We start from the raw sequence: 288,358 nt of genomic DNA, 5'->3' as shown, positions 1-288,358 counted from the left end.
TTCACAAAACTTGACACATAGATATGTCTAGTGGTCAACTGGTGCCTTTTGATGGTTTGGGATTTGTTAAACCATTATTTATCAAGTTTCCATGGCAAGTTTTATATATTTATCATGACAAATATTTACCACTGCAGGGGTATATTGATGACTATTGATGTCCTCTTGTTCAGAGGTGTTCTTCCTAATGCATCTAGTAAGCCACTTGGAGATTCCAGGTTAGACTATAGGTCCCCAGCAATATATTGTGACTTGGTTGATAGTATGTCATTGTAAAGCACTTGCATGGATCAATGCATATGTCAAAAACTGGATTGTTTTGCCCAGACTTGATTATTTACAGACCGCTATCATATGAAATATTGCTGGGTGTGGCGTTAAACAACAAACAAACAAACATACAAATCATAACTGCATTCTCACTAACTATAGAGAATATATAAATACATCTGTGGTCGGACGATGTGTTGATGTTACAGTGTTCATGAGGCACGAAGATTCGTAATTCGACCGACTTTCAATATTTGCATTTTAATCTCCCAAGTCATCTGGTGAGCTGTACACAACAATAACTCAACTCACATCAGCGACATCCTACATGTAATTTTATTGATAAATATCACATAATATGCCGGTAAGACAACTGACAGATTGTATTCAATGAAAACATTGAAATGATTAAATTCTAATAATATGTAAATAAACATTCCCAGCACATTCACTTAAAACATGACATACACAGAGAACACTGATCACAGAAACGATCACTCATAACATCACCAGCAATCATACATTCTTGGCTAAAAGTTCCAAATACAATATTCTAGTATACATCACAGACTCTGTATATGTCGGACAAACACTATTGATAGGTTAGATTGTAACAGGTTTTAGGGACCGACATCAACTGGCTTCAAGATGTACAATTTTTCTCTCAGTGAGGAGCAACAATTTTGAGTTACCCACAACACACCGTTTACATGCTTACCCTTTTCACAAATACTTGGTGGCATCACTGATTTTAGTGACCCATTCTCTTTCTCTGCTATTTTGCCTTTTGCTCCTCATGGATTGTGTTTCACCCCATAGCCTTGGGTATACTCATAGGAGTTAACTGACTATAAAAGTCCAGTTTCTTCCCGAGGCAAGAGAGTTAACTGACTATAAAAGTCCAGTTTCTTCCAAGGCAAGAGAGTTGACTGACTATAACAGTCCAGTTTCTTCCCGAGGCAAGAGAGTTAACTGACTATAAAAGTCCAGTTTCTTCCCGAGGCAAGAGAGTTAACTGACTATAAAAGTCCAGTTTCTTCCCGAGGCAAGAGAGTTAACTGACTATAAAAGTCCAGTTTCTTCCCGAGGCAAGAGAGTTAACAGACTATAAAAGTCCAGTTTCTTCCTGAGGCAAGAGAGTTAACTGACTATAAAAGTCCAGTTTCTTCCTGAGGCAAGAGAGTGAACTGACTATAAAAGTCCAGTTTCTTCCCGAGGCAAGAGAGTTAACTGACTATAAAAGTCCAGTTTCTTCCCGAGGCAAGAGAGTTAACTGACTATAAAAGTCCAGTTTCCACCGTTGCCGAACTCAACTTGAATAATGGAGTTACATTTTGGCTGGACTAACAAGTCCATGCATAGTCCAATCAAATTCATGTAACAAAATCGACATCCGGTTTGTAAACTGCCGTGCAGATTATGGTCGATTGCAGGATTTGCAAAGCATGTGTACCACCAACTCGTTGTCAAAAGATAATTTACAAATCTTTTCAAGTTTTTAATCAAGCTGCTTACGTGATATGATGCTCTTTGTGAAGTAAGACCCGTTTTTCTACAATATAGATACTGAATATAAATCAGATTGTCCTGACTGGGCACCACCATTTTGTTTGAAACATGTGCAAGTGATTGAGAAGTGGAATCTGTTTGGTCAATAGGAAGGACATAGAAGGGACATAACACATAATAGCTAGTGGTGGCACTACTATTGCGCCCAGAAATTCCAGTCTAGTTTGGCAAGGATGGTAACTGGACATTTACAATCAGTTAACTCCCTTGCCTCAGGAAGATGTGCTGTAACAGGCAAACTGGCTAGCCAGCTTGTGCCCTTTTGTATCAGAGTCAGTGGATAAGTGCTGTTTAATGTTTTAAAATTATCATTTCTAACACATTCACTGTGCAACCACATCCTCTTTCAAAATCATCAAACCTTGCAGATAAACAAAGCATCCCAATGATGAAAATAGACATTTCACAAGACCTGACTAGAACTACCTCAATACCCTCCAGTAATTCATGGTTGAAATGGAATGCAGAGAGTTGTTATGCTATATACTCAAATTCAAAGGAAGCTTGGATCACATGGATTTATTGATACCGGTAACTAAAAAATTGATAATAATTTGATGTTTTAGTGTAAATGGCTCTAGGCTGTCCATATTTTTTTCTGTGTTCCCATCTCCAACCTGCTCTGAATTTTTATTGACCTGAAATAATAAAAAGTTTTCTTTTCCCTGTCGCTGGGAAAATTTATGTCTTGTTGTGATAAAAAACTACTCTTACCATTGCACACTCATAAAAACCCAGGTCAGTTTGATCTATCTTCAGCTATATTTATCAAAAATTTGTTTCACAAGCAAAGCGACTCAATCTACATCATAAATTAATTTAAAGACTATTACCATGTGGTCTAACTTTTAGAATTTTATCAAATAAGATTCAAAATTTTGAATTAGTGAAAAACATTTTTTTTTCCAATACTTTTTTCAGCTGCCCGCTCTCTTGCTGGTTGAGGTTGGAGATGAGACACATAAAAAATATGAATGGCCTTACCATGCTTACAATGCTTACAGATTGATCAATATTCCGTGCAAACAAAAGACACTTGGTAAGACTTGGGCAAATTGTTGTTGTCTAATGTGCAAAGGGGATAAAAAAAACAACCTCACGGCACAATTTAATTTTTGAACTGCTGTAAGGTCAGACATTTTGGTTTTGGTTTACAGATTTTTATTGTGAAAAATTTGGTTGACAGGTAAAAAAAATCCATGGTTACAAGTAAGAAAAGTTTGCATTCCTTCTGAATTGAATGTTTAAATAAAAATAAAGTTTCAGATCAGAATGTTTTATAAGTGGATCTACCTAGTTTTTGCCCGTGCTCCTGTAAAACAAAAGCACATTTTGTACCCAACTTGAGACCTACAGTGGGTACCGAGGTGGGTCGGGTACCCAGGGTAAATTTGGACTCGTCTCAGCCCTAGTTTATGGTGAGTCTGCATATTTCCCTCCAATATGCAGCTTACCTGAAGTTCTGTGCAATGAAACTTGATCTGGATGGTGCTGATCCCAGTGACATTGTCCAGATTACTGATCATAGTGGGAGAAATGTCCTTTAACTACATACCATAAATCAAGATACTCTCATTCATCATACACTTCAGAAATTCCTTAATCAAGTAATAAAGTACTATCATATCTCATCTTAATTACTACAACCAGAATGCCCAAATACAGGAGAAATAACCCGAATACTTAAAACATAAAAGGATGAAAGACACCCCTGTTCTGCTATGTTACTAACTACGGAGTTATTTGTACATAAACAGTAGAAAAGAATTTATTATCTTGTACTTAGCAATCTTCGTCATAGAAATATATTTGTTCACTTAGTGCAGTGTAACAACATAGGAATTCCATTATGAATTATCGATGATATAGGTCACATGATGATACAGGTCTGAAAGTCTTCAAATAACCCTTGATGATGACCTTAAAGGTTTATCCCTGTTTTGATCACTGCATTCAGAGTGGTCCAGAATGACACATGGCGTTGATGGTGGACTATGAACTATCCTTTGTTTCACTGTCTGGGACGTTGACATCTTCACCTTTACGACGTTCCTCCTCCAGTTCCTGCCTCGCCTGCCGACTGGACTCTAGAAGGTCCTTGAACTTGGAATAAAGATCATCGCTTCTCTCTTCCAGAGTGTTCAGACATTCATCCAGTTTGTCCAATGTGTTGTTCAGATCACTATATTCTGAAAAGATGGAATAGACATTATCATGAATTAAGTGAGTGAGTGAGTCTGTCTTTCATGCCACACTCAGCAATAGTCCAGCTATATGTAAACATTCAAGTCTGGACCAGACAATCCAGTGATTGATATCGTAACTCAAGTCACCGAGCCTGCCCCCGGATTCATTTGGTCATCTGTTACAACCAAAATAGGTTGCTGTGGACCTATTCTAACCCAGAATCCCCATGGGGGTTGCAGCCATATAACAGCTTGAGACACCAGAAACAGGTCTCACACATCATGCACATTGTACCCATACATGAATACATTACTGTCGGCGGACTTCACACACTAAAACTTAGGTCAAGATGTTTTCATTGAAGTAAGATAAATTAATTTAAAATGTGCAATAGCTAGTATCAATTATTTATTAAACAAGAAAAGCACCTGAGCATAATACACAAAATTGTTTAATTAAACAAGTAATTAATTATTCCAGTCGCTTCTGAAAAGTACCTACTATATCCACCATATTGATTAAACGGATTAAGCAGGTATTCAACCAAGGCCACTTGAGGACAAATCACAGACATTGAGTGGGTAAATAGGTTGATTGTTCATTCACTATCAATTGAATGAAACTAATAAAGGAATATTTGAAATGTAATATATGTAACAGGGCTATGAATAAATTGCATGTCAGAATACATGAGAACTTAGCGCTGAACAAATTATTAGAAACATAAATATTTTCGTCATTTTTACAGTCTAATCCGGTTAAAGAAATCCTATTTCAGACATGTTGTTATAAAAAGTTATGGGTATGGGCCATCCAAATTAAGTACAAGTCATCCAAATTTGGGTACAGGTCATCCAAATAAAGTGTGAATGCACCAAAACAGGTATGAATCTTACAAGAACTTTTAGTACAGATTTGCCGTTTACTCTGGGAACAAATCTCCGCGGGTACAGATCGGCTTGTATCCATGAGTAAGGGTAAACCTGAGACTCATGTCCAATATTACCACTGATAGCGTAGGCATGGAATCTGTTTGTAACTGAAATTTTAATTTGTCATCAACATACACTTATAACAAAACAATTACTGAATTTATCACTAAACAAACTTGTCCTCTCTTGATGACACTGTCAAATTTCATATTTGAACTTGACCTGTCAACAAAGTCAAAGCATTTGAAATCTTACATTTCAGTGATAAAATAGCCTTCATATAGAATCATACCTGAAATATGATTAATTTCAACAATGATGCAAGGAGATATATTTTTCACAAAGTGGTGATTCCTTACACATACTCATGTAGATCTATAGAATCATCAATATGTCAGATTCCTGTTATCAAAATGACAAATTAGCTCAGCCAAAGCAGTCAATTTTCATGGCAAAATATTCTCATAAAGACCTTGGGCACAGCCATCGACAAGACTTTCAAGATCACTTCCATCATACAAATCATCTCCGTCATCCTCTTCGTTCATTTCGACAGCACTGTCATTAACATCTATAGTTTTCCTATCCTCATCCAAATCGTCCCCATCCGCCATTTTACTGTCATGTGACATGTAGTTATTGACCCATAGGGGGCGTCTCATCTATGAGTTTCGCGATGATGAGAATAAGTGTCGTAAAACGACTCATGTACAGTCACCATAAGTTATAAGAATGTTTAGTGATAAAAATGATTGTTGCAATAATAATACAAGGGCCTTACGTTAATTGCATCGTTTCCTGTATATTTATTTTTTTAAATAAGAAGAAAACTCAATGAAGTTATTTTAGCTGGTCCCCATTAACTGCGCACTGAACCGGAAGTAACATAACCATCAAACAAGTGCGTGGCAGTTCCTTTCCAAGGTAAACGTTTATCCGAAGCCATCCGTTGCTGCAGCAGTTTCAATCCTACTTAATTTGTAACTATAGTTTACGGCAATATCTTTTGTACAAATGTGAACGTTTATTTTCATGTAATGAGTGTGTATTGCAGTTGAAGTAGTCCTCACTTGTGTCTTCGTACGAATGTAATGTGGAAAGTTTCAAAATGGCGACGTGGTATCTAGGTCGGTAGTACATGTACTTCCAAATTACGTTTGTATTTAACACTTCCTAGTGGATTTGTGAGTAAGATGGTGATTCAAAATGTTTTATGTGCCAGCTATGATCGTCAAAGATCTTGAATGATGCCGTAATGTATAAATTCGACACGAAATCCTCAGTTCCAAACACAAAGAAGGCAGCAGCTTGTTCGGTCAAGTTTGCTCCTGTTCAGATAAGGACGCCTATATTTTTTGATTGGTATATCTTAATACGAAAGAGCAACTCTTTATGCATTTTATACTGCAGTAGTCGTGACAGAATTAATTCACATGTATGAATAATGAATCGGAAACTAAAAGCATTCAGTAGTCAACTCAAATCATGAGTTAATGAGCTGAAAATATATTGGCTAATCTTTGGCAGACCACAAAAGTACCTCGACTAAAACGCCAATGTGACCAAACACAGTTTATGTATTTAACCCTATTTATACATCAGTGCCAATCAATTCTGTCCAAACAAACCAAGATAGACAGTTGTGGAATCTAAAATAGAAAATGCTGAAGTGTTCTAATGTAGTCCTATATATAGTTCTTAGTAACTAGAATGATATAAGTTTTATTTTGATACAGACACTAGGCCTATATAAAATGCAGTAAGTAGAAATTGTGCAATAATTCCAGTACAATCACGCTAACTAAAGCAGCAGGTCAATATAATGCCAGTGTACTTTATTCAGGTAGTGTTTTGAGCATTTCTTGAGTCATATTGATACATAATAACTTAAAGGACATTCAATATGCATTTTGGAAATAATATCCAGGTACCTTAAGCACGTGTACTTTCGATTTTTCAAAACAGGTTATGTGTAGGAATCGATAAAATTACTAAAGTTTTTTCTAATACTTGTGATCAGAGTGAGTTGTTTCTAACACTATTGAAGTAGGAGACACTAAGAGTTGCTTTATCTTAAGGCTATAATTACCAGAAATAGAACTGTACTGTGCATGAATAGGTGGCAAAGTTGAATTGATTATCAATATACTTTGAGTAAGGGAAGTAATTGGGGCCTGGCATATTGAACTTCACGTTTCCATTTGAATTTTTAAAATTTACTGGCTTGTTGACCAAACAAAATTTGAATAGTTCATGTAGACCTGGGCTTCACTCAATTTTCTCAAGTTACAGACTGACATTGTTGTAATTATAATCTTGCCACTTAATGGTTTACTTGCAAAGATGGTTACTATGTAATCGTATCTGAAACACGGGTGTTGCTGGGTTAGAATTGGACCCATGCAAACCATAATGGTCATAAGAGACGACTTGATAGATCCTGGGCCCCGACTTCGTGACGGGGTTGATTTGGTAGAAAGTGTGTGTATCGTACCAGCAGTAAAAATTGGCACTAGTCCTATAGTCCTTGCCAAACTACCCAATAGTTAAGGTATATATAAGGACTAGTAAAAAAATGCCATTTTTAAGGGTTTTGCTAAATGTTATCATTATAAGGACTAGTGGACTAAAATGTTACTTTTTACTGCTGCATACCATTAATGTGTTGGAAGCTGCTCAAACAATCCCTGGTTTATCTGATCTGTCTGAAAGGTGCTTTCTGTTGCCAAGCTTAGTCATATTGTCTTTTGTCTGAATTGTTTGAAATTATTTCTGAGCTCAGACACTAGCAATTTTGCTTTAGCTTGAAATGGCATCTGTTCTTCTGAAATGTTACTTAGAAATATTTCTTGTTCTTAGAAATCAAAGATGGCAGATAACGAAGTTGAGAATGAGATCTTAGACTACGAGGAGGAGGAGAATGAGACCACCACAGAGGGGGCCGCTGGAGATGGGCCAGCCAAGAAAGATGTCAAGGGAACATATGTATCCATACACAGCTCAGGCTTCCGGGACTTCCTGCTGAAACCAGAACTGCTGCGAGCTATTGTAGACTGTGGTTTTGAGCATCCGTCAGAAGGTATTGGTCTTGTCAAATTAGTGCCTCTTACAGCTGAAGAATTCATTCATGTAAAAGAATGTTACAGAATACTGGATTTTGAGTCATCAGTATGGGGCAGTAGAGTAGCCAAGTAGTTTTGGTGTTCAGTTGTGACGCTGAATATCAGGGTTCAAGTTGTGGCCTGTTCTTGGTGACCCCTCCTGTCATATGGCTGGAATATTACGTGCCGTGCACAAAACCATGCTTCAGTGTGAGTAAAAGTTTGGGCAAGCAGCTCAGTGAAAGTTAAAGATGATTGTTTTGTTCCGTATGTTTTTATCAAATGTGATGTTGATAAACGAAAGAGGAAAGGTTATGTAAAATGTTGTGATCAATAAACTTTATCGCACATCTATGCATATGAGGATACAACCACACGAAAAGTGCATTATTTGTGCCGGTCTTGTTTCAGTTCAGCACGAGTGTATCCCCCAGGCCATCCTCTCCATGGATGTGTTGTGCCAGGCTAAGTCTGGCATGGGGAAGACAGCTGTGTTTGTGCTGGCCACACTTCAACAACTCGAGCCTGTTGACGGACAGGTTAGTCAATTTCCATGAAATAATACTGCTGTGTAGCGTCTTAACATTATTGGATTTATTTAGATGTCCTGATTGTCAGTTTGTTGGTGTTACCTTACAGCAGGATACTCCCTCTGTACCTGATGCAAACAATATAGTTAATGTTCATATGAAAGAAAAACATTCCTAGGCATATTATGTTTGAGAAAACCTTCCATTTCAAGATGTTGTGGTCATTTTGTTTTTAATTCAGTGTTTGAAAATGAGCAAGAATGTCACTGGACTTTGCCATAACCTTAACGTTTAGATATAACAATTTGTGGACCCAAGATTGAAACACTAAATTGGTTAACTTTGTAGACCCCAGAACTCTTAGTTCTGCACCTTTATTTTTGGACAAGTGACAAACTATGCTTTCGATTTTCAGGTATCAGTTTTGGTTCTTGCCCACACTCGTGAGCTGGCTTTCCAAATCAGCAAGGAGTATGAGAGGTTCAGCAAGTACATGAACAATGTCAAGATTGCTGTCTTCTTCGGTGGAATGTCTGTGAAGAAAGACGAGGAAGTGCTGAAGAAGAACTGCCCTCACATTGTGGTGGGAACCCCCGGTCGTATCCTTGCCCTCACACGCAACAAGACGCTCAGTCTGAAGCATATCAAACACTTCATCCTGGACGAGTGTGACAAGATGCTGGCGGAATTGGGTCAGTTATTTTTCACCCCATAATACTGGGAACTTCCCAATCGTGAAACATTGTAACTTTGCTGATGAAACAAGTCTTCTATGTCCAAAATTCAGCTCTTGATAGATAAGATTAATTTTCAGTTTTGACCCATTTTATTTTCTGGATATGAAGTATGTCTTTTGAGAGATTAGAATCTCTTGTAGTGGAAGGGTATGTACAGAATTTCAGAAATAAATTTACAAATTAGTTTAACTTTAGTCCGACAAATTTTGGTCTTTTCTAAACAATGTTTTTGTGTGAGTTGCAAGTTTACCTATGACTTGTTCATTTGAGCTGAAAGTGAAAAGGTACAATCTTGCTTCAGATATGAGACGAGATGTCCAAGAAATTTTCCGCCTCACACCACATGAGAAACAAGTGATGATGTTCAGCGCCACTCTCAGCAAAGATGTCCGACCAATCTGCAAGAAGTTCATGCAAGATGTAATTACAACACACCCTTCTCGCCAAGTTTCTTTTTCTTCAGTTGGTTATTGTGGCCATGGCATTGAATGCAATGGCTGATCTTGATGCTGACGAACCACGTCAGATTCTGCACCTACACCATGGCAACACCTACCCATGAGCTTGACTTGTCAGGGTCAAGGCTGTGGCAGCAGTCAGTATGAGATGTCCGGATAATACCTACAGAATTCAGGGCATTCATGGATCTACTTCCTTTAGCATGTCGGCGACCTGCACAGTCCCACAATCATTCTTGAGAAAAAAGCCTATCAATCGCGAATTTCAAAAGTTAGGATGGAATATGAAATTAGCACGGTAGATAAACATGTCACACTGAGGTTGCTTAAGCATGCATTCACTTAGATATGTACACACTTATTTAATGAGTTTGTCTTGCCATCACTCCTTTAGCACGTCTTCATAGAGGCACTTTGAACCTGAGCTCTCCTAGCAAGGGGGAGGAGTGTTTCTCAAAATCTGTTTCTTCCCAATGAGATATTTTTCTAATAGAAATGTTAAACCCTAACCGCCCATTATTCAATACTTTCCTTTTAGAAAATGTCAATAGAGGTACCCTAAACCTTGGCTCTCCTAGCAAAGGGACAGGGTGTTTCTAAAATAACAAATAGTCCCTTGAAACTGCCACTAAACATTCCTTTCATAAATTTGTATTAGTTTACTCGCATAACCTGTGGTGCAATCAAAGTCTCTCTTGACCTGCGTTCTCCAAGCAAAGGGACAGAGTTTCTCAAATATTATTCATCCTTCATACATTAATATATTCTGTCATTTTCAAACTTGCCAAGTATTTCTTAGTCTGGGTAGTGGGGCACACTGAACCTGAGCTCTCCTAGCAAGGGGAACGTGTGTCTCTTAGCTACAAGTAGTTGTTAAGGAGTGTTAGGGTATTGGTTAATCGTCAAGTACTTGTTAAATGGATCACTTGGTTTGGATTTTTAGCATTAATATTGTCTGATTTAAGAAGAACCTAATTAAGTATGGCAACAATCTTAAAAAACACCTTGATAAAACAATACATGAATATGGTGATAAATAAGGAAAGAATTTTACATGCTGTTCGAGAAAGCAAAAGGTTTTCTTAAAAGTGTACAATTTTCAATACACTAGTTATAATACATACTCACATGCAACTACAGATAAGGATGGATGTCTTAGACGACTAATGGTTTACGTTGAATATTCTGAATTTGCCCCAAGTTAAAACAGGAAGCTGTTAGAAACTTCTTTTGCTCTTGGAATAATGCATTATGCATTCTCAGCAACATAAAACTAAGTTCACACACGTGTTCTTGATTTTCCGCGTTCGAGGTGTGATATCCTGTTGGAAGTGATGGACTGAAGGCACACTAGCACCCTGCGCTCTCAAAGCAAAGGGCATGTGTGTCTTGCTTCATGATGAACAGACTGTGGACTGTGAATATTGTTCTGGAGTTCATTCCTTTTGTCATGTGGATGATTGGACTGAAACTTCACATGCAAGTTCCAGCTTTCTTGGTGCTGCCGGTGCGCTGCAGCGTGGATCCGTCGGCGTCGTGTTATCGTGCTCCGTAGTTATCTCCCCTGGGCTGTCCTAGGTCTGGGCTCTGTAGGCATGGATGTGCAAGTATGCTGTCAGCTGCTGTCAAGTTGGTGCTGCCACCTACACCAAATATGTCCTTTGTTTAAGATTACATGTTTTTGGTATTATGATTTTAGGTTTCAAATTGACTTGCTTCTTATACAATTTGTAGAAGGGTGAAATTCTTAATTCAGGATTCTTTAAAAACACATTTGGCTTTTTACAGCTATTGTAAAAAAGGTTAAAATTCACGACTGTAAATTTAAAAATTAAAGGAATGCGTCATTTTAGACTATTAAAGCTTTGATAGATAATCACTTTTCAATACTGAATTTTGCATTTTTTCAGTGCAATTTTACTATTATTGAAATGAATTCTTTTTGGCCATTCAGAGTCTTTTGGGTACGGTTAGAGTTAATGCAGTTTTGAACAGGAGAAAGATTTCTAAATATCAATTCCTTGACAAAGAGAACACCATGTTTAAGTGCAATGGCTAAAAGAACATTTTCCTGTTACCGATTGTGTGATGTACATCTACATAAGTATTCAGGGTTCCAATTAGTGAGGCATTGTTGAGTGAACATGTTTGGCATCACAATTGTTAGAGATGCTCAATAATTTGATGCATTTCTTGACCTGTCCCTGTAGCCTTGCTTTACCATGTTTGCACGAGGCAACAAAGATGGTGATATGCTGGGTGGAGGAAATGGGTGACAAGTGTGGAAAACAAATCTTTGACAGCAGGTGCACGGATGGCCCAGTACCCTAAAGTGCTACATTTTGCTGTGCAGATCTTTGGCCTGGAGGTGGGCCAGACACCTAAGGTTGTTTCTTGGGTGTGTCGGCACCATTTCTGTGCCCATGGATTTCACCAGTCTTAAGACCGTGATCACTTGGTGCTGTCCTACCACAAGAAGCTGACAAGTTGGTACAGCTGAAATGCTGTTCCAAGCAGTTAACTCGCACTCTGGTTAAAGATTGATGCTTGCCCCATCAGCATGCCTGGGTGTTCCGGTTTTCTTGGGCAGAGTTTCCAACTTTAAACTGCCGTGATATAACTGAAAAACTGTTCCTAGTGGTGTTGATAAAAGCTTGCCCTATCTTCCACTGGACTGGATATGCCCAGTTCCACAAATCTATCCGTGCTACAACAGTTGTAAGATCATGTCTAAACATGCTTACATCTGTTGTAGTATCATCAGAAGGTTGATCAATCACGGGAGTGTTTTAGGTCTTCAGTAACACATGTTTGTCATAAGAGGCGACTATGCTTGTTGTAAGATTTGGTTTGTTTGTTTGTTTTAAGCCATGCTCAGCTCTCTGTAAATAATCAAGTCTCGACCAGATAATCCAGTGATCGATACGAGCATCAATCCATGTAATTGGGATCGATGGCATGCTTCAAACCAAGTTGGCGAGCCTGACCACCCGTCGTAAAAGGCGACTTATGGGATTAGGTGGGCAGACTCATTGACTTGGTTGATGCATATCATCGTATCCTTATTGTATAAATTGATGCTCACGATGTCAATCACTGTATTGTCAGGCCCAGGCTTGATTATTTACAGACCGCCGTCATACAGCTGGAATCTTGCTGAGTGTGGCATTAAACAGACAAAATAGTGATGAATGCCATGGCTGCTTACAGCTTTATAAGGTTGTGTTGTGCATGCCACTTCTTGGAAAGCTCAACTCCCCCGAACACTCAGATGCTGTCACTTGGCTGAAATATTGCTGAAGTAATGCATATCCTGCTCATGTAGATGTACATTACACTCTGACTTGTATTGTTAGCTGTTCTCTTGATAGAAATTGGACCAATAGGGTAGGACTTGAGCTAGACGTAAATGTTATCATGAATAATATACTTTGCACTAGAGAGCCAAGTTCAAGAGATTGACAGCTTGATATTGTGCTGTGACAAAAATATGTCCTTGAATTTGGCTGACTAGCATGTTTTCAGTTGTGGTGTGGCCAACTTTGTGTGGTATTTCTTGTCATATCTTTTTGGTTAACATTTCAGAAATTACTGATCTTTGGAAAGTGAAATTCAATTTTGGGGAAATAATTGTGAAAAACCTCCTTTAATGTTTTAAGAAGTAAAAAGGGGACACCATTTTTTTTACGTTACGGCCACACCAAATGACTACCACCAACTGGCTGACGGATGTCTCGCCCACCCAACTCCCGGCCTCGCCTGGCTTCTGCTGGCCTCATTGTTCGGCTTCTGATCGGCCTCCCGAGACCTGGAGCAGGTAACTTAAGGGTAACATGTGAATGTGTGGTTTTCTAGCCGATGGAAGTGTACGTGGACGACGACTCAAAGCTGACCCTGCATGGTCTTCAACAGCACTACGTCAAACTGAAGGACAACGAGAAGAACAGGAAGTTGTTCGAACTGCTTGACGTGCTTGAGTTCAACCAGGTATTACAACATTCAGCTGAAGTAGGGGGGGTAACTCCCTATAGTCATGCATAGTTTCAGAAGTTCATTTTTCGTCATGGCATAGTTCTCATATTTCAGTGTAGCAGAATAGGCCCCATGTTGGTAAACATGAAATATTGCCTTGTTATTTTTGACCTCAGCAAACATGGCTGGAATATTGCTGAGTAACATCAAAGTTACATTGGTGCTAAGTGAGGTGAGAACAGTGAAAATAATCATATTACCTAAAGCCCTGGGCCCCGTTCCACAAAGCGATCTTAGGGCTTAGTTGATTGTAACTCACTAAGTATGCAATCTTAAATTTTTGTTACGATCAACTGTCCGTGCCACAAAGCAATCTTAACTAAGAGAGTTGTAAGTTAAGATCAAAATGCTAAGTTGCTCCAGACCAACTTAGGATTGCTAAAATCAATCTTAAATTTTGTACCATAACAAAGATGGCGACTTTTATTATGGTCTGCTAAACATGACCAAGGGAGGCCACTCTAAGGGAGACTTTTGTATCTTCGTGGCTGAAGATTCCAATCTTTGTTAAGATCGGCTACTTTAGAACTTGTAAAGTTACAATCACCCTCAGATCGTTTTGTGGAACGAGTGTAAACCTTAGCTAAGACGATTTTAGAATCGACGCAAGTCTCTAAGATTGATTGTAGTTACGATCGCTTTGTGGAAAGGGCCCTGGACTTCATTCTATAGAGATGTTAGTGCTAGGACTTATCATTGTTAGTTCATTGGGCATTGATCATCTTGGGGGCCAAGTTTGCTTTGTAGAACATTGATGCATTATCCATCCAACGCTTTGAAGATACTCAACATTGAAATGTTTTTGTAGACAGGATCTTGCGCTGTTTTGTAGGTGATCATCTTTGTGAAGAGTGTGCAGCGATGCATGGCCCTGGCTCAGCTCCTGATTGAACAAAACTTCCCAGCTATTGCAATCCACCGAGCTATGACCCAAGAAGAGAGGTATGTTCAGTCCTGAAGATTTGTAACCTTCACAAAGGACATAATCATTAATTCAATGATGCAAGTAAGTTTCGCTGTGGATCCTTTCCTTAGAAACAAACATGGTGTTTCCTGCATCATACTTCGACTGCATGGATCGTTCCCAATATGAATCACAGGAGTGCCTGGCCTAGTCTGAATTGTTTACCGGTCGCCATCAAAAGCTGGAATATTGCCGAGTGTGGCGTTGAACAAAGAACAACAAACTTGATACCAATTTCTTCATTCAGTGTCCGTATTTGGATGTAGTTCATATTGTGTTTAGGAGGAATGTCCATAACCACTTGTAGAACTAGCTCCTGGTATTTGAATGTTTTTAGGTAACTTGAACTCTATTCTTCGTACAGGTTGTCCCGGTACCAGCAGTTCAAAGACTTCCAGAAGAGAATTCTGGTTGCAACCAACTTGTTTGGCCGAGGCATGGACATTGAACGAGTCAACATTGTCTTCAACTATGACATGCCTGAAGACTCCGACACCTACCTCCACAGGGTAGGTTCATCACCCTTATCAGTATGATGTGGAATAAGCTCTAAATGATGATCAACATTGTTGGTCAACGTGTTCCAGTCATTAATTTTGGAAAATCTGCTAAATCTTCTTCCTGTTTTAAAAGAATGATAGCTTACCATGAGTATTTGTGATTTAGATATTGTAACTTGAAATGTAGGTTACTTGATGGCTTCCTGTTCGACCCCCCTGCAGGAATTCTGGGTTAGAATAGGTCCCCAGTGACCTATACTGGTCATAAGAGGCGACTAAATGGATCAGGTGGCTAGGCTTAGTGACCTGGTTGATTGCATGTCATCGTAACAGGATAACATGTGCTGTTGCTCACTATATCAGTCACTGGAATGTCTGGTTCAGACTTGATTATTTACAGGTTGGTGTCATAAAGCAGCTTTACTCGACCAACATTTCACCGCGGCGTTCCCCCCAAATTGATGTCCACTTTGACACACATTTCTTTCACTAAGCAGGATCAATCGTGATTTCAGGTTGCCCGAGCTGGAAGGTTTGGTACCAAGGGGTTAGCCATCACATTTGTGTCAGATGAGAACGATGCCAAAATCCTCAATGATGTCCAGGAGAGGTTCGAAGTGAACATCACTGAGCTGCCAGATGAGATCGACATCTCCTCATACAGTGAGTGTTTTGACTATAGGAATGGAATTCATCTGGCCATCCACTGGGATGGAGGAAAAGATTTCTTGGAAACTACTGAAGTGACTTGAATGAAAGTTTTCATGCTTATTTAGGTGATACTTGTCAAGACTGCATTCCAAAACTTGTGCCCTAAATTTCTTCTTTTTTGAAGTTACAGCCCTTGATCGATGTTATTTTACTTAGTGCAAAGTGTCTGCATTGGGACATGTTTTCTCACAAACTACCAAAGCTTATCTATGAGATATTAATCAAGAGTTCGAGAATAGGTACCATAAATTATTGCTTCCTGAGAAGGGGCCTTTTGTGTGTTTTAATTACACATTCAATCATTTTTTCTGATGAGACGAAGCAACCCAAATGTCTATCTCTTCTTAAGGCTTGATAGGACCTCTTTTTTTTCTTTTCTTTTTTTTGTACAGTATATATTGACTACCATATGAACAAACAAACTTCAGATGTTCTCTAAGGCTGAGGTAGTGACAATGCTGTTTTCTTGTTAGTATTACCCTAATTTTGACTTACCTCCCTTTAGTGTTGCCCCTCTTCAGATTTTGCCTCATATCACATATCACCTTCTTTTCTGCCCCTGCCTCCCTCTATCCTTCATTCCTCTCGCGCACACAATTGATAAGTAAGCATCAGAATTTTTTAACAATTTGTAGCAATACCTTTGTAGTAAGCAATATGGAAATTATTTCTGGAACAGATATTGTAACCCGCCCTTGTGCATAATGAAGATGAAATTGTGTCAACCTTGGAATTTCAAATGTGTGGATTTTGACGAAAGCATCTGATGATGGTTTTTCCTGTTTCAGTTGAAGGACGTTGAAGTGCTATCCACCCTGTCAGAAGTAGTTGCCACCAGCCATCATACTGTGAACAGTTTTTATACTGGGTCTTTTATCATGGTTTTATCACTTTGTGTTTGTACATTTTAAAGAAGATATCTCACTTTATGTTGTCATCATTTCACTGTAAATATCAAGAACAAAATAAATGTAAAGATTTTAAATGTCTGCAACTGTTCTGTGGTCATTGCAATTTCAGGAACATTCCTCAAGATCTGGATTTGCCCAAAAGGTATGGCACCCTCCCAGATACTGGTCTTGAGGGCAGAGAGATCCATATGTTTGTTTGTGCTGGAAAGTGAACCTGTGAAGGTCCGGGTTAGAATGCAACCCATGCTTGTCTTAAGAGGTGACTATCGGATCAGGTGGTCAGACTCGCTGTCTTGGTTGATGCATGTCGTCAGATTCAAATTGTGTAGATCGATGCACATGTCAGTCACTGGGTTGTCTGGTCCGGGCTTGAATATTTATATATAGCCGAGTGCAGCATTAAACAAAAAAGCAACAAAAAATATTGGAAATTGGGCTTATCCCCTGCCGGGCCAGAATGGCCGAAGGGGGATTATGTAGTGGCGCAGTCCGTCCCACAGAGGGTACTAAGCTTGTGAAATCAACTCCTCCTACAGTTTCCAGAGAATATCCCTGACACTCTACACACAAGATGTCGACATGTTGATGATAAGCAATCGCAGTCCCGTTTCATTTCGACAAATTTTGACAGAGTTACTGACCCTGTTTTACGGAGCTTCATGAAATCCAGTTTCCAGAGTATATCACAATATCTAACTATAACTATAACTATAGTTAGTTTCCTTGTTTAAGGCTTTTGTGGTTGAAAGCTACATCCTTATGGCATTAGCATTTAGACTGGATTACTCCCAACAAAATGTTCTGCGCAATTTGTTTCAAATGCAGTGCCATCTACTGTTGTTATTTCATAAAATACAAAGAAAATATAAACTCATGCGGGGATGTTGTGCTCTCAGAGCACTCTTGTTAACATTTATTTTGCAATAATCATTTGTGTGTCTCCATAATGCATATTCCAGAGCTGGAGAGGTGCCGGCAAACTGTCAATCTTAGCCAGATAACAAAGTCGAGGTTAACGCAGGTTATCGTCCTGGAAAGTGCTGCAGAGTGGGTCCCATGGGCGTGGCAGACACAGGTGATCAAAAGTTACAATCCCGCTTTCGCCCTGATGATGATTGTAGGCTTGTAGGTAATTCAGCACCATTAGTGTCACTAATGGGATAAAGGTAGAATACCTTGGTGCGTTTCTCTCACATCGAGCTGTCACGCCGTGAGATAACCGAAATCCTGTTCAAAGTGGCTTTAAACCCAACTTATTCACTGCACCCGTGAAGAACCTGGTAAGAATTTGTCTTCAGCAACCCATGCTTGCAAGAGGCGACGGACGGATCGTGTGGTCAGGTTCCCTGACTTGGTTGATTCTCAATTGCATCTCAGTTGCATAGATCTATGTCAGTCATTGGATGACCGCCGTTATATAGCGGGACCAATGATGAGTGCGGCGTTTAAACAACAAACATTATACCTCATCCAAAATTTGAGAGGAATAAAAGGGTTCAGATGGCCTGTCCCTGAAGAAGTAAAGCGACGCTCACGGTTTCCAAGAAACCAGACCGGTCCACAAATGTTGATTGAATGCAGGCGAGATAAATACAAAGTCTGTGGGTGGTACCAGAGACCATTAGCCTGTTGTGGTCTCGTGGTACCCAGGGAGCAATGTGAGGGATCTGCTGGTAGGGTGGGGGTTGTTTCCAGGGTGGAGTCGACCCGTGAAGATCCCGGGTAGAATAGGTCTTCAGCAACTCATGTTTGTCGTAAAAGGCGACCATGCTTGTAAGAGGCGACTAACGGGATCGGGTGGTCAGCCTCGCTGACTTGGTTGATTCATGACATCGGTCCAAATTGCGTGGATCGATGCTCATGATATTAATCACTAGATTGTCTGGTCCTGACTCGATTATTTACAGACCTCGGTCATATAGCTTTCCTCCCACATTCAGCTGACACGCCGTGATATAACTCGAATACTGTTAAAAGCGACGTTAAACCCAACTCACTCACTACTCTTACTATATTTGAGTGGGTGAGTTGGGTTTAACGCCGCTTTTAACAGTATTACAGTTATATCACGGCGTGTCAGCTTAATGTGGGAGGAAAGCCCGAAGTGATTCAGGTCTCAGACGTTAACCACTTTTGTGAAACCCACAAACATTGGTAATGTGCTGATAAACCTAGAAACATAACCAGGGCGAACCCTGATTCGAATGAGTGAGCTTGACACCAGAAATGGGCTTCACACATTGTACTCATGTGGGGAATCGAACCTGGGTCTTCAGCATGACGAGAGAGCGCTTTAACCATAAGGCTACCCCACCGCTCCTCCCGGATTCGAACCCACAATAATAGGTTTCTGGCGTGTCGAAGGTACGTAACTCTGCACAGCGACTTGCGGCGCCTCAGTCGACTGGGCCACCCGTGCACACTCATTCGCAGCACGTATCAAATTTCACATCAGTTGACTACAATAAATATTTTTATGCGACCTAGTCTGTATATTTGTATGAAAACAATCAAGTCAGCCAATAGATGAATGAAAATAACCTGTTTTACTTGTAATTCCCCAGAAATATATTTTTGGTCACCAAACCGACACAAATCTAAGAGATTAAGAAAAATATGACATGGTGTTTTTTTTCAAAAGGATGTTTATCGCGTGACTTAATTAATCTAATATGTTCAGGAGTAGCGGGTGGAAACAAGTTTTTCGACAAGAAAATCCAAACGTTTTATTCATAATTTGAACAGTTTAATGAGTGGTTCAGTGGTTCTGCTTATTATATGTTAATATTTTCAAGTATGGTGCTTCTAAACATGTGATTTGTCAAGAAACTCCAAATGTTCTATTTTTATTGCAGAAATACTGACCGGTCACAGGCCTATAGTACACATCCACTGTTTGTCACATGTTAGTATTGCCATGAGTGGTTCAGATAAAGATGCACTTTGACCAGATAATGCAAATGTTCTATATCTATTATATGCTAATATTTTCATAGGTGGTTCAGTCAGAATGAAAATGTTTTCCCAGGCCAATAGACTAAAAACTGTTGAAATGTCATAAACACCCAAATGATATGTTTATTATGTTATTTTTAATACCGATATTAGTTTAGAAACTGAATATTTTGAAGTATTTTTCCATTGGATTTTATTGTTTTCAGATCACTAAACACACTGATTATGTATATTTCTTCCACTAACCTGTGAAAATCCGGGTTAGAAGATCTTCAGCAACCCATGCTTGTCATAAGAGGCGACTAACGGGATCGGGTGGTCAGGCTCGCTAACTTGGTTGATGCATGTCATCGTGTCCCAATTGCGTAGATCGATGGTAATCATGTCAATCACTGGATTGTCTGGTCCTGACTCGATCAATTACAGACCGCCGTCATATAGCTGGAATATTGCTGAGTGCAGCGCAAAACAACAAACAAACAATAGTTCTACGACTGGGATATACCAAGCAGTACCCATGCCATGCCATGGTATCACGTCAAAAGTCAGCGAGGTCACACTCTTCACTCAGCATAATACCTCAACTATTGTTATGTTATGCTGTGAGGGTATGTCATTGTTGAGCGTTCAGTTCGTACCACCATATGTACTACTCAAAAGACGTTAAAGTCCCATGAAACTGTACAGGTTGCTGGAGTTCAAAGCAAACCCTGTTCGTTTGATATGTATACTCCATGTGTCAACAATGGTTTATCTATCTTTTACACACAGCAGCACTAACACGTGATACATACTTTTACGAGACATCTCGTGCGTGAAAGTAGAGGTCACTATGGTTGACCCTACAGAAGTTCAAAGTTGACTGGCGGTAGTCATTCGTGACCAACTCGTGTTATTCCGGGACAAGTCGAATCCTCTTGTAGATTACGGAAAGAGGCGAGTGGTGACGAATGTGGCGGGTGTGTCATACCACAATACCTTTGTGCTGCAGGGTTGGTACGTGCGTGCGTGCGTATGTGCGTATGTGCGTGCGTGTCTGCCTGTCCTAGTCCAGGAGTCTCCTCTTTTTACTTCCACCTTTTGAATATGTAACGCAGTCATACAAAATATTTTTAAACAACACATAGAACATAGGCACACTTACAACGTCCAATGAGGTGAGATACCAAATCGGCAAACACCACTGGCTTCTTGATGTTGGCTGGGAGGTTGTCTTTCTCAAGCTGAACGCAGTGTTCTAGTTGTCAATATTATTTTTTCGAAGAGGCAAGCGTCTACCTGATAGAATCTGGTCGACAGTGATTTTAATGTGATTTTGTTTTTTCTGCGTGTTGGTGGTTTTGAGCAGGTTTTGGTGATTATGCTCTCTCTTGTTCATCTTGGCATGCCAGATTTCCACGTGGTTCGTAGTTATGGCACCGTCGGTGTTGACGTGGTTCCATGTGGTTCTACCGGCATTCTCAATCCACTGTTCGATAACAGTCAGTAAATACCCATGAAGATCCGGGTTCATTTGTGTAGATCGACGCTCGTGATGTCCATCACTGGATTTTTTGGTTCAGACTCGAATATTTATATACGGTCGTCAGATAGCTGTAATATTGTTTTGTATAATAAACAACAAACAAACAAGACAAAACTGTCAGTAAAACGTGGAAGGTGATGGATCAACCAGGTAAGCTCACCCTCACATACAAAGCCCTCTCTTGATTACTCACTCTGGTTATTCATATCACATAATTACTGCATATAAAATGTACAAACGACACACGCAGAAATCGCGGACAGAGAGATGGACATTTCATCAGAATTTTATGAGCAAATGCTACAGAGGACACAGCTATGATCGCAAACATACAAGCTCAGCTTCACAAACTCAGAGGCTTTATATGTAACAAGTAGTAAAACAATTTAACTTTTTTTTAAGTAGGTCCATGTAGACTAACATCAAGTCTCTGAAATGAACACATTTACAGAAAAAAAACAGTTGTTAAGTAATTGTTATGAAATATAATAGAAAGGATCCCAGGGACTTTCGTCATTTTCAGATACTGATACTGAGGTAATCTAGACTTACCAAAATTGAGACTTGCATGGGCTGTATTGAATATATTTCTTTCGGACTAGGGTACAAGGTCATGGCTCGATAAAAAAAATAATCAAAGTTTGCCACAAAAAGCATTATTTGGTCTTCTTATGACAAACATATTATATGCATTTCAGATTTCGTAATGATCAACAAGAAATGGCTGTTATTGGCATATATGACATGTTTCATGTTTAAAATCGAATGGGAATTCTTCGAGCAGTGTTTAGGGGGCCGTAACTGGAACCATTCGCACAAAATGTCAACCTCATCAAAAAAATTGTTCTTGTAGCTTTAGAGATAACGAAAATCTAAAAGAAAACCATGTTAACGACGGGTGGACAACGCGCAAATACAAGCTCAGGTAAGGAAAAATTTGAAACATGCACAATGCCATTTTATAACTAATCTTGGTACCAAATATTGTACAGAAAAGAGGTGACCCCCTTTGGCCACTCAAATGTCCACCCAATAAGAAAAATACTTGAATAATATATTGCAAAAGAATAATTCTAAAAAGTGAATAAATACAGGGTAAAGGTAATTCTGACACAAGTATCAACTGTAAAGAGTATTTTAAAACTACTAAACATTTCGCAAAGTCAGAATAATTACTATGAGTCATTTTATATTCTTTCCGACTCGCTGGTGAAACCGTACGAAATCTGTTAAACATACATTGTTAGAACCACGCGCGTTGCTCGTAAGTATATTTATGCTATAATTTCCCGAAAATCTCAAACGTGTTATGGTTCTCGTACGAGAAACACTTGCAGTCGACGCAGACAGTATCGTGTTACACCACCAGACGAGCAGGCCAGAGAGTTCAACCGAGCACTAAGATGACCTTTCGTGTCAACCAATGACAGTAAAACTGCTTTCCTTCCACTAGTTCTATAACGCTGATTCAAATTGATGTTAAATTCATGAGCAGTATATGATTTAATTTTTGGCGGTCGATGTGCACTGCTACTTTTCCATACTTCCAGTATATATGTATATGATAAAAGATAATAATTGAGAAAAACCTTTTTGAATGTATGCTGTTGTAATATTGTGGCTTTAACCGTTTTCACTATAATAGTGAATTGTATTATAGGGATATGACATGCTGGATAATTCTTTGAAACGCATTTCAATTATATATGTTATATCCCACTACGGTAGTTCAATGGGGAGTAAATTCAGGTAATTAGAACACCTGGTCAGTCGATCCAGGCACAGGTAAAGGTTGCAGGTAAGTACTGACAAACCATGTAGTATTTTAAGAAGGGAAAACCTCAGACTAACATCTGGTCTCTGGAATCAACAATATATTTTACAGAAAAAAAACAGTTGTTAAATTATTGTTAATATAATAAAAAGGAACCAATAGACTTTCTTCCTTTTCAGACAGTAATCTAGACTTGCGTGGGCTGTATTGGATATATTTGTTTCAGGGTCTGTAGGGCAGACTAGGGGAATCTAGGATTCAAACCTATGATTAAGGAATCCTGGCACGGCAAAAGGGCGCAATTTTCACAACGATATCGGACGCCTTTGACCTCAACTATAAAGAAATACAGAGCGATTTTCATAGTATTATTCTTTGTAGCCTTACTCCAAGGCTGTAGTTAAAGATAAGCCCATGGATGTGTAACAATACTATCCTATAAGGATAGTATTGCTACACATCCACGGGCTTATCTAGATACACGGACAGTACATCGAAGGACGCCAGTCTCTTATAGGGACAACTTGTTAATATTTTTTTTATATTTTAGAAATTATGATTTAAACAAATGATTATTACCTTCTAGACTTGTGCAAGTCTATATTCTTGGCAACATTCCCAGATAGCACATGTGTTATGTTGTCGTTTAACCTTACAAACTTACAGTCGGACAATGGTTTATATGCAAATGATACATATCTGAAATCTTGGTGCTTATAATCACAACCTTGTTGGGATTCAGAATAGGAATTCAGCATCCCCTGCTTCTCATAAGAGCGGAGCAGTCAGGGTTGACCGGTTCTGTGTTACTCCGTACGTCATTGTTTTCGATCATTTACAGGTTTAAACGATAACTTCCGTGGCCTAGTGGATAAAACATCTGCCCGGAGAGCAGGAGGCCGGTGGTTCGATCCTCACCCGCGTCCATCTTCCCGAGGCAAGAGTATCAACTGACTATAGAAGTCCAGTTTCCACCCTTGTCGAACTAGGCTGGAATTCCTGGGCTCGATCATAGCGCAACCAGTGGCTATTACGAGTTATGTTCCTTCCAAGCATCTCCTATGGACCAATCAGATTCCAACTCTCGTATCACTTGCATTTGTTTGAAACAAAAAGGCAGCGCCCAGTCAAGACGATCTGACCGATAATCAAGATGTATATTGTGATAAAACGGGTCTTACATCGCGAAATGCATCAAATCACGTAAGACCTTGATTAAAAAAATAAAAAAAATTCGGAAAATATCATTTGTCAACGAGTTTGCGGTGCGCATGCTTTGCAAATCCTGCAATCGACCGACATCTGCACGACAGTTTACGAACCAGATTTCGATTTCGTTGCGCAATTTTGATTGGACTATGCATAGACTCGTTAGTCCAGCCAAAATGTAACTCCATAATACCAGCCCAGTTCGGCAAGGGTGAAAACTGGACTTTTATAGTCAGTAAACTCTCTTGCCTCGGGAAGATAACCCGCGTCACACCAAAAGACGTAACAAAATATGGCACTTGTTGTTTGGGGGGTATTACCATACATCCCAGCGCGGTTTTTTTTATATGTAACAATATATTACACTGGTTTCCTGTGAAAAAATAGGGAATTTGATTGTGATGCATTAGGTCACGTGTTTCTTGATGTATTTCAGCCTTTGGTGTCGCTCGATAGCTTCATTTTAAACTGCGCGACATCCTTGGAATATTAAATGCACGTATCTATACAATTCAAAATATAAACAAACACATTTCATCGATCTGCATATGACCAATGTATTGTATAAGTAAATAAGTTTAACCATGAATAATATCCTACCAAGTGACTCTAAACCTTATTGTAAAGACACAGGGGCCTTTTGCAGATATAATGTTATTATTTCTCAATACCCCGTCCGCCCTTCAACACGTTTTTGCGTTTAAGCACTGCTTTCAAGTTAACCTCGGTTTATTTGCACCAAGGCATTCAAAGTTCGTCAGATTAACCGGGCACACTTCAAATCGCAGGTGTTCAAAGCGGCGTTAAACCAAACCCACTCACTGACTCACCCAAACCGCAGTGGGTGTGGCGAGGTCACGTAGCTCATGAAAATAAAATATATTTTTATAGATCTGTAACCTATACTTAGAAATAAAATTATTTAAAATCCTCCCTCCTCACCCAATAAAATGTCTGTTTATCAGTATTGTGTTTTGCCTGCATGGGGAGAAACAACTGATCTTAAATATTAAATTCAGTTAAATAATTATCTTGCGATTATTTTTCATTAATATACATGTACAAAGGTAGAGAGAAAGCTTCAAAAGGAAAAATAAATATAGGGAACGGGGCTATTTCCGGGTTCAGAGATGGGCTAGAGGGTCATTTGGGGTAGTGAACATTGTGGTGGATATCCCGAGCCTGCATGGGATTTTTCGGTTATAAAAAGGTCGACCAAGGAAAAACGAAACAAAAACGCCTTATTTTGTCACTAATAAGCTAAAGTGTCATGTGCAACCGAAGTGATTGTACAAACTAATACATTCACACCCGGTAGTGATCAATGATTGATAACGCATGCATGGACAACGATGTATGATCAGTAAAAGTTTCGCCAATAAGCGAATGACTAAACAAATCTACCTCGTTAATCATACGTGTAACAGTTCATTTCATACCGTATAAATGATCCGACAACCCGGTCGCTATAAAACTCGCCCCTTGCATGCAGATACCTGTCCTAAAATAAATTAATACAATTGATATATACAACCGTTACAAGAGAACGTACGGTATCCGCGGCCGAGAACCCGCATCATCTTAAATACAAGTGAAACATCGAATAACCGCCTTTGTTATACCGATCGCACGGAGAGCTCAGGTGAAGGATATTTCTTCGCATAAAGATCATGCATGTTATCCTGTGCATTATGTGCTGACGCAAAGAGGAATGTTCTTTTCACGCAAACGCACTAGACCGTGTCAGCTGCCTCTTGTATGAATATTCATTATTTTTCAAGTTTTCAGAAATCAGCAGACAGGACTTGTATTGAAGATAATACAGTGATAAAAAAGGATAAGAAATAGCCCTTACGCGTACTTTAAAATCGCTTCATTCTTCGGTCACATGTCAATTATTGTACTTTTGCAATCTGCTGTACCGCGCGTGTGTATTGAAAATGTTCTTAAATATGCGTAACCTTACATCCTAAATGACGGTGCTTTATGTTTAAAGCATCAACTAAGTGTTTATTTATACAGAATATTACGTACACATAGTTTACAGTGAAATTTGGCACTGCATCAAAGTTATACGAATCCCAAATTACTTATGCACTGTCTTGTCTAACCGAAGACCTTAGAATCGTTTGAAATATGTCACGAGGAAAATACTATTCGTGAATTAGAACCAATCAAAACACATCATTTTCGTCAATGCTGAGATGCTGTTTTGGGGAACAAAAGCAATGGACACCTTGCAAAATCAGCTGTCAAAACGATTTAAATACTGTAACTTGACATATATCGGCATGTAGCTGCACGAAATCCTCGGAACAGTTGGACATTCTGCAACAGAGGATGTAGAAATGCTATTACAGTGCATACTGAATGCCATGTTGAAGCAGACGATGGGCTAATATGCCCCCAAAATGAGAACCATCCTCGACCAAAAAATATTCAATTGACACGGTCGATGGTTTGGGGATATGCATCATTTGTTGGTAACCGGCTGTCGAACAACCTTTGGTCAGTCATGACTTGTTTCACGTCAAGAAATATCTTCTTCGCTGCTGTTTTCCTGACAGCTTGGGATCTCTCCAACGGATCTTGCAGTGGTCGGAAAATCTTAAAGGGTCAGCGAGGCCAAATATCCGATGGACCAGATCTTTATTCAGCCAATGCACATTGTGAATGGCTTATTGATGGTACGTAAACTTATTAGTTCCTTGTTTTAGAATGTTATTTTGTATGGTTAATTGGAAATTTAAGATGATGTGTGTGAAGTTCGTCACGACAGAACACATGCTTTGACAATTTTCATAGACAGTTATACTAATGTTTATCAGTGCAGAGAATAATTCAAGTTGCACTATCTGCATAACCAAGTTATATGGATGTACATTCAGTATTTAATTAGATAAAGTGTTGTCTATGTGTCACATGCTTTGAAATATGTAGATTGTTGACACAATCATAAGAAGAGATCTAGGCCACATTCAGAATGTCCAGCAAAGCACTTCTTACTGAGACTCTCCCCTGATTCCAAGAACTTTTAATCACATTAGAAATTAAAATAATACCTACTTTCTGTAATTGGCTCATTAGTTATGGAAGTTTATGCTCACAATAACAAATGCAATATAACTATCTCATAAACAAGCTTTTAGGTGTCCCTTTTATGTCAATAAACATGATAAAAAGTCTTTTCAAGGACATTGTGCACACTGTGCAGGGTGTCTTGATATACTATTGCAGACTGGCATAAAGAAGAGAAGATGTTTATAATTATATATACAAACATTCATTTGATCACTCAATGGATGTTTACATTATCTTCAGTTTTCTTTGTGGAAAGTGAGTCTCTCCATGGTTTTATTGTGGAACATCTGTTATTTCATTGAGGTGACAGGGCATCTTGACCTTTGCCATAAGGTACAAATTGCGTGGGAAGGGGCAATAAGTAGAATGTTCCATGCAAACAGGACGTACAAAAAGTATGTAGCCAATCAACTCCAAAATGCATGTGCTAGATGGTCTAGACCCATCTAGCAACACCTGATCATGCTCACTGCTGATTAGCTGAATTACTGAGACAACATATAGTTGCTTTTCTTGACACGCTTGAGGAACATTGAACAATTTTATTTGAACATAATTTCCCATGTTATCATGTTCCATCCAGACTAATTCTTAAGGCTGTGTATACAGTATGCAATAAATGCTGGCTAAGCACTTTTTATAAAGATGATATGAATTTTGATGTATTGAATTTTAAGTTTCAAACAATGGTAGATGAAGCTGGATTTAGTTTGAATTGGCCACACAGGAAGTCCATTTTGCCTACTGAAAACTAAAGTAGTAATTGGGCTAATTTATGGGGATTTGAGCAAAAAGGTCTGTTTATGTCCAAACAAAATTGTGCATGAAGAGTTATGTCCCTTTGAGACAGTCTCAGCCTCTCCTGATTACGTCTTGTGTGCCTGTTGCTAAGAAATGATTTGATTGCATATGTATTCAAATTTGACTATTTTCTTTTCTTTTTATGACTTTAACACATTATACTGACAATAACAGTTTTGACATAATTCATGTTTTCCGGGCAGTTAATTGTTTTTGTTTTCTTATACAATATGTAATAACATGACAAGATAGACACAATTTTATGGATAACAACTTCTTTAATACAGTGTTGTTATCCATAAAATTGTGTCTATCTTGTCATCCGTCAACTTCTAAGTAATGCCTATCTAACAAATGTAATAACATGGATTTATTGTTGAATTTTAATTTTGTTAACTGTGTTTCAGTTTCCAATTTATAGGTATAATGTATTATATAACTGACATAGCTACTGTCTCTCCATATGATGATCATGTTCACAAGTTGTAAACAAATTGCTTACTTATCTTGGCCCTGTTGATCAGACATATTAGAGGAGAAGTAATATAGAAATAGTCATGATAAAAGAGGTTGAAGTATTTGAATCAGTATTCGATTTGTACTTTCTAGTAGAAATGGTTTACCTGTGATTTTTATTATATGTATCTTACATGGCATTGCATGCTCAGGTCATACATAGCCTTATAGTACTGTACAGCATTACTGATAACAGTGCAATACGCTTTTCAAATGAAACATATTGCCACTGTTTAAAATAATTTTGAAATGAAACCCAACAAGACATTCGGCCTGGTGACCATAAATGTTACCTGTCCATCTTCAAAGTTACCTGCCTGCATTGTATACAGTATGAATATTGAAATATCACGAAAAATGTGAGACAAATCGTGTCTTGATTCAGTTGAAATAATGCAAAAACTTGAGAATCTATGAGAAGTTATGATAAAATAGAATACGTAAGTAGTCTTAAAATTATCTGCCAGACAGTCGGGCAGGTGGAGGAAAATGCAGCCCGACTGAAAAGTTACCATCCACGGGCAGGCAGTTATTTCGGACTCTGCAGATTGCAATATGTGTTTTGTGTGTTGGTATATTAGGTACATATATGGGGTTTCGTTATTATTTGTATCATTATATTATAATCTACACCGAAAGTCATTCTCAAATGATGTTTCCCTTCGTAATTGATTGACAAAACGTTGTTAACGTGGAAGTGATTTTTTTCTCACCATGCTCACATTGTTATCTCCCCTATGTCCATGACTAGAAAATGATGCCAGTGACTGACCAGACCAAGCTGAGTAATATATGTACTTCAATATGTACGCATGATGTAGAACATAGGATCTGCATGTACAATCGGTGTCAATCACTGTCTAACACTTTAGTTCCCAATATTTCACAATGCATGTTGCAATACAGATACCTGTACTGCAATATATTGCAGTACAATTTGTTTGCCAGTACTATTGCCTGAAGTTTATGCCCATCTCAGTCTGTGACGTTTCCCACTAGTCCAAATCCCAAATCTAGTAAATTTCTGTTTGGTCCAGTAAACTCAGCTAATGATAGTCAATATCATAAGACCAAAATCTACTATGTCTACTGAAAATAATGCTAAGGGCCAAACTGGGCTTGTTGACGCAGAGGTTTTTGGCATAGTTGTGGAACAATACATCGGTGCATTGGTGGATTGCAATTTTTTACCTCCTGAGATAAGGATTGATCAGTCGCACACTAAATAAAAAATATTGTTTCATACCTTAAATGTTTGCTTTTATAACTGTTACCCCATACACTAATTCATAGTGAAAATAAGTAGTGAAAATGGTAATATTTTCACCCATTGTGCCACATTTAACACTGCCAACTGTAAATCGTCAGTGTGCCAGATATTTTGCCATCCTGTCTATGAAAATGATGGCTTACACACCACAGATAAGAGCACATGCAAGTATAGTGATACTTATCGCATTGTGAGCAAGGTATCATGAAACATATCAGATGTTGGTGTATGGTCCCAGCTCTAATAGACTGCCATTCACAGTATATAGTGTCTCCATTATGACTGCACTCTGTCAGCATGTTAAGGCCATCAGTATTTTCTGTGTGATTTTCATCTCAGCCACTCCAGAAGTATCATCCTAAAAACAATTTTAAATAGTTTTAATGTTCACCAATTGGCCTGCTTGAACAAGGTGAAAATGTATATATATCACACCGATTGAGAATGCCAAGTCATGCATGCAATGTATAAATGTGTGACAAGCACAATGTTTGAGCAAATACAGCAACATACCTTGTTTAGAGGCTGTAATCTGGGCTTTCTTAATTCACATTGAAAACTAGTAGTGGACCGATACACGGATGCCATTTTTTACTTCTCAAAACAAGTATCGACCACAATCGCACCCTAAGTAAAAAGTATCGATTCTTACCTTAAATGTATTTTTTTTGATGAATGTTACAACAAACACTAATTACTAGTGAAAATGAGTAGTGAAAATGTAAACATTTTCATCCATTGTGCCATACTTGACAATGCCAACTGTAAATCCTTACTGTGCCAGGTATTTGGCCATCCTGTCTATGAAAAAGATGGCTTACACACCACAGATAAGAGCACATGCATGTATCTTGATACGTATTGGATCGTGATCAGATTTCACAGTTGGTGTATAGTCCCAGCCCTATTGAAAACCCACTCAAAACATTGGACACAACCAATGTGCTCCATTCAGTACCTTCCCCAACACCTAAGAGTTTGTGTTTGATTTTGTCATTGTAGAATGGAAATATGCACGTTTTCAATATAGTTCTAGTTTACCTGTTAATGTAACTGCACAAAACATACTAAATTTAACATTTTTAAAATCACATTGCGCATTATATTCTAAACTGAATGTAGCACCATTAAATCTTCAGGTTACATAGCTCTACATTAGAAACACAGTATGTTTATATCCTAAGTGACTGTGTGCTTGGAATATAACACAATGAGAATCATAGTGCAGGGATTTATATACATTTTAAAACTGAGGGTCATGGACATGTTGGTAGGCAAATTACGAAATAATTATTTTGCTTAAAAGTTCTTAATTTCTTTAATTCAGTGGTATTTTAGCATTGCATTCAAGTTGCCTCTGCAAAGTCATGGCATTGGTTATAATAACTATATTTGTGTGGGAAGTGTTAATTCAAATTTTGGATTTTTTTCTGATATCTAATAATAATGTGTACTTCCACATATTGTGCTAGCCTCCATACGCAAGGTGTATGCTCAAAGCGCTAACATTATTGCCCCGGTCAATGGATCAGTGTGCACTCGATATTCATTCTCAGCTCCCTGGGGAGTATACAACCCAAGCTGCCTAGAAGGTTAATAGTCACATTACAATTTCATCCTTCTGGGTACCCACTTACTGCTGAAGCATGTTATGAAAAGTTACTTGCCCAAGGAGACACCACATGTGTGACATGTGCTTCAGTGCGGGGCAGGACCGAAGCCCTAGAAACTTGCTAACTTAAAGCTGAATATTAGCCTCTGAGAAGATCTGTATAAATACCTTACCATTTTTCAGTTGTATTCTGACTATTTTCAACCAAAAGCAGCTTTATTAATTTTGATATGCTCTGTCAAGAGAGCAAAACGGTGGGGTTCAATCCCCTTCCGCATCATGCCAAGAGACTTTTAAAGAAAGTACTTATTTTTACCCTGGTGCTCTGCATTAAGGGGATAAAACGAGGACTGTCTCAGAGTATTAAATGTCTGAGTCAGGCATCGATGTTAAACTACAGCATGGTATATCAGTGGGCTAGCACTAAGAAATGGACAGAAGTCCGGACTATTACAAGCAGCCACACACTTATGTATGCAACCCCTGAAGGTCTGGCGTAGAATACGTCTTCAGCAACCCATGCTTGTCGTAAGAGGCGACTAACATGATCGCGTGGTCAGGCTCACAGACTTGGTTGATGCATGTCATCGTATCCCAATTGCGTGGATTGATGCTCATGATGTCAATCACTGGATTGTCTGGTCCAGACTTGATTACTTACAGGCCACTGTCATATAGCTGGAACATTTGTTAAACAACAACAACAAACAACAACAACAACACAATGACGCACAGAGTAACACAAACAAACAACAACAACTTATGTATGCTCATCACAATAAGAGGGACATAATCTTGAACGCGACGTGAAACTCGCCTCACCACCAAATATTATTTTGCCAAAATTGTAATAACCCTTATTATGATGACAACGCCCTAGAAAGCCTGTAATTCTACTGTGATAAAACCTGAGGATACCTTCGGTCTGTCAGACCAACTCAAGCTAGAGTCAGTTTCTATCTCTGATGGGAATTTGACCCATGAATCATGTTAATTGCACATGTTGCATGTAATTTGCTGCGTTTACAGCCACTAGTAATTCAGACATGTGTTAAGTGCATACCGGTAAGTTAAACATGTAAATTGACAAATCATTTTGTGGTGTTCTTCGTACTAGCTATAACCAATGTTGAGAATCATTTCATTCTTGGACACGTGAAGATCCGGCGTAGAATAGATCTTCAGCAGCCCATGCTTGCCGTAAAAGGCGACTATGCTTGTTGTAAGAGGTGATTAACGGGATGGGGTGGTCAGACTCGCTGACTTGGTTGATGTATGTCATCGTATCCCAATTGCGTGGATCTATGCTCATGACATCAATCACTGGATTGTCTGGTCCATATTTTACAGACCACTGTCATATAGCTGGAATATTGCTGAGTGCGGCGTTAAACAACAAACAAACATTTCATTTTTGAGTAGTGCCACTGTAAGGGGAGCATAGCTGTCCCAGTCTTCTAAAGTGCCACAATTCACTGTGCAGAGTTGCATCCCTTGGGCACACCAGCATCATATCATATGGCTGTAGGTTCAAATCCCGGTTTACCCTGATTGTGTTTCACAGTTTGTCAGCACCGTACCCTTGCTCATGGGTTTCATCAAAGTGGTAAACGTCTGAGACCTGCATCACTTATGGCTTTCCTCCCACATTAAGTTCACAAGCCATGATATGACTGGAATACTGTTCAATGTGGCGTTAAACACAACTCACTCACTCATACTTTATTGTGCTATTAAGTGGTATAGCTAAAGTTAATGTGTAAACATTCCTTTATGATATTGAGGCACATATGTAGGAATGTTTATTAACAAACCTGGATATATATTAATTATGTTAGTCTTGTAAGTATACATTGATTATCAATGAGGACTAGGAATTAAACCATGCTTTGTATGTTGAGTTATAAATATTATGCAGTGTTTAAAATTAAGGAGTATCATGGCTGCCTTGAGGTCTTTTTTTAATCTAGAGACCCCTGAAATATTTTATGTTTTAAACACGGGGGTTATAACAATGACCTTGACCTTGTTGACTTACATGGTTAACAACAATGGTTAATTTCTAACACTTGTTACCATGGTTATGGATAATTTAGATTAAATGTGTAAGTATTTCCTTCATGCAGATGTGTAGTAATATTTATGAATATTATTAGGCTTGTTGTCATTGTTGTAATTGTGATCAATTATAAGCTAAACATGCATTATGTAATTGTGACGTTAAATCATCTGTTCTTGTCCTCTCACTACAGGGCCATGTAGGTCACAAAATTACATAACAATGATGAAAATATTTTTATTCGGACATGAAATATTACAAAACTGGTAATTCTAGTTCGGTCAATTATTATTATTCGATAATAACCGACTTTCATCGCATGATTGTCAATTTGTGTGTTTGATGGAAAATAATTGTGAAAAAATGGGTGCCAAAATGATTGCTGACAAATTATAGTGTTGTCATGTGTATATACATCAGGTACAGGGCACAGCATATGAAAGTTGTTTTCTGATTAGTGCATCATGCCATTCCTATTTCCACTCTACTAACCATCTTGCCTGTAGAAATAAAAGAGGGTGTCCAGGATCATATTCACTGCTCTCTGTCCATTGCTGTCCAGTCATACTAGTTGGTCAGTTGTTGGGGCTAGATTAACATCTAGTCTCTGAAATAAACATATCTTAGAGAAAAAACAGTTGTTAAATTATCTTAATAAAAATATAACAAAAAGGAGCCCAGAGACTCATTTCATTTTCAGATACTGCCGTGGGATCTGGTCGTCAGGCTCGCTGACTTGGTTGATGCCTGTCATCGATCTCAATTGAGTGGATCGATGCTCATGATGTCAATCACTGGATTGTCTTGTGCAGACTTCATTATTTACAGACCGCCGTCATACAGCTGGAATATTGCTTAGGGCGGCATTAAACCACAAACAAACAAACAAACAAAAAAATACTGCAGTAATCTAGAGTTGCCGAACATTATAGACCTGCATGGGCTAAATTGGATATATTTGTGTCAGGGTCTGTATGTTGCACCAACCACACGTTCACGCTTTGACTGGTGCAGACTTCCTTGTGCCATTGCATAAGCCACAAGTTTAAGAGTCTGGTTTAGTAATCTGAATAACATGGTAGACACTCGGCAGAAGGAAGATAAACAGCATCCTCATCGCAGCCCACTTGTTGAATAACAGTATGATGGAAATAGATACGGCTGCCTCAAGTTCCACAGCTGCCTGGGTTATGTTAATGGCCAGCTAGGCAACAAACATGTAATGTGTAATAGTGCATTTGACAGAAGTCGTATTTGGGTGGGATCTTTGAGGTTGTCTGCTAGGTATTTGAATCTTGGGACCTGTATATTTTCAACTTTAAAGATAAGATGGAGTATATTATCCTGAGGGTATTTTTTCTTGTTGTTCAATGCAGGACTCAGCAATATTCCTGCTTTATGATCGTGGTCTGTAAATAATCGAGAATGGACCAGACAACACATTCATTGGAAACATAGTATCAATCTATGGTTTGGGAATACAATGACATGCATCAACCAAGCCTGTTAGTCGCCTCTTACGACAAGCATAGTCGCCTCTAAAAGGGCAAGTTTAGTCAACTTAGCAACTTTGCAGAATTTAATACTTTAGCAGATCCCTGATCACAAAAGGTTGACCAAAATTAAATTTCAAAAAGGCAAATACCACCAAATGGATTAAAAAAAAAGTCAGACAAAAATCTTCCCGGAATGGAAAATTTCGCCACGGAATGGCATCCCCTGAGTGGCGGTTAAAACTGGCTACCAGTGTTTGACATGCTGCACAATTACAACGATCAGGATGGCACCCATTCTGCCTGGTTATTTATTAGTGGTCTTCCTACTTGTCGAATTGTGATGATGGTGAGACTATGGGGGATTTCAGGGTGCATCTCACATAAGACAAGATTTTGGTGAATAGCTCTCAAAATATAACAACACAATTATTCACATACACTGTACTCAGTGAAAACTTTTAAAATGTACATCATTGTGTAAACATATTTATCATTTTGTACGATTGGGCTATAATAGGAATTAAAGACAAGAAAAAGTATTCTACCATGGCAAATGTGCAAGCTGATTTACAGTGTTCTCTCGATTCTGAGAGGGATCATACAAGTTGATGAGGAAGACCAGACATCAAACTTCCACTCTGGAAATATCCCCAAAGAGGATGCCCAGCCATCATTAACACCAAAGATGACTTGGTCATGAAACACAATTATGTATCTGAGTAGTGGGATGACGCCACAGATCACCTCGAGGATGGCTTCCAAATATGTACAAATTCTTTGAGATACTGCAGGTCAAGCTGTGTCATACTGCGATCACAATCCAGGTAGTTTGAGGCCACCAAGAAGAAGAAGTAACATCCAAACTGAGCCCATGGCCATGAGAGGGAGAAGAGACAACTTTTTGCCAACCAAAAAGAAGTGAACGATTATCATAATCTGTTTTAGGCCTAGTTGGACTGTGAATTATATCAATCGAAACATTAAATGTGAAACTGAACATTTAAGACAATATTTTTATACAGTGCTCATTCTTTTGATCGATTATGTTTATTTTTGGTTTTGAAGTAAACAAATGCTGGATGATTAGGATGAAATGAAGGAAACACAATGAGCATTATCCCTTGGCCTGCTGCTGGACAAGTAGGAAGTCACCGTATATTGTACCCAAACAGGATGTTTGTCGTAGAAAGCTCCTTACAGACATTAATTGTTATTTTTATTATTCACAATGTCAAGCTATCATTTTTGTAGGAATGACAGATATAGCAACACTTTTAGATTGACCTCTTCCTGAATTATCCATATAAGCTGCCAACCATCACAAGTCAGACAACATATCAGCCAATGAAAACGTTTGTCACACATCATTGCATCAGTAGATTTAGGCCACTCCCCAAAATAATTTGTTTTAGTGTTATTTAATAAATCTGGGATTCTATCCCACAGTCTTAGTTTTCTGGCACGCTTAAGGGACACAGTCTTGCACGGTGAAGTGCAGTTCCTTAGACATCATAAGATGGTCTATATACTTTATGATATTAAATAAAATATGTGATATTAACATGATAAGAGAAAGATTTTCAATGTATTTTGTGTCATGTTGTATGGCTTTATGTTTTGAAGTTAGTAACCATTGGTAACTTTGATAAGAGGGATAATTAAATTGTGACTTTTTGTAATGACTTATTTTCAATATGGTTGTCATTCATGAAGCATGCCATTCCCTGCCTGACATTCCCAATACCCATGAAACATGCCATTCCCTGCCTGACATTCCCAATAAGTTTAGATCAAGGCTAGCAGTTGCAAGGTCTTCGGTAAACAAACATGGCTGCAAAGAAATTGTCATATGATAAATGTGATGTCCGAGGTTACAGTGATTGAAAATATTCTGTATCATAAAGATCAAATATTAGAAATTATAATTGTATTATGTGAGCCTGTGGCAAATAATTTCAGGAGAGATTACTACACATTCTAATCAGCCAATCAATGTATGTCAAGGCTTCTAAATTGAGTGAGCAAAGCATTCAAACAAGCATATCTGATTTGAGTGATGTCTTTGTCTCGAAAACCAACTAAAGCAACAAGTTCCATAATAAATATGGATCAGACGCTCCGAATGACCAAATGAAAGGCTGATGATTTTGGTCAGCCTATGTCAACTTCAGCTAAGCATCTTTGACAGGCATTTAGAAGAGTGCTGACTGCTGCATTAAACAAACAAACATTGTACCCTATTGGTGTGGATCAGTGCACAAAATATCAATCACTTGATTGTCTTGTTGAGATTCAGTTAGTAATACGTGACCGTCATACAGCTGGAATAAGGCTGAGTGCAGAGTTAACAACAAACAATGTGTTTAAAGGGCAAGTTCACACGGAAATGAACCTTTTTTTCTTGTACTTTTTCCACATTAAAAGTGTTAACATAGAAGTGTCATAGACAAAAATATAAAAACATCATATTTAATTCACATATTTTTTGCACTAAAACAATTTATATTTTTCACATTTACCAAGTGTTCTATTTCCATAACAAAAACACCATGGCTTATGTCCCTTGCAATATGACGTCATTGGTGCCAATTGATAAACATTATGACGTCATCATGCTTTGTTAGAGCCGCTTCACGTGGTGTAGGTACAGTTTTGTGATTCTAGCATCTCAGATGCCATCCAGAATTGTGTTATGCTGAGTCACCACTGCGCCGGAGTGTGTCGTAGACCATGTTGTTTTACCGCAAACTGGTCCTTGATATCTTTTGCGTTGAGAATAGACAGGGACCCAGTTGAATTGGCACCAATTACGTCATAATCTAAGGGGGATAACTCAGGCCTATTTCGCTCGTAAAACGAAGGCCTCATAACGGCATATCACTTTCACACTGTTGTGAGCTTCCTACTTTCACTGTGAAAAAAATGAGTGTATATTTTCAAACACAGATACTAACTAATTCTAAAATTGCGTTTTGTTTAGAAAAAGAAAGAAAGTGATTTTTGCGTGTACACTTCCCCTTTAAGACAGACCATCGAGTACACTGATATGGGTAATATGCTGCTGTTTCAGTGGTAGAAACTAACATTTTTAGTCCACTGGTCCTTATAATGATAACATATAGCAAAACCCATAAAAATGGAAAATTTCTACTAGTCCTTATGATACCTTAACTATTGGGCAGTTTGGCAAGGACTACCGGACTAGTGCCAAATACTAATGCTGTGTTTTGTGGAACACTCTTGTGTATAGTTTTTAATTGTGGATTCATTGATATGTTGACAACACCAGACTGTTTGAATGCTAGGATAGACTGAGCTCCAGGACAACGTTAGTGAAGCAGCTGCCGTAAAACTTCTGGGACTATTTTCTTACATTATAAATCATCCAATATGTGCATGTAAGTTCACCGCTGGCCATTTGGTGGCATCAGTGACAAATTGACAGTCGTCTTAGAAAGATAAAGCTGGGGACATTAAATATATTAGCAATATTGATATGACCATGATAACGTGCTTAACTACTGAAGTCGCATGTGTATGAGACTTGGCTTTGATAAGATGTTGATGTATTACTAGACTTGCACCGTTGTTAATATATATGATATCAATTAGTATGATTTGTATTTCAATGAAAATAGTTTGTCCAAACTAAAATGGGTTGATCCATTTCTGACAAGTTGGTTCAAGTCAGTGGTGTTAGTCATTGCAGCTAGGAACTACTGATAAACATGATAAATGGTTTTTAATATTGGGCAGTACTTCGGCCCAGCTGAGTTTATTTCAGTTCACTTTAGTTCACCTGGAAGCATTATAGCTCACCTTGCCATCAGCCTTGCATTCAATCACTTTTGGTGTTTCTGAAAAGCTTTTTGTTCGCTAAATGAACGTCTTGTTTTGCCGTAACGTTCTTGAAAAAGTACAACTACTTACACTCTGCCACATACAGTACTAGTATAATCAGGGTAGAATTATGAATTCGCACACACATCAAAATATATCCTAATATGATGAACACTCGTGTCTTGTTAAGCTATCAAACAAAATGTGGCATTCGCTTCATGAGAACAGCGTTGCTTCTGTCTCGGACGCCATTTTTTTCCCCTCTGTGAGTCAGCTTGAGATGTTACAAGAAAACTGTCTGTTGAACAGACAAAATGCTCGGAATGTTATAAAACGTTTTGCCTATTGAACTCTTGGCTGTTTTCTCCAATTCGTCCATCCACTAAGTCTGAAAGGACTATCTAATTCCTGTAGTTAACTAGTCGGAACAGCAGTAGTCAACTGGCTGCTTGTTTCTGCTGCCGTGGACTAATTAAGTAATAAGTAATATTGAGTCTTCTTGTTGTGTACCCATATTCCCATCGTATTACAATTTTGTTTTTAACTGTGTCAATGCTAGTGCAATCGTAAAAATGCCTTCAATAGCAATCTGCAACTTAAAGTTTTGTTCAATTAAGCAGTGTACGATGTAAGTCCGAAGTCCGAGGTGAGCTAATAATAGTCCACGCAAAATTATATTCTACTGAAAATGATGCTAACAGCAAAGTTCGGGCTAGTAGTCTCAAAAGTTTTTTGGCACAGACTGGTCTACTCTCGTAAGCTAAGCTAATAGTGGTCCTATACTAACACTAAGATCCGCTGAAATTGATGCCAACAGAAGCAATCAGACTAGAAGACTCAAACGTTTTTGTCACAGACAATGAAAGTCAGTCCTCGTGATTTATCTAGAATGTTGCTGACTGAGTGCTTACTATTTGGTGCATACTTGAACACACAAGTTTTTTTATTACGTCCCTGTACAGGAAGCTACATACGGCCCTCCTCTCACATGGTTTCATTTGTGTTTCAGCCGGCGGCCCCAACAAGACAATCCAGCTGGAGTTCAAGAGCATGTCAACAGAGTGCTCGTTTGACTTCCTGTTTGTGTATGATGGAGACTCACACACAAGCCCCATGTTGGCCAGTCTGTCGGGGGACAGCCACCCATCGCCTGTTGTGGCCACTTCGGGATATGTAAGTAGCAGGACTGACAATAGGTTTTCAAAATTGCCTTTTTTTTGTCCAAAAGTTTATTTTGGTCAATACCATTTACGTTCGAATTATTTAAGGATTGCCCCATGCTAGCTGTAAGAGGCGATTAATGGGACCTGACTTGGTTGGTGCATGTCATCATATCCCAGTTGAGTAGATCAATGCTCATGATGTCAATCACTTGATTATCTGGACTTAACCATTTCATTGGTCGGTCCAAGTTTGTGAAAGGTCGTTCTGACGTGACCTGTGTGTATGGGATGTCCTCGGCGGTTGCGAGATCTTTTAATGAGATTGAGGTAATCTAAGCATGTGATTAATCCTGTTTTTTTTTATTTTAAGCATTTAATAAATGTTTATGGTTAAGCAAGTTTATCTCTGCAGCCATTGTAATATGCAGCTACCATCTGACTCGTCTCGCATCAAAACACGGGGCTGTGTACTCGCGGGCAGATGAACACGGAGCACGCTGATCACTGTGTAGAATTAACGAGACTGATTATTGAGTGATTTCAGTAATTTGTTGCAAATTCGGTGTGTCGGAGTGGGAGTGGGAGTGCGAGACTGTCAGATTAACGGGTCTAAATATCACTGATTTAATTGGTTCACATCATGAGTGTTGGCTGAAGCCGATTGTCGTATTAACAAGACTTGACTGTAGATGGCCTGTGTGGCTAGTCAAAATTTCACCCCTTCTCTGTGTATGTTTAATTTTGTTAATTGGACACTACTCATGAATTGAGTAATTTCCATGAGAAAATATTAAAGGGGATGAGGTCGTGTGAATAGTTAAATCAACGATCATCTTGATAGAATGATACAACTGGTGGCCATTTCATAATGTTGCGTAAATCAACAACAATTTTTTATTCACTAATAAATCTCAATGAAATGAGGCAAATGGAAGCCAACAGTTAATCTCAGAGTGCAAGAAAAGACGTTTTAGAGATAAAGAGTTTTAAAATTTTCAGAGCCCCCTGGGTAACTCATCGCGGTCTCCAACATTTAGTTTTGAGCCAGTTAGTCTGGAGAAGGGCCAGCATTGTTTTAAAGGAGTAGGCCTTGCTGGGTACATAAGAATTTGTTGTTAAATCTACCTTTGCTGATGATATTGTCAATAGTATGTGTAACAATCAATAGTTTAAATAGTCACGGTTAGTTAAAAATAAATTTTAAACCTGCCATGTGTTGATTAGCAAGGATTACAACAACTTAGAGTTACTTCCCTTTAGTTTGAGTAGCAACAAGAAGGAAAACTGCTGTCTTTGACAGTGTCATAGACACTTTATTCATTTCTATTACATTGATTAATATAATTATTAAGTTTAAAGTTTGAAGCTAAAAGTTGGTTTACCGTTTAATACTATCACAATACTATTGCAAGAGAGTAGGACACTCTAGTAATACTACCTGTCAATGCCCCAATAGCCATTATCCTTCCCCCAAGCCATGTGTAGTCATTTGGCTGGAATATTGCTGAGTGCTGCATAAACAATGATAAACAAACAAACAAAATTTAAGCATCGAGTTTAGAACAGTAATGTAGGTCTAAGTATTAAAGCTTTCCATTCTCAATAAATATTGATCCTTAATTTTTATCACATAATCAGTGTTATCACATAATCAGTGTAATGCCTCTGTAGTCTTTTGGTAGATCGTCTGCCAGGAGAGCAGAAGATCCGGGGTTCAGTCCCCCGCCATGTCATATTAAAAGATTGTACTTGTTGTCTGGTGCACGGGATTAAGGGGCTAAACCAAGGACTAGTCGGTTCGGAATTAGAATACTGTGTCTGAGTATGGTATTGAACTGCGGAATGGTATCTCAGTGGACTAGTACAAACAGCCACACACAAACACACACATGCATGCACATCGCTATATAAGTGCGAAAATCTTAGACGCAGCGTTAAACCCCATTTCACCTCACCCACTTGTTTGATAAGAACCTTCACCAAAATATTGCTCCTAATTGTATAAAGAAGTTGTTCACCCATATATCCTTACTTGGTTAGATGTTCTTTAAAAAACACGTTTTTTTTGTTTTAACCGTTTCTTTACTTGAATGAAATTCCGAAAAACTAGTTAATCCCATTCCACATGATTGCAATTATTCAATTATTTTATTATTTTTGTGAAATTGTACGTTTCAGATGTTGCTGTACCTGTTCACGGACAGAAACTACATGCGCGATGGCTTCGAGACCAACTACTTCGTCTACGACTGTCCCTGGAACTGCAGTGGACATGGACAGTGCGTCAACCACACATGCACCTGCGACAAAGACTACACCGGTAGTGGTTGCGAGCACCTGCTCTGTCCAGAGTCGTGCAACAGCAACGGTGTATGTGATAAGTATGGGGAGAAGAAGTGCCTGTGCAGCGAGGGATATACTGGGCAGAGCTGCAGCCTCTCCACTCACGACAACAGCGGGACAGGAAAGTGGTACACGCTGGCCAAATCCGGCTACCCTGCTCGCACATCTCACTCTGGCTTCTTTCACGAACAGACGGAGTGTTTGTGGATGTTTGGCGGATATGATCTCAACAGCGTCCTAGACGATGTGGTCCGCTACTGTATGAAGGACAACGTGTGGGAGAGTCTTACAAAGTCTGGATCCTGGCCGGAGGGGCGACGTGGCCATGCAATGGCCGGTTTTAAAGAAGGGTTCTATGTATTTGGTGGCATCCTGGCCAATGACTCCCATAGTAACGAGTTGTGGTTCTTTAACCTGACCACTTTTGAGTGGACGGAGAAAGCTTTAAACAGCACAGTCAAGCCGTTGGCTGTCACTGGCCACACACTGACCACGGTGGAAAAGTGGATTTATTTATTTGGTGGGAAGACTGAGGACAGGGTATTTATCGATCATATATACAGAATAGCTCTCTCGGAAGGGGAACAATGGGAGAAGGTGCTGGTAAGGGGAGGTAACTACCCTCCGAAATGTCTCGTAGGGCATACCATGGTGTATTACAAAGAAGCCAAGTCTCTGGTGGTGTTTGGTGGATACAAGCAGAAAAATTCCATCATTAGTCACAGAATTAATCAGCTTCACATGTTTCATATTGAGGACAATTACTGGTCACAGATCCATAATCAGGAGGTGAACTTGTCTGGTATTCCTGGGGACCGGGCTTTCCATTCTGCTGTGATCCTGGGCAATTACCTCGTCGTATACGGCGGCAACACTCACCTTCACAACAGCCTGGAGATTTGCTTTAACTCAGGGTTTCATTTCTATCATCTTGGCTGCCACATGTGGGTGAACCATACTCATTTCACCGGTAAGTTCCCAAGTGTGCATCCATAAATACTTTTGTTCTTATTTTATACCAATATTTCGGACCGACTCTGTGGTCTAGTGGTAGAGTTCGCTGTGCAGAGATGCGTTTCTTGGGCATGCCAGAAACCTATGATTGTGTTCCTAGGTTTGTCAGCATCATACCCTTGCTCGTGGGTTTTACCGAAGTGTTAAACGTCTGAGACCTGCATCACGTCAAGCTTTCCTCCCACAGTATGCTGATATAACTGGAATACTGATTGGTCATACCAAAAGATGATAATAGACATATTTGTTGTTGCCCTGACTGGTTAAGGGGCTAAAACAAGGACTGTTTGGCTCGGAGTCAGTATACTGTGTCTGACTGGGGTATTCATGTTAAACTGTGGCATGGTATCTCTGTGGGCCAGCACTATAAAATTGGCATTAGTCCAAACTAGCACACACACACATGCATGCATGTCGATATATAAGTGCAATAATCATGGATGCGACATGGATGTTAAACCCCATGTCTCCTCATCCACTAATATTTCGGCTAGAATACATAATACCAGACGCCTTCTGCAATATTGGTAAGGAATGTGCACAAGCTGGTTCTTTCGTAACGGTTTGTAAATATTTTAAGCAGCCCTGCTAAAGTAACAGGGGTTTCCCCTACACAATGGCTTAAAACAAATACTGTCCCAAGTAAATGTCAGTTTTTTTTACAGAGTTAGTAAAAAACATGTGTTTGTTGAAATGTGGCACTGATGGATGTCACTGACGAGGTTGTTGCACACCATTATGCACAACTTCTATTTTTGAGTAATATTTCTATGTTGTTTGCACACTTCAGCCATCTGTTACATCTGTGTTTTGGACAGTTCTTTAGATGTGTCCTCTACAATGCCATATATTATTACATAGTTAATTAATAATACTTAACACATGCTTAAAGAGACGTTCTAGTGAATGATGCAGAAATCCTTGCTCAATTGACAGGCAGTCACACATACAAGTGACCCTACCTCAGACTTTGTCAGCAGCGTATCCATGTTAACCATGCTTGTTGGTTCACCAAAGTGGTAAACATGGTAAAGTCAAGGACTTGCATCACTTGGAGCTTTCCTCCCACATTCAGCTGATATGCCATGAGATAACTGAAGTACTGTTCAACATGGTGACACTCACTCACTCACTCACATATATTCTGTTCAACAAGTCACTCACTCTTCTCAACAAAATGTTTGTCTCACTCACTCGCTCACTGACATATTTTCTTTTCAACAAGTTACTCACTCTTCTCAACAAAAGGACTGCCTCTCTCACTCATATTTTCTGTTGAACAAGTTACTCACTCTTCTCAACAAAAGGACTGTCTGTCTTACTCACTCACTCACTCACACTCACATATTTTCTGTTCAACAAGTCACTCACTCTTCTCAACAATAGGACTCTCTCTCTCTCACTCACTCACTCACTCACTCACTCACTCACTCACTCACTCACTCACTCACTCACTCACACTCATATTTTCTGTTCAACAAGTCACTCACTCAATCTTCTTAACAAAAGGACTGTCTGGCCTCCAGTGGAGCAGTAAATTCTGTCAGCTGTCTTTAAATCTGTTCTAAGAAATACCAATCTGAACTCACTCATTCACTCACTCACTCTCTCACTCATTGTTTCCCGGACAGGTCTTTCAACTGCGTCATCATCATTACCAAAGACGGGACGGTTTGGCCACGTAGCAGTAGCAGCGTATGGAGATGTCATGTTGCTAGCAGGGGGCTACTCTGGAAAGGTCCATGGGGATCTCCTTGCTTACAAAGTGCCAATCGCAGTTGCTCATCATCAGGTATTGGGCTTAGGATGTATATGAAGGAAACCCTGGCCTCGCTCTTGTAGATTTCAGGGTTTACTGGACAAAATATTGCATCCCACACGGAAACAGCTTAAAAGGATGCAAATAATTAGCATTGCGAGTTCTTAGGGATACAAAAAATTGTCTGTTTGAATCATTCAAGCTTTTCAAATTGTAGATTGCATGTTACATAAACTGACATTTCTAGTCTGGTAAGAAATACATTCAAAGTTTATGGAATTTTAAAATATATGATGTTTGTGAACCAGATCATGGGATTGGGATTTCTGTAATATTCCAAACTCTGTGCCTTTGGCAAGCAAATTAGGGGAAAAAATCATAATTTTGTTCAGTTTGATCTGTTCAAAAAATGGGGGGAATATTGTGATCACCATGTCCATCCGTCCATCAGCCGTCCGTTTTCCATTTCCAAAGCAGAATGCCAAAATCGTTGAATATTTCTCGTTGGAACTTGCTATGCAGATCAGTCTTGTGTTGAACTGGTACCTTTGGATAATTTTGGGATTTTGAAACTGAACGGCATTATTTTTTTCTTGACTGAACTGAATTGCCATGAACCCAAAGTGGGGTGTAAGTAGCCAAACTCCATGTCCTAGTTGCACCAGCCCTGATGACTCTTGGTTATCTTTACTGAAGGTATTTTAACATTGTATTTCAATATTGCATTCAACATGTTTCATGCAATAATGTAAAGTAAGCATTAATCTGATCATGCCAATGAAAGTCTCTTCTACTATTGGTCTTGTAAGGGTTCCAGGTTAGAATTTGTTCCTAACAACCTGTCGTACAACACAACTACATGGATTGGGTGTTAAACTCACTGACTAAGTTGTGTGTTAGTGTATCCGATGGGTTGGGATGTTGTTGATAATATCAATATATCAATCACCGATTTCTTTGGGCCAGACTTGCTCATTTACAGGTGCCTGTCATATATACTGAAACACTTTGACAACACATATTCAAAATCTCCACAAAAATCTAATCAAATTGCTCTGGGTATTTAGGCAGGAGATAATCAAACACAATAATGTCGTTTGACTGGTTGGAATCTGATGTGACGTGTTTGGAGATGGACTTGAGCACCAAGATGCATCTTCAAAGTTGATTATGAGTATTTAGTATGGCTAGAATATTGCTGAGTGTGAAGTTAAACAACAAACAAGCAACTCAAAGGTCTTATTTGAAATTTATGTTAATATAAGGAGAAGCCTGTGTGTTTCAGTCTAATTACACGGATGCCCACTACAGTCATTTTTGTGGAATCATTGCTTTATTTTAAAGAAATTCTACCAATATGATGAGGTGAAATATATGACGAATTTTGTTAAAAAATCAGTAATTTATATATCAAATTAATATATATGGTTTTCTTTCTCCAGACGTTCACAGGGGTGAGAAACACAACATTTGACCATTGTGAGGACTACAAGACCTCGGTCCTGTGTGTGGGGGACCCAGAGTGTGTGTACTGTAGAAGTGAGATCATTGGACTACCGTTTAAGACTCACTGCTATCATCGCACACGGAAAGAGGTATGTTAGAACACTGGTCCTCAGGCTCAGGGCATATTTCAAGCTATCCATAATTCATTTTTACCTGTAGGTTTAAATTCTATTATGTATTAAGTTCAGTTCATTATCACCTACTTGCTTCGAAAAAGTGTCTCAGAGTGTCAAAAGTCATGAATTACAGTGCCTATAAATGACCGAACATTGTCAGTGGAGTGTGTACCCGTGAAGATATCCGGGGTAGAATAGGTCTTCAGCAACCCATGCTTGCCGTAAAAGGCGACTGTGCTTGTTGTAAGAGGTGTTTAACGGGATTGGGTGGTCAGGCTGGCCGACTTGGTTGATGCATGTCATTGTATCCCCATAACATGGATCGATGCTCATGATGTCAATCACTTGATTGTCTGGCCTGGACTCGATTATTTACAGAACGCCATAGTACAGCTGGAATATTGCTGAGTGCGGTGGTATACAACAAACAGACAAACAGTGGACTGTGGCACCAAGTCTCAGCAAACATGTAGTGCTGAAAGTCAGCTATTGATGTAGGCAGGCATTGTAGAAAACAGCCTCAGTAAATGATGCTGCTACAGACTGCCCCATGGATGGTGAAGGTAGTCACTTACTCTTTTATAAGGTTTGCCTTTATATACACTGTTAAGGAATTGGCATTGGAATTCAGCAAATCAGTTGGATGCAGTTTTTATGGAAAGCACATGTTGGCATGCATTAGAGAGTTAGATCATGTCTGCCTCACAGCTGCCTGATTACACATGGAAAGTGTGTGCTACAGAAAATTATTGATAACTTTTTGTACAGAGGTTGATAAACATGTGTTTTCAGGTTTGCAGGTGTTATTTGGCAGGGATTTATCTCAGAGTCCAAACTAAAAAAAAATGAAAATAATTTGTGATATTTATCAAAAATCTTTTTTTTTTAATGTTCTTAGTTTCATAAATTTTGACGAATTGGGAAGTTTTTTAATTCAAATTAGGAATTTTTACTGTCTTTTGCTCAGACTTTGGGCTGAATATGGGCCTCTGAGCAGGTCGATATACATCCCTGATGGAGTATTGAATTTGATATTTGAAAAGTAAAATGAAATCTGTACTCATATAATGTTAAATTGTGTAAATTGAGATGTTACTGATAAATGATACATATGTATACATGTATGTCTCTACCTCATGTTAAGTCACATGTTCCAAATCACAGTGACAGCAGAGTGACTTGTTGTGTTACCCTTATGTCATAGATGCAACCTATGCTGAATCGGGTGGTCAGGCTCAGGGACTTGGTTGATAGCGTGTCCTCCTAATCCGTCGGCTTGGATTGTTGCTCACAATATCAATCACAGGATTCTCTGGTCCAAACTTGATTGTTTATAGGCCATTGTCGTATAGGTGGAATATTTCTGAGTGTTGGGTTAGATAAAAAACAAAAACAAACAAAAACTTGTATTATTATTAGAAGAAAAAGGTCCCGTTCTATAAGTGATTGTAGTCTGTATTAAAATATGGGAGTTACGATCAACTTAGCTCTACTATCGCTTATGTTACCATGGTAACCATAAGGATGTGACATTGTGTGTTACATTACCTTGGTATCAGTTAGGATGTGATGTATTGAGTTATGTTACCATGGAAACAGCAAGGATGTGATATATGGTGTGTTATGATACCATGGTTACAGATATGCTTGGAGAGAAGTCACAGTGAACTCCTTTCCAGTTGTCCTGGTATCTGTCAAGCCTTACATTCGTGTGGCTCGTGTGCAAGTCAAGGTCGCGGGGTGGATGTCACCAACTCCCCCAGGCTCCATGTGTACAACGAGAAGTGCATGTGGTGTGTCAAAGAGGCCCAGTGTCAGAAACAGACAGGTAACATGGCGTCCTCAGTTCTGGCAATTTAGTAACATTTCAGAGATTGAAATGAAATATTGCCAGCAGTTTACAATACTCTGCAACAGAAACACATCCACTAGGAAGGCTTCCAATATCAACAGACCTTGAACCTTTGTCCGTATTTTAAATAAGGCAAGAAAGCTAAAGGGTCACTGTCAAACCCTACTGTTAAAAGAATGCTTTAGGGGATCCCCAGATTCAAATACAACGCAGGATGTCTTTTATGAAACTTTTCTGTTTTATGCCCAATTTATTAATAATTAGAAACAGTTGCAAATCCTTGTCTTTTATCAAACATTTTGTGTTTATAATTTAACTTATCATTTGTTTATTGTTTCCAGATTTTCATTAATATGAAGTAATATACATTGTAAATGATCAGTTGATTGATTCCTTGATTAGGAACTGAAACCTGTCAGTCGACATGAAATTGATTCATTGGAACAGCACTTTCTGCTATGGCCCAGGTCACATAGTGACTGCAGTGCTAATGTATAGGAGTTACAAATGCCAGAATGGCTTGTTTCAGATCCCAGAGGAACATGCGAGTCGGCCAATAACACCGAGTCTGGGCTTGAGGGCTGGTGGGAGGGGCTGAGCCGGAACCTGACCACCATAGAGCAGTGTGTCCTGGAGGACTTCCCTGCTGGGCTGCACTGGATCCGCTACAGGAGTCCCAAGAACGCCACCTTTCCTGATGAAGTAAGCAACACTTCATTGTTTGGCTGTTTAGATCACCGGGTACACATGAACAAAATGTGTATAACATGGATTTATACGGGATTCTAAACTAAGTGCCCTTGGCAGCCAATTTGGGAATGTTTTGTTTTCGTTTTGCTAAAATTGATGAGTGGAATACAAGTCACTTCTAAAAGGCCAATAACATTTGTTTTTACTGTATTATATGAATTCCGTTTGGGAATTTTTACTGACATCTGCTGAAGACTTGGGAAGTATGGTCAAAGAGCCTAACAAAATTACCCTGGCCAGCGGATCTGTGCATTTCAATATTGCATTCTCAGTGGATATCATCCCTTTCAGACCTCTCGGCTACTATATCCTGGCCTTTGAAAATTCTTGATGCAGATTGGTCAGAGGTTTCAAAAAAAACAAAACAACATCTCTGATTGAAACAGATGATTTGATGAATGCATCACTGCAGAAGTCAATATTTGTTGGTGTATTCTTTCTGTTTCGTTGTTTTTAGGCATTTTGTGTCTGTTTTCTGTTTAGCAGCCTCATATCTATAGGTAACAGCTCTACATTGAAAAGACAGTTTGTTAATCTACTAGCCCAGTCTTTCATAAATATTGACTAATGATTTCCATGACATTAATAGTGAAAAGGGAAAAGATTTTTTTCAGAGTTTGAAACTTTGGGTAAATTTACGCAAGTACCAACAATCTTGTAATCATTTTCAGGTGACCCTGATTCGCAAGGCAGAAGCTCGTCTGAAGTTTGTCTACAACTTTGAAGGAGAAGTGGCAAGGCCATTTGTGTACAGTGCTGACATCATCGGCTACTTGCATCCGCTTAATGCAGTGCCCACCCCCGACCGCGAGCTGTGTCTGTACCTGGGTATCCAGCAGGCTGAGGGCAAACTCTATCTCAGCCGGGATGAGTCCAGGGATCACAAGGTATGTCACAGCTGTTCAAGCTCTGGAACTTTAGGACAGTACCCTTGCTTCGTGCTTGCTGGCTATATAGCAGGGTTAGACATCCTCTGAATGTAGGACCCCTTACCTCATGCTTGCTAGCTTTGTAGTAGGGTTAGACAACCTCTGAATGTAGGACCCCTTACCTCATGCTTGCTAACTATGTAGTAGGGTTAGACATCCTCTGAATGTAGGACCCCTTACCTTCTACTTCCAATAAGAGACAATTATTAATTGAATAGTTTCTATGGATACCATGTTATACCCAGCTGATTACCAAAACATTTATTCCTGAGCGAAGTCTTAATCTTGGTGACCCTTGCTGTCATATGGTAGGAATAATGGTTAGACTCAACTCACTTTGTTATTTTTTTGACAAGATGGTTTTATTTTCAGGAACTTGTATCCCATGTGGAGAGCCAGAATGAATATACTTCTGCAGAGGCTCGTCGTCGTGACAACAGTCCAGTCTTCCCCTACGTTCAGAGTGGCTTCAAGTACTATGTGGAACAAGAAACGGAACAAAAGATTAAAAGCAGCCAGAACCTGAACAGCAACGATATGTTCTATCCTTCATCACATACAAGAGTGGCCTGGAACCGAGAAATCAAAGCCACCTTCAACCAGCCCCGAGACATCACGTATGAGTTCCTGGAGCCGTACAGGAATGGCTCCTGCGGTGGCCATTACAACTGCCTGTCCTGCCTGACTGACTCCCTGTGCAGCTGGTGTCCTGCAACAGACACCTGCTTGAGACGGGACACTTTGAGTAACGAGTCTGCATGTAATGGCGCTCATGATCCCTACTTGATAACCAGCATGGCAGAGTGCCCTTGTTGTGACTACTATGTCAACTGCCACACTTGTGCATCAGTAAGTGTCTTCTCAGTTCTCTGTGCGGATCAGGATATATTATTGGGCTCCCCTTGAGTCATGTTTGTTGAGAGAAGTGACTCACTCTGTCAGTGGTCTGACTCGGAGACACCCGTGAAGATCCGGGTTAGAATAGGTCTTCAGCAACCAATGCTTGCTGTAAAGGGCAACTACAGAGATCCCACGTTACAAAGCTACCTGCGGGATCGTGGGATCCGGTGGTCAGACTCACTGACTTGGTTGATGCATGTCGTCATATCCTAATCACTGGATTGTCTGGTCCAGACTCGAATATTTACAAACCGCCGTCATACAGCTGTATTATTGCCGAGTGCAGCGTTAAACAAAAAACATAGATCATTGCTTATTCTGCCAAATGCAGGTTGGCACTTGATGTAGCTGTAATACTGGGGCTGATGCATAAAATAACATTCACTCACTCTTTTATTGGTACAAAAGTCCTCTGTACCTTAAGTCACAAAAGCCAACTCAATTCATGATTGTTTGACCACAATAGCTGAAGTGTATGGATATTATTTGGAGGAGTGTTTGTGTTTACTTTGCTTCTTTTAGATCTTTCGACTGTAATAAATAGTGTTATCAATTACTTGCTGAGCTCTGCAAATGTTTACATTGACTGAAGGCTGTCTGCTGGTATGCTTTTGTGTTCACTGCATCATACTGAACTGTCATGCATCGGAAGTTCTTTGGTGAAAAGTAACTGACTACAGACCTAAATCACACAATACATCTTTGGTCATCTGTTTCCTAGAACCCCCTGTGTGAGTGGGTGTCTGGTGATGGTCAGTGTACAAGACGTGGGCGTGTTGAGCAGACAATACGCAATGCCAGTGAATGCCATCCACCTTGCCACATGTAAGTAAACTCGGTTATTGTCATGATTGTATGTTCTCTATGCAACAATGCTACAAACTATATATTTCATCAGGCACAAATGTATTTGTACCAAGGCTGAATGGGTTGCCAGTACCTTCGCTTGATTGGCGACACTCAGGTGGCCACATTAACTATAATTCAGTAGGGGAGTACTTGTAGCTAAAGTGAGGATTGGGTGGCCACATTAACTACTGTTCAGTAGGGGAGTACTTGTAGCTAAAGTGAGGATTGGGTGGCCACATTAACTACTGTTCAGTAGGGGAGTGCTTGTAGCTAAAGTGAGGATTGGGTGGCCACATTAACTACTGTTCAGTCGGGGAGTGCTTGTAGCTAAAGTGAGGATTGGGTGGCCACATTATCTATTGTTCAGTAGGGGAGTGCTTGTAGCTAAAGTGAGGATTGGGTGGCCACATTAACTACTGTTCAGTAGGGGAGTACTTGTAGCTAAAGTGAGGATTGGGTGGCCACATTAACTATTGTTCAGTAGGGGTATGCTTGTAGCTGAAGTGAGGATTGGGTGGCCACTTTAACTATTGTTCAGTAGGGGTGTGCTTGTAGCTAAAGTGAGGATTGGGTGGCCACATTAACTACTGTTCAGTAGGGGTGTGCGTGTAGCTGAAGTGAGGATTGGGTGGCCACATTAACTACTGTTCAGTAGGGGAGTGCTTGTAGCTAAAGTGAGGATTGGGTGGCCACATTAACTATTGTTCAGTAGGGGTTTGCTTGTAGGATTGGATGGCCACGTTATATATGATTTGGCTGCAATATTATCAAAAACTTTAAACATACCTGCTTAATTCCCCATGTCTATGTTATGTAACTTAAAAGGGCCAAGCTCAATTTTTACCACAATTTGTGCCTGTTGCGCAGATGTTTAATTCAGCCAATGTTCTATGATAAAAAAAATTATTTATGAAACTTTGCAGGCGCACCACATGCACTGACTGCACCCACGGGCAGGAGAAGTGTGCATGGTGCAAGAACACCAAGAAGTGCTTGCCCTTCTCCGACTACGTCACTCGCTACCTCATGGGGGAGTGTACAGGCTGGGTGGACAACGACCGCAAGGGCATCAACTGCAGTGACTGCTCCCACTACAACACGTGCAAGTCCTGCATCCAGAACTACGGGCATGGGTGTGGCTGGTGTGGCAGCATGGAAAACCCCACCATCGGGGTGTGCCTGAATGGGGACTTCTCAGGTATGTCACTTCTATCCTTGTTGTGATTCTGGGTTAGACAGGTCCCTTGCAACCTATGTCAGTGTCGCATAAACAGTTCTGCTAATGTGTACAGTTTATCTGTTGACTCACTTCACATCCTCTGGGGTTTCAGAATAGCACCCAGTAAGCCATGTTCGTAGAATGGTTGAATGACTCAGTGGATCCAGTGGTCAGACTCAGTGACTGGGTTGCCCATGTGTCATTGTCCTTCGACAAGTTTGGACTTTAGCAACGGCACTGCTTATTTTATCAATCAATGCTGCTTATGTCAATCACTCTATTTCTTACTCTATCATATAGCTGGAATATTGCTGATTGCGGCGTTAAATAGTGGACAATCCTGTCTGTGCCATATCTTTAGGTCACGCATCCTCGGGAATTCTGGGAAAGAAGAGGTCCACAGTATGTTATGGTTGTCGAGGCCCTGAGATTGAGGGAACCGAACAATTCATAGTAAAATGGAACATATTGTTCGCTTAGGTCCTGAGATGGAGGGAACCGAACAATTCATAGTAAAATGTAACATATTGTTCACTTAGGTCCTGAGATGGAGGGAACCGAACAATTCATAGTAAAATGTAACATATTGTTCGCTTAGGTCCTGAGATGGAGGGAACCAAACAATTCATAGTAAAATGGAACATATTGTTCACTTAGGCCCTGAGATGGAGGGAACAGAACAATTCATAGTAAAATGGAACATATTGTTCGCTTAGGTCCTGAGATGGAGGGAACCAAACAATTCATAGTAAAATGGAACATATTGTTCGCTTAGGTCCTGAGATGGAGGGAATCGAACAATTCATAGTTAAATGGAACATATTGTTCGCTTAGGTCCTGAGATGGAGGGAACCGAACAATTCATAGTAAAATGGAACATACTGTTCGCTTAGGTCCTGAGATGGAGGGAACCGAACAATTCATAGTAAAATGTAACATATTGTTCCCTTAGGCCCTGAGATGGAGGGAACCGAACAATTCATAGTAAAATGTAACATATTGTTCGCTTAGGTCCTGAGATGGAGGGAACCGAACAATTCATAGTAAAATGTAACATATTGTTCGCTTAGGTCCTGAGATGGAGGGAACCGAACAATTCATAGTAAAATGGAACATACTGTTCGCTTAGGTCCTGAGATGGAGGGAACCGAACAATTCATAGTAAAATGTAACATATTGTTCCCTTAGGCCCTGAGATGGAGGGAACCGAACAATTCATAGTAAAATGTAACATATTGTTCGCTTAGGTCCTGAGATGGAGGGAACCGAACAATTCATAGTAAAATGTAACATATTGTTCACTTAGGCCCTGAGATGGAGGGAACAGAACAATTCATAGTTAAATGTTACATATTGTTTGCTTAGGCCCTGAGATTGAGGGAACCGAACAATTCATAGTTAAATGTTACATATTGTTCACTTAGGCCCTGAGGTAGAAGGAAACTGTTCTGCCCTGATCAGCGAGGAGCACAACGTGTCAGGATCGGAACCAGCCAACTGGGTCTATGACATCTGTATGGACGTGGAGGAGTGTCTCTTGGGGCTGTATGAGTGCCACCCTAATGCCACCTGCATCAACACATTCGACTCGTACGAGTGCCAGTGCAACCAGGGCTTCCATGACGTGGGCGGGGGAGTCTGTGAAGAAACGTAAGTGTTGCTGGAGAAATTCCCAAGAAATTTAAGTACGTTATTCCCCATAATTCTTCATCATTTCAAAAGTATTTTATATTCTACAAAATGTGAGTGTTCACTTGTATATTAGTTTTAGAATTATGTGAGTTAGTTGTGCATGGAGGTGAACTAACATCTCTTAATTTACTCAGATGATATTGATTTTGCCATTACAAGGGATCAATGTTTCAAAGTTTCGTCGATAAAGGATCATTTAATAACAAGTTTTTTAAAAGAAGTAGAATTGATTGATAATTTTTTATGTACATAGTTATTTTTTGCGAAATGGTAGTGTATAATTATTAACCTAGATTGTTTGTGGCTGTGCCCTTGAACGGTGTTGAATTAGTGTAAAATTATTGTCCTCCTGAGAGGGTATCATAAGACCAAATCATTCAGATTGTTATTCCTACCATAATTTTTAATCGTAGAATATTTGTAAATTTTAATTAGTGGCTAAAATTGACTACAATCACCAGCAGCTGAAGTGATGTTGTAAATCCTGCTGGGGAACCGTGAAGGTAGCAGAAGTGTTGTAAGTCCCCACGGTCCCCAAGTATGGTGGCCTACCTTTGGTTGCTGGCGATCTCTAGCCCGTTTTTATAATGTATTGTTGAATCATAGGTTATTCTTTTAATTGTTCACGCAACTAGTTTTACTTCTAAACTTTGATAGTCTAGTTATTATACTGTCTGTCAATGACAGGTTTTTATTTTTTCTAAGTTTAAGTATTATTAATGTTCTCGTCACGATATGGCTTAAATATTGCCGATGTGACGTTAAATTTTAACTCACTCACTCACTCATTAAATATGGTACACATGCATTACACCGGACGTTTATCAGCCATGTTTGTTTATTGCTACTAATATAAGTTATTTCTCTATTTGGAAAATAACGTGATAAAGCTCAAAATAAACAGACAAAATTATTCCCCTTGCATTTGTATGGTTTGATATGATTAAACCTTGAAATTGAATGTCAAAACAATCAATAAACATAAAAAAATTGACTTCATCGACGAAAAAGTACTCGAAAATAGAAGTTCCACATGATGGTGTACGATAACCTCTTTAGTGACATCCCTCAGAGCAACAAGCCCCCGGAAGCCCCCTATTATTTTTGCGAGGCAACAAAAAATGAAGTCTAAAAAACTTGGAAACCATTTCAAAAGAAGGAGCTTGTGCACACCTCTTACCAAAATTGCATTCTTGCCTTAAATGTTACTAATATTAATTAAAAGTAAAATTTTGATTTTAATCTGAAATATTTCGTGAGAAATCAATTTTTACTGAAGTACAATTACTGTTGCATTTTTTAATGTAAAACATTCTTGTAATCTGAAGTCATAACTATGTAATAATGCTTTTTCAAAGAGCTGACCATTTCTCCTTAGATGTAGTTAAAACCTTCCCCCATCTGCAGGTGCTTCCACACTTGTGTCCATGGCAACTGCTCTGGCCCCATGAACTACCAGTGCATCTGCCACCTGGGATGGACAGGGATGGACTGCAACACCAACTGTGGCTGCAACAATCACAGCACCTGCGAGAGAGGAGTGGGCATCTGTGACGAGTGTCAGAACCACACGACCGGCCCCAGCTGCAATCTGTGCAGGGCTGGAAGCTATGGCAACCCAAAGAATCTTGATGGTACGAGGTGCTTTGGAATTATTTCAAAAGTTTGATGTCAGATGAAGATTGTAATTCTTCAAGTTTTCTTATGGTTTTCTCATGAAATAATCAACTTTTCAGGAATTTGACATTTCAAATTCAATTAGTAATAGCTCTAATCGCCATATTTGTTGTTAGCTCACCTGACTGAAAGTCAAGCGGGCTTACTGGTATGTCATGGGCTGCTTTGCTGGCGTTTGTTGGCGCCAGCATCTGCAGACATTTTCTCTTCAGAACCAATAAAGCTAAAACTTCACATGCTTGTCTCACTAATGATGCCACTGCAGCCATTTTTATAATGCTAATTTTGGCCATTTCTCTGCCAACGTTATTTAAATGTAATGAAATTTGGTATATGTGTAGTTAGTACTGGTGCTCAACATATACTGGTATGTTCGGGGGGGGGGGCAGGCAATTGTTTTGTTCGATTTTTGTTGTATTTTTTAAATTTTTTGACCTTGATTCAAAACTTGATGGATAATACTAGAAACTGAAATGTGTTATGGTCCATTTTTGTTCATTCTACAGAGGTTTCAAATATTATATTTTCCTGCACAATTATGTTACAATGTGTAATAACTTGCTCCTGTTTCAGGTTGTGTGCCCTGTGAGTGTAATGGGCATGGTGACCTGCCCCGCGGAACATGCAACAACGCCACTGGGAAGTGCTACTGCACTGACAACACAGTGGGGGAGAGCTGTGACACCTGTGAGCAGGGCTATTACGGGGACCCATGGTGAGTGCAGGCGTAAAGGCTGTAAATATTACTTGTAATCCACAGTGAATCGATGCATGGGTATGCATATCGTGAGGTGAAAATTTGTGATGCTAGGGTGAATCATGACGTCCTCAGTGGAAATATTGCTGACTGACGAAAACAATGATAACAATGATCAGTTCAGTCAGTCAGTCGGTCCGTCCGTCCGTCAGTCAGTCAGTCAGTCAGTCACTTCAATCACTTCAGTCAGTCAGTCAGTCAGTCAGTCAGTCTCATGGCTATGTCTCTATCTGCAGGAGTGGAGGAAAGTGCTACCTTCAGTGTGACGGACGTATGATCAGAACAGGGATTACCCGAGGGGCTGTTGGAACTCACAAAGGCAGCGGACTCAAACACAAGGCCAACACTTACTGCTTGTGGGTGCTGTCGTACTTCGACAAAATAGACATACCCCACATGAGGAGTTCACGCAAGATGTTGACAGCTCCAACCATCGTCATCTCCATCGAGGGCGTCCTGCATGTCAACTGTGGACAGGTAGGTGTGGGCGTCGCCCAAAGAACAAAATATAGGGAACCATTCTGACCCCCTAAACAACAAATTGTTATTTTTAAGCACTTTCATTAAAGTAGATTTTAGGGCTCACTACCGCAACACAAAAGATCTGAGTTCATTTCCATTACAGGTCCTGTCAGCATGACGTTTCACAAACTTTGAAAGATCAGTGAAATGACTAACAGGAAGTTGATAGGCAGCTTCTTGATATTTATGGCACTAGTTTCAAACTGGCCCCTTCCATTCCAAGCTTAACTTTCGAAAATATTTTTGGATTCAAAATTTGAAACAAGTTTGAAAGGTGTAATTGATGGCTGAGATTTTATGGCAGTCCTTCCCTATGGAAACAGATGGAAACTGTCATAATAACCTGACTGTCTTTTGGAATGCCTTGTGTTAACCTTTAAAGGTGGCATGGTTAGAAAACTCATTTGGACTTTCACTTGGAGTTTCTGGATCTGCTAGCGGTGTTGGTTGGGTAAAGCTGGTTCTGACGTGACCTGTAATGGATTTCCTAAGATCTTTGTGTAGCAGTAGCGAGCACTAAGATCTGATTTAATGAGATTGTAAGCTGGAGAAACCTTTGAAAGGTAAAGACATTTATCACAAGTGTTAAGATAACCAATGACTGATTATTTTTATGAATAAATCTAAATGTTTTAACTTGCAACTGCATTATGTATATGAAAATACAGGAAATAAGACAGATTTTTTATTTCCAATGTGAAATATTTACAAAATTTTTATTAACTGAAAATATCCTCTTGGGTCAAGGACTTGCTCATGTTAACAACTGTAAGAAATACAACCCAAATCTTTTTATGCCAGCCTTTTTTTTTGACACGTTTGGGTCATACTGCTGGATTTGATGTGATAAGTCCAAGCTGTAAAAGTGTTAAGATGAAAACTATTAGTTATGTCAATGATCCTCGGGACAGGTTTGTCAACTTTTGACCAAAAGCGCCTGTATATAAAAATATGCATGTGCAGTCAGTCTGTGCCAAACAGCTCTACTAGTAGAACTTGTCAGTGCCTTCCAGCCTGTGGGTATCGCTTGATTGCTTCCTTGAATGCAGACTGTCCTATATCAATGTGGTGTTTGCAGGACTCGGTGTATGTATATGATGATATCCCGGACTTCGTGAATGGCCCCAGGGATGCGGAGAATGTGAGCAACGCTGTGCTGCTAGGGGCATTCTGTGGCATGAATCCTGGCAATGACCTGGTTGTGAAGGCACACACAGGCACCATCGTAATCTACTTCGAAGCTGACCTCACACGTAAGTCGTGACAGGGGAATTATGATCTGAGCTTGCATTTCCTTACCTGGTCCCCTTCCACAAGGCTATCTTAGCACTTCAACTATGTTAAGATATAGATACATTTTCTTTTTCTTTTTTACCCATCATTTTTTTCATCATTCTTATTCAGGATATGTAGGGTAGGTAACTTTGGACACTTCAATGACAAACAGTACTTTTGCTTTCTGAAATGATACAGATGGTGGCGATAGCTAAACTCAATGATACTTACCAAAAAAACTACATCTTGATACTAGTCAAGCAGTAGGTTCTGTGAGCAGACGAAGATACAAGCTTACCCTCCAAACACCACTCACTCATTCTTTCTGTACTTCAGATCCTTCCAAGACCATTGGTTTCAATGCCAGCTATCAGGTGATACAGTGCCCTGACCATTGCCATGGTAACCGGATGTGTGTGGATCACAAGTGTGTGTGTATACCAGGCCATGGGGGATACATGTGTGAGATCGACCTGTGTCCGAACAATTGCTCCAGCTCTGTGGGAGACGGACAGGGACGCTGTGATGATGTGAGTCTGGGCTTTACTCTCGGTGGATGAGCTAGCTGATGGATGCTTGGTTTTAAAAGGGATGACGATGAAGTGTCAGAGTAATTGAAAGGAGAGGCATCAGTGGTGGAGGTATGAAGGAGATAATGGTTGATGAGTAAATGGAGATAATGGTTGGTGAGTGAATGGAGATAATGGTTGATGAGTGAATGGAGATAATGGTGGATGAGTAAATGGAGATAATGGTTGATGAGTGAATGGAGATAATGGTTGATGAGTGAATGGAGATAATGGTTGATGAGTAAATGGAGATAATGGTTGATGAGTAAATGGAGATAACGGTTGATGAGTAAATGGAGATAATGGTTGATGAGTAAATGGCGATAATGGTTGATGAGTGAATGGAGATAATGGTTGGTGAGTAAATGGAGATAATGGTTGATGAGTGAATGGAGATAATGGTTGATGAGTAAATGGAGATAATGGTTGATGAGTGAATGGAGATAATGGTTGGTGAGTGAATGGAGATAATTTGTTGGAAGGATGGTTGGCAAGTGAAAATCGTTCACGAGATACACAGTCACAATGCGAACCATTTGGACTTGTTTCTATACTCTATGAATTCATCGTTCAAAAACTGACTGACACTGGCACTGGCACTTGCCAAAAAATCCCTCAAAAATCTTTTTGATGGAAAGGATGTCTTCTTATCAATCCAAACTGGCAGTGGCTTTGGTTTCTAGGCAATACAAGTGACCTCCCTTACCCATTTTCTTTTTCCTTATCTCAACGTTTGTCAGTAAAATATTAATGAAAATCAAGGGCAGGTAATTTAAGATTGCAAGAACCACAGGGATGGGTGAGGCCCTGGAGATAAAGAAAATGGGATCATTGATCACAACAACAATCACTCCATTGTACGGACCTGACTCGATTATCTGCAGGCCGCTGTTATGCATACGGAATATTGCTCTGCAGTGTTAAACAACAGACAACACCATACAAACTATTTTTTGTGTTATCCAGGTGTATGGTGTGTGTATCTGTAATCAAGGCTTTGGAGGATCAGCATGTGACATGAATATCACAAACGTCAGCGAGCCCCACTTACAGATCCTGACGGACCCCCAGCGCATCTTGAACCAGCGCAACAAGCTGCCCTCCTCCCGCGTGGGACACACCCTCACATCCTGTGGGGATGACATGCTCTACTTGTTCGGGGGCTACAACTCGGAAAGCCAGCTTCTCAATGACATGTGGGTGTTTGATATCAAGCTCTCCAAGTGGAAAAGTATCATCTTGCCAATATCTGAAGAGGAGCCATCTGGAAGGTGAGTGCTCATCTTGATGAGGCCCGGTGTGTGTTGTGTTAGCAAGGTTCTTACAGGCTTGAAAAGGCCTTGGTCAACCTTGAAAAGCCTTGAATTTGTGCAAAATGAGTTTTAAAAGTTTTAAAACACACTAAGTTTTTTTTCAAACAAATAAATGCAACTATGTTGGAGAAATGCTCTACAGCTATGCTGAGTTTGTGTAATATGTTTGTGTGCGCTAGGTTTTGTCAAGAACAGTAAGTACCACCCTAAAGAAACCCAGGGGAACATGTTCATAATTGTCCTTATGTTGGAAATGATTGGGGTATTTGTCATGTTTACGGTGAAGAATTCCTCGATCTCTAACACTGCGATATGTTGGCAGGTATTTCCATGCAGCGGCCTGTATCCCCAAACGTAAAATTATCTACGTATTCGGTGGGTTTGTGATGGACAGAAACCGCCATGGTCTACTGAAGGCAACCAATGAGCTGTGGAAGTTCACCCTGGAGTCCAACATCTGGTCCAAGGAGGAGGTGAGTGACAGCAGGGACAAAGTCACAAATTGTCTGTATAACAGGCTTCACATACGCTTGAAATGTGTTTCAGTTTAACCCTGCTCACTGAAAAATACTTAAAGGGACAATAGCAATAGCCCTAAGATGATCATAACTCCTATACTTCAACATAGGCTTACGACAGTCATAGCCCTAATGTTATCGTAACTCCCATACCTTAATATAGGCTTACGATAGTTGCAGCGCTATCGCTTTGTGGAATGTGTCCATGGTTCAGAATTATGACTCTCAAATGCTACTAGTCAGTGATGCCCTCATTGGATTTTTGCTTGTCCTAAGCACATTTTAGAAGCCTTGGGCTAGTGGACTAGCATGAATTTTGAAGGCTAATATCACAAGTGGGTTACTGTCTAGCAGTTAAGATCAGTGGGGTACAAGTGAAATGGTGTGTTGCAGGTACCGAAGTACGTGCCCCCTCTGGCCGGCCACAGTCTTACTGAAGTCGGGGATGCTATGCTGATCGTGATCGGCGGCTTCTCCACAGAAGACTACTTCTCTGACATGGTGTTTGAGTACAAGGTGGATGAGAAAAAGGACCTGAGGTGGAGGCTGTACGGGATGGAGAACCTCGCTGGTGCTATCCCTGTTGGTAAGTGGGTTCTGCCATTCTATGTTCGTTCTCACAATTTGCAATTTGCTGTGGACAGTTGTGTCTCTTGAGTGTAAATCCCAGATCTTCTCCACTAACAATCCCATTGTCTGTCAGTATCATGGCTTTCACTTGTTTCAGACCCGTGAAGATCCAGGTTAGAATAGGCCTTCAGCGACCCATGCTTGCCGTAAGAGGCTACTATGCTTGTTGTAAGAGGCGACTAACAGGATTGGGTGGTCACACTTGTTTCATGTTTCATGTTTCATATTTCCAACCTGGGGTAAAAGTACCCCCTCACCACTTGCTCTTTGGCTGTAGACTGGGTTTCCAGCAAAATAGCTTCAAAGAATATTGAGCGTGTTAAAGGGTGATGGGGTGACCTAGTGGTTAAGGCGTTTGCTCATCATGCCAGTTCCAAAGGGTACAATGAGTGGAATCCATTTCTGTTGTCCCCCAGTGGGATGTTGTTGGAATATTGGTAAAAGTTGCATAGAATCGAAACCGCTCACTCACTGAAAGAATTTAAGGGTATGCTCCTTCCCTTCGGATTTTGGCCTTAGAAGTCAACTGATTGCTTGTAATGTGTAGTAAGTGATAAATGTCTGATCTGTGTGACTTCCAGCTTTCCTCTCACCTAAATCTGACACAGTATGATATAAATGTATTCTGATTATCATGGTGGCATTAAGCCCACCTCACTCCTTGTCTGGACTTGTTGCCCAGTCTGCATGTTGTTGACACTGTACTGGTGCTGCTCATGACAGGAGACAGTAGTGGTGAAGTCAGTCAACGGTGTGTTGTGTTTTCAGGTCTGTATGGCCACAGTGCAGTGTTTGAGCCCATATCGCATACAATCTACGTTTATGGCGGCTACATGTACAAATCCGGCAGCTGGTATGTGTCACGTGACCTACACGCCTATGATGTAGTTGCTTCAATGTGGAGTCTGCTGGTTCCGGAGGGGAATGGAGAGGTGAGATATGCACTGAAACCAAGGTTCACACAGACTACAAAAGGTGTTCAGTTGGCAGTCAGGCCTTGTGTTTCAATATGTCTTGTAAAGACATTTGTATTCTATTAAATGACTTTTTATTCCATTTTATATGCATGCTAATTAAAAACAAGTTATGTGTGTATTAGCAGGGCTTACATTAGGTATACAAACATGCACCAGTGCAACCTTTTATTGAAAAATACAATCTAATATGTCAAAAACATTGTCCTCAAACATTGATCTTTGAGGACATTCAGTAACTCCAGACTTAAGTCAATGACCCCTTTTTATTGTGTAATTTGTCATGGTTTGGGGGTCTTTGACGATGTGGAAATTTCAAATTTATGCTCACGTTTCAACTTTATGCTCACGTTTCAACTTTGATAAATTAATGGGTACAGGGCGCAACCTGGTTTTGTGTGGTGCAACTGGGTTTCCATGTCAACATGCACCTGGTGGATGATGCTGGATGATAACCAGGGTGGTGTTATAACCCGGGGAGGTTGGTGTGCTGAAGTTGACCACCTGACAAAAGTGAATTGGCATTATAACGGGGGAACATTATGACCAGGGGCATTATAACCAGGGTACACTGTACATAGTGTCTACCTTAATTCTATGGTTTGGTAAGCCCCTAAACCAGGGGATGAGAAGGTGAGGTTTGTCTGATCAATTATTGACAGGACCCTGTCATTGGGTAGGAATATGGCTGAATCCAGCATTAAACAACAAATAATAATGATAATGCCTGGGAACTTTGACAGAGGATGAGCTTGATGTTTGTCTGTTGAAGGTTACTGCCAGGGCCTTTCATACTGCCGTGCACTTGGAGGACAAAATGGTGGTGATCGGTGGTCTGGAGGCAGATGGGAGCCGAGTGGGGCACCTGCTGATCTACAAGTATCGGTGCAACACTCGCCACAAAGTTGACAAAGGTAACAATTTCTGACTGTATAACAGGGCCAGCTGTTTCTTTAAGTTACTGTAAATATTATTGTGTTCCATTTTTGAGGTAAGAGGTGGAAGGTCTGTGATATTGGTGGAAGTTCTGTGATATTGGTGGAAGTTCTATGATATTGGTGGAAGTTCTGTGATATTGATTGATGTTCTGTGATGAATGGTGAATATCAATGATGTGGTTGAACTACTGTGATATTGGTTGAAGTACTGCGATATTGGTTGAAGTTTTATGATGTGGTTGAAGAACTGTGAAATTGATTGACGTTCTGTGATGAATGGTGAATATCAATGATGTTGCCTGAAGTTTTATGATGTTGGTTGCAGACCTTGGAACAGGACTAGAGGCAGCAGCAGTCGTGGGCATCAAAGCCGTCGTCAGCAACGATAACATCTACCTCTACGGCGGCTTCTCAGGCACAACAGTGGGCACAATGTCTCGTCTCACTGTTCCTGACGATGTCTGCAAGCTGATAGACACACAGTTTTGCAACTTACAAGGGTGTTCACTCTGCACCAGTGTGGTAGAGGGCAAGGAGAACGAGTCCATCTGCTATTCCAGTGATGGAGAGAAACCAGAAGGGTAGGACTCAGAACACATTCCATCCATCAGGACCGTTGATGTGAATAATGTTTCAGCAGATATTATATTTAAGGCCATTTATGAAACATGTATTGACACACATTTCCAATTTTATTAAGGATCTGAAACTAAGTGCCCCTGGGAGGCAAATTCATGACCACCTCAGTGGTCTAGTGGTAGAGCATCCATCCGGAGGGCAGAAAGTCTAGGTTGGATTCCTGGCCGTTAGAATATGTTAAAAGATGGTACTTGTTGTTACCTGCCTGGCGCTTAGCATTAAATGTACAAAACAAGGACTGGACGACTCGTAGTCTGAGGGGGGTATTCATGGTAAACTGGAGCATGGTATTTCAGTATGCTAGGACTATAAAATTACTCCGGACAACTACAAGCAGCCCCACATCCCACCCACCCCCATTCCCCCAACACACATGTACGTCGCTATTTAAATGTAATAATCTTGGACATGACGTTAAACCTCATTTCACCTCACCTGTCAGGCAAATTCGGAAAAAAAATCATGATATCCAAAATTGGATTTTTTTAAATGTTTTTATTTTTGTAAATTATGAGGAATTGGGAATTTTTTAAATTCAAATGTCGGGCTTTGAGCAGGTCTAGATTAATCCCTGAATACTTGTTTTTATTTTTGCCAAATTCGGCCAGTATTGGTGAATCATGTGGTTATTCAGGGGCTGAATAGGTCCCAGTACCTCATACTTGCCATGGAAGCGAAAATGAGGATCTGGTGGACACAATGTGTGACCAGGCTGAATGTGTGCATCGGATGGCTTGGACTGTTCGTCATGCCAAAACCATGTTTACCTGGCCCAGACCCAGTCATTTCCAGCCTGCCATGATGAAGATGGAAGCCTGCAGATTGCTGGCTAAGACAATGAGTGAATGATGTTTTGTGCAGCAGGAGAGCTTTTGATGGTGGTTGTAGTATTTCCTGTTGTGTTGGCAGCTGTACGAGTGAGGACAAGAAATTGAAGTGTAACAACCTGTGGTACAACAGCACCAACTGCTACAGATACACCTCCTGCAGCCAGTGTCTGGCCGTCTACCCCCAGTTCAAGGACCAGTCTCCGGTAGGCAGTCGGAAACATTCACGCTAGTCCGTTAGCCCAAGACTATTACAGTATTTTCTTGTGTATAGTGCACACCCAAGTATAATACTCACCCTGTCTAGGGGTTTCAGTATTTTTGAACAAATATTTTGTTAAAAATTATATGCTGAAAAAAACAATGTCATTAAAATCAGATCTTAGTTCTCGCTACTGCTAAACAAAGATCTGAGGACATCCGATTACGGGTCACGTCAGACCGACTTTGCGAACTTTGACCGACCAATGGAATGACCAATCAGAAGGCAGCTTTCTCGTGCTTTACGGCACAAATTTCAAATTGGCGACTACGTTTCGAGACATATTTTGACAAATTCTTGATTACAAATTTGAAACCTGAACAAAAAAAAACAATATGGAATGGCTGATAGATGGTCTAGATTGTAAGGACCCATAACTATCGTTTGGAATACCCCATGTTAAAGTTTTCAAGATTGCATGATTAGAAATCACATTCCGACTGTCACTTTCGTAATCTGGTAAGCGACGCACTGATTGGTCTAATGAAAGGTCGCTCTGACGTGACCCGTAATGGGTTGTCTTCAGATCTTTGTTTAGCGGTAGCGAGAACTAAGGTCTGATTTTAATGAGATTGAGAAAAAAATTACGTCTTCTCCCTTCACTAAGGCTTCAGCGAATTCAGGTGAACGAACGGGTGATAACAAACCTGGTCAGTACAAATTTGAAATTTGAGATAAAACATCACTAGACATGTTGATTTACTGTTTAATTTGTATTTCTGTTCTGCTCGGCATTGTTTTACATGCAGAGATTAAGATTGCCGTGTGTATTTTCTTGTAACTAAGCCGGAAACTGCACTCAGCTTTACACACGTTTTCTTGGAATCTCCCAGTGGTTCAGTTAAAAAGAAAGTGATATTGTGGGTTATCCGTGTTAGAAATGCAGCATGGTATCTTAGTTGGATAGCACTAAAAAAGAGCTTTACTCCTAACTAGTACAAGCAGCCACAAACTCTCACACACATGCATGCTTGTTGCTTTATATAAGTTTTCACACAACATTAAACCCCATTTTACCTCACCTCAAGTTGTGAATGGTGTTGCATCTATCTTAATATATTACAGACTACTTACCAGTCGTATTTTTAGCTGAGGGCATTTTTTCCGTTCTCTTTTTCTGTTCTCACCGGACACTCTAGCTAAGCATGGTGACAAACACACAAAATACTATGGACGGCTAAGGCATTATTACACATGACATGTTCCCTCTGACAGAAGTGCCAGTGGTGTCGTAACTGTCCTGAGGGCAAGTGTATCAGGAAGGATGCCGATTGTAAAGAGGAGACGAAGTGTAACGGTCAGCAGGACTCGATCCACACAGCGAAGCAGTGCTTCCAATACCTGTGTCCCTACTCTGACTGTGAACGATGTACTGAGCAGGAGAGTTGTGGCTGGACGAGGAATGTCAAGAGATCGGGTGAGTAGTTAGTGAAAAAGAATAAAAGCGACAAAACACTTTCCATAATCATAAGAAATCTCTGCTGAGTTCATTGTACGATTCCGACTATGTCCTAAGCATGTGTTTATGAATCATGATTCAATAGTAGCCACCCAGCAATATGTTCTCATTGTCATTGCCCAAGAATGGAGCTATGTTTCTTCTTCTGTCAAACTTTCAGACCTGTTCAAAATGTAAAGTTGCCTGGCCTCGAAGCCACTATTCCAATGCCAGATTCCTGAATAATAAACCGCTATGAAGATCTGGGTTAGAATTAGTCTTCAGCAACCCATGGGCCTAAAGGTATCTCGTGGTCAGACTCACTGTATTTGTTGATGCATGTCATCATATCTCTGTTGCCTAGATCAATGCTATGATGTCAATCACTGCATTGTCTGGGTGAGACTTAATTAATTACAGACTTGTGTCTTATAGGTTGAATATTGCTGAGCGCAGCGTTAAACAAAGTAAACTATAACCTGACAGCTTATGTGTAAAATCCACTGAAAAGGAAGTAGGAACACAAGTTTGGTCTGGTATAGTCAGATGATGCATAATAGCACAGTGTCATAGGCAGGACAGATACACCTGTTGTAATCTGTCAGCTAAAACATTATGGTGAGTCAACAGAACCTTATCACATAAGGGAGGAACTTGACAGAAGGCAGGATGTTGTTAGCCTAAGATGTTGTGCATAAGACAGAAGGCAGGATGTTGTTAGCCTAAGATTTTGTGTATAAGACAGAAGGCAGGATGTTGTTAGCCTAAGATGTTGTGTATAAGACAGAAGGCAGGATGTTGTTAGCCTAAGATGTTGTGTATAAGACAGAAGGCAGGATATTGTCATCCTATATATTGTTGATGCTACAGGCGAGAGCAATCGTTTCATCAGTGAAAATCCGATTTATGACTGGAACTGCGTGGCAACGTCTCTCCTCTCCAAGAAGGGGAACTACAGCAACTCCATGCCCCCCAACAACTGCACGCGGCGCTGCTACACCTTCAAGACCTGTGACCAGTGTCTGGCCTCAAGCGGAGGGGAGGGGGGTTCTCAGGAGTGCATCTGGAGCGAGACTCTACAGGAGGTGGGTCTATCTTATCCTTGTATGACTACCTCCTGCCTGTTTGCAGCTCACCTGATAAGAACCGGTAGTCTGTATGTGTCATCTGGCTGCTCATGCAGTCAACTTTGGGATTATCATTGGTTTGAATCTTCTGATTCTGGGGGAACAGATGAGAATTGATAGGTCTCAAGTATGGCATGCTTGTTGTTGTTGTTGTTGTTTGGGGTGGGGGTGGGGGGTGGGGGGGTGGGCAAGAACAGGGATTGGGAGGTTTCCAGTATGTCACCCTTGTTGTATGGAGGGAACAGAACAGGGATTGGGAGGTCTCAATGGATGCTGGAAATGAGTAGAACTTGGTTTGATGTCTATCTTGTACAGTCAACTAGAAACTGCTCAAAGTGTCATGATAAAGATGAAATTCTTCAAAGATGGAATAGTCATCACTCCTATACAGTATTTGCGCTTCATGACTGTTTGTTATGTTTCAGTGTATGCCTCCAGCCTACCGTCCTCTTCGATGCTCATTTGGAGAATGTGGGTTTGTCATCCAACAGAGGAAAAATAAGACCCTCCAACCAACAGCTCGCTGCCCTCTGCCCTGTGGCAACCACACCAAGTGTGCTGAGTGTATCACTGCACCTGGGTGTGGCTGGTGTGCTTTTGGGGGACAGAATGGCCTGGGTGTGTGTATGAAGGGGGGACGAGCTGGACCTTCTGGAGGCGCCTGTCTGGACGACCATCGGACAGAGATGCACCTCAGTTAGTACTCTTTCCATGCAGTAATTAGAGGAGCTCTACATGTACTAGGACGCTTCGCGTGTTTCTAGAGTTACTGGTCAGTGCTTGCAATAGAGCATTGAAAGCCAAGGGGTAATTGGCATGAACATAAAGTTTAACAGCAAAGCTTAGAGATCCTTGATTGGAAATGCTAGAGCAGAAAACCTCAAGGACCTCACAACCTTTATGTCTAGCACTGTTTAACCATAGTGCTTTGATACAGCTGATGTACAGAGATGCAACCATTACGATTTGGGTGGAATCTTTGCAATATTGTGAACAGAATTTTACCAATATGATTAAGAGAAAGAAACTTTTGTCCAAAACAGCAATGTCCCATCTGGCCATTGACTATTTTTAAACCACATAAATTAACATCTAATACTTGCGCTCCATTTTGTGTTCCAACTGTGTACAATTTATTTCTGATTTAAGTGGGAAAATGCTGATAATATACACTGAGATATACTCTTCTATACCAGTTCTGATAGTTCTTTTTTTTTCTATTTATTTCTTTTATTCTATTAATTGACAAATAAATCCAAAAATGTGCTCGTGATTTAACTGCAGTGAAGTCCTCGATATACACTTGTCAAGAGATGTGAAGCTGAATTGGTTAAGACCTTGAACTGCTTCACACAGTAGTGTCTACTGTTTGAAATGGTCAACAAGCAAGGTTACTTTTGATTTATATTTTGTTTTTGTTATTACTTAGTCAATGTTGACATCTTGCTGTTAAAAAGGGTCTGTGATCTATTTAAGGAAAGACGGATAAATTTACAGAAACACAGTCCGATGGAGTTGCTGGCGCCCACATCTGGTCCTTTGACAGCTGCCCGCCTGAGAACGAGTGCCTCAATGGTCACCACACTTGTAATGAAAAGACACAGAGCTGCATCGACACCCCATCCCACTTCAAGTGTGAATGTAAGAGTGGATATGTGGCCACACAGCAGTAAGTGCCTCTTCTGGTTTTCTACAAATACAAGGTTCACACAGGTTGGAAAAGGCCTTGGTTTGGGAGACCGGCCTGGAAAAGGCATTGATTAGGTATACTGGCCTAGGAAAAGCATTGATTAGGTAGACCTGCCTGGAAAAGGCATTGATTAGGTATATCGGCCTGGAAAAGGCATTGATAAGGTAGACTGGCCTGGAAAAGGCATTGATTAGGTAGAGCAGCCTGGAAAAGGCATTGATAAGGTAGACTGGCCTGGAAAAGGCATTGATTAGGTAGAGCAGCCTGGAAAAGGCATTGATTAGGTAGACTGGCCTGGAAAAGGCATTGATAAGGTAGAGCAGCCTGGAAAAGCCCTTGATTAGGTACACCGACCTGGAAAAGGCATTGATTAGGTAGAGCAGCCTGGAAAAGGCATTGATTAGGTAGACTGGCCTGGAAAAGACACTGATTAGGTAGACTGGCCTGGAAAAGGCATTGATAAGATCGAGCAGCCTGGAAAAGGCCTTGATTAGGTAGACTGGCCTGGAAAAGACATTGATAAGGTAGAGCAGCCTGAAGGACATTGATAAGGTAGAGCAGCCTGGAAAAGGCATTGATATGTATATCGGCCTTGAAAAGGCATTTATGAGGTAGAGCAGGGTGGAAAAGGCATTGATTAGGTAGACTGGCCAGGAAAAGGCATTGATTAGGTAGACTGGCCTGGAAAAGGCATTGATTAGGTAGACTGGCCTGGAAAAGGCATTGGTTAGGTAGACTGGCCTGGAAAAGGCATTGACAGGTAGAGCAGCCTGGAAAAGGCATTTATAAGGTAGAGCAGCCTGGAAAAGGCATTGTTTAGGAAGACCGGCCTGGAAAAGGCATTGATAAGGTAGAGCAGCCTGGAAAAGGCCTTGAATAGGTAGACCGGCCTGGAAGAGGCATTGATAAGGTAGAGCAGCCTGGAAAAGGCATTGGTTAGGTAGAGCAGCCTTGAAAAGGCATTGATAAGGTAGAGCAGCCTGGAAAAGGCATTGATCAGGTAGACTGGCCTGGAAAAGGCATTGATTAGGTAGACTGGCCTGGAAAAGGCATTGATAAGGTAAAGCAGCCTGGAAAAGGCCTTGATTAGGTAGACAGGCCTGAAAAGGGCCTTGATTAGGTAGACTGGCCTGGAAAAGGCATTGATTAGGTAGACTGGCCTGAAAAGGCATTGATTAGGTAGACTGGCCTGGAAAAAGCATTGATTAGGTAGACTGGCCTGGGAAAGGCATTGATAAAGTAGACTGGCCTGGAAAAGGCCTTGATAAGGTAGACTGGCCTGGAAAAGGCATTGATAGGTAGACTGGCCTGGAAAAGGCATTGATTAGGTAGACTGGCCTGGAAAAGGCATTGATAAGGTTGAGCAGCCTGGAAAAGGCATTGATTAGGTAGACTGGCCTGGAAAAGGCATTGATTAGGTAGAATGGCCTGGAAAAGGCATTGATTAGGTAGACTGGCCTGGAAAAGGCATTGATAAGGTAAAGCAGCCTGGAAAAGGCCTTGATTAGGTAGACTGGCCTGAAAAGGGCATTGATTAGGTAGACTGGCCTGGAAAAGGCATTGATTAGATATAGCAGCCTGGAAAAGGCCTTGATTAGGTAGACTGGCCTGGAAAAGGCATTGATTAGGTAGACTGGCCAGGAAAAGGCATTGATAAGGTAGAGCAGCCTGGAAAAGGCCTTGAATAGGTAGTCCGGCCTGGAAGAGGCATTGATAAGGTAGAGCAGCCTGGAAAAGGCATTGGTTAGGTAGACCTGCCTGGAAAAGGCATTGATAAGGTAGAGCAGCCTGAAAAAGGCATTGATCAGGTAGACTGGCCTGGAAAAGGCATTGATCAGGTAGACTGGCCTGGAAAAGGCATTGATCAGGTAGACTGGCCTGGAAAAGGCATTGATTAGGTAGACTGGCCTGGAAAAGGCATTGATAAGGTAAAGCAGCCTGGAAAAGGCCTTGATTAGGTAGACTGGCCTGAAAAGGGCATTGATTAGGTAGACTGGCCTGAAAAGGGCATTGATTAGGTAGACTGGCCTGAAAAGGGCATTGATTAGGTTTACTGGCCTGGAAAAGCCATTGATTAGGTAGACTGGCCTGGAAAAGGCCTTGATAAGGTAGACTGGCCTGGAAAAGGCATTAATTAAGTAGACTGGCCTGGAAAAGGCCTTGATAAAGTAGACTGGCCTGGAAAAGGCATTGATTAGGTAGACTGGCCTGGAAAAGGCATTGATTAGGTAGACTGGCCTGGAAAAGGCATTGATTAGGAAGACTGGCCTGGAAAAGGCATTGATAAGGTAGACTGGCCTGGAAAAGGCCTTGAATCTTCCTTACGTAACAGGGCTGGACTCGATCTGATAGAATGCCTTGATAAGACCTTGAATTTGGCATCCATTGTTAACCCTTCTGGGAAATAAGATTGCTAAAGTTATTTTATTCTTTAAAGTTATTTTATTCTTTAATGCATGATGACACCATGTAGCAAAAGTTTAGTCCGTAATACAAAGATAAATATTATTGAGATACTGTGTGTGGACCTTGTTTTAATAGTGTACACATGGAGGCATACTTTCACCCTTGAACGGTGTGATCATTGCATTGAAAACGCCTTTACTTTGGTCTGCTCAGCTAATTACTTGATTGAATTATGGCAAAGAGATTTGAAAAAATAAATCACTCAGTTCCTTCATGTAGATATTTAAATATTAGGGAAGAATTTATGAGGTATGTGAAAATGGTAAACGTCATTCAGTGTGTGAAACAATAGAACAGTAGGTGTGAATTTGCCAATCAGTGTAAGGGATTTGATTTTATTCTCCGAGAGATATGCTGAAAACGATTTCCTTATTCCCGATTTCTGTATTCCTATGGGTGGTACAACCGTCATTATCCACTTGCTGGCAAAAGGACTGCATAACACCCAGTACCTTCTGTAAGTGGTTGCTAAGGGTACAACAGGTGGAAACCATGACTACAGAGAGTACTTGTGACTGGTGAGCTGTGAAGCCCAGTGTGTCACCAGTCACTGTATCCCTGTATTTGAGTTTGTGTCTGTTCCAGGGGTGGGCTGTGTGGCCCAGTGTGTCACCAGTCACTGTATCCCTGTATTTGAGTTTGTGTCTGTTCCAGGGGTGATCTGTTTGGCCCAGTGTGTCACCAGTCACTGTATCCCTGTATTTGAGTTTGTGTCTGTTCCAGGGGTGATCTGTTTGGCCCAGTGTGTCACCAGTCACTGTATCCCTGTATTTGAGTTTGTGTCTGTTCCAGGGGTGGGCTGTGCGGCCCAGTGTGTCACCAGTCACTGTATCCCTGTATTTGAGTTTGTGTCTGTTCCAGGGGTGATCTGTTTGGCCCAGTGTGTCACCAGTCACTGTATCCCTGTATTTGAGTTTGTGTCTGTTCCAGGGGTGGGCTGTGTGGCCCAGTGTGTCACCAGTCACTGTATCCCTGTATTTGAGTTTGTGTCTGTTCCAGGGGTGGGCTGTGTGGCCCAGTGTGTCACCAGTCACTGTATCCCTGTATTTGAGTTTGTGTCTGTTCCAGGGGTGATCTGTTTGGCCCAGTGTGTCACCAGTCACTGTATCCCTGTATTTGAGTTTGTGTCTGTTCCAGGGGTGGGCTGTGTGGCCCAGTGTGTCACCAGTCACTGTATCCCTGTATTTGAGTTTGTGTCTGTTCCAGGGGTTTGGTTGTGCGGCCCAGTGTGTCACCAGTCACTGTATCCCTGTATTTGAGTTTGTGTCTGTTCCAGGGGTGATCTGTTTGGCCCAGTGTGTCACCAGTCACTGTATCCCTGTATTTGAGTTTGTGTCTGTTCCAGGGGTGATCTGTTTGGCCCAGTGTGTCACCAGTCACTGTATCCCTGTATTTGAGTTTGTGTCTGTTCCAGGGGTGGGCTGTGCGGCCCAGTGTGTCACCAGTCACTGTATCCCTGTATTTGAGTTTGTGTCTGTTCCAGGGGTGATCTGTTTGGCCCAGTGTGTCACCAGTCACTGTATCCCTGTATTTGAGTTTGTGTCTGTTCCAGGGGTGATCTGTTTGGCCCAGTGTGTCACCAGTCACTGTATCCCTGTATTTGAGTTTGTGTCTGTTCCAGGGGTGATCTGTTTGGCCCAGTGTGTCACCAGTCACTGTATCCCTGTATTTGAGTTTGTGTCTGTTCCAGGGGTGATCTGTTTGGCCCAGTGTGTCACCAGTCACTGTATCCCTGTATTTGAGTTTGTGTCTGTTCCAGGGGTGGGCTGTGTGGCCCAGTGTGTCACCAGTCACTGTATCCCTGTATTTGAGTTTGTGTCTGTTCCAGGGGTGAGCTGTGCGGCCCAGTGTGTCACCAGCGATGTAACCAAGGCAAGTGCGTCCATCCTGACCAGTGTGAGTGCAACTTCGGTTGGGTTGGCGTCAGCTGCAACACCGAGTGCCAGTGCAACATGCACAGCAACTGTGAGGCTGAATCAAAAGCTGATAACTGCACCCAGTGCCTCAACAATACTCAGGTACAACACAATAGCAATACTTTAGAAAATACATGAACACAGAATACAGAATACATGTTTAAGGAACAAGACCTGAACGTATACTCAACAATAAAAGTGACTCATGCATCTTCTAGCATAATTGATTTTCGTTGAAGATATTTTGAAAATGTTCAGAATTTTGAATTTTATGATTTACATTCAAGTTCTGGCTTGGAACTTAAGGTCAAAAGGTCAAGGTCACTGGAATGGTCAGTCATTAGGTAGTTCTGCTTCTTTGTGTACTGAACCAACCCTCAGTTGGGATGACATGTTTGTAAGATCTCGCACCAAGTTTCCCAACTAGAAATAATCTAGCAAGTGAACATGTCTTTAAACATGAAGTGTATGTATATTTTGTAATATGTTAGACTTGTCATAAAAGGCGACTAACGGGATCAGGCGGTCAGACTCACTGACTTGGTTAATGAATTTCATATCCCAATTGCATAGATCAATGCTCATGATGTCAATCACTGGATTGTCTGGTCCAAACTTGATTATTTACAGACCGCGGTCATATAGCTGAAATATTGCTGAGAGAAGTGCTAAACATGTCAAACATCAAAGTCAATAGTATTGTCGGCAGGGGCATGGGACTGGTTCTTTAAAGATGGACTTCATTAGACATGTTGTTCACAAAAAGGAAGTGATGTTGTTATACAGAATATTTAGGTATTTTGAGACTTTGTTTTAACGTCGCCAGGTCCTGCTTTTAACCACAACCATTTATTGGTGCCAATGGCATGTTTGACATGCCAGGATGTGTATTGTCGAAGAAATTGATGTGAATTATTTGCAATGTGATGAGTCCCCTACAACATAGGAGTCAATCTCTCATGCCGTCTAATAGTGAGTTTGTTTTTCAGGGAAAGGACTGCGGCGAGTGCAAGGAAAACTTTGTGGGCAATCCAAAGAATGGAGGGAATTGCATCCCCTGCCATCAGTTCTGCAACAACCACACGGACAAGTGCAGGCTGAATGTGAGTATAGCACTGGCACTTTTGGTAGGTGCTGTATATTTATCACTTAATGCTAAGGTGTCACAGTATGCCTGTGTCATGTTACAATATGTGTCATGATACTGAAGTCATGAGTGAGTGAGTGAGTTGGGTTTAACGCCGCTTTTAACAGTATTCCAGTTATATCGCGGCGTGTCAGCTTAATGTGGGAGCAAAGCCCGAAGTGATGCAGGTCTGTGACGTTTACCACTTCGGTGAAACCCACGAGCATGGGTATGGTGTTGACAAACCTAGAAACATAATCGGGGCGAACCAGGATTCAAACCCACAATCATAGGTTTCTGGCGTGCCCAAGGGACGCAACTCTGCACAGCAAATTGCCACGTCTGAGACGACTGGGCCACCCGTGCCCCCACTGAAGTCATGAACCTGTGGGGTAAGGGTGAAACAATACATCGGTGCAATGGGAGTTTTCATGCGACGATGCAATACACAATATGTTTCTGTTTGTATCGATACAAGATGATACACTTGCTAAAATAAATTCCTTACTACTCGTTCAATGACCTCAGATTTTTGTCAGTCAAATATTGCAAAATGTGTTGTAATTAGCGTTCAAGTTCACTACTGAAAATAGCCACTATGAACATGTGTCTACAGCTAGATTTTCCTTTTGAAATATTTATAGTGAGCAGTTTCCACACAATTTGATGATACATATCGTATCTTGACCTTGCTGTGTCGTTTCACCCCTACTGGGGGCATTCTGGGTTAGAACTAGTTCCTTGCAACCCTGATCATCAGAGGCCACTAATGGATCGGGTGGTCACGTTCTGTGCTTTGGTTGATAGTCAAAGTACCCCGATGGCATGCATCATTAATCAAAACATCAATCACTGGATTGTCTGGTCCAGATTATTTACAGGCCACCGTCATATATGTAGATTATTGTAAAGTGTGGCATTAAACAACAAGCACACACAGTTTTGAGCGAAGACACAATATGATGTGTGTGGCGATACTTAATTGGCATGTGTTCCATGCAGAAGATTCTCTTTTGAATCCTTTACTGTTAGATGGTCAGGAAGAAATATTTTGCGTCATTGATAACCCCTCCCGTGAAGATTCGGGGTAGAATAGGTCTTCAGCAACCCATGCTTGCCATAAGAGGTGACCCATGCTTGTCGTTAGAGGTGACTAATGGGATCAGGTGGTCAGGCTTGCTAATTCATGTCATCATATCCCAATTGCGAGATCAATGTTCAGGATATCATCACTGGATTATCTGGTCCAGACTTGTTTATTTGTAGACCACCATTGTATAGCTGGAGTATTGCTTAGTTAAACAAGAAACAAACAAACAAATGATTGATAACCCTATCTGTATTCTTACTGACCCATTGCCAGAGTGACCAAAGGGGCAACATCAGACGAGGGCCGACAAAGGATGAAGCTCTATGTGTGGACTGCAAGCACAACACCCAGGGCGAAGGCTGCAATAAGTGTATGCAGGGACATTTCAGACTGCAGGAAGATCCAGCAACTAAAGAATGCACTGCGTAAGTTGAAATATTGTCACCATAGCACTGCCGACTTGGGTCTCTTTCTAAATCCCTCACTTACCTATTTACCTGCGTTACCGTCATATACATTTATCGTAACTGAAAATGTAATGTAACAATGATTAGGTGTCTTGCAAGAATTTTTAATCTTCTGAGCCGGGTTGTAGCCTCGTGGTTAAAGCGCTCGCACGTCACACCGAAGGCCTGGGTTTGATTTCCCACATGGATACAATGTTTGAAGCCCATTTCTGGTGTCTCCCTAACTTGATATTGCTGGAATATTGCTAATGAAAATGGGTACAAAGTTTGAAGCCTATTTCTGGTGTCCCCCAAATGTGATATTGCTAGAATATTGCTAATAGCATGTGAACCATACTCACTCACTCACTAATCTTCTGTGTACAGTGTACTGATGTCCATCATCAGATGCAGCATTGCTGCTAGAAACAAGCAGAATCTACTTCACATGCTCATTTTGTTGTATATTAAAAAGGAAGAATTGGGAACGATGTGAGGAGATTATGTGGCCTCCCAAAAGGCATACCAATTTGCCATGCATTGATGATATTGTCTGGTGTCAGTGTCAGTATGTTACTGATGTTTTCAGGTGTCAGTGTAACGGCCACAGTAACATGTGTAACCAGCAGACTGGGGAGAGTTGTCTGTGTCAGAACAACACAGAGAGCGAGTGTGACAAGGACAGCACAGAGCCATGTTGGCAGAGACAGGTAGGGCTGCAACTGCTATCAATGTATCACCTTTCTGTTGTCCTGATTTTCAATCAGAAACAGGTGAACAAAGTAGCTTGGTATTTTAGACACTCAGTTGGCCCCAAATATTGTTGAAATAAGCTGTACATCAACATAACCTTGCATTCTCATAACATAGTCAGGTTCGGGACTGGTAATTTATCATGAACACTCAATGCTATTTAGAAAGTGGTCAAATGTAACAAATGTTATGTTTGGGATAACACTTTCTCTGTAAAGTACAGATTCTCTATTTCTCCTGTCCTATATACACTTGTCAGAGGGGTACATAAAGTATGTGATCTAGACTACCAGTTGTCGGACTGCCATTTTTGTGGAAGCCTCGGTGGCTGAGTGAGTTAGATCGCTGAATTTGTGTGCTGGCGATTAGGTGCCTCACTCTGGCAGTGTGGGTTCGAATCCCGGACGGGACTCAACCCAAAAAGTACGAGAATCGGTACTCTACTGAGAAAGTGTTATCCCAAATATAACATTTGTTTCATGATAATTTATTATAGGGGTGAAGTGGGGTGGTAATGCATCTGTCTGTCTGTGTGTAAGAGAGATTGAGAAGGGTGGGGGGTGCAGTCCAAATTTCACAAATTGTTTTGTCTTTTCCTGACAAAATCAAAAAAGGTACTACTGTATCTTTATACAAACATTTGAGAGTGTACCGACACATCGGTTCAAGATGGTGGAAGGTATCCAGCAAGAGCACGCTCTCTTCTTTCTTCTGTTGCACTAGGAAAGTTGTACTTGTGTTCCAGTGTTCTGAGTGTCGGGAGTACTTCATGGGGACACCCACCAACAACCATCAGTGTTACCGCCAGATGACAGTCGACAAGGAGTACTGCTTTGACCCCGAGACTCAGAACAACTGCAACCGGGAACCCATGGCGCTCAGACAAGGGAGAACTGTCTTTTTCGCAGTCCAACCAAAATATCTGAACGTCAATATTCGTATTACAATAGATGTGACGATGGGAGGTAAGATTTGATGTTGACAGATGTCCTGTCCAAAATGTCTTCATATTGATCTTCCATTCTCAATTATCCAGTGCAGTAAGTCTCGATTCAGTTTCAGTTCTATTTTGATAAATATTATAGACCCGATCGCCACCATAGCTTCGTTTGGAGTCTGGACAGGATGGTGAGGCCTACATTTTGTTCAGAAGAGCGCTATAGTTTAAACATGACTCCAAACTTTTGTTTAAAAATGAAAGATGTTTGGGAAAAGCCTGATACCAGTAAACCGTCTTAGTGCAAGAAATACCAGAAAGAATAAAAAAATCATTGGGGTACTATATAGTAAATAATACAGTAGTCACGTGGCATATACAATGCCAGAAAGCAGGGGATAGTGGGCATCATCAAGATCTCCTTATCTATATGGTGTTGGCAAATGATGTGATCATATCTGCTGGGGAGTAGATCAGATCTAATGGGTTCTAATGATTGGTGTGATGAGATGGGGGTACACTAGGTCGTTACAGGGGTCAAATTTGAAATTTTGCAGCCAACGTCTCTTATATTGGGTAAAACCACCTGTTGGTCAGACATGCACTATACTATTTAAAATACCCTTGATCACTGTTGATCAAAGGATGGTAACCTTAAGAGCAATAGGATGAAGTCACTAAAGGTTTATAAATTGTTTTCATGCTCAAGAACGAGATACATTTTCTGCGACATTTGTGAGGACAGAGATGGAGATAGTGCCGCTACTTCCAGATGAAGCTATGGTGGTCAATGGGTCATATTTGTCATTATTCGATGGAGGTATGATCCACTGGATAATCAAGGATATGGAAGTTCTAGAGACAAAAAGATCTTCAGTCCATAAGAGATTACAAACATGAGTATTTGATCGTCACAATGCCTGTAAAGAATCTTTTTAATCATGGTCTCTGAGTGCTCCTTTGTAGATGGATTGTCAGATTGTTGGGTACATATTATTATTATTATTATTATTATTATTATTATTATTATTACAACTGCTAAAGACCTGTTAAGATTCCGGGGTAGAATAGGTCTTCAGCAACCCATGCTTGCTGTCAAAGGTGACTATGCTTGTTGTAAAAGGCGACTAACGGGATTGAGTGGTCAGGCTCGCTGACTTGGTTGATGCATGACATCGATCCCAATGCTCATGATATTAATCACTGGATTGTCTGGTCCATACTCGATTATTTACAGACCGCAGTCATATAGCTGGAATATTGCTGATTGTGGCGTTAAACAAGAAACCAAACCAAACCAAAATACAACTGCTAAACTGTAGATTATTTTTTCCAGGGGTGGATGTGTATTTCTCTAACAAGGAAAACACATTCCGTGTGATAGTTGGGAAGGGGACTGGCATCCACAGAATAGACATGGACAAGAATGCACTGGAAAGTAAGCTATCAGCTGTATCTGAATCCCAAGGGTTCTTCAAGGATGAAAGAAAAGCCAATGACCTGAACACTTTCATCACAATATATCAACAGAATACCATCCTAAGAGTGCGTGATGTTAGATTCCGACTTATTATTACCCTGCCCCGCGACAATCATGAGCTGCGAACAGCTCGTTTCTACTTGATTCTGAAAAGCCAGGGCGACGGAAACCATAACGTGACGTATGGCAGTTTGTACTTCCGTCAAGATCAGCCTCACATCGATCTCTTCGTCTTCTTCTCTGTCTTCTTCTCCTGCTTCTTCCTCTTCCTCGCCATGTGTGTGATGCTATGGAAAATGAAACAGGCCTTTGACGCGCGGCGCACACGCCAACTGCGAGCACGGGAAATGGAGTGTATGGCATCACGGCCGTTTGCCAAAGTTCTTTTACTAGTGGAACCTGAGCACTCTATCACCATGCCAGCTATGATGCCTAAAAGGACTCGTGCAACGAAAATCACTCGAAATATTCACCAAATCGAGAGCCCTCTCCATATCCCCACATACAGGGATGACCATTTGAACATTAATCCCATAGCAATAGAACCAACTGACGACGGCGTAGCGGCAGTCGGGACAGTCCTCATTCAGTTGCCAGGGGGGAACAGTGTGCCCTCAAAACTGTGTCTAGGGTCTGCATTAACAATGCGAATTAACCCACCAATTTCTGCAACTAAGAACATGCGCCGCAGGCCGAGTGCATCGTCTTGTTAATTGTTCTTGTTGTCGTGCATGTGGATGAATGAGGCCTATCTGGTCAAAGTGAATGAATTCAATTTGTGATTCTTGGGAATTTTGAAGATTACAGGTTTAACCTTTTTTTTAAGAATGTCTGTATTGCTGTTCTCTTTACCAGTACAATGGTTACATGTATGTCAAAGACCTCCATTCTGTGTCTGTGGGTACCAGTTACAACTGTTACATGCGTGTCAAAGACCTTCAGCCTGTGTCGGTGGTACCAGTTACAATGGTTATGTGTGTGTCAAAGACCACCAATCCGTGTCGGTGGTTACCGGTTAATGGTTATGATCTGTCATAGACCTTCAATTTGTGTCTGTGGTACCAGTTAAAATGGTTAGGATGCGTCAAAGATCTTCATCTGTGTTGGTGGGTATGGTACCAGTAAAAATGGTTAAGATGTGTCATAGACCTCTATTCTATGTCTGATGGTTGGAGAGCCATCAAGGAAGAAAGGGAGGAGTGCCAACTGCCATTTCACGACATATACTATGTATTTCGCCTGTGGACCTGTTGTGTGGACCAGGTATGCTTCCAGCATGCTAGCCCACTTTCAACCTCTTTTTTTGTGCAAGGGATATGCAGTTTTTTGGTGATGATTCCATGACATAAAGTCACTGTCATGGCCAACTGTTCCCTCCGAGATCCTTCAGTGTGATAATATTTTCCAGACATTAACAATAATTACTTCAGAGATAGAACTTAATTAAGCAGAATGCCTTTTGAAAGAAATACTCTTCCGTGTTGTGGCTGGTCTGCAGTGAAAGTTAACTTCTGTCCCTGTAATTAATTCGTCATGGCATGTTGAATTTACTTTTCTTTTCAACAATTTGTTTTGAAATGTTAGTCAAATTTTACATTGTCATATTGATACTTAGAGAATGTCATAATACATCATGCCATGTTTGGGTGTACAGAAAGTTTTGTAGATCCGACTGAGGTAATTAATGATGCATGTTTTCGACAGTTGATGATATTAAGGAAACAGCTATATAACCTTTCGATTTTCACCCATGTTACATTGTATTGTGGGATATTAAAATGTGTGCCACATGCCTATGACAGAAATTTGTTTCTGAACCTCAAAAAATGTAAAATGATCCTAATTGGCTTTGCTCTAAAGATATGTGTAACGCATCGTTTTTAGACTTTAAACTCTGCTGGAAAACTGAAATATGCGACTAAGCAAAGCTTGAGTGGTACATGGGCATTGACCATGTACTCAAGTGTCTTTCAAGTAAGTGAAACAGTTTCTCACCAATGAAAACCATATGTAGAATAAAAGAAAGCCTTGTGCAGGTTAAGGGATTAGAGCGGATGCTTATCTCACAGATCATACAGAGCTTAGTTTAAGTGCATTTTTCCGAAGATATATGTAGATGGCATTTTTTTCAATACAATTGTAGATTTAGTGGGCAGAGGTCTACAGAGGTTAGATATTTCACTGTGTACAAAGTGATCAGCTGGGACATCTCACTCCTTTTTGACTCATAAGCGTAATTTCTGTGGTAGGCGTGTGCAAGGCCTCTGATGTGAGAGGACTTTGCTGAACATGTCATGTGTACGTTGCAATATTCACCAACAGATATGCACATTTATGAGTTCAGTTGTCTGTTTACTAAACAATCATGTCTTTGCTGGATTCGAGAAGGCATAAGATGATTTCTTGTAAAATATTGATTGTACTTGTTTATTGCAATGCGAGCAATGTCAATGCAGTTACCATGGTTATGGATGGGTATGAATGCTTGTAATGGATGCCTACCGTAATACCAATCTGGAGTTTTTACACCTATTTCTGGGGCTGTCATTGAAAGTTTTGGTGTCAGTGATAATTAGGCCACACTTATGGGTTTTATTGTTTACAGATTGTTTGCAAACAATCAGCATTAGTTGGTGGTAATGAAAATACAAATTCTATTTTGTGGCTAAATATTTTATTTGGTGAATAAGTTTTGAGGTTAGTCGTTAAGGGGGAAGAAATATGCTAATTTTTGGTATATTTTCTGATTGTCTATATTGGGCCCTGAATCCATGAACATAAAAATCTTATAAGTGAAAAAAGTAATAAAACTGATTGATGCATTCCAAAATCTTCCTCTTCACACATTTGGCAAATAGCCATACGAGCATTATGTGAAAGGTCACAAGTTAGGCTACACCTAAATATATTTCTTTCATACAACAATTCATATAATTGTGTTTGGAAGTCAGTTTGTGCATGAATTTGACTGGTATGCCAAGAATAAGGTACACTTGAATTTATATTAGCTCTGTACACTAGTATAACTCTTATTACTTTAATCTTTTGTTTGAATATGGTGCTGAAGTTTCTAATCAATGACAGCCCTACTTATTTGCTGACTGTTTCAATTAATCCTTGGACATACTGGCCATCTGTTCTTTCATCAGTAATGTTCTGACATGAACTGCCACTTATTTGATATTTGATTTGTATTTGGGAGGTGGGGTCTAGTGCCGTATTTAACAGTATTAGTTTTCTCATGGCTTTTAAGCTTAATGTTGGAGGAAAGACCGAAGTGATCTTACATCTTAGGGGTTTGCCTTGTTGAAACCAAGGAACATTGGTGTGGTGCTAACAGACCAAGGATAATAATCAAGGAAAATCTGGGAATTGAACTGAGTTTTGTGGATCCTGGCAAATCCAAGGGATGCAACTCTGCATCCAAGATGTAAAACTTCCATCCAGTGGCGGTGTTAAGTAAGACGAATGCATTGACAATATATGTTTGAATGTAAGAGTTGTGTTTAGGATTTAGTTGCCAGTTTGGACTTGGATTGTTGGAACATAGTCAGTGCTAGACGGCCTTGGTAATAACAGCTGGCATGAGTGAATGTGGAAAACATTTGTTTGACTTTTAATCAGTTCTAATTTGTTATCAGTGTTGCGTTTCAAGACATACCACATTCCGCAGTGATTGGCAGTTGACCACATCCTAGAGGACCGAGTCAGTATATTGCTTATGTTATTAGGGCAATAGAAGAAGAACACCCTTATAGGAGAACTCAGGAGTGATGGTGTTGGCATGTCATTAGGCAGTCCAGGCTCTGTTACAATGAAATTAGTGAAGTTATTAATGGCCTCTTTTTATCTAAATATAAAATACACCAGAGAATAACCAGCCTCGATTTATCCAACAAAACAGATTCCATTGGGTGTAAAAGACAAAATAGCAGTGAAAATTATTTGAGTGGATCACTGAACTTTTAGAGACACGTCTTTTTTGAGTCGCTTGTTGAAACAGCTTTTTTTCTCCAAAACAATGTTTTGTTGTATTTGTTTTTGGAGGGGGAGGATGGTATTTTCTGATTTGAATTATCATTTTCAAAAGACCAAATTGGCTCTTAGTAATGTGGAGGGCCAATCGCTAATTGGGTTTAGTTACTTTGCTAAGAGCCTTGTCTTGTGGCATTATGACTGAATGTGGAGTTTGTGTATGATTGAGATAGGTTTTTTTTCCCCTGTGGCTGTGGTCATGTCTTGAAAGCAGCTGTTGTCATTCATCCCAGCATATCCATGTCATACAATTCTGTCAATATTCCATTGTTAATCCACCTTTGCGTTTGCTGATTGTGTTAGCTTTACCATGTATACTTACAAAACATATACTCCTATCAAGGTCATGCTTTGTGGGAAATTTCCATTTAAAATGAAGCTTACAGTCACGAACCAAGAGCACATGTGGAGGAGGTTTTTTTTCAATGTGATGATCATTGGTAACCATTGGTAACACATGAAGATCTGTAATGTCCATCTTTTAAAAAAATTATTTAAAGAAGAGTTTGGTTTGAATTCTCTCAGTTTCATCTAATATATAGATTGCATTGTATTCAAATTTTGATTGAATCTCATCACATGATCCAAGATTCCAGTGTGTGAATATACTACTAAAAGAAAAGTCAAGGACCACCCAATTCTTTCATATTACTATAGTTACCATCTTGGCAAGACAGATTAACTATAGTAATATGAAAGAATCGGGATTGGTTTCTATATGTGGTGGCTGTGGTCATGTCTTGAAAGATCTTGTTCATCCCAGCATTTCATATCTGTTGTTAATATGACAAGTTAACTATAGTCATATGAAATATTAAGGGGTCCTTAACTTTTTTTTGGAGTAGTGTATAACATGTCATGAACATTTGAAGCTTTTTAAACTAACTCCATGTTCCCAATATTTGAGGTGAAATTGGAGTTGTTAACCAGGGACGGTCGGGTAGCCTAGCGTTCGCTTGTCACGCCGGAGACCTGGGTTCGAATCCCCACATGGGTACAATGTGTGAAGCCCATTTCTGGTGTCCCTCACCGTGATATTGCTGGAATATTGCTAAATGTGGCATGAAACCATACTCACCCACTCACTGTAAAGTTAACCTGAGTGTATAATAGAGGGACATGTGTTGTCCTTGTTTCAACACTGCCTGTCATGTCATAGCTTTTGAGTTTGTCTGTTTTTATTTTTCGGTTGTTTGTTGTGAAGTTCAACATCAGGACATGATCCAGCATTGTTCTTCATTTCATCCCAATGAGTTCATTTCAAGTCAGTTGTTAAATGTTCTAGTCTCCTGTTTTGTTGATATGAATGACTTCCTGCGTGGACACGTTAGAGGAAATGTTTATATGTTCAAGTTCCAGTGATGCTCCATGGCTCAATACTTGTGAAGCTTTCTCCTCCCCCGACATGTGTCCTCCCATGTCCTCTGTACATACACCTGGTGTACACACCATGCATAATTCATTGTAAATGCTTTTCTTCAGACCTCACTTAGTCCACAGGGAACAGAGACAACTCATCCGCAGATGATCAGATGCTTGTGGGAATTTTAGGGGATTTTTACAGATGCTGATGCTGAGGCATGTTTGTCATGGATGGCCTGATTGATTGTGGATCACCTTATCAGTCGGGTTGATTCAGTGTGGAAACTCATGGATGTTGTCAGCGTATCCAGAAAATTAGGGTTGGTACAATGTTGGAAGCCCTCCTTCAGACTGATTTAGGTATTTATACCAGTGGAGTGGTATGTGGCATTCCAACAAGATGACAGCTGGGGACACCAGAATTGGGCCACACCATGGAGGAGGAATCAGTGATGCCTTGTTGGGACAAGCAGCTGGCTGGCCTAGTGTGGATGTTTACTCCAGTCTTGGCTGATTTGCATCTGCTGCTTGGGAACTGCATGGGTGGCCACTGACAACTTTCAACATAACTGCAGTATCAAATATATGTCTCTGCCCACTGGGATATTGGCAGCATGCTATTGGCTGGCTGGCACAAAGATTGTGTTTGGTATTCTGTCTCTCTTGAGGAGTTGTCTCTGTTTCTCTGACGAGTAGGAACTTCTCGTAGGCACGATTAGTAGGACTTCATTATGGATCCTAGATTAGAATGATGTCAGCCTACTTTTGTAAGATTTGTACATAATATGGAGCCCTTGCATGATATGTTATGAGTGCATGTGATATTTGCCCAGTTTTTGTCATTCTAGTCTAGAGAACATTCATGGTGTACATGAACCACAAGTCCTTTGTGGCCATTTTTTGAATATTTTGTATAAATTTGTCTTATACATATGATATTGGTAGCTGTGAATATTTTAGTTGTAAGATATGTATGTATCAATGAATTGATGATCAAATTTGTTCTGGGGATCAAAAGAACCGTGATGAAGAAAAAACAAAATTGTGTGTTTAAGCGCCTGTGTCAAAGTATGTACTAACAATTTTGTGATATCTGGTTGTCAAATGGCAAAATTTCTATCAAACTATTTCATGTGATATAGAAATTAGCAAAGACCTATAACTCAAATAAGTAGAATTTGTAGGTTTTTGTACAAAACTTATCTTCTGTATTCTGTAGGTGAAGTGTTGAACTGTAAAACTTGCCTACAGGAGACTTAGTCCTTCATCTTCGGGGCTGACCATTTTATATTGTACTCCAACAAGTTAAGGAACACCCACATCTGGAAGGCTGTATGCTACAATACCAACCAGCCATGACAGATTAACCATAGTCATAGGAACAAATAGGCTGGCCTTTAACTTTTTCAGGTACTTTATTCAGGGTGGAGAAGAGCTGGGATTCTTGGCAAAGAGAATAATTTCTTCCAGCAGAACCTGGAAAAGGAAAACAGTATTTGGCCTTTTGGCAATTAAAAGATCATTTTTCACTGGACATGCTGAATGCAAAATGTAGACTCCCCCCATTCTTGAAGCAGAGACAGAAACTGTCATGTTGCTGACAAAATTCCTCCCACTCCAGAATATCAAGTGGTTGGCCCCTTAAATGTTACTACCATTCATTGAGACCATCCACTTTCTGGGCTGGCTATGGTTAAAGAAGGGCCCTGCCTGTGTATTTAATGTAGTCCACCTCATGCTTTTAGCTATTTCAGCTTCTAAACTCTTTCGTATTGACCTCAGATTTTATCTGATTCAAAGAAACCTTTTTGGTAATGCTTTAACCTATTTTATTGTGTATTCTCGAATAGGTCAGTGATTATTTCAGTGGGCATTTAAATATTCCATTTGTAGGCACATGTCCTATTGAGCATATTATCCATGGAAGTTCAAGTTCAAAAGAACAGAATTTGTTATGTTCAGTTTTTATTCAGTCCATTTACATATTTCTTTGTTATGATTTTTGTCATTTTGAAAAGGTCTGCAAATATGCACTGACAATGATATGTTAAGAATGATATACAGTTTTGAAAATAGCATTGTAAAAATGAAATGCTTATTGCAACTTTTTATTGAATTGGTCAAATTTTTACTTGTGAGAATACATCCATGGTGTACAGTTATGATATTTGGTGACTCATTTACATTCAAACAATTCCGCAAAGTGTGCTAACATTTCGAAGACAAAAAACATTTACTGAAAATTATATGAATATTTGCATATTAATTACTTGATTAACAATTAACAGCCAGATGAATACTGTTTGTAATGGGGAAATGGCTCAGATTTAAAAATGAATCAGAAACTACCTGACTGCACACATTGTCTGTGACCAGAGGGTAAGTCTTCCAAGTAAGTAATGTGTATGAGGATGTAACCTGGTACTACTTTCTAATTGAATGTGGAATTTCAGTACTTTTGCATCGAGCTGTAGATCTATATCATGATCTAGTTAAAGTTGTAGGTTTGCTACAGATGTTGTTAAAGTTAAGGAGAAACATCTGAATATTGTGTAGGAGTTGTCTGAAACCAAACCTGATTTTGTCAGTCAGTGGAAAGTTGAAGGAGCTCTTGGGAGGTTATTTGTCATTTGGAGACTTGGAGTTTTGTTTCATCACATGCTCATCAGAAGAATAGTCTGGAGGGTTAACTGCCTTATACCTGGTGATATATCAGTGTTCATTCTTACACTGTTGTCATGTAAGGCATGGCTTTCATCTGTAGCTACAACAATGAATTGTTCCCAGGATATTTGATGGGCCTATGAGGTGTGAGCGAGTGAGTTTGATTTTACGCCACTTTTAGCACTTATCCAGCAATATCATGGCGGGGGACACTTTAACCACTTGACTACCTGACTACCTGACTACCTGACTACCCTGGGCATGTGGGGAAGAAGGGAAGGACAACTTTATTTAGTGAACAACTAAATTTCTCAGAAAAGCTTTATGATTTGGCACAAAATGTATTTTACAATGTCCATGAAAGATATTTCCAGTTGAGGAGTAGGTGGTGCTGTTGGAGGAATCAAACATTATCTCACTTGCTCTACACCAGATAATCTTTCTAAGAGCTCCTTCAACAGATATAAGTTTGAATTTAATGTGCTCAACTGAAAAGTTCATATGTTTGCTGGCTGTGTAGGTAAATACTGCTAAGCTTGTACTATCCAACATCTATTGGCTGCGGACATACAGCTTTGAACCCCTTGTAGAGTAACGTTCTTGTAGAACTGGATGCTGATTTTGAATTTGCCTTCACAAACTCCATGCTGTTGAACATGGAAGAATGTTACTGTAGGAGGAATTTGTAGCTGTGGTGAGCAGAAGTAGTGCTAGTTATGCTCCTGTGGGTGAAGTTTCCCCTGATAAATAAGTTTAAATAATACGAGTGCCAATATGGTTTATCATGTACTTAAGATGTACAGCATTACAGTATTATATTACTATGTTTAAGATCAAAAGCATTTAGTGTTCTATTATTTGTTAAATCTACTTATTTTATATAGCTATATCAAACAGTTTTTGTGATATGTTGCGAAAGAAGATGCCCCATGTTTGTTTCCAAAGCATTCATAGTGCTAGAATTGGATGTTGGGGAACGGGTAGCCTTGTCAACTGAGGCACCAGATTTTGCTGTGTCTTTTGGCATGTCTTAAACCTATGGTCAAGGCTTAGCATCCCGGATTTGACCTGAATATGATTCTAGGTGCTCGATGACCCCACAGGGTAAACATCCAAGACCTTCATGTTGTGAGTTTGTCTCACATCAAGCTGATATGCCCTGATAAAACTGAAATAATGTTACGAGTGGTGCTAACTCCAACTCACTCCCCCACTTGGATGAAGGCTTACAATAGGTGTAGCACTCTGATTGTTTTGTCTAATGGACCATGGAATAATGAAATATTCATTTTCTGATTCTATAGGTATTTTTATCGATATATGTGGGTGTTGTCCAGAAATGTATTTTGTCTACAAGATTGAAGATTCTTGAAGACCGGGTCCATGTAGAAGAAATAAAAAACATGTTCTTTTGGATTGCAGCATGGAGATGAAAATACCTAGTGAATCTCAAAATGTCAAGACACGTAAGCTGTTGTATTTTTTAGTTCATGATATGATAGTCGTTTCCTGGTGAAATGTTCATACAGTGACCCCTTGCTAATAGGCTACGTTTGGGGGTCCTAATAATTGCTGCTCGCTATAGACGATGAGCAGTTTAACCGATGTGGAGTCGTAGGAGTAGATGACCAATACAACAATACATGCTCGGTCTGCCTAACACGATCTGTACTGTATGTTGCATATCAGAGTTTGAAAAAAAGATTAGAATATAGTAGTTGTTTATGATTTATAGTGTAAAAAGATTTATCCAGTGTTATGCGCAGTAAAAAACTACATCGTACCCCTTCAGGGAATTCAGGTGAATGAACAGGTATAACAAACCTGGCCAATGAAATATTTAAGATTAACACATCAGTAGACATGATGATTTACCATATAAATTGTATTTCCTGCTCTCAAAGGCATTGTTTTATATGCAGAGATTAAGATTACTGTGTGTATTTCCTCGTAAACCTAGCCGGAAATAGCAATCAGCTGTGCACACATTTTCTCCCGCTCTTCCGGTGATTCAGTTACAAACTACCAAGTGATACAATTTCAAAGAATTTTGATGCAATTGTCGGAAGAAATTGTATCTGAAATAATTATTTTATCAGGAATAATATATTCCAATATGGTGTTATTTTAGTTGCAGCTTTTACTGCACATATTGAGAACGATTAGAACCAGGACCTCAGCACTTTGTTACAGCTGATTTCTATTGCCGGATATTTTTTACGTATGGAACAATTTATTTATCAGTGGCATTTATTTATCAGTTATAGATACTATCAAACTATTGTAAAGCTTTTCTCTACCTTAAGGAGAATTTGTGCAATATGAATATGAGGACGGGAATAGTATTACAGTACCTTGTTATTCTTTTGGAGATTGTGGCAAGTTTGGAATCTGTTATGGATAGCGATGAGAAAAGTGATGGAATCAGGTTGGCTAGTTCTTTAATTTGTGATACGGCCAGTAAGTTAGGTGTATACACACGTGTGCTTGTGTGTCGCCCTCTAGTAGATGGAATGGCGATATTTGATACGAGTCCCATCATGCCTCATTGCTATCACCGTATACACTCATCGCCATCGCTCACTGAAGTCTCAGACTCAATAAATCATCATATATAAGACTACCCAGTTTTTTTTTCTTTCCTGTTAGTATGACGATATGTGGGAAAATGACCAATTTGTCGTAGGTGTCACGAATGCAGTGCAGAGTTGCAACCCTACTACCTCATTTTCGCCCTGCTTATGTTCCGCGGTCTGTATGGACAAAGTGGTAAATGCCAAATTTTTGTGTCACTTGGAGCTGAGGTTGTACAGGTTGTGATGTAACTGGGTTCTGCAAATGACAGGTGACCCTGGATACGACAGGATCACGGGAGGAGAGTTGCACATGTACAGGTTGTGATTGTGACTGGGTTCTGCAAATGACAGATTACCCTGGATATGGACAGGATCACAGGAGGAGAGTTGCACATGTACAGGTTGTGATTGTGACTGGGTTCTGCAAATGACAGATGACCCTGGATACGGACAGGATCGCGGGAGGAGAGTTGCACATGTACAGGTTGTGATTGTGACTGGGTTCTGCAAAAGACAGATGACCCTGGATACGGACAGGATCGCGGGAGGAGAGTTGCACATGTACAGGTTGTGATTGTAACTGGGTTCTGCAAATGATAGATGACCCTGGATACGGACAGGATCGCGGGAGGAGAGTTGCACATGTACAGGTTGTGATTGTAACTGGGTTCTGCAACTGACCCCAGCCGGTGGTGAGTGGTTTATACCAAACGAGGGACTCATAAAACCCCATTTACCCCGAGTGATACTGCTACAACGAATTTATCTTCCCGACATGTTTCAATATGCTATTGTGAAAGAATTAAAACAAATTCAAAATTGATAGAAAACAGCTGTTCGATTGAGCTGAGGTTAACTTGTTCTCTGTCACGTGTCTGTCATTGACTCCGAAAAGCGTGAGGCTTTTTGAATGGAAGCGGAGTATAAAGGATTGATTCACTCCTGGGAAATCCACATTCAGCTTGTTTTCTTCGTGGCGGGATATAAGGGATTTATTCAACCTCTCAGAAATGTATTTCCTTCCCAAGCGAGATACTTTGTATTTTAACAAGATAACGTTAATAAACCAGATCTTGACATTTTGACATGGAGGTATGATAAAAAAAAAAGAAGGTTTATTCATTTATACATATACACAATAGACATATCGCCGCTTCTATTACAAAACTTCGTTTTTGCAGTTATGTGATGAACCCTAAGTTTGACATGTTCTCAGAAAGTTTCGTGCTTTTAGTCCAGTATAAACAGTGTTACATAAAAAAATGTCATAACGTCGTAATTGGCTTGTATAATTGGTGGCAAAACCTCGTATGCGTTTTGAGGACCATCATCTGAAACATGTGATATCATGATATCATAAACATGCCACTCGTGATAGAAAGTACCATTTCAACGCCAATGATAATTTGCCTGGAGATGTATGCAGTGAGTGAGTGAATATGGTTTTACGCCGCTTTTAGCAATATTACAGCAATATTACGGCGGGGGACACCAGAAATGGGCTTCACACATTGTACCCATGTCGGGAATCGAATCCGGGTCTTCGGCGTGACGAGTGAGTGAGTGAATATGGTTTTACGCCGCTTTTTAGCAATATTCCAGCAATATCACGGCGGGGGACACCAGAAATGGGCTTCACACATTGTACCCATGTCGGGAATCGAATCCGGGTCTTCGGCGTGAAGAGTGAGTGAGTGAATATGGCTTAACGCGGGTTTTTGCAATATTCCAGCAATATCACGGAGTGGGACACCAGAAATGGGCTTCACACATTGTACCATGTCGGGAATCGAACCCGGGTCTTCGGCGTGACGAGTGAACGCTTTAACCACAAGGTTACCCGAACGCCCCTATGCACTGAAGATAGGGACCATGATCATAACCTGTGTTCCGAATGTGGATGGTTCGGGGCTTAAGTGAGAAATAGACACTCTCTACTCATTCATAATGTATTCACTTTCATCGTTGCTGTAGAACTGTGTGTCAAGTATGATGTCCAGGTGGAAGCAGCTTGTTCAACTTTCCCTTAAAATAACTGCTAATAAATGTGAATCTGTCAATGACACAGGAACAGAATCAGAAAGTTCACTTCATTATGATGACCGCGGGGACCACGATTATGTTCCAGGGAAATCCTTCTTTTGAAGTTCTGAAACAGACAGCTATAAAACCTTGAGGCATAAAGGCAGTAAAAGGAAATAGGGGCAAGCCTTTCAAAACGAAGAGACAACGTAGTGGAAAAAAAGGTTTGGAAAACAATGCTGAAGAAGCTGAAAAAATACCAAGAAAGGAACAGTAAAAACAAGAAACGAAGATGAAAAGTATAACGGCAGAGGAAAGGCGAGTGAGTGAGTTGGGTTTAACGCCGCTTATAACAGTATAGCAGTTATATCACGGCGTGTCAGCTTAATGTGGGAGGAAAGCCCGAAGTGATGCAGGTCTCAGACGTTTACCACTTCGGTGAAACCCACGAGCACGGGTATTGTGCTGACAATGCTAGAAACATAATTGGGGCGAACCGGGATTCGAACCCACAATCATAGGTTTCTGGGGTGCCCAAGGGACGCAACTCTGCACAGCGAATCGCGGTGCCTTAGACAACTGGGCCACCCGTGCCCCCGCAGAGGAAAGGAGAAAGGGGTGAAAGGACATCTGTTAGTAGGAACTCCTAAACCCCTGAAGAAGATGCATGTCTACGACAGTGCAGTTCACATGGAGAGACAAAGAAGTTGCAGCAGTTACTGAAAGACAGATAGAACACAAAGGTGAAAGAATAGTGAAAAGACAAAGACCCATGCAAGACACAGATTAAGTGGAAATAAGTATTGAAAGACAGATAGAAGAAGAAGTTGAATTTATATAGAAGTACAGTTAGACAACGACGTTGAAATTAGAACTAAAATACCGATAGAAAAAGAAGCTGAAATAAGAACTGAAGGACAGTCATACAGTTGTGAAGTCATGGTCGATTCAGAAGTACAGATAGACAAAGAGAACAAATCAAGAACTGAACCACAGATAGACAATGAAACTGAAACAAGGACAACCCGGCAACTACAGTCTGAACCATATGTTGCAGCAATACTGTGCGCGGTATACTGGGGTGGGACTGGGTTCATTGTCATAGTCCCAACAGTGTCTCTTTTGCCTGTTCATCATTTGTGGTAAATGCTACCCAGTTAGTATATGTCTGGGCGGCAAAATTACCACAGCAGTCAAATCGACTTGGTTAATGTAAATAAAAACGGAAAAAACCCCAGAAAACCCTAACTTGATTCCTTTCATACAAGAAACTCGGGAAAATAACAAGACCGGCAAAGGCAAAACAAGGTAATTTGGCCAAGACGTTTAACTTAAGTTTCAATAACGATCATAATTCCCTTCCACTGATTTGCCCACATGAACTAGAAATATTGGAAACCAGTGACACCGCCCCATCTGTTTCATAGTTAGATCTATTCATAAAGATTCAGTGTGACAATACACGCTCCACCAGTCTGTATCACAAGAGGTATGACTTCAACATTCCAATAATCTGCTTTCTAGCTCAAGCCTTTGGTGTTCTCATATCACAACTTTGGAGGTACAGTATAGCATGTCCTTTCTGCCAAGATTCTAAAGAGCGTCATACGACTCTTGCTCAGAGGTGAGGTGAGGTGAAATGGTGTTTAACGTCGCGTCCAAGATTATTGCACTTATATTAGCGACGTGCATGTACGTGTGTGTGTTTGTGTGGCTGCTTGTACTAGTCCGGACTGATGCCGATTTATAGTGCTAGCTCACTGAGATACCATGCCGCAGTTTAACATGAGTACCCCACTCAGACACAGTATACTGACTCCGAGCCGACCAGTCCTTGTTTTAGCCCCTTAATGCCGAGCGCCAGACAGGGTAACAACAAGTACCATCTTTTAACGTCTTTTGGTATGACGCGTTTGGGGATCGAACCCCGGACCTTCCGCTCTCCGGGCGGACGCTCTACCACTAGACCATGGAGGCGGTCACTCTTGCTCAGAAGTTGTTTTTTCATCAATATTCAAGGCCTCAGTAAAGCTTTAAAATGTTTTATGGTAGATATGTGGAGGCCATTTTCAAGTTTGACACATCAGTGACAAAAATGATATCCGATGCAATTCCCTATTTTAAAAAAGAAATTCGGCAACAATTGACTTGCCTTTGCATGTGTTTGTGACAGGTGTCACCGGTGGGCAGGATACGCTGCCAGGTTAAATGGATTCTGTTCTCGAAAATATGTATTCATCTTTCAAAGCCTGTGTTCGAACTTCGAACTTCTGAGAGTATTACTCAAGCATTTTCGACAAATATGGGTGTAAGGCAGGGGTATATATTAAGCCCAAAAACATTATATTATTTTATCAATGAACTGTTTCTGGACATGTATAAATGTATAAACACAAGCAATTGAGGATCATTTTGTGTGAATCTAGAGGCAACTTATTATTTTGGACGAGTTCTGTCAAACATGGCGTTATGAAGTAAATACGGATAAATGTAATACTAGCGTTTCTGTAATGGGGATTGTAGCGCAACATGAAAAATGGAATATTGGCTCTGCAAACCAGGAAGCTGTTACATAGAATTTAGGCATAAGATTTCCATCTCTACTTAACTGGTCCAAATCATGTTCTTGCATGTGAAGCTAGTAAATCATTGTTTCTTATTTGTCAACTTATTTTTATAGAAATAACCACTTATCACTTAAGTCAGCTTGTAGCACTTTTAACAGTACAGTTGCTCCCATTCTGTTATGTGGTGTTGAAATTTGGGGAACTAGGTATAATGTTATGACAAGATTCGTGCCTCTTTCTGTCAACGTTATCTTACAGTTTTCATCTGATCAGCTTTTTGGGGTGAAGTAGTTCACTTTAACATGTGTACACTTTCTGAGGTTCGTGTTGTAAAATGTGGATTAAGTTGATAGGAATGGGCAATCTTTGACTGCCTTAACAATATTATTATATGTTACAATTGCTGGATGAAAATGTAAAATGTAATTGGGTGTAAGAAGTGAGAAATTTATTGTTTACTTGTGTGTTTCATTAGTATGGGTAAGTCAAGGTGTTGGAAATGTGTCAATGATTCTATATACCTTTCCATACATAAACGTGAGGGAATACGTATATATGCAAATTTGCAGGGGAGTACGTGTCAATGTTTCAAAACTGGCACACACATGTTCACAATTAAATCATTCTTAAGTATTACAGTATTACAGTATTCTCAAGTCTTCTTCAGCCTGAAATGCATATGACACATCTACATGATAGATCCTTCATACGAGCTTGGGGCGGTCAGGTAGCCTAGTGGTTAAAGCGTTCGCTAGTCACGCCGAACACCCGGGTTCGATTCCCGACATGGGTACAATGTATGAAGCCCATTTCTGGTGTCCCCCACCGTGATATTGCTGGAATATTGCTAAAAGCGGCGTAAAACCATACTCACTCACTCATACGAGCTTTATGTGAAATTAGAATCTCTCTACATAATTTTTAGATTGATAATTACCGTAAAGTTTACCTTCCAAGTGCAATATGTAAATCATGTAACCTTGGAAGAATGAAGATGAATTTCATGTCTTGTATATTTGTGAAAAATATACAACTATATATTATTGCTTAAAATATATTCATGTTAAGCTAACCATGTACAGTCTTCTAGATGAGAAATGTTGCTATTTATCTAAAACATATATTTGCACTGCCTTCATATAAATTCTTTACTTAAAACTGTCATGTGACATTTCAGAATGTTCTTCATTTGTACTATGTTTGTGTTTTGTTCTTTAAGTTGACTATTGAAACATGAAAACACCCCTCTTGACTTGATAATACGAGGATTTTTGTCACGCTGTATGCATAGATCTAAATAGGAAACACATGAGGCGGTTTCATTTGTCGCTTTTATTTATTTTTTTCGTGTGTGTGTCCAAAGACATGGCTTGTCTGTATGTGGCTGGATAACATTCTGAACGATCTCTGTTGTGGGTTGATGTACGTGCAGTATATGTACGTTGGCGTGCGGAGTATTACCTCTTAATACCTGGGGGAATATATGTGACATGCGTATTTATCCAAATGTGCAAGGAGTACGTGTTAATGTTGCAAAAAGCAAGAATTATCCGAAGTCAAATAATTTTCTGAAGTTACATTTTGACGTTTCCTTTTTCTTCCCTTGACTGGGGAATAACCATTAAATAAGGTAAGTAGAATTTCTGATACGTGTGTACTAACAAATGTAACGACCCGTGAAGATCCGGGGTTGAATAGGTCTTCAGCAACCCATGCTTGCCGTAAAAGGCGACTATGCGTGTCCTAAAAGGCGACTGACGGGATCGGGTGGTCAGGCTCGCTGACTTGGTTGATGCATGTCATCGATCCCAATTGCGTGGACCGATGCTCATGATATTAATAATAACTGGATTGTCTGGTCCAGACTCGATTATTTACAGACCGCCGTCATATAGCTGGAATATTGCTGAGTGCGGCGTAAAACAACAAACCAACCAACATCAGCGGAAAGATGCTTGCGCTGAGACATCATGAAATCTAATGCTAACACCGTATTCGTGCGTGCATGATTTCGAGTAGAGTTGATTGGTTCAACTGTGTCATATGCACCGATTGTCTTTAAATGTAATATCCAGTTATGTATGACTGTTTAATAATCTCATACCAACTTTGACTGGAATAGGTCCAATAGAGATCTCCCGCTCTTACAACTAACAGACCAAGCACATGTACGGATACAGCTTTTGGGAAAAGTAGGGGTGCATTTGTGATCACGTTAACATACAAATGTTATTACCCCCCGCCAACTTTGTTGGGCGGGGGATATAGAAACGGGTTCCGCCCGTCACGTTTCGTTTCCGGAGCATAACTCAGAAACCGTTCAATACTTTTTCATGAAACTTTGCAGGTCTGTCAAGTACATGCTGAACTGGTGCCTTTTGCTATTTAGAATGTTTAGAAAAGTTTATTTTTTACGTTTCTATGGCAACAAGATGGACTTAGGTTCTGTGAGGGTAGGGTTCGTTTCCGGAGCATACTCATAAACCGTTCAATATGTTTTTGTGAAACTTTGCAGGTTTGTCAGGTACATGCTGAACTGGTGCCTTTTGCTATTTAGAAATTTTAGAAATTTTAATTTTTACGTTTCCATGGCAACAAGATGGACTTAGGTTTCAAACTCTTTTTTTTTACAATTTCCATGACAAGTTCCACCTCGGTTAAAAAAGGTTAGGGTTTATTTAGATTTAATTATGTCATAAATTCTGCATCAGGGGCGGGGGATATAGCCACGTTAGTGGCAACCTCTTGTTTAAACATAGTTAACCCCAAAAAGCATGTTTGGTAGTCATGTTACTTTTTGCTGAAACAATGCAATGGATTAGTTCAGTGTTCAATACAATTGCACTCAAAATAACCCACCTTCTGATACAACTTCCGGGGCGGTCGGGTAGCCTAGTGGTAAAAGCGTTCGCTCGTCACGCCGAAGACCAGGGTTCGATTCCCGACATGGGTACAATGTGTGAAGCCCATTTTTGGTGTCCCCCGTCGTGATATTGCTGGAATATTGCAGTATTGTGAGCAGATTGGGAACGTGATGATCGCCCGAGGGCTTTTTGCATAATATAAAGTGGAAGAACTCAGCAGAGGTAGCCAATATATTCAGTGTGTCTCAGTCTGTCATTTGCAGACTTTAGAATAGGTTTCTGCAGACACAAAATGTAAATGATCTGCCACACAGGGCGTCCTAGGTCAACAACTAAATGCAGTCTCGATTAATTAGAAACCAGGTTTCGAGAAATCGAGCCCAAACAGCCATTCAAATCGCTGTTCTCTTGCGCCAGGCAACCGACGTTCAAGATACTGACCAGACTATTAGAAATGACACACACGCTCCGGGACTACGTGTTGTACCAGGTGAAGTGAAATGGGGTTTAACGTCGCGTCCAAGATTATTGCACTTATATAAGCGACGTGCATGCACGTGTGTGTGTGTGTGTGCGCGTGCGCGCTTGTACGAGACCGGACTGAAGCCGATTTATAGTGCTAGCCCACTGAGATATCATGCCGCAGTTTAACATAAATACCCAGCTCAGACACAGTATACTGACTCCGAGCCGACCAGTCCTTGTTTTAGCCCCTTAATGCCGAGCGCCAGACAGGGTAACAAGTACCATATTTTAACGTCTTTTTTAACGACCTTCCGCTCTCCACGTGTTGTACCACTGCTAACAAATCGACGCATTCCAGTCAGAAACCAATAGTGTTTTGAGCGTAGAAACTGGGGGAATCGCCGATGTTCTCGTGTCATGTTTTCAGATGAGTCCAGATCCACTTGACGTTTTGGTTATGTGTTGACATGTCTGGAGGCTTCCTAACATACTCGTTTGAACGTCCACGAAAGAAATATGGCAGATTTGCGGATGGATCTGTTATGACATGGGGCGGGACCACTAAGACAGCCAGAAGGCCACTGTAAATTGCCCATGGAAGGGTCACAGGACAGTACTACCAAGACAACATACTGGCGCCGGTAGTTGTACCGTTTGCGCGCAATGCTGGCCCACGTGCCGTGCCCACCCTGCGTGTATCGTGACGGACTACCTCTAGCAGCAAAACAACCCCAGAATGCAATGGCTGTACCCCTAGAGAGCACGTCTGGGACGACATACGTCAAATGCCACCCTTGGCTAACTGGGCCAAGAGGAGTGGACAACACTCCCTCAAATTGTCATTGGGAGATTGATTCGGAGGTAAAAACGAATGTTTGTCCAATCGTGAGGGCATGGCCCCTAAGATTTGACTACACACCCGTGTCCTCTTTCTTGGTTGCTTGTACTCTTACGACACACCACCACCACGTCCTGTTTGTTGTCATGTTACACCTAGTCCTTCCTTTTTCTTATTCATATTAGTATCTATTGTGTCTCCCTGTGCTGCCTGTCAAAACGCAGGGATACCTCATCAGATCATCCTTGACAATAAACAACACAACTCAATCAACAATATCTTCCTGCCAAGATTTATTTATTATCTGCATTCAATGATTCTATGATGAAGTAAGACAAGCTGGTGAGTCCGGCATTTGCCTCTTTCAGATTCTAGGCACACTCTTCACACTAAAGCTGATATTTGAACACAGCAATCATACATAGAGCACATACATCACAGTGACCAAATAACACCACAGATAAACAGGTAGCTTTCATTCACAACACTATCACATGTTGCGAGTCTGAGAAGGTTACTCAACAGGAGGCCATGGCATCCATTGAGGCCATATCATCCATCATCCTCCTCAGTCTGCCACAGTTACCTTTCACCATAGGGAAACAAATAAATTCATGGCTCAGCAGTTGTTAGGTTGAAAGATGTGGAAAATATATTGTTCCTTCACATTTTAGCAGATTAATTGGGTTTTTAATAAAATAATCACTTTCAAAGATTCTACTATCACTCCTCAGTAGTGGGCGAGTGAGTATGATTTTACGCCGCTTATAGCAATATTCCAGCAATATCACGGCGGGGGACACCAGAAATGGGCTCCACACATTGTACCCATATTGGAAATTGAATCCCAGTCCTTGACGTGATGAGCGAACGCTTTAACCACTAGGCTATCTGACCGCCCCTCACTGCTCAGTGTCATTTAAAGAACGCTAGTGAACACTCTCAGTTGTGTAGTTTCTGGTAAGCAGGTTTAGGCTACATGCATGGCGGCAACTCAGCCTTTAGAAATTAATTGATATTTTCACCACACTGCAACAAAGATCTACCTATACTCCACCTATGGTGAAAGCCATAATCTACAAGGTGTGAGTGAGTAACATTTAACACCGCTGTTAACAGTATTCAAGTCATATCACAGCATGTCAGTTTAATGTGGGAGGAAAGCCCAAAGTGATGCCGGACTCAGACGTTTACCACTTCGGTGAAACCCACGAGCACGGTGCCCCAAAACGTAATCAGGATGACCTGGGATATGAACCCAAAATCAAAGGTTTCTGGCATGTCTAAGGGACATAACTCTGTACAGTGAATAGCGGTGCCTTAGACGACTCGGCCTCTATCTATAAGAACATCTATAAGAACATGACACTAGTCTTTCCTGAATATTACAGGACTCAGACTAACAGATGTTATTTCAAACCCAGACATTTTTTGGCAATTAATGTAGCCAATGTACATACAACTTCCTATCATGATTTTTGCACCAAGTTTTGGTATTGTCTTCAGTAGACAAGTCAAACGACTCGCTTACTTAACAAAGCAAACTTCTAAATAAGTAATCTGTTTCATGGTAAGAATCCTGTGATTGACATGAGCATCGTTCTACATAACTGGGTTAGGACATGCATCAACTATGTGAGCGATCCTCACCACCCCATCCCATTAGTCGCCTCTTACGACAAGCATGGACTGCTGAAGACCAATTCTAACCCTGATCTTCACGGGGATTAGCAGCATCTAGTTCCCACTTCCTGGCCAAGGCAAATATTTTGGTTTGATAGTCTGGTAATCATCACAAAATTCAGTTCAAGCTCCAAACACTGAACTGGCTAGAGGTAATCTTGATGTGTGGAGCTTTGAACTGACTGTTCTTCATCACTAGGGGCCAGGATGACATCATCAGGACTTCTTCTTGAGAGGGTTTGCCCCAGCATGGCTGTTAACAGCAACTTTGGTTCTCCGATACCAGGGACCGATGTTTGTGTTGGACAGAGCATCTTGGAAAGCTTCACAACCCTCGATGGAACTCAGGACACCGTACACAGCCTGAAAGTGAAACCACATGGTCAATCACTTTGTGATTTATAAAAACAGTTTGTTTGTGCCACTGTCAAGTAGTGAATGGGCAGGGTTTCACACGGCACACAGCTCAAGACACCCTGAAGACCTGAAAGTGATCTGCTATGTAGTGAATGGGCAGGGTTACACATGGCACAAGACACTGTGAATGACCTGAAAGTGACCTGCTATGTAGTGAATGGGCAGGGTTACACATGGCACAAGACACTGTGAATGACCTGAAAGTGACCTGCTATGTAGTGAATGGGCAGGGTTACACATGGCACAAGACACTGAATGACCTGAAAGTGACCTGCTATGTAGTGAATGGGCAGGGTTACACATGGCACAAGACACTGTGAATGACCTGAAAGTGACCTGCTATGTAGTGAATGGGCAGGGTTACACATGGCACAAGACACTGTGAATGACCTGAAAGTGACCTGCTATGTAGTGAATGGACAGGGTTACACATGGCACAAGACACCGTGAATGTCCTGAAAGTGACCTGCTATGTAGTGAATGGGCAGGGTTACACATGGCACAAGACACTGTGAATGACCTGAAAGTGACCTGCTATGTAGTGAATGGGCAGGGTTACACATGGCACAAGACACTGTGAATGACCTGAAAGTGATCTGCTATGTAGTGAATGGACAGGGTTACACATGGCACAAGACACCGTGAATGACCTGAAAGTGACCTGCTATGTAGTGAATGGGCAGGGTTACACATGGCACAAGACACCGTGAATGTCCTGAAAGTGATCTGCTATGTAGTGAATGGGCAGATTTCTGGCAAACACATGTAGAGCACAGTTTACATCTCACCAGGTCGGCCAGGTTAGGACTATCTCCTCCCATAAACTGCTGCTTCTTCTTAGACAGAGCCTTCGTCCACTCTCTACAGCTGTCATACAGGGACTCGCGGACATCATCCTTCAGCTTGTATCTGTCAGCAACAAACAGCATTCAAATAATATCAGCATATTGGGAAACATTTAAAATGGGGATTGGGCAGGAAGTTCAAGGCACACTATCCACTTTCAAGGCAGAATCCAAATTCAAGGCCCCCTAGTGTTTATGAGTTGATTGGTTGGATTGTTTTGTTGTTTAATGCCACACTCAGCAATATTCCAGCGATATGACGGCGGTCTGTAAATAATCGAGTCTGGACCAGACAATCCAGTGATTAATATCATGGGCATCGATCCACGCAAATGGGATACGATGACATGCATCAACCAAGTCAGCGAGCCTGACCACGGCTAACCCGGCTCTTCATGGGTCTAGTGGTTATTAGAACCCAGAGATGCAGCTATTCTCCTTACCTTATATCAACAAAAGATCAACTGGAAATGGTCTTATGTTAAGAGTGGGACCAAAACATTCCAAAACCATTTTAAGAAATCATGATGTATTTCCACTGCTAAACAGGCATTTTTTTATTTTACTTTTACTTACCGAACAACTTACCAAATACAAATTACAAATTAATTGTATAAGTGAGTATGGATTTATGCTCCTTTTAACAACAGTCCAGCAAAATCATGGCAGAAATGAGCTTTAAATGCTGTACTCACAGTCTGTGGAATCAAACCCCAGCTGTTTGTTTTGATGAGTGAAACGGCGTAACCACTTGGTTCGCCAGCACCTGGGTATGATTTTTGTTTGTTTGTTGTTTAACGCCGCACTCAGCAATATTCCAGCTATATGACAGCAGTCTGTAAAATAATCGAGTCTGGACCAGACAATCCAGTGATTGACATCATGAGCATCGATCCACACAATTGGGATCGATGACATGTCTCAACCAAGACAGCAAGACTGAAAACCCTGTTAGTCGCCTTTTATGACAAGCATAGTCGCCTTTCACGACAAGTATGGGATGCTGAAGACCTATTCTACCCCGAATCTTCACTGGTCGGCTGTGTATAAAGTAAGGATGAGATGACAAAGTTAATGTTCGTCTATCGTTTCCTTCAACTTACTTGTTCTTGAGCATCTTGCCGATGAAGTACATGACAGTAGCGCCAAGGTAGATGACAATCTGTCTCTCCATGCCGGAGAAATTCTTCTCCCATTCACCGACATCAGAGAAGTAGTGGAAGGCCTGCAGTGCCTCTGAGCGTGTACGGTACACGTTTGGGGACAACATGTGCACCAGATTGCTGTCTGCCCAATGGCGCCATTGTCTCTCCTCTCTGCATGGCAAACATGAACGTTCAGAGGATTCAAAACCACTTTTAAAGTAACACTGTCGTTACTTCATGAGTTTGTATAAACAATGTGCCTCCATCACCCAGGAGTACATACGGATGCTACATTGAGCAGAAATGTTTCTTTGTTTCATGACACACTCAACAATATTTAAGCAGTATGACGTCAATCTGTAAACAATCGAGTATGGACCAGACAATCCATTGATTGACATCATACAGTTTGTTTGCTTGTTGTTTAACGCCGCACTCAGCAAAATTGCAGACGGCGGTCTGTCAATATTTAAGTCTGGAACAGACAATCCAGTGATTGACATGATGAGTATCGATCTACGCAATTGGGATACGATGACATGCATCAACCAAGGATTATAACTCAAGTCACATGAGCCGTACGCCATGCAGGAACTTGGTGAGAACCCTGTTACTGTCTGCCACAGAAGTATTGTGTAGACCAGATGACTGAAGGCTGTGATATATGCTGCACTGTTAAGCAAGAAACATTCATTCATCAGTTGGAGCATCTCTCTATAGTGCCTCTGCTTCATTCGTTGGTTAACAATGGTTAAAATATTGACTGCACCGCATCCATTTTCCAAAAGCCACAGAACCCCATCTTCCCTTGGCAAGGGAGTTAACTGGCTGTGAAAGTCCAGTTTCCATCCTTGCCGAACTAGGCTGGAATGTTCTGGCTTGATCATATCGAGGTTGTTGATTTCACGATTTTGATTGGACTATGCATTAGATGCATAGACTCGTTAGTCCAGCCAAAATATAACTCCATAATTCCAGCCTAGTTCAGCTAGGAAACTGGATTCATATAGTCAGTTACCGTATTCGACGTAATATGCGCCCCGCTCTAATAAGCACCCACGGCGATATTTGCTAATATATTGGCAAGTGAACAATCCCAATTAGCACCCCTTCCGACTGATCGAAGTACACAAGACTTATTTATTCGTGTAAAATACGCACTCGTGTGTTATCACGGTTATATGCACCCTTAATTATGGGCAATCAAATTCTGGAAAAATATATCTGTCGTATATAAACAGTTCAGGCCGTCAGCATAAACCACAAAATTTATCTTTCAACTGTTTTTTCCACCAAAATAATATTCTAATAAGAGCCTCCTATACTCTAATTTTGAGAGCGCCCTGAGCGCTTATTACGTCGTATACGGTAACTCCCTTGCCAAGGGAATCTGATTATTTTACCGAGTCGCTCAACTGACCCAAGTTTTTGTGGATATACCTCTATGACATCATGTTGTGTTCACAACATAAGTGTGCACTGTTACATGATTCCTTCTTATCCTCACAACATCTTGGACCTGTGAATAATACTATGTCTCGGCAAAAGGCAATGGAAATTTAACACTTAATCTGACTTACTTTCTTTCCTCTGGGGTGGTGTCAATGCTTCGGTCCATGTACATGATGAAATACTTGTTGGGGAAGTCATACACGGTCTTGCGGCCTTCCTTGGACTCGATGCATGGGTAGTAGGAGTGGAGTTGATCCAGCTTCTGCAACTTGTTCCCCATGAAGGACTCCAGCAGACTCACTATCACACAGGAGTCTCGCAACGCCTGAACAAAAACATAGTCTTTGACAGGCAAGTTGGAAGAACATGAAGACATGAAACAATTTACTGATGAAAACGTCTGTATTGTTTGTTGTGTCATTTCAGGGCTGCTGAAGGGACAAGAAGTAGCACTGAAATGCTCTTACATACAGCTCCAGGAGCTCATTCAGGAGTATAAGCCAACCCAGGAGCTCATTCTGGAGTATAAGTAACCCATTTCATTCAGGAGTATAAGCCAACCCAGGAGCCCATCCAGGTATGTTTAAGCCAACCTAGGAGCTCATTCAGGAGTATAAGCTAAACCCAGCAGCTCATTCAGGAGTATAAGCCAACCCAGGACCTCATTCAGGAGTATAAGCCCACCCAGATGCTCATTCAGGAGTATAAGCCAAACCAGGAGCTCATTCAGGAGTATAAGCCAACCCAGAAGCTCATTCAGGAGTATAAGCCAACCCAGAAGGTCATTCAGGAGAATAAGTCAAACCAGGAGCTCATTCAGGAGTATAAGCCGACCCAGGAGCTCATTCGGGAGTATAAGCCAACCTAGGAGCTCATTCAGGAGTATAAGCAACCCAGAAGCTCATTCAAGAGTATAAGTCACCCAGGAGCTCATTCGGGAGTATAAGCCAACCTAGGAGCTCATTCAGGAATATAAGCAACCCAGAAGCTCATTCAGGAGTATAAGCCGACCCAGGAGCTCATTCGGGAGTATAAGCCAACCTAGGAGCTCATTCAGGAGTATAAGCAACCCAGAAGCTCATTCAGGAGTATAAGTCACCCAGGAGCTCATTCGGGAGTATAAGCCAACCCAGAACCTCATTCAGGAGTATAAGCCAAACGAGGAGCTCAATTGGGAGTATAAGCCAACCCAGGAGCTCATTCGGGAGTATAAGCCAACCCAGGAGCTCATTCAGGAGTATAAGCCAAACCAGGAGCTCATTCAGGAGTATAAGCCAACCCAGCAGCTCATTCGGGAGTATAAGCCGACCCAGGACCTCATTCAGGAGTATAAGCCAACCCAGGAGCCCATTCAGGAGTATAAGCCAAACCAGGAGCTCATTCGGGAGTATAAGCCAACCCAGGAGCTCATTCAGGATTATAAGCCAACCTGAACCTTGAGATCAAAGATCAAGCCTACATCTCCAGTGTGTGCCTCCAATATCGTCAGCAAAGTTTGGTGATGTTGTTTCTCAAGAACAGGTCCCTTGGAACTCTCTCCAGCCCAACATCAGAGGTATCCAAGAAGACACAACATTCAATGCACAATTAAAGACACATTTTTACTGAGGCTTACATTTTATATAGCAAAACAATCAGTTATTTCCCAGCCTCTTATTGTCCTTATCAATGCAAAACAGTTGTTTCAACTGGTTTCTGGTGCTATACAAATGTCTAGTTATAATTATTATTAGGAAGTTGTTATTCATAAAAAGTGTGCAGGTTTTGACCTGGGGCTAGCATTAAGATCTGATTTTATTGAGATTGAATTGATACAATGACAGTAACTATTACATTTTCAAATAATAACTGATCAATTGTAGTGTACATATTGTATGTTGTATGCGGCCACTTTGTTCTTATAAAGAAAACTGAACCTTTCTCAGAGGTTTGTTTGTTTGTTGTTTAACAAAGCACTCAGCAATATCCCAGCCAGACATGTAAATAATCAGGTCTGGACACACTGAGCATCGATCAATGCAGTTAGAATGCAGTTTCAGAAGTAAATACATATCATATTAATTGTTATTAGAAAAGTAATGAACATTCTCTACTTCGAAGAGCAGTATCAATTATTTTGTCGTCCACTTAACCAACACACCAAACAGCTTTATCATGTTTATTACAAATAAAATTTAAAAAATAGAGAGCTAAACAAATGTTTTTAAAGTGTTATTTAGACAAACAATAGCTAATTGTTCAGTGAAAATGAGTGACAATCACTCAGGTATGACTGTTAATCCCTTCAGTAAGATGGGTAAGTGGGAATGGTCAAAAATGAAAAACCCCAAATTAGATATGTGTGGCCACAGTAACCATGGCAACCCAATAATATTTCTCACCAGAAAGTCATCTTCTCCAACACCATCTAACACCAAAAGAGGCACTTTCTTGTAGTCAGACCACTTGAGCTGTTTCTTGGTAATTGAATTGACCTCCACTATGTTGTAGGAAAAGCCGTGATAGTCTAGGAAGGCTCGAACCTTGCAGCAGAACGGACATGTCTGATACTGAAATAATGTCAGCTTTAATCCACTTATGTCAGTGTCCATGTGGATCTGAAACAAATCACAAATCATCTCACATCAGTTGTGAACAAGGCATTACAATATTTTTCTGCTCAGATCAGCATTGTCAGCTTGTGAAATGGTTTTGGAAACTTTCGTACCACGTGGGGGAATTTATCAGCATTCACATTCCAGAGTGAATGGGTGGGTGATTGAATGGGTGCATTGGTGTTTGGGTCAGTGAGTGAGTGGGTGGTTGGTGGGTGAGTGATTGGGTGGTAGGTGAGCGGGACTGTTTGGAGTTTTGGTCGATGAGTGAGTCACTGAGTGGTGAGAAAAAAAAAAGAGTTGAAAGATCGTAAATTTCGTGGTTTATGCTGACAGTCTAAAATGATACAGAAGAAAAGTTGTATAATACACGACAGATATATTTTCCAGAATTTAATTGCCCATGATTAAGAGTGCATATAGCACACGAGTGCGTATTAATACTATTATACATGAATAAATAAGTCTTGTGTACATTGATCAATTGGAAGGGATGTTAATTGGAATTGTTCACTAACCAATATATTAGCAAATATCGCCGTGGGCGCTTATTAGGACAGAGGGCTTATTACGTCGAATACGGTAATTATTATTTATCCTTTGGTCCGATGTGTTAACGCGCTGGGTCCACATTCTTGAGGACATGACCCTACATCAAGTCATGTAAGGCAATTCTTGACTGTCAGGCCCAAGACACGACCCTATATCACATGATGTACGGTCGTGTCTTGATTGCTGGAACCCCATCGCGCCCCTCTATATTCTAGTACTGCTAGCAACTCGAGTTTCACTCGTGCGACGCTAATATTGGATAAAGCGCCGTGGTACAGTGTACTGTAGTACTCCGAGAGCATTTCTGTATATTGTCCCAGTATGTTACCCACCCGTCTAGATGGTGTCAAGTCGGGTTTCACTTTTCCACCTGCGTAAACCTTCCATCCTTCAAAGCCAATCACGGCGGATCCAAGTGTAAACATTGACGCTCTTGTGAAGATAGACCAGGTTCGCTTTCTCGTGTTCTGTCGGTAACCATGAGAAGTAGATTGAAAACGGGGGTATGGCGGTGCATTCTGTGTTGTCTTTGATGTTCTTAAGAAATAACGCGAATACTGAACATACTTGCAAGTTTGATGCAATACATTCACACACCCACGTAACCTTGTGGGCGCCGCCATCTTGTTTATGTAAGAAAAGTCAACGTAATGATGTTATGAAATATTTCTTCTGTTTACACATAGAAACACAATTTTGTAACAAGCAATCTTGAATCAATTAAAACCATATTGAAGTGGGTTAGAAAGGTATTTCCATCCTGCCATCTTTATGTTGATACAAGTACGTATAAAAAGAGGATAGGACTAAAACGGCATTGCGTCAAAACGGCAGTTTCGCGGAATGGACCAGCTATGCCGCCTTTCAGCGTGAACTTGCAGTTGAACAGCATAATATGAAATAGTGATACCTAAAGTGCGAGTGCAGTATTATATTATTTATTAACATTAAACATTACAGAGGACTTTTAAATAATACGGGATGTACAATTTGTGCGAATGTATGGGCGACCATTCTGTCCAAAAAACAGTTGAAAAAAGGACAAAAGTACGCAATAAAGGTCAAATACAGCGTTAGAAATTGGCACTAGTCCTGTAGTCCTTACCAAACTGACCAATAGTAAAGGTATCCTAAGGACTAGTAGAAATTGGTCCATTTTAAGGGTTTTGCTATATGTTATCATTATAAGGACTAGTGGACAAAAACTGTTAGTTTCTAACCCTGAAATATTACGAAATATTAGTAAATGTTAGAAACTCTACTAATTAAGGTCAAAATACAAAACAACGAGACGCCGGTTAAAAAAATACAAAGTTGAAATTAGGTCACAAGTATGCAATATTAATAGTCAAATGTTACGAAAAAACGTCATAAGAAAAATAAAGTGAGTGAGTATGGTTTTACGCCGCTTTTAGCAATATTCCAGCAATATCACGGCTGGGGAACACCAGAATTGTCTTCACATATTGTACACAGGTCGGAAATCGAACCCGGGTCTTCAGCGTGACGAGCGAACGCTTTAACCACCAGGCTACCCGACCGCCCAAGAAAATAAAGAACAATGTGTACGAAAGAACGTCAGTGCACACGAACTGACGTTGACTATTAATATTGCGTACTTTCGACCGTTATTTCAACTTTGTATTTGCATAACCGGCGTCTGTTTGTTTTGTATTTTGACCTTAAAAGTAACATTTAGTTCGTTATTCGTAATATTTGACCTTTATTGTGTACTTCTGTCCTTTTTTTCAACTTTGTATTTTTTGACCGAATGGCCGCCCATACGAATGAGCAGAAATTATCTTGTTCATTTCGAATCAATTGTATATATGTACGTCTGTAGTGCTGTAAGGGAAGATGGGTGCAGGCTAAAATAGCACCTTAGGAAAACGTCACCGATTGCTCGGGCTGTGATTTTGTTTCTTCATAAAGGAGAGCCGAGATTTTTTTACGTCACATTTAACTCACTAAAACAAAACAGATGTAGGTGATATTAAAACATAACTTTGACAATTACAGTATAATGTAATAAAAGACCATTTTTTAAAACACCATGTGTAGCAAAAGCCTAGTGTGCAGTTTTTCAGAACTGATTTAGGAATGTATTTTTTAATTACTACGATTGTGGATGATGGACATAAACTGCATAACATTTGATGTAAACTGACGAAGAAATGTTACCAAACTGAACTATGGACAGGTTTGGTCCAAACCCTGAATAGTGTTAATTAAAATGGTTGAAATCAATCGCCCAAACAAAACCAAAACCATTTGCGGATTAATGAACGTAGTACAATACCCAGATTAATGGAACTTGAGCTTGAAGTGAAACTTTGGCTGCACTTATCGCATACCAACCTACAAAGATATGTGTATTAAAGGAACAAATTAGTGTTTATACACACACCCAGGCCGTTGGACAGTAGCAGGCTAAGATTAACGCTACGACAGAAGGAACTAGCTGTTGGTATGACACACCAAGGAGCAACGAATGACCACGTTGCAAGGAGTTTTGCCTGCAGGCGAATGATAGTCACAAGGTGCATGGACCGATGCTGGTAGATAACGCGTAGGAAGCTTTATCATATAATGGGTAGGTTTCTCGCAGGATAAAGTCAACGGATAAAAACGATATCCGTTGGGGTCATATGCGGATAGAGATGCAAATATCAAAGGTCAAGTAGGGACTACTTTCACTGTTTATAAACAAACATGACGTCGCCCTCGTCATTCGGCGATCGAGTCAGAATTAACCATCGGGAATCTGGATACAGGGATAATTGCTTTCCTTATCAAAAGAACAGTCATGTATACTGAAAATCAGATTCTAACTGTGACGTAGCTAAGGCATTTAATAAGTTTTGGCAACTTTGGAGATATAAATTTCGAAACAAATTTTGTAAGGGCACGAGGCCTAGCCAAGCTGGATCAGTAGCCATATCTGTGCTTGTAGACCTCTGCGGCTTGAAACCTTCTCCACAAATGAAAATAGTTGGATTTGGACGAAATATGTTTGAATTTTTACCATGTTTCGTTTTGTCGCTGTCTGTACATCTGACTACACTTCTTAACGTTATGACAGGACAGACCGACTGTCAACAACGTTTGACCGTGGCCGTGACGTCACATAGACTAGGGTTAGAGTAGCTTCCCTTTGACAAAGGGCAGTTACTCTAGCGGACAGAACGATGGATTGCCGCGAAAGGCAATTAAATTTTTTATTTTTCTTGCGTATATGTTGCTTCGCCACTGTATAAGAAACAGATTTCAGTTGGAACTATATTGGCTACTGTCACTGTCCGACTGACACATCGCTTACCCTGTGATGTAATAAATATTAATGCGCGCATTCCAGGAAAACTCGCAATGTTTCGGGAATGAGAGGGAAAGCGATTTTGAAGCACTGAATTAAAGAATGACATTATATGATAAAGAGGTTATCACGCTTGTGTGTTTGGGGATGGTAAATATCCTCTATAAGGAATGAACACTATGTATTTAGCTCGCCGAGGCTCGCTAAATACAATGTTTATTCCTAATGTAGGATATTTACCATCCCCCAAAACACTCGCGTGATAACCTCTATTTACACGCGTATCCAATATCTGAGGAATGATATTACCAGTGTGACGTCAACAGCTGAGACAGTAATGTCAGTCGCTGGACAGTGTCCTGAAGACTGCGTCGGTACAACATCAGAGCTTGCAGACCACTTGAAGACGTAACGCTGACACTGCAACGCTGGGAGAACAGAACTGGCAAAGAGTCATGTTAACAGGAGGTTATTCAAGGTTGTCAGTAGTCAATTCATATAATTTCCACACCTATTTGCCCTTTACAAGTGGGATCTGTTTCGGTATAAAGCCTAGGTTGGTTATTCTCTTGCATTGACAATTTATATTTCCAAGCAGATGGAAGGAATTGTGTCAACCTCGGACAAGGAGAACATTGTTGCATTTCAAGATATCGAACCACTTGGAGGTGTCAGCATCTGTAGCCCTGTCAATGCTGCATCATTAGTTCTGTCAATGCAGCATCTGTAGCCAAATGAAGACAGATCTGGTGATATTGGAAGGAAACATCACTGGACAGCATTACATTAACCAAGCTCTCTCTCTAGACCCGGGTAGAATAGGTCTTCACAAAGCCATGCTTGCCATAAAAGGCGACTTTATGCTTGTCGTAAGGGGCGACTAACGGTATCGGGTGGTCAGGCTCGCTGACTTGGTTCACGCATGTCATCGATCCCAATTGCGTGGATCGATGCTCATGATATCAATCACTGGATTGTCTGGTCCAGACTCGATTATTTACAGAGCGTCAACTGGCATTGACTGAAATGTCAGTAACCAAGTTCTTTTAATTTGAGTGGATTTCTCTCACAACCAGATGCCTCAAAATGCAAAGTGCACAAAACGGCATGTCCAGTCAGTTTCCATCGGCCTTTTCGCTTGGAAATTTGAAGAAATAACACTTGGTACTTATGGTTTAATGAACGAGTACACCCCTACGCAAAACAATATCCAATTTCGCGTCTTCAATAAGCCGAGAATAACGGAAAATCACTTCAGTCTCATGTGGATTAATATAAAGAAAAGACAACGGCGGACATCTCCCCACTATGACGCCATAGCTACAGCTCTGCTGGTTGTGTGATCGCTTTGAGGAACGGGGCCCAGGGCAGTTGTTTACTGCTTTTAAGATAACAATGAAAGTCACATATAACTTTTTGTGTGTAAATATATACTTTGTATGACTCTTTTTTTAATAGATCTCCTTTAAATTATAAGCTAGCATGTATCTATCTCACACGAACATTATATGTATTTTAAACATATTTTTAAACAAGAGAGCGCGGTTTGTCGATCACATTAATTGACCATGTATTTAATATTTTATTTCTACTTACGGAAAATAAATAATGTATCGCATGAATTAAATCGAAAAACAAAACAGTCATGACTTCTGGCATAATTCACTTTTTTTTTATCAAGCAAACTATATTGGAGGTTGTTAGAGAGGATTTTCATGTTTTCCCATGATGTTGTGATTAGGGCAGTTGCTGGTATGGTCCGAGATGGCCAATTTACTGTCTGATTTAATGGTTGAAGTTTTGTGGTCTTTGATTCCGGAGTTGATGGGCCGGGATGTTTCGCCTACATAAAAGGGAACTAACAGATTAGAGATTCGCCGCCACAAGAATTCCTTCAACAAAGATCTAGGCTATTTATTACCATCCGCCTATTGTGAACTCATCAAGTAATAGTTTTTCAAACCATCCCACCCAGTATTTAATCCGGTTTAATTGGTTTGGTTTTTTGCATCCTGTTTAATTGACTTCGTCACCGTGTTCTTTGTCGAGTGAGTGAGTATGGCTTTACGCCACTTTTAGCAATATTCAAGCAATATAACGGCGGGGGACACCAGAAATGGGCTTCACACATTGTACCTATGTCGGGAATCGAACCCGGGTCTTCGGCGTGACTAGCGAACGCTTTAACCACTAGGCTACCTGACCGCCCCTGTTCTCTGTCGTAACGTCGCTATTGCAGTATAATAAAGAAGTTGTTATCCATAAATTTTCATCTACCTTGTCGTCCGTCCCTTCTAAGAAATGTCTATCACACAAAGATATTTTAAAACAAAATCGATATGGAGCCTCGAACAATGCTCAGGTCAACAGCTTTGATAATCTAGACTTGCCAAATCATTCTAGGCTTGAGTTGGATTATTTATATTGTATTCTCTTGGGTCTGGGAGACAGGTGCCCCTACCAGGATATGAGAAGATGTATATTGTGACGAAGCCATGGCGAATGGGTCCTGGCAGAGACCATATAATATATGGTCTCTGGTCATGAGTAGTGGTTATCATACGGTCTTTCATTTTGTGCATCTTCTTCATCCAAAACGTGTGGCTTGCACGATGAACATGTATGAAATTCAGTACAAATAGGGAGAGGGAATGCAGGTTATTTTTGTGGTGATTTTTGTGTGTCATTTAAACCGGTAGATCTACATGGTAAATACAATGAATGCAGAAAAAGTAGAAAGAGCCTGTAAAAAGTTATAGGCATATCTTGACATATAGCTTTAAATATGTTAACATCTAGGTTACAGGATATTTCATCACACAAATGTATATTATGTATACCATGACCGCAGACCTAAATAATTTATTTAGGTCCGTGCCACGACTGACTTTTAGATCCTGATAACTGCATCTGTAATTCGGCGTACTATGATTGCACCACCCACTTAGTTCCAAATTGATTACTGAAATCCATTGTTGTTTTCTTCTATGACCTAAATTCTCAGTCTTGCCAATGCCAAATATCGCCACCTTGTAAAGTTAATCAAACATGTTTAAATATTTCACTCGGACATCACGTTGAGGTTATAGCTAAAACGGCATCACGTTAAAATGTCACTACGTCAAAACGGCACGCAATATTGAAATCAGTACCTCGATTTGGCGAAGACAGCAACCGTTTTACCTAATACAAACGGTACCGCATCTTCTTACTACGTGTTTGAGACTTTGTATAAATGCAAAATAAACATTTGATAATTTTATGTTCGTCTTATCCCCCTGTACTTTTCTTTAAAAACAAGGTCACCAAACATATAGGTGATATTTAGTTCTATTGCCATACAAACACGTTACTAATTAAAAACAATTTCAAGCAACGTCTCCACTTGCAATCAAACTCATATAGTGAGTGTAGACATAGATTCATACGACGCTGTTTCGTTGGAAACAATATTCTCAAACTATTTCACATCCCTGATTATCGAGGTTTTATATCTCGATTCTAGTATGAACAATTCGCTGGGCCTAGCGCCACAATAACTTCGTTTTGGGAGTGACATGGGAGTCAACGTCCCCATCGCTCCTATCTCTAACTAAGCGCAAACTTTCTCTCTCGCTCAGGGGATTAATTTGATTGGACGGTTATTTTTAGCATCGTGACATTCGAATCTTGCTAAAAAAGACACTATATGGTAGCGGATGGGCCCAGGGTATTTATCAAAATAAAGGGGATATAATACACTGAATAAATAAGGGAGGGTTTTTGTCAACGTGATTACAATGATGAGAATGTAAGATTAGTGCTGAAATATGTTTATGTATATATAATTAAATTTTCGTTGTGTTCATGGAAATTCCTGCATTCTGATTAGCTGAATTGGTCACGTGTTATTGCATTCATTTCCCAATGAATGTAAAAAATTAAGCCACGCCCACCGCTGCGCACTACTTTTATTACTGCGGAATGTCGGGGAATCCCAATATTACAGTCGAGGGAATTCCCTTTCTGCTCACGTGTATCGTCATGCACAGGACATTCAGCGACTTTCATGCATATTCATTGTCCAATCTACCCTTTGAAACCACCGAAGGCCGAGAATGAATGAAACAGCAAACGTGCAGGCTCGCTCGCCAGTTTTTTTTCCCGCTCGCCTCGGTTCAACTTTCATGTCTTCGCGTTTCATTTCTAACTAGCATTTCTCCAACTGTTTTACCGTAATCAGAGAAGTAATGTTTGAATCACGCAGTAAATGACCATGTTATTTGAAACAGCCGCCTTCTCTCGGACATATTTCTTCCGGTTCGTTACAGTCTGACTGTTGCAAGTCTTTTCGCCTCTTGCCTTAATTGACAGGTCAAATGAACATTGTTTTAATCCCACTCTCCGTTGATTGGCTACTGACTGTGTAGGCGTGTCAAGTTATGAGCATAAATTAAACGATCACCTGATTCATGTCACGCCACTGTATGTATTCCTACACCTGTAATGTTCATCAATGCCGTCATTTTTGTCTGTTTTCATATATGCAACTGTTTCGGGTTAAACTATTGTAGATAAAACATGTTTTACGTTGTCGAATTTAATTATAAGCATTGACTGTGTATTTTTTTCGGTTCATTGAGGTATGAATCGAAAAACCGATGTGCTACGCGGATTCATACAGTTTGCAATCGGTTTTTCGATTCATACCTCAATGAACCGAAAAAATACACAGTCAATCCTTAAAAGACTTTTTATTAATTTTGTGATTTAAAACTCTGAAAATATTTTGTCTGATTTGGTAGAAAAAATAGCCAGACAAATTTGGTTCTGTTTTGACATAGTGCCGTTTTAGCTTCATCCCTCTCGCCGGATATTGACACCGGAGCCGGAAGCCACATGTCAGCCTCGTTTGTAAAAATCTCATGCAACACTTTCATCACGGTGTAATATACCTGTTATAAAAGTACATTAACATCGGATCTGTAAGAGTTGAAGTTAACGACGTTGCGACAATGTCGGCCGAGGAAGCGGTACCCCAAACGAAAACCGACAATGGAGCTGCAGGGGAAGGTAAGGTCGAGGCAGCCGGTGTTTCTGCCGGTCCGGCTGTTGACGTTGCAGCAGACGCTCCGAAGCGCTGCAACTTTGGAAAACTTTCTGATCAAATCGTATCATCAATGGGTCGGTTGTTATTGTCAAGTCAAGATTTCCGGACCATTGCAAGTGTAATTGTGTAATGCATTTTGAAGTTATTCCAAACTCAGCTGTGGGCAATCACAATCACAAATATTTCAGAGATAGGATTTCCATACCCATAATATATTGATCTTAGCCTAGATATTGGATCATGAAAATACTTATGCTCAAACGTTTTTATACAGCCATCAACATATCCTGCTAACCTTAGAATTTCTGTTACCGTATTAGACGTAATAAGCGCCCCGCTCTAATATTTGCTAATATATTGGCTCGTGAACAATCCCAATTAGCACCCTTTCCGAATGATCAATGTACACAATACTTGTTTATTTGCGTAAAATACGCACTCGTGTGTTATATGCTCCGTTAATTATGGGCCATTAAATTCTGGAAAAATATATCTCTTGTATATAAACATTTCAGGCTGTCAGCATAAACCATGAAATTTATCTTTCAACTCTGTTTTTTTCGAGCTCCATATTTCTAATTATGAGAGCGGCCTGAGCGCTTATTATGTTGAATACAGTATAATCAACTGATAATGCGACGAAAGATTCTTAACATGTTAAAAGGATTGAACATTGTTGAAATTGAAGTTTATCATCAACAAACTTCCCTGCAGTACCAGTTATCCCCATCGTTTAAACAGTTCGTGATCATGCGCTCCGCTACAGTTATACAAATTACTTCTTTTTTTTATCTTTAGATATCACACTCAAGTATTTTATTCATTTAAATTGATAAGAAATGCTTCTTATAAATTTGTTGTCTGCCAACTCAACTGACATAAACCATATTCCCCCAATTCGATCTACACATGCTTATCCATAACACTATGTTAAGGTTATTTTTTTTGAGGGGGAGATAGCTAAATTAGGTTTTAGAGTTGTATTTTGGGGAAGAATGGCAGACAGAAAATAAATAATGACAGAACTAACCTCATGCTAAATGTGCATCATCATGATTTTGAATTTTTGTTCTTCCATGAATTAGTCACATGTCACCACCCGCATGTCTTTTCTAAAGTTGTATCCGACGATTGTAGTTATATGGTGTGTTTTTTTTTTTAATATTACCTGACAAGAGTTAATTTTTTTCATCATTTTCAGATAAATATTTCTCTTTAAAATGAGCAAAAGTTGCGATCGCGTGAGCGCTGCAATAAGGGAATGGTATTTTGTCCTTGGCGATAACTGCTCGATAGCCTCTAGGGTCTTGATAACATCACATTGAACCATAAAACCATTGTATAGAAAGGATTAATGTGCAGATGGAAATAGTTTTTCACGTGATATTTTCTCAGTGAAAGTTAACCATTTTATGACAGATGTTTATCTAAATGTTTAGACTTGTCTAATATGAAACAGATGAAAAATATATGCAATGTCTGTGTAAGATGTGAGATTCGTCACATGTCGCTGGCCTGTGGCAGAGGTACTAGGCTCAGTAGGAGAATGTCTTTTAGAACTAAACTTCCTCTTTCAGCAGATATATCATCAGATGTGCCGAAAGTTAACAATACGAAGAATGAAAAAAATAACCTAAGGCAGACAGAGCGTTCAATTTTTTAACATGATTCATAGATCATAACTTTGGTAAATCTGGGATATTCCTTTCCAAACTTAATAGCAAGTCGATTTCCTTCAAGAGGCAATCTTTCAATAATAAAATATGGAAAATACAGTCCGATCAAAAATGCATCTTCACCATATTTCACAAGATGTTTGCTTGTTTACTAATAATCTACGAATACACAACACCTGATTGAGAAATTCAAGGCTGATACATTGTATTACTAGGCTATTGCCGTGTTACCAAATGTTATAGATCTAGGCAGCTAGGCCCTGTCTTTTCGATGATTACTTGAAAATACATATGGTGTAGCTGCTGTGACCGCTGTCATCTGTTAGGTCGGACGTTTTATCAAGAATAACAAGATTTGCCCATTATTTACATATTCTATTGTAAAATAATTCCATAAAATAATGCAGGAGTTACTTGATACTTATATTATAGGACAGTGTTCAGGGGCATATAATATGGAATTTGTCAGATAGCAGATGTCAACAGCCTGTTGCAGTATCTTATCAGAACATTGAGCAGTAAAAACTTGAACATAACCATGATTATCGAAACTATCAATGGTTATACATACTATTAACAATACTTTACATTCCTATCTAAATAGTACAATTGTAGGGCAGATAATGGCAATGCACACAGTAGTGAATGGGTACCCGCTAGGGTGAGGTATTAATGTGCCTGTTCACCTTCATGTGCCTCAATGGCAGTTTGACGTGTATGATCCCCAGGGAGCTGAGAATGAAAATCGAGTACACACTGATCCATTGACCGGGGTAATAAGTAATGTAGTGCTGGAGCATTCACGTGGTGAATGGAATTTGGTGCATATAGATGGACTTGTTAATACATACCATAATCTTTTTTGCAGGGGCTCCAAGGCAGAAGAGTGAAAAGGAATTATTGAAAGAAGCAAAGAAGCAAGAGAAACTGGCCAAACTGAAGGCTAAACAGGAAAAGCAGGCAGCTTTGGATGCAAAGAAGCAGGACGGGGAAGGGGTATGAGCGTCATTTTATCTTATCAACTTCATGTGGGTTGGAATAGGTCTTCAGCAACCCATGCTTATTGTGAAAAGCGATTATGCTTGTAGTAAGAGATACTATCGGGATCGGGTGGTCAGGCTCGCTGACTTGGTGGATGCTTTGTTTGTTCGTGTTTAAAGCCGCAATAATCTAGTCTGGACCAGACAATTCAGTGATTGGCGGATGAAGGCCTCTTCCACAGCTCTGTACAGTTTCTATAAAACAACATTTACTGGGCTCAGCACAAGATGAATCAATGCATTCCATACAATTTGAATCACAAGCAGAAACTAAATAAATAAATTATTTTCATGATGCTTGATATACAATGGTCTGATTTGTTTGTTGTTTATGCCGCACTCAGCAATATTCCAGCTATATGATGCCAGCCTGTAAATAATTGAGTTTGGACCAAACAATCCAGTGATTGACATCATGATCATCGATCCACGCAATTGAGATATGATGACATGCATCAACCAAATCAGCAAGCCTGACCCCCAGATCCCTTTAGTCGCCTCCTACAACAAGCATGGTCACCTTTTATGGTATGGTTGGGTTGCTGAAGACCTATTCTACCCCGGATCTTCACGGGTCGACTTGGTTGATGCATGTCATTGTATCCCAATTGCTTAAATCGCTGTGCATGATATCAATCACTTGACTGTCTAGTCCAAACTCGATTAATCACAGATTGCTGTCATATACCTTAGCTGGAATATTGTTGAGTGCACCATTAACAAACAAACAAAATCATTTTGTGTCAAGCATAATAATGTATTATTTACTTTCTGTTTGTGATTCCAATTGAATGGGATGTATTGATTTATCTTGTTTGTACTGTTATAAATGTTTACAGTCTATCACAAACAAATCTAAGTTAGTTTTCTCATCCAAACAACCCTTATCATGCTAATTAATTGAAAACCATTAAAGAATGAAAGGGGCAAATTTTATTTTTATTTCATATTCAACCGCAAACGATCAAAACGATATGCCTAAACTGTTCCATGACGTGGATGAAATAACTAATCAGCTGCTAATTGATATAGGAAATGCCCACACACATAATGTGAACTGTCAACATCTACTGAATGTCGTATTGAATCGTAGACCAATGATTGTGTGCTATGATGAATAGATAAACCCCTAAACTCTTGAAGTTCATGTAATAATTTTCAAACAAACAATCCTGATAGTGCAACATGGCAATTTTAAATTCAAGTACACACTAGTCTTCTTCTCATGTATCCGCATTCAGCTGCTAAACACACAGGCCGCGGCCACCTAAACGAGTCTCCTGGTGGTAATGAAGGCCGGGAATCAACCAAGCGCTATCACTATTCAAAGTCCTTTTACACACACTTCAGTGACTTTGCCCACGCACCCTAAAACCGGGTCCTGTAGTAGGAATTGAAAATCCACATCCCAAAAAGGCCTCCCTGACTGACCAACCCATCATTACCGGTGATGCATAAGCCCACTGATGAAAAAGGCTTTACTTTAAAGAACACTCTTTGAAATGACAGTCGTTTCATCAATCTTTAATATTATGAAATCTCTTTGTTTTAGAAGAAAGATAAGAAAAAGAAAGAGAGATCAGTCATCTCTTACGATGTCAAAACAGAAAAAGGAAGCAAGAAAGGTTTGTGATGATCATTTGTCAACCCATTTATTTTCAATACAATATGGCCTCGGTGCCCATGGCTACAGAAGATATTGTGACAGATTCAGTAGCCATGTGTGCAGAAGATATTGTGACAGATTCAGTAGCCATGGGTACAGAAGATATTGTGACAGATTCAGTAGCCATGTGTGCAGAAGATATTGTGACAGATTCAGTAGCCATGGGTACAGAAGATATTGTGACAGATTCAGTAGCCATGGGTACAGAAGATATTGTGATAGATTCAGTAGCCATGGGTACAGAAGATATTGTGACAGATTCAGTAGCCATGGGTACAGAAGATATTGTGACAGATTCAGTAGCCATGGCTACAGAAGATACTGTGACAGAGATTCAGTAGCCATGGCTACAGAAGATATTGTGACAGAGATTCAGTAGCCATGGGTACAGAAGATATTGTGACAGAGATTCAGTAGCCATGGCTATTGTAACAAAGATTCAGTAGCCATGGCTATTGTAACAAAGATTCAGTAGCAATGGCTATTGTAACAAAGATTCAGTAGCCATGGCTATTGTAACAAAGATTCAGTAGCCATGGCTATTGTAACAAAGATTCAGTAGCCACTGTGGTGGCTGAGTAGTCCTAGTCCTTGGATGGATAGCCATATTTGTAGACCATCTTTCAACAGGCTGGTTGGTAATACTCTGAATGAGCCCCGAGTGGCGATTCTGGCTTAGAGTAGGTCCCCTGCCGAATATGCAGGTTGTACGACTCTATGGATGTGGTGATTAGGCTCTGTGAGTTGGTGGGTAGCATGTCTATGAATACGCAATGCCATTTATAGGTTTCCGCCATGGGAGCCGTGCCAATTTACACTTTTCAGAGGGTTACACAAAGTATGTGATCTGGACTACCAGTTGTCAGACTTTTGTTGAACCCTCAGTGGCTGAGTGGGTTAGATCGCTGACTTTGTTTGCTTGCGATTAGGTGCCTCACTCTGAGACTGTTGGTTCGAATCCCGGATGGAACTCAACCCCCAAAGTACTAGAATTTGTTGGAGTATGGCAGTAATAACTAAACCATACCAGCTGTCCTCCCTGATGCTGTCAGTCAATGAAGGATGCTAAAGTTGATACAACAATGTACCTTGATGAAACAAATGGACGAGACAACAGCTCATTTGTAAGCTGTATTCTTTAGACATGTATAGAAATTGTGGCCGTCTCAACCAGTTTTGTAATTTTGTAACTATTAAAGATCTGGGTTAGAATAGGTCTTCAGCAACCCATGTTTGCCGTAAAAGGCAAATATGCTTGTCGTAAGAGGCAACTAACGGCGACAGGTGGTCAGACTCAGTTACTTAGTTGATGCATGTCATCGTATCCAAATTGTGTAGATTGATGCTCATGATGTCAATCATTGGATTGTCTGGTCAAGACCGCCATCATATACCTGGAATATTGCGGCGTTAAACAGCAAACAAACTAAAGTAATTATCTAAATATTCAGTACACTACACCCTTTCAATACTTTACAGGACCCTCATGTTGCCTGCAAGGACCTGTAAAATTATTTATTGGGGGTCCCCTGGACCCCCACTTTTGTAAATCAAGGTAAAACCCTTATCCTTCTTTTGGAACACTGGTAAGTCTGTTACTGTGCAGGCTGGATTAGAGATTCATAGATACTGATTGGTTATCAGTACGAGTGGAGCATTACATATGATTACAAAGCTAACTAACATGACCTCTTTGTTTTCAGACACAAAATGTCCCATGCCAGATTCCTACAGCCCTGAGTATGTAGAAGCTGCCTGGTATGACTGGTGGCAGCAGAGTGGCTTCTTCAAACCAGAGTACGGGGTGAGTTACTGCTGATGGGTACCGGTGTGTCACATCTGATGCTACCTAAGTCAGACCTTTTACACTGAACCAATACCTTTCTTCGTCCCAAACTGACAACCCACCCTGAAAATGCAACCATCCTGAACCTTCATGAAGATGCAACCTTTATCATGTGGGTGGAATCATTGAGATATTTTAGAACAAATTCTCCGAGTATAATAAATGAAATGCATTATGTCTCGTAAGGAATGCTCCCACCCTGGATTCCTTTAGATATAAGCAAGACTGATCTATTCCAGCTTTCATACTCATCTCAGTCTCGTAGGCAGTCCAGCGTTCTTATAATTCCTATAATTCCAACATATTTAAATTTCCCTATACATGACAGCAGTGGGAATGGTATTAGGACTGTATCATGTTTTGCAATTCCCATACCCATTTAATGGAAAAACAATTCAATTCAATTTCATGACACCCACACACCCCAATTGATTAATGACCAGTCCTTAAATTATGTATTTTATTATTTGAACAAAAAAGAACTGTGGTATATCTTCATGGTCTCCTCCCCCCCCCCCCCCACATTTGTGATAAATTTTGGTGACCACCCCCTCATCCCCCCTTTTTTATGACCCCTCACCCCATCCCCTTAATCTCACCCACCACCCCACCACCCAACCACCCCTTATGATAAATTTCCAGTCCCCAGTCACAGATGAATCAATGGTGAATGGTGCATTCATGTCCCCATAATAGTAATGGAATCATTTTGGTCATGTTCTTGATCATTGTCATGTCATTGTTACTCTACAGGGTCGAGACATCAACACAACTCCATATGAAGACAAGTTCATTATTGTCATCCCGCCCCCCAATGTAACAGGGAAACTCCATCTTGGACATGCGCTCACCAACGCTGTAGAGGACTGCCTCACAAGATGGTGTGTTTGTCATTCAAGCTTTCCAGCATTAATCATGGTTCTCATTTACTGAGGATGCAATATGTTCACAACTTGATTTTGAATTTTGAAAGAGCGTTAATCATGTTAATAGTGAAATTTGAACATAGATTGACATGAATGCGTTATATACTGCCATGCTGTATATCATTTGGAAGTCAGATCCTGTAAGGAATGACATTTGAATTTATTATAATGTTTTGTTGTTAGCCTTTGAAAGTAGTAAGGGTAGCATAGTGGTTAATATTTCCAAATTTCAAAACATTTTATTCTGTATCGCTAAGACACATCATGGCTTGATAATTGTTCTGAGGGTCCTGGTCGAATTGCTTACCAATCATTCAGTGAATCGCTCCACTGCCAGATTACAGGAGATAGTAGGTCTTCAATACCCGATATTCGGACAAAATCTGCACCAATTGTCAGTAAACATTCCCAAATTAAAATTGAAGATTTCTTATTTCATGTCATATTGTTATAACTAATGTTATGGCTTTGTGGAGGTGAGTCATACTTCACTGACCACAAAGAGAAAGTTTCTTTACCTTGTTGTATTCAGTGAAATATTAAGATACCTCTGAACTCAAGAAAAAAGAACAAAAAATCCAATTTTGAGAGAATAAAATCTGTTTGATCTCATTCTCAGTTAAATCCCTTTTTATACTGGACAAAAACATTAGGGATCGTGAACTTTTGGGGATATTTTTATGAAATTATGTGCTCAGTTTTCACAACAAAAAAATACATGTGTCCCCCCAAATATTCATGCTCCTGACTATTTTGGTTCAGTTTACATAGCTTCAACATGTGTTGTGTTTGTTACAGGCATCGGATGAATGGTAAGATGTGTCTGTGGAACCCCGGCTGTGATCATGCCGGTATCGCCACGCAGGTGGTGGTGGAGAAGAAGCTGATGCGGGAGAGGAAGCTCACACGGCATGACCTGGGCAGAGAAAACTTTGTCGATGAAGTGTGGAAGTGGAAGAATGAGTAAGTTTTGAGGAATTTCATATTTGAAAATATTCCAGTTGTTTCATGGTGATCTGTAAATAACAGCAAACCAGTGACTGAAAGAAGGAGCAGCATCAATGACAATGACAGGGTACAATGACACACAATCGTAAGAGTGTAATACCTTGAAAGAATCAGGACAAACCAGCATCCAAAGCCATGATCATTGGTTTCTGACACTAGGCAACCAGCACCCCAGGCTTTTAAGACTTTCTTGACTCTTTCCAGGAAAGGGGACCAGATCTACAACCAGTTGAGGAGAATTGGCGGCTCCTATGATTGGGACAGAGCTTGTTTCACCATGGAACCAGTAAGTCCTTCAACCAACTCCAGGGGGAAGGGGACTGATACTATCAGTCTTCAAAGTTTGACTTCTAGTCTTCAAAGCCTCCTGGCTCCAAGTGTTATTTGCCTGGTAGCCGAAGCAATAGTTTAGGAGCAGACGCAAATTCACAAAGAGTTACCATGATCACTTACCATATTCCTTCTTTGTAGACCTCACATGCCCCCAGCAATACCACATGGTTGAGGCACTATTTGAAACAGGAAAAAAAACCTGCCCCTTTAGCTGTCTGTAACCTCCTGTTGAACACTAACATTGTATGGACAGGAATGTACAGGCAAATTCGGAAAGCACTGTTATTTGCTTCAAAATTGGAATTTCTGTTAAGGTTCTTATTTTTTAAATTAAATTTTTACATTGCATTCAGTGCAATGATGTAAAACTAAGCATCAAAGCCTCTTCCTCTTGATTGTTTCTGTTATCCGTGACATACAAGACCTTTCTACAAACAGTTTCTATGACATTAGTTATAATTATAGAAACATAATTGGGAAGCCCCATCTTTCTGAAGACATGGGTCTGAATAGCAGTCTCAAGGCAGATTTAGATAAATCCTTGACTAACTATACTTGTTAGCTGCAAAGTGTTATCAATATAGTCAACAAACATAGGGAGGAGATTTTCATTTTTTATTTTGTTATATTTTTTGCATTTTTTATATCAAACAACACTTAAAGATCTGGGGTAGAATAGGTCTTCAGCAACCCATGCTTGTCGTTTATAGGCGACTATGCTTGCCGTAAATGGCGACTAACGGAATCGGGTGGTCAGGCTCGCTGACTTGGTTGATACATGTCACCGTATCCCAATTACCTGGGTTTATGGTCATGATGTCAATCACTGGATTGTCTGGTCCAAACTCAATTACTTACAGGCTGGCATCATATAGCTGGAATATTGCTGAGTGCGGCGTTAAACAACAAACAAATCAAACCATTGAATATCAAGCATCATGATAATAATGTTTATCTAGTTTCTGCTTGTAATTCCATTTGATTGGAATGTATTGATTCATCCTGTGCTGAGCCCAGTAAATGTTTTGTAGAAACTGTACAGAGCTGTGCAAGAGGCCTTCGTCCGTCTCCATGACAAGAAACTCATCTACCGCAGCGTCCGACTTGTCAACTGGTCTTGTACACTTAACTCGGCCATCTCGGACATTGAGGTAAATGTGATTTGTCAGGAGGTGTGTTAGAATTGTCTTTTAAAATGCTTAGAACTAGGGCTGGGACGATACGCCTACTGTGTGATCCGACAATACCTTGCTCACGATCCAGTACATATCAAGATACTTGCATGTGCTCTTAGTTATAGTGCGTAAGCCATCTATTTCATCGACAGGATATCTGGCACACTGACGATTTACAGTTGGCCAAGTCAATTATGGCTGAAAATAGTAACAGTTTCACTGTTAGTTAGTGTTTGTTAGTGTTAGTAAAGTCAATTGAACATTTACGGTAAGAAACAATATTTTTTAAGTTAGTGTCTAGCTTTGATTGATGCTTGTATCGGGAAGTTAAAAATCCCCATCCACCATCATATATGTACCTCCACTACTTACAATAGTAGGTGACCGCCCCCGTGGTCTAGTGGTAGAGTGTCCGCCCGGAGAGCGGAAGGTCCAGGATTCAATCCCCGACCACGTCATACCAAAAGACGTTAAAAGATGGTACTTGTTGTTACCCTGTCTGGCACTCGGCATTAAGGGGCTAAAACAAGGACTGGTAGGCTCGGCGTCAGTATACTGTGTCTGAGTGGGGTATTCATGTTAAACTGCGGCATTGTATCTCAGTGGGCTAGCTCAATAAATCGGCATCGGTCCGGACTAGTACTAGCAGCCCCCCCCACACACACACACACTGGCTGTATATGTGCAATAATCTTGGACACGATGTTAAACCCCATTTCACCTCACCTACAATAGTAGGTTTGTTTGCCACTGATTCAGTGCCTGTGTCCTCCATCTGAGTTTATGTTGTACCCCAGGTGGACAAGAAGGAGATCTCAGGGCGCACCATGCTGGCCGTCCCGGGCTACAAGGACAAAGTAGAGTTTGGTGTCCTCATCTCTTTTGCTTACAAGGTCGAGGGATCAGGTACGACTTCAAAATAGTATCATCATTTAATGCACTGTAAACCGCAATATATAGAGAAAACAAATTTTAATTTTTTTAAAATTTATGGAATTGTTTGTTTGCATGTCTACTTTAGCTGCTGCCAAAGTTTAACATTCATACTATTTTCATTCACAATCCATTACCCTATTATATAATGTAGTGACTTTGATGATGTTTCTTTTACCTGTATTAGGTTGGTGGGGTCACATTGAAGGCCCTGGTGTGAGTCCCACATTGGTACAATGCATAAAGCCCTACACGTGAAGTTTCGGGTTAGAATAGGTCTTCAGCTACCCATATTTGTCGTAAGAGGCAACTAACGGGATCGGGTGGTCAGGTTCGCTGACTTGGTTGATGCATTTCATTGTATCCCAATTGGTAGTTCGATGCTCATGATATCAATCACTGGATTGTCTGGGCCAGCTGTAATATAGCTGGAATATTGCTGAGTGCGGCGTTAAACAACAAACAAACAAACATAAAGCCCAGGTGTCCATTGTCAGCTTACAAGTCCACCCACTCACCCACTCACTATTGTCCATAATGTAACACAAGACATGTCTACAAGGAAAGCTTTTGTTCAGATGAGGAGATTGTGGTTGCGACCACCCGTATTGAGACAATGCTGGGCGACACTGCAGTGGCCGTCCATCCTGACGACCCCCGCTACAAACATCTGCATGGGAAGAGTGTCATTCACCCCTTCACAGACCGGCGCCTACCCATCGTGTGTGATGACTTTGTTGAGAGAGAATTCGGAACAGGTAAGGATCATTCAACATAATCATGTATACGCAGTGTGTCATGAAATATATGTGTCACCAAAATAATACGAGTGAATCCATTCTGGGTATGCAGTGTGTTATATCTATTATATAGAGGATATAATATTCATGTTCATGTCATATTATGTTTATTTAGGCACTCGTGTCGTAAACATAGTGTGACATGAACACAAATATAATGTATTTATTACCGAAGAAGATGTCTTTGTACAGAGACAAATATTAGTGTTTACCTATCAGGGCAGCAAGTCCCAACAGTAGCGGAACAACAATTTATCAAATGACGTCAACAATCTTCAGCTGTGACCTTGTTTCTAGTGTGACGTTATTCCGACTTCACGTCACAATAAGATTTGAATGACATAAAACAATGCCGTCTGGCTGACGGAAACAATGCACTGTTGTCTCGTGACGTGATATGATCCAAGGGCAAGTATGGAAGCAAATGATCCAGAGTGTTTATCATGATAGAACAGACATATGATGCACTGAACAGTTGGTCGAGGATCACTGCTCGAGGATCAGTACAGTCATGGTCGTTATCAGACCTGACGAGTACCAGACATATATTTGGGAACCAATAAGTACGATACTGTTCATTCCTAAACTTGACGAGTACTGGTATGATATTTTGCCGCCATCATTCAAAGACCTTGTGTTGTACATTCAAAATTTGGTGCCAAACTAACATAAGCATAACCGAGACAAGAGAATTTGAGAACATTATTATTAGCCAATGACAATACAGGATTGGGAGAAAATCCATTTGCTGCTGACACGAAATGATGTATTACCATTGAAGCGGAAGTTACCAGGTAATGCCTGATTTGTTAACCGGTTTTTACACTGTTTTGTAGGATGTTTTTGAGAATAAATAGACAATGTATGGTAATAATTAATTATGAGAGTGTAAAGTCTTGTTTGCCTGCGTATGTGATATGGTTGTAATTTGCAATCTGTCTGTTTTTGATTACCTTTTGTCTGTACAATATGCTGATATGGTGTCTAACTTTAGCACTGTCTCCAGTTTGCATAGGACTGTTTGTGTTTCTCAATGTCTCAAACAAAGTCCTCCATTGACAGGTGCTTTGAAGATCTGTTTGTGTTTCTCAATGTCTCAAACAAAGTCCTCCATTGACAGGTGCTGTGAAGATCTGTTTGTGTTTCTCAATGTCTCAAACAAAGTCCTCCATTGACAGGTGCTGTGAAGATCTGTTTGTGTTTCTCAATGTCTCAAACAAAGTTCTCCATTGACAGGTGCTGTGAAGATCTGTTTGTGTTTCTCAATGTCTCAAACTAAGTCCTCCATTGACAGGTGCTGTGAAGATCACGCCTGCCCATGATCACAATGACTACGAGGTTGGAGTGCGTCACAAGCTGGAACGGTTGAACATCATTGATGAGAAGGGAAATATCACTGGAGACTGTGGACAGTTCACTGTAAGTGCAGGATTACTAATGTAGCACTTAATGCTCTTATAGAAGACAAGATCACTTATAGCAACTCTTAATGCTCTTATAGAAGACAGGATCTCTTAAAGCAGCACTTAATGCTCTTATAGAAGACAAGATCACTTAAAGCACCACTTAATGCTCTTATGGCAGACAGGATCACTTACAGCAACACTTAATGCTCTTATAGAAGACAGGATCACTTACAGCAACACTTAATGCTCTTATAGAAGACAGGATCACTTACAGCAACACTTAATGCTCTTATAGAAGACAGGATCACTTACAGCAACACTTAATGCTCTTATAGAAGACAGGATCACTTACAGCAACACTTAATGCTCTTATAGAAGACAGGATCACTTAAAGCAACACATAATGCTCTTATAGAAGACAGGATCACTTACAGCAACTCTTAATTCTCTTATAGAAGACAGGATCACTTAAAGCAACACTTAATGCTCTTATAGAAGACAGGATCACTTAAAGCAGCACTTAATGCTCTTATAGAAGACAGGATCACTTACAGTAGCGCTTAATATTCTTATAGAAGACAGAATCACTTACAGTAGTGCTGAATGCTCTTATAGAAGATAGGATCTCTTAAAGCAGCACTTAATGCTCTTATAAAAGACAGGATCACTTACAGTAGCGCTTAATGCTCTTATGAAAGACAGGATCACTTAAAGCAGCACTTAATGCTCTTATAGAAGATAAGATCACTTAAAGTAGCGCTTAATGCTCTTATAGAAGATAGGATCACTTAAAGTAGCGCTTAATGCTCTTATAGAAGATAGGATCACTTAAAGTAGCGCTTAATGCTCTTATAGAAGATAGGATCACTTAAAGTAGCGCTTAATGCTCTTATGGCAGACAGGATCACTTAAAGAAGCACTTAATGCTCTTATAGAAGATAGGATCACTTAAAGTAGCGCTTAATGCTCTTATAGAAGATAGGATCACTTAAAGTAGCGCTTAATGCTCTTATAGAAGATAGGATCACTTAAAGTAGCGCTTAATGCTCTTATAGAAGATAGGATCACTTAAAGTAGCGCTTAATGCTCTTATAGAAGGAATGACCACATAAAGAAGACAGGATCACTTAGTTTGAATTCTAAATCACTGGTGTAAACTGATAACATCAGGATAAAGTCATGCTGATAGGCCAGCTTTGGTTAATTGGGTTGTAAAGAAATCATTCTTTCTGATTGGAATGCATGGCTTTGGTTGTGGCAAGGTGTATGTTATGATTGCAGGGCATGAAGAGGTTTGATGCCAGGATAGCTGTTCTTCAGGCCCTCAAAGACAAGGGCCTGTACCGGGACACCAAAGACAACCCTATGGTGGTCCCTACCTGCAGGTGGGTCATTTGTCAACTAACCACCTCCGGGGTCTAGTGGTAGAGCGTCCACCTGGAGAGTGGAAGGTTGGGGTTCGATCCCTGGGTGTGTCACACCAAAAGATGTTAAAAAGATGGTACTTGTTGTTGCTCAGCGTTAAGGGGTTAAAACAAAGACTGGTCGGCTCGGAGTCAGTATACTGTTTCTGAGTGGGATATTCATGTTAAACTGCAGCATGGTATCTTAGTGTGCTAGCTCTATGAAATCAGTATCAGTCCGGACTAGTACAAGCAGTCACACACACGTACATGGACGTAGCTGTATAAGTGCAATAATCTTGAATGTGATGTTCAATCTGATGATCAGGGAGTTCCAAATGCAAAAAAGTAATGCTGCGCAATTATATTATTGTAGATATATTATACATCCAGTCTTTTCTGAACACCATGGCTTTTCTTTTGGCTGTGAACAAAGTTTCCAAAACGAGGTGGTAAAGAAATGAAACCAAATGGTTTGGGAATCTTCTGACATCTGATTGGCTCACATACCGAGTGTACTTATCATGGACTCAGGCAAATGAAACTCTTCTGTTTTCTTTGCTTCACTGATGTTAAACTGGCTGCAGATGAACACCATCAGCTGTCAGGAGATTCAAACTGGACCTAACAATATGATCCTGATAACTGACTCAGTGTGACATGATTTAAGAGCATCAGCTGAAAGCAGATGCCGCTGTAAACATTTTTTTTTTTTTCCAAGACCCTTCCGGAACTCTGATTTGTGAAAGGTCAAAATGAAACTGACCGGCAAAATTTTAGTAATGTCTGGTAACACCAAGAGGAAGCACTGGTCAGTGTATTTGTATTATCCAGATAGATTGATGGGGAACAACTAGAGGTACTCCGCGTGGCCCATATATATTCCACCATTCTTCAGTCTTCTGTAGGACCTGTGAAAATCTGGGTTAGAATAGGTCTTCAGCAACCCACGCTTGCAGTAAGAGGTGACAATGTTTGTCGTAAGAAGCGACCAACAGGATCGGGTGGTCAGGCTTGCTGACTTGGTTGATGCATGTCATATCCCAATGGTGTGGATAGATGCTCTTGATGTCAATTACTGGATTGTCTGGTCCAGACCAGCTAGAATATTGCTGATTATGGCGTTAACAAACATGATTTCCCTTCATTGTTTCAGTCGGTCCAAGGATGTTATTGAGCCCCTGCTGAAGCCACAGTGGTATATTGATGTGAAGGACATGAATGCTGCAGCAATCAAGGTGAGTTTCAGTCACCAGGTGGACCCTGCGGGCATTCACGGCCACAAGTGATCCCCAATACACAGGCTTGTTGTAGGAGCTGATTGATGAGTGTCTGATGGATACAGTGGTAGTGTGTCATTATTCCCTGACAGCATGGGCCAATGCTCATGATATCGACCACTGGTTTGTCTGAGTGATACAGTGGTAGTGTGTCATTATTCCCTGACAGCATGGGCCAATGTTCATGATATTGACCACTGGTTTGTCTGAGTGATACAGTGGTAGTGTGTCATTATTCCCTGACAGCATGGGCCAATGTTCATGATATCGACCACTGGTTTGTCTGAGTGATACAGTGGTAGTGTGTCATTATTCCCTGACAGCATGGGCCAATGTTCATGATATCGACCACTGGTTTGTCTGAATGATACAGTGGTAGTGTGTCATTATTCCCAGACAGCTTGGGCCAATGTTCATGATATCGACCACTGGTTTGTCTGAGTGATACAGTGGTAGTGTGTCATTATTCCCTGACAGCATGGGCCAATGATCATGATATTGACCACTGGTTTGTCTGAGTGATACAGTGGTAGTGTGTCATTATGCCCTGACAGCATGGGCCAATGTTCATGATACCGACCACTGGTTTGTCTGAGTGATACAGTGGTAGTGTGTCATTATTCCCTGACAGCATGGGCCAATGTTCATGATATCGACCACTGGTTTGTCTGAGTGATACAGTGGTAGTGTGTCATTATTCCCTGACAGCATGGGCCAATGTTCATGATATCGACCACTGGTTTGTCTGAGTGATACAGTGGTAGTGTGTCATTATTCCCTGACAGCATGGGCCAATGTTCATGATATCGACCACTGGTTTGTCTGAATGATACAGTGGTAGTGTGTCATTATTCCCTGACAGCTTGGGCCAATGTTCATGATATCGACCACTGGTTTGTCTGAGTGATACAGTGGTAGTGTGTCATTATTCCCTGACAGCATGGGCCAATGTTCATGATATCGACCACTGGTTTGTCTGAGTGATACAGTGGTAGTGTGTCATTATGCCCTGACAGCATGGGCCAATGTTCATGATATCGACCACTGGTTTGTCAGTGATACAGTGGTAGTGTGTCATTATTCCCTGACAGCATGGGCCAATGTTCATGATATCGACCACTGGTTTGTCTGAATGATACAGTGGTAGTGTGTCATTATTCCCTGACAGCTTGGGCCAATGTTCATGATATCGACCACTGGTTTGTCTGAGTGATACAGTGGTAGTGTGTCATTATTCCCTGACAGCATGGGCCAATGTTCATGATATTGACCACTGGTTTGTCTGAGTGATACAGTGGTAGTGTGTCATTATGCCCTGACAGCATGGGCCAATGTTCATGATATCGACCACTGGTTTGTCTGAGTGATACAGTGGTAGTGTGTCATTATTCCCTGACAGCATGGGCCAATGTTCATGATATCGACCACTGGTTTGTCTGAGTGATACAGTGGTAGTGTGTCATTATTCCCTGACAGCATGGGCCAATGTTCATGATATCGACCACTGGTTTGTCTGAGTGATACAGTGGAAGTGTGTCATTATGCCCTGACAGTGTGGGCTGGTTTGTCTGATCAAATGATTTGATGTAATACTACAGTTAACGACCAGCATAGTCATCAGAGATTAGGGTCTTTGATGAGTATTTGTTTTTGTTCTTCAGGCTGTGAAGGACGGAGAGTTGAAGATTATCCCTGAAATGCACATCAAGACGTGGAACACCTGGCTGGGGAATGTCCAGTGAGTTCCTATGTTTACAGTTCTAGATCCTTGACTCAGCGTGCTGGCATGGGTGTTTTCAGGGAATTGTGGCAGATACTCCTCCAGTGTATCCAGTTATTTGAAAGAGACATACGATAGAATCACCTGAATTTTGTGTTGTAGCACTATGAACTGATTATGATATAGAGTTAGCTAAGGACGTCGACTCCTTAATCTATAATATAATCCAATGGATCAAACTTATTTTTCATGGATATGGTAAACAAAATACCTGCTGACACACCCATTGGGTTTACAGGTAAAAATTAGATCCCCAGCAATCTATGCTGGTTGTAAGCATGGTAAAAGGCAACTAAATGGATTGGGTGGTCAGACTCGGGAATTGGTTGAATGCATGTCATCATAACCCAATTACCTGGATCAATACTTATGATGTTGATCACTGGATTGTGTTGTCCAGAATATTTCAGAGTGTGGCGTTAAACAACAGACAAAGGGTGTTTAACAAGTCTACAAAAGGACATATGTTCATTAGAAAATATAAATCTGTAATTGACAGCTTTAGAATGACTGTAAAATTGCAAATAGTTCAAATTCCCTATTTTCAATGACGCCCTATGTCCCATGTAACACCAGAGTGGGGAGAGTCGTAGTCGTGTTGTATGTCAGGGGATGTTGATGTGTGGATGTTTGTGTGCAGGGACTGGTGTATATCACGGCAGCTGTGGTGGGGACATCGCATCCCCGCCTACTTCGTCACTGTTGATGACCCCAGCGTCAAGCCAGGCCAGGTAGGTCACAGTTTCTCTCGTTTTCTGGAATGCTGCTATTTTCATTTTTATACAATAACTTTGGAGAGAGACGTCCAAATTTGATGGACTGTAGCTTTTGTATGATTCTTATGAGTGTCACCACCTTCGTGTGGTTCAGGTCCGCCTCCGTGGTCCAGTGGTAGAGTGTCCATCCGGAGAGCAGAAGGTAGGGGGTTCCATCCCCAGACTGTCATACCAAAAGACGTTATAAGATGGTACTTGTTGTTACCTTGTCTGGCGCTTGACATTAAGAGGCTAAAACAAGCAATGGTCATTTCGGCATCAGTATGCTGTGTCTGAGTGGGGTGTTCATGTTAAACTGTGACGTGGTATCTCCGTGGACTAGCACTATAAATCGGCATCAGTCTGGACTAGTACAAACAGCCACACACACACAAATGTGCATGGACGTCGCTATGTAAGTGCAATATATAACCCCATTTTTTCTCACCTTCAGGGGCGCTGGGGTAGCCTAGTGGTTAAAGCGTTCGCTCGTCACACTGAAGATCCGGTTTCAAATCCCTACATGGGCACAATGCGTGAAGCCCATTTCTGGTGTCCCCCGCCATGATATTGCTGGAATATTGCTAAAAGCAGCATAAAACCATACTCACTCACTCATCTTCATGTTGTTCAGCTGTATGTCGTGTGTGTTGTCTACAGGACAGTGATGGGGATTACTGGGTGTGTGGACGCACGGAGGAGGAAGCCCGACAGACAGCCGCAAAGAAGTTTAACGTCCCACTTGAAAAAATCTCTCTCAAACAAGGTAGGTAAATAAAAGCAACAAATCCCTTTCCATGATCATAAGAAATCTCTGCCTAAAGCAGAGTCCACTGTATGATCCTGACCACATCGTGAGCATGTGTCTATGAATCAAGTTATAAACCTTTTGGGAGGTGACACTGTGTTGTGAGTAGGTTCTTTAGCATGTTGATAAACTGCAAATGTAATCATTGACCAGGAAATCCCAGGCATTTGGAAGGAAATGCACCAGCATTGATTGAATTGTAAGGTCTACAGTTGAATTTTATTAACTAACTTTTTGATATAAATCTAATGTTGATTTTTGATTGGTTAAAAGTCACAATTTTATCACATGAAAATTCTATGATATGAATCGGACATGCAACCTCTCATATCGTGTTTAGTATTGTAACCCACTGTTTTCCCACTGAGCCACCAGGGCAGCTGATGAAGGGTGTTCAATCTTACATGTCATCACTTCACTTGTGTGCATGCTGCATGTTGTCTTTCTCTCATAGCTTTCATCAAAATTCTTTGTATCCCGTGATGCACTGTTTCACTGTAAGGTATCCCGGTGTATAAGGTAGATGGTTTATAAGTTAGATAAAAAATCTCCTAATCAGGATATTAGGTCAGCCTTCCCCAAAAACCTTCTTCCCTAGGCTTACATTCTCAGTCAAGACTGAGGAGGAGGTTTTTATCCTTGATATCAAACAGTGATGATACCAGGTGTTCGCGAAAAGGTGAGCGTATCCTGCCCCATGAGTGGCACTTATCATAAACACATGCAAAGGCAAGTAAATTGTCTACCATAAAACTTTTGAAAGCTTTACTGAGGCCTTGAATGTTGTAACCTTGATCAAACAACTTTTTGAAAAATGACGCTCTTTCAATCTTCGTAAAATGAGCTTGCTCGATTTTCCCTTAAAAGCTGTCAAATGTAGATACCCATGGGCTATAGCTGCTGGAATATTTCTCAGCATAAAGGGAAAGTTGAAGTCATCCCTCTTGTCATACAGTCTTGTGGAGAGTTAGTTGTATTGTTGTTGGTGCTTTCAATCACAAGTTGCCTGGTCTGGACTCGCATTGTCAGGCTGTAGTGAATATTAGGGGTGAAACGATACAGGAAGGTGACGATACAGTACATATTCCACTACATAGGTCATGATACGATATGTATCCCGATACGCATATTTTACTCAGATCAGAAACTTGACTATGAATATTTCAGAGCAGGTTCAAAGGGAAAGGCTAGCTGTACACACGTTCTAAGCGGCTATTTTTAGTAGTGATCTTGAAATGCTAATCACAACACATTTTGCAGTATCTGGCAGGCAACGCTTGGAGGTCATTAAACATGTTAAATGAGTTGTAAATAATTTATGTAAGTCAGTGTTTCTTCTTGTATCGATGCATTAAAAAATGTATCTGGTATGGTAACTCACGATGCACCGATGTATCATTTCACCCCGAGTGAATATGAATGTGTGTTTCAGATGAGGATGTGCTGGACACGTGGTTCTCATCAGCTCTCTTCCCCTTCTCCATATTTGGCTGGCCAGACCAGGTGGGTTCTCACATGTTTCTCTAGCCATAGGCTACATAAGTCAATTATTGGGAGAATAATCATGTAGGTTTAGCTGTCCTAGGTGAATTATGTCTCCACCAGAATGGAGGGAGACATATTGTTTTTGGCACGGTTCCCGTCGGGGTCGGCGTCGGCGTCGGCGTTCCCACCGTTTCCGGACCATAACCCAGAAACCGTTTAATATTTTTTCACGAAACTTTGTATACACATTAACCCAGCACTGAAGTGGGGCCTTTTGCTATTTAGAGATTTTTTACATTTTTATTTGTTCTCGTTTCCAAGGAGATAACTTGAACATAGACTCTGAATGGGGGTAAGCTTGGTTTCCGGACCATAACTCGGAAACCGTTTAATATTTTTTCGCGAAACTTTGTATACACATTAACCCAGCACTGAAGTGGTGCCTTTTGCTATTTAGAGATTTTTGACATTTTTATTTTTTCTCGTTTCCATGGAGATAAGTTGAACATAGACTCTGAATGGGGGTAAGCTCTGTTTCCTGACCATAACTCGGAAACCGTTTAAAATTTTTCGCGAAACTTTGTATACACATTAACCCAGCACTGAAGTGGTGCCCATTAGTTGTTTGAAATTTCTAGGAGTTCTATTTTTGTCTCTGTTATTTAGTAATGGAGGGTGGGAATGAAGAGATAGGGTTTAACGTGAAGTAAACGAATGAATGGGGGTTAGGGGAGTGGGGGGAGACATATGTTTTTACGAGTAAAAACACTTTCTAGTTAGGCCTGTGAAGATCCGGCGTAGAATTGGTATTCAGCAACCCATGCTTGCCGTAAAAGGCGACTATGCTTGTCGTAAAAGGCGACTAACGGGATCAGGTGGTCAGGCATGCTGACTTGGTTGATGCATGTTATCAATCCCAATTGTGCTCATGATAACATCACTGGATTGTCTGGTCCAGACCCGATTATTTACAGACCATCGTCATAAAGCTGGAATATTGCTGAGTGCGGCGTTAACAACTAACCAACCAACCTAGGTGAATTAATGTTGTAAGTTCCAACCATAAATTCCTGCCAGCCCATCTCCTGCAGGCTCCACACACAACTGTCAGTAGACACTTTCTGCAGTTTCCTTTGCAACTGTCAATGTAGACTTTCTTCAGGCTTCTTGTGCAACTGTCAATGTAGACTTTCTTCAGGCTTCTTGTGCAACTGTCAATGTAGACTTTCTTCAGGTTCCTTGTGCAACTGTCAATGTAGACTTTCTTCAGGCTTCTTGTGCAACTGTCAATGTAGACCGTTTGAAGCCTTCTTGTGTGTGTAGACAGTGTACAAACTCCATGTGTGACCGTCTACGTCCTTCTGTTGCAGACTGTTGACCTGGAGGCCTTCTACCCTGGCACACTCCTGGAGACTGGACACGACATCTTGTTCTTCTGGGTGGCGAGGATGGTGATGTTTGGACAGAGCCTTATGGGGAAACTGCCTTTCAAGGAGGTCAGTAAGACGATCTGTTTTTCAAGTCACTTATTATTTAGTGTGATACTTCATTGAATGACAAAATATTTGCATGGCATGTCAGCAATATTTCCATATATTTTACTTTCATATATAAGCTTACAAGTGAAAGAAAAATTCTACTGTGCAAAGCACATCAATATTCATCGTGTTTCCAAAATTGGTATCCCATTTGCATTTATCGATGCTCATGATGTCAATCACTGGATTGTCTGGTCCAGATTCAATTATTTACAGACTGCCGTCATATGGCTGGAATATGGCTGAGTGTGGCATTAAACAAACAAACAAACAAACAAACAAACAAAACCTGTGTGCTGTGTATATCTGTGTGTATATCCATGGTATGTATGTGGTTGTAGGTTTACCTGCATGCCATGGTAAGAGATGCCCACGGCAGGAAGATGAGCAAGTCTCTGGGCAATGTTGTCGACCCCATCGATGTGATACGAGGAATCAGCCTGGAGGTGAGTGTCTGGCCTGTACTCCATCTTCTATTATCCAAATTCTGGGGTAGAATAGGTCTTCACCAACCCATGCTTGCCGTAAAAGGTGACTATGTTTGTCGTAAAGGGCGACTAACGGGATCGGGTGGTCAGGCTCGCTGACGTGGTTGATGCATGTCATCGTATCCCAATTGCGTGGATCGATGCTCATGATATTAATCACTGGATTGTCCGCTGTCATATAGCTGGAATATTGCTGAGTGCAGCGTTAAACAACAAACCAACCAACCAAATCTTGCCTGTACTCCATCTTCTGTTATCAAAACCCTTGAGGATTCCGGGTAAGAAGATCGGTCCCCAGGAAGCAACGCTTGTTGTAAGAGGAGGTGAAATAGATCCATTAATTACACATCGTCATTATAGAGCTGGAATTTGCCCAATGTCAAAACAACAAACAAACAATTATCTAGTGTATTATGTATCCATGCTATTATAAGGTTTAAAAAAAAAAAATTGGTTCTCAGGCAATGACTTTTGAAAATATAGTGCAGGCGGTTTTGTTTTTGCTTGTACAAACTAGTATGTAACCAAATAAGCAGCTGTGTACCATTAACCTGGGAACAGCCTCCCTACATAAACAAGCATACAAAATCCTATTGCCGCCATGACCATCACACAAGATGCGCAGTAAAGCATTTCGCATTTAAAGGGAAGTAACTGCAGGCTATATGTTGGATATTTTTAGCCTAATATATAATCTGGCCCCATCTGTCATCAGAGCTTCATTCATAATGTGCCGTATAACCGGTATACCACGATTTGAAATATGTCACAATACATTTGGAAAATACCGGTATATTGTGTTTTTCAAGATCATGCCTATTTTCATTTTGTTGACAAAGTTTACATTAGTGACAAGTCGAATTGAAATTCAGAAATTCAGAAATTAGAACTGATTCCAGTGATAGAAGAAGTGAAACTAGTCACAACCAGTTCTGTATATATTGTGTTTGCTGCACATGCATTGTGACCATAGCAATGTCCAATGTGGTGGATGACTACGAAGTTGTCAGAAATGTGATGGGAAGTCCGATGTATGGGTTTCCAGGTTTGTCTGCACCATACCTTTGCCCTTTCACCAAAGTGGTAAACGTCTGAGACATGCATCACTTTGGGCTTCTTTTGCACACGCTGTGATATAACTGGAATACTGTTCAAAGCAGTGTCAAACCTCACTCACTCACTCAAACACTCACTCACTCAAACACCCACCCACCCACATTCACTCACTCACTCACTCACTCACTCACCCACCCACCCACCCACCCTCACTCACTCACTCACTCACTCACCAAATAACTCACTCACTCACCAAATAACTCACTCACTCACCAAATAACTCACTCACTCACTCACTCACTCACTCACTCACTCACTCACTCACTCACTCACTCACCTGTATGTCATACTGATGTAGGTAGCAGGAATGTGGCTTTGAACAACAAACAAAGTCCTCAAAACAAATACATTTTTACCTGCAGGGTCTTCATGAGCGTCTGCTGGACGGAAATTTGGATGAAAAAGAAGTCAAGAAAGCCATTGAAGGACAGGTAATATTTCAACCCCAACAGTTGTTCAACTGATTAACTGATTCACACACTGCGATGTGGAGACACCTGATTATGAGACTGTTAGCATAAGAAGAAAAGAACATGGAGGGTTGATCTGGGTTACAATGGGACCTGTGCTTGTTGTACGAGGCAGCTAAATGGATAGGTGGTGACAGGTCATGCTCGTTGACTTGGCTGATTTCATTGTATTGTAATAGTATCTGGATTGCAAGGGATATTGCTCATAATATCAATCACTTTTTTATGGTAAAGCATTTGGTTATTTACCGGCCATTGTCATGTAGCTGGAATGTTGCTGGTTGTGGCATTTATCAACAAGAAGGAAAGAAATGCTAACTATAATTAGAATGATGAGGTAGACTGCACCCTCTCTGTTGTAGACTGCCTCCTAGTCTAGTGGTAGAGCGTCCACCCAGAGAGCTGAAGGTCTGGGGTTTGATCCCCGGCCGCGTCATACCAAAAGACGTTAAAAGATGGTACTTGTTGTTACCCTGTCTGGCGCTCGGAATTAAGGGTCTAAAACAAGGACTGGTCGTTTCAGAGTCAGTATTCTGTGTCTGAGTTGGGTATTCATGTTAAACTGTGGCATGGTATCTCAGTGGGCTAGCACTATAAAATCGTCATCAGTCCGGACTAGTACAAGCAGCCGTACAAATCACTGAATTGTCTGGTCCAGACTCAATTATTTACAGACCGCCTGTCATATAGCTGGAATATTGCTGAGTGCGGCGTAAAACAACAAACAAACAAACATACATGCATACACTGTGCTACATAAGTTCAACGCGACGTTAAACCCCATTTCACCTCACCTCACTTCACCTCACCACCTCTCTGTTCTTCTATGAGAAATTCAATAGAAATAAGGATAATCATATTTTGTCCTTGGACGCGCAGGATCTTGTCAAGACTAGATAGTGTCCTGCAACAAAAGTTCAAAGCCCCTAAAGGAAACAGTAATGACATGGGCTACATGTGTGTGTTACAGAAAGCCGACTACCCCAATGGTATCCCTGAGTGTGGAACTGACGCCCTGCGGTTTGCCCTCATTGCCTACACATCTCAAGGTAAGCTGTCAGTTTGTGATGGGGGCACAACAGGCTATTACGAGTTATGTCCCTTCTTTGTCCCTCCTATTTACCATTCAGATTCCATCTCTTTTATCACTTGCATTTGCTTCAAACAAAATGGCTGCGCCCAGTGAAGGCTACTTGATCAATAATCAAGATCTATATTGTAATAAAACGGGTCTTACTTTGCAAAGGGCTTCAAATCGCATGAGCACCTTGATTAAAAGATTTGCAAAATATCTTTTGACGCTCAGTTGACAGTACACATGTTTTGCAAATTCTGCAATCGACTGAAATCTGCACGGCAGTTTACAAATCATGATACATAGACTCGTTAGTCCAGCCATAACATAACTTCATAATTCCAGGCTAGTTCGGCAATGGTTGAAACTGGACTTTTAGAGTCAGTTACCTCACTTGCCTCGGGAAGATGCTCGTTGGTTTCACCAAAGTAGTAAACGTCTAAGACCTTCATCACTTTGGGCTTTTCTCCAGCATCAAGCTGACACAGAGTTCAACTCTATTATGTTGTCGGTTATGTTATACATCCTGAGGGGTCACGGAGGACCTATTTGTCATGGATTCGAATCCCGGTTCGCCCCGATTATGTTTCTAGGTTTGTCAGCACCGTACCTGTGCTCGTGGGTTTCACCGAAGTGGTAAACGTCTGAGACCTGCATCACTTCTGGTTTTTCTCCCACCTCAAGCTGACACGCCGTGATATAACTGACATACTGTTGAAAGCTGTTTTAAACCGAACTTATGCACTCACTCACTCACTAATTCATCCCGAGCACCCAAAAGCGTGGACTATCAAGGGTATATCTGTGTTTGTGTGGTTATTTTTGCAAAGATTGAAATCAAGGTGGTAAAGACTTCTCTTCATGCACAGAGTCATCTGATCTTAATTAAGTTGGGAAACATCGACTATATATTTTTTGTTGTGATTGGCTGCAGGTCGTGACATCAATTTGGATGTGCTTCGTGTCCAGGGCTACAGGTTCTTCTGCAACAAGCTCTGGAACGCCACGAAGTTTGCCCTGAATGGGTTGGGAGAAAACTACAAGCCCACAGCACAGCATCAGGTAAGCAGCCCTCAGCTCGGGGTATGGGCACAGGTGGCCGGCCACTAAATACAGCGCCTCAAGTTGGTGTCCAGAGTTGCATCCTTCAGACGTACCACAATCCTATCGTCGTGGGTTTGAATTCTCAAGTTATGATTCTTGGTTTGTGTGCACCATACCTGTGCTGATGGGTTTCACCAAAGTGGTAGACATCTAAGACTTTCATCACTTCAGGCTTTCCTCCCACATTAAGCAGAAACTCTGTGATAACTGAAATACCTTTCAAAGTGTTGCTAAACCAATCTCACTCACTCATTCACTCACTCATGTGAGTGAGTGAGTGAGTTATGTTTAACGCCACTTTTAACCGTATTCCAGTTGTATCATGGCGTGTCAGCTTAATGTGTCAGGAAAGCTCGAAGTGATGCAGGAATCAGACGTTTACCACTTCGATGAAACCCATGAGCACTCATAGGTTTCTGGCGTACCCAAGGGACGCAACTCTGCACAGCGAATTGCGGTGCCTCCACGACTGGGCCACCCGTGCCCCCAACTCATATATGTAAATATGTGGACAAAGTATTCCTTATGTTTGGTATACTTGACTTCCACAAATATTACCTGACTCCTAGAAAAGGCTACATCATCCTGATTTTCTCTTGTAGTTGAGCGGCAAGGAGAGGGAAATGGACTTGTGGATCCTGAGTCGGCTGTCCCTGGCTGTGGAGTCGTGCACGAGTGGGTTCCAGACATACGACTTCCCTGCCGCCACCACAGCCTGCTACAACTTCTGGTTGTACGAATTGTGTGACTGGTACCTGGTGAGTTGGGGTCTAGCTTTGAGAAGTAAACTTGAGACTGTGTACCATGGAGTGTCAGGATACACTTGCCTAAGATAGTGATAGTGACGACAAGCGCTTGCAGTCAAAGGGAGATAACTCAAGATACCAGAAGTGATAACGAATGTAAACGCTGTCAGTGTGGGGAAGTTCTAATATTGCTATAAAGTAACTGGTAAATAATGGTCAGGGATTGAATGTCTGGTACTTGTTGCTAGGATATCTGGTTTGGTTGTGAGAAGGTAACGGAGATGGTAGAAACGCCACTTTGAGTCTGGATTTGAATTAGCAAGTCGTGTTGTAACTAGCTGTGTTACGATCTCACAAAAGACACACATGGGGCTGCTTTTGCCTCAACTTCTCCATGTTCTATGTAAAACCATCATAAAAAGTCGACAGAGTTATGACCCTTTTTATGTCTTCTGAACATGGTACACAGTACAACTAATTTCTCGGAAATCATGATGCTATGTTTAATGGTTTTTATAACATTATGTTTTTGGTTTGTCAGCACCATACCCATGCTCGTGGGTTTCACAAAAGTGGTAAACCTCTAAGACCTGATATGATTGTAATACTGTTCAAACCGGTGTGAAAACCAACTCACTCACCTTTCTACACTCACTCACTCACTCACACTCTCTAGCTCACCTGTTTCAGGAGTACATGAAGCCGATCCTGTACGGTTCCGATGAGGATGCCAAGGCTGTGTGCCGCCATGTTCTGTACACGTGTCTGGACATAGGGCTGCGACTTCTTCACCCTTTCATGCCTTTCTTGACAGAAGAGTTGTTCCAGCGGTTACCTAGGCGACAAGAAAACTCCCCGCCAAGTATATGTGTCACGGCCTATCCACTACCAGCTGATGTGAGACATACTTTATATACTGTTTGTCATGTGGAATGTGTTTCATGGACTAGACCCCCTCTGGATTATGGGTTAGAATGTTCCCCAGCAACCAATGCTGCAGAACCTCTTGGAGAGGGGAACCACATGACTTGGGCCAAGCTCTGTGACTTGGTTGATTGCATGTCATCCTGCTCTGATAGCATTACACATTCATATTAATCATGATAATAACTTGATTATTTAGAATAAAGCTGGAATATTGCTGGAGTACAGCATGACACAATATACAAACAAAATATACTGGTATGTTATGTGCTTGGGTGGAGCTGGATAATGAAGTTGGATGTACAGTAAACTGCGTTTATAATGAACACGCTTATAACGAACTTGCGGATATACATGATATAACAAACTTTTTTTTTGTCCTGGACATTTGCTGTGTATAAGTTGTATATATACTTGTAACAAACAACAGTTATAACGAACTAAAATTAGTAGTCCCTTTGAGTTCGTTATAACCGTAGTTTACTGTATTGTTATAGGCCATGGACATTTGCAATGCGTAGTATTGTTCAAGAAGTTATTTCTCCCATAGTGTTTATACCAGTGAAGATCCAGGGTTGAATAGGTCTTCAGTAACCCATTATTGCCGTAAAAGGCGACTAACGGGATCGGGTGGTCAGGCTCGCTGACTTGGTTGAAGTGTGTCATCGATCCCAATTGCGTGGATCGATGCTCATGATATCAATCACTGGATTGTCTGCCCCAGACTCGATTATTTACAGATCGCCTTCAAACTGCTTGAATATTGCTGAGTGGGGCGTAAAACAACAAACCAACCAACCTAAACCCGACCGTGCTTATGGCTATCTTTCTGTTACAGATGCAGCATCGAGACATGGACCGGGAATCTCGTGTTGAGTTTGCCCAAAGTATAGTGAAAAGCATCCGCTCCATGCGGGCCGACTACAACCTCACCCCCAAGACAACAGCTGATGGTAGGGCATAGGATTTTGTTTGTGAACTTTATTAACATTAAACTACAATACAGGGCCCTGTTTCACAATGCGATCTTAGAGGTACGACTGTCGTATGTCTATGTTAAAGACAATCCAGACTTGATTATTTACAAGCCACTGTCAGATAGCTAAAACATTGCTGAGTGCCGTGTTAAACAACAAACAAACACATTGCTATTCCTGACAGTACGGATGTTACAAACTTTAATAAACAATTGGACTGGGGTCCTCATGGTCTAATCCTCAATGTCTGAATGTCTGACACAAGCTCCTCTCTGCTTCTTCCAGTGTACGTGAAGTGTACAGATGACGACACAGCCAGCAAGGTGAAGTTGTTCACAGACATCATCCAGACCCTGACCAACTCCAGTGCCGTCCACGTCCTGGTGTCCGACTCTGCACCTGAGGGATGCGCCATGCTGACTGTGTCGGCCAAGTGTGAAGTACACCTCATGCTCAAGGTGAGAAGGAAACAGATGTGCAAGGACTCTTCCCATCAGCAGCTGCAGACTATTCCTGATAGTCTGTGTGCTTCATCATAAGTTTTAACAGTAAATGCCTTACTGGCACGATCATGTTGTTATAAACAAATCTAAGATTAGAAAATCAATGTTGCGCATGTGCAGGTTTTTATGCAGACTTGAAAACTGGATTCAGATGCTGCATTGAAAAAGGCCTTAAATTCAGATGCAGTAAAAAAGGCCTTGAAGTCAGATGCTGCATTGAAAAAGGCCTTGAGTTCAGATGCTGCATTGAAAAAGGCATTGAATTCTTATGTTGCATCAAAATGACCTTTGATTCAGATGCTGCTTTGTAAAAGGCCTTTAATTTAGATGCTGCACTAAAAAGGCCTTGAATTCGGATGCTGCATTGAAAAAGGCCTTGAATTCAGATGCACTAAAAAGGCCTTGAAGTCAGATGCTGCATTGAAATGGTCTTGGATTTAGATTCTGACTCACTGCAATATGTGACAGATGATGACACAACAGCATTGACTGTTCAGCTACAGGTTTGCATGTTTAGGTTCCAGGGTCTAGTTTGAATGTTGCTGAGAGCAGCTTTGAAAAACTTCAGTCAGTATTATGGCTGTTTATTTCAGGGTTTGATTGATGTGGATAAGGAGACAAAGAAGCTGGAAGGGAAGAAGGAGACACTGGGCAAGTCACTGAAGAAGCTGGAAGACGCCGCAGCCAAACCCGACTACAGTGACAAGGTGCCCCAGGACGTCAGAAACCAGAATACAGAAAAGGTACAAATGTGCAAATGTCCAAAACCCAATGGTGTAACAATGCTTCAGTTTGATCGTTATGGACTGCTTCTGTGGTCTGGTAGTAGAGTGTCTGCCTGGAGAGCATGGTACTTGTTGTTAACCTGTCTGGGGCTAAAACAAGGAGTGGCTGGCTTAGATTCGGTTTTCATGTTAAATTGCGGCATGGTATCTCAGTGGGCTAGCACTATAAAATTGGCATTAGTCTGGACTAGTACAAGCACGCACACATGCACACCTGCCTGCATACACACACACACACCCGCACGCACCCACCCGCACACACCCACCCGCACACACCCACCCGCGCACACACACCCGCACACACACACCCGCACACACCCATGCCCACAAACACACAGAGATCTTTACTTGCTGAACAAATACAAGCATCACAGTAACATTAATTCTGCTCTAGTAAAAAATGTAAAAATTGCATTTTAAGAGTGGGTTATTAATGGTTTATAAATACCCAATATAGTTGACCCAAGGGGGTGAAAATATATTGAATACCCCAAAACAAGTATACAGAATTGAAGTTCACCGATAACTTATGTATTTTACAATGCCAATAAGTAGGGCTGGGACGGGTAACTCGGGTACTTGGGTCGGGTGGATCGTGAGTAAGACCCGGGCACCCACAGGACTACCCGGACCCGTGGTTAGTCACGTGATATATTGTTTAATGACAAAAACTCAATATAGCTCAGTGGTTACACTACAAGTGGCTAATGTTCGCATTCCTTCTGACGATGCACACATTCCTTTTGACTTGTATGTTTGGGTAAAGATAAAGCTTCAGTCAACTTCAGTGTACGCATGATCTGATGGTTTGATACATGTATCGAAATAATTTTGGCCAGGCCAAACAATTCCCAATCAGACATTTTGTTCCCAACCTTGGAGATCTGCAGTGGGTACCCGGGTAGGGTTGGGTAATAGGGGGCAGGGTACCCGGGTAGTAACTCTGGACTCGTCCCAGCCCTACCAATAAACATGTTTTTTATATTTGCATGTTTTTGAGTGTTCAATGAAACCTGCAAATCTGAAAACCCATAATGTTCATGTCCTTAATGTCCTGTACAGAAAGTTGTGTTCTTTTCTTTTCAGGTGTCACAGTTGAAACAAGAAATAGAAAAGTTATCAAAAGCCTTATCCACGTTACTAACATTCCAGTGATTCCTGCTCTGTGTAATTTATTCACTCTGAACACTTTCAAGACACATTTTGGAGTGGAGATTCATGTGATAAAAGATGTGCTGTAATATTCTCACACACGACAGATTGATCTGGCAACAGCTGAAAGTGCCCCGGGACTGTATCGTCTTCGAACACTAAACTATGTGGTCTGGACACACTGACCTCTCCTGTGCTGAAGTTCCTGGGTTTCAAGATTCATCTTTCAGATGCTCAACAAATTCCATGGGAACGGTCATGTAGCACCAGGGTCTGGTTGATGTGTAGTTTCTCCATTGAAATATTTGTCCATGTTTGAAAAAGTCTGAACCATGTATTTTCCGGACTAATAATTATTTTTGTTTTTTGATTTTTTTTGTGTTAGTTTATTGAAACAAGCATTTGTTTTTGAAGTTTCAATGTGTTTTGGAAATCGAAAAAAAGTGTGCAATAAATTGTACATAGAAATGAAATTATTAGAGATTTGCAGACATGCTATCCGAATATTAGATGACTATATGAATAGATAGAGTATGATCCATGTGCAAAGTAGAATGACTTGAAGGCTCACTAGGCCGTGGATAATTTAGCTAGACTGTATGTAGTATGTACATGTGACGTCTGCCAGAAGTTAGTCTTATTTTGTTAGTGGACAGACTGGCAATGACAAAATGTGCACATTTTTCATCAACAATGTTAACCATTCAGTGGTCAGAATGCTTCTAGAAATTTTCTCAGAGCCTATTTCCAGGATCCTTCAAGACCGTTGCCCAGTCTCTCATCCCACTCAGCAACAGAGAGGTTGAGAGTGAAGGCCTTAGCTCCTTAGATAATCATGGATCGGGTCCACAAGAAACATTTTTCTCAACGCCAAAAGCACCTTATTGATCCATTTTTGTTTATTTTTGTTTATTTTCCATTTAGGATGTTGTCAGTGTCTTATCCCTATCTATGTCTATCAGAATTGTAAGGCAAGGCCTCTAAACTGTAAGTGGAGCCAATAGCTTCTAGCAGACAAGAAACATCACTGAACTATGGACATCCTTAAAGACAGGGCTTCTCTGCACCAAGTAAAAGTTTCATGAAAGAACTGGTCCAGCATGATTTGGGATAGGTTGACAATTGCCAAGATATATTTTCAAAATTTCAAAGATTTCCGCTAAATGTTCTTTATTCAAGAGTCTGGACATGCTAGAAGCAAGACTAACGCTTGTAGGATCTTCACCACTCCCCTGTGTGTACTGCAGGGATGTCAACACTGGCTACTGTCATTATCACGGTCACATCATTTACTCTTCGAGGTGCAGGAATTGATTGCTATTTATTTCCTTTTCAAATTTTTAATTAATATAAGATAATCACTAAAAGATAAACAGGTGTTTATTTGTATCTTTTTACACCAGCCTTTGAAGTATCAATATGATAAGGTGTGGTTCATTGGAGGACTATGAAGCTGTTATCTGAAACCCATACCTGGTGACGTGGCTGTCACATTGGTAAAGGAAGACCAATACCATACCCATGTTTAACTGCCTCACTCACGATACTCCATCTATGTGACAGAAGTCTGTAATTAATGAAGTCTGGACCAGACAAACCAGTGATTAATATCATGAACAATGTCCCAAGTCGTCAGTCATTAAACAAAGTCAATGAACCTGACCCTATCAATTTTGTCTCCTCTCACAAGTAATGGTTTCTTGGGACATATTCCAAACCAGAATGCTCACTGGACAATTGCTATACAAACCTTTCAGATTAAAACATGACATGCTTCAATGCATCATCAGCCTCTTGGCATCCTTTGTGCTCAACTCAAAGATTCTATGTTTTGCTGTTCAACTGAAGGTCCAAACAGCAAGAAAATCATGTTTTTGATTGTTAAAAATGTTTCAGTTTCATTTAGATAAAAGAACTAAATATCCAATTTGTCTGTGTTTATGCTCAGGTTATGATTATCAACACAAGTATGCTTGAAACTGTAATAAATGAACAGATAAATACGCCTTTTGTGTTTGTGATTGTGTTGTACATTAATTAAGTCTGTAAGTGGTAGACTGGGTTTGACAAACCAGTGGTGTGACATCAGGCAACACCCACACTGTTGGGGTACAGTGACAAGATAATCCTGGTCGCTCATTGTAACCACCCAATGTTGAATGTCGTCTGCTGCATGGAGTGTTGAACATCTTTGCTGTGAAATCCCCACAGCTTCTGTGACCTCTTTGTTTTAGAGATGTGATCCCCGTGAAGATCCGAGTTAGAATAGGTCTTCAGCAACCCATCTTGCTGTAAGAGGCAACTTTGCTTGTTGTTAGAGGTGATAAACGAGATCGGGTGGTCAAGCTTGCTGACTTGGTTGATCCATGTCATATCCCAATTGCATGGACCGATTGTCATGATTTTGGATTTTATACCCCAAAATAAATTGTCCCTGAAAAATCTTGAAAAAAACATTATGGTTCAGACTTTCGAAAAAAAAGGAAATTGTGCCTGCCACAAAATTTACACTGTTGCTTGTTGCTTTTCTTAAAGAAAGCAGGTGGCCGGGTAGCCTAGTGGTTAAAGCGTTCGCTTGTTGAGCCGAAGACCCGGGTTCAATTCTCGACATGGGTACAATGTGTGAAGCCCATTTCTGGTGTCCCCCGCCATGATATTGCAGGAATATTGCTAGAAGTGGCGTAAAACCATACTCTCTCTCTCACTCACTCTCTTAAAGAAAGCCTTGCGTACTGACACTGTACCTGTCACACATCACAGAGCGTCGGGATCAAGAACGAGGGTATGCCCCAGTTCAGGTAAAAGTATGGCTGTTAATCCAGGTGTCGGTTACGTCAAGCCCAAACACGGACGACCAGCAAATTGGTGTGAAATGACAATCTTAAATTAACCTTGGACAGTAGTGTTAACCCAAAAATAAGAAAGTCATAGCCATGAATCAGGAATCATGTAGAATTCATTTATTTCCACTTGAACTGCTTGTAACAGCAACATTCGGGAACGTCTCTTTTCCTTTCATGTCCAAGACCTTATTTAATTTACACAGATTAAAACAAGACCATTATTTTATTTTATTTTTCTGAATCACAGATTTATCTTCCAGAGGTGAAGGGGGCATCACACAAGCCTCCCTTTGGTTATTATCTCATTAAGTGTGCAAAGTGTCAGCTTTCCATGGAAGACCAATAGCATTAATTTCTCCAAAGTATCAGAATCCGAATCAAACTATTGAGCCTTACACATGTATTTGTGATGTTGATGACTTTTATAAATTGCTGACAAATCATTCATTATTCATTTTGCATATCACTGGAAAGAAAAATAATTGTATTTTTTTATTATTTACCTGTGATCCATCAAATAAAATAATAATAATAATAATAATAGCCTTCATCACAAATATAAGACAATCTCTGTACAATTTCCATGTTGTTTCAATATCAGGCTCAACACAAAAAATAAATCTGTGTTTACATATTCTAATTAGCTGAAAACAATATCACAAAATCAAAACACCATATTATCTGGAATAAACTCAGAAAAAAATGTAACAAGCAAATTATAGAAAAATCATTTCTAAAAATCACCATAAACCAAAGAATCGGAATACTTCATTCAAATGTAGACACCGTAACAAATACGAGAAAATCACAGCAGGGTTTATAGACATGTATTCAAGCTCTACATGGAGAATATCTTACATATCAATGGAGGGGATGCTATTGCTTAATTAGGGTACAAATATCTGGTGAAACACATTTGAAATGCCATTGCTGTTAATATAACACCATTTTTCTCTCCTTCGTTCTCGTTTGCATGAACATTAAACGTCATCAACTCCGTGTCCGGAACTGAATGGGTCATGTATTTTGCTAGGGCGGATGCAACATTTTTAAAAGGAAGGGGTCCAAAATATCAAAATCCTCTCTCGGTCAATTTTACTGTCTAAAACATACATTTGGTTTTCAAAAGAAGGGTGGGTGATGGGGGGCAGACCCCCTGGACCCTGCCTCTGGATCTGCCTATGTATTATGTGTTTTTCTAATCTAAATTACGGTCCAAACTTAAAAAAAATAAATATTGGTCCATTCACCTTTAAGTATATATCATCATATCCTAGGACAAAAGTCCTGTTCCATAAAACACTCTTTATTTATATTGTAAGGATATATGAAGAACTCTCCCCACTGATTGTTTTATGATCTTTTATCCTCCATGTTCTCCATCTTTAATCCTCAAACACATCAACCACATGCCCCTCCTGTCAGTCTTCAGTATTCTCAACCAATGGCTCCCTCGGAAGCTGAGCATGGAGGAGGAACATACAGTAACATGGCTGACCTTCTGTAGTATTATCCATAGTAGAGACCAAGAGAGCAACAGAAACTGTAATGCCAATAAGGTTTTGCTCCTCTTCCCAAGGCAAGGGAGTTAACTGACTATAAAAGTCCAGTTTCCACCCTTGCAGCACTGGGCTGGTATTCCAGGGTTACATTTTGGCTGGACTAATGAGTCTATGCACAGTCCAATCAAAATCGTGTTATGAACTAGACATCTGCTTCATAAACAACATGGATTTCAACGAGCTAATCTTTTCATGTTTTTAATCAATGTGCTCAAGTGATTTGATGCGCATTGTGAGGTAAGACCCGTTTATTATTATTGATAAAGAGCTTGATTATTGATCAGATTGTCATGCCATGGGGCGTTGCCATTTTGTTTAAAGCAATATGAGAGATGGAATTTGATTGGTCAATAGGAGGGACATAGAAAAGACATAACTCATAATAGCCACTGGTGGCGCTATGACCAAGCCTGGAAATTTCAGCCTAGTTCGGCAAGGGTGGAAACTGGACTCCATTGTCTTAACCATACACCAAGGAAATACAGTCATTGTAGTTGATTAAAAAAACAATTATTTATTTTATATATTATAAGACAAATCAATTTTAAATTCTTCCACAGTTCTGCACGTGAAAATACTAAGTTGCCGATCCCCCCAAAGGTATACATAGTCTCAGCACCAGAATGACTTTGTCGAACAGAGTGATTGTAGACATAATTTGTAGAGCTGGTTACAACGACGAGACAAACAATACACTGGTAATCTGAGATTAGCCATTGTTAATCTTTCCATTGATCTCTGCAAGATCTGCCATGTGGGACCAACTCCAATTTCTACCCTTTCACTGCATAAATGCAAGTCTGTATATTGAGCAAAGGGACGTCCAAGCAACACATGCTTGTCGTTATCATGAGAATAATAATAAACATTGTACATAAACGTCTTGTTCAGGTTAGTGAGAAAATACCATGTACTATAGACAGATAGGATGATAATTATGTATAGCATCATGCATTTTCAATGCTGAATATATGATTCTTATAAGGCCACAATAAAATAATTATTAGATTTTTGTAATTGTCTTAGGCAGTGAATGATTGAAGTGCTAGTCAAATGTCAAGTGCTGTCAATGGAAGCAAGAGTAATTCAGAGTTATCCGCCCTTGTGTAAACATGAACATCACAGGTGTGTTCGTTTGAGAAGTTTTGGGATGGGATTGACAGTTTCAAAAGACTTAGGTTAAACCTTTATAAGATTAACAAGAAAGATTCAAAGCCTTTCTACCTTTTATGTACTTGCCAAGTGCAGACTTGATACCAGTTTGAGAGCACAGAATTCTTGACAGCTTCTAACACAGAGACAGGCCTGTTTCAAGACGTTTGACCAAGACAATATTACTAGAAATAGATTTACAAGTCTCCTCTACGTGACAGTCGTCCTACCAAATATTCATGCTTCATGCCAATAACTTCTGTCAACAGTTATTGTACTCAGATACCATGAACATGAACCAAACAATTTAAGATAAATAATATAGTTCCCTAAGCCTCACATCTAAAAAGAATTGTATGAAAACCTAAAATTAATTTATTGTGGCCTAAATTTACAACATCAAAATAATACAAATATAGTCCATTGTTATTAAAAAAATGAAAATGATCTGATGTTACAACAGTTAGACTGCTTTCTCAAGATATTTTGTTATTGTAATATGTATTTCAGCACTCAAAGTACCCAATGTAAGCTGCAGATCGCAAATATGTTGCTAGGCAACTGTAAAAGAAGTTTTTAACAGTTATATTGTAGACATTCTACAATGTTTGTCACTGTATTCTGTAAACAAACCAAGGCAACTGGCATTTCACATACCATGAACCCTTGTTAATGTGGACTGTGTCGGTCCTAGTAGAATCATCTGGATTAACAAATCATAGATGCGGAGGTATTGTGTCTTTGTCAGGAAGGTGAGGTTTCCGGCATAACAGGTTCCGCACTAATGAGGTTGGACCACCGTGATCTGAACATCACTGGTCCTGATCCCTATTTACATGTCTTGGTCTCCTGGGCCAGTGTATTTGTGGAGTCCTAACATCCAGACTGAGATCTGTGTAACTTCGTATGGTCAGCATCAGTACAGCTCTATCGGTGTAAGGCAAACCAGACCCACCACACCCACCACACACCCTAACTTAAAGAATTAAGAATCTCTTTTTAAATATCAAACCTTAACTGCTCCCTAAACCGACACGTAAAATGGCCTTTTTTAAACATCAAACCTTTACTCCTCCCTAAACCGACACGTAAAATGGCCTTTTTTAAACATCAAACCTTAACTGCTCCCTATACCGACACGTAAAATGGCCTTTTTAAAACATCAAACCTTAACTGCTCCTTAAACCAACACATAGAATGGCCTTTTTTTAACTTCAAACCTTAACTGCTCCCTAAACCAACACGTAAAATGGCCTTTTTTATACATCAAACCTTAACTCCTCCCTAAACCGACACGTAAAATGGCCACCATTGAAACTGTTTCACTTATGCGATCCTGAGAAGAAACACATTTGACGTCTAGACTTCCTTATAATAGAAGATATTATGTGCATAGAATACAAATTAGTATTATGTAGCTCCACTACAACATGAACATTGGAGGATCACTGACTGTGAGAGTTAAAGCATTGATTACACTGTGGATTTACAGGATTCCAGCATACACACAACACAATGTATTGAATTATTGCCATTAGGGCAGAGTATGTATCTAAAATAGCTACACCTTATACTAAAAATATCATTTACATAAAATATCTTAAGCATATTTATATATATGTCGCATACAATATATATTATTCAATAAAATGTAACATAGAATATATATTTTAATATAGGATATAAACTTGTATATGCTTGTAATAAGTTCAGACTTATTGACATGAACGCTTCAAACTCTGACTCTCGCTGTCTTCAAACCAGACTAGACAATGCCACTCCACAAGACTCCATCAGTGCCACTCTTTAAGGCCGAGGGCACTGTCAGTGCCGCTCCATAAGGCCGAGGACACTGTCAGTGCCGCTCCATAAGGCCGAAGGCACTGTCACTGTCAATGCCAATCCATAAGGCCCAGGGCATTGGCAATGGGAGGTGCGCATTTATAATATACTTGGGTAAGCCAGATGCTTGGCATTGAATATGAAGTGGGGGGAGACCTGAAACAATTCTTCCACAGTCGTAGTGCCAAGGTCATTGTTGTGGTCCTGGGCTCCATCAATGATGCTCTGTGAAGATGAAGTGAGGAGAACACCCCTACCGACATACAGGATGATATGAAATGTATACAAGCTACAATATGTGACTCACCAGGAGAAAAGGGACCATAGGGGTTCTAGCACAATTGTGCTTTGATGTCATAAAGACGTTTGTCGTCAACTTACTTCAGTGAAGATCGCCATGTGTTATATCTCTATAATAAATATGAATTGAAGCTTGTGAATTGTATTTTTGTGTTCCAAAGATCGTGTAGTTTTAAAATATATAAAAAGACAAAATGTGATTTTTCACCCATAATGTCTGTTATCTCATTGTTGGTCACATATGTAATTCACGTATATCTACCCTATTTCTCATGCCATTTAATTTTTCAATGATTATGAATGATGTTTAATGGTTGTATTAAATACCGGGTCTGGCTGAGAGGCCAACAATATTAGTAAAGGTACACAATGGTACTAGTGAATGAGTTGGGTTTAATGCCGCTTTTAACATTATTCCAGTTATAACACAGCATGCCCGCTTAATGGTGTGGTAAAGCCTGAAGTGATGCAGGTCTCAGACGTTTACCACTTCAGTGAAACCCATGAGCACGGGTATGGTGCTGACAAACCTAGAAACATAATCTGGGTGAATTGGGATTCGAACCCACAATCATAGGTTTCTGGCGTGCCCAAGGGACGCAACTCTGCACAGCGAATGGCGGCGCCTTAGACGACTGGGCCACCCGTGCCCCCTCACAATGGTACACAAGGACGAGGTGTCGTGGAGGACAAGAGCCCTATCTGGCCCACTGGAAACATCCAATCATAAGATGTTTTGATATGAATGAGAAGTGGACATTGTTCATTTTGACCACTGCATGTTTGGAACTGAAGGCATAGGTAAGGCTAAACTTAAAGGCTCATTTTAGAGGTTTCAGGAACCATTTTCAAATATTTTAACATGAGAAAATCTTACACCCACGCTGATTTGTAGATAAAAATAGTACAAACATAGGGTCCAAATTTCACTTATTTTCACCATCTATGTATCTTTGGTCAAGTCAAAAGTCCAAAACTGGCATGGGCAAGAAGGTGAAAAGGCTAAAGTTGGCTGTGATTTGAGTGAGTATAGTTTTTACGCCACTTTTAGCAATATTCCAGCAATATCACGGCAGGGGACAGAAATGGGCTTCACACATTGTACCCATGTGGGAATCGAATCCAGGTCTACAGTATGACGAGCAAACACTTTAATCACTAGGGCAGCCATTTTAACCTGTTTGATAAGTTCCATACCAATATTTCTAGGTTGTGGGTGATTTAGTAATTTTCACAATATTTTGCAAAGATGTTACTCACTTCTTAAATTATGCCTCTTGTGGGCCAAAATGGGCTGTCAGAACATTGTCCCTTAACACTTGAAATCTTGCAAAGCTGATCTATATACATACCCCCCCCTAATAATGGTATGATTGATGGATGGATTGAGTATGGTTTTACGCTGCTTTTAGCAATCATCCTACAATATCACGGCAGGGGACACCAGAAATGGGCTTCACACATTGTACCCAAATATTGGTATGAATAGATGTGTATGATTCTCACTGAGTACAACATACACCTCAGTGAGACAATGGATATATGGAGATACAGTCACGCTAACTAGGCTATTATACAACATGTATGATTGTAATGTCAAGGTAAGGTTATTGTACAAAATGCAATATTGGTCCAAGCACCATGATGAAAATCTGGGGACGACTTCAACAATCATGACAAAAAATGTTCTTGAGAAAGAAATGTTTTAAAGTAGCGGGCGACAACAAATAAAAAAAAAAGTTATCACCGTAGGTTTCTTGAGCCTGTAGGAGATCACAGATGACATCGGCAGATTTGATTTGACTTCATATTAATAAATGTACTGAGTATTCACAGCAGGGCTGCAGTGAAACCCTGAGACTATGAATAGTACTGTACCAAACAAAATCATCTGCATTTAATAACAACTAATTGCTGGAAACCAGGGTGCCCTTGTACAAATCGATCTTAGCGCTAAGGTGATCCAAACTCCAATACCTTAACATACACTTACGACTGTTGTAGCGCTAAGTTGATCCAAACTCCCATACCTTAACATACATTTACGACTGTTGTAGCGCTAAGTTGATCCAAACTCCCATACCTTGACATACATTTACGACTGTTGTAGCGCTAAGTTGATCCAAACTCCCATACCTTAACATACACTTACTACTGTTGAAGCACTAAGGTGATCCAAACTCCCATACCTTAACATACACTTACTACTGTTGAAGCACTAAGGTGATCCAAACTCCCATACCTTAACATACACTTATGACTGTTGTAGCGCTAAGGTTGTTTTGTACAACACCCAGATTGGAGTTCATTATAAAAATACTGACACACTTTGAAAAAGGATTTTCGATTTTTGGTAATATTTGGAATAATGGCCACAGAAATCAAATTAAGTTGTTCTGTGGATTTAGTGATGATAAAAACACAACAATGTTGTCTTTGGGTTCAGATCTCATTCAGTGTGTCTCAAGATGGACTTGAGCACAAACACATATCATGTCTTAGGTGTGCTTAAGTTGACTGTGCATTTTCATTGTATAGAACCAGTATGAGTATCGTTAAGAAATCGTGATCTGAACACAATGAATCCAGGGTCTTGAATAACAGGGTCTTGACTTACAGGGTCTTAAGTATCAAGGACTAGACTTACTGGTTGAGAACTGATGAGGTCTTGACTAATGAGATCTCTACTTACAGGGTCTGGACTCACCGGATCTGACAGTGTTTCCCTGTATACCAGCAGATTACACGGAACAACTGACTTCTTTAAACACTGACCTGAAGGTGACTAAGTATTTCTTATTATGCAGGTCCTTGATGTGAGGAGATGGGGCTTAACAACTCTCTGTCAGTCCTATCATGTACTGATGGAGACACACATTTGTTTCTATACACTACAAGGTCAAACCACGACAATCTGGGTGATCTGAACCAAACAAGCCGGTTCTGGCCAGCAAGGGACACAACTCTGTAGAGTCTAGTAGGTCCATGATTCAACAACAGGGACTTGATCCAACCAGGATTCAGTGACAGTGTCACAGCTGGGGGATGGTGACATCATGGCCTACCATGGATAAGTGACAGCTGCACAGTTAGGGGATGGTGACATCATGGCCTACCATGGATAAGTGACAGCTGCACAGCTAGGGGATGGTGACATCATGGCCAACCATGGATAAGTGACAGCGTCACAGCTGGGGGATGGTGACATCATGGCCTACCATGGATAAGTGACAGCTGCACAGCTAGGGGATGGTGACATCATGGCCAACCATGGATCAGTGACAGCGTCACAGCTAGGGGATGGTGACATCATGGCCAACCATAGATCAGTGACAGTGTCACAGCTAGGGAATGGTGACATCATGGCCAACCATAGATCAGTGACAGCTGCACAGCTAGGGGATGGTGACATCATGGCCAACCATGGATCAGTGACAGTGTCACAGCTGGGGGATGGCGACATCATGGCCAACCATAGATCAGTGACAGCTGCACAGCTAGGGGATGGTGACATCATGGCCAACCATGGATCAGTGACAGTGTCACAGCTGGGGGATGGCGACATCATGGCCAACCATAGATCAGTGACAGCTGCACAGCTAGGGGATGGTGACATCATGGCCAACCATGGGTCAGTGACAGCGTCACAGCTAGGTGATGGTGACATCATGGCCAACCATTGTGAACAGATAAAGATTTGCCTCAAACATGTTACTGACCATTATTAACAGATCAAGATCAGCCATGCTGATGGACCAGAACCAGATTGGAATTCTCTCTTGTTTGACCTGCACATTCCTAATACATGAAACATCACCACTCACAATTTAAGAGCTTACTCACGGGTAGATAGCTTACTCACAAGTAGAGAACACACAGATATGCAATATTGCTTTGTACTAGACCATACTGCTTGGCAGCCATGGATGTCAACTGAGTCCTGCCCTAAAAAATCTAATGTCAGAAGCCACTGCAAGGGTCTGGCTTGTCATGTAAGTCAGAGTCAAGCAGCAATACATGAACCCAGGTCAAGTCTGGGCAGGCATGGCCTTCATTCAGTTTGTTTCATTAGTTGGTCATCATTGAACACAAGAACACAAGAACACAGATTTCAATGTTCCTTAAAGTAAGTCTTATGTAAGACACCACTTTGAATGGTTCCAACTTACCTCTCGAGGCCTCCGGCTTACCGGATTTCTATTGGCATCCAATTTCAGAACACATATTAGTGTACAAGGACATTAGACTTTCATGCATGCTCATAAACTAATTGCTAAATATTTGATTGATTCGTAAGAAAAAAAAGAAGTGAAAAAAAAATTCAACAATGAAATATTGGCATCCGTGTACCAGATAAACATTTACAGCGTACTGCACTGTTTCATCTGGGATACCACTTAACAGGGCTCGGCATCCGGCGTGCCGAAAGGGGTTGGCACCCCCACTTTGGTTCTCATCCAACATGTCTCATGGTTTAATGTTAGTTGTTTAATATTCCGATAACAGTCTTGTGTTAGTACACGCTGAGAAGCCTTCTGTGTATACACACTTCGTAAGTTCAGTGGTTGCACGTAGTTCACATACCGTATTCGACGTAATAAGCGCCCAGGGCGCTCTCAAAATTAGAAATAGGGGGCTTTTACTAGAATATTATTTTGGTGAAAAAAACTGAGTTAAAAGATAAATATCGTTATTTATGCTGAAATATATGTGTACGACAGATATATTTTTCCATTATTGAAGAACCCCTAACTTAGGTTGCATATAACACATGAGTGCTGATTATACGCGAATAAATAAGTCTTGCGTACATTGATCAATCGGAAGGGGTGCTTATTGGGATTGTTCACAAGGCAATATCTTAGCAAATGTCACCGTGGGCGCTTATTACATCGAATACGGTACCTGCATTTTGTTAATCATAATTAACCAAACTAGAGTAACATGTGATTGTCTTTCCTTAAATAGGATCTGCGTACCGTTTTAGTACTTGTGATGCATGTTTTGTTTCAATCCTGCATATAATATGCGTGATCACCACCCTTGTAGTATTGTTTAAAACTAAGGGTTGTACCAGTTCCTTGAATGTCTACATGAACGTAGTGTCGTCATAGTTGGTCTTGTGTTTGGAGCGGGATTCAAACAGCTCCCTGATGAGGGTGGACTTCTCCTGCTCCAGCTGCGTTATCTTGTCACTCTTCTGGCTCACCTCCTGGAACACGATGGGAGGCAGTCAGTATATTTATAACACACCAGATTCCTTCCAACACCAGATTCCTTCCAACAAGTGAATGTTCCTGTCGCTGCACTAATATTACCCTGGTCAATGTATCAGTTTGCATTCGATTTTCATTCTCATCTCCCTGGGGTATATACAACCCAACCTACATGTGAGTCACTACTAGGTTAACAGTGAGACCACCATCTCATCCTACAGGATACCCATTCACTTCTGGGTGGACAGAGTCATATTTCAAAACAAAGTCACTTGCCTAGGGTGACACCATATGTGCTACATGTGCTTTAGTGTGGGGCAGGACCAAAGGCCTAGAAACTCAGGAGTCAAGCTGCCGAAGAGATCACCCATCCAACTACTCTCCACAATCAACATGCTTCACTTCTCCTGATTGGTAACCTGTGAGCTGTGCACAGGACCATGTGCCGCAGTGGGTGCTGCAGGGTACTGGGGACCTGTATGTCTAGAGTGCCGAAGTGGGTGCTGCAGTGGGGTCCTGTATGTCTAGAGTGCCGCAGTGGGTGCTGCAGTGGGGACCTGTATGTCTAGAGTGCCGCAGTGGGTGCTGCAGGGTACTGGGGACCTGTATGTCTAGAGTGCCGAAGTGGGTGCTGCAGGGTACTGGGGACCTGTATGTCTAGAGTGCCGCAGTGGGTGCTGCAGGGTACTGGGGACCTGTATGTCTAGAGTGCTGCAGTGGGTGCTGCAGGGTACTGGGGACCTGTATGTCTAGAGTGTCGAAGTGGGTGCTGCAGGGTACTGGGGACCTGTATGTCTAGAGTGTCGAAGTGGGTGCTGCAGGGTACTGGGGACCTGTATGTCTAGAGTGCCGCAGTGGGTGCTGCAGGGTACTGGGGACCTGTATGTCTAGAGTGCCGAAGTGGGTGCTGCAGGGTACTGGGGACCTGTATGTCTAGAGTGCCGCAGTGGGTGCTGCAGGGTACTGGGGACCTGTATGTCTAGAGTGCTGCAGTGGGTGCTGCAGGGTACTGGGGACCTGTATGTCTAGAGTGTCGAAGTGGGTGCTGCAGGGTACTGGGGACCTGTATGTCTAGAGTGTCGAAGTGGGTGCTGCAGGGTACTGGGGACCTGTATGTCTAGAGTGCCGCAGTGGGTGCTGCAGGGTACTGGGGACCTGTATGTCTAGAGTGCCGCAGTGGGTGCTGCAGGGTACTGGGGACCTGTATGTCTAGAGTGCCGCAGTGGGTGCTGCAGGGTACTGGGGACCTGTATGTCTAGAGTGCCGCAGTGGGTGCTGCAGGGTACTGGGGACCTGTATGTCTAGAGTGCTGCAGTGGGTGCTGCAGGGTACTGGGGACCTGTATGTCTAGAGTGCCGCAGTGGGTGCCGCAGGGTACTGGGGACCTGTATGTCTAGAGTGCCGAAGTGGGTGCTGCAGGGTACTGGGGACCTGTATGTCTAGAGTGCTGCAGGGTACTGGGGACCTGTATGTCTAGAGTGCTGCAGGGTACTGGGGACCTGTATGTCTAGAGTGCTGCAGTGGGTGCTGCAGGGTACTGGGGACCTGTATGTCTAGAGTGCCGAAGTGGGTGCTGCAGGGTACTGGGGACCTGTATGTCTAGAGTGCCGAAGTGGGTGCTGCAGGGTACTGGGGACCTGTATGTCTAGAGTGCCGCAGGGTACTGGGGACCTGTATGTCTAGAGTGCTGCAGGGTACTGGGGACCCGTATGTCTAGAGTGCTGCAGTGGGTGCTGCAGGGTACTGGGGACCTGTATGTCTAGAGTGCCGAAGTGGGTGCTGCAGGGTACTGGGGACCTGTATGTCTAGAGTGCCGCAGTGGGTGCTGCAGGGTACTGGGGACCTGTATGTCTAGAGTGCCGCAGTGGGTGCTGCAGGGTACTGGGGACCTGTATGTCTAGAGTGCCGAAGTGGGTGCTGCAGGGTACTGGGGACCTGTATGTCTAGAGTGCCGCAGTGGGTGCTGCAGGGTACTGGGGACCTGTATGTCTAGAGTGCCGAAGTGGGTGCTGCAGGGTACTGGGGACCTGTATGTCTAGAGTGCCGCAGTGGGTGCTGCAGGGTACTGGGGACCTGTATGTCTAGAGTGCCGCAGTGGGTGCTGCAGGGTACTGGGGACCTGTATGTCTAGAGTGCTGCAGGGTACTGGGGACCTGTATGTCTAGAGTGCTGCAGGGTACTGGGGACCTGTATGTCTAGAGTGCCGAAGTGGGTGCTGCAGGGTACTGGGGACCTGTATGTCTAGAGCGCCGAAGTGGGTGCTGCAGGGTACTGGGGACCTGTATGTCTAGAGTGCCGAAGTGGGTGCTGCAGGGTACTGGGGACCTGTATGTCTAGAGTGCCGAAGTGGGTGCTGCAGGGTACTGGGGACCTGTATGTCTAGAGTGCTGCAGTGGGTGCTGCAGGGTACTGGGGACCTGTATGTCTAGAGTGCCGAAGTGGGTGCTGCAGGGTACTGGGGACCTGTATGTCTAGAGCGCCGCAGTAGGTGCTGCAGTGGGGACCTGTATGTCTAGAGCGCCGCAGGGTACTGGGGACCTGTATGTCTAGAGTGCTGCAGTGGGTGCTGCAGGGTACTGGGGACCTGTATGTCTAGAGCGCCGCAGTAGGTGCTGCAGTGGGGACCTGTATGTCTAGAGCACCGCAGTAGGTGCTGCAGTGGGGACCTGTATGTCTAGAGTGCTGCAGTGGGTGCTGCAGGGTACTGGGGACCTGTATGTCTAGAGTGCCGCAGTGGGTGCTGCAGGGTACTGGGGACCCGTATGTCTAGAGTACCGCAGTGGGTGCTGCAGGGTACTGGGGACCTGTATGTCTAGAGTGCCGCAGTGGGTGCTGCAGGGTACTGGGGACCCGTATGTCTAGAGTGCTGCAGTGGGTGCTGCAGGGTACTGGGGACCTGTATGTCTAGAGTGCTGCAGTGGGTGCCGCAGTGGGTGCTGCAGGGTACTGGGGACCCGTATGTCTAGAGTGCCGCAGTGGGTGCTGCAGGGTACTGGGGACCTGTATGTCTAGAGTGCCGCAGTGGGTGCTGCAGTGGGTGCTGCAGTGGGGACCTGTATGTCTAGAGTGCCGCAGTGGGTGCTGCAGGGTACTGGGGACCTGTATGTCTAGAATCCCTACTGGGCATTGGGTATTAAGGACCATATGTCGAGACAGAGTAAAATCAGATGGCAATGAAAAAACATAAATATGACAAAATTCATGACTTGTAGGATGTCTTCTGAATGAAAAGAACATGGTGATAAACAAGGACACAGGTGACTGTCACCTTGGTGAGTTGTCTGTTCTGGTCTTTGAGCATCTTCACCGAGTTGTTGTTCATGCGCAGGTTGGCCGTCGGACCCATGGCCAGGTTCATGTGAAGCGGGAAGCCCTGAAACACAGACACCACACACTTCAGGGCAACACAAACACCACACACTTCAGGGCAACACAAACACCACATACTTCAGGGCAACACAGACACCACACACTTCAGGGCAACACAAACACCACAAACGTCAGGGCAACACAGACACCACACATTTCAGGGCAACCAGACACCACAAATGTCAGGGCAACACAAACACCAGACACTTCAGGGCAACACACACACCACACACGTCAGGGCAAAACGGACACCACACACTTCAGGGCAACACAAACACCACACACGTCAGGGCAACACAAACACCACACACTTCAGGGCAACACAGACACCACACACTTCAGGGCAACACAGACACCACACACGTCAGGGCAACACAGACACCACACACTTCAGGGCAACACAAACACCACACACTTCAGGGCATCACAAACACCACACATTTCAGGACAACACAGACACCACACACTTCAGGGCAACACAAACACCACACACTTCAGGGCAACACAAACACCACACACTTCAGGGCAACACAAACACCACACACGTCAGGGCAACACAGACACCACACACGTCAGGGCAACACAAACACCACACACTTCATGGCATCACAAACACCACACATTTCAGGACAACACAGACACCACACACTTCAGGGCAACACAAACACCACACACTTCAGGGCAACACAAACACCACACACTTCAGGGCAACACAAACACCACACACTTCAGGGCAACACAAACACCACACACGTCAGGGCAACACAAACACCACACACGTCAGGGCAACACAGACACCACACACTTCAGGGCAACACAGACACCACACATTTCAGGGCATCACAGACACCACACATTACAGGGCAACACAAACACCACACATTTCAGGGCAACACAGACACCACACATTTCACAATCAGAAGAATAACTAAAAGTGCTAAAAAAATGGCACTTTACCACCAGATGACCATAATTCATTTCACTGGTTTGGGGAAAATGTACAAGATGGAGGCCAATGGACCATTGTTTGTGTGGACATATGCATGCTGGGAGTGTGAGATGGTACCTTCTCCGAGCTGTCCGTGAGAGTCCGGAGCTGTTGGTTCACCTCCACGATCCTGGCCTTCTGGAAGTTCATCCGCTCCTGGTGGGCCTCCAGAGAGTGTTCCTGGACAGCACAGCATCAGCAAGTGAGGCAAAGTAATCATGGCACAGGAACTACATGGTGTAACAGTTGATGTGAGTGAGTAAGTCAGTGAGTATGATTTTACACCACTTCTAGCAACATTCCAGCAATATCACCAGAAATAGGCTTCATTCATTGTATCCATGTGGAGTATTGAACCCAGGTCTTCCGCTTGATGAGCGAACACTTTAACCACTGGGCTACCCCACTGTTGCATGTTGAGCATGTTGAAGTTAATTAAATATGAAACATGAACAAACTGACATTAGCAGCATTTTTGTTGTTGTTGGAACTAAAGGGTACACCAGTCCAAAACACAAGTAAATAAATTGGCAGAGTAAACATTTCCTTTCTTAATTTATCATGTTATGCCTTTAATAAATGTATGCACAAATGTATCAATTACTACAAATTTATCATGATAGACCAATGCTATATGGTTTTGATCAATCATCTCTGTATTGTCAAGACAGACCAGGGTATGTAGAGCCTGATGTTATGCCCACTGCATGGGGACAAAACCGTCACACCTCACACTTTCCCATCGCATGAAGAATGAAAACAACCAATAATTTCATCATAAGCTTTGTAACACCAAAATTTCTAGGTAGAATTTGAATTTAAAAGTTCAAATTAAAATTTAAGATAAAAAGATAAAAAAACAAGTCAAGGAAGCATAACGGCTCCATCTTCAGACTTGAACAGATGCTTTTGCCTTTGAGGATCTATCACTCACATTGAACGCGGCCTTGCCGAGGTACTTCTGCTTGTCTTGTATGGCGGAGATCTGTTTGCGGTACCACTCCCGAGCTGTGTCCACTGCCTCCAGTCCCTGCAGGAGCATGTCCCGCTCCTCCTCGAACTGCTTCATCCTCTTGATCTGAACCCACACAAACACTCACATGAAACCCACACAAACACTCACATGTAACCCACACAAACACTCACATGTAACCCACACAAACACTCATATGTAACCCACACAAACACTCACATGTAACCCACACAAACACTCACATGTAACCCACACAAATACTCATATGTAACCCACACAAACACTCACATGTAACCCACACAAACACTCACATGTAACCCACACAAACACTCACATGTAACCCTAATAACACTCATATGTAACCCACACAAACACTCATATGTAACCCACACAAACACTCACATGTAACACACACAAACACTCACATGTAACCCACACAAACACTCACATGTAACACACACAAACACTCACATGTAACCCACACAAACACTCACATGTAACACTAATAACACTCACATGTAACCCACACAAACACTCACATGTAACCCACACAAACACTCACATGTAACTCACACAAACACTCACATGTAACCCTTACAACACTCACATGTAACCAACACAAACACTCACATGTAACCCACCCAAACACTCACACGTAACCCACACAAACACTCACATGTAACCCACGCCAACACTCACATGTAACCCTAATAACACTCACATGTAACCCTAATAACACTTACATGTAACCCACACAAACACTCACATGTAACCCACACAAACACTCACATGTAACCCACACAAACACTCACATGTAACTCACACAAACACTCACATGTAACCCACACAAACACTCACACATACCGTATTCGACGTAATAAGCGCCCAGGGCGCTCTCAAAATTAGAAATAGGGGGCTTTTATTAGAATATTATTTTGGTGAAAAGAAAACGGAGTTGGAAGATCGTAAATTTCGTGGTTTATGCTGACAGCCTGAAATGTTTACAGACGACAGATATATTTTTCGAGAATTTAATTGCCCATAATTAAGGGTACATATAACACACGAGTGCATATTATACACGAATAAAAAAGGCCTGTGTCCATTGATCAATCAGAAGGGGTGCTGATTGGCATTGTCACTAGCCAATATATTAGCAAATATCGCCGTGGGCGCTTATTAGAGTGGGGCGCTTATTACGTCGAATATGGTAACCCACACAACTAGAGCATCATGTCCACATGTTACTAGCTGCCTCTAACATGAGTGAGTGCATGTTGTTTTACACCTCAGTCAGCAATATTCCAGCCATATCACAACACCCTGTATATAACCTAGTCCAGGCCTGGCAGACCATTGGTCGACAGCATGAGTGAGTGAATGTTGGTTTAAACCTCAGTCAGCAATATTCCAGACATATCACAACACCCTGTATATAACCTAGTCCAGGCCTGGCAGACCAGTGGTCAACTGCAAGAGTGAGTGCATGTTGTTTTACACCTCTGCAATTTCCAGCCATATCACAACACCCTGTATATAACCTAGTCCAGGCCTGGCAAACCATTGGTCGACTGCATGAGTGAGTGAATGTTGGTTTAAACCTCAGTCAGCAATATTTCAGCCATATCACAACACCCTGTATATAACCTAGTCCAGGCCTGGCAAACCATTGGTCGACTGCATGAGTGAGTGAATGTTGTTTTACACCTCAGTCAGCAATATTCCAGCCATATCACAACACCCTGTATATAACCTAGTCCAGGCCTGGCAAACCATTGGTCGACTGCATGATTGAGTGAATGTTGTTTTACACCTCAGTCAGCAATATTCCAGCCATATCACAACACCCTGTACATCACCTAGTCCAGGCCTGGCAAACCATTGGTCGACTGCATGAGTGAGTGAATGTTGTTTTACACCTCAGTCAGCAATATTCCAGACATATCACAACACCCTGTACATAACCTAGTCCAGGCCTGGCAAACCATTGGTCGACTGCATGTGTGTGTGAATGTTGTTTTACACCTCAGTCAGCAATATTCCAGACATATCACAACACCCTGTACATAACCTAGTCCAGGCCTGGCAAACCATTGGTCGACTGCATGAGTGTGTGAATGTTGTTTTACACCTCAGTCAGCAATATTCCAGCCATATCCCAACACCCTGTATATAACCTAGTCCAGGCCTGGCAGACCATTGGTCGACTGTGTGAGTGAGTGAATGTTGTTTTACACCTCTGCAATATTCCAGCCATATCCCAACACCCTGTATATAACCTAGTCCTGGCCTGGCAGAACAGTGGGGTCGACAGCATGAGTGAGTGAGTGCATGTTGTTTTACACCTCAGCAATATTCCAGCCATATCACAACACCTTGTACATAACCTAGTCCAGGCCTGGCAGACCATTGGTCGACAGCATGAGTGAGTGAGTGAGTGCATGTTGTTTTACACCTTAGTAATATTCCAGCCATATCACAGCACCCTGTATATAACCTAGTCCAGGCCCAGCAGACCAGTGGTCAACAGCATGAGCAACAATCCATGCTGTCATGGCACATGATACACAAATATCCACATAACACATTGCACTAACAAGACCATCATTAGTCAGACATGAGTATTTAGGACCTATTCTGTCCTGGAGTGAGTGAGTGAGTTGAGTTTAACGCCACTTTAACAGTATTCCAGTTATATCACGGCGTGTCAGCTTAATGTGGGAGGAAAGCCCGAAGTGATGCAGGTCTCAGACGTGAAACGGGTATGGTGCTGTCAAACCTAGAAACATAGTTGGGGCGAACCGGGATTCGAACCCACAATCATAGGTTTCTGGCGTGCCCAAGGGAGGCAACCCTGCACAGCGAATTGCGGCGCCTCCGCGACTGGGCCACCCGTGCCCCCTTCTGTCCTGGAACACACCAATGATTATTATTGCAGAAAGATTAATTTAATGAATACCACTTACAGCATTGTAGTCGAGCCCACTGGAGAGTGTGTGTCGTCGAGCCGAGTTCTGTCTGCGCACCGGCTTCTGTGGAGCCTCGGCTGTATTGGATGGAAGGGCGGAGCTTGACTGGACAGAGGGGTGGACAGAGGGGTGGACAGAGGGGTGGACGGAGGATTTGCCGGATTCTTCGGCATTTTTTCGTTGAAACTGTTCAATGTTGGCTGAAAGTAGAAAGAATGTGAGTACAACAGTGAAATACAGACAGACATAGAGCGGTGAGGTGACATGGGGTTTAACGTCGCGTTCAAGAATCTTTCACTCAGTCACAGTATACTGATTCCGAGCCAACCAGTCCTTGTTTTAGCCTCCCTGGCACTCTGCATTTAGAGTGCCAGGGACGCTAACAAGTATGATCTTTTAACATCTTTTGGTGAGACGTGGTAGGGGATTGAACCACCAACTTTCCGCTCTCTGGGCACTCTACCACCAGACCACTGTGGCCACATACAAAGAGAATTTTCCTGGTGTGTGTGTGCTTCTGTAAAAAAACATGGCTGAAAATAATTTGGCACTAAACAATAAATGAGGCGGTTTACTCAAGCATTATATTCCTAGACAGTTCCAAGAGATTCTTTAATCAACAAAAATATGTCCTAAACTTTAATTATTTTGGCAATGACATATAAACAAGAGATTATTAGCCTTCGGTCATTGCATATCACATATATGGCAGGATAATACTACTTTTATTCCCAACACAAGATATTCAGAAACAGAATTATTAGCCTCGCTCCAAGGGTGTATTGAAAGATAAGTCCCTGGATGTGTAGTAATTCTATCCTCTTAATAGCCAAGTCTAGATAAGTGGACAGTTCTAAAGATACCAGTCTCTTATAGGGACAACTTATTCTTATTATGTATATAATCTAGAAATTATGATTTAAACTAATAATCATTCCCTTAGATACTTGTTAAAGTCTACAGAATTCTCTCTCCCACCAGCTATGAATGAGGAGCAACAATCGTGTTGCCTCACTGTACACTTCAACATGAGAAGAAGTTAGTCCTTCAGCCACATTTTGTCTTTTTATGCATTAGACTGGGAGACAAAGAAAGACCATCATACATAATTTAAAATTAAAATTTATTTGACCTCTCACTCTGTAGGGCCTTAACTCTGTAAAAAACGAATATAAGACACCAACTTCGAACTCATTTAAGATCATGACCAGTGATGAGAAACAAGAGAATGTGCTATACTGCTCAAAAGAAGTTAAGGACACTCAATTCTTTCATATGACTGTGGTTAATCTGTCAAGTATGGTAATATGAAAGAATCACATGATCCGTAACTTTTTTTGAGTAGTATATTAGCCCTATCAGACTAAAAGTAAACTGAGACTCGTCTCTGGGTAAGTTAAACCAAACATATGACAGGCATTAACAATTGTGCAAGAATCACTCCAATGGCAACCCCCAGTCTCAACTAACTTAGGTCCTGCAGTAAGCACTTGCTGGGGCCAGTTCTCATGAGGTGCCTAACGCTGGTAATAGCTGATTAAACAAGCAGAAAGTGTATGTGTTTAAACAGACAATCTCTCCAGCTACAAGTATCGTCCTCTAAAACTACCTCCACGCCAAACAGAGGAAACATGATTTGCTCGTTTGAACATCTGCAACACAGATGAGATTCACGCTTAAATGCTCCTCTATTGTGCCTGGGGCTCCATCACTGATCGGCTACATGCTCTGCCCATGAGATTCAAAGGATGTGACAAAAACGAGGGAATCTATCTGGTTAATAAAATCATGACACAACGCTTGATAGTGATGGGTATAGGCATGACACCAGTTTCTTGGCTTGATGTCCACATCTTGTGTTTGAAATTAAGCATGAACGTCAAGGGGTTCTTTTCTTACCCTTATGTTAAAAATCAAAGGTTTAGGGGTGCCTAGATTAAAATACCTCAGCAAATAACAAGAACCTATGGACCTCCTTGTTTTCAAACATTGAACTAATTGCAGGCCTGGTGACGTTTCTGCAAAAATACTTCTAATATATTAATAATTTATGTATTGTGATATGTACCACAGCACATTGCATGTGTTCTTTCATCTGTAATTTGTTATGAACCTGCATTAAAATAACTCAAACGTCTTGGAAGTTTTTGACTACCTCAGAGTGGGCCATTTTGTTGACTGTGGTTATGGTCACATCGCAGATGTAACAGACACATTATATACAGGAGGCTGGTTGCAAATAGTTTCGCTTTTTCAATCACGGGGATCTGTTGCTAATTTCTGAATTTCATAATTTCAGTTTGACTTGTCACTTACGAAAACCTTGCCAACCAACAAGATTAAAATATGTATGAATTTGACAAACAGAATATACAGGTATTTTTCAAATGTATTGTGATATGTAGTTATTAGTATTTCAAATTGTGGTATACCAGTATGTATAATTCCGCACACTTCTAACGCGTACATATGAAGCACATTGTGGACCTTTATGAAGAACAAGATCTATGTCATTTAAGAAACGAGGAAAGCCTGTAGAAAGTAAGATAAAGTGTTCCTACGTGTGAAGGAGAAGTATCATGATCATAGTGTTTCACCGTGTTTCTAGTGAATGTTTGCATGTCTTTCAGTAATAGCTGATGTACAGTTTGGTACTAAAGAGCAATATAGCATTATGCTTCCTTATCTCCTGGGATGTTTTAATCAAGTCTGTTCAGGCCAAATACGTTTATCACATGTGTTTGGTTGGTTTGCTTGTTTGTTTGTTTGTTGTTTAACGCTGCATTCAGCAATATTCCAGCTATATAATGTCAGTCTGTAAATAATCAAGTCTGGACCAGACATTCCAGTGATTAACATCACGTGAGCATTATCTACTCAATTGGGATACGATGACATGCATCAACCAAGTTAGCGAGTCTGACCCTCCGATCCTGTAAGTTGCTTCTTACAACAAGCATGGGTTGCTGCAGACAGATCTTCAGATCTTCAGAGGGTTGTCATATTTGTTACAGTGAGAGAAACAATTTTCAGATACAGTTAAAAGATTTAAAAAACGAAGCAAAATAACAAGAATAACTGCAATTTCACTAATACGATGCTGAGTTTTGTTTCATTAACAAGGAAAATCCAGTCCATAGCTAGCATAAGGCTTCACTAATACTTTATATTGCATTTGTCTTTGGTAAAGTGGTCATGCTGGTAAGACCATTTTCATGACTGTGCCCCCCTCCAAACATGACTGTGATGCCCTCAAACATGACTGTGACCTCTCCAAACATGACTCAGATCCCCAAACATGACTGTGACCCCTCCAAACATGACTCAGATCCCCAAACATGACTGTGACGCCCTCAAACATGACTGTGCCCCCTCCAAACATGACTGTGACCCCTCCAAACATGACTGAGATCCCCAAACACGACTGTGATGCCCTCAAACATGACTGTGACCCCTCCAAACATGACTGTGACCCCTCCAAACATGACTCAGATCCCCAAACATGACTGTGACGCCCTCAAATATGACTGTGACGCCCTCAAACATGACTGTGCCCCCCTCCAAACATGACTGTAACGCCTTCAAACATGACTGTGCCCCCCTCCAAACATGACTGTGACACCCTCAAACATGACTGTGCCCCCCTCCAAACATGACTGTGACACCCTCAAACATGACTGTGCCCCCCTCCAAACATGACTGTGACACCCTCAAACATGACTGTGCCCCCCTCCAAACATGACTGTGACACCCTCCTAACATGACTGTGACCCCCCAAAACATGACCATGCCCCCTCCTCCAAACATGACTGTGACCCCTCCAAACATGACTGTGCCCGCCCCTCCAAACATGACTGTGACCCCTCCAAACATGATTGAGATCCCCCAAACATGACTAATTCCCCCCCCCCCCCCCCCTCCGAAAACAAATAACAAAACCAAAAAAAAAACAAAAACCAAAACATGACTATTACTGACAGTGACCCCTCCAAACATAATGGTGACCGCCCAAACATGACTGTTGTGACCCCCTTAAACATGACTGTGACCCCCCAAACTTGACTGTGACCCCCCAGGTGCATCCCTGTGTATCTAAACAACTTTGCAACTTTAGCCTTCATATAACTCTCAACACCAACCATTAAAAGGCAATTAAGTTAACTTAGAAACATCAGCACTCGTGCAAGGCATATAATCAAACTGTGATCAGTTGAAAGTCTTTCAACAGCCAGCTTAACGTCTAAGCTCCCCGAGGACCAGCATGTATATGCAATGTCCAGTTCAAGACTGACCGCCACCTGTCTTATCAAACAGGTCTTACTTCGCACAGCCTGGCATTGTGTCCCTTGTCCAAGCCCTCAAACAATACTGTATTTGTCCAACATGACTAGCAACAAATCCCACATGTCCAGTGGCCGAAATCCCCCCACCCAAAACACTTGGCCCCTGTTGTGTACACGGGAATCAGTTGAAGTTAGTGCTGCCTATAGCTTAGGTGCAGGTTGAAAGGGTTCTGTTGATTCTAAGGACTGAATACACGGGTAGACAAATGGTTATCGTGTTTTCAAACTTAACTGTTGAAACAATCTATCAAAATTTAAAGCCTGATCCTGGGGTCAATGGTCGGTCCTGTCAAACTGATCTGTGTGACGGGGCTTCAATTAGACTGTGGATGACCAGCATACAACATCAACACTATGCCCTTGTATCAGCGGACTAGTAAACTTGATAATGACTGTTGGACACTATCTCTGTTTTCTTGAAGTAATTGCTTTGCGATCTTCCCTAGGCAAGGGAGTTAACTGACTGTAAAAGTCCAGTTTTCACCCTTGCTGAACAAGGCAGGAATTCTCCAACTGTTTGTATTTTTCCCTACCTCACTTAACATTTTAAGGAAATCGAAAATATATATTTGAAATTGGAACCTAATATTTTATATTTTTGACCTACAAACCTGGATTTAAGGGCCAAAAATCCCAAAACTGCAATAATTGGCCTCTTGACTTTACATATCAAACATGAAGCCATCTCCCACAGGTTTTCAAAAGGTGCACAATTCCAGGTACCAGATGTTGTCTAATGTTTAGAACCATGGTTGCCGTTGGAAAATATTTGCATTGAAAGACCTGAATGGGGAACCGATATTGAAACAATTGTTGCTAACATGCAGAGCATCAAGAAGCAATTTCCAAACTAAATTGTACAGAACATGTGAAATCAAGGAGCCAGTATTTCTCCTGGAAATGTTGCAGGCGTTGACTGTTTCAGTGAAAAGGTGGTGGGGTGAAATTGGGTTTAATATCGTGTTAAAGATGATTGCACTTATATAGGTACGTGTGTATGCATGCGTGCATGTGCTTGAACTAGTCTGGACTTATGGCAGCTTAATGGCACATGGATACTCTACTCAACACATTATACTGATCCGAGCTGACCAGTCCATATTTCTTCTGCCTTATGCTGAGTGCCAAGAACGGTAACAGCAAGAACCATCTTTAAACGTCATTAGGTATGACGCCACCAGGGGATCGAACTACCGACCTTGCAAGTCCGGGCAAACGCTCTATCTTCTGGATCACGGGGGCAGTCTTAAGTTAAAAAAACCTACATACTGTATTATTATGTTTTAATTGTGGTTGAATGTTTAATCAATGTCTTATCTGTAAACCACCAAGCTCCCATTTATTCAAACTATGATTTTAAATGTTCACTCACTCACTCACTCACTCACTCGCTCACTCAAAGAGACGTACATCATGGTTTTCTCTTATTGAAGTACTGGCCACAACATGATAATGGCGGGATTGTTGGGTGGAGGCCAGGATGAAAATATGATTAATTTATTACAGACATATGCATGGAATATTATTAATGGTGGTATAAAACAACATTCACTCACTGTCATTAACTGGGAATATTCATATATAAATCAGTGCCTACAAATGTCTAGCAACCCAACTGATCGATTGTCAACAACTATACTGAATATAAACACCACCACAAGTGGGATAACATCACTAATGTTATAACTGAAGGTCATTGAAGATTAAATGCACCGACAAGTAACATTTCCATGTTTAACGAATAGGCAAAGAATAGTGCACTTTAGTGTTGGGCAAAAGCTTGACTGGACAAAACGTCTTCACTCTTTTTGATAGCAAATCTCTGCACACTGTCAACATCATTGAACAAGCATGACTCATACCAGACACTCATTCATAAAAGTCACTGAAATGTAATGTACCGGAGTTACATGTTACATGTTACACCAGCGTACAGAGCGTACAGGGTTTTACAAACTGAATGGACATGCATCACGAGACCCAAGAACGCTCTGCTTGTAAAATCTTTTATCATTTCTCGATAAGAGACTATGTGACTGACCTTTTGCCAGGTGAGGAGAAATGGGGTTTAACGTCGCTCTCCAGATTATTGCACTCATACAGCGACATGCAAGCAGGTGTGTGTGTGTGTGTGTGTGTGTGTGTGCGTGTGCGTGTGCGTGTGTGTGTGTGTGTGTGTTTCTGCTGTACACTGATAATGACTGATATACATACATGCGTTATTAGTGATGTGTGTGAAAGTCTAGTACCAAGCAGCGGGTCAGCTTTGCTGTTGTTCAGCGTAATGGTCTCAAGACCATTTATACATATTACAAATGGCGGTGTGGATATCAAGGGAAAGGGGAGCAGTCAAAGAAGCAAAGTGCATTGTATATAAGAAGGAAAAAAAGGGCTGGTAAAATATGATGAGGGTGTAGCAGGGCGTGGAGTCATCCCACAGATGACATCCTTACCTTGTCAGCTTGCTGACGGAGTTAACCTCTTTGGTCATGTGAACAAGGCATCCGACCTCTTATCAGAAGGTCTGTGGTTCGAATCCCATCACGTGACTCGGAAATTTTATGGCCGCTACAAGGGCATGCAACATTTTTTATAACAGCCTTCCTGTGATGCAAACAGGAGCATTTGGGTTGCAAACAGGTGACAAGCAAGTGACCTTACATCAAACGCTATGACAGCCAACTTGTGTGGGTTTCTACAAGATGGCCACTAGCCAATGAGATAGATATATGCTAGGCTGGGACTATGATTGGAGACCCATCTTAATGCTATTTGATGGTGTGATGTTGTCTCCCTTGAATGTACAGTAAACTCCTATCATTGTTTATCTGTTTTTTTAACGTCACACTCTGCAATATTCCAGCTAAATGACAACAGCCTGTAAATAATCATGTCTGGACCAGACAATCCAGTGATTGATAAAAATGAGCAACTAATCACACCAGGGTATGACGACACACAATCAACCAAGTCAGCGAGTCTGACCACCAAATCCACTAAGTCGGCATAGGTTCCTGGGATATATTTTAAACCAGAATCCCAGTGGGGCCTCAAATAAAATATCTAGAAATTATTGATATTGATCCTGATGACGATAATATGCTTAATTCCTCAACTTCCTGCACAAAGGCTTCCACTCTGATATCAGATAAAAGTCTCAAAATAGTTTTCACCTCACCAAACTCATAATCTCAAAGCAGACGATTTTAAACACTGGTACAGCTATTCACCACATACAAGATGGATGTATCTAACAACACCACACCAAGATAACTATCTCTCAATTCTCAATGTACAGAGCTCATCAAAGCTTCAACAAGCCATGCCCATAAGCTCTAATTCCTATACATGTTTGACATGAGCCAACGTCCCACCTGGTAGGGTACAAATATTGACAAGACCTATCAGCATCGCATTAACAAGCTCACTCTTGCATGCCCTGTGATTTTGTATGGTGAATGACAATAAAGTATCAACTTCATTGCCCAGTTGCATTCCAGCTCCCAGATGTACCGTACTTCACCTAATTCATGTACCTACCGGGGTGGCATACTTTGACAATACTGTATCAGCTACTCTGGTGGGACAGGGGTTTATCTGGACCTGCCCCATGTCTGTAGCAAGTGTCAGAATAATTCATAACTTAGAATTAAACATTTCCAATTTAAGTCATAATTAAAATAATGTTGAGGAGGTGAACAGTACTTCACTGATCATGCCGATAACAAAACCAGTTAACAAGAAGACTTAATGCCAAATGTTACAATAGTATATTGACTACAAAGTTAAAAGGTTTAAATACATCTGAAAATAGGAATTCTTAAAAAAAAAAAAAAATTTTTTGAGGAAATGGGTAAATAATTCCTATTATGGCTACTAAATGCACATAGTTCTGAATCATCAATAGATCCCAGTGTGAATACCAGTACCTGCTGACAAACCAATATATCCAAAGAAATCAAATTTATCAACAGTTTAGATCAAGTGCATTACAAATGTGACCCTTAACATGAATGTTACCTTCATGAAACTTAGTTCCACAGTTGATAAATACATATCCCTGTCCTTTCCTTCATTTTAACAGCTCATCAGAAGGGTCCAATACGGTACCCTGACTGACGCCACAATGGGAAGATTTACGACCCGAGGGCCAAGAATGGGGCTCCCTCCCACACATAGCATTGTTTAGTTCCTACAGGTTGACACATCAGGTAATTGGCTTGCCTGGATGAACAATATTGGTTCAATTGCCGTAAGTACCCACAGATCAACAACGCTGATTCAATGACACGTCCTCACAGCTGGAACACAAATATTTGCCGTTCGCTGATTCAGATGATTCAAATGAAAGTAGCATATCGAAATCTTGTGGTATCAGTTTTGTGTTAGCGGTACTCATAAACTGGAACTATCAGAAAACTGATTAATGGAGGTGTTTACGATAGATTTTGCTTTAATTGGTAAATGAAAACCAATTTTACCGTATTCGACGTAATAAGCGCCCCACTCAATTGGCACCCCTTCCGATTGATCAATGTACACAAGACTTATATATAATGCACTCGTGTGTTATATGCACCCTTAATTATGGGCAATTTAATTCTGAATAAAGATATCTGTCGTACATAAACATTTCAGGCTGTCAGTATAAACCACTAAATTTATCTTTCAACTCTGTTTTTTTTCACCAAAAGAATATTCTAATAAGAGCCCCCTATTTTTAATTTTGAGAGTGCCCTGGACGCTTATTACGTTGAATACGGTAAGTGTTTTCGGTTCAAATCCAGACCCACCATTTAACATAATGTTAGACAGGACATTTGTTGTGGCACTGCTCAAGCCATGTAAAAGGAGCTGCACAATATACCTTTCTTCAAAACACATCTTTTCAGGACATCTGTCATGTCAATTGAATAATGTATCTATTTCACAAAACCTGAGGAAAAATTATTTTTTCCAGTTTTTTTCTCGAGCAAATTTTTAAGTTGAAAAAAATCCAAAGCCAGAAAATCAAATTGTCAGTAAACATGTTAAACCTGTTATCTCCAATGCTGTAAATAAACTTTCCACCTTGCAAACTGATTTAATTTGTGACCGACCATGAGATAAGGGACGTTATGGGTGAAAAATCACAGTTTGACTTTTCATTATATTTTAAAACTACAGTATCTATGGAACACAAAAATACAGTTCGGAAGCTTTAATTTATATTTATTACAGAGATACATGGCATCAAACGTTGGACTCATTTTCTGACATATTACTGTTTATGTAATATTTGCAGTTTTTAGATATAATGTCTGATAAATTGAAAGTAGACATGTATGCTGAAAGGTTTTGTAATAGTGTTTTTATTCCATTACAAAATAGCGTGAGAAAAATATGATATTTTTGTACAGTCCGCACACATGGCGATCTTCAGTGAAGTAAGCTCATCACACTAGACATCAAACATCTTATGACGTCACAGCACAAATAAATGTATCCTAGCACCCATAAGGTCCCCTTTCTCCTGGTTGGTCACATTTATTGTCACCATAGAAACCACTAAAATTTATCAAGGCCGTTATTGACAGTTTGCATGGCAATGCTAAGAATTTTAATCTTATATTTTCTTATCTACAAAATGATTGGTCTAAAAATCAATGTAAGTTGTTGACTTACTATTTTTTAAATCATACTTCAAAATTAAATTACTATTAATAAACAAAAAACAAAACAAGTTTGAACTTAGCAGGATACTGAGGATACAATGTAGGTAGTCAATGGTTTGACACAAATCTAGTCAATTCAGCAGATTACGCCATCTTTGAACATGTTGCATACACCCACGACAATAACTGATGTGTCTGTCAGGGTTTGGGATGCAGGAGTCAACAGATTTCAAATGGAGTCAGGTTTATCCTCCGGTTATTAATTAAATTGTTTACACATTCCAGGGACAGTCAAACAGTAAAACAATATTTGTCAAAAATTAACAGTTATTTATTAAAATATTTTTTTCTGCGAGATAGTTTTGTAAATCAACTTATAAAATATAAATAAGCCTTTACAATATTTTGAGAAATCTCTCAGCTGCAAAATTTACAGTTACAAGAGAAAAATAAATTTAGGATAGGATAGTAAGATAAAATCTCCATATTAAAATAATTTTTCATATAAATTTATAAATTAAAATTAACTTTTTTTAAGTGGTATATAAGGCCCCAGTGGTAGATACTGTCTGAGACAATTAATGCCATGACATTCGTTCATACACAAAATTCAAAGAATTGGAAAAGAGCAAGTGAGTGAGTGAGTTGGGTTCAAACAGTATTCCCGTTATATCGTGGCTTGTCAGCTTAATGTGGGAAGTAAGCCCGAAGTGATGCAGGTCTCAGACGTCATCTCTTTGGTGAATGTGTTACCCACAAGGGCAGGTTCGGTGTTGACAACCACATAAATATAATCAGGGTAAACTATTGGAATATTAAGGGTAAACACTTGTGTGGGTCACCAGTGATGAAACATTAAACAGTATGATGACACGAGATGTCTTAAAACAATGTAGCTGTTGGCACCACAAACATATCTCCCCCACAACTTGCAGTCTGGTGTAAAACAAAACACGTAACATGTGTACGGGCATCAACTGAAGCCACACAAACTGGCTCTCGGCTGTCTCGCCAAGTATTCCAGGACACGCAAAAGCAAACCATTTTTTGCGGGGATATTTTAATTATTGCTCAATAGGACAATGGCCTTTGGGAAAGATTCCTGAACAAATCTGTTTGCAGACTAAACTCTCAGAGAGACGCTAATTCACGAGACAAGAGATGTTTCTTTGTTAAACCCAAGGGCTACATATTTACTGACAATTTTGCCTGAATGAAAAATTGTGGACTAGTTTATTATCATATATTATAAATATTTCATATTCATGTATATTGTTTATATATTAGTTAACAAATAATCATGTTAATAATGTTTCGTCATCTCGAAAAAATACAGATCCTTACAGGATTTTAATAACGTATTTAACAAACGGACATAAAAAAAATAACTTAAAATCATAAAATCTTATATATCATTAGTTCTCCATTTATTTGAATTAGGAAGATAAATAATTACTTTTACAATTAAATAATATTATTTTGGGTGATTTTTTAAAAGAATCTGAATATTTTAAAATGTTAAACAATTCCATAAACAAACTAAAACAAACAAATCACAATAATATAATTATTGAGAACTCTCTATTACATCCCAATACAAGACAAAATAAGAAAGTGAACAACCAATTTATCGGGGCCTTCCAGGCACTGGCAGATCAAACATGTGGCTTTCCATATTTGCCTTACAAATACTGACTTGTTTTTTCTGAAAATAAATCTAGACATAGCATGACTTGGGTGACACATTCAACAGATTGGGTCACCGCTATATATAACTTTGTAAGCCTTTTCCTAAGTCTTGTCAATTGGCCCCGGGGGAAGACATGGGGAGACGTCAGTTTCACTGGAAATGGACAAATTCCCCTGAGGGAAATATTTACACGTAACAATCCTCCAGTGATGAGATAACTGGACTAGTCAACCTTGAGCATGTTGTGTTAATGTTGGAATGAATCTTGCTGAGTCCAGACTTTTACCATCTTCCCAAGCCAAGAGCGTCCACCATGTCCACCAGCCTTATTATCAAAGTCTTGTTTCTACCCTTGCTACATCAAGCCCACTTTCCTGTGCTAAATATGACTGGACTATCGCATATATTGATAGTCCAATCAGAGAACGTTTCACAAAATCAACATCCCTGAAGTGTACCGCTGCCTGTTTTTGTTGACACGAATATTATCAAATGCATCCCCGCATATTGACAATATTAATGCATCCCCCCATATTGACAATATTAATGCATCCCTGCATATTGACAATATTAATGCATCTCTGTATATTGACAATTTTAATGCATCCCTGCATATTGACAATTCCAATGCAACCATGCATATTGACAATTTTAATGCATCCCCGCATATTAACAATATAAATGCATTCCCGCATATTGATAATAGTAATGAATCCCCGTATATTGACAATATTAACTCATCTCCGCATATTGACAATTTTAATGCATCCCCGCATATTGACAATTTTAATGCATCCCTGCATATTGACAATATTAATGCATCTTGAGCAAACACAATCTCCAGAGCTACACATCTAACCTCAAGCAAGTTTGACAACTTGCCAAGGCTTCATGACTGACATGACGAAGAGAAAATCATTACTATTGATTAAATGTCAATTATTTCTGCAAAACCTTATTCTGCATCACTTCATCATTGTCTACACTTTCCCATGCGAGATGCCACACCACAACCTATGGCGGCGCCAGAATGCAAGCACTATATCAAGATCTGACATGATTAATGTGGCAGACGAAAAAAAAAAAAAAAAAAATATTTACTGATAAAAGAAACTGTTAAAGACAACAAGAGAAAGTATTTGAGTACATCACGTGCACCAGAACATCCTAGACATCTAGGATCTAATCTGGTGTACTATCTTCCAAGGCACCGAACGCATCATTATTCCACACATCTCCAGGCATGCTCGGCTGTCATATTTACTCGAAAAGGAAAACATTTTGGATTACCATCTTTATTCCAATAATCTTGGTTCAACAGACGACCATATGGCTTTGAACAAAAAGAATTTATTACAAATCAAATTATAACGTATGTTTAATGTGATAAATGAAAAGGTTGCTGGGGACGTATTCTAACCCAGACTACCTTACATGGAGACACGTATTGGGAGCTGGGGACCTATTCTAACCCAGACTACCTACAGGGAGACACTTATTGGGAGCTGGGGACCTATTCTAACCCAGACTACCTACAGGGTGACACGTATTGGGAGCTGGGGACCTATTCTAACCCAGACTACCTACATGGAGACACTTATTGGGAGCTGGGGACCTATTCTAACCCAGACTACCTACAGGGTGACACGTATTGGGAGCTGGGGACCTATTCTAACCCAGACTACCTACATGGAGACACGTACTGGTAGCTGGGGACCTATTCTATCCCAGACTACCTACAGGGTGACACGTATTGGGAGCTGGGGACCTATTCTAACCCAGACTACCTACATGGAGACACGTATTGGGAGCTGGGGACCTATTCTAACCCAGACTCCCTACATGGAGACACTTATTGGGAGCTGGGGACCTATTCTAACCCAGACTCCCTACATGGAGACACGTATTGGGAGCTGGGGACCTATTCTAACCCAGACTCCCTACATGGAGACACGTATTGGGAGCTGGGGACCTATTCTAACCCAGACTACCTACATGGAGACACGTACTGGTAGCTGGGGACCTATTCTAACCCAGACTACATACAGGGTGACACGTATTGGGAGCTGGGGACCTATTCTAACCCAGACTACCTACATGGAGACACGTATTGGTAGCTGGGGACCTATTCTAACCCAGACTACCTACAGGGTGACACGTATTGGGAGCTGGGGACCTATTCTAACCCAGACTACCTACATGGAGACACTTATTGGGAGCTGGGGACCTATTCTAACCCAGACTACCTACATGGAGACACGTACTGGTAGCTGGGGACCTATTCTAACCCAGACTACCTACAGGGTGACACGTATTGGGAGCTGGGGACCTATTCTAACCCAGACTACCTACATGGAGACACGTATTGGGAGCTGGGGACCTATTCTAACCCAGACTCCCTACATGGAGACACTTATTGGGAGCTGGGGACCTATTCTAACCCAGACTCCCTACATGGAGACACGTATTGGGAGCTGGGGACCTATTCTAACCCAGACTCCCTACATGGAGACACGTATTGGGAGCTGGGGACCTATTCTAACCCAGACTCCCTACAGGGAGACACGTATTGGGAGCTGGGGACCTATTCTAACCCAGACTCCCTACAGGGAGACACGTATTGGAAGCTGGGGACCTATTCTAACCCAGACTACCCTACATGGAGACACGTATTGGGAGCTGGGGACCTATTCTAACCCAGACTCCCTACATGGAGACACGTATTGGGAGCTGGGGACCTATTCTAACCCAGACTCCCTACATGGAGACACGTATTGGGAGCTGGGGACCTATTCTAACCCAGACTTCCAAGGGAAAAGTGACTTTAGAAAAGATTGTTGGTGTTGTTGATTAATACCTCACTCATCATTTTGACAGCTGTCTAAATAATTTAGTCTGGACCAGACAAGACAGTGATTGACATGAGCATTAATCCAAGCAACTGGGACACAATGACATGCTTCAACAAAATCAGCTCTTCTGGATACCTGATCTATTTGGCTGCCTTGACTTGCGTTTAGGGTGGCCGGGAACTATTTTGAGAACGTTATTCAAGATGTTACACAGAATATAGTCACTGCTAAAGACAAACTATTTTACTCTCTGAAAGGACACAGGGGAGGAGGTAGGTTTATTTTATTTTCACATCATTTTTTATCAGGACATTAAGCATGTCAATCCAGTAAAGTGTATATTTGGGGGTAAAATCTGATGCAAAATTACTTTTGACTGTATTTTCTGGAACAAAAAAAGAAGCTATTATTAATAGTATAAGTCGTTACAAATGTGACTGATTGATTAAAAAGGTTTATACATCATAACCACATGGCCATGAACATGATGAAGTGCTTTACAAGCTGATATCCATCTGTTTTGATCATAATGTGCATGTAACACATCTATTTTGATCATACTGTGCATGTAACACATCTATTTTGATCATACTGTGCATGTAACACATTTATTTTGATCATACTGTGCATATAACACATCTATTTTGATCATACTGTGCATATAACACATCTATTTTGATCATACTATGCATGTAATACATCTATTTTGATCATACTGTGCATGTAATACATCTATTTTGATCATACTGTGCATGTAACACATCTATTTTGATCATAATGTGCATGTAACACATCTATTGTGATCATACTGTGCATGTAATACATCTATTTTGATCATACTGTGCATGTAAATCTCCATCAAGCCTCCAGACAAGATGGTCTGTTCAGATTACTTTGGCAAAGACAGGTGAACGCTCTTTTTATTTACAGCTAATACATCCACAGGTGAAAAGAAAAGAGGCCAAACACAAGATCACATGAGCTTGATAAGGACTTTGTACTGACAAGCATTACACAAGAGGAAATAGAGGGTATTGTGGCAGGTATCAATCATACAGCCTCAGGCTGTCCTACACACCAGGACATGTTCATTTCATTACACTCGTCAATTTCATTACACGCATCTTGTCTGTAGATGTCTATCTGACAGCTGTTTGAAGGATGTAGGTCTGTTGAGTGAAATTGACGGCACTCTGAACAGGAAATGAGTTTTATCACTGCATGAAATGTCAGCTTGATATTGAGTGAGTGAGTGAGTGAGTGAGTGAGTGAGTTGGGATTCGAACCCACAATCAAACTAAGTAACATTGTCGATTTCATCATCGGGTCACAATGCCAATGAACATGAATATGATATGAAATGTTATATCAAAGCACAGACAGTATAACAAACAACTTCCAGATAGGAACCCTTATAAATAAACTCAAGAAAGCATTTAACAAGCACCCATATCTACCTGAAAGTGACTAAATGGAGAAAGCACACAATATTATTAAGCACTAAAAAAGCAACAATAAGCAGTTACCATGGTTACCGATAAAAAAACCAAGCAAGATTAGAATAAATGATCAAAATGCTAGGCAGAAGATACAAAATTATGATTTATATATCAGTATATACCAGCAAAACTTGATGTATATATTTCTATATCTAAACACTACACCAATCTTCTATTAACGTGACAAAACTGATTAATTTCTGTGCTTCTTTTGAGGTAAAAATGTTAAGAATAAAACATTAAAAGTGATCCTCTAAAGAAATTACAGTGTCATTACAGTGATTGATGATGATGATGATGATGATGATGATGATGATGATGATAGTAATAGTATAAGTAATGAATTATGTGAATTTTCATTTAGACACTTAAACAGTACAATATTCATAATTTTTTGGTTTAAAATGAATCTTCACCTCAACAATTTGAAAACAAAACAAAATATAAAGCCAGTTTATAGATGCGACAGGTAATTTCAAACTGTTACCATCTAAATTAAAGAATAGAACAAAAGATCAAGTAAATAAAAGCTAGCATTAACATTAGCTATTTCAAAATACCTCTGTTTAATCTTTCCGGGGCTACCTCATTGGTAGAATCTTTAGCTGTAAAAACAAAATGCTTGACGTGTTTACAACAATCGTTATGACCTTTCATTTTTTATGACAGCTTAATGACTAATTAATGACTTTTAGAATTGTTATTAGCTGCTAGTATGTTCGGAGGTGTAAAAACAGCAATCTCAAGTCAGTGTGTTGGGAATATAGGACTGTTTGTTAATTGCAAGTACTGAATTAGTTTCGGCCTGGGGCATGTTCTGTCAACTGACCACAAACTACAGACACTGCTGGGGGCCATGTCACGATACCAGGTCAACAACAGCTATGAGGTCTAACAATGCTGGCAATGTTAGCTCCTTGTAGTCAAACACGCTGATACAATCATAAAACAATAAAACAATAATCATATTTTATCACACTAATCATCCTATCTGGTAAACAAAGCAGCCCCTATCGGGTATAATTTATTTTTTTGTATACTTCTCAAAACGAGGTAAAACACCCATAATTGGAAGGCTGTGTGTTGCAATACCAACAAGCCATAACAGAATAACTATAGTCATATGATAACATTGGGAGTTCTATAACTTCTTTCGTGTAGTATATAAACTTTCGTACCAGGATAAGTATTTTCGTATATATTGTATGGAGTTGTTATTTTTATCCTTCTATTTTTCTTTTGAAGTTAAATATCTTGTTTAAAATCTTCCATGCCCATGACCCAGCCTTATAATGAGTGTACCAGCCCGAACTTGTCCTTTACAATTTTAAGTAGTATTTACTCCTGACATAACGCTGTCATAATCTAGGCTTATCTGACGAAAGGATATTTTACTAGAGGCTTTAGACAGGCTTAGAAGTTCATTAAAGTTTGTTTGTTGTTTAACGCTGCATTCAGCATTATTCCAGCCATATGCCAGCTCTCTGTAAATAATCCAGTCTGGACCAGACAATCCAGTGATTGATATTTGGAGCAACAAAACCTCGTTGTCGGGTACAATGACGTGATCAACCCCGTCAGCGAGCATGACCACCTGATCCATTAAGTTCCTTGTTATGACAAGAACAGGTTGCTGGGGACCTATTCCTACTCAGAATCCCCAAAGGGGGATGCCCAAATATGATAAAAGGGACGTTCCTACTGAATGATGGGGACAGATGACACCGATAATTCCATGGAGTTAAGAAACTCAGTACTAAACCTTTCACGGACTATGTCATAATCATGTTTTCATGTCATGAACAGTCGTGAAAGACATTATCAACAGAGAATTAAATCACTCCTCTCATAATATCCAGTTAATCTGCATCTCATTTTGGATGAGTGGTTAGCGAAAAATAACTAGATTTTTAAAAAAAACTCGTCCCTCCACATTTTCACTAGTCTTGGACTAACAGACTAGTATCTGTGTCTACCCTGAATAAGATAAATGGGTTCACAAATTTCATGAATTTCAAAATGTAGGTCAACAGGTTGACAAATTATTATTTTTTGCACCTATGTTTAAAAAGATTCCAGTATCATTTTACTGGTCATGTTATTTTTTCATATGTCAACAAAACAGTGTTGGAAAATAATGAGATCTGTTCAGTCAGAACCACATTTCATAAACAAAGATTACATAAAAACTTGAGACAAATGAAACTGTAAAAAATGACAACTACACGTTTGTCTAATGAAACGTAAAGACATCCCACCAACCATGCCACACAGAGCCCAACAAGCTGAACACAGTTACACAACTTGGAATTATTCATAGGAGAGTTCTGTATGATTATCATGCAACTGCTGTATGATATGTGACTTTATACCACACAACAGACCCACAGATGATCAGGGAACTGAGAAATAATTCATCTTTGCCATAGAGAATATTTGCATGAGATTCCAGGCGTATGTTTGCGCTGCGTTCTGCAGGACTGTTGATACACAGGATTATTACTTTCAGAATGTAAACTGATAGAGAATCTTCATATTAGGTTACCCAGAGCGACTGATTTATGAAGAGCGTTGCATGCGAGCGGCAAGAGGTTTCAGCGCTGTGTTACAAGTATTCAACATGTTGACTCATCTGCACAAACTCTTCTGTCATTAAAAGGTGTTAAAGTAATAAAACGGTTTTAAATGTGTGCCTTTAAAAAACATGGGGAGAGAGTTTTTTACCCCTCTGTTTTAACAGGCCTTGACTAGCTGCAGACAAATGATTTGTCGGAATTTAAATGTCCTGAACACTATCCATGCTGTGGGACCCAAAATTTGATAGACTGTGGTAGGGCCTAGGATTGACATTTAACTATAATTGTTCCAGAAAAAGCTGGGGAAAGATAATTTGGCCACAGGGTTTACACACTGGACATGCTCGGTGTCCTGAAGAAAGTTGTGGCCCTCCCCCTTCTGTTATTGGTAACAGCTCCTTCTATGTCGTTTTTGTAAAATTTGTTTGTCGTGAACATTGTATATTAGATGGATGTCATGTGAATCATACGGCTATGTCATAACGTATTAGATGTGTGCTATGTGTAATGTATGGCTATGTCATTATGTATTGGATGTATATATGTATTGTATGGCTATGTCATTGTGTATTGGGGGGCACGGATTGCCCAGTGGTCTAAGGCGCCGCGATTCGCAGTGCAGAGTTGCATCCCTTGGGCACGCCAGAAACCTATGATTGTGGGTTTCAAATCCCAGTTCACCCGATTATGTTTCTAGCTTTGTCAGCACCATACCCGTGTGTTAAGTGTATTGTATGGCGATGTCATGTATTGGATGTATATGTGTATTGTATGGCTATGTCGTTGTGGATTGGATGTGTACGTGTATTGTATGGCTATGTCATAGTATATAGGATGTATATGTGCTTTGTATTGCTATGTCCTTGTGGATTGGATGTATATGTGTATTGTATGGTTATGTCATTGTGTATTGGATATATATGTGTATTGTATGGCTATGTCATTGTATATTGGATGTATATGTGTATTGTATGGCTATTTGATTATGTATTGGATGTATATGTGTATTGTTTGGCTATGGCGTTATGTATAGGATGTGTATGTGTATTGTATGGCTATGTCATTGTATATTGGATGTATATGTGCACTGTATGGTTATGACATTGTGTATTGGATGTGTTAAGTGTCTTGTAGTATGCATGAATATATGTTTGTTTGTGGTTTAACACCGCACTCAGCAATATTCCAGAAATATGACGGCGGTCTGTAAATACAGATGATTGACTTGTTCTTTTTCCATAGTTTTTGTTTCCTCTTATCATGGCATTAACAGAAACCTCTAGGAACTTATCCTTGCGCCAAAATGGCACATTTGCATTTTGTTCCACAATAATCAGTTAGAAGTACAGAAAATCTTGATAATGATATTCTTTCCGTCATATCCCGATGTGTCAGCTTGGTGTGGGAGGTAAGCCAGAAGTGATCTAGGTCTCCGACAGTTATCACTTTGGTGAAGCCCATGAGTATGGCGCCACCAAACCAAGAACTGACCCAACGATGAATATCATGTTGCTTATTAACATAATGTCTAAAGTCATGTTTGAAATTGTTTACAATAACAAAGGTTGTCAACATTCAGCTACAGAAACTAAATTTAATATCATCGATAAGCATGATCACACTTAAATATACATGTTTGTACTTTCCAAATTAATCAAATACGTGTTCACTCAGTGACGTGCTGGCATCAGCATGCACAAATTATCAAGGAGATATTTAATAAAACTTTTACAAATGGACAACTTTTTGAACTAATGAAATGAAGTTCTACCCACACATAACATATAGAAAATATTCTATTCACAGATGTTAACAGTTATTACAGATATTTTTCATTTCACTTGTGAAGTGGCTATTATTTTTCTTAAAAAATGCCTGTGAAGCTACTCACCATATATAGCATACTGGTCGACTCTGCTGTTAGTGGGTGCTAGTTTATCAGTGTTGGTTTGTAATCTCGGATCTCTTGGCTCAGCACTTGAACGTTCTCGCTGCCAGTTTTTAAGTTCATTCAATACACGTCCCCCTTTCGACTTCTCCCTCGGCGGTACGTCTGGGGGTGCCAAATCGGTAGATTTCCTATACTGAGTTGGCCGGTCGGGTCTTGGGGGCACCCTATACAACTCATGTGCACTGCTGTAAATGTTTTCACTGTGAGATGGGTGTCCATAGCCCCTTCTAAAATTTGTATTTGCAGCATTATTAGGTTTAACTGCAGCTGTTGCTGGAGGGGCTTGTGACGGATAGCCCCTCGTGATTTGGGGTGGGGGTTGGGAGTGTCCTCGTGGGGGTGCGTCCCCCCTCCCCCTAGGGGCGTCACCCCGTGGGATGTGGTGACCCGGGCCACGATTCTCCTTTCCGCTGAGGCTTGTGACAGGCTTATGTTTCAATAACGCTAATCTTAAACCGGACACAAACTTACTAAAGCTCAATAAACCGTCAGACGGGGTGACTTTTCTCAAAGCTTCAACGACACCTGTGGGTAAGCCTTTGACTCCATTTTCGCTCCACCTCGATTCGATGTCACACAAACGAACATATCCGCTCCGATTCTCGTCCAGAATCTCAAAAAGTATCCTCAAAGATGAAATAAACTGCTTGGGAAGCCCGTCAATTGTCTCTGTATTGTCCGATACCGACATTTTGAAAATAAATTGGTCAGTATTTCTTCCGTTCACCTGGAGCCATCATCTGCTTTCGAAGACTTGTCAACTATACGTAATACGTAATCTGATTGGTCCATATAAGTCGGTAGGCGCTCTTACGCCGCTTATGATTGGTTACCTGGCGGGGACTTAACATGTGCTTTCATCTTTCTGTTGATTGGATTGTTTGCAGATAAACAGAATACTGCAGAACCCAAACTGCTTGAGATCGTATTACCCGCCTTCGGGACAAGGCGAGGAACACGTAAATGGATTCTACCACAGCAATAATACATGCAGTAAAACAAACAAACAATGAATTGTTTCGACTTTATCTAAAACTGGCTATTTACAATCAACGAATAACCTGATTTTATGACTCGTGGATTGTTGAAATTCTTTTTTAACAGCATGTATATAGTCATGACTCGTCGATATTTGATATCTATAGCGTCTATATCCCCTTAACTTCCAAACGGGCTTCAAACGTAATTTTGGACCATAAACTTGACGTGTTATTTTTGACAGACTGTTTTTGCAATGTCACCATTACAGATCCTATTTTAGGGATTTCTACATTATTCCCAAATTTGGTTCCAAATAATCTGTTTTGGAAATTTAGGCTAAATTTGTGGTTTGGGTTTGGGACATACCCATGCAATATCTGTTGATAAAGGTTTTGTAGCATTTTTAATTCAGCAGCTGCATCGATTCAAATTTTATCAATTATCATCCAATCTCATTAAAATCAGATCTTAGTTCTCGCTATCGCGAAACAAGTGGCAGCGAAAACTTAGATCTGATTTTTTTAAAATGAGATTGATTATCATCTAAATTCACATAACACGCCGATTTTGAGTCAACTTGTTTTCAAATATGAAGGGTTAATGATGCCAAACTTTGGCTTATGTATACAACTTTATGCTAAGTGTTGATGTGTAAATTTTAAACTTGATTAAGGCATACAAAATGAGGTGTTAATTTGGCGTTTTTTGTTGTTGCCAGATTTGTTCTCCATACTGATGAGAATCGCTTGACAACTGATACTTTCAGGGCTCATATTAAGGATGTCTACATTATTTTATATATCCTCAATATATAAGACGTGTGTTGAGTTACGCCTAGCAATCGGCTTTTGATATTTCCACAGGTTATTCAACATGTACAATAAGTGTGTAATATATTGAGTTATAAATAGTGTACTCGCACACTTTAAAAAAACCCCAATATTTCAGTTATTTTCTGATTATGACTATATTTTTATACTTATGCATTTCTAACACCTCGACCGTAGTTCAGATGAAGGGAACACCCTGAGGCCAATATGTATTAAATAAAATATTAAATGAGTGAGTGAGTTTAAGTGTTACATCGCATCATTAATACCTCGGCCTTACACTGACGAGAGCAAAATCTACATGAATGAAAAAGCCTCTACATTAAAAAGGTAAGATAAGTATCACAGATTAAATAGAAAACAAACTTGTCAGATAAAACTATACCCGTGAAGATCCGGGGTAGAATAGGTCTTAAGCAACACATGCTTGCCGTAAAAGGCGACTATGCTTTTCGTAAGAGGCGACTAACGGGATCGGGTGGTCAGGCTCGCTGACTTGGTTGATGCATATCATCGATCCCACTTGCGTGGATCGATGCTCATGTTGTCAATCACTGAATTGTCTGGTCCAGACTCGATTATTTACAGACCGCCGTCATATAGCTGGATTATTGCTGAGTGCGGCGTAAAAAAACAAACAAACAAACAAACATAATATGACAAAATCCTTTCATGATTCTCGTTTAAAGGACAAAGTTGACCCCAAAGTTAACCTCTCACAAACAAACAAACAAAACAAACAAAGATCGATGCTCATGATGTGTCAATCACTGGATATTCTGGTCCAGACTCAATTATTTACAGACCGCCGTCACATAGCTAAAATATTGATGAGTGCGGCGTTAAACAACAAACACGCAAACAAGATAAAAGTAAATATTATATCTACACAAATTGTATTAACTACAAAAAACGCATGTAATGTATATAAATACACAATTAATTATACAGACCAATTTGATTGTGATATAGTAATATTAAATGCCACCTCCGATAGAAACATGGATCTTTCAGATGTTTTAAAGGAGAATTCCATCTGCGCGTGACATCCACACAATCAAGCACCAAAAACAGTCAGAAAAAATACATAACATGTTCTTAGTGTCCACCCTTTGGACCAAAATATGAACAAAATTACTAGTCAATTTTGTTTTGTCTAATACATGTAGGCCTATAATTTCATTTATATCACGGAAACATGTCTGTTTATACCATGGAACTAATGTTACAATGTTGTTGTGTGCACCTTATGTATCACAAACCTTATAATCGTTGTTGTTTAATACAAACATGTACCACATAGTTATAAAAAAAACAAAAAAAAACACACTTGAGAATAATCAACCCCCATTTTCCGCGGAAACAGGTGAAATAGGGTTTAACGTCGCGTCCAAAATTATTGCACTTATATAGCGACGTGCATGCACGTGTGTGTGGCTGCTTGTACTAGTCCGGACTGATGCCGATTTATAGTGCTAGCTCACTGAGATACCATGCCGCAGTTTAACATGAATACCCCACTCAGACACAGTATACTGACTCCGAGCCGAACAGTCTTTGTTTTAGCCCCTTAATGTCGAGCGCCAGACAGGGTAACAAGTACCATCTTTTAACGTCTTTTGGTATGACGCGGCCGGGGATCGAACCCTGGACCTTCCACTCTCCGGGCGGACGCTCTACCATAAGACCACGGAGGCGGCTCCGCGGAAACAGATTCCAGGCATAAAAGGCAAAGGAATGCATGGTGAAAAATATATTCATGGATCAGTGAAAATCAGTGACGACACTAGGTGTTCACGAAAAGGGTAAGCATGCACTGCCCTACCAGTACGCCGCCACCCACACAATTTTCATAAAAAAAAGTAAGTATTTGTTGCCAGACACCCCACAGTAGTACTCCTGACCCGAAAAAATCCGGGGTAGAATAGGTCTTCAGCAAGCCATGCTTGCCGTAAAAGGTGACTATGCTTGTCGTAAGAGGCGATTAACGGGATCGGTTGGCCAGGCTCGCTGACTTGGTTGATGCATGTCATCGCTCCCAATTGAGTGGATCGACGCTCATGATGTCAATCACAGACTCGATTATTTACAGACCGCCATCATATAGCTGGAATATTAAACAACAAACAAACAAAACTCCTGCTATGGACGGTGACACAAACCAGATAATCAAGTGATGGACCAGAAAATCCAGTGACAGGATGGCGCAATTTACTTTTTTAAAAACTAAAAACGATATGTTAATTTTGAATTACGTCTACTGTTTACAGTAGCAGAGATTCTGCTGCTTATAAGTAAATATAAAACGTGTATGAAATATGTATACACACTGTATACACACTAGACGCAGTGTTTTATGTACATATTTGTCTTTATTTCACAAGGGGAAGACCCGGGAAGACCCGAGAAGACCCGAGAAGACCCAGGGTAGAATAGGTCTTCAGCAACCCATGCTTGCCGTAAAAGGCGACTATAGGGATATGGTGGTCAGGCTCGCTGGTTGATGCATGTCATCGTATCCCAATTGCGTGGATTGATACTCATGATGTCAATCACTGGATTGTCTGGTCCAGACTCGATTATTTACAGACCGCTACCATATAAGCAGGAATATATAAACAATATATAAGAACAAACAAACAAACAGACAAACACAAGGGGAAACGTGACTTTTTACATCCTAACTAGATTTCTAGATCTGAAGTTGTTGTTTTTAATAATGTAACAATGACAAACATTCAGCAATTTCAAACATTGTAATATCCTCGATGGTCCATGCAGTGTATTATATCTCCATTCTATTTTGATAACTAATTTTGATATTTTAATAAAAAAAATAGACATAATTCGATGGATGACATCGTAATTAACCACTGTTTGTGGATATTCCGGATTAGACTAGAACCCTGGTAACCAAGAGCTACACTGTAAGTGGCGACAGAATGGATCTGGTTGTGAGGCTCGTGTTTTGTTTGTTTGTTTGTTGTTTAACGCCTACTCAGCAATATTCCAGCTGTATGACGGCGGTCTGTAAATGATCGGGACCAGAACATCCAGTGACTGACATCATGAGCATCGATCCACGTAATTGGGATGCATGAACCATTTTCAGCGAGTCTGACCATCCAAACCCGTTAGCCGCCTCTTCCGACAAACATGATTAGTGAAGACCAGTTCTAAACCCGGAATCTTCATGGGACTGAGTGACTTGGCTGATTGCTTGTTTGTCATTTTGGGGCCAAATCCAGTTTCAAGTGGATTCTTTCTTTTGCCCCGGAGTTTAGACTTACAACACATAAACTTGTTGTTTATCTTCCTTGCTTCGCCATACAACATTCGAATATAACTTATAGGCCATCATATTATTCTGCAGACCCAGGCGTCTTAAGGCGCCCCAATTCGCTGTGCACAGTTGCGTCTCTTGGGCACGCCAGAAACCTCTGGTTGTGGGTTCGAATCCGGTTCGCTCATATTATGTTTCTAGGTTTGGCAGCAACAAACCCGGCTCGTGGGTTTCACCGATGTGGTAACCTGGACACCTGCATCACTTCGGGCTTTCCTCCCACATTAAGCTGACGAGCCTTGATGTAACTGGAATACTGTTCAAAGCGGAGTTAAATACTATGATGTGTGTTTCCTACCCCCATGCTCAGCTTCAGAGGGACCGTATAGGTTGTAAGATATTTATAAAAAATAAATATAAATAAACAAGAATTCTTCATCTCGAGCGTGGTCATTTTTTAACATTTTCAGAATGTGTGTATGTTCATAGACTCGCGGCATCATGAGGGGCCATAATCGTAGCGCAACTGTTGTTGCAGTGTAGAGAGCTTAAAGCACGGGAGAAGTGTGGAGTTTACACAACAGAATACCGCCAAGATCAGTAACTTCGCTTCTTCGAATATCTCTCCGATAAAATACAGCGAGAATACTTTTTTTTAACGAAACTGACTTTTCCTTCATTTTATCCTGCGCGTGGTGATATTTATTTTCCGACCGGAGAATGGATGGTTACAAAAATTGCTGTGTTTATCTGTGACTGAGCTAGAGCATGGAAAGCATATACAATGAGATATTCACAGCACGACCGTTAACTCTTAGCGCTATGGTTAATGAACTGAACTGGCACGAGATGCGAAATTACATTTCACTGGAATATTGCTGAGCGCGGCGTTAAACAACAAACAAACAAAACAAATTACTTCTAAATGCCTATAAAGACATAACTGTTACTTGGTATTTCACAAACCACAAAATACAAATATGATACAGTTTCTACTTGTAAATAATGACCTTATGTATATATACCGTCGAATCAACATTGGCTTAGAATTACAACACTATGCATGCTGCTTGGGTATAGGTCATAAGCACCAAATTGTTTTGCCATCTTTTTAATGTAAACGAAATAATTTCTTATATATAGCAGTTTCGACATTCTAGCCTAAAGGGGATCAACATTATTTGCTTTCACATCAGTTGCCGTTAGCATCATTGTGAACTGTATCAGTCTCGGGGCGCCCAGTCGTGCTTGTAAACGCAATTAGCGGGACAGAGTTGCGTCCCTTGGCCGTGGCAGATCCATACCATCGTTAGTTCGAATCCAAGATTGGCAAGATTATGATTCTTGGTTTGCCAGGACCACAACTGCGCATACGGATTTCACCTAAGTGGTAAAAGTATATGAACTGCATCACATACGTTGAAGCACTCATAAAATGCCTTTAATGAGAGTGTTTATGATCTTCCAGGCTTACTCAAATCTTGGAAAATATGGATTTACTGCCGAAGTAATATCATGATATAAAATAAAATATATGTAATAACTGAAGTGATGTTCAAAGCGGCTTTAAGAGCTCTTAATTGTAATAAAGAAGTTGTTCATCCATAAATTCTTATCCTTATTTAATTTATAATTTGATTATTTACAGACCGCCGTCATATAGCTGGAATATTGCTGCGTGCGGTGTTAAACAACAAACAAACATACAATCATTGTCCAAATACAATGCAATGAACTTTCACGGAGTCTCAACAGAAACAATAGAATACAGTTACAATCATCATTTAACAATAAATCACACTGCCATATAAACAAATTCATATTGGAAACAGAAACTGTTTCATTCGTATTAAATGTTTGTTTGTTTTTTAACGCCTCACTCAGCAATATTCCAGCTATATGACGGCGGTCTGTCTGGACCAGACAACCCAGTGATTGATATCATGAGCATCGATCCACGCAATTGGGATCGATGACATGCATCAACCAAGTCAGCGAGCCTGACCACCCGATCCCGTTAGTCGCCTATTACGTCAAACACAGTCGCCTTTTACGGCAGGCATGTGTTGCTGAAGACCTATTCTACCCAGGAATCTTCAAGGGGACATGACAATAAGAACACTTGTTAACAACGTGATGTAACTTTTTAAAAATTCCTAAACTTCAATGTTTTGTTTGTTTGTTGTTTAACGCCGTGCTCAGTGATTGATTGATACAATCAACCAAGTCAGCATTTTTAAGAAATCATCTCCGTGTACATATCTGCAGCACACTTGAAATCAAAGAAAAAAACACACTTTGAATAAGTTCACACTGACAAACATGTATTTATTCAATTACATTTTCTCCATATATCAAACTTACCAATCGCCAGAAAAGAAAAGAGAATAAAAAGAGAATCATCATCATCATCATCATCATCATCATCACTTAAATGTTTGGTATTAAAAACGATAAGTATGTTGCTTAAAATGGGAGAAGAAGCCAAAGTTTTCAAATTTCACATCCCTGTTGAATACTTCTGGGGGCTCTGGGTCATATCCAAAAAGTTCACAGTCGGGTCTGTAAATCTCCTTAAGTCGTTCTAGATATACCATAGGAACCGTCCTGTAGGCCTCGATCAGGGCTAGTTCGCGTTGCTGGTGTCTCCCGGAACCCCGCCAAGACTCGTCAGATTTATAGGTAGAGCGAAGCAGGGTCTGGAATCCTTCCAGTGATAAAGCATCACCTTGCCGCAGCGGGAAGGGATTATGTCTTCCAAGAAAACCTCGTATTTGAAAGGTTTTCCAAAGTCTCCTGAAAACGTCAATGGTCGCCATGCACATGGTATGACGTATAGTATAAGAAGCGTTTGAAATGTCCATCATAATATTAATATCACTGTCCGACGACATCTCTTTGCTGTCTACCGAAACATCTTTCATTCCAAATTTTCGTAATATGTATCTCACATCTCGGGAAAAGGTTTCCATCTTGCCAATGACATCATAGTTGATTTCGCATTGGTGACAGAAAAGCCTCTGGGGTGAAAAGTGCCATTCACTTATTTTAGGAGTATTGTAGGTGAGTATCACGAATAGTACGGCATCTGTGAATGTAACGTCGAATCCACATGCACGAGCGTTGACGTCAGGTTCTGATCTTACACGATTGATAATTTGCTTCGAAAAACTACCTTCTTTATATGAAGGGATAAACAACCTGTCTATAAACGCCGAAAAAAGTCTTTTGTAAGGATCTCGAACGAACATGAACGTTTTGTAAGGAGACACGCTCTGTGCGTTTTGGAAATACTGCTTCATCCCAGTGACGTAGTGGATTGCGTTTCCGTTTAACGCAAAGGGAGATGACTCTGATTGATTTGTGTGCAACCAATAAAGCATTCTCTTCAATGTGCTAGAGCCAACTTTAGGGATGGCACAGAACGCAGCTGAACTGTTTGGATCGATAGTGAATACAATCTTGTACCACAGCGGCTCGAAGAAATGCTTCTTGCAAACATGTTTAACACGTTCAAGACGAGCGGCATGTTCGAGATCTACTTCATCAATACTCTGGGACGAGGAGAGGTCAACCTTGTCCTGTAAATGAGAATCATAGAAGGACTTTGTGATATTAGGAGTGAGTGAATATGGTTTTACGCCACTTTTAGCAATATTCCAGCAATATCACGGCGGGGGACACCAGAAATGGGCTTCACACATTGTACCCATATTGGGAATCGAACCTGGGTTTTCGGCTTGACGATTGAACGTGTGATATTAGGTAGAGGGAAGAGTGAGTGAGTGAGTTGGGTTTAACGCCGCTTTTAACAGTATTCCAGTTATATCGCGGCGTGTCCGCTTAATGTGGGAGGAAATACCGAAGTGATGCAGGTCTCAGAAGTTTACCACTTCGGTGAAACCCACGAGCACGGGTATTGTGCTGACAATCCTAGAAACATATTTGGGGCGAACCGGGATTTGAACCCACAGTCATAGGTTTCTGGCGTGCTCAAGGGGCTCAACTCGGCACAGCGAATTGCGGCGCCTTAGACGACTGGGTCACTCGTAGTGGCCCCGCACAACTAAGAGTGTAGACCTAATGGAACTTTGGGGTATTATTAACCTGTCACTGAGCCAAAATATTATTTTGGCCATTACGCACATCTACCACGTTCATCCTAACAGCAGAAAATAGTTGTTATTGACATTTTTAGATAAGGTTTTGTTACTTAAACACAGTTAATTACTTTGTCATTTGGCGCCTGATAGACTTCAACACCTATATACTGATTGCTTGACTGACATCCTTCGGAAGTTAAGACTGTTAACTAGTGCTATTGGTTTTCGATCCATATCAATATCATCAATATTTAAAACATCATTTAAGTCCCAACTTGCCTTCGTTGACAGTGACATAATCAGCGATAGATAATCTGAAACAAACAATCAAGTTGTTTTACTAGTCTTACAACAGTTCCTTACTAAGCCATCTGTTATATTGTTTGTATGTTGTTTAACGCTGCACTCAGCATTATTCCAGCCATATGACGGTGGTCTGTAAAAAATTGAGTCTGGACCAGATGGTCCAATGATTGACATCATGAGCATCGATCCACGCAATTGGGATCCATGACATGCATCTATACCAGGTCAGCGAGCCTGACCACCCGATCCCGTTAGTCGCCTCTTACAAGTATAGTCGTCTGTTACGGCAAGCATGGGTTGCTGAAGACCTATTCTACCCTTGATCCTCATGGGCTGGAATATATATACACTTAACCGCAAGAGAAACGCAATTTCTATATACATTTTTGATACAAATCATATTCAGATACATTCTTTTGGGGGACTGGGTGTAAGTAAACGTTTTCCTGCATAATATCCTTTCCTGAAAACCCAGCTCGTGTTTCAGGTCCTACAAAAAACATTAGCGCAAACGCAACCTCACATAAATCAGAGGGAGCGGTTGCGAAAATTCCTTGTGCAAATCAAGATGCACGTGCAGAATGAGGTAGCGATGGGTATAAAATTTACCCTCGATTTCCACTCATTTGACCGATGCAGTAGCGATGGCGATGTTAACTGCAATCGAGAGACAACAGGCAGTTGTAAGCTGCTGGTCAGAGTACAAAGGTTGTAGCAAATCTTTTAATGTGCACGTAACAACTACTAGCAGTACCGATGACCGTCAACCTAGTGGTCGCCATCGCCTGCTGAACCGTTTGCTCTGCGCACAATCGGCACCTACCAGCGACCTATCAGTGTGACGTCGTCTCGTCGCCAGCAGCATCTTTTGTGTCGTGTTTGAGTGCCCATCTTTACAGACCGACATCGTCAGGAACGATGGCGTCATCAGCAATGGATGAACGCCATCTTCTCTGTGTGACGGCGGATGGTAGGGTCAGGATCTTGAGCAGCGCTTGTGTCCATTGCACCATGGAGTGGGCTGCAATGGACTGAACCAAAGATTTGGAGCTGGGGTCATCCAAAATATTGTTCCACGCAGGGGTTATAGCGTCAAAACGCTACATTGAACCAGTCCTCAGGCCTTTTTGTCTTTCCCTTTTTTCGCCCAACGCTCGTCCTCATAGCTGGAACCACAAGAGTGAGTGAGTTGGGTTTAACGCCGCTTTTAACAGTATTCCAGTTATATCGCGGCGTGTCAGCTTAATGTGGGAGGAAAGCCCGAAGTGATGCAGGTCTCAGACGTTTACCACTTTGGTGAAACCCACGACCACGGGTATGGTGCTGACAAACCTAGAAACATAATCTGGGCGAACCGGGATTCGAACCCACAATCATAGGTTTCTGGCATGCTCAAGGGACGCAACTCTGCACAGCGAATCGCGGCACCGTAGACGACTGGGCCACCCGTGCCCCCTGGACCCACAAGAGACATATCCTGCAGCAGCATAACTCGCCTGTTAGGTATATCTTGAGTTTCTTTTGCGGCTGAGTAGTAGGAATGAAAGGGGGGGCATGTTGCTATGGTAACATTCAAATCTTGATACAATCTTGTGGAAACCTTACCTTGTGATACTGATACAAGAACGACCAGCAATGTCAGAGCAACAATGGTGAAAAATACAAACGCCAGATTAGAAATTGCCGCCATTCTTTGTGGTAATCTGGGAATAAAAACAAAACAAACACGTCTATCAATGTGTGTGTGTGCCACACTCATCAATATTCAACTTGTATGACGGCCGTTTGTAAAATGAGTTTGGACCAGACGATACTGCGATCAACTATCAATGATGACATGCAATCAACCAAGTTACCGTGCCTGGCCACCAGATCCATTATGTCGCGTCTTACTGTAAAACCCGTACACTGTAAAACTGTGTTGGAATGTAAACAGACAAACACACGTTTAGATCTAAACATTATATTTAGGAATGTGTTTTAATTGTTTGTTGTTTAACGCCGCACTAGTCAATATTCCAGATATAATATGGCGATCTGTAAACAGTCGAGTCTCGACCAGACCTCGACTTCGACCTCTACCGGAGTGACATCATGAGCACCGATCCACGCAATTGGCCCGACCACCCGATCCCGTTAGTCACCTCTTGTAAGTATAGGTTGCTGAATCCATTTCAATCCGGATCTTCCTAAGCAACCACATGAGTCACATAACTACTGACACCTGCCGCCGTGAGGATGCACCAAGTGCCTGCCCACCAAGAACTACCCCGAAGGCGTTTCCTAAATCTGTCACTTCTACTATACGGTTACACGCTAATGGGGAGAGATATTCCGGGGATCCGGGCAGAGAATAGGTCTAACCAACGCTTGCTGTAAGAGGCGACTAACGGGATCGGGTGGTCAAGCTCGCTGACTTGGTTGATGCATGTCATGGATCCCAATTGCATGGATCGATGCTCATGATATTAATCACTGGTTTGTCTGGTCCAGACTATATTATTTACAGACCGCCGTCATATAGCTGGAATATTGTTGAGTGCGGCGTTAAACAAAAAAATTAATAAACAAAACAAAAATAATAAAATGGTTGATGCATGTCATCGTATCCCAATGTTTCTTAGATCGAAGCTTAAGTTGTCAGTCACTGGATTTTCTGGTAAAGACTCATTATGTAGAGACCGCCGTCAGAATATCTTCGTGCAGCGTTAAACGACAAACAAAATATTGTCTCGCCATAATGGGCCATATCTTGCTCCTAAGAGAAACTTTCGTCGCAGATCAAATTCAGTTTCGACTTTCATAGGCACTGCGTGTACTCACCGTTCCATGTGCTGTTGTGCTCTGCTTAGTCTCGTGGCGGTTGTAATACGGCGAAGAGGCCATATGGCGCCATGCAACAAACACGCCGGGCAGTGTACAAATACGTATTTGTCAATTAACCTTATCTATCACAGCTGTCGATGTTCTACCTGCAGGTACGACCCGTGAAGATCCGGTGAAGAATGGGTCTTCAGCAACCCATGCTTGCCGTGAAAGGCGAGTGTGCTTGTCGTAAAAGGTGACAAACGGGATCGGTCGTCAGGCTCGCTGACTTGGTTGATACATGTCAGCGATCCCAATTGCGCCATTGCAACCTATACTTACAAGAGACGACTAACGGGATCGGGTGGTCAGGCAAATTGCGTGGATCGATGCTCATGATGCCAATCACTGGGTTGTCTGGTCGAGACTCGATTGTTTACAGACCGATCATATTGCTGAATATTGCCGAGTGCGGCGTTAAACAACAAACAAACAATTTAAACACATTCCTAATTATCATGTTTAGATCTAAACATGTCTTTGTCTGTGTTTACATTCCAACACAAGTTTTACAGTGTACGGGTTTTACAGTAAGACGCGACTTATGGATCTCAGGCTCGCTGACTTAGTTGGTGCATGTCCTCGAATCCCAAATGCGTGGATCGATGCTCATCATATTAATCACTGGGTTGTCTGGTCCAGACTCGATTATTTACAGGCCGCCGTCATATAGCTGGAATATTTCTGAGTGCAGCGTTAAACAACACACAAACAACCTGCAGGTATATTTTACTAAATATAAACTGTTTTGAATAATGTTCAGCTACACATATATGGCCTGGGTTCTCAGCATATTTCATTTTAGTAATGGACAATCGAGGCCAGTATGAAAAATATTTTACTGTCATTTCGCTTAAGATACGTCTGTCCCTGAAGTTTGCAGCGTGTCGAAATGTCAATCAGTGTGAACTTTCTCGACATATCTTCAATCTCGTCTTTGATAAAATCAAGATTTGTAGATATTTATACAACGTTGTGGAATTAATGAAAATATGTATTGCGACAGATGGTCTGTTGATTGTGTGTAGTCATTCCTTTATCTGAGAGATAGTAACCTGGCGTTACAAGATGCTACCTGTGTCATCTTACATCCGACCCGTGAAGATCCGGGGTAGGTCTTCAGCAACCCATGCTTGCCGTAAATGGCGACTATGCTTGTCGTAAGAGGCGACTAACAGGATCGGTTGGTCAGGCTCGCTGATTTAGTTGATGCATGTCATCGTATCGATGCTCATGATGTCAGTCACTGGATTGTCGGTTCAGACTTACAGACTTACAGACCGCTGCCTGTTCAGCTTCAATCTGCTCTTTTCCACCTTACGTGGGTCGAGTGAGTTGCGCCAGTAACAGCGTTGAGGAATGCCAGAAAAGCATACGTGGGTAACCGGTAGGTGTGTCTGGATGCGGATGATAGATGTCTCCATAGCGAGAGGAGCTGGCTTGACTTAATGGAGTTTAGGTCGTTAGAGCCGAGGTGTATCACCACAGCTGAGGGGCTGCGCCGCGTTGCCTCCACCTGAACATCTATGACCCACGAGATGACTACGTAATTTCCGAGGAAACGCGCGTGCAATGACGCAACGGAAGTAGGTGAAATTGTAAACATAAGATGATATTCCTGCAATAAAAACTTTTAGTCGCTGGTACTGAATGTAAATATTATTTATATATTAATATATATTTATTATGTAAAAGATCTTGGAGCGATGCAACTTTGAAGTAATGATCCCTTGTGATTGAAAAATCAATACAGTCAAGCAGGGCATGCTCGACCGAAGACTCGGGTTTAAACTCCACATGGGACCATTATTAAAGCCCATTTCTTGTGTGCCCCGCCGTGATATGACTAGAATAACGCGAAAACCGGCGTAAAACCACACTCACTCACTCACTCACTACAATCGCCAGCAGCTGAAGGGATGGTGTAAATCCTGCTGGGGAACCGTGCATATAACGGAGGTATCGTAAGTCACCACTGTCCCTGGTATGGTCATCTCATTTTGGTTGCTGGCGATCTGGGCATGTTGTGACTCTGACCGTTGTAGCTACCGGATGTGACGCACTGGACGTTGGGGTCACAGGGTGTGACGCACTGGACGTTGGAGCTACAGGATGTGACTCACTGGACATAGTTTCCAAAGGATGGACTCGTTAAAAATGGAAGCCAAAGGGTATTCACACTCACTCACCCACTCACTCACTCACTCACTCACTCATTGGTGAGGTGAGGTGAAATGGGGCTTAACGTGTGTATGTGTCTGTTTCTACTAGTCCGGACTAATGCGGATTTTATAGTGCTAGCCCACTGAGATACAATGACGCAGTTTAACATGAATACCGCACTCAGACACAGTATATTGACTCCGAGCCTACTATTGTTTTAGATAATTAAAGCCGAACGCCAGGCAGGGTAAAAGCACGTGCCATCTTTAAACGTCTTTTGGGTATGACGCGGCCGGGGTTCGAACCCACGACCTTCCTATCTCCGGGCGGACGCTCTACCACTAAACCACGGAAGCGGTCCACACACACACTGGATGAGAAACCTGAGAGAAGATACTTCTCAAGAAGGCAGCCACCACTCTAACCTCCTTGGAGAGGAAATCGTTCTGCTTCTAGAAAAATGTGGTCCTCGTCCAGTGGACTCAGTAGGCACTGTCGTCGCCACTAGGGACAGATACAGATGCACACATACAGGCATAGAAAGAGGCACACGCGTCCGTCTATTTACATTTTGGTTATATTTTTGTCTGACATTGAGTGAGTTTTATTTAACGCCTCTTGGAACAACTTTGTACGCCACATGCAGGACAATTGAATGTAGGAAGAAAGCCCGAAGCGGTGCAGGTCTTTGTCGTTTACCGCGAGTACGGCACTGTTTCCGACAAACCAAGTAACATTGTCAAGTCGTAATTCGGATTTGAAAGCACGGTCATTGGGTGACGCAAGTCTGCACAGCGTATATGCGGCGCCTACTGGACTGAGTCACCCTTGCCCCCAAGTCAGAATAGAGAACACAGTGATGTACAATAAAAACAGAATACAACATTATCTCACGCCAAAATGACTATCAACGAACTATAACTGTTGTTGTTAATGCTGTTGTTTAACGCCGCACTCAGCAATATTCCAGCTATATGACGGCGGTCTATAAATAATCGAGTCTGGGCCAAACAAACCAGTGATTGACATCGTGAGCATCGATCCATGCAATTAGGATACAATGACGTGCAATCGATTAAGCCAGCGGGCCTGACCGCCTGATCCATTGTGCTGTCTTCTACGACAAGCATGGGTTGCTGGGGACCTATATTCTTCCCCGGATTCCACACGGGTTCCAACACATGGTTTTATATTTCTGGAAAATATTCTTAATACTATTCAAAAACTGGAGACAGAAGGCAATGCATCAATAAGTTCCTCTCTAAGGATGAAAATAACTTCTGTTTTTTCAACATATCTTTCTGCGTATATTGTTGTAAGTTTTGCGCTGTTCTGAGGAAGTTGAAACATGCAGGATGTGCCGTTTACCTGTAAATTCCGGAAAATTACACAATTTCTGATTGCTGTACATTCAGTTTTGGAAAAATAATTGAAATATGCAAAAGTGATATACTAACCTTTTGTAGTGTTATTAAACATGAAATTTCAGTTATTTCGTCTGATCCGTAAATTGGTCTCCGGAGTTCGGTCACTGTTAAATATTTTATTGTGGGTGGCTACTGACTCGCAGAATGAGAGTTACCTCCCATAGAAGCCAATCACAACCATCAGAAGATGAGTGCTTGATGAGAAGATCGACGCTTCGGGAGTCATTTTGAACGGGATATAAAAGTCAGTATTGTTTTATGTTTTTAAATATTTTGAAAATGATTTTATGGCAACATTTATGTGTATTTTCTTGACTATGATGTCAAACAGTAGACATCGTAGAAGAGTCAAAATGATCAGCATCCACCTGTCAAACACATCATTATGATTTATGTCATTTGCTTAATTATTCTTAGAAGCTCACGCGTGTATTTCAAAACGTATAAGTAGGAAAGGTTTCCGCCCGTAACCCATATTAAAAAATTTGCACGAGATAGGGTAACCTAACCCTAGGCCTACATAATTATAAAAACAAAACAGAGGTTATGATTTCTTAACATTTGAGTCGGGGGTTTCGTTATACCTAGCTGGGTATTATTAAAAATTATAAATCTTTGTTTTAACACGGGGTTTATCACTGGTTTTGTGAACCTTCACATGCCCAACTTTGAGTCAGTGTCACAAGGATGCAAGCTCGAATGGCTTGTTTGTTTGGCTGTCCGTTGTGTATGTACATTTGTTGCCAGAACAAGTAATACAGGTTGGGCTGGGCCATACGTCTGTCCATGTGATTGAAAGAGACAACTCTAAGTGACATTCTCAAGATGTGGTCTTGTGTACTTGTTTTACATGTTAAGATGTTATTACAATTCCCAAACAAACGTGACACAAGGACAAATATAGGCCATCATGACACAAGGCCTTGTAATGAAAAAAAAATAGCAGCTACACCTTACTGGCCTATATGGACATGATCAGTGAGAGTATGATTTAAAAGTATCTTTTTATATAGTCTGACACTGGTTATGACAATTTATCTTACCTCACACATGAATGTTTAATTGTGTTTGGCTGAGACCTATTTCATTATTTCCAATCTACCTCGCTAACATGTACGGTGCATTTCATATGTTCCCTGCTCGATTTGCCAGACAGATGGCATTACATATGCAACATACCAACAGCAAGTTTGTATTTCTATTTAATGATATTCAACACCATTCTTATGATATATATGATTTTTTCAAGGTGAAATAGATCTAGAGGGAATAACTCTAAGTTCTTCAGTTTTCTGTCGTCTGCTACTTTTTTAAGTGGTTAGATGTCTAATTTTGCCATGACCTATTTGGACAAATTATGCAATATATATGCAGTATGCAGTATGCAGTGTGTGTGTGTGTGTGTGTGTGTGTGTGTGTACGTGTGTGTACGTGTGTGTACGTGTATCTGTGTGTATGTAAGTAAAGACAACTGATTTTTTCAGGTGTATAAGCATAAAATATAAAAAAAGGGAGTCCAGATATTTATGCTTGTCTCAACTCCTTTATCGTGTTTATGCAAAGAACATCTTTCACCACTCAACAGCACTTCAGTTTTAATGTAAACATCAACGTAGTCATAGGTGACCCACAACAACAGTATTTGTGTCATAATGCCTATGACATAATTTAAACATGAGTTAAACGTAGGCAAATCATAGGCAATGACCAACTTAATGCCTTTGATGTTATAGGGAGTGACAATAGTGTGAGGCATAAATACATTGTCGTGTGAGTGCACAAATATACATCAGCTAATACATAGAACTACATAGGGAAGTTTTGAAAATTATACTTTTGAATTTTTCTTTTGAATACTTTTTGCTGAAATATTGCTGAGTGTGTAGTTAAACATATTAAACAACAAACAAACAAACGAAACAAAAAACTTTTCAAATGTCTATATATATATATACCTACAATATAATTTGGTGTGCAGTAAGATAAAGTTGTTGTCCATCGGTCTTGAGAGGGACAGAGGTTCAGTACCGGCTTATTTTATCAGCATGATCAGCAGTTTGTGTTCCTGAGTCCTAAGTTTCTTGTTGCAGCTAATTTTTGCGTTACAAGTCTCTGTGATTACGACTATGCTCCTTTCTGACTTAGATGACTTTCGAACTAGAGATGATTATTGCATTGAACAGGTTGAGTGTAATGTTAAAGTACATGTTAACATGATTTATGAAAATAAAAAATAATATCTGCCTGCCAATATGACCAAGGGTATTTAGCATGTTTAGTTTGGATTCCAAGATCCTGCTCTACTAAGATGGCCCCTGACAATGCCCGAAGCCCATGAATAGTTCTTGTGTAGCATGTTGGGTGTTTTTAGCCTTGCATAATGTGTCATCATTTGTTTCAGAGTTGGTGCAATAAAGGATGGAGCAGATGAGCAGTGAAGATGGTGGAGCAACAGAGACAGTGTCTCTCGGCCGCCGAGACCAGGTATTCCTCCTACTGTAGAATGCCATAGTTCAGCATGAACAATGATGAATGGCTGCCAAACTGAACTGAACAGCAGCCATTGACTGCCACTGAACAGCAGCCACTGACTGCCACTGAACAGCAGCCATTGGCTGCCACTGACCAGCAGCCACTGACTGCCACTGAACAGCAGCCACTGACTGCCACTGAACAGCAGCCACTGGCTGCCACTGAACAGCAGCCACTGGCTGCCACTGAACAGCAGCCACTGGCTGCCACTGAACAGCAGCCACTGGCTGCCACTGAACAGCAGCCACTGACTGCCACTGAACAGCAGCCACTGGCTGCCACTGAACAGCAGCCACTGGCTGCCACTGAACAGCAGCCACTGGCTGCCACTGAACAGCAGCCACTGGCTGCCACTGAACAGCAGCCACTGGCTGCCACTGAACAGCAGCCACTGGCTGCCACTGAACAGCAGCCATTGACTGATGTGGGGCTTGGGTGGCCCAGTCGTGTAACGCGTTTCAATTTGCTGTGCAGAATTTTTTAATTTTGTGGATCTACTTTTGCTGACATGGTAAATAACTATTCTGTGTTTTGTTTCAGGGGGACGGAGCTCCTATTCCCGGTGAAGTGACCGTGGATGAATGTTCTGCCCCCGACAGTAATCCCAGACCGCCACACAAACCCTTCACCGTCCAGCTGGAGTGTGACATTATGCAGATCATCCTCACTGCTGTGTCCCTGGCTACCCGGACCTGGCAGCTAGGGCTACCCAGAGCTGTAGTGTAAGATGTGCTTCACTTTTCTGCAGCCTCCATTATATCTATTGGGATTCCAGAGTAACTGTATAAACGATGGACCATTTAATCATTAATATTAAGTTTTGTTGCGATTTTTGTTTGAGATTGAATATTTTCTTACAGCCAGTGCTTCATGTGAGAAAACAAAAATTCTATAGAAATGGGGGAGCCAGCAAAGATGACCAATCAGAGAGCAGAACTACTAACCCCATTTGAGCCCGTATATTGTCAGTATAAATCCCAGATGGTTGTTACTGACCTAATATGAGACCGTATACCGTCAGTAACAGCCATCTTGGATTTTCCAACACCCACCTCACATATTTCACCTGAAAATTCTGGTACAGAAATTTGCTTTTCAACGTTATTTTATATCATTAGCTGTGATGTGAAAGGACTTTAATTTTAAAAAATCATTTTCGTGACTTTATTGAAAATATTTGGAGAGTAGTCTCCCTTTAACACGTATCGTCAACGATTGTGTCTAGTTTTCATTTTGACATGACATGTTTGCAGAGTAGTCTCCCTTTGACACGTATCTTCAACAATTGTAAGTGTCTAGTTTTCATTCCCTCAACATGTGCGATTAAAATACCAGATAGTTCGCCCCGATTCTGTTTCTAGGTTTGTCACCACCATACCCATGCTCGTGGGTTTCACCGAAGTGGTAAACGTCTGAGACCTGCATCACTTCGGTCTTTCCTCCCACATTAAGCTGACACGCCGTGATACAACTGGAATACTGTTAAAAGCAGTGTTAAACCCAAATCACTCACTCATTGTGTTTGTAGAACCAATCCAAGCTGAGGACTAAACCGAATGACCTGCCTGACTGTGTGTCTTCGTTATTCATGCCCCTGTGACGTGAATCACTGTTCTGTGTTCATTCTATCAACCACTGGTTTGTCTGGTCTGGGCTGATGTATTTACATGATGCTATGATATGCATGATAATCAGATATAGACCAAATGTTGCCGACTTGGCGTAAAACAACATACGCTAATTCACTCATTTATAACTATGATTTCACAATAATGATTTCATGGTGGTTTGTTTTCAGATTTGATGAATTGCATTTTGCCAAGTTTGTGTCCCTGTTTCTGAGGAATGTGTTCTTCTTTGACATCCACCCTCCACTGGGGAAGATGCTCCTCGCTGCTGCAGGTAACTCCAGACTAGACGATGATGGGTTGGGCACATTCCTAAGGGACTGGTCATCATTGTGGGGGCTGGTGCGGGTGGTGGTGGATTGGGCACATTCCTAAGGGACTGGTCATCATTGTGGGGGCTGGTGTGGGTGGTGGTGGATTGGGCACATTGTTAAGGGGCTGGTGCGGGTGGTGGTGGATTGGGCACATTCCTAAGGGACTGGTCATCATTGTGGGGGCTGGTGCGGGAGGTGGTGGATTGGGCACACTGTTAAGGGACTGGTCATCATTGTGGGGGCTGGTGTGGGTGGTGGTGGATTGGGCACATTCCTAAGTAGACTGGACATCATTGTGGGGGCTGGTGCGGGTGGTGGTGGATTGGGCACATTCCTAAGGGACTGGTCATCATTGTGGGGGCTGGTGTGGGTGGTGGTGGATTGGGCACATTGTTAAGGGGCTGGTGTGGGTGGTGGTGGATTGGGCACATTCCTAAGGGACTGGTCATCATTGTGGGGGCTGGTGCGGGTGGTGGTGGATTGGGCACATTCCTAAGGGACTGGTCATCATTGTGGGGGCTGGTGTAGGTGGTGGTGGATTGGGCACATTCCTAAGGGACTGGTCATCATTGTGCGGGTGGTGGTGGATATGATATCTAAATGTTAGTTGCTGTGTTTCACAAATAGATAGGGGGCACGGGTGGCCCAGTCGTCTAAGGTGCCGCGATTCGCTGTGCCCCAATTTTGTTTCTAGGTTTGTCAGCACCATACCCATGCTTGTGGGTTTCACCGAAGTGGTAAACGTCTGAGACCTGCATCATTTCGGGCTTTCCTCCCACATTAAGCTGACATGTCGTGATATAACTGGAATACTGTTAAAAGCGGCGTTAAACCCATTTCACTCACTCACTCACTCACTCAAGAATAGATAAAAACGATGCATTTACTGTATGCTTAGATTTGTTTTGCAGTGCTTACATTATGACATAGTATGATAATGTCATCAAATGCTTTGCATTTATTTTCAGGAAGCTACTCCGGATTTGAAGGCAATGTCAGCTTTGATAGAATTGGATCAGGTATTGACTGCGATGTTCTATTTAGTGGGGAGTCTGGGCTTTAACAGATCCTCAGCTGTCTGTTTGTTTTAACAGATCCCAGCTGGCTGCTTGTTGTAACAGATCCTCAGCTGTCTTCTTGTTGTAATCTGATGGTTCTGCTCCTTGACTTGGCTTACAACAGTTGTAGTTCTAAGACGATCGTAACTCCCATACTAAAAACTAGGCTTTCACCAGTTGTAGTTCTAAGATGATCGTAACACCCATGCTTTAACATAGGCTTACAACAGTTGTAGTTCTAAGACAATCGTTACTCCCATACTTTAACATAGGCTTACAACAGTTGTAGTTCTAACATGATCGTAACTCCCATACTTTAACATAGGCTTACGGCAGTTGTAGTTCTGAGACAATTGTAACTCCCATACTTTAACATAGGCTTACGACAGTTGTAGTTCTAAGATGATCGTAACTCCCATACTTTAACATAGGCTTACGACAGTTGTAGTTCTAAGACAATCGTAACTCCCATACTTTAACATAGGCTTACGACAGTTGTAGTTCTAAGACAATCGTAACTCCCATGATTTAACATAGGCTTACGACAGTTGTAGTTCTAAGATGATCGTAACTCCCATACTTTAACATAGGCTTACGACAGTTGTAGTTCTAAGACAATCGTAACTCCCATACTTTAACATAGGCTTACAACAGTTGTAGTTCTAAGATGATCGTAACTCCCATACTTTACGTAGGCTTACGACAGTTGTAGTTCTGAGACAATTGTAACTCCCATACTTTAACATAGGCTTACAACAGTTGTAGTTCTAAGATGATCGTAACTCCCATACTTTACGTAGGCTTACGACAGTTGTAGTTCTGAGACAATCGTAAATCCCATACTTTAACATAGGCTTACAACAGTTGTAGATCTTACATGATCGTAACTCCCATACTTTAACATAGACAGTTGTAGCGCTAAGATTGCTTTGTGGAATGGGGCATGATTACTCATGATACATTTGTTTCGGATCAGTGAACCTTGGGAATGTTACCCTTAAGGCGGGCGTCACAATCTGAAATGATTGTGAGTAGGGCTGGGATGGGTCACTTTGGTACTCGGGTTGGGTGGGTACTGAGTAGGACCTGGATACCCACAGGACTTCCCCACCCGAGGTTAGTCACGTGATATATTGTTTCATGACAGAAATTCACTATATAACTACATGGTTACACAACAATTTTAAGTCTCTAACGTTCACATTTCTACATGACTATGAACACGTTCCTTCTGACATATATGTTTGAGCAAAGCTAAAACTTCAGTCAACTTCAGTGTATGCATGACCACATCGTTTTATACGTGTATCTAAATACATTTTGCCAGGGCTACTGTCAAACTATTCCCAATCGGACATTTTATACCTATCTCTTGACACCAGCAGCAGGTACCAGGGTAGGGTCAGGTAATAGGGGTGTGGGTACCTGGGTAGTAAATTTGGACTCATCCTAGCCCTAGTCCCGAGTGATCTACATGGTCACAGTGAAGGTCATTCATAAATGTCTCGGGTCAGTTTGACTAAAAGTACTTTTCCTGCTGATATCTTATTCTTATTATTTCTTCACTGTAAGTATCAACTGGTTGTGTTATATGTGTCTGTATCCTGCTGAGTGTGTTGTAGTTGACGTCATGTTGGTTTCCAGAATACCCTGCCAATGTTCCTGTCGTGCAGCTACGTCTCATTCCGGCTGTGCTGGGCAGTCTCATCGTGCCGCTCGTGTACCAGATAGCTGTAGAACTGGGTCTGTCTCGCTGGGCCGCTCTGCTAGCTGGTGCCTTTGTGCTGCTGGGTAAGTTAGCGTCTTGATACCAACATTGTGTTACAACAGATAGGTGTAGCTCTCAATCTGAGCTAGTGTGGTCGGTCCCAGTTGGCATGGTCTGTCTGAGTTAGCATGGTCAGTCCCAGCTAGTGTGATCCATCCCAGTTAGCATGGTCTGTCCCAGTTGGCATGGTCCATCCCAGTTGGCATGGTCGGTCCCAGTTAGTGTGGTCCTTCCCATTTGGTATGGTCTGTTCCAGCTAGTGTGGTCGGTCCCAGTTAGTGTGGTCCGACCCAGTTACCATTCATGTCTTTCAATTAGCATTCGAAAACTTTTTGTATCAAAAATATGACTCAGTAGTATTTGTAGAAATCATGTACCCTGATGAGAAATCTCATCAATTCTAGCACATCAGGGATTTCCTTCCAAATACACATGAAACAGATACAGACTGAGGACTACATCATACCAGATTGTATGTTCTGCCATAGAGCTTAAGGCTAGGTCCGTATCACTGGGCCGCTCTGCTAGCATGTAGGAGGTGCATTTGATCATGTGATCAGGGCCAACATGTTAACAGTTGTTAACGCTGTCTTAAGATGATTTATTTCGAAAGCCATTTTGTCACAATTGTGTAATATCTATCTCTTTGACTGATCTTATTTGTATGATAAATGCCAGGTAGTATATTTGTATTTATGTTTGTGTTTAGATTTAGACAGTTATTTATGCCTGTAATACTCAGTTTGACTCAAACAATTTATTGTAAATAAGTTCAAGATGTTTTTAAAGTCAGTTGTATTGGTTCAGATAATGCCCTCCTGGTTCAGTCGAGGTTCATGCTGATGGAGGGGATGCTCATCTTCTTCTCCTGTCTCGCTGTGCTCAGCTACCTCAAGTTCAGGAACCTTGCTCACAGGTGGGTACTGATGGGTACTGACACAGGTGGGTACTGACACAGGTGGGTACTGATGGGTACTGACACAGGTTGGTACTGATGGGTACTGACACAGGTGGGTACTGATGCAGGTGGGTACTGATGCAGGTGGGTACAGACACAGGTGGGTACTGATGCAGGTGGGTACTGACACAGGTGGGTACTGATGCAGGCGGGTACAGACACAGGTGGGTACTGATGCAGGTGGGTACTGACACAGGTGGGTACTGATGGGTACTGATGCAGGTGGGTACTGATGCAGGTGGGTACTGACACAGGTGGGTACAGGTGGGTACTGACACAGGTGGGTACTGAAACAGGTGGGTACTGACACAGTTGGGTACTGATGCAGGTGGGTACTGATGCAGGTGGGTACTGATGCAGGTGGGTACTGACACAGGTGGGTACTGACACAGGTGAGTACTGATGCAGGTGGGTACTGATGCAGGTGGGTACTGACGCAGGTGGGTACTGACGCAGGTGGGTACTGACACAGGTGGGTACTGACACAGGTGGTTACTGACACAGTTGGGTACTGACACAGGTGGGTACTGACACAGGTGGGTACTGACATAGGTGGGTACTGACACAGGTGGGTACTGACACAGGTGGGTACTGATGCAGGTGGGTACTGATGCAGGTGGGTACTGACACAGGTGGGTACAGGTGGGTACTGACACATTTGGGTACTGACATAGGTGGGTACTGATGCAGGTGGGTACTGACACAGGTGGGTACAGGTGGGTACTGACACAGTTGGGTACTGACACAGGTGGGTACTGATGCAGGTGGGTACTGACACAGGTGGGTACAGGTGGGTACTGACACAGTTGGGTACTGACACAGGTGGGTACTGATGCAGGTGGGTACTGACACAGGTGGGTACAGGTGGGTACTGACAGAGTTGGGTACTGACGCAGGTGGGTACTGACACAGGTGGGTACTGACACAGTTGGGTACTGACATACACTACTGCCTAAAAGTTCATTCCCCTAACACGCGTTGAGAACGCGTGTAACACGCATGTGACACGGGTGCTCAACGGGTTGCACACGGGGTGAGCACCCGTTGGACACGGGTGTGCAACGGGTGTGCGTCGCGTGTGCAACCCGTTGCACACGCGTGTGCCACGCGTGTAACACGGGACCGGGTTCCAGTTGAAGTTGACAAATTTATCAAATGAATAGTGAGATAAAACAAAACAGTGAGATGTGAAATTTGAGTTAATGAGCGGCCATTGAGCTGTGCTCACCAGACCGTAAATACAAGGTCGGCCCATCTTAATTAGTGTTCGGTTGCTAGACTTTTATGGCATGAACCATTCCACTGGGGTCCAGTCTAGCCATTGTGGCTAGCCGACAGTAGAACAGTAGTGAATTTAGATGCGAGTTTATTGCTAGGGGAACCCCCGTGTTGACACGATTGTCGCGGGTTGGTAAATGTTCGCCATTAATAAAATGATTGTTTGTGGATTGCGAACATATTCATTTGCCCACACGAGTCATTCCATTTGATTGCAAATATAACGTTTTTCGTTCGCCAAATTTATGCTTTAGACAGTACAATTATGATATAGCCGTCACAACTACTAATGTCTCATTATTTCACGTAGGAATATGTCCCATTTCCCCACACCCCACTTTCTGTGTTGTATTTTGAAAGAATAAATAAAAGAAGGTTTTGTGTGGGACACTTTTATACTAATTATAAGAGGATGTTGTAAATGAATATGAACAGCCATGCTGTCTGACAGTTGATAGAATTTGAGATCTTCACAATCACCGGGTGTGACCATGTTGACAGAATCTCGTTAGGGTTTGTGATTTTTACATTTGCCCAATGACCATGGTGAGTATTGCTGGGGATACCAAACGTAACAGTTTATTATTAGAGGTTGTGAGTACCTATACCACGTAGATAGGATATCTTTAGGATTTTAATCCTTCTTTGAGAGGCATTTAGAAGTTGGAGTACTACGTTAGGAGAAGATTTATGGGTGACTTTAATCCTTTCTTTCTCTGTGGGTAATCCTTTCATGTTTATTGGAGGAAGTCACTCAACCAGGTCATGACAGGTCGTGAGTTTACTCACTAACTACTGTGAGCGTTTTTGGCATGACATCTTTTCTTGTATAAACATAGAAACGATGCTCACTCACTCACTGTTAATCTTCTGCAGTTTGCTGGCAAAGTGGGGATAAACCTCAGTGTCAAAGACGATCAAATTTAGTTCGAATCCTTGTTTATATGTGACATCTCCCAAATGGGGACATTTTCATAAACTTGGCAAGTGATGATGAATTTTAATATTAATATTATTATAGTTTATGAAATTGTTAATAAAACTTTAATAAAATTGTGCTTCACTCTCACGAAAAATATATTGTCTGTGAGTAAATTTATATGTCACGTTACATTTTTCAGTGATATTGGGACTACATGAAACATGGCTGGTTTTACATTTCTGATACAGGTGCTTGACTGACTGAGTAGTTCATGATCAATAAGATATGTTTAAATCAGTCAAGTTTGCAACAATAGATGAATAAGTTGATACATTTGGACCGCAGTTACCGATTAACAACTTAAGACATAGAGACAGGGAGGAGATATATAACCAAACCTATGATCCTGTTGAGACAGTTGACAGTTAGAACGTTGGATTAAATGACAGTAACTAATTTGAACATTCCCCAGTTATATCATAAAATACATCATAACTCATAACAGTCCGAGAGACAGCTTCCAGACTTATACTAGTATTGAAGGGACAATAGCTTTTGACAGTTTAAAAGTAAACTCACCTTAAGGTGCTTGGCAAGTCAAAACTTACCTCCCTGTATATGTTTTTTAGGTTTGACAGCAACTATGCTTGTAGATTTCATAGATAGACATGATTGGTTAGCTAGATGTTATTACAATAAGCGAAAATGTCTTAAAAGTCCACAGTTTGTTTAAAAGTACAAAAAGTGTGTTATAGATCTATCAACGTTTTCTTGTATTGAACATAATATTTGCACTATATTGCTGTAAGCTGTAAATAATCTAGCCTCCCCATGTACGTAACTTACATATATTTATGTATGACCAGAACAGCAAATAAAGTTCTGGTAGATAGGTACCTCGGAGATTTAACGTGCGCTTTCAAACTTTAGCCTATCTCGCACACGGGGAAGCACTTATACTATTAGGGTAAAAAAAGCGTAATGATTAAATAAAGAAGTGCAAACACCATGGTATGACCTCTTTTATCCCTGCTGACGTTATCCTAATGTTCAATTTCAGTCTGCCTCACCAAGCGTAAGAAAGCATTGTACATGATAAACCACACTGATGCAATTTTCTATATATATATTTGTAGATATGAAGCATTCTAGTTAAGTGTGGATACACTGGGCAGACAGAATTGTGTTTATTTCCAGGCCATCCTGATCGTCGTTTACTACTATAAGGTGTATGGTTGGAGGCAAGATCAAAGGCGCCGCACAGCATTTATTAGATAACAGACGGGGTCGTCCGTTTCGCTTTGAACAACCACCCCACCTGTCTGTAGGAGTTATATAATCAGTGCGCAAATAACTGTGTCAAGTCCACTGCGGGGCTGATGCGGTGTCAGTGTCAGCGATGAACATGAATGCCCAAATCATAGACCTGTAGCACTCACAAGTTGCTTAGCCAAAATATTTGAAAAGTGTATATTCAATTCTCTGATAACAGCAAATATAACCTTAGAAAAAGATTCAACATACAAACAATCAAATGTAGAACACAGACCTATGCTTATTATCATTTCTTCTGGATATGATCAACCTGCGGAACCCTCTATCCGATGAAGTAACTAATGCTCGCTCATTAAAAGAAATCAAATCCTTAATTAATCGTTCTGATGCAATTATTAATAATTTTGACTTCAAATATTTTCATAGATCATGCCAAATTGTCCACTGTCGCCTTAGGCTCGGCTGCAGTGACTTAAACGCTGATAAGTTTAGACGACATGTATCAGACATACCAGACTGCACTTGTGGATATCACCTTGAAGATTCAATTCACTTTTTCTATAACTGTTAAAAAATACGATAATATCAGAAACACTGTGTATTTCTACACACATGGGTATGGTCTAAACATGATATTACATGGCAGTAGTTAAGCAGTTCTACAAACATGACTCTTCTTAAATCAGTTCATGACATCATTGTCAAAAGCAAAAGGTTTGAGTAGCTTAATTTTATGCATGTAGTAAAGGAAAACTGCATTACCTTATTTCACAGACACCACTTGCTTCAGTGTACTGGCTTCGTGTATTTCATTTGTGCATTTTGTATGTTTATGTTCATCACTCTCTTATATATATCCAGCTGTTGTTAAGTTGTTACCTGGAGAGGTATTACATAAGCAAGTTTTGCTTGTTTACCGATCCAGATTTCTTTTGAAATAAAAATACGTTTAAGCCAACACAGCTAACCCTAAAACACATGATTGTAAACTATTCAAAAAGGAGCACTAATCTCTGGCTTCTTCTCGGGTGTCGAACTCAAACTCAAACTCATTTATTCTTAGAATAACATGACATACAATTATCTACAATTTTTATTATGTACAATTTAACAAAAATAATAAAAATAGGATACGTGGATACTAATACAATTTACCAATTGTATTGTACACATTGTTAAGGGATTTAGATAGGCCTTTTAGATTTCTTACACTGTTAGTGGTCATAATTTTCTTAAATGTTTGGAAACTAAAGATATTGCTTATTTAAGAGTTCATATCGCCGTTGGTGTAAAGCTTCACATCGGAATGAATAATGCAATTCATTTCCCACAGCGATAGAATCACAGAGTGGACACTGGCTGTCTTCCCTGGGAATGTTCAGCCATCGACCAGTTTCAACTGGTAATCCTTGGTTAAAAAGTTCTGAATTTTAGTATTGGGAGAAATATTGATTTTAAGAGCAGTAGATATTTCGCAAATGAAGGTTGATTCTTCAGGTAATACGACCTTTGGATTTCCGCTTGGGCTTACTAGCTGCCGTGAGTCAATTTGCTCGTTAACGCAACCGAGCGTGACAAGTGACTGGGCTACCAGTCTGCAAGGACAGCTAAATAAACTTACGCATTTTTGAAAACTGATTGGTTACCCGTGATCTATGAAGATTTCAACAAAGGGCGCATGGTAATTAATTTCTTCAGCCTAAACAAACAGACAAATAACGGCGAAAGCTCATCGGATGTCGTTATTTGGAAATACCCCTGATTGTTACAGTTTGATAATAAAAAAAGTATCCCTGAGTGAAAGCATTTGCGGATTTCGGATTGCGTGGATGATACAATTACTACTCCCTTGTTGTCATCCACATTTTCTGGTATAACCCTACACTTCTGTATTTGTCGTAATTCACATGCTGCCCAGTTAATGAATTTATATTATGTATACTCAGTTGTAGCACCACTCAGATTACCGGATAAAGGTTCAAATTTGGTCTTTCTTGTACCTGGGGTAATTATTTAATCTAAATCCAGGTTTGAAGTGAGGTGGAATGTGAATTATGCACGTGGCAGCCCAGCAAGAGATGTATGATCAGATTTACTTTTTTTGTAAATCAACTGATCATTCCCAGACATCAAAGGATCAACAGGAAATACGTTGATTGATTAATTACTGTTATCTTGCACAGTGGATATGTCAAAAGTAAGTGTTTACATGTGAAGGTAGGGTTACTAAACCTATCGAATACACTCATATCATGGCGTGAAGTACAGATGTAAAAACAACATACTTTGTTCAAAGGGTAACCGATAATACACAGACTGGTTGTTCATTGTTATCTAACTCAATGTATGTTTTTAAGAACCGTGGACATTATAAAAATAGTTGTCACGTGGGCTTTCTCAGCTAACTTGGCACCTATGTGAAACAATTGAAACAAACTAAGTGATCAGTTAAGAAACAGACACGGGTTATAATATTCGATACATTTAAATAACGTTTAAAAACGATATATTTAAATATTTTAATATATTTCATATATATTCCAAATATTGTTTCCAAATAATTATTATTAAAGTATTTGATTCTCACATAGACATTTGACATCGAATAAGTATTTTTGTACAGCTGCAGACGCAATGGATATTGTTCCTTTATGTTGATATTCCCGGATACATTATAACTTTGGTAGGTTGTAATAATGATATTTGCATTTTGTTTTCATTCATTCGCTGCAGCTTTGAACAGAATCATTCTTGTTCCTTTCCGTTTGGTTGGGAAGTTTTTCGATGCGCGATAGACGTTGTTTTCACAAGTATTTTCTTTTGTAAGCGTGTATATGTTACAGTCAATGTGTAAAATATGATTCACTCAGGTAATTTATTAAATATCTAAATATTTCAGTCATTTTACAAATTGACTGAATAATCCATTCATTTATTTAACCGACTGACTAAAAATGACAAAGACGACCAAAAGAGCTTAAACACATCACAATATATTAATTATGCTAAGAAAAGAAGCCAAACAATACAGAACTGTACTTGGTGATGATATTAAACATAAACAAATATTTGGAATTCGTTATCATATTAATAAAGATGGACATATTTTTCAGTTAATTTATAAAATAAACTGAATATTTAGGCGTTTAATACATTTCCTTAGTGAAATCTGTTTACAGTTTGAATGTAAACATATACACACGGTAAAATAAGCAATGTGCAGATGAAATATTTACTTTGTGTTGCAAGTCAAAATAGTGTACACGAAGATCGCACAATTACCAAGCAAGTGACTTATCAAAACTGCATCACCATTACCGATGCTCCCCACAAATCTACCTACATTTCAAAAACTGTATTTCATTTTTGTTGATCAGTGTGACCATATGTCCTTCTACTTTCAATAAAAATGCGCTTACGAATGGCGAGCACAGGTCGCGAACAAGTCTAGATTTCTGCTATATCATCCGGGTACTCACTGAGAAAATACAGTAATGCACAGGTAACAACTACTCCCGCGGAATTGCTTTAGATCAGTGCTCTTTTGTACGTTGAAATACTATATATTGTGAATGTCAAAATGATGTATCAAGGATCAAGTAGAAGATACATTGACCGTTGCACTGGGAGTTTATTCAACAGACCGTGAAAATAACACTGCTGTATCTTATTATTTATTTTAGATGACGCAGTCAAAGCTCACTTCTCATGGCGGCCATTATCGAACGGCCAGCTAAAACACAACCCCGCGCTAACGTCTACAGGTCTCTTCCTGTAGTACGGTAATTAGTATTCTCTCCCTCAAGTGTATCCTCAATGATATAACCCACCCTCATTAATTACATGCTGCTCTTTTCCAGCCTCACGGCTATGGAGCTGTGATAAAGAGTCCAAGTCATCATAAAGTAATTAGGGTCCAATAAAAACAATGCGCCGCCAAACCTCATACGTATTATCACTGAAAGTCGTACTACAGACGGTTAATGTCAAATCACAATAAAAGCATTTCAATTGCAATAACATGTTCCAGGACCATGTATTCTCTTAACACCATCGGATTTAGAAGCAATGGTCGTATAAAACAAAACACATCTATTTGATCACAACAGTATTCATGTTATTCCCACAAAATCACATAAAGAAAGGAGACATTAGGAAATACATGTGCATTATCATTTTTCGTCAGGATAACAAAATTTTCTCTCCTTGTTACCACCTCCAGGTTCAGCTTAAGACGGGTCCTCCTTTGGTCAAAAGTTTGTTCCCCCTCTAATGAGTGTGTCACGCGTTGCACACGAGTGGCGGACGGGGTGCACACCCGTGTGCAACGCGTTGCACACGGGTATCACACGCGTGACCAACCCGATGCACACTGGTTGCGTAACGCGTTGCCCATGCGTGTAAGGGGAATGAACTTCTAGGCAGTAGTGTAGGTGGGTACTGACACAGGTGGGTACTGACATAGGTGGGTACTGATGCAGGTGGGTACAGACACAGGTGGTTACTGTTGCAGGTGGGTACTGACACAGGTGGGTACTGACACAGGTGGGTACTGGCATAGGTGGGTACTGGCATAGGTGGGTACTGTTGCAGGTGGGTACTGATGCAGGTGGGTACTGACACAGGTGGGTACTGACACAGGTGGGTACTGACACAGGTGGGTACTGATGCAGGTGGGTAATGACATAGGTGGGTACTGACGCAGGTGGGGACTGATGAAGGTGGGTACTGACACAGGTGTGTATCGAGGCCATTTTAACCATTGCATTAACTTAGTAATCATGGTAATAATAGTACTAGGTATATTTCGCATAAAAAAGAATGGTAAAGTAAATAATAAACAGTTGCAATCTCTATGGATACTGTTGATACTGTAGGTACTGTGGCATTGCTTTGACGTCAAGTACTGGTGTGTCATCTTGTCACTGATGAACTGATCAATGGCCTCTATCTGCGAGTACACGCCTATTGTCTGTATTTCAGGGAGTTCAGTGTACAGTGGTGGTGGTGGCTGTGTGTGTGTGGACTGGCCCTCACCTGCACCTTCAGGTGAGTCACTGAATGAGACAGATGGACAGACAGACAGACAGTGAGACAGACAGATGATGGTGGTGGCTCTGTGTGTGGACTGGCCCTCACCTGCACCTTCAGGTAAGTCACTGAGTGAGACAGATGGACAGACAGACAGTGTACAGTGGTGGTGGTGGCTCTGTGTGTGGACTGGCCCTCACCTGTACCTTCAGGTAAGTCACTGAGTGAGACAGATGGACAGACAGACAGTGTACAGTGGTGGTGGTGGCTCTGTGTGTGGACTGGCCCTCACCTGTACCTTCAGGTAAGTCACTGAGTGAGACAGATGGACAGACAGACAGTGTACAGTGGTGGTGGTGGCTCTGTGTGTGGACTGGCCCTCACCTGCACCTTCAGGTGAGTCACTGAGTGAGACAGACAGACGGACGGACGGACGGACGGACGGACGGACGGACGGACAGACAGACAGACAGACAGACAGACAGACAGACAGACAGACAGACAGACAGACAGACAGACAGACAGTTTACAGTGGTGGTGGTGGCTGTGTGTGTGTGGACTGGCCCTCAACTACACCTTCAGGTGAGTCACTGAGAGAGACAGACAGACAGATGGACAGACAGACAGTGAGGTGGACAGACAGTGAGATGGACAGGCAGTGAGACCATCAGACAGTCAGACAGACCGTGACAGACAGCGAGACAGAAAGACAGCGAGACACCAAAAGACGAAAAAGAGCTTATTTTCTATTTCCTTTCTCATTTTTAAATTTTGGATTTAAGGATGCAGTAACCATGGTAACCAAGTAATTAAGAATAAAACCCCTGTTTCAGCATCAAGTATGTGGGTTTCTTCACATCGGTGCTTGTGTTGTTTCACATCTTCAAGGACTACTGGAATATGCTGGCGGAAACTTCCAGGACAGAGGTAAGGTCAATTACAAGACTCGTCCCTTTACTAGTGTTCAGGATAACAGTACCTGATACCCCAGATGTGTCATACCAAATGGACTGGTCAGTTCGGAGTCAGTATTCTGTGTCTGAGTGGCATATCCATGTTCAAACTGTGGCATGGTATTTTAGTGGTCTAGCACTTTAAAACGGCTATACTCATCTTGAACACAATGTTAAACCCTCACCTCACCTCACCACATCTCACCTCACCTCACCTCACCTCACCCATGTATCTTCATATGAATCCCATCCGTTTGTAGTTACTGTGCACAGATGCTTTGAACAGTTTCTTAAAAGTAATGAAATAAAATCGTCGGGTCATAGGTTTTCAGACATCATGCGTTTTCAGACGTCCATATTTATCACGATTACACGCGCTATAACAAGGGGTGTGGCGTCATACAGGCATCGTAAATACTCAGATGATGGCCTGTTTTTAGGATAAAGTCGTCTTTCATAAATGAGTGAGATGTTTTTCAGTTGTTCTTGTGATAAGCAAGAAAACTATGAATGTTTCTTAAGCCTCTGAAAACCCATAACAAAGGGACATATTTTAGAGGCCCTGGCCCACAGTTTGGAAAATTTAAAATCATTTAATTTATTGTGGCCTTCTGGAAAATAACACAAGCCATACCCTGATAGCTAAAATAACAATCATGTTTGTTCCAGAACAGCATAGCCACATTGGATGAAACAGTAAACTTAATGGAGTTTTTAGTTGCCTTGAAGTTTGGTGCATTGTACAAGGGGTGAAACCTTACATTGATATTTGTCATCAATCTACACTATGCTTCTGTTTTATTCAGATTTCTCTAACAAAGCACCTGATTGCTAGAGTGCTATTAGTCATGGCCGTCCCTGTTGCTGCGTACATCGCCATGTTCTACTACCATCTCTCCTCCCTCACCAAGGCGGGGCCCCATGACAACATCATGACAAGTGCATTCCAAGCCAGTCTGGAGGTGAGGTGCCTGTTTGTTTTCTTCTTAGCATTTGTGACACTTGCCACTATCCCACAAAAATCACCATTGGGTGTAGATGCCATATGACAAAGTGTATAAAATACCAACAACGGCATTGACTTTATTACTTACATTCAGAACTGGACATTTTAGTTTGTTTTCAAGGTAAAGAAATCAGGTATACTTCTCTGAATATGTTTCCCACCTTTACTGAAAATTTAGAACACATATGAAGGCATCAGATCTTCAGAGAGAGGTTTTGAATGGGAGTAAAAGATCTGGTTTTAATGAGATTGCGTTCTTTTAATCAATTCTGTAAATGTTTTCTTGCAAATCAAGTCCATGTATTATTCTTCCCATCAGGGAGGTTTGGCAACACTTACAAAGGGACAACCTTTGTATGTGGCGTACGGCTCCCAGATCACACTTCGTCACACGCATGATACCGTGCCGGGTCGACCATGTTGGCTACACTCTCACCAGACTGTTTATCCAATCAAGTATCCCGACCAGCGAGGCAGCAGCCACCAGCAGCAGGTCACATGTTATATTTTCAAGGACGTCAACAACTGGTGGATCGTTAAGCATCCTGACAGGTGGGTTACGCTTATAGAGGGTCTTTGCCTATTTCATGGAGCTGAAGGTGGATGCATCATACAAAAAGACTTTAATAGATGATAGTTCTGTTTCTGAGTTGGGTGTCCATGTTGAACTGTGGCATGATTTCTGAGTGAGTTAGCAATATAAAAACAGCATTTGTTCGGACTAGTGCAAGTAGAAACCCCACCCACCCACATAACCACAAACACCCCACACACATACTCCCCTCCCCACCCACCCACCCACAGGGTTTTACCTTGACTTACAAAAGTGGGGGTTCAGGGGCCCCCCAGTAATTAAGTTTAAGGGCCTTTGCAGGCAATATGAGGGGCGTGTAAAGTAATGAAATGGTCTAGTGTATTGAACATTTAGATAATTACTTTAGAGTCTGGAATGAATCAGTGATCATGTGGACAGTGGTCATGATTGATGGATGAAATAACAGACACCCATAATTGCTCTTGATGCGCTGTAGGTACAATGAATGTTTTTCTGCGTCCATTCTCTACATTTGTGGGTCCAGTTTGTGTGTCTCGTAAAACCCTGCACATATATATATATATACGAAACGTTAAGCCCTATTATGATGCACCATGGTTAATACATTACTACACTAATCCACTAAAACCTGTGTTCCTGTTGTAGAGACAGCCTGGTAGTGGACGAGAAGCCGCAGTCGGTGAAACATGGCGACATCGTGCAGCTGGTGCACGGCATGTCCAGCAGGGCGCTCAACAGGTGACTGTATTTTGTCAATATTTGGAATAATGTTTTCATTTGAAATTTACACGATATATATGGCTTTTCCATTGGACGAGAGGTCAGTCACATGACCGTGGAATATTAGGAAAACAGGATGCAGTTGTTTGGCAAAAAAATTCAAATTTAGTGCTTGCAGGCATTCAGATTTAGCAAAGCACAAAAAACCTTCAGTGTTGGAAGTTAACACTATCGGTAATCACTTGTGGAGTAAGGTGTGTTATGATGGTGTTCTGCCTGCAGTCATGATGTTGCCGCCCCCGTGACGCCCCAGAACCAGGAGGTGTCCTGCTACATCGACTACAACGTCTCCATGCCAGCCCAGAACCTCTGGAGAGTAGTAAGTGAACAGTTTTTAATTTTTGTTACAGATTCTATCAAACAGCCAAAAACACTAATCGGAACTAAGAAATAAATTTTTTAACTTATCCTGCATTACTCCGTATTGCATTTACTGCTGTCTTTGACAGAGTGACGAACTGTGTGAGATCCAGCTGCTGAAGAAAGTTGTCCCAACCAGCTCAGGAGGCAGCGCCCTCTCACAGTCGGCACGTGACCCGGAAGTCATGACGTCACACAAAAACACATAACTGCTTTGTCACCTCCACGGACGGACGTACTGTGTATCCCTTGTGGAAATTAAAGCTTATTATTTGTTTTTTATATTTTGCGTGTTTCTACATTCATTATATGCTGCTACATTGTTACCTGTTATGGGCCGTGACCTTAGGGTCTTCCCATTCGTAAATTGTAACGTTTATCGCTCGTCTGTGGCTCACGTCACAGTAATTTACGGGCGCAATGTTGTTCCCGCCATTTTGTTTTCTTTCCCGCCATTTTGGCCATTCACCACGTGGCCACGTAATGTCGTGTTCTGCGTTTTGAATTCTCTCTTTGGCTTGGGTAATACATTACATTTATGTATGTTGTTTTGGTGTGCTTAAAGCCTTGCCTTTTCGCTACCTCTCAGCGTAATTGTTTCTTCTCATAAACTTCAATATAATACGAAGTTTTTGAGTTACATTATGTCTCCCGTACTCTGTGGTTTTGCCACATGGTTACGTGTTTGCACATGGTTATGTGTTTGCTTAAAGCTATGCTTTTTCGCTACCTTTTAGCGTCATTGTTTGATCTCATAAACTTCATTGAAATACAAAGTTTCTGAATCACATTATGCTTCCCATACTTTGTGATTGGCCACATGGTTATGTGTTTGCTTAAAGCTATGCTTTTTCGCTACCTTTTAGCGTCATTGTTTGATCTCATAAACTTCATTGAAATACAAAGTTTCTGAATCACATTATGCTTCCCGCACTTTGTGGCTTTGCCACATAGTTATGTTTTGCTTAAATTCCAGATTTTCTGCCTCGCTGCACTTGTTGCCGCGGGAACAAATCTGGTCGGGGCCGCCCCTTTCTGCCGTGATTGTACGACGCCCTGTACTTTCACAAGGCAGTGCCGATGTTGCAGTCATTCGTCGCTGTGATCCTTCAGCTCATGCGAGTATCCAGGACACACCTCGCTCAACGTGCTCGTCGACCCCCACCTACGTTGACGGCAGCAGCGCTCAGCGGAGCTTCGCAGTGCTCCCAGCACCAACGGCGGCTCCCAACGTAGAGTCTGCCTCCCATGGCACGACATACGACCGTTCACGGTCTCCTACTCCACCGGCGGCTCCAGCGCTCCCAACGTAGAGTCTGCCTCCCCTGGCACGACATACGACCGTTCACGGTCTCCAACACCACCACATCAACGCTGATGTCTCCGGCGCCCCCGGCGCCTCCGGCGCCTCTGATGTCCCGGCGCTCCCGGCGCTCCCGGCGCCTCCGATGTCTCGGCGCCTCGTGCGCTCCCGGCGCCTCCGGCGCTCCCGGCGCCTCCGGCGCCTCTGATGTCTCGGCGCCTCGTGCGCTCCCGGCGCCTCCGATGTCTCGGCGCTCCCGGCGCTCCCGGCGCTCCCGGCGCCTCTGATGTCTCGGCGCCTCGTGCGCTCCCGGCGCCTCCGGCGCTCCCGGCGCTCCCGGCGCTCCCGGCGCCTCCGATGTCTCGGCGCTCCCGGCGCCTCCGGCGCCTCTGATGTCCCGGCGCCTCCGGCGCCTCAGATGTCTCGGCGCCTCGTGCGCTCCCGGCGCTCCCGGCGCTCCCGGCGCTCCCGGCGCTCCCGGCGCCTCTGATGTCTCGGCGCCTCGTGCGCTCCCGGCGCCTCCGGCGCCTCCGATGTCTCGGCGCCTCTGATGTCCCGGCGCTCCCGGCGCCTCCGGCGCCTCAGATGTCTCGGCGCCTCGTGCGCTCCCGGCGCCTCTGATGTCTCGGCGCCTCGTGCGCTCCCGGCGCCTCTGATGTCTCGGCGCCTCGTGAATTCCCGGCGCCTCTGATGTCTCCGCGCTCCGGCGCCTCCGCATCCTGTGATGTCTTCGGCGCTCCCGGCGCCTCTAAGGTCTTTGATCTCATGATCTTCGACGCCTCTAATGTCTCTGGCGCCTCTGACTACTCCGGCGCCTCAAGAGTTACGGAAGAAGCGCCTATGATATATCCGGCGCCTAAGATGACCTCCGGCGCCCAGATCAACAAGCTTTATCAAGCTCAGATCAACGAGCCGACTATCCGATCTTCTACTGCGGCTTAAGGGGCACCATCGGCAATCGCCTCCCCGGCGCCACTGCCCTCTTCTCTTGCTGCCCTCTTCTCTTGCTGCCGTCTCATAACTCGTCACACGGAGAAGCATGGTGAAACAACTGTCGCCGCTCCTGTCGCTACTCTCCCGTCGGTCTTCGGGATCGTGACTATCGTTCTACTTCCTGGGTGGAATCTTTTCAACCAATAGACAGTTGGTCTGATTCAACTTGCCCACTGAGACGTTATCCATAATCCCGTCGTTTAAAGCGCTATGATTCCGGAGAGATGACCTGCGGGTTTCCATCGAAACAGAGCGTCATGTGAACAGCGTCTGTATCAGATTCGACGACGACATCCACTTACAAAGAGTTTACTTCGTCGACATCGCCGACACCAACGCTGTTCTACCCTACCCTAGCGCCAGCGCTCCTGAAAGAGACTCTTCCTCGGCGCTCACCGGGTTTTCCACGACGCCCATGGGGTTCCGTGTTTTATCGCAAAACTCGGGTACACCACTTGATCGCCTCTCACGCAGTTCATTGAGGATTGTCTGTGTGTGGAGTTTGCACCTCAGTTCCGACTCCAAGGCGGTTTTCTCGGCTACTGCGCAGTGTGATTTACATGTCACGTGTCAAGTACTCGGACTGTCAACAACTCCGACCGGAATTAGGTCAACTTACCATGGCAAGGGGTGCCATGTATTTCTACAGATTGGTTTCCATGTCTAACTGTACGCTTGGTGCTACCACTCAACCAGGCGCCTGTCGCAGTCCATCCATGTACGGATGTTGGAAACAATAGACCTCCTCTACCAACACGGCTGTCACGAGGAACCTTGTTTCATCAACCCTTCGCTGTAAGAACGATAGCGCCTATAGGCGTTCAAGGGATGGAAAAGATCGCCTTCCTTCGTCCGGTTTGATCTTTTCGACTACGACACCTTCCTATCTTCCGCCTTGACTACCGGACACAGTGTCGATTTGATACTTAAAGTCCCTCGGCCGTCCCACTGACCCCTGTTGCATACCTGCCTCGTATCGTGTTGTCGTCCTCCATCGTCACCTCGATATAAGAACAGGAGTACTTATACGCCGCTTCAGGGATGAAAACGATCTCATTACTTCGTGCAATGGCCATATTGCCTCGACTTCCTACTACCCGGTTACGTCGATGCCCCGGCGGTCGATTGTGAAGCTGGTTTACTTCGTCTACTTGAGGTTGGCTCGCAGGCTATCACACCTTTTTCCGAATCGTACCGACGGTACGCAATCGCAGACCCCTGTTGCTGACTACCTCCCCTGCCACCTTGTCAGTGGCTAGTGGCCCACACCAGCCCACATTGTGACCACCTGTGATCCAGAGATCAACACCATTGGCACAGCAACAGCCTCGAGATAAAGGCTTATCCAGGACGTCGCTTGCTGACAGTGCTTTCTCGGTCACGCCCTGTTGATCGTGTCCACTGACGACGTCACCGTAGTGTGGTGTTTGCGGACCCAGAGTACTCGCCCCTCTCCCGGCGCTACAAACTCGACCGGCGCCCCCGAGAATCACCATCTTCGGCGTTCCAGGCGCCTCAAGCTCTCCGGCGCCTCGGGCCAGAATATGTCAAACGGTCGACACCCCAACCCTAGATCTGTTTGCCTCATATCTGAATGTGGCCAGCTGTCGTCTTCCATTCCACCTGTGCCGGATACGACCGCTGTGGCAGTCGAAGCCTTCCATCGTTCCTGAGAAGGATTACGCGTGTACGCTTTTCCGACTCCGGTTCTCCCTCCCATGGTTCTTCAGAGATCCAGGCCACTCGACCCCTGCCATTGACTTTGGTCTCGCCTTATTGGTCAGCCAGAAGTTGGGTTATCGACCTCCGAAGCATACCCAGAGACAACCCCTGGAACTTCCGGTGTGGTCCAACCTTCTGCTCCATCCACACGGTCTGTTGCCACACCCTCATACCCGCATGTTATCGTCTGCACGCCTGACACACCTGCAGAAAGCCAAGGGCTATTCGGCTATAGCGACCAAGGCTATTGCTTCAGCCCACCGTCCATCTACAGGGGGACTGTATGCTGATAAATGATGCTTGTTCCAGGCATTTTGTTCTGACAAACACCAGGATCCGATGACAGCGTCACCGCAGATCCTGGATCAGTTCCTTCTGTACTTGCGTAGCACCCGTCGGTTGAAGGGCTTACCACCCCCACACACCTGGTCGCCATCGACTCCGTTCTGGCCATCTCGGACGATCGGAGAAAGACGAAAATTCCCGACCTACGGGCCTGGCTGCGCTCGTTCAGTCTTGAAGACCTGAAGGCCAAGTTCGGACCGCCTGCGTTGGATCTGAATGTGGTCTTCAACGCCCTTCGAACCACTCCCCTCGTCTTCCTTCTACGACCTTAAGTAGAAGACGGGTATTTCTACTGGTTTTGACTACTGCCGCTCGAGTCCATGTACAGCACGCCCTCGACGTCTCCCGTGCCCGGTTCGAATGCGGTACCCAGGGCGCCGTTCATCATGGACCGTACTGGGACGTCAGCGTAAAGACTCAACTCCCAGGACAGCCTGATAGATCATTCCTTGTCCCCTCCCCCCTCGTCCAGTGTGGGTGCCGAGGATGAGGATGAGCGTCATTATGCCCAGTAAGGGCACTGAAGGTTATTCTACGATCTAAAGACTGCCGCAAGTCTAGGAAACACCTTTTTCTGCCGGTCTCCCCTTCGTCGCAGTCGTTGGTCAGCCGGAATACTTTTCCCTGTGGCTCCGGACGGTCATCCTTAAAGCTTATGAGCCGCCGGATTGGACCCTCCCCCCAAAGGCTATCACCTGAAATAAAATGAGATCAGGGCGATCGTATTTACACTGGTTCTTCACGGTATACTGTTCCATCCAGTCGTTCAGGGAAGCCTGTTCGTGGCGATCGGACACCGCCTTCACCAACCACTACTTCCGTGATGTAGCCTTGAAAGTTGTCGCCGGCGTTCACAGTTTTGGTCCCTGGTTGTAGCCCAACAGGTCATCTATCTCCGACGCCACTGATTCTCCGATACCCTGAGCGGGGCCCGTCGACCTCTCTGGTGTTTATCACCCCAGACGAGACGGATCTCTTGCGTTCCGCATTCGCTCTTAGGTCAGTTTTAGTTTTGGGTTACCCGACTCATTCTATTGCTGTCACCTATCCGGGTTTTACTTTTTGCATCAACTCTCGTTTCCTGACGACAGGAATGGTAGTAGATGTGGACACCGGCGCCGACGCCAACGCTTCTCTGATACCTGAGCGGTGCCCGTCGACCTCACCGGTGTTCCTTGCCTCCAGCCTAGAGGGCTCTCCTGCGTTTCGCATTCGCTCTTGGGATTGGTCGTAAATTTTGCCGCCGACGCCGCTGATTCTTCGATTCCCCGAGCGGGGCCCGTCGAACTCTCTGGTGTTTATCGCCTCAGATTAGAGGGCTCTACTGCGTTTCGCTTTCGCTCTTCGGTAAGTTATATATTTTGGCAACACGCCTCATTGTATTTCGGTTACCTATTCGGGCGTTTCGTTTTTGCATCGACTCTTGTTTCCTGAAGACAGGAATGGTCGTAGATGTTCCGGTCATCACTTGTATGCGGTGCGGATTCATCGGACCTAGACGAGGGTTTAATATGGTTCACATCTGCAGGTATGCCCACCGGCCATGCCGTCTGATAAAGATGCAATACGGAGTAATGCAGGATAAGTTAAAAAATTTAGTAAAATCTAAATATTTTTTACATTTGTATACTTATCCTGCATTACGAAGTCTAAGTGCCCTCCCTTTCGCTACGCTACCTCCCCACGAAGTTTCAGATGTTATGTTTAAAGCAGTTATGTGTTTTTGTGTGACGTCATGACTTCCGGGTCACGTGCCGACTGTGAGAGGGCGCTGCCTCCTGAGCTGGTTGGGACAACTTTCTTCAGCAGCTGGATCTCACACAGTTCGTCACTCTGTCAAAGACAGCAGTAAATGCAATACGGAGTAATGCAGGATAAGTATACAAATGTAAAAAATATTTAGATTTTACTAAATTTAAACTTCATTATTGTATTTATCTTGAATACTCCATATTTTTGAAGTTATCCTACCTCACACTATGCATTTCTTTTTTCTTCTTCCATCCTATGTGGAAAAGTTTCCAGATTCTAAAACATAATTCACCCAAAGGCAGGCAGGGTAACAACAAGTACTATTTTGTAATCTATTTTGGTATGATGTCGAACCCCTGACCTCCACCCTCTGGGCAGACAATCCATCCACTACACCATGGAGGAGGTCCTTATTCTCTGTTAACATTGTAAAAGCCTAAAACTAGGGACGCCATCTTTAAGAATCTGCTTTGAAGAAACAAAGGATATGATGTGTAGCAATACAATCAGGTTTGTTCAATGCTTTAGCAAAAAAGGTCAGAAATAATTCAAACTATGTACTATGAAATATTTTCGCAGCTTTACCCCGGAAATAGAAAAACCCGGGAGAAGTAACGTTATGAGAATCAATAGAGCCTTAAAATCATGATAATAGGACTTTGTTCATGGGCATGGAATTGAAAAGTTTAGTTCTTTTTAACAATTTAAGAAAAACAAAATTGTGAACATTTTGAACAGCTTTCTTCTTATAAACCACACGGTCTAGTGGTCTTGAACATTGATGTTATATGACACAACATCAGTTGATTCAGATATGTTCATGCTAGTCACATGACAAAAGATGCTTTCTTCAAAAAAGAGAAGTACAAAATTGGAATGAAATTCAACCCTAAAAAATTGAGAGGAATCCTCTTTTTAAAAACATGAAGACCCCAAAACAAAAGTAAAAAATCCGACAGAAATTAATATTTTAAAGAAATTTTAAAATATTGTCCTCTCACAAACAAGAAGACCGAAAGAGCGACAACATTTATGAATGTTTGTAGGCGATGTAGATGTAAGCAATTAACAGCAGCACCCACAAATCTGGACACAATGATTACCTCTTTGTAAAGTGGAAGTGACAAGTTTGTAGATGAGGACAGACAGTGAGACTACGTCTCATCCTTTGTTGCAGGACATCACTAACAAGGAGGGAAGTGACGACAACTGGCAGACCATCAAGAGCCAAGTACGCCTCATCCATGTCAACACAACCACAGCTCTCAAGGTAAGGACAGCTACAGTACACAGGTGTCAGGGTAAGGATAGGTACAACACACAGGTGTCAAGGTAAGGACAGGTACAACACAAAGGTGTCAAGGTAAGGACAGCTACAACAACAGCTCTCAAGGTAAGGACAGCCACAACCACAGCTCTCAAGGTAAAGACAGCTACACTACACAGGTGTCAAGGTAAGGATAGGTACAACACACAGGTGTCAAGGTAAGGATAGGTACAACACACAGGTGTCAGGGTAAGGACAGCTACAACACACAGGTGTCAGGGTAATGACAGGTACAACACACAGGTGTCAGGGTAAGGATAGATACAACACACATGTGTCAAGGTAAGGACAGGTACAACACACAGGTGTCAAGGTAAGGACAGCTACAACACACAGGTGTCAAGGTAAGGACAGGTACAACACACAGGTGTCAGGGTAAGGATAGGTACAACACACAGGTGTCAAGGTAAGGACAGCTACAACACACAGGTGTCAGGGAAAGGATAGGTACAACACACAGGTGTCAGGGTAAGGACAGGTACAACAGACAGGTGTCAAGGTAAGGATAGGTACAACACACAGGTGTCAAGGTAAGGATAGGTACAACACAGGTGCCAGGGTAAGGACAGCTACAACACACAGGTGTCAAGGAAAGGACAGGTACAACACACAGGTATCAGGGTAAGGATAGGTACAACACACATGTATCAGGGTAAGGATAGTTACAACACACAGGTGTCAAGGTAAGGACAGCTACAACACACATGTCAATGTGTTTAGGAGCCCATGTTTAGGAGTACAACAGAGAGGGTTCAGGGAGTGTAGGAGTACAACAGACAGGGTTCAGGGAGCGTAGGAGTACAACAGACAGGGTTCAGGGAGCGTAGGAGTACAACAGACAGGGTTCAGGGAGCATAGGAGTACAACAGAGAGGGTTCAGGGAGTGTAGGAGTACAACAGACAGGGTTCAGGGAGCGTAGGAGTACAACAGAGAGGGTTCAGGGAGTGTAGGAGTACAACAGACAGGGTTCAGGGAGTGTAGGAGTACAACAGAGAGGGTTCAGGGAGTGTAGGAGTACAACAGACAGGGTTCAGGGAGCGTAGGAGTACAACAGAGAGGGTTCAGGAGTGTAGGAGTACAACAGACAGGGTTCAGGGAGCGTAGGAGTACAACAGACAGGGTTCAGGGAGCATAGGAGTACAACAGACAGGGTTCAGGGAGCGTAGGAGTACAACAGACAGGGTTCAGGGAGCATAGGAGTACAACAGACAGGGTTCAGGGAGCGTAGGAGTACAACAGACAGGGTTCAGGGAGCATAGGAGTACAACAGACAGGGTTCAGGGAGTGTAGGAGTACAACAGACAGGGTTCAGGGAGTGTAGGAGTACAACAGACAGGGTTCAAGGAGTGTAGGAGTACAACAGACAGGGTTCAAGGAGTGTAGGAGTTCAACAGACAGGGTTCAATAGGATAGTAGAAGGTTTTAACAGACAACAAATTTATTCATTTCCCACTTCACTGAAAAGTGTCAAATTTCATTACTTCAAAGACCTATGTATCTGATGACAAATTAGTTGTTTATGACAAAGAATGTAACCATGGTTACAGACAACGGGGAAGCAGCTGCCGGACTGGGGACATCATCAGATGGAGGTGGCAGCTGACCGGGTGATCAACCAGGACGCCACAATCTGGAATGTAGAGGAACATCGCTACACCAAGAGTGAGTTGTGTGGTCTATCAGTGTGTGACAATCTGACATTGTATTCTGAATAACCAACTCCAGGTGGGGGAAGAGGTGGCATGGTCATCTAAAATGCAGGGGCGGTGGGGCCAAGTGGTTAAAGTGTTCGCTTGACATGCCGAAGGCCCAGGTTTGATTGCCCACATTGGTACAATGTGTGCAGCCCATTTCTGGTGTCCCCTGCTGTGATGTTGCATAGGATCTTGCTAAAAGTTTGGTAAAACTCACTCACTCAAAGGTGCAGAGTTGTGTCCCTTAGGCATGCCAGGAACCTATGATTGTGAATTTGAATCCCTGATTACGTCACCACATATCCATGCTGTTAGGCTTCACCCAAGTGGTAAGGGTATAAGGCCTGCATCTCTTTGGGCTTTCCTGCCACAGTGATAGAACTGATGTACTGTTGAATGTGATGTTAAACCAAACTGACTCACTCAATCTTGACCAGGTCTTGAGAAGGAAAAGCAGTCGCTGGACCTCCGTCAGTCGGAGATGATCCCACTGGAGCCGACCCATCTGTCCTTCTGGTCCAAGTTCCTGGAGCTGCAGATGAAGATGATCTTCTCAAACCAGGATGCGGAGCTGGAGCATAAGTACAGCTCTGACCCCACCGAGTGGCCCTTCATGAGCAAGAACATCGCCTACTGGATGAGCCCATTCTCGAATGTAAGTTGGAAGGGTTGTCTGAATGACAACATCAGGATAATCTACTGTTAACATAACTCTCTTTGGGAAACACAGTAGATTATGGCCTATATGTTGAGCAGAAGCAATAGTGGAAGATCTTTTTATTTAGTTTCATCTCATTTCTTATTTATGTTATATAAGTTGTAAGGTATTACATATTAAGGGTGTTATGAGAATCCATTATATATGTATATTTACCTTCATGAAGAATATATTAAATGTACTTTGTTTTCATGAAATGTATATTCCTACCTTTTCAAATATCATGTTGCTTGTGTACAGATTGCCAGTGATCAACACTGACCAATTACACACTTCACTTCACATTGTCTATATGTAAGCCCAGGTAAGCTCACAGCCAAGTAAAGGCTGATGTTATGCAATTGTGGCTTGGCTATTGCTTGACAGGTAGACAAAGTGGTCAGTTCCCAGGTCGGATTTAGGTGTTAACTGACATGCCTTGTCGGCAAGATTTGAAACTTTAATTGTGTATGCCATTTCGGCCATTTTGCGACCTAAGGTGAATTATTGATTACACGAAACATTCACTGGATCTTGTTCGGAAATGATGGGATATCACAGCATAAAGTAAGACTGTTTTTATTGTGATTGATCATGTTGATACTTGCGTTTGCTGTTTGTGAATAATATGAAGCTTGATTAGACTGCCAGTATTAAATTTTTTTTAAATTGTTGTGTGATCTCTCCTTGTGATGAATGGAAACAGTTTAGTGGATCCACACGTAACAAGGGACCCATGAAGATTCGGGATAGAATAGGTCGTCAGCAAACCCATGCTTGTCCTAAAAGGCAACCAACAGGATTCGGTGGTCAGTCTCGCTGACTTGGTTGATGCATGTCATCGTATCCCAAATGCGTAGATCCATGCTCATGATGTCAATCACTGGATTGTCTGGTCCAGACTCGATTATTTACAGATCGTAGCCATATAGAGAGAATGTTGCAGGTGTTTTTATGATTTTATGATAAAGGTATTGGATTGTATGGTGCTTGTTGTATCTGATAAATGAAATAATCTGTCAATCTTAATAATTTTCACCTGACCCTAGACAGATCCCACATGACCCCAGCTCAACGCCCATCCAACCCCAACCCCAACCCAGACCCCAAACTGCCTCCACCCGACCCCAAACAGCGTCCACCTGACCCCAAACTGCCTCCACCTGACCCCAAACTGCCTCCACCTGACCCCAAACTGCCTCCACATGACCCCAAACTGCCTCCACCTGACCCCAAACTGCCTCCACCTGACCCCAAACAGCGTCCACCTGACCCCAAACTGCCTCCACCTGACCCCAAACTGCCTCCACCTGACCCCAAACTGCCTCCACCTGACCCCAAACTGCCTCTGCCTGACCCCAAACTGCCTCCACCTGACCCCAAACTGCCTCCACCTGACCCCAAACTGCCTCCACCAGACCCCAAACTGCCTCCACCAGACCTCAAACTGCCTCCACCTGACCCCAAACTGCCTCCACATAACCCCAAACTGCCTCCACCTGACCCCAAACTGCCTCCACCTGACCCCAAACTGCCTCCACCTGACCCCAAACTGCCTCCACCAGACCTCAAACTGCCTCCACCTGACCCCAAACTGCCTCCACCTGACCCCAAACTGCCTCCACCTGACCCCAAACTGCCTCCGCCTGACCCCAAACTGCCTCCACCTGACCCCAAACTGCCTCCACCTGACCCCAAACTGCCTCCACCTGACCCCAGACTGCCTCTGCCTCACCCCGTGGCCCCAAGTGTCCTGATGCCTCCATACCATCTGTCTGTCCTATGACCATGATGCTGTACACTGAGACATCTGTGTGTGATTCCAGGCCCAGATTCACCTGCTGGGCAACCCGGTGGTGTGGTGGTGTGCTTCTCTCAGTGTGGCCACTTACACCGCTCTCCTGGTCTTCTATATACTCCGGCGGCAGAGGAACATCTATGACATCACTGATGGTAGGCTTTCTTCTCGGATGTTTAATAAATCTATTTGGTTTTCACGTGTAAGCACACATCTCATACGTTATTCTTTATTTGCCGAGAAAAGGATGCCAGGATTTCCTGGACTTATTTCTGTAGCTGGCCGTTACAGCCCATACCCCTGTCTGTTCAGCAGAAGTAGTTCACAGGCAATATTATCCTGTCATAAAGAAAACAGTACTGACCATTTTTAACTACAGGGAATGCAATTATTTAGGCCATGTGCTAACGGTGTACCCATTCTTAGTGAGTAATAGTTAATTCAAGTTTAAGCCCTTGGCTTAATGTACAAGGATGTTAACAGGGGAGTGGGATAGCTTTGTGTTCCAGTTTACCCTTACTTGTCACCTGGAACTGTTTGTGTTACAGGGGAGTGGCATAGCTTTGTGTTCCAGTTTACCCTTACTTGTCACCTGGAACTGTTTGTGTTACAGTGGAGTGGCATAGGTTTGTGTTCCAGTTTATCCTCACTTGTAACCGCGGGGAACTGTTTGTGTTACAGTGGAGTGGCATAGGTTTGTGTTCCAATTTATCCTTACATGTAACCTGCTGGAACTGTTTGTGTTACAGCGGAGTGGCATAGGTTTGTGTTCCAGTTTATCATCACTTGTAACCTGCTGGAACTGTTTGTGTTACAGCGGAGTGGCATAGGTTTGTTCCAGTTTATCCTCACTTGTCACCTTGAACTGTTTGTGTTACAGTGGAGTGACATAGGTTTGTGTTCCAGTTTATCCTTACATATAACCTGCTGGAACTGTTTGTGTTACAGTGGAGTGGAATAGTTTTGTTCCAGTTTATCCTCACTTGTCACCTTGAACTGTTTGTGTTACAGTGGAGTGGCATAGCTTTGTGTTCCAGTTTATCCTCACTTGTAACCTGCTGGAACTGTTTGTGTTACAGTGGAGTGGCATAGCTTTGTGTTCCAGTTTATCCTCACTTGTAACCTGGAACTGTTTGTGTTACAGTGGAGTGGCATAGGTTTGTGTTCCAGTTTATCATCACTTGTAACCTGCTGGAACTGTTTGTGTTACAGTGGAGTGACATAGGTTTGTGTCCCAGTTTATCCTTACATGTAACCTGCTGGAACTGTTTGTGTTACAGTGGAGTGGCATAGGTTTGTGTTCCAGTTTATCATCACTTGTAACCGCGGGGAACTGTTTGTGTTACAGTGGAGTGGCATAGGTTTGTGTTCCAGTTTATCCTTACATATAACCTGCTGGAACTGTTTGTGTTACAGCGGAGTGACATAGGTTTGTGTCCCAGTTTATCCTCACTTGTAACCTGGAACTGTTTGTGTTACAGTGGAGTGGCATAGGTTTGTGTTCCAGTTTATCATCACTTGTAACCTGCTGGAACTGTTTGTGTTACAGTGGAGTGACATAGGTTTGTGTTCCAGTTTATCATCACTTGTAACCTGCTGGAACTGTTTGTGTTACAGTGGAGTGGCATAGGTTTGTGTTCCAGTTTATCATCACTTGTAACCGCGGGGAACTGTTTGTGTTACAGTGGAGTGGCATAGGTTTGTGTTCCAGTTTATCCTTACATATAACCTGCTGGAACTGTTTGTGTTACAGCGGAGTGACATAGGTTTGTGTCCCAGTTTATCCTCACTTGTAACCTGGAACTGTTTGTGTTACAGCGGAGTGACATAGGTTTGTGTTCCAGTTTATCCTTACATATAACCTGCTGGAACTGTTTGTGTTACAGCGGAGTGACATAGGTTTGTGTTCCAGTTTATCCTTACATATAACCTGCTGGAACTATTTGTGTTACAGGGGAGTGGCATAGGTTTGTGTTCCAGTTTATCCTTACATATAACCTGCTGGAACTGTTTGTGTTACAGGGGAGTGGCATAGGTTTGTGTCCCAGTTTATCCTCACTTGTAACCTGGAACTATTTGTGTTACAGGGGAGTGGCATAGGTTTGTGTTCCAGTTTATCCTTACATATAACCTGCTGGAACTATTTGTGTTACAGTGGAGTGGCATAGGTTTGTGTTCCAGTTTATCCTTACATATAACCTGCTGGAACTGTTTGTGTTACAGCGGAGTGACATAGGTTTGTGTTCCAGTTTATCCTTACATATAACCTGCTGGAACTGTTTGTGTTACAGGGGAGTGACATAGGTTTGTGTTCCAGTTTATCCTTACATATAACCTGCTGGAACTGTTTGTGTTACAGTGGAGTGGCATAGGTTTGTGTTCCAGTTTATCCTTACATATAACCTGCTGGAACTATTTGTGTTACAGTGGAGTGGCATAGGTTTGTGTTCCAGTTTATCCTCACTTGTAACCTGGAACTGTTTGTGTTACAGCGGAGTGGGACAGGTTTGTGTTCCAAGGTGAACTGCTAGTAGGGGGCTACCTGCTGTACTACGTTCCGTTCTTCCTGCTGGACAGAACGCTGTTCCTCCATCACTACCTGCCAGCCATTGTGTTCAAGATCCTGGTGCTAGCAGCCATCATTGACCACCTGCATAATATTTTTCACAGGTATGTATTCATTGTCATGCTGTCAGGTGTGTGTTTATTGTCAGGTGTGTGTTTATTGTCATGCTGTCAGGTGTGTGTTTATTGTCATGCTGTCATGTGTGTGTGTGTGTATTGTCATACTGTCATGTGTGTGTATTGTCATGCTGTCATGTGTGTTTATTGTCATGCTGTCAGGTGTGTGTTTATTGTCATGCTGTCATGTGTGTGTGTATTGTCATGCTGTCATGTGTGTGTTTATTGTCATGCTCTCAGGTGTGTGTATTGTCATGCTGTCATGTGTGTGTGTATTGTCAGTTGTGTGTTTATTGTCATGCTGTCAGTTGTGTGTTTATTGTCATGCTGTCATGTGTGTGTTTATTGTCATGCTGTCGTGTGTGTGTATTGTCATGCTGTCATGTGTGTGTTTATTGTCATGCTGTCATGTGTGTGTTTATTGTCATGCTGTCATGTGTGTGTTTATTGTCATGCTGTCATATGTGTGTGTATTGTCATGCTGTCATGTGTGTGTTTATTGTCATGCTGTCATGTGTGTGTATTGTCATGCTGTCATGTGTGTGTTTATTGTCATGCTGTCATGTGTGTGTTTATTGTCATTCTGTCAGGTGTGTGTTTATTGTCATGCTGTCATGTGTGTGTTTATTGTCATGCTGTCAGGTTTATTGTCTTTCTCTCAGGTGTGCATTTTATGTTGTATGTATTTAACCAAGTGTCCAAAGTGCCTGTGTACATTACCCAGAGCTGTAGATAAGCTTTTAGTTATTTGGGTATTTTACCCAGGGGTTTGATTTTGATCATGTATCCAGAATTTTTAGAGGGTATTCATTTTTTTTAACTACCTGTTTCCTGACATTTGGGTATTTTAACTTGAAAACCTGTTTCGTAACAATCCCTGTTATTCATTAAAACTATATGAATAGTAGTATGCCAGTCTGCGTCTCCCTCTCCGGAAAGCCATTTTTGTTTGCAGAACCTGGCATTGTAAGAAAGGAGTTATTTTTATAATCACCAATCAGCGACAGTGCATTGACTAGGCATGCAGTGATTTTCAATTGGCATCTATCATTATGTTTGACACTCAAGCTTTTCCGAATGTAACTCTCGGCAAGTGAATTCGCGATCTGCTCATAGACAATCATTTTATCAAACACTTGCAATATACGCAATCATTTTATCTAATAGTGGTAATATATGCATTAATTTTATTTCAATCGCATATTTATACTCTTTGTTGCGTATTTGATATGCTAGAATTTGATTTGTCTGCATAGTTCAGTTTATTTAACAATGTTTAATGCATATTTTACGAAAATACGCAGCTTATCTCGAGCTCTGCATCATCTGTCGACAGATGTGATTTAAATACAGCATGAATGTTTGTTGGACTATCAGTATGGTGTATGTCACGTGAAGAAACAAGGGAACACACCTGGTATATGCAATAACTCTAATGTATAATGTATGTATTCTAATCACTCACCTCATCATACAGACATACATTCATACATGTGAAGTTTGTTGGTTTTTTTAAAAGTTTTTATTGTTCCCCGAGTTGTAGATTAATACAGTATTCCGTCAAAGACATATTTCGTATTGCATAGAATGGCACAATACACTCTTTAAAAAATTAAAGGGTTGGAATGCATACATACATGTAAAGTTAGGTGCAGAACTTTAATTAAAAGGTAAATAGCTCCAATATTTGTACACGTTATACTTTGTTGCACGTTAAGATAAATAAATAGGGGCCCAGAGAAACAATAGAGAAGGCAAGTGCAGTGGTGACTGTGCTATTGTAATAGTGAAGCAGGTAAGATTGGGTGGTAGGACTAAGACTTAGGGATTAAAATAAAATACACTTGATACATCGTTCCATTCAACTAGAGATACAGGATGAGAGGCAGGGTGTATGGTAGAGAGCCAGGTGGAGATGAGGAATTTTAAAATTGAGTCAAGAACGGATGTATTCGCAGTTGGTATTGATATTATATTTCTGGGAAGAATTCTGTGATCATGGTTATTCTGAACAGTACAAAAGAATCTCACAGACATGATCATGATGATAGAATTACAATTCTAGAACATGCCCTTTATGTGTCTGATGAACAGACTGATACAGCTCATTTTGTTTAAATGCTAATGCTCTCTGAGGACACCTTCATGGCCGAACCCTGAACTTCAGGCTTGATGTTGATGTACTGCTTTAACAAATCAGATACCTCATCAGTCCCAAATTATTTAAAGCATATTAAGAATGAATTGACCAGAGTTGTCCCTTAGTTGTGCCAGGATCCAGTGATTTTTAACTCGAATGCCAGATTTGCCTTGATTATGATCCTTGCTATGTGAGCACTGTGTGCCTGTGCTCAAATGTTTCAGGGGGCACGGGTGGCCCAGTTGTCTAAGGCGCTGTGATTTGCTGTGCTGAGTTACGTCCCTTGGGCACGCCAGAAACCTATGATTGTGGGTTCGAATCCCGGTTGGCCCCGATTATGTTTCTAGGTTTGTCAGCAACATACCCCCGCTCGTGGGTTTCACCGAAGTGGTAAAGGTCTGAGACCTGCATCACTTCGGGATTTCCTCCCACATTAAGCTGACACGCTGCAATATAACTGGAATACTGTTAAAAGCAGAGTTAAACCCCAACTCACTCACTCAAATGTTTCACCAAACATAAAACTGAAATACTTTGCCATTAAACCCATTTAACACCGCACTCTTTTTTATTTCAGAAACAGAATAATATCATCTGTAGTCACATACACGGCGGTGGCACTATTTACATGTGCAGTGTATTCTTTCTATCTGCTTACACCATTTACATACGGGAACCAGCCGCTCTCTGAGGAGGAAATACAACACTTGACGTGGCAGGAGTCGTGGGATTTCCTCGTCCATGCTAGGAAGGCGTGACAAGACAGGTTGAGAAACATCCAGTTTGAGATGGATTTAACTCATACTTATGATAATACTTGGTGATATATTCAGTAAGCAGGGTTGCAGATATACTTCGGTGGGTCATGTTGTACAAAGGGATCTTAGCACTAAGGTGATCACAACTAACATAGACTTGCGTTCTTAGTATAGAAACTTTATGGTATTCAAAAGTAATTGGGAGAAATCTAAAGCTGTTCATGATCCATCTTGTTTCTGTTAGACCGCCTCACATCACTCGTAGTCCAAAATCTTACCCTAGAACAGAGCCCTGCTCCACAAAGCCATCTTAGTGCTAAGATAAGATGATCATAACTCCCATACTTTAACATAGGCTTACGTTAGTCTTAGCCCTAAGATCGCTTTGTGCAAGTGGGACCAGGACCCTGTTCCACAAAGCAATCTTAGTGCTAAGATGATCTATACTCCCATACTTTAACATACACTTATGACAGTTGAAGCGCTAAGATCACCTTGTGGAAAGGGGCCACTTGCAAAAACAATCTTAGTGCTAAGACGGTCGTATACCGAAGTATGGAAGGTATGATGGTCTTAACACTAAGATCACTGGGTGCAATTTGGCCCAGATTCACTCTCACTTAATCGAGAAAAAACGGTACTGTATTTAGGTGCTTGATAATAACCAACCTTCCATGAACATGGAAGAAATGGATGTCAAGAATAGGCCAATGATGACAATTCTGTTAAGGCTCTGTGAAATTGAAAATCATAAAATTTAGAATCTTTAATTATAGTTATTCATTTCATTTATGAGCTTTACATTTTGTAAAGAGAAAATATCTAAATATTTACTTAATTAGAAAACAGTAAAATTACATATATATATATATATATAATACATGTCTTCAGAATCTTAGCTTGGGGGGGGGAAATCTGACAAACAAATAGTAGTTTTTTTGTGGCCTTATTCATTGTACTTAGTTAACAAAATACAGCTGAAATGACTAATTGTCTACTGTCCGTCCATATTTAGTAGGTTTTGTAATATCTTTAAGTGTTGTGCATAAAACATTCATTATTGAATGTCCTTTGCTTTCAAAACTCTTATATTTTAGACATTTTATATTCCTTGATGTCACACGTGGAGTTATCTAGGCCTTTTTGGCTTAGCTCTATGGCAAATGCCAGAAGAAAGTCCCAAATTGAAATACCAATAAATGGACCATTAAAGAGAAAAAGTCTCCAAAACTTAAGGAGACACTTGGACTTAAGGGATGATAGGGTAGCCTTATGGCTCAAGTGTTCACTCGTCTTTCTGAAGACCAGGGTTTGATTCCCAAAATCAGTGAAGTCCATTTCTGGTGTCCCCTGCCTTGATATTGCTGGAATATTGCTGGAATATTGCTGAGACCATACTCACAGTTTGCACTATTGCATTGATGGCAATGATATACTTACCCCCAATGTGATAAAATAAGGACATTGTTGAAAATCCTGTATAATTCCTCGTCATATTTCTGGATGAAATCAGAAGGTTGTAAGTTTATTTTTGTGAAAGTGGTTTTGACAATTCCAGACAATCCATCTGATCTGTGTAGAAGGAACATTCCTCGGTGTGTGTGTTGTGGCATACATCCTCACTGTCCGTCATGACAATAGTCAGTCTAGAACTAGTCTCAGCAATAATCGGATCATGAATATTTTGGGGATACTTTTATGAAATTGTGTCCTCAGTCTTCACTAAAAAATATCCCCAAAAGTATTTTCACAATCCCTAGGATTTTTTGTTCAGTATAAAAGTACTTTAAAGGCTTAATTGCCTTTAAAGGTGAGGGAATTTGCCCTATTGGCAAACATAAATTTGTAAAAAATGTTTTTAAAATAGAATAAAATGTTAGAAAAAAGCTTATCTGTTTATCTGTATTTTTATGAGTTCTTTTTGTTGAGGAAATTGACCTCAAATCAGTTCTGACATTTTTTATTTTAAATTGTTTCTTGCTGTTCCATAAAAATCATAAAAATTCCTATCAAAACTTTTGAGAAACCTGTGTTGATCCTTTTGGATGAAATTGTTTTGTTTCATGTCTTATACCAATAAAGCCTTCACAATTGAGAAAGGGAGAAGTCAAACAAACTGCCAAACAGTATAGTAATGCATTATAGTGTATATTATATTTTATATAGTTTTATAGGAGAATAATTGTTTATTTTAGCTTGTGTTCTTTATTGTGGCAGGTGAATCAAGCATCTGCCAAGTGATGTTAGTTGCCATGACGATCATGTTAAGATGTAGATGTTTTGTGTTTTTTTGTGACGGTGGTGAGGAGGCTCACTGATACATCGCTACTTTGTGTTTTTACCTAAAATGGATAGAAATATCACTAAACCGCCCGCATGTTATCAAAAATGAGCGGGCCACTGTAACTTGATAATGCCCTCATATTGCTTGACGACGGGCCATTATCACACCCGTTGTTAGGTGACGTCATAGGATAAGGATATGTGACGTCACGTTCAATAGTGACATCATCTGGTTTGTTCTAAGATGTTTCCATATATGTAAAAGTGGGTCAGTGGCATTCATGTTGATTGCAGTAAATGTTTCTTTTTATCTGATAACAAATTCCATCCATTTAGCTATAATAACGGTAACGCTATTTTTCAGGCCATTATCATTTGCAGAAGCCCTCGATCTTTTCAACTGCCCTCCTTCGTCGGGCGGTTAATGGAAGACCTCAGGCTTCTGCAAATGATAATGCCCTGAAAAATAGCGTTACCTTTATTTTAAAACATTGTAAATATAAAAAATAAGGAATTAAAACTGTATTATGAGAGCCTATGGTGAACATAATGCAAATTTGTTATTCTAAATATATAGAGGACATTATACGAGTGTTCATGTCATACTAAGTTAACAACAGGTGTGTCTTAATTCTGGTATTTCCCGAGTGAGAGCAATGGAAATACCAGAATTTAGGCACGAGTGTCGTAAACATAGTATGACATAAACTTGATTATATAATGTTCTATTTATTTCTGAAGAAGATGTCCAGATGTACAGAGACAATAAGATTCGAAAGACGTCAACAATGCCGTCAGGGTGAAGGAAACAATACACTGTTGTCTCGTGACGTGATATGACCCTAGAGCACATGATTTGAAAATATGTGTACGATTGTAATTGTTGGATGTTTTTCAGAGAGTCGTGTGAAGTTTTTGGAGTTTATGAAAACTGTTTTGAAATAAGAGCTATTTTACAAATAATAAATATTTTGCAATCAGTACAGAGATGGATATCCTTGAAGATGTGTAATGTCGTATGGTCCATGTGATGTGGAAATCATTGTGTGTTTTTCATGTAAATGCAATATGTATGATGTATTTATTGTGCAATGAATCTCAATAAATGTAAATGATGGGTGGTTGGTTTATCATTGAGAATGTCTGTAGAGGAGAGGGAATAGTGCTTCAACATTGTAGAGGAGAGGGAATAGTGCTTCAACACTGTAGAGGAGAGGGCATAGTGCTTCAACATTGTAGAGGAGAGGGAATAGTGCTTCAACATTGTAGAGGAGAGGGAATAGTGCTTCAACATTGTAGAGGAGAGGGAATAGTGCTTCAACACTGTAGAGGAGAGGGAATATTGCTTCAACAATGTCTATAGAGGAGAGGGAACAGTGCTTCAACACTGTAGAGGAGAGGGAATAGTGCTTCAACAATGTCTATAGAGGAGAGGGAAAAGTGCTTCAACACTGTAGAGGAGAGGGAATATCGCTTCAACACTGTAGAGGAGAGGGAATAGTGCTTCAACACTGTAGAGGAGAGGGAATAGATTTGTTTTTTCAATGCCCCACTCAGCAATGTTCCAGCTATATGACAGCGGTCTGGAAATAATCGGGTCTGGACCAGACAGCCCAGTGATTGACATCATGAGCATCGATCCATGCAATTGGGATATGACATGCACCAACAAAGTCCGGTAGCCTGACAACCTTGTCCCGTTAGTGCCCTTTTACGACAAGCATAGTTGCCTTTCACGGCGAGCATGGGTTACTGAAGACCTATTCTACCCTGGCCTCAGCGATATCTGGAGAGTGACTACTGAATAGTGCCTCAGCCGTGTCTGTGAGTGAATAGAGCATCAGCATTATGTGTTTGAATATGTTTACCATGGTTACCATGGTAAAGAAATTTGGCTTCAAATATTTAGGTCAGGACTTAATTGTATGGCTTGCTCAGTGTGGTGCTCAGCATCTTCCTGAGGCAAGGGAGTTAACTGACTTTAAAAGTCCAGTTTCCACTCTTGCCGAACTAAACTGGAAGTCCTGGGCTCGATCATAACGCCACCAGTGGTTATTAGGAGTCATGTCCCTTCTATGCCTCTCCTAATGACCAATTAGATTCCAGCTCTCGTATCACTTGCATTTGTATCAAACAAAATGGCAGCGCCCTGTCAAGACGATCTGATCGAAAATCAAGTTCTATATTGTGATAAAACGGGTCATACATCGTGAAATGCATCAAATTGTGTGAGTACCTTGATTAAAATCATGAAAAGATTGGGAAAATATCTGTTGACAACGAGTTGGCGGTGTACATGCTTTGCAAATCCTGCAATCGACCAAAATCGACACGACAGTTTCCTAACTGGACTCTTGCTCGGGAAATACAAGAATTCTGACACTCATTTTGAAAAATCAGTATGACACACATGCTAGTAAAATAATCTCTTTTTTTCCTCTTGAATGCATACACCTGTTATGCAGTGCAGTCTATATCGAATCAAGCGACGGCCTTGTCTCGGCAAGAGGGAATCCAACTCGTTCTCCGACCAATGAGCGCTCAGGTTACAGCAGCAATGTGTCTCCAGCAAAGGGTCACATCTTCTCTACACCTTGCTTCAGTATCAGGCAAGGGGTGGTGGGGTAGCCTAGTGGTTAAAGTGTTCGCTTGTCATACAAAGACCAGGTTTGATTCCCCACATGGTTACAATGTGTGAAGCACATGTCAGGTGTCTCCGATGTGATACAGCTGGAATATTGCTAATAGTGGCGTAAACAATACTCACTCGCTCACTTACTCAAAATCAGGCAACTGTTGAGTTTGTATTAGATTTGTTGGGTTCATTTGACTTCAGTGAGTTGCACACAGCAACATTTCATAATTTGTCACTGTTTGACAGCATATCTGTTGTATGGAGGAGCGAAGTGCATACAAACCTTTCTGAGTGAGTGAGTGAGTTTGGTTTAGCGCTGGTTTTAACAAATTTTCCAGTTATATCACAGCCTGTCAGCTTATTTTGGGAGGAAAGCCCGGAGAGAAGCAGGTCTCAGACCTGACTTCGGTGACACCCATGAGCATGGGGTATGGTGTTGACAAACCTAGAAACGTAATCGGGGCGAAACGGGATTCGAACCCACAATCACAGGTTTCTAGCGTAACCAAGGGACGTAACTCTTGACAGCGAATTGCGACGATTGGGCCCCCGCGCCCCCCCCCCCCCCCCCCCCCCCCCCCCTCCCCCCCCAAACATTAATGAGGCGGTCATGGTTAAATCACTTTTAGTTCAACATAGCCCACAATATAAGTTGTAGCATTATCACTCGGGGTATATATGTTTTATGCGTCCTGCATAATATTTTATACACAGGCCTTCCGATCTATCGGAATGAAAAAAAAGAAAATCGGGATAAATTACAGACACAAGGTCGCATTATTTGATTAGAAAGTCGTAAAAATGTGAACGCATTGTAATATTATAAAACTATCCGCAGCGGAGTACACGCACAACAGCTAGTCGAACAGCTATACACCTGAAAGAAAAACGTCGTTTTCATATCCGTTAAAAAATGAGGCGTGTGGTGTAAAACCTAATGAGGGACGCATATAACCACTTATCATGTCTCAAAGTGAGATTGACCAATCAGAGAGCAGAACTACTGACCCCACATGAGCCCGTACACCGTCAGTAAAAATCCAAGATGGTTGATACTGACCTAATATCAATCTCATTAAACAAAGATCTGAGGACATCCCATTACGGGTCACGTCAGAACGACCTTTCATCCGACCAATCAAAGCGTCGCTTACCAGATCATGAAAGTGACAGTCGGAATGTGTTTTCTAGCCATGCAACCTCGAAAACGTTAACACGGGGTATTCCGAACGACAATTACGGCCCGTACGACTAATTCCGTCAAAATTGTCTCTCGCTTCCGTGGGATAAACATTTGAACGGAGGAGGCGTTGCACAGTACGTGGGAAGCACTGCCATACAATCTCAACCATATATTAGACATTCCGGAATGTTCGTTTGTTCAGTTTTCAAAATTCTAATCGAGAACTGTGTCAACACATGTTTCAAGCGTAGTCTGAAATGAAGTCGCCAGGTTGAAACGAGTGCCGTAAAGCTCGAGGAAGCTGCTTTCTAAATGGCTGATGTCGACTTCTTGTTGGTCATTTCAGTGGTCGGTCAAAATTCGCGAAAGGTTCTGACGTGACCCGTAATGGGATGACCTCAGATCTTTGTTTAGCGGCAGCGAGATTGACCTAATATGAAACCGTAGTCGGTAGTAACAGCCATCTTGGATTTTCCAACACCCACCTCACATATTTCACATGGAAATTCTGGTACCGAAATACGTTATTTAACACTGTTTTGTGTTTTGCTATCATTAATTTTGATGTGCAATTTATCGTTCGTGACTTTATTGATAAAGATTATAGTTAAAATTTTCAACAAGGTTTGGCCTCTAAGGTTTGAAGAGTAGTCTCCCTTTGACCCTTAACGTCAACGTACGGTTGTAAGTTTCAAGTTTTCATTTTGACATGACGCGTGCGATATGGATACCAGAGAATGTAAACTTTTCGGCATAATAAATTCGTTATGGCGTCTTTAGTTGCCGTATACGGTGTCATATTAGGTTAGCAGAAAAACCTATTATGACACAGTATACGGCAACTAAAGACACCATAATTAATAACATACCCCGAGTGATACTGCTACAACGAATGCATCTTACCGACATGTTTCAAACTGCCGTCGTAAAATAATTTTCACAAATTGAACATTAATAGAAAACAGCTGAGGCTAACTTGTGCTATGTCACGTGACTTTCCCTCCCAGGCAGGATACATAGTATTAATCAAGATCACATGAACCAATCAGATCTCTACATTCTGATACGGAAGTTTGATAAATGTCTTTCTCCAGCCCACGTGCAGCTACTGATCTCTTATCCGCCAGGGACCGATGGTTGAAGATTTAAAACCATGATGGTGACCCATTTATGACCCTTTAAGTAATGATGATGATGATGATGATGATGATAATGATAATAATATCAGGCTTTGATGAACATGAAACATGTTTATTTTGGTATCAAATGTGGGAGGCATTCGATTGCCTGACATCAGAGCAAAGGAACATCATGAAATCACACCTTTAATATGTTTATTTAAACGGACAAAAACAACTATTGTTTTGTGGATAGATTAATATCAGTTTAAACAAGCACAGTTTTCATTCATACACACACCCTCCACGACCCAACACCCCTACTAGTATGTTTAATCATTCAGTACATGACCCAATTATTACTTCATGATTATAGCATAAATATAAAACAATGTCATCTCATCAATTTTCTTAATAGTTCCTCACCAATAACCACTGAAATGATCCCATAGGAACAGTGTACAGAAGATGTAGATGAATAGTAGATGAAACGTGTAATCATAGACTGTAGCATCCCTCTGCCTGGGTCCACGGCAGACATAGCTAGTATCCCCAGGACCGTGCTCCCTCACAGCCTCAGGTGCAGCAGTTGAACCATCTCCAGACCCCCGCCCATCTCTACCTGCCCTGCAGGACCCACCAGCATCTGCTGAGCTGTCTGGGACCAGGTCATTGTCCACAGGTGCGTTGAGGATGTTTCCATCACGGGTACCCGCCTCCTCCGCACCAGGAGGACCTGCAACACGAGCATCTCTCAACTCCTGGTCAACGCCAGACTCTTGAGACTCAAAGTCGTCTGGAGTGTACTGAGATGATGCGTCATGGGTGTTCATTGCAGGCTGTGTGAAGTCAGTTTGTGTTTGAACTTCTCGGACTGATTTTTCCACTTCTGGCTTGAAAATACCCAGCGAGAAGTCCCCTTGGAATTTCTTGTTGACAACGGTGTCCTGGATGCGAGTGTTGGAGTCCAGCTCCTTGACGTCAACCTGGTTCTCCACCAGACTCAGCTGATCAAGCCTCTTCCTTAACATATCCCCGATCTCCAGGACTTCCACAGGCTTACCATTTGACAGCACCCGGCGGCAGAATTCTATAGAGGATTTCTCCTGTTTTATTTGCTTGTCCAGGTTCTCATTAACTTTGGTTAATGTGGCAAGTCGAGATTCGATGAGTGTTTTGGAAGTTTGTTTAGTCTGTGTAATCTCTCTTTCTGCCGCTTGCAGCACAGCCTTTCCGGTATCTATTATTGTTCTGATAACTTCACGGCTTTGTTTCTCGGCCTCGTCATGCAAGTGTTCAACGTGTGTTTTTGTTTCTTCAATCTGAGTCACTTTAGACTGGACTTGACAGAACATTGTTTCAAGAAGCTCCTTCTTGCTGGTATACGCTTGTGGAATCGTGGAGTAGGTGTGGTCCTTGTGATCCACAAGGAGGCAAGACAAACAGGCCACCTTCTCACACGTCTCGCAGTAATACTCCAACTCCTTTTGATGGGCCACACAGGGGAAGGTCTGGGCCTCCCGGAGATGCTGATCGTAGTCCCCTGATGCAAACTCCCCCAGTGGAAGGACCTTATGGTGGACGGTAGTAGTAGACAGTTGGTGTCCTTTACTGCAGGTGTCACACAGGCCGTCTCCACAGGTCGTGCATTTACTCACTGCTGTCTTGTTTACACGTCTTTGCCTGCACACAGTGCACATCAACATCTGTCTCTTGGTGTTATAAATCTCCATCAAACTGTTGATGAAGAAGCTGCACCTCAGGTCCTCCACTCCTGCCTTGAACAGTCTCACCTCCTCCCTGCATTCCGGACACCTGATAATACGGACCTTTTTGTGTTTGAATTCCACCATTTTCATGAGACAGGCCTTGCAGTAGGTGTGGAGACAGGGCAGTGTCCTGGCTTCCGTGAGAACCTCCAGGCAGATGTGGCAGGACAGGACCTCCTCTCGTATAGACACCGCCATGTTGTGATTCTCTATCGCCTTCGACATGCTCTCATACAAGATGGCCTGATCTGCAATGGAAAATAACCCATAATAAGTCGATGCTTGAGTGAGTGAGTGAGAAATAAGTGGAAAATATATGACGAAAATGGGACAATTTTCAATAAATGTTTTTTTTTAGCATTGGAACCCCGTATTTTATTTTGTATTGACACACCATGACAACGCATAGTGGAGTGACAGACAGCAAACACATTGGTATGTGGTAGTGACCTAAGGGTTTGCGACATTGCAATAATGCTGTCTGAGTTTGAATCCTCATTCACTTTGTCATACATGGTCGTTGACCTGTGACATGTTTGCTTTGTTGGTACCTGTTCGATAGTCTGCTAATCACAGACTGGTTAAACTTTGAAAGTATTAGCCACTGCAGGCCGACTTTCCTGCATGTCAATAGCCCGTAGACGACCCGCGCATTTCAGACGCCGCATCGCCAGTTCATAGACAAAACAATGAATGAAATCAAGAAATCGCAACTGTATGATAAGCAGAATCATTAAGATTTACAGAAATAAAGGTCCACAGAGATTAATCAACCTTCACTGAAAGTGTCAAAATCAGGAATGACACTCTACGCACGTGAGGCACGTGCAAACTATAGGATGCATGTGTGTTGGTGTTGTTTGTCGCCCACACCTATTTTTATTCTATTTTTTTGTATTCACATTCAGATTTACTGGATTATTTTGGGATTTTTTTAGGGTGCAGGGGGTTTTGGGACCACATTACTGTTCCCAATATTTACCATATTGTAGAGTTATTAAATTTTATTTATTATAATTTTGGAATACAACTATTCATTTTCTGTCTCACGTCATGGACGTGTAACAGTTATAAAGGGAGATTAATGGAGAATACCGGATACTTTCCGACATATTGGACCGCCTCCGTGGTCTAGTGGTAGAGCATCCGCCCGGAGAGCGGAAGGTCCGGGATTCGATCCCCGGCCGCGTCATACCAAAAGTCGTTAAAAGATGGTACTTGTTGTTACCCTGTCCCGCGCTCGGCATTTAGTGGTTAAAACAAGGACTGGTCGGCTCTGAGTCAGTATACTGTGTCTGAGTGGAGTATTCATGTTAAACTTCGGCATGGTATCTTAGTGGGCTAGCACTATAAATCGGCATCAGTCCGGACTAGTACAAGCAGCCACACAAACACGTGCATGCACGTGGCTATATAAGTGCAGTAATCTTGGACGCGACGTTAAACCCAATTTCACCTCCGACATATTGGTAAGGAATGTGCACGACTTCCGAACTTTACAGTAACGGTTTCTAACTGTAAAATAACAACTTTATAGTGTGTTCATTTTACTTTTATTTTATTTGCCTCCCACACAACGACTTGCAACAATTATTGCAAGTATATGTCATTTTCACTTTCCAAATACTAACGTGAGTAGGTTCCGGTATTTGTAATGGGGTCCCGTGTACTGCAGTTTACTCCAATAACGCTATGCAGTAACACAGATGAAGTTTAAATTACATTAGAAGTAAACAAATATACAAAACAAATATGGCCGATTGGTAACGCGTGACTGCGCTGGTCTTCAATTTGAAAACCCTGGACGACCCAGGTGAACCTGTGTTGACCAAGGTATGGCCCAAGTTAACCTTGATTGATCAATGTTAGCTCACGTCAACTGATTTACGTCAGTCATCGGTTGACCTAAGTTGCCCACACCTACCGAACCCCTGGGTTGCGGTACTCTAGTGAGCATCGGTCATCGGTAAAGAAAGTTGTGTTATTTATTGATCCAGTCATGAACAAATATTTTAATGAATACATTTAACTAGGTATTAGTTATATATGTGTATTCTGATGTTCGTCAGGGAATTCAGCTTTCGATTGTTGACACAAATACTTGCAATAATGCAACTTTGATGATGTTTTTGCATCTCTGTTTGATGTTCTAGGCATTATGTTAAACATTCTTTTTGTTTTATATGCATTAAATTTGAAAAAAGTACAATGGAAGCTATGTCAAGCAATGAAACATTTGTTAACCTCTCCTAGTCATGTGTTATAGCAATACACATGTTGTGTTTCTCCTTCTCTTGGCAGCCATTTTGTTTTTTATCTAAGGTTGCAGTTTCTGCGTTTTATTTCGGATAGTTACCCAAACCCTGTTTGCCAAAACAGGCTCCGACGTTCATATGGTTTGGCCCTCACTCTAAAAGACAATTATTAAATAACCGAACGCAGGTATTGTCAAATCGGCTAATGTCCAGTCGTTTCTAACTGTCTACTACTCACATATTATGTCGAGTGATGTTAAACTTTCTGCACCAGCACCGTCCCTGTTTTACTGATGACGGCATTTGACACTTTGGCCCGACTTGAAAAGCTTATCATGACGAGATCTGGCTATTGCGATCGATCCATGGTGGCGGTCGCCGCTCGCTGTGTGTACGACTATGCAGTCAGCGTGTTATGTTATGTTATGTTGTCATGACAGCTGTCAGCTGAGACGACAATGTTATGACGTCATTCAATGGATGACGTCAAGACATTGTACCGTCAGAGTCGGTCGGTCTAAGCTGTTTCCTGGCTCCCAATGCGCGTCGTAAAGTTGCGTTATGAGAGACGGGGCCGAGCTAATCTGTCGGTTCTGTTCACTCTCCTACCCAGAGTTCCATGCGGCCAGCTTTGTAGGAGTGTGGGCCCTGTTACTCTGTTTGCTAAGATGATCCCATACTTTTACATAGGCCAACGATAGCCCTAGCGCTAACATGGCTTTGTGGAACGGGACCAAGCATTTCAATTTTTGTTTTGTTTGTTGTTTGTTGATTTGAGTCGCACCCATCAATATTCCAGCGACGGTCTGTAAACTGCTTTCTGGATATTGCACAGCTTCCCTTTCTAAGTATCTTTATTTGGGAAATTCAAGAAATGGAACTTTGAGTTTAAAAACAAAATGTATTCGACTTCAAGTACATTTCACTGTTGTCACTGGAGCCATTGGTATGTCGTATTCTAGTCATTCTAGTCATTCGAGTATTCCGCGCATTGATATGTCCACTGTAAAATTAATAGTTCCCACGACTACTTACATTGCGGGGATGATTGGAATGACAGAGATGTACGTCTTCCAGGACACATTCTCTGTTCACGATGACCGAAAAAAACACCCCGTGCCAAACAAAATTCCCAGAACAAAACATTCATGAACTAATGTAAGGGTTTCATTAACATATCTGTGAAATTTGGTTTAGCGCCGCGTTCAAGATTATTGCACTATATAGTGACTTGCATATACGTGTACCAGTCGGGACTATTGCCGAATGTATAGTGCTAGCCCAATGAAGTACCATGCCGCACATTAAGATGTTTGTTGTTTTACGCCGCACTCGGCAATATTCCAGCTACATGACGGTGGTCTGTAAATAATCGAGTCTGGACCAGACAATCCAGTGATTGACATAATGAGTATCGATTTGCGCAGTTGGGATACGATGACATGTATCCACCAAGTCAACGAGTCTGACCACCCGATCCCGTTAGTCTCACTTTAACGTGACACTTGGACACGGTATACTGACTCCGAGCCGACCAGTCCTTGTTTTAGCCCCTTATGCCGAGCGCAGACAGGGTAAAACAAGTACAACGTTTTGACGTCTTTTGATATGACGCGACCGGGGATCTAACGTCCGATCTTCCGCTCTTCGGACAGACGATCTACCACAAGACCATGCACGGAAGCGGTCTCATTAAGATGTAATTAAATCAGTGTATTGTTGTTGTAGTGACAGAAGTATTAATGAGGCGAACAGAAGCGGTCTCGTTTACATGTAATTAAATCAGTAAATACATAAATTTAAAAACTATTAGTTTGTTGATTTGCATTATATATATTCAGGCAGGCTGTGATATGAATTGGAGAAAAAAGTACTTCTTTTTATAATTCAAGTTGTATTTGGTCGCAAAACACACACATACCTAGGAAGATTTCGAAAATCAGAACTTATCATGGCAAAGCATTTCGACAGGATCATGTGAGGCGTTCCCTTTAGATGCTTAGCCACCGCCCTTACTGCGTCCCGTTCCATCCTGTAGACGAAAACGGAGATCACGTGACGTGGCTTGACATCCTCCCCAGGTATCTCCTAATGCGATGGACCCTTTGGCAGTGCGTATTGTCGCTGTCCAACTTCAGTTCTTTCTTGATGAAATCCTCTAGTACTAAGTCTAGTTGATCTTGTGATCTCTGGCGCTCTAAATGACTTGCAGCTTCTAGAATTAGGGGGTGAATGGGGGAGGGGTGTGTGGGGGTCAGGACAAAGTATCCCTAGTGTACATAATATCCAGATTAAAAGCCGTCCACGTCTCAAGGGTTAAGATAAAGAAACAGTATCTCCTGCGCCGTTGGAGTAGGTGAATGGGTTGTACATTGGCCAAAGTCGCCCTGAATGCGTACAGAATGTGATGTCTGGTTTCGGATCCGAGGTTCGCCCCGATTACGATTCTTGGACTGTCAGCGCCAAACCTGTGTGTTCCTATGTTTGTTGTTTAACGCCGCACTCAGCAACATTCGAGCCATATGACGGCGGTCTGTAAATAATCTAGTCTAGAAAAGACAATGGAGTGATTGACATCATGAGCATCGATCTACGCAAGAGAGAGAAAGAGAGAGGCTGCTTGATAGTTAAAATGGCAAAAGATTTAATTGATTTAACACTGTTTTTTAGCCGTGCGTGAATCCCATTCTTGCAAAACGGCCGGAATTGTGCTAAAGGCGGTGCAAAACCCTTCTCGCCCTCAATGTAACGGTTGCATTCACACATTTAATTAAACCCCAGATTCTATTTTCTTGTCTGATTCCCGAATAAAAGGTCACCATGACCATGCATATCAGTGTTTAGTTTAGATGTAGAAGGCACTGCCGGACCAACACGGCAAATTACGGACTAATCCAGGATAGAATAGCAACCCATGCTTGCCGTACAAGGCAACTATGCTGGTCGTAAGAGGCGACAAACGGGATCGGGTGGTCAGGCTCGCTGACTTGGTTGATGCATGTCGTCGATCTCAGTTGCCTGAGATTGTCTGGTCCAGACTCGATTATTTACAGACCGCCATATAACTGGAATACTGTTAAAAATGGCGTTAAACCCAACTCACACACTAGAGTTTTTATGTTATGTTATGCTTTATGCGTGTTTCACGTCCAACCACGTGGGCGACTCCCTGAAGCGACCTTGACCTTTCTATTTTTTATTTGTGTTTTTTTTACGGTAATCGCACGGTTAACGCAATTATTATAACGCATGTTACATGGAACACGGAGCTAAGGATAGCGAGTGAGTCTAGTTTTACGCCGCTTTTAGCAATATTCCAGCAATATCACGGCGGGGGACACCAGAAATGGGCTTCACACATTTGTACCCATGTCGGGAATCGAACCCGGGTCTTCGGCGTGTCGAGCGAACGCTTTAACCACTAGGCTACCAGACCGCCCCTCTAAGGATAGAGAAGGAAGTTAAAAGTCAAGATATTTTGTGTTTACACACAGGTTGATTTAAATGATACCGCTTTTGGGATGATGACAAGAAGATCTCCCGAGTGAAGGGTAAGTTATTGAGTGATGCTTTACGCCGCTTTTGGCAAAATCATGGCGTGGGTAGCGTTGCGTCATGGGAGATGGGTCTGACATTTTGTACCTAAGTAAGTAATCGAACCAGAATCTTCAACGAGACGAACCAGGCGACGCTTTATCCACTATGCTTGCCCACCACCCTTCACTTGTTCAAGTTTATTGGGACCGCCTCCGTGGTCTAGTGGTAGAGCGTCCGCCCGGAGAGCGGAAGGCCCGGGGTTCGATCCCCGGCCGCGTCATACCAAAAGACGCTAAAAGATGGTACTTGTTGTTACCCTCTGGCGCTCGGCACTAAGGGGCTAAAACAAGGCCGCGTCGGCTCGGAGTATACTGTGTCTGAGTGGGGTATTCATGTTAAACTTCGGCATGGTATCTCAGTGTGCTAGCACTATAAATCGGCATCAGTCCGAACTAGTACAAGCAGCCACACACAAACACACACACACGTGCATGCACGTCGCTATATAAGTGCAATAATCTTGGACGCGACGTTAAACCTAATTTCACCTCACCTCAAGTTTATTGGACATAACTTTTATTGTGTACGGTCATCTACTTGATATGTGGTGATTAAAGTGACCATTTCGAAAACAATAACATAGTGGAGATCAAACTTTCTGAAAGGTTCAGGTGCATCACTGTGTTGCAAGTAGTTTTCACCTTTAAAAAATAAGATGAAACGCGAAGGTAGGTATTTTGTGTTTTATGATTGTTGAGTTCAGAAGAGTGAACGAGATCGGTTTAAGGCCGCTTTTGAACATTATTCTATCATATCACGGCGTGCGAGCTCGATCAGAGGGAGGAAGTCTAAAGTGATGCAGGGTTGAAGCCACGAACATGGACATTGTGTTTATCAGCCCCAAATTAGGGACAATCTGGGACTCCCGTCATAGGTTCCTGGTACGCATAGGAACGCACCTTTGTAAAGCGAATGGCGGCGACTTTGATGACTGAGCCATATACATGTATGCGTATGTACATCAAGGCAATAGGACAAGTCCAAGCAACAGATGAGTATGTATCACTTTATTAACAAAGCATTACATTTAGCGTCCTTGCGGTCACGTGACCGTCGACCCCTTTGTTGCAATGACGAACATTGCGGATTAGGATGTGTGAGGGGGTTTCCTGTACTTGTAGGCGATGTTGGAATACTTCAGCTGTGGAAACAGAAACAGTGGGCTTTCCAGTAATTCTCGTTTTCGTTTGCTAATTGTATATAACACTTACAGAGAGATATGTAAGGTCGTACTTTTTCTTAAGTTTATTGAAGCATGACTATGTCCAGGGCTAAAAGTTAGATGGGAAATAGTAGCCATGTATTGCGCCGCTTTACTACCCGACATCTACTGATCGCTAACACATAGCTAGGATTCAAGCCTTCATCACGTTCTACTGAAGTCTGGTGCTGATTTTGTACCGACAGCTACAAGCTCTTTTCAGAATGCAAACTTCATAGAATCATGGACATGTTATACCTCATTTGTTACCAAACCATTTACCTTAGAACCTGATGAAAACGTCAGGCCTAGTTACGCATTAGGTATCATCGGATGCGGGAAAGTAAATGCGGAGCAGTACAAAATACAATGTCGCAGCAAAGGTAAAATATTGCTGGACAACGCATCATGAAATACCTCCGTGGTGTAGACCTTGTTTTCCAAATCCTCCAGGCTGGCCATGAATCCCTGGAAGGCTTCACATACAGATACTTGGCCATCACCTGCAGGCAAACAAATACACTTTATTGCGTGCTGACGTCTCATCAATCTTGCATTTACACATTCCTTATCTGCTTGCTGGATGTTTGTGTCGAGCTGGAGGAGCTGGCGGTGTTATGTGTGTTTCTGCTTGCTGGATGTTTGTGTCGAGCTGGAGGAGCTGGCGGTGTTATGTGTGTTTCTGGCTGCTGGATGTTTGTGTCGAGCTGGAGGAGCTGGCGGTGCTATGTGTGTTTCTGCTTGCTGGATGTGTGTGTCGAGCTGGAGGAGCTGGCAGTGTTATGTGTGTTTCTGCTTGCTGGATGTGTGTGTCGAGCTGGAGGAGCTGGCAGTGTTATGTGTGTTTCTGCTTGCTGGATGTGTGTGTCGAGCTGGAGGAGCTGGCAGTGTTATGTGTGTTTCTGCTTGCTGGATGTTTGTGTCGAGCTGGAGGAGCTGGCGGTGTTATGTGTGTTTCTGCTTGCTGGATGTTTGTGTCGAGCTGGAGGAGCTGGCGGTGTTATGTGTGTTTCTGCTTGCTGGATGTTTGTGTCGAGCTGGAGGAGCTGACGGTGTTATGTGTGTTTCTGCTTGCTGGATGTGTGTGTCGAGCTGGAGGAGCTGGCGGTGTTATGTGTGTTTCTGCTTGCTGGATGTGTGTGTCGAGCTGGAGGAGCTGACGGTGTTATGTGTGTTTCTGCTTGCTGGATGTTTGTGTCGAGCTGGAGGAGCTGGCGGTGCTATGTGTGTTTCTGCTTGCTGGATGTGTGTGTCGAGCTGGAGGAGCTGACGGTGCTATGTGTGTTTCTGCTAGCTGGATGTTTGTGTCGAGCTTGAGGAGTTGGCGGTGTTATGTGTGTTTCTGCTTGCTGGATGTTTGTGTCGAGCTGGAGGAGCTGGTGGTGCTATGTGTGTTTCTGCTTGCTGGATGTTTGTGTCGAGCTGGAGGAGCTGGCGGTGTTATGTGTGTTTCTGCTTGCTGGATGTGTGTGTCGAGCTGGAGGAGCTGGAGGTGTTATGTGTGTTTCTGCTTGCTGGATGTGTGTGTCGAGCTGGAGGAGCTGGCGGTGTTATGTGTGTTTCTGCTTGCAGGATGTTTGTGTCGAGCTGGAGGAGCTGGCGGTGTTATGTGTGTTTCTGCTTGCTGGATGTGTGTGTCGAGCTTGAGGAGTTGGCGGTGTTATGTGTGTTTCTGCTTGCTGGATGTTTGTGTCGAGCTGGAGGAGCTGGCGGTGTTATGTGTGTTTCTGCTTGCTGGATGTGTGTGTCGAGCTGGAGGAGCTGGCGGTGCTATGTGTGTTTCTGCTTGCAGGATGTGTGTGTCGAGCTGGAGGAGCTGGCGGTGTTATGTGTGTTTCTGCTTGCTGGATGTGTGTGTCGAGCTGGAGGAGCTGGCGGTGTTATGTGTGTTTCTGCTTGCTGGATGTTTGTGTCGAGCTTGAGGAACTGGCAGTGTTATGTGTGTTTCTGCTTGCTGGATGTTTGTGTCGAGCTGGAGGAGCTGGTGGTGTTATGTGTGTTTCTGCTTGCTGGATGTTTGTGTCGAGCTTGAGGAGCTGGCGGTGTTATGTGTGTTTCTGCTTGCTGGATGTTTGTGTCGAGCTGGAGGAGCTGGTGGTGTTATGTGTGTTTCTGCTTGCTGGATGTGTGTGTCAGGCTGGAGGAGCTGACTGTGTTATGTGTGTTTCTGGCTGGATGTGTGTGTCGAGCTGGAGGAGCTGGCGGTGTTATGTGTGTTTCTGCTTGCTGGATGTTTGTGTCGAGCTGGAGGAGCTGGTGGTGTTATGTGTGTTTCTGCTTGCTGGATGTTTGTGTCGAGCTGGAGGAGCTGGTGGTGTTATGTGTGTTTCTGCTTGCTGGATGTTTGTGTCGAGCTGGAGGAGCTGGCGGTGTTATGTGTGTTTCTGGCTGGATGTGTGTGTCGAGCTGGAGGAGCTGGCGGTGTTATGTGTGTTTCTGCTTGCTGGATGTTTGTGTCGAGCTGGAGGAGCTGGTGGTGTTATGTGTGTTTCTGCTTGCTGGATGTTTGTGTCGAGCTGGAGGAGCTGGTGGTGTTATGTGTGTTTCTGCTTGCTGGATGTTTGTGTCGAGCTGGAGGAGCTGGCGGTGTTATGTGTGTTTCTGCTTGCTGGATGTTTGTGTCGAGCTGGAGGAGCTGGCGGTGCTATGTGTGTTTCTGCTTGCTGGATGTTTGTGTCGAGCTGGAGGAGCTGGCGGTGTTATGTGTGTTTCTGCTTGCTGGATGTTTGTGTCGAGCTGGAGGAGCTGGCGGTGTTATGTGTGTTTCTGCTTGCTGGATGTTTGTGTCGAGCTGGAGGAGCTGGCGGTGTTATGTGTGTTTCTGCTTGCTGGATGTTTGTGTCGAGCTGGAGGAGCTGGCGGTGTTATGTGTGTTTCTGCTTGCTGGATGTTTGTGTCGAGCTGGAGGAGCTGGCGGTGCTATGTGTGTTTCTGGCTGCTGGATGTGTGTGTCGAGCTGGAGGAGCTGGCGGTGTTATGTGTGTTTCTGTTTGCTGGATGTTTGTGTCGAGCTGGAGGAGCTGGCGGTGTTATGTGTGTTTCTGCTTGCTGGATGTGTGTGTCGAGCTGGAGGAGCTGGCGGTGTTATGTGTGTTTCTGCTTGCTGGATGTTTGTGTCGAGCTGGAGGAGCTGGCGGTGTTATGTGTGTTTCTGCTTGCTGGATGTTTGTGTCGAGCTGGAGGAGCTGGTGGTGTTATGTGTGTTTCTGCTTGCTGGATGTGTGTGTCGAGCTGGAGGAGCTGGTGGTGCTATGTGTGTTTCTGCTTGCTGGATGTGTGTGTCGAGCTGGGGGAGCTGGCGGTGTTATGTGTGTTTCTGCTTGCTGGATGTGTGTGTCGAGCTGGAGGAGCTGGCAGTGTTATGTGTGTTTCTGCCAGCTGGATGTGTGTGTCGAGCTGGAGGAGCTGGCAGTGTTATGTGTGTTTCTGGCTGGATGTTTGTGTCGAGCTGGAGGAGCTGGCGGTGCTATGTGTGTTTCTGCTTGCTGGATGTTTGTGTCGAGCTGGAGGAGCTGGCAGTGTAATGTGTGTTTCTGGCTGGGTGTTCCGTCAAATGGCGAAAACTGAAGGCCACAAACAAACGCCAGTATAACCAACTAATATGAATTATATATTTTATGTATTCCATTTTAAAGAAAATTCAAAGAGCAAATAAATACGTTTTGTTGTTTCGTTATGTTCGAAGTTCAAAACACTGTTGATGCTTTTGGATGAAATCCATCAGCAGAGGTAAGCTAAGAATCTGGGATTCGAACCAATAATCATGTAATTCTTGCATGCCAACGAGATGCAAGTCTATTCAGTGAACTTCGTTGCATCAGGCGACTGAATCATCCGTGCCCCTTAAACAATGTGACTGTAAAATGTAGAGAGTGGATGTCTATGGGAAACTTTGGTACATCAATATTTGCCAAGTTATCGTGAACCCACCATCCTTATCCAACAATTTGAAGGCAGCCGCGTCCTGGTCCGCTACGGTTATCATGAGGTCATTGTTGGAGTCCTGAAGGTCGAAGAGGCGGGCTGCAACACCTGTGCTGATGTCATATCGCTTCTTCGCAATCATCACGAAGGTGCAACGATCGACTCCAGCGGTAACTGCACACGACAAAAAAACATACGAAATGTAGGTGTTACAATCGACGAAAGCATTAGCTGCACAGGAGAACAACATACGAAATGTAGGTGTTACAGTCGACCAAAGCATTAGCTGCTCAGGAGAATAACATACGAAATGTAGGTGTTACAATCGACGAAAGCATTAGCTGCTCAGGAGAACAACATACGAAATGTAGGTGTTACAATCGATAAAAGCATAAGCTGCTCAGGAGAACAACCTACAAAACGTAGGTGTTACAGTCGATAAAAGCATAAGCTGCTCAGGAGAACAACATAGGAAATGTAGGTGTTACGATCGATAAAAGCATTAGCTGCTCAGGAGAACAACATAGGAAATGTAGGTGTTACAGTCGACGAAAGCAATATCTGCTCAGGAGAACAACATAGGAAATGTAGGTGTGACGATCGATCAAAGTGTTAACCACGAGCGTTAACTACGAGGTGTGGGTGTAACGATAAACCAAAGCCTCAGCTGCTCAAGACAAGAACGTAAGAAATGCAGGTGCAACGATCGACCAAACCGGTAACTGTAAACGACAAGAACTACGAAATGTAGGTGCAACGATCGACCTCAGCGTTAACTGCCAAAGACAAGAACATACGATATCGTCAGAGTTGGACACATGTTCTACAAAAGTTATCAGTACATTGTCGCAGACACATCACCGGCACAAGAAAAATATAAATAGACAAAAGAAATACATATCCATATATTAATTGTATCGTTATACATAAATATTCGTCTATGATTGTATTTGTATTGTAAAAGGTCATCTGGTTTCAGCTGCCATAATTCGCAGAGCAGAGTTGTGCCCCTTTGCTGTGCAAGGATGCGTCGCTCGTGGGCATATGCTTCATATTTTCCACAAATAAATTCGACCTACCCTTTGTTTATAATTCGTTGTTCTGATTTACTGCCACGTTTTATGTGGGCCAGCGTATTTGTCAATCCCTGACGACGTTCTAATAATTGCTACAATACAATTACCTAAACATGTTCCTTTATTATTTTCATTACAAATCCGCCGAACACACATTTTGCAATTGACACATTAAACAAATGTGAACAGGTTTCAATGTTAACAATGTCTCTAATCAACCGATATACGAACGGAGGTAAATCAATTATAGACAGGAGACGCGTGAAGATCCGGGGTAAAATAGGTCTTCAACAACCCATGCTTGCCGTAAAAGGCGACTATTGTTGTCGTAAGAGGCGACTAACGGGATCGGGTGATCAGGCTCGCTGACTTGGTTGATGCATGTCATCATATCCCAATTGCGTGGATCGATGCTCATGATATTAATCACTAGGTTGTCTGGTCCAGACACGGTTATTTAGATACCGCCTCATATAGCTGGAATATTGCTGAGTGCGGCGTTAAACGACAAACCAAACCAAACCAAATCCAGACAGGACGTTATTAAAGATATGGGGCAATTTAATATTTATTGAGAACACCGCGTTATTTTAAAAAAAGACCGTCGACAAACCGAATGAGGCGCTCATAAAATCAGTACGACGAGGCCTCCTGTAAGACTGATTGTATACCTCATGTATAAAATGTATTCATATCGTTCATATTCATTCACCAATAAAATGCTCATAATGTGGACAAAAAGGTATCGTCAATATCAGGATTTCATACAGAGCAAACCATGATCTGTGGTTATTCCGAGTGTGACATTATTCGGTTTATGTTCCATGACATCGATATTTGGATATATTATGGTATATGAAACAGAAAGATTTTGATGAAGTGCTTGATCGGTACTTGATACACATTCATGCACCGCAGATTAATGTCTCATCCTTGTGCACCTCATTGTAGAATATTAGGTGAGTAATTTGGTTTTAACTTCATTTCATATGACGGCGTGTAACATTTATGTCACGCAGGCTGTAGATGCCCATCCCACACATTAATACACAAACGGATGTATTGCTGTCTCATCATCAGAGTGAATGCGGAATGTAAAAGAACGATCGGCTGATCCTTGCACAGCAAAGGGGACTAACTCTGCACTGTGAGTTATGGCAGGTGAGCCCACAAGATCTTTGCTATTTGGGGATTGGAAATATTACGTATAACGCTTCTTGAGTAGCTCCAGAGACTGCAATGTGTTCCCACTATACCGTCGGGTAAGATGTCAAGCCAATGTAGCAAAAGTAGTGATCACGCAAGGTCGTAATGTGATTCTGAATAACCTGTTTTGAACAAATACTTACGGTTAAGGTCACTGTCGAAGGTAGCTGCAACAGTTGGGTCCCTCGTTTCGGCGGAAGTGACGTAGCCATCTTTGTTGGTGTCGAAAGCTTTGATGTCAGCCAGAAGTTGACGCGTGTCAACATCAGTCATGGGTTTGCTGGAGAGCCTGCGAGAAAACAAAATTATGGAGTCAGGCGTCACATTAGATTATGTTTATTAACTCACACATTAAACCACCGGACCTAAAATAAACAAAATCCCACATATACAAGAAAAATGACTTGATGTAACCAAGATTTAGTCTTGAGGCGGAAACGGTTTTTCTCTGCTAAAATATTTTCACTCTGACAAAATTCTTTTTTAACTGATTTGTTTTCTATGGATATAATGGGTACTGCAACTCTGACAGCATGGGGACCCTAGGTACCAGAATGTTCCCAGTAGCTCATGGTTGTCAGAGGCGACTGAAAGCACGATTCCCACTACATCATAGGCATGCGTTCCTAAATTACTATCACGTGTGACGAGACAAGGTGTTCGCGAAACGATGATCATATCCTACCCACCAGTGGCACCGTAACAAATACATGAAAAGGCAAGTAAATTGTTCATTTGAACAAAATAAGAGAAGATAAGTTCTGATTACCTTAAGAGGAACGCCCAAAGTGACGCAGGCCGGAGGCTATAACTATTTTGCTGTATTCCACGAGCACAAAGATCGTGTTGACAAACCAAAGACCAAAATCTGATCAGCACCAGCGTATCCTGGTACGGGTATGTAAACCAAACCTTTCCCCATCCGGTAGTATTTCTTTGGATAACCACCCGAGGCGGTAAAATAAAATTTCGCTTTTATTAAAATAGCATGACGTTATAAATGTACAATTATATCAACGCAAGACCAGTGCACGAGTGGCTCAGTTGTCTAAGAGTGGCAGATGTGTGTCTCATATTTTGTGCCGGTACCGTATTATCGTGGGTTCGAATCCCACATTCCTTCTAACTATCACCCATGGTTTGGCAGCACCATACCAGTGCTCGCGGGTTTCTCAAGAGTGGTAAGCGTCTAACACGTGCATCACTTCATTCTTTTCTCCCACAGCAGCCTGACACACAAGGCGTTCTGGTACTAACACGCTGTAGTTATTATAAATGTACGACTATGGAAATTGAAACTCTAATCTGTCGTTCCCACCTGCCCTTGGTTTGGATTTGGAAGTCGCCGCATTCTGTCATCTTGTTGTCGCTGAACCAGCTTTCCATGGCAGATACAGAACCCACGACTAGGGCCAGACACAACAACGCTCTGTACATCATCTGTGTTGGGTTTACAAAAGCTTAGTTTTTTACTCCAAAGGCATATTGTTATTTAGCAGCACAACAAAACAATGAAGAATACCCAAAACATATATTCACACTAATTCTGCAAGACGTTAAAACGTTATTTATTATACATACATTACGTTGGTGATATTGATAAATTATTTTAACGAATGATAATGAGTGATATACACACTAACATAAGAACACAATTTTCCCGAACATTTTCACAAAAAGGTCTTAAAACATTCTTGAATAGCACAGTTTAACTGAACAGAATTAAAGTCAACCACGTGACAACAGACATCAACAGCAAAACAATGGACATTCTATATAACTCACACTGATTAGGATTTCTATGTTAGTAATACTTAACAAAGCTTTAAAACGAAGTGGATGCCCAGTTCATTTCGAGCTCACCTTCATTGTCGACCCTTCTAGCGAGCAACTGCAGAGCCAGGCTTGGTGGGTTTGTTTCTTGGAGCAGAGCCCTGCTTTGCTTGTTAGTCAGCAAACTCAACCTATCAATCAAAGTGGGGCTCTAGACGGGACGCTTATCCGTACGTATTTGCAATATTTAGTGCTGGGATTATTTGCCGTGTTGGCCCGGCAGTGCCTTCTTCATCTAAACTAAACACTGATATTCGTTTAGTGTACCGTCGGTCGTGGTGACCTTTTGTTTGGGAATCAGACAAGAAAATAAGAATCTGGGGTTTAGTTGAATGTGTGCATGCAACCGTTACATTGAGGGTGAGAAGGGTTTTGCACCGCCTTTAGCACAGTTCCGGCCATTTTGCAAGAATGGCATTCACGGACGGCTAAAAAACAGTGTTAAATCATATAAATCTTTTGCCATTTTTACTATCAAGCATCCTCCCTCTCACATTTACTTAACCTTTTACTGACATTAACTTCATATAAGCGACAAAACACGTTCCACTCTCTCTCTCTCTCTCTCTCTCTCCCTCTCTCTCTCCTCTCTCTTTCTCTCATGCGTAGATCGTTGCTCATGATGTCAATCACTGGATTGTCTTTTCTAGACTCGATTATTTACAGACCGCCGTCATATAGCTGTATTATTGCTGAATGCGGCGTAAAACAACAAACATAGGAACACACAGGTTTGACGCTGGCAGTCCAAGAATCGTAATCGGGGCGAACCTCGGATCCGAACCCAGACATCACATTCTGTACGCATTCAGGGCGACTTTGGCCAATGTACAACCCATTCACCTACTCCAACGGCGCAGGAAATAGAGTCACTTTAACTACATGGTTGTCTTCATGGATGCTGTGTTATTTGTATGAGCGCACTTGAGCCCAGGGTGAATATGTGAGACTACATTGGTGTTATCTGTAGAAATAGGTGATTTTTATGACTGCGCTCGGTGAATGGTTGAGTGTTTTACACAGTGTGTATTTCTGACTTCATGCTTCATGTTATTAGTAAGATTGGGCAATAGGGCAATTGTGAAACACGCATTCCTGTCCCACCTGATCCAAATAGTGTTCACAGAACACATATAGTGATGCCTGACTGTGAGTACTTCTACAGTGATTCTTATTTTCCATACATGGTAATGCATGATGCACCCTATAGAGATCACCAACTGCAACAATCTGCATCGTCATTGTACATCACGACATACACTCATGTCCCGCCAAGGAAACAAACATGCGACCACGTTTCATATTTACTTACAGTACCTTACGTATATAAATATTTACGTTGATAGAAACACAGGTTCAGTACAACGTTGCTTTGTACGTCTTGCAGTTTGATACGTAAGGGGGATTGCCCAAAGTGTAAAAGTCCAGGTAAAAAGCTGTCAACGTTTCAAGAGTTGAGATCATATGACGAGATAGTGTTTTGGCGCTGACAGTCCAAGAATCGTAATCGGGACGAACCTCAGGTCGAAACCCAGACATCACATTCTGTAGGCATTCAGGGCGACTTTGGCTAGTGTACAAACCATTCACCTACTCCAACGGCGCAGGCGATACTGTTTCTTTATCTTAACCCTTGAGACGTGAACAGTTTTTAATCTGGATATTTTGTACACTGTGGATAGTGTGCCATGACCCTCCCCCTTCCCCCTTAATTCTACAAACTGCAAGTCATTTAGAGCGCAGAAAACTGAACCTGTGTTTCTATCAACGTAAATATTTATATACTTAAGGTATGTGAGTAAATATGAAAAATGATGATCCCAGGAGGGCATGTGTGTATGTCGTGATGCACAGTGACGGTGCAGATTGGTGCAGCTTGTGATCTCTATTAGTGCATCATGCATTACCATGTATGGAAAATATGAATCACTGTAGAAGTACTCACAGTCAGGCATCACTAGGTGTGGCAAACTTTTAAACGTACTTTTTGGATAAGGTAGGGATAGCCATGAGTGTTTCGGAATTGCCTAACTGTTTGTAGACTGCCATGCACTCTTAGAAATTATATCAAATATGAAGCATGAAGTCAGAAATACACACTGTAAGCACTCAACCATTCGCTGAGTGCAGTCACAAACAACACATATTAAATAGATAGTACCAATGCAGTCTCACATATTTACAACGGTCATATAGACACAAATGCACTCAAACAAATCCATGCAGACAACCCTGTAGTTAAAGTGGCAGCTACACATTCATACAGACACCCAAGCAGTCATACAGACACCCATGCAGTCATACAGGAAACCATGCAGTCTTACAGGAAACTTTGCAGTAAGACAGGACACGATATAGTCATACAGACACTCATGCAGTAAAACAGACAAGTACGCAGTCATACGGAGATCCACGCAGTCATACGGAGATCCATGCAGTCATACAGGAAACCATGCAGTCTTACAGTCACACAGGAAATCATGCAGTCGTACAAGAAATCATGTAGTCGTACAGGAAACCTTGCAGTCGTAAAGACAACCACGCAGTCGTACAGACAACCTGACACTCGTACAGGAAACCACGCAGTCCTACAGACAACCTGACACTCGTACAGGAAACCACGCAGTCGTACAGACAACCACGCAGTCGTACAGACAACCTGACACTCGTACAGGAAACCACGCAGTCCTACAGACAACCTGACACTCGTACAGGAAACCACGCAGTCGTACAGACAACCACGCAGTCCTACAGACAACCTGACACTCGTACAGGAAACCACGCAGTCGTACAGACAACCTGACACTCGTACAGGAAACCACGCAGTCGTATAGACAACCTGACACTCGTACAGGAAACCACGCAGTCGTACAGACAACCACGCAGTCGTACAGACAACCTGACACTCGTACAGGAAACCACGCAGTCGTACAGACAACCACGCAGTCGTACAGACAACCTGACACTCGTACAGGAAACCACGCAGTCGTACAGACAACCACGCAGTCGTACAGACAACCTGACACTCGTACAGGAAAGCACCCAGTCGTACAGACAACCTGACACTCGTACAGGAAACCACGCAGTCCTACAGACAACCACGCAGTCCTACAGACAGCCTGACACTCGTACAGGAAACCACGCAGTCCTACAGACAACCTGACACTCGTACAGGAAACCACGCAGTCGTACAGACAACCTGACACTCGTACAGGAAACCACGCAGTCGTACAGACAACCTGACAGTCGTACAGGAAATCATGCAGTCGTACAGGAAATCATGCAGTCGTACAGACAACCTGACACTCGTACAGGAAATCATGCAGTCGTACAGGAAATCATGCAGTCGTAACGACAACCATGCAGTCATACAAGAAATTGTGCAGTCATACAGGAAACTCTGCAGTCATACAGGAAACTTTGCAGTCGTACAGGAAATCATGCAGTTGTAGAGACAACCATGCGTGACACAGACAACAATGCAGTCACACAATAAATCATGCAGTCGTACAGCAAATCATGTAGTCATACAGACAATCATGCGTCACGCAGACACCATGTAGGCATACAGACAACCATGCGTCGTACAGACACCGTGCAGGCATACAGACAACCATGCGTCACACAATAAATCATGCAGTCGTACAGACAACCACACAGTCATACAGTCATACAAGAAATAGCAAATCATGTAGTCATACAGACAATCATGTAGTCATACAGACACTTTGTAGGCATACAGACAACCATGCGTCACACAGACACCATGTAGGCATACAAAAACCATGCGTCACACAGACACCATGTAGGCATACAAAAAACCATTCAGTCATACAGAAAAGCGTGCTCAAGTCACACCATGCAGTCACACGGATAACCATGCGGTCAAACGGACAAGCATTCATTTATACCACGCAGGAATACACGCAGTCATAAAGACGAACATGCAATCATAAAGTCAGACAGGGTGGCACATCGATAACAATGTCCTTTAGAAATCCACTCTGTCATGCAGACATGATCTAGTTGTCATTCATTTCAATAACGAGATTCGGATGTTTGGTGAACGTTTATAGCACGAGGCTGTCGGACGTTGTGAAGTCAAGAATTTGCCACCAAGTACAAATGCCCTGTGTTCGGAAGTCACTGTGTCCAGGTCAAAGCGACTTATGACAAGTATAAGTCTGTCCAGCTGAACAATAGAATACCCCTTCAGTGTTGTCATCACAGAAATCTTCAGTCGACATGCCGGGGTTAGAGCACACGAAGCATACCTTCTGAGTTAGGGGAGGTGAAACAGGTCCACATTGTGCATTTGACTAATTAGGCTATTAAACTAGATAGGTTCAACCATGTTCATCTTGCCAGTCAATACAGATTTCGTACCCAGCTGATCCGGTTAAGGTGTGTGACTACATATATGTTCAACTGTGTGTGAATTTATATATGCATACCGTCTCCGACTATTTTGTCAATTTGATAAAATATAAAACGTTTTTTTACTTCTTTCAGTTTATTAATTGGCAATACATTTCATGATTTATGTATACAGTATTATATTCGATACAATAAAACATTTATATACATTTACATAATTAACATTACATTGATGACATAGATAAGATGAAGACAGATGCAACAAGTGCGGTCAGTGGCGAAGATCAGCATTCTGTAGTCCACTCAGTCATCCTTCAGCAGGAACTGTTCGAAGTATTAACCATCCCCTGTGAAAAGGCCTTGTCTGATGGTCGGTCTCTCCGGAAGAACGGATCTTCTTGTTCGACGCGTTTTAAATGTTGGCATCTGGGAGACTACATGAGCTCCAGTTTGATGTCCTCTTCATCCAACATAGATGGCATGAGATCAAGAGATGACTTTGGCTAATATGTGGATACTCGCTAGAGTCTGCCTCACCTGAAATGAATAAATATTATAATAATAACAACACTCCTTGAAATTGTTCCCATAATAACACATTATTAGTATCACTATGTGTTACTGAACCATGGTTCACATGACATTTCAAATCAATAAACATCTTCAATGAAAACAAATGGCTAAATGTTTATTTCTTATCAACTCTGGATTTTAAATATGCATCTAATAAAATAACATTCAATAAAAGTATTAGTAAATTTGTTACTGTTTGTTAACTATTTGTGTTATTGTGGAAATATATTTTTAACAGATTATTTAATTTATGAACGACACTTAGCTTCATGTCATTCTGAAAAGTGGTTGATTGTGGTCATTGCTAACCATTGTGACGATTGCATCTGATGTGGAAGCAGTCGATACACAGTCTTTGTCAAAGCAGCGCCAGGAAATCCAGTCTCGATTTCTTCTATAGCGTCTGAAAATAGCCTCTCCGGCACATAGATATCTACCTCCACAAGCTGCTGGAATAAACTTCCGATACCATCCACTTCTGATGTCTCTTCTTCGACTTTCGTAACTGACACTTGAACTAAAAAAATATTTTGCAATGATCATGTTTGATGTTGATTAGTTAATCTATCAAAAACAATAACAACTCAATGGGATGCATCTATAATGCCTCAAAACAACTCAGGTAACATCAAAGGCAATGAAAGGTCTTCTTCGTGTGTGTAGTTCAAAATCCAAAGGTTTCTTCGTATTCAGACACCCTATCCGGCGTGTCTAAGTACAGGCTTTATTGGGTCTGGTTTGTATTAGGGTGGACAAGAAATGGCAATTATGTAGAAGCGCCTTTGGTGTTCTCTTTAATCCAGTTACTCTAACCTTGATTCATTAACACAGATCCACGTCGTTCTGAAAACAAAAACAGAAACATGCAAGTACATTTTCCTATTTAATAAATAAATGGAAAATATTTGACTTAAAAAATTATTTTTTGATGTCATAAATATCAAATATTTCAGTCTGTTCTACGATTTTTGAGCGTTGAGGATGGAAATGTTTCTCTTGCACATTTGTGAGAAGAAATGGCTAAATGTTTTGTTTCTTGTCAGCTTGGGATTTATTGAGATTATATAATTCGGATGAACGTTTTTCACTGTAAAATTAGCAATAGTATTGCTTACATGGATGTATCAAATTCCAGCTGATTGTTTTAATACACTCAAGTCCAACGAACGAACTTTTCTCCCTTGTGAGAACCTCGATGTACATGCAACTCGGCAAGCACTGCAGTAAAACAAATGTGGGAAGGATACAATGTCAAGGCATAAATTGACCCATAACTCGAATACCCACGGGACAGAGCCTTTACCTGATGTTTGTTTCTGTGTTGTTTAACGTCGTACTTGAAGCGGTTGCCTGTAAATAATAAGTCTTGGCCAGATGCCCGAATGATTGCTATTGTTACTAACGATTGACGCCTTCCGTATACTCTCTCTCGCTCTCTCTGATTTTGTAGTCATTTAGACATCCGTTTTGTTTAGTTCTGTACTCTCTCTCTCTCTCTCTCTCTCTCTCTCTCTCTCTCGCTCTTTTATTTTTTTCCGACTGTCGAAAGTGACATATATTACAGAAAAATGATATTGACAGATATAGTTCCCTTCAGCGTAAACGGACACGATTCTCAGCTGGAGTTAGCAAAACGTGGACACCCCTCCTCTGGACCCTCATCTGGCAAAGCTCTAAGCGCCTGCCTCCAATTGGGGCGGAGCTAGCTGCAGTGTGAATAGTCTAAAACGGATCTGGCCAAAGCTAGAGTCGTTATCCAGTGCATTCAGACAGGTTCGTACTTTTTCGTATTTTACTAAAATACCTTACAACACAGTTCAATGATAATCTTCTATAGATGCAATTAACTTTTGCATTCCCTCTTGTATAATATCGTTTGACAATATCACAGAGAGAGTATAACTACTGATACAACGACTATAATTAATGGTTTTTCCCTCTAACACATCGTGGATAAATTGTTTCCGAAACCCCTGCTTGATTATGTTGCTGTTTTAAGTGTTTAGGGGGCACGGGTGTCCCAGTCGTCTATTGTTCAATGATAATCTTGAATAGATGTAATTAACTTATTCATTCCCTCTTGTATAATATCGTTTGACAATATCACATAGAGAGTATAACTACTGATACAACGACTATAATTAATGGTTTTTCCCTCTAACACATCGTGGATAAATTGTTTCCGAAACCCCTGCTTGATTATGTTGCTGTTTTAAGTGTTTAGGGGGCACGGGTGTCCCAGTCGTCTATTGTTCAATGATAATCTTGAATAGATGTAATTAACTTATTCATTCCCTCTTGTATAATATCGTTTGACAATATCACATAGAGATTATAACTACTGATACAACGACTTTAGTTAATGGTTTTTCCCTCTAACACATCGTGGATAAATTGTTTCCGAAACCCCTGCTTGATTATGTTGCTGTTTTAAGTGTTTAGGGGGCACAGGTGTCCCAGTCGTCTATTTGTGAAATATCTCTGTCATCCATATTACTCCGTCATCAGCGAATTTAGAAGTTGGGGTAGATGAGTTGACATTATCATATAGATCATTGATCATGATGTTAAAGAGGGTTAGGGGTATAACGCTGCCATTGTCCTGTGACATAGGATCAGATTGATTGGTCCCTATTTTAACTGATAGTGACCGGTTATGCAGGAAGCTGTCTGTGAAGTTTGCCATGTTTCCTTCAACTCTATTTCTTGCTAGTTTTGTGAGGACTCCATCATGCCATACCATGTCGAAGGCTTTGCCGAAGTCCAGAAATACTGCGACTGTTTAATTGAGCTTTTTTATTTCATTTTCGAGTCTTAATATATGATCAATGAGTGTCCCTTCTTGAAACAGCTTTGATCAGGTTTGATGTGGTTGCCGGTTTCAACAACAACACTCCTGTGTGATAACTGAGAAAGCATCCAGGTTGATGAACTGTGTACACCAATGGTTTGACTTATGTTCGTGTTATCGACCAATACTTTGCTACTCAGCTCATACGCAATGACACTGCACAGGTCCTGTCAAATTGAGGGTTATTACATCAGTCTTTATTTCACAGAATGCTTGCCCTCCGACTCACCGTGTTCGTCCTCCTCTTCTGTGGGACCTGTGGTTTCTCCAGGTATATCAAGACATTCACCCAAACTGTAACACCTGATTTGAAAAATATTCTAAATAAGCTGTTATCATACTGCAATTGCTACGATTATATCTCATAATACCAAACATCCCTGGGGATCCGATAGAACAGATCCCCATAAATCTATTCTTGTCGTAAAGGGCGAATTATTTTACCGGGTGGTCTTGATCGGTAACTGTTATCACTCACTCACTCACTCACTTTTGAAGGTTTGGGTTTAACCTAATCAACCACTGCAACCCTCCCGAGCAGCTGGTGGGGAAGTTCTGTGCTGCTTTGCTGGACAACGACGTCAACGGTGACGGCAGAGTTGACGGCAGTGACATCGCCAAAGACGTCCTGTATTACAACTACGACGGTAAGTTCTGTGTAGTGACCGACCATTTCATAACCTTGAAGGTCGTGTGTGTGTGTGTGTGTGTGTGTGTGTGTGTGTGTGTGTGTGTGTGTGTGTGTGTGTGTGTGTGTGTGTGTGTTATTACATTTATGACATGATCAAGTACCGCAGAAAAAGTAAAGAAGACTCCACCATCTGAGGCTGCAATCTAACAATGAGGATGTTTAACCTTTTCTTTGTTCCAGCTTTCCTTATTCTTCTAAGAATATCATATTAGCTCAAACCCGTGCTCATGTTGAAATATCAGAAAAACGTTTCTTGAAAACGTCTAAAATAAGTTTTTTTGACATATTTTAGCCTCACTTCTACATTTTGTGTTTGGTAACAATATGGCTATGACTGTTGAGCGTTTTATAATTTGACCTACAGATGACCTTTGCATCATGCAAGAATGGGAGGTCGTGACCAGATGGACGTGTAGGTACGGCTTCTCCGACCGAAACGGCCGATTCATGTTCAAATTATTCGACGGCAACAAAGATGGCTTTTGGACCACAGACGACTTCAAGGCATTAAGTAAGATATGTTTTGCAGATTTGTGTCCTTTCGCTGGTAGTTTCATTGGGCGGCATTCAGTGTAACGTCTAACGATTTAATGAATCATGGAATATCTATTACAGTAACATGTCTGTCCAGAACAGGCTAAGTGGATCGCAATGTCCCTGTCTTACAACGTCGGAATGACGAACTAAACTGATAGAGAACATCATGAAAACGTCACATTGTGTTAGTGCCCAAGTAAAACTAGTGTCCGAAATGATTTGTGAAATAGTTTGATTCAAGGTGCCCAACCTGCAACATTACCTACTAAAATAAACGCATGAACATGAAGTCCAACTAAACAGATACCAACAATAGGTGCCTGAAACATCATGTATTTCGAAAGAGCCGCATAGGGTCAAATGGGAACAATTTGGGACCTGTCTGACCATGTGTCATCGTACCCGACGGCGTGTGTCGATGCTCATGGAGTTAATCCCGTGTAAACAATGGTTATTAACAGACAGTCGCGATTTATCTGGAATTAAAGCGACGTAAAGCAACATTCACTTACTTTTTTATCTATTTTTCAGATTTTTCTAATGCCGACTTCCTAGCGGCGCAATACACTGTAAGTAAATCAACAGTCAGGATATAAAGAAGGTCAATATTGCGAAAAATTCGCAAACAAACCAAGTCATTATTTTCAAGGAGTGTTAACCATTGCTTATTTCATATACTTAATTAAGATATAGTTATAACGAAGTTATATATTAAGTTCCTTTAAATCCGGAGTTACACACACCACTCTCCGATATCAGTATTGTAATTTCATGACATGTGATAATGTCAATGGTTTAGTAATATAAACGTTCATTTCGAATACCTTCCCATATGCCCATAGACCAGATGCTCAAGCGTCACGTCGGTTCCCTTCATTTGTAGGAAGCCCATTGTTGGTGTACCCTGTCTAGATTTGACATGAATATTGTGAAAGCGGCATAACACAGCAATCACTCACGCTACTTATTCCGGTAGTCATGGGTTCGAATTAAACGTTGATTGCCTGTGTTACTTGCATATTTTATCACACATTAAACAGTGACCGAAGTAGTATCATGTACTACCCAAAGAGCGATAGGTATCCATTTCACTCACTCACTCACTCTCCTCCTGTCTTCAGCGTTTCAAGAACATGTACTGCGTTGATCCGAACAACAGGGAGAACCCCGTTGACCGAGTCCAGTGTGCCGAGGTGAATGCACTGAAACCAGAGGACGTCAAATGTACATAAGAAGGACCCACATTCACGTGTAATGTAGAAACGTCAATAAAGCTGTTGGTAATAGCAAGTGTTTTGTCCTTCCTTGGGAAATTGTCAATGATGCCATCATCGCCGGGTGTATTTTACTTTGTAAGAGAAGGTCTCCGTGGTCTAGTGGTAGAGCGTCTGCCTGTAGAGCGGAACGTCGGGGGCTCGATCCCCGCCCCGTCATACCAAAAGGCGTTAAAAGATGGTACTTGTTGTTACACTGTCTGGCGCTCGGCATTATGGGCTAAAACAAGGACTGGTCGGCTCGGAGTCAGTATACTGTGTCTGAGTGGGGTATTCATGTTTAAACTGCGGCATGGTATCTCAGTGAGCTAGCACTATAAATCGGCATCAGTCCGGACAAGTACAAGCAGCCACACACACACACACGTGCATTCACGTCAGTATATAAGTGCAATAATCTTGGAAGCGACGTTAAACCCAATTTCACCTCACCTATTCGTGTTAAACTGTGGCATTGTAGCCCATTCGTGGTGTCCCCTGATGTGATGCAGCTGGAGTATTGCTAAAGGCGGGCAAAAACCATGCTCACATACTCACATACTCCCTTTTAGTCATTTATGGGGGCGGTCGGGTAGCCTAGTGGTTAAAGCGTTCGTTCATCACGCCGAAGACCCGGGTTCGAATCCCGACATGGGTACAATGTGTGACGCCCATTTCTGGTGTCCCCCGCCGTGATATTGCTGGAATAGTGCTAAAACCGGCGTAAAACCATACTCACTCACTGACTGTAGTCTTTGATTCCACAAACAAATTTAGAACTGGACAAAACAGAAATCTTTGGATGTCTTTGGAGCTCTATATTTGTTCATATACTTAAACATGCTTAAATTGCAAATATCGTGAAAAGGTGATTGCGAATATCAATTTTACTAGATACATTAAGTCAAAAATTCATTGCATTCGTAGAAAGTATTTAAATGTCCAAGTGAAAGTGTGAAAATCACACACTCCGTAATCGGATTAAAAAAACCTATTTGGAATACATATATCGGCATTCACGTACCCCGAGAGGTAATATAAATATCGGAGGTCCGGTCAGGAAGAAAAGGGGAAATAGACACATTTTCATTAAAGTTATCGTTGTCTCCAGAAACCACGAAAAAACGTCTCGATTTCAGACGGTGCATATTGCCTTGAGACAATCATATCTATTGTTAATTATAATTTTATGCGTGTGTGTAATACCGACGGATAAAACATTTTGAAAATAAATCAATAGCAAATGTGATCTGGTCTTATAGAATCAATAAGGATTATTTTGTTCATGAAATTCTTCAATAGTCCAACAGTCAACTCTCGTCGAGCAATATTCCCGCAGCTCCGGCATTTTGAGGTACAATGGGGCATGCTCTTTCTACCAGTATTTCAAAGAGCGCCTTACAACTCTTGCTCAGACGTTGATCAAGATAACATCATTCAAGCTCTCAGTAAAGCTTTCAAAAGGTTTAATAGCATATGTTCCTATGTTTCAGGTGAACAATTGACTTGCATTTGCATGTGTTTGTGACGGGTGCCACAGGTGGTGCAGGATACACTCACCCTTTCGCGAACACCTGGCATCATCATTATATGATGAGAGAGAGAGAATACAGAACTAAACAAAACGGATGACTACAACATGCCTACAAAATCAGAGAGAGAGAGAGAGAGAGAGAGAGAGAGAGAGAGAGAGAGAGAGAGAGAGTATACGGAAGGCGTCAATTGTGTGACACATGGTTGTCTTTATGACTACATGGTGTTTGTGTGACGCATGGTTGTCTGTATGCCTACATGGTGTTTGTGTGACGCATGCTTGTCTGTATGCCTACATGGTGCCTGTGTGACGTATGGTTGTCTGTATGCCTACATGGTCACGGTTTGTGTGACGTATGGTTGTCTGTATGCTTACATGGTCACGGTTTGTGTGACGTATGGTTGTCTGTATGCCTACATGGTCACGGTTTGTGTGACGTATGGTTGCCTGTATGCCTACACGGTCACGGTTTGTGTGACGCATTGTTGTCTGTATGCCTACATGGTCACGGTTTGTGTGACGCATGGTTGTCTGTATGCCTACATGGTGCCTGTGTGACGTATGGTTGTCTGTATGCCTACATGGTCACGGTTTGTGTGACGCATGGTTGTCTGTATGCCTACATTGTCACGGTTTGTGTGACGTATGGTTGTCTGTATGCCTACATGGTCACGGTTTGTGTGACGTATGGTTGCCTGTATGCTTACATGGTCACGGTTTGTGTGACGCATGGTTGTCTGTATGCCTACATGGTCACGGTTTGTGTGACGCATGGTTGTCTGTATGCTTACATGGTGCCTGTGTGACGTATGGTTGTCTGCATGTATGCCTACATGGTCACGGTTTGTGTGACGCATGGTTGTCTGTATGCTTAAACAGTCACGGTTTGTGTGACGTATGGTTGTCTGTATGCCTACATGGTGTTTGTGCGACGCATGGTTGTCTGCATGTATGCCTACATGGTGTTTGTGTGAAACATGGTTGTCTGTTACCCTACATGGTCACGGTTTGTGTGACGCATGGTTGTCTGTATGCCTACATGGTGCCTGTGTTATGCATGGTTGTCTGCATATATGCCTACATGGTCACGGTTTGTGTGACGTATGGTTGTCTGTATGCCTACACGGTCACGGTTTGTGTGACGTATGGTTGTCTGTATGCCTACATGGTGCCTGTGTGACGTATGGTTGCCTATATGCTTACACGGTCACGGTTTGTGTGACGTATGGTTGTCTGTATGCCTACATGGTGCCTGTGTGACGTATGGTTGCCTGTATGCCTACATGGTCACGGTTTGTGTGACGCATGGTTGTCTGTATGCTTAAACGGTCACGGTTTGTGTGAAGTATGGTTGTCTGTATGCCTACATGGTGTTTGTGCGACGCATGGTTGTCTGCATGTATGCCTACATGGTTTTCTGTTACCCTACACGGTCACGGTTAGTGTGACGTATGGTTGTATGTATGACTGCACTATTTCCTGTGCGACTGCACGAAAACAAAACTAAACAAACGGATTGCTACAAAATCAGCCTGATAGTGGCTGGTTCTACAATACCATACCTGTCACTAGGAAGATCGTGGCATTGCATGGGGAGATACGAACGCAATCTTCTAAACGTTTCCTGACATATGCGTCTCAGTTATCAAACACAGGTGAGGTCATATTGGCCCGTTGAGGAATGTTCTCAGGGTGAGGCAAATATATACCCGTCAACTGTTTTCAAACAGGTTTACGTTAAAAATTATAAGGCACTATGCTGGTACTTGCCACTGAACAAAACTATACTTTCTATGGGCAGTAGGACATGGGATCGAGTTTTACTTGTTCACATTACGACCAGGTAGGAGGATTTTCTTTTTCCTAGTTAGACCTCATTCTCAGTTCTATGAAGTTTACCTTGTGAGATATCATTAAATTTGGACTTGTTTCAAACGTCCACTCGAAGACAAGAACTGAAACCTCTCATTACGGATGACGGGAAATGCACCCACAACCTCCTGATCAGTGGTTGGGCACTCTAACCATTAGACCGCAGAACTGGTTAAAATTGGTGGTTCATTTTAAAGTACCACCGAAGGAGCTATTCAAAATATTGTCACGTCATCTTAACCCTTGAAACCCTTGATCCAGCTTTCAACCTGGATATCCTGACATAGCACTTTGGCCTGTCATTTACTTCTTGAAACTGCAAGTCATATAGAGCACCTGCTGATTATTAATCTGCCTTTCTATCAACGTAAATATGTATGTATTTTTTACTTAGCAGATGACACGTATATATTTCAACACGGGCAAAGATGTTGATTTCTCAGTAGAGTAGATCACAAATACACCATGCATCAGCTGAGTCAATGTGTGACCTGGCTAAATGTGTGTCAGCGGGACCCAGGACCCAGGACCCAGGACCCAGGGGTATTAAACGCTTATCATGGTTTTTTTAACCACTGGGGAAAATGGCCCAGACTCGATTATTTAAAGGCTGCATTTACAGTGTTCCATCATTCAAGCAATACATGACTCTGAGTTACCTCAATATGAACATTAAGAACATCAGAGCTTAGTGTCCAAAGTTGACTCTAAATCAGCTTTATTTTACCATATCTGTGACAACCCCAGCCACATTGGGCCCCGAGAAGATCCGGGATGGAATAGGTCTTCAGCAACCCATGCTTGCCGTAAAAGGCGACTATTGTTGTCGTAAGAGGCGACTAACGGGATCGGTCGGTCAGGCTCACTGGCTTGGTTGATGCATGTCATCGTATCCCAATTGCGTGGATCGATGCTCATGATGTCAATCAGGATTAGGAAATTCCAATGAGCAATCCACATCAAAAGACGCCAAACATCAACCAACCGTGATCAATGCACCATCTGTGCACCATCAACTCATCAAAGATTCTAATCAGCCGTAATACCCAGTAGTCGTGTACCCGCCGATGTTCATAACCTGCTTCTCCACAATAAGACCTCAATATGTTTGATACAATCCGATCACTAAAGCGTAATGCTGTACATTTGAACATGTATGTTGACACGGACGTCCTCTTGGATGGTGCAATGCACTCCGTAAATGCCCATTACGAGGTGTCTCGATCGTTATTTCAAATTATTCCTTAAAAATATATATATATTTAACTCAATAATAATTAGAAATCCCTGGAGATCATGTGTTCCTAGCAACCGACAGCGTAAATGGATGTTTACAATGTCAATCACTGATTGTTTGGACAAGACTCGGTAATGTATAGGCACGATGTATTGCTAAAGCGGCATAAAACAAGAAACAATAATAATAACAATAATAATAATGTAAAGGCTGGGTGTTTGTGTTCTCAACAAACACACAAAGCACACTCACACACGCGCGCGTGCATACGCACACACACACACACACACACACACACACACACACACACACGTAAGCGCGCAGACACACACACTGTCAAATTCACGAAACGTATGCCATGATCCAATGAAGATAGGTTCCAATCGTACATTATGATCCTTGGTTTGTCAGTGGTCGTGCTAGTGGGTTTCGTCAACCTGCCTAACAACCTAATAAACCTGAATTACTTCGGGCTTCCCTACCTGAACTGGACTCAACTTTATTTCCACTCAGGCCGCTATCAGCGCCATCAGAGGTACACAATTATTTCAACAACAGCATAGAAGACTCCAAGAATGCATCTGTTCGAAATCTTCAGACTTCTCAGGAAGTTGACAATACGAAGACTCGATGGGGAACAACTTCTAGTGACTATTTGCAGTATCATCATAGTGCTCGGCAACACTGACGTACTCAAAGAATGCATCTGTTCCATCTCTTCAGACATCTCAGGAAGTGACCATTCCTTGTCGTCAGTCAAGTGTCCGGCATGGTGTTTCATTATCGCCAGTCAAGTGTCCGGCATGGTCATTCCTTGTCGCCATTCAAGTGTCCCGCATGGTCATTCCTTGTCGCCAGTCAAGTGTCCGGCATGGTCATTCATTATCGCCAGTCAAGTGTCCGGCATGGTAATTCATTATCGCCATTCAAGTGTCATGCATGGTCATTCATTATCGCCAGTCATGTGTCCGGCATGGTCATTCCTTGTCGCCAGTCAAGTGTCCGGCATGGTCATTCATTATCGGCATTCAAGTGTCCGGCATGGTCATTCATTATCGCCATTCAAGTGTGCGTCATGGTCAATGACTTGTCATCAACTCCGCAAACAAAGCGCACGTAAAATATGACCTATACACCTGTCCCGGAAAGATTACAAATGGACAGTAGGAAAAATAGGAAAATCATTGCAATTGTTGAACGTGAAACTTACAAAATGTGTTGTTTTACTCACTTTCTTGTTGACTTAGCTTGGTTCATCCGTTTTGCCCCATCCCTACGTATACTCCTGACTTAGATGTGGCTAATCCCTACCTGATATTCGGCTCATCCTTACATACCTACATCCCTTACTCCGTTGTCAATCAGCTCATTTGATTCATCAAACAGGGATTATAACAGTTATCAAGCCCTTCGTGATCACTTTTTATTGCCTGATAATATCAGCATAATCGTTCCAACATATATCAGTTAGGTGTGTCAGCTACTGACGTTAATAGTCATAAAAACACAAGCTGAGAACAGATCATACAGTGATTAAAATAATAAATATTTATTCGTCAAGATCACAGATAATTTTGGTTATATGAATTAGATGTGAATTTAGATAGAGGTATTATGGTATTGTCACAGAGTGACTTAACTGCACTCTGGAGAACGCAATGTTAAAGAATTGTAGCTTCTGAAAAACATCCCTTTTTGTACAGTATCGTTTAGGAAATCTGAACTATTTTAACATGATGTAATCCATGTGTAACGGCGGTCAGTTGAACCATTGTCTAACACAGCATTTCACATTATGACATTTATAGCCTTAATCCATTTTCCCCGGGCCGTGTCTGTAACCACATCCATAAGCCCCATATCAAGGGCAACGCCATTGTTTCATTGTCTGTCTATTGTTGTCCTATAGTGTATATATATGTTTTCATCTTTACTGTTAGTCAGTCTGGTATTCCGACAGCACCTGTATGTACAGCCGCGAGTAGGATACGCCTGCTTGCTGGACTTCACTTGTACTTGTTGAGTTGGAATTTCCGCTCGACATATTTCTAATTGTATTTTGTTTTATTGCCGACTAAAAAAAGTTTGGACTCAACGTATTCTTCGTCTTCAATCTGAGCTAATTTCCCCGTCAACACATGCGCGTTGACAGTATGGTTAAATTGATACATGTAGCTTGGAGGGTGGGGTTGTTGTTAGATACTGTCAGGTAATACCATGGAAACAGGTGAGATACAGGGTTCCAGAAAAGGGATGACATTGTGGAAGCTGCTTACACTGGTTGGGGTAAGTCTTTGCATTTAATTGTTTCATTTAGAACGGTGCATATTGAAGATAGAATATTTAGTTTGGTATTGTCTCTACATGTAACTATATGTATAAATTGATTGTAATAACGAGTAACCACTTAAAACAAATTATTGAAGTATAATCATGGAATATCTATTACAGTAGCCTTTTATACATAAAAGGCACCACAATGTCCCAGTCTTACAGCGTCGGAATGACGAACTAAACTGAAGGAAACATTGAAAACGTCACATTGTTCAAGTGTCTTTGTGAATCTCGTGTCCGAAATGATTTGGGGAAATATTGATTTGATTTAAGATTCCCGACCTGAAATACATGTAAACGCATGTATCTGAAGGTCATCACAACATTAGATGATACTGGTTCATTTAGTTGCAGTCCTTGTTTGTCAGAGTCAGCCGACGCACCCCTGCTTCCTGTTCCCAGCGTGAGTCGATGCTCCTGGTGTGAATCCCGTGTGTACTAATGGTTATTCACAGGCAACCGTGATGATATACAGCTGGAACCGAAGCAACTTAAAGCAACATTCACTTACTTTTTTTAATCTTTTTTTTCTCCAGATTGTTCCACTATCGAAACCTCACAGCCATACGTTCATGCCTTGCAGATAGTTTTCAGATCAAAAATTTATTTAAGTTCAATGGATCGGCCTCGAGCCGTGCTCTGAACTGACTCAGGGTCTGTTTTAAGCTGTTGTATGATTTGATAGTGTAGGTCTCTGGTTGAGTATCCCACGGAATTAAAGTGTTTGGTGACAGGTTTGTCCCTTTGGTGGTTGATAACGGCAAAGTATTCTTTGAGTATAATGCAGAAGTGTCGTTTCGTTTCTCCTACGTATTGTTTCCCACATTTGGAACAGTTTAGTAAGTAGATTACGTTTCTAGCTACTTTTACAGGTGAAAAGCTGTTGATGATTTGTATTTTTTGCCTGTTATTTGGCTACTCTTCTTATCTATCCGAAATTGTCGTTTGTATTTTGCCAGAACGGGATTGGTGTGTAGGTCATATTTTAGGTGCGCTTTGATTTCGGAGTTGTTGACTGGCAACCGGTCACGTGACTGCCGATAATGAATGACCGCATCCTGAGCAGCGCGTTCAGTAGACTATTTGCGTTTTGTAGCTGAAAAGCGTTTCTCCGCTTAATGAACGTCTTGTTTTGCCGCAACGTTTGATATCGTTTGACAAGGTGTCAAGCAGTTGGCCAAGAAACTCGTGACAAATTCCATGACTTGCACGTGAAAACTGCTTTTCAGTTTCCCAAGAAAACGAATCACACATGTGTCAAAAGTCATTGATATCGGAGACCATATGGTCCCTGTCGATATCAACTCTATACAACACGTGTGAGTGAGTGATCATACCACCCCCGTCCCCAATCGATACTCACAATATCGATTACTGGACTATTTGGCCAAGACTTGATAAGTCAAATATTTCATATTCATTCATCAAATGAGCACAATCCTTGAACGCACTAAATATACTCTTACAAAAGTAGGAGATAGTCGGAAATAACTTAAAATGTCAAAATTTGTAACAGATATTAGTTTCCAGTAATAGGTGTATGATTATAATGAACAAATTGGGAACACATTGCAACCGGTAGTAAAAAATGACAGTAGATGTTATGACCGCCAACGATGTCGAAGCACGGTTGGGTTAAGATGGGAAATTTGAAAGTTGACGTTTTTGATCAGTCGTGCGTAATACCGCACGTTTTGTCAAACATTCATATGTGTCTCCCACTGGCGATTTGGTTGAGTCTGTCCCACTCCTCTTGCAGCATCCGGTTAAGTTCAGCCAACGTGGTCGGCGGCCTATGACGTTGACGCACACATCTCCCTATTAGTGCAGCCGTTTCGTGACAGTTATAGGGTCAATTGTGAACTTTGTGATAATTTCAACTTGAATTTCAACTTTTTGGAGAATACTTTTATGTTTATGTTCTTCATACATGAATTGATGTCACTTATCAACTATATAACTATTTTAATCTTAGTTGCATTACACCTTTGTGTTTTCGCAAAACCGAGAAGTGAGTCAAATATTTTAATAAGACCATAAACATAAACAGTTGAACAATGCTACAATTATTTGAAATATGTGTCATGAAACATTTAGTTTCACTTCTGTGTTTTTGCGTAACCAAGAAAGGGGTTTAATTTTGAGCAATGTTTTTTGCTGGGCAATGCATCAGTTTTTCTCCCGTGTGTCAAGTATTTTGATTAGTTGAATTAAGCTATAATAAGTTGATGTGCCATGGTACTTGTAGGCACACGCCTCCGTGTATTTGAAAAACAAAAACATGAGTTTTGAGCAAAGGAAAATGTTCTCGCCCATGGGCGAAATATTTTAACAACGCTACAAATTAGTTGAATTTAGTTAAAATGAGTTGAATTATATGTCATGATGCTTGTAGACACACCTTTATGTATTTGCAAAACAAAACCATGATTTTTTTGAGAAAAGGAAAAAAAAACTTGCCCACTGGAGAGAAAGTTTAAAGTTTGAGTTTTGTTTAGTATGTACCCATCAAAACAACATAAATACCCTTGACCGAGACTGGTCACAGCATGGAGAGTTTCTGGACAAATGGGTTTCCGGAATTGAAATGGTATGTGTTTGAGACCGCCGTCCTGTAGCTGGATATTGCTGAGTGTGGCTTTAAACAACAAACAAAGCTGCAGTAAGCGCTCGAGTTATCATGAACAGAATATGTTTTGTGCGAATGAGTGAGTGAATGTGACCTTTAATATCAGTTACGAGTATTTCAAGATTTCCAAACGGCCAAGCACTGAACTACTATTGCTTTGAAGCACATACACTCAATATATCACTACTTCACAGTCCATGGTTTGGAATGGGAATTGGGTGGCGTTGTACAAAGTGATCTCAGCGTAACTCCCATACCTCAACATACACTTACGACAGTCGTAGCGCAAAGTTGTTTTGTACAATGGCACCCTGGACAATCCGTACGAAGTTTTTTAGGGGGCGGACTCGTACACAAATGTTATTGACTGGCTGACTCATACCCCAAAAAAGGGAATCTGTACACAGTGAATATCTACATAATTTAGAAGATTATTCCTTTCTATTCTTACCTGTAGCAATGACCAGAAAATATTTGAAAATCCGCTTAGAAATTCCAGTCGCAAATTGTGTGAAATAATGCTTTGAAAAAATTGCTGAGAAAGTGTCTTTGAAAGTGTATGACAGAATATGTGAATTTAGTGCTGTGAATAAATGATTACGAACACATATTTTTTTCGGTCTTTTCTGGTGAAAGCAATCCGGTTTCGGACATCTTTCTTTAAGAAGTAAATGGGTATGTGACTACCAAATCTGTGTACAAGTCAACCATCTGACGGGAAGTTAGCGGGTCCGGGTTAGCCATTTTCATTTGTTATGAATCTCATTGGGTACGAAGTCTATATGGTCAGTATGGAATGTATATTGGAGATATTTTAGTCGTTTGAAACAGAATTTGAT

General features: G+C 41.5%; 12 protein-coding genes across 15 annotated transcripts; 6 read left to right on the top strand and 6 right to left on the bottom strand.

The window, feature by feature from the left end:
• Nucleotides 1–2,842: 2,842 nt before the first annotated feature.
• Nucleotides 2,843–5,590, bottom strand: LOC139459530 (UPF0184 protein-like). The gene is made up of 2 exons (XM_071241059.1): nucleotides 5,431–5,590; nucleotides 2,843–4,028 (listed from the first exon to the last, which is right to left on the bottom strand). The coding sequence occupies exons 1-2, from the start codon at nucleotides 5,588–5,590 to the stop codon at nucleotides 3,832–3,834; spliced, it is 357 nt and encodes a 118-aa protein (XP_071097160.1). The 3' UTR covers nucleotides 2,843–3,831.
• Nucleotides 5,591–5,820: 230 nt separating this feature from the next.
• On the top strand, nucleotides 5,821–16,980 carry LOC139459529 (spliceosome RNA helicase DDX39B). Of its 2 annotated transcripts, none has more exons than XM_071241057.1 (10): nucleotides 5,821–5,882; nucleotides 7,818–8,037; nucleotides 8,471–8,598; nucleotides 9,005–9,281; nucleotides 9,628–9,746; nucleotides 13,640–13,771; nucleotides 14,649–14,758; nucleotides 15,145–15,289; nucleotides 15,796–15,943; nucleotides 16,780–16,980. In XM_071241057.1, the coding sequence occupies exons 2-10, from the start codon at nucleotides 7,827–7,829 to the stop codon at nucleotides 16,791–16,793; spliced, it is 1,284 nt and encodes a 427-aa protein (XP_071097158.1). In that variant the 5' UTR covers nucleotides 5,821–5,882; nucleotides 7,818–7,826; the 3' UTR covers nucleotides 16,794–16,980. The 2 variants fall into 2 exon arrangements, with proteins under 2 accessions (XP_071097158.1, XP_071097159.1); XM_071241058.1 differs by having other exon boundaries at nucleotides 5,866–5,938.
• A 9,605-nt stretch (nucleotides 16,981–26,585) lies between these two features.
• LOC139459528 (multiple epidermal growth factor-like domains protein 8) lies at nucleotides 26,586–91,163 on the top strand. Of its 2 annotated transcripts, none has more exons than XM_071241056.1 (34): nucleotides 26,586–27,052; nucleotides 40,050–40,213; nucleotides 42,382–43,516; nucleotides 45,192–45,352; nucleotides 46,762–46,914; nucleotides 48,583–48,769; nucleotides 49,323–49,495; nucleotides 50,215–50,430; nucleotides 50,845–51,321; nucleotides 52,094–52,197; nucleotides 53,145–53,419; nucleotides 54,865–55,090; nucleotides 56,540–56,766; nucleotides 57,383–57,524; nucleotides 57,803–58,043; nucleotides 59,167–59,341; nucleotides 59,700–59,893; nucleotides 60,899–61,203; nucleotides 61,568–61,718; nucleotides 62,157–62,349; nucleotides 63,162–63,325; nucleotides 64,140–64,281; nucleotides 64,631–64,886; nucleotides 65,854–65,977; nucleotides 67,249–67,450; nucleotides 68,342–68,556; nucleotides 69,024–69,294; nucleotides 70,096–70,267; nucleotides 74,583–74,772; nucleotides 75,660–75,773; nucleotides 77,160–77,311; nucleotides 77,922–78,042; nucleotides 78,831–79,050; nucleotides 80,359–91,163. In XM_071241056.1, exons 1-34 carry the CDS (start codon nucleotides 26,821–26,823, stop codon nucleotides 81,213–81,215), a joined length of 8,331 nt encoding a protein of 2,776 aa, XP_071097157.1. In that variant the 5' UTR covers nucleotides 26,586–26,820; the 3' UTR covers nucleotides 81,216–91,163. The 2 variants fall into 2 exon arrangements, with proteins under 2 accessions (XP_071097157.1, XP_071097156.1); XM_071241055.1 differs by having other exon boundaries at nucleotides 70,075–70,267.
• Nucleotides 91,164–100,183: 9,020 nt separating this feature from the next.
• LOC139458768 (prostaglandin E synthase 2-like) lies at nucleotides 100,184–109,206 on the bottom strand. The gene is made up of 6 exons (XM_071240183.1): nucleotides 108,916–109,206; nucleotides 107,819–108,034; nucleotides 105,566–105,762; nucleotides 103,944–104,156; nucleotides 102,784–102,904; nucleotides 100,184–101,941 (listed from the first exon to the last, which is right to left on the bottom strand). The coding sequence occupies exons 1-6, from the start codon at nucleotides 109,204–109,206 to the stop codon at nucleotides 101,795–101,797; spliced, it is 1,185 nt and encodes a 394-aa protein (XP_071096284.1). The 3' UTR covers nucleotides 100,184–101,794.
• A 7,581-nt stretch (nucleotides 109,207–116,787) lies between these two features.
• On the top strand, nucleotides 116,788–150,181 carry LOC139459527 (valine--tRNA ligase-like). The gene is made up of 28 exons (XM_071241054.1): nucleotides 116,788–116,948; nucleotides 119,530–119,657; nucleotides 121,254–121,326; nucleotides 123,071–123,171; nucleotides 123,967–124,094; nucleotides 124,938–125,102; nucleotides 125,352–125,433; nucleotides 126,512–126,631; nucleotides 127,453–127,561; nucleotides 128,167–128,346; nucleotides 129,683–129,807; nucleotides 131,076–131,179; nucleotides 132,354–132,435; nucleotides 134,139–134,215; nucleotides 134,898–134,988; nucleotides 135,673–135,778; nucleotides 137,253–137,323; nucleotides 138,676–138,801; nucleotides 139,185–139,289; nucleotides 140,810–140,878; nucleotides 141,888–141,966; nucleotides 142,927–143,054; nucleotides 143,699–143,854; nucleotides 144,533–144,739; nucleotides 145,605–145,719; nucleotides 146,029–146,201; nucleotides 146,840–146,989; nucleotides 148,118–150,181. The coding sequence occupies exons 1-28, from the start codon at nucleotides 116,891–116,893 to the stop codon at nucleotides 148,184–148,186; spliced, it is 3,177 nt and encodes a 1,058-aa protein (XP_071097155.1). The 5' UTR covers nucleotides 116,788–116,890; the 3' UTR covers nucleotides 148,187–150,181.
• An 8,961-nt stretch (nucleotides 150,182–159,142) lies between these two features.
• LOC139459418 (uncharacterized) lies at nucleotides 159,143–159,610 on the top strand. The gene has a single exon (XM_071240870.1). It carries the CDS (start codon nucleotides 159,143–159,145, stop codon nucleotides 159,608–159,610), a length of 468 nt encoding a protein of 155 aa, XP_071096971.1.
• A 1,361-nt stretch (nucleotides 159,611–160,971) lies between these two features.
• Nucleotides 160,972–190,711, bottom strand: LOC139458767 (suppressor APC domain-containing protein 2-like). Of its 2 annotated transcripts, XM_071240181.1 has the most exons (7): nucleotides 189,903–190,711; nucleotides 185,996–186,040; nucleotides 169,395–169,597; nucleotides 166,390–166,533; nucleotides 165,534–165,635; nucleotides 164,367–164,471; nucleotides 160,972–161,094 (listed from the first exon to the last, which is right to left on the bottom strand). In XM_071240181.1, the coding sequence occupies exons 1-7, from the start codon at nucleotides 190,651–190,653 to the stop codon at nucleotides 160,972–160,974; spliced, it is 1,473 nt and encodes a 490-aa protein (XP_071096282.1). In that variant the 5' UTR covers nucleotides 190,654–190,711. The 2 variants fall into 2 exon arrangements, with proteins under 2 accessions (XP_071096282.1, XP_071096283.1); XM_071240182.1 differs by lacking the exon at nucleotides 185,996–186,040.
• A 6,749-nt stretch (nucleotides 190,712–197,460) lies between these two features.
• LOC139459417 (carbohydrate sulfotransferase 10-like) lies at nucleotides 197,461–202,351 on the bottom strand. Its single transcript, XM_071240869.1, has 3 exons — nucleotides 202,289–202,351; nucleotides 200,371–200,496; nucleotides 197,461–198,637 (listed from the first exon to the last, which is right to left on the bottom strand). The coding sequence occupies exons 1-3, from the start codon at nucleotides 202,349–202,351 to the stop codon at nucleotides 197,501–197,503; spliced, it is 1,326 nt and encodes a 441-aa protein (XP_071096970.1). The 3' UTR covers nucleotides 197,461–197,500.
• A 3,735-nt stretch (nucleotides 202,352–206,086) lies between these two features.
• LOC139459526 (protein O-mannosyl-transferase 1-like) lies at nucleotides 206,087–246,946 on the top strand. Its single transcript, XM_071241052.1, has 19 exons — nucleotides 206,087–206,164; nucleotides 208,322–208,404; nucleotides 208,993–209,174; nucleotides 210,251–210,354; nucleotides 211,363–211,413; nucleotides 213,097–213,243; nucleotides 214,028–214,136; nucleotides 222,637–222,702; nucleotides 223,518–223,611; nucleotides 224,444–224,599; nucleotides 224,963–225,195; nucleotides 225,845–225,937; nucleotides 226,202–226,298; nucleotides 233,632–233,724; nucleotides 235,330–235,444; nucleotides 235,914–236,131; nucleotides 238,000–238,126; nucleotides 240,464–240,641; nucleotides 243,371–246,946. Exons 2-19 carry the CDS (start codon nucleotides 208,339–208,341, stop codon nucleotides 243,549–243,551), a joined length of 2,310 nt encoding a protein of 769 aa, XP_071097153.1. The 5' UTR covers nucleotides 206,087–206,164; nucleotides 208,322–208,338; the 3' UTR covers nucleotides 243,552–246,946.
• Nucleotides 246,947–251,192: 4,246 nt separating this feature from the next.
• On the bottom strand, nucleotides 251,193–252,764 carry LOC139458766 (E3 ubiquitin-protein ligase TRIM56-like). Its single transcript, XM_071240180.1, has one exon. The coding sequence runs from the start codon at nucleotides 252,762–252,764 to the stop codon at nucleotides 251,193–251,195; it is 1,572 nt and encodes a 523-aa protein (XP_071096281.1).
• A 6,685-nt stretch (nucleotides 252,765–259,449) lies between these two features.
• On the bottom strand, nucleotides 259,450–267,238 carry LOC139458765 (uncharacterized). The gene is made up of 5 exons (XM_071240179.1): nucleotides 267,117–267,238; nucleotides 265,942–266,087; nucleotides 263,523–263,690; nucleotides 260,010–260,095; nucleotides 259,450–259,532 (listed from the first exon to the last, which is right to left on the bottom strand). Exons 1-5 carry the CDS (start codon nucleotides 267,236–267,238, stop codon nucleotides 259,479–259,481), a joined length of 576 nt encoding a protein of 191 aa, XP_071096280.1. The 3' UTR covers nucleotides 259,450–259,478.
• An 8,403-nt stretch (nucleotides 267,239–275,641) lies between these two features.
• LOC139459416 (uncharacterized) lies at nucleotides 275,642–277,903 on the top strand. The gene is made up of 5 exons (XM_071240868.1): nucleotides 275,642–275,703; nucleotides 275,931–276,079; nucleotides 276,488–276,634; nucleotides 277,192–277,229; nucleotides 277,782–277,903. The coding sequence occupies exons 1-5, from the start codon at nucleotides 275,642–275,644 to the stop codon at nucleotides 277,890–277,892; spliced, it is 507 nt and encodes a 168-aa protein (XP_071096969.1). The 3' UTR covers nucleotides 277,893–277,903.
• The last annotated feature ends 10,455 nt before the right edge of the window (nucleotides 277,904–288,358 follow it).

The sequence above is a fragment of the Haliotis cracherodii genome, unplaced genomic scaffold, assembly GCF_022045235.1.
Source record: "Haliotis cracherodii isolate W230 unplaced genomic scaffold, xgHalCrac1.p SCAF_13, whole genome shotgun sequence".
In the NCBI taxonomy this organism is placed as follows: Eukaryota; Metazoa; Mollusca; class Gastropoda; order Lepetellida; family Haliotidae; genus Haliotis; species Haliotis cracherodii.
This window is presented reverse-complemented; position numbering and strand designations above follow the sequence as displayed.

Bases quoted from the DNA above. Each gene is read 5' to 3' on its own strand.
- LOC139459530 (XM_071241059.1), bottom strand. From the start codon at position 5,590: ATGTCACATGACAGTAAAATGGCGGATGGGGACGATTTGGATGAGGAT. The intron at 4,029-5,430 runs GTCTTTATGAGA...CCATCTTTTCAG, and splicing joins TGTCGATGGCTGTGCCCAAG to AATATAGTGATCTGAACAAC.
- LOC139459529 (XM_071241057.1), top strand. From the start codon at position 7,827: ATGGCAGATAACGAAGTTGAGAATGAGATCTTAGACTACGAGGAGGAG. The intron at 9,747-13,639 runs GTAATTACAACA...GTGGTTTTCTAG, and splicing joins GCAAGAAGTTCATGCAAGAT to CCGATGGAAGTGTACGTGGA. The intron at 13,772-14,648 runs GTATTACAACAT...GCTGTTTTGTAG, and splicing joins ACGTGCTTGAGTTCAACCAG to GTGATCATCTTTGTGAAGAG.
- LOC139459528 (XM_071241055.1), top strand. From the start codon at position 26,821: ATGGTTTGGGGATATGCATCATTTGTTGGTAACCGGCTGTCGAACAAC. The intron at 50,431-50,844 runs GTATGTCACAGC...TTTTATTTTCAG, and splicing joins ATGAGTCCAGGGATCACAAG to GAACTTGTATCCCATGTGGA. The intron at 58,044-59,166 runs GTAGGTGTGGGC...TGGTGTTTGCAG, and splicing joins TGCATGTCAACTGTGGACAG to GACTCGGTGTATGTATATGA.
- LOC139458768 (XM_071240183.1), bottom strand. From the start codon at position 109,206: ATGGCGGCGCCCACAAGGTTACGTGGGTGTGTGAATGTATTGCATCAA. The intron at 104,157-105,565 runs GTAAGTCAGATT...TTTGCCATGCAG, and splicing joins ACCACCCCAGAGGAAAGAAA to AGAGGAGAGACAATGGCGCC. The intron at 101,942-102,783 runs GTGAGATGTAAA...TTTCACTTTCAG, and splicing joins GTCCTAACCTGGCCGACCTG to GCTGTGTACGGTGTCCTGAG.
- LOC139459527 (XM_071241054.1), top strand. From the start codon at position 116,891: ATGTCGGCCGAGGAAGCGGTACCCCAAACGAAAACCGACAATGGAGCT. The intron at 124,095-124,937 runs GTGTGTTTGTCA...TGTTTGTTACAG, and splicing joins GAGGACTGCCTCACAAGATG to GCATCGGATGAATGGTAAGA. The intron at 126,632-127,452 runs GTAAATGTGATT...GTTGTACCCCAG, and splicing joins CGGCCATCTCGGACATTGAG to GTGGACAAGAAGGAGATCTC.
- LOC139459418 (XM_071240870.1), top strand. From the start codon at position 159,143: ATGGCCAACCATGGATCAGTGACAGCGTCACAGCTAGGGGATGGTGAC.
- LOC139458767 (XM_071240181.1), bottom strand. From the start codon at position 190,653: ATGTCGGTATCGGACAATACAGAGACAATTGACGGGCTTCCCAAGCAG. The intron at 164,472-165,533 runs GTACCATCTCAC...TCTGTGTTTCAG, and splicing joins TCACGGACAGCTCGGAGAAG to GGCTTCCCGCTTCACATGAA. The intron at 161,095-164,366 runs GTGACAGTCACC...ATCGTGTTCCAG, and splicing joins AGAACAGACAACTCACCAAG to GAGGTGAGCCAGAAGAGTGA.
- LOC139459417 (XM_071240869.1), bottom strand. From the start codon at position 202,351: ATGGCCTCTTCGCCGTATTACAACCGCCACGAGACTAAGCAGAGCACA. The intron at 200,497-202,288 runs GTGAGTACACGC...TCTTTGGTTCAG, and splicing joins GCACAACAGCACATGGAACG to TCCATTGCAGCCCACTCCAT. The intron at 198,638-200,370 runs GTCGGTCTGTAA...TCTCATTTACAG, and splicing joins ACGCCATCGTTCCTGACGAT to GACAAGGTTGACCTCTCCTC.
- LOC139459526 (XM_071241052.1), top strand. From the start codon at position 208,339: ATGGAGCAGATGAGCAGTGAAGATGGTGGAGCAACAGAGACAGTGTCT. The intron at 210,355-211,362 runs GTAACTCCAGAC...ATTTATTTTCAG, and splicing joins GATGCTCCTCGCTGCTGCAG to GAAGCTACTCCGGATTTGAA. The intron at 224,600-224,962 runs GTGAGGTGCCTG...TCTTCCCATCAG, and splicing joins CATTCCAAGCCAGTCTGGAG to GGAGGTTTGGCAACACTTAC.
- LOC139458766 (XM_071240180.1), bottom strand. From the start codon at position 252,764: ATGTCGAAGGCGATAGAGAATCACAACATGGCGGTGTCTATACGAGAG.
- LOC139458765 (XM_071240179.1), bottom strand. From the start codon at position 267,238: ATGATGTACAGAGCGTTGTTGTGTCTGGCCCTAGTCGTGGGTTCTGTA. The intron at 266,088-267,116 runs GTGGGAACGACA...GTTTTCTCGCAG, and splicing joins CAAATCCAAACCAAGGGCAG to GCTCTCCAGCAAACCCATGA. The intron at 263,691-265,941 runs GTAAGTATTTGT...TGTCGTGTGCAG, and splicing joins CTTCGACAGTGACCTTAACC to TTACCGCTGGAGTCGATCGT.
- LOC139459416 (XM_071240868.1), top strand. From the start codon at position 275,642: ATGCTTGCCCTCCGACTCACCGTGTTCGTCCTCCTCTTCTGTGGGACC. The intron at 276,080-276,487 runs GTAAGTTCTGTG...TTTGACCTACAG, and splicing joins CCTGTATTACAACTACGACG to ATGACCTTTGCATCATGCAA. The intron at 277,230-277,781 runs GTAAGTAAATCA...TCCTGTCTTCAG, and splicing joins TCCTAGCGGCGCAATACACT to CGTTTCAAGAACATGTACTG.